Here is a 288358-nt window from a genome sequence, read left to right on the forward strand (position 1 = left end):
TTACAATAGAATAATAAGGAAAGCCATAGAAAGTAATGTAATAACTTTCTTCAGATTTTATTTTATTGATTTTTTTACAGAGAGGAAGGAAGAGGGATAGAGAGTTAGAAACATCGATCAGCTGCCTCCTGCACACCTCCTACTGGGGATGTGCCCACAACCGAGGTACATGCCCTTGACCAGAATCGAACCTGGGACCCTTCAGTCCACAGGCCGATGCTCTATCCACTGAGCCAAACCGGTTAGGGCTCTCTCAGATTTTAAAATATGTTTTAGAAGAAAATAGCTTTCTAGCATTGATTGCTGTTTGTCTTTATAGGCAGACCTCTCGATATTTGGTGGAACACAGGAAAATCCTGGCTCAGACAAGGAGGCCAACAAGTGAGGAAAGAGCCGGAAATGGCTCTATAGGAGATACCTAAGGGAAGTCAGTGTTGCTAAAAATGAATAGACTCTGTCCAGGGGAGGGTTAATTAAATGCAAGTCATTTTGCAGCTTCATTGAGGTATAAGTGACACAATAAGCTGTATATATTTACAGTAGATAATATGATAATGAAGCCATTACCTATGAAACCAATACAATTCAGATAATGAATATATTCACCAACCCCATAAATTTTCCTGTAATCACTTTGTAATCCCTCCTTCCTGACCTTCTCCCCTTTCTCCATCCCCAGGCCATCACCAATCTGCTTTCTTTCTTTTTTAAAAATATATATGTTTTACTGTTGATAGTATTACAGATGTCTCCCATTCCCCCCCCCCCCTTTACACTTCTTTCTGCAATTCCTTCCCAGACCCTCCCCATGTCTTCAGCACCCTATTGCCCATGTTCATGAGCTATGCATATAAGTATATTAGGGGCCCAGTGCACAAATTCATGCACCTTGAAAGGAACTGTGGGCTGCAAGGCTGTGGTGGGCATAGGGATGGGTCTTGACCCATCCTCCGCGTCCCTGCCCGGCCCCTCATGCCACAGCCCCAGTACCCTGTCTGCTGGCAGCTTCACTCCCGCTGCCTCCACTTCCACGTGCTGACTGCTCTGGCCCCACTCGTACCTACTGATGGCGTGGAGCAATTGGGGCCGGTGCCAGCAGCGGGTGCAAGTGGCAGCTGCTGCCCTGATTTCCCCTCAGGAGCAGGGGGGTGGAGAAGCCCTCAGGGGCGATCGGGCCGGCAGTCTCCACTCGCACCCACTGATGGTGCCAAGCGATGGGCCAGCACGGCGCCGGTAGCGGGTGTAAGCAGCAGCTCTGGCGCTGGCAGCAGGTGTGAGCACTGGGCGGGACCGCAGTGTGCAGGAGCAAAGTATTTTCAGTAACCACTAGAGGTTCACCCTGATGTCAGCGACCAGTGTCCTGCCTTGATCTGGCACCCCTGCTCACCTGCTCTGCCATTCTGCTGTGGCCACCCGCCCACCATGTTCCGCCATTCGGTCTATTTGCATATTAGCCTTTTATTATATAACTAGAGGCCCGATGCATGAAGATTCGGGCAAAAGTAGGCCTTTCTTCCCCTGGCTGCTGGCACCGGCTTCCCTCTGGCAACCGGGACCCGGGCTGCTTTGCTCCGGCCACCACCGCCAGGCACCCAGAACTGGGGCTGCTTTGCTCCAACCGCCGCCAGGCATTCGGGACCCAGGCTACTTCACTCTGGCCACCACCAGGCACCCACCCGGGACCCGGGCTGCTTTGCTCTGGCCACTGCCGCCACCCACCCAGTTCCCGTGGTTCCCTGTCTGGTCAAGCGGTCATTCTGGTTGTGACGCTTATGGCCTCTGGCCTTTTATTATATAGGATGTTCTTTAGTTATCTTTTCTTGTCCCCCCATCCCCACATTGAGTTATGTCAATCTGTTCTATGTCTCCATGCTTCGGCTCTTATTTTGTTGGTCAATTCATTTTGTTCATTAGATTACACAAATAAGTGAGATCATGTGATATTTATATTTCTCAGATTGGCTTATTTCACTTAGCATAATAGTCTCCAGGTCCATCCATGCTGTCTCAAAGGGTAAGAAGAGATCCTTCTTTTTACTAATATGCTTTCTTGTTGCTAATGATGGCTTTGCATTTCTAAGATTTTGTATAAGTGGGATCACCTAGTATATACTCTTTTTATTGTCTGGCTTCTTTCACTCTCAAGATTGAGTTTTACTCATAATGTTGAGTACAGCAATAGTTTATTCCTTTTAATTGCTGAGTAGTTTATGCCATATGTCACTCTTGCCTGAAGAATTTTGCCAAGTGTGTAGGCAAAGACAGAAACACACACAGAAGTGTCTATTAAGATTTGGCCCAGAGTCTAGTCTGGGAGCAGAGTTGAGAAACCCAGGAGAAGTACCTAGATAAGATTTGGCCTGTAGTCTAGTCTGGGGACAGAGTTGAAAACAAAATAGCATTGAAAACACCTTCCACTAAAATTGAAGACCTTGGGAAGGAGAAATGAAGGGAAAGGACTGAGGGAAGATAGGAGCAAATACATTCAGTAACAGTTGGTGCTGTAATCAAGGACACTGTGTTCAGCCATAGATAACTCCATGCGGCAAAGAGATAAGTGGGAGAGAATCCAGGAGAGAGCAGAATAAATGATTAAGACACGGAGAAGCTGATTTATGAGGATGACTTAATAGAGCTCACTGAAGCTAGTTCATTTAACAAAATGTAACTGAGCTAATTTTCCATCAGAGCCTGAAAGGCAGATAGAAAAGATTAGGAAAATAGCAAATGTCAGAGTTGGCTTGTCTAACAAATCCATTAAGTAAAATGAAAACAACTTCTGCATTAAGCAGACCAGTTCTTGATCTAAACATGTCCTCTCTGTGTCCTGACAAAGAGCTCATTGACATTCTCTCATTCTCTTCCACATTTCTTCTTATTCCCTCTCTCTTTCTTTCTGTCTGTGAATGTCGTAATTATACACAAAACCCTAGTTCTGGGAGTTCTTATTTCTTTACCTTTTAGGGGAATCTTCTTGGTTGTTCCTGTCCATGGATCCATTCATCCATATCTGTATTCCTTTGGTTTCACTCAGTTGTCCTAAACCAGTGATGGCGAACCTATGACACGCGTAGCCATTTCTGTTGACACGCGGCCGCTGAGGCGGCCGCATGCCGAGGATGAAACATTTGCTGCTCCTGAGGATGAAACATTTGAGAAATAATATTTTTTCCTCAAAGTGACACACTACCCGAGTTATGCTCAGTTTTTTGGCAGAGTTTGACACAAGCTCAAAAGGTTGCCCAACACTGTCCTAAACTAAGGTTTATCTTTATCCCTTATCTCCTATCCCAACTCCTCTTTCACTTGGGACTTTCCTCAAGTCAGGAGCTCAGGAAAAGATAATAAATGATCCTTGCCGAGCCTACGTGGCTCAGTGGTTGAGCGTCGACCTATGAACCAAGAAGTTATGGTTCGATTCCCAGTCAGGGCATATGCCCGGGTTGCGGGCTCAATCCCCGGTGTAGGATGTGCAGGAGGCAGCTGATCAATGATTCTCTCTCATCATTGATGTTTATAGCTCTCTCTCCCTCTCCCTTCCTCTCTGAAATCAATAAAAATATATTTTAAAAAGATAATAAATGATTCCTAATTCCACCATCCTTGTAACCATTTTTTCTTCTGTACTACAACCACTCAGGTGAAATCACATTGTCTCAGTGTATAGTATTATATTGGAGATAATCATTTCCACATCACTATCACTAGTGATGGATCTAACACTTAAATTCTAACCATAGGCTTCTTCAATTAAGAATCCAGCCTGGGAGACTTCAAATTCATTGATGTTATGATATGCTTAGGTAGGAAATTTTGCAAGCAAATGAGGCAACAGTTTTTGCAGGTGTCTTCAATGGTTCAAAGGCCATTGATAAGAAAGAACATAGATATATATTTTAACCCTCTTTGAATCATATGAATTAAATTATTTTTATTTATTTATTTGTTAATCCTCACCTGAGGATATTTTCTCCATTGATTTTTTTTAGAGGGAGTGGGAGGGAGGGAAAGGAAAAAGAGAGAGAGATTTCTTGCCTCCTGCAAGCATCTGACCCGGGCCAGGGATCAAACCTGCAACCACAGTACATGCCCTTGACCAGTAATCAAACCCGCAACCCTCCAGTGTGCAGGCCAACACTCTGACCACTGAGAAACACTGGCCAGGGCTAAAATTTTTAAAATTAAAATGTATTTTAGTGTCAACATAATCATTAATAAAATTGGACTCTTTCCATTTAATACCCAATCTCCCACAACTAAAAGATCTGCTAGTAGGTCCTTATTTTGCAAAGAGAGCCTGGTACCCATTTGATGTGGACCTAATAACTTTAGTAAAAAGAAATTTTATAAAACAATAGTAATCCCAGCATCATCAAAATGCTTTATGACATGCCTTTTTACATGTGGTATTACACAGATGTTATAGAAAGACCTTTTCTTAATAGTTTATAATATAAGCTATCACATAATAATAGCTAGTAATTGTAATTTGTTGATAATTACCTAGTATATACCACACTGGGTTTGTTTGTTTGTTTTTTGAGGTATTTTTGCATGTTTATTAACTGACCTGACTAGAAAGCACTTAGATTATGTTATACATATTCATTATTCTGAAATGTCAATAGTCCTTGATCTAAAGATATAGAAACCTCATTTTAATACTTGTAAACATTTTTCCTTGTAACCAGGGTAAGATCCCTATAGGGCCTAGAAAAAACTTATTTGGGGCCCTCAATAGAAAAATCAATAAGAATTTGGAATCTACACTAATAAAAGTGTAGATTCACTATGCCCACCAGCCAATCAGGAGGGAATATGCAAATTAGAAGGCCAAAGATGGCGGCCGCCCAGCTGCTCCAGGCTTGGAGTGGCCAGGCGGGGCAGGATGCCTGCTATGAGAGGGAGGGTGGGGGGCGAAGGGATCTACAGGAGCGGCACTCCGGCTTCAGCGAAGATGAAGACTGCAGACCCCGGAGTCCGCAACGAAGACGAAGATGGCAGACTCCGGCCAGAGTCTGCAGCAAAGACGAAGGCAGCAGACTCCGGCTGGAGCGAAGGCCTGGGTCCCAGGTGTCGGAGGAAAACTGGTGCTGGAAGCCAAGGGAAGGAAGGCCTATTGCATGAATCTCTTCGTGCAATGGGCCTCTAGTCCTATATAATAAAGAGATAACATGCAAATGGTCATCACACCCTCACACTGTCAAGCGTAATGGCTCAGACACTCAACACTGGGGAGAGGAGACCAGCCAGGCACAGATGAGCTCACGAGAGAGGAATGGGGACCAGCCAGGCTGTGGCCCAGGAGAGGGACAAGCCGCCCGCCCCGCGGTCCCGGGTGCCTGCGGCTGCAGCCCAGGTGAAGCCACCCGCCCATGGTCCCCTGCGGCTGCAGCCGGGCCAGGCAAAGCCAGCCCGAGTCCTGGGTGCCTGTGGCTGGCCAGAGGGAGGGAAGCCCGGGTCCCGGGTGCCTGCGATTGGCCAGAGGGGGGAATCCTGGGTCCCGAGTGTGGGGCGAGGCAGAGGTGGTTAGGAGTGATCAGGCCAGCAGGGGAGCAGTTAGGGGCGATCAGGCCGGTAGGGAAGCAGTTAGGGGAGATCAGGCAGGCAGGCAGAGGTGGTTAGGGATGATCAGGCAGGCAGAGGTGGTTAGGGGCAATCAGGCAGGCAGGCAGGCGAGCGGTTAGGAGCCAGCAGTCCCAGATTGTGAGAGGCAGTCGGATATCCCCCGAGGGGTCCTGGATTAGAGAGGGTGCAGGCCGGGCTGAGGGGACCCCCTCCCATGCACGGATTTCGTGCACCAGGCCTCTAGTATGAATATTAGTAGAAATGTAGGTATTTTTTAGAATGAGAAACAGTCACAACAAAATATAAATTTTAAAAAGCTAATAAATATAAATATCACAAAATTCAGAAACTAAATTATATTATTTTTTAAATCTTTATTGCTGAGAGTATTATAGATTTCTCCCCCTTTCCCCCCATTGTCTCCCTCCACCTGGTTCCCACTCCACAGGCCTTCACCACACTATTGTCTGTGACTGTGGGCAATGCATATCTATATATATAAAACCCTAATATGCAAATAGACCAAATGGCGGAACAACTGAACAACCGGTTGCTATGACATGCACTGACCATGGGGGGTGGGGGGGTTCGCGGAACATGGTGGGCATTGGCAGCAGGCAGCAGAGCGTGGAACATGGTGGGCATCGGCCATAGCGGGATGGTGGAGCAGGTGAGCGAGGACGCCAGACCAAGGCGGGGCGCTGGTCACTGTCATCGTGGCAAACCTCTGATGGTTACTGAAAATTCTTTGCTCCCGCCAGGTGCTCACACCTGCTGCTGGTGCCCACCCTGCTCATAACCGCTGCCAGCGCCCAGTGCTGGCCCCGATAATCCCTCAGGGCTTCTCCACCTCCCCCTGTTCCTGAGGGGCAATTGGGGCTGGCAGCCACCTCTCACACCTGCTGCTGGTGCCGGCCCCAATTGCTCCGTGCTGTCAGCGGGTGCGAGCGGGGCCAGTGCCGTCAGCGCGTGGGAGCAGCGGTGGCAGGAGCAGGGCTGCTGCCAGTCAGGGGACAGGGGCTGTGGCAAGAGTGGCTGGGCTGGGATGCGGAGGATGGGCCAAGACCCACCCCTGTGCCCACTGCATCCTCACAGTCCACAGTTCCTTTCAAGGTGTACGAATTCGTGCACTGGGCCCCTAGTATGCATGTAAATCCTTTGGTTAATCTCTTCCTAAATTTTCTATTTCCCCCTTTCCTCTGAGGTTCTTCAGTCTATTCCATGTGTCCATGCCTCTGTATCTATTTAGTTTACCATTTTATTTTGTTCATTAGATTCCACATGTAAGTGAGATCATGTGATATTTGTCTTTCTCTGACTGGCTTATTTCTTTTAGCTTAATAATCTCCAGGTCTCTCCATGCTGTCTCAAAGGGTAAGAGATCCTTCTTTTTATAGCTGCATAGTGTTCCATTGTGTAAATGTACCACAGTTTTTTTTATCCACTCATCTACTGATGGGTACTTGAGCTGTTTCCACATCTTAGCTATTGTAAATAATGCTGCTATGAACATAGGGGTGCATATATTCTTTCTAACTGGTGTTTTGGAGTTCTTAGGATATAATCCTAAAAGTGGGATCACTGGGTCAAAGGCAGTTTCATTTTTAATTTTTTGAGGAAACTCAATACTGTTTTCCATAGTGGCTGCACCAGTCTGCATCCCCACCAGCACTACACTAGGGTTCCTTTTTCTCCACATCCTCGCCAGCACCTGTTGTTTATTGATTTATTGATAGTAGCCATTCTAGTATGAATGGTATTTTGGCAGGTGATGACCTACACAACCTTAACAAACGCATCAGCTATCAGCTAATGGCAGGTGTGAGGTGATACCTCATTGTAGTTTTATTTTTATTTTTTTAAATCTATTTCTTTATTGATTTCAGAGAGGAAGAGAGAATGAGAGATAGAAACATCAATGATGAGAATCATTGATTGGCTGCCTCCTGCACACTCCCCACTGGGGATCGAGCTGCAACCCAGGCATGTGCCCTGGGCCAGAATTGAACCTGGGACCCCTCAGTTTGCAGGCTGATGCTCTATCCGCTGAGCCAAGCCAGCTAGGGCTCATTGTAGTTTTAATTTGCATCTCTCTGATGTTAGTGACGTTAAGCATTTTTTCATATGTCTCTTGCCATTTGTATGTCCTCTTTTTTTTTTTTCTAAAGAAGCCTCAATTTATTACGGAGAGCATACAAATTCCTTTCCTCATAGGAAAAAAAGTACTATTTCCCTTCACCTGGATGTTAGATATGCCTCTTTCACAGTCCCCAGCTTACTCTTCTACCGGTACTTTCCACGTCGGTTAAAATGTTTGTAGAGATAGCTGATGCGTTTGTTAAGGTTGTGTAGGTCATCACTGAACATCCAATTTCCAACCATTCCCTTCTTTCGGATACAATGCTGCAATTCATTCCCCTTGGGGCCCTTGGGGTGCTTTTCAAAATTTCCCAGGATCCCGATGTTATCATACACCCAAACATGGCCCTCTTCTTGTTCCAACGATCAACCACTTTGGGGGACAGGATGGTGAGCCTTACAAAATACAAGTCAGGATCACCCAGAGAGAAACTTCTGCAGGCCTGGGGCACCCAGCTCCATAGGCGCCTTCCTGAGTCCACAGCGAGGCACCCTGCCATTGTTCTGTCTCTCCTCTGCAACAGCATACAGCTATGGCAGAGTGCTGGCCAAACGTGACCTTCGAGGAGATGACAGGAACCGCTCATGCTGCCCTCACATGGGTATTAGGTGAAAGCAGCCATCTTGGGCCTTACCCAGCTGTATGTCCTCTTTAGAGAAGTATCTATTCAGGTCCTTTGCCATTTAAAAAATATATATTTTATTGAGTTCAGAAGGGAAGGGAGAGGGAGAGAGAGATAGAAACATCGATGATGAGAGAGAATCATTGATCAGCTGTCTCCTGCATGCTCCACCCTGGGGATTGAGCCCGCAACCTGGGCTTGTGCCCCAACCAGGAATTGAACCATGACCTCTTGATTCATAGATCAATGCTAAACCATTGAGCAATGCTGGCTGGGCCCTTTGCCCATTTTTTAATTGGATTGTTTGTTTTCCTTTTGTTGAGTTGTATGAGTTCTTTACATATTTTAGAAATTAACTACTTATCAGATGCATTACTGGCAAATATATTCTCTCATGTAGTGGGTTCCCTTTTCATTTTGATGCTCATTTCTTTTGCTGTGCAGAAGCTTTTTAATTTGATGTAGTCCCATTTATTTATTTTTCCCTTTGTTTCTCTTGACCTTTGTATCGGCAAAAATTCTGCTATGTCAGATGTCTGAGATTTTGCTGCCTATGTTTTCTTCTAGGATTTTAATGGTTTCACGAATTACATTTAAGTCTTTATCCATTTTTAATTTATTCTTGTGTATGGTGTATGGACTTGAATAGATACTTCTCTAAAGAGAACATATTAATGGTAAGTTTGTGGTCTACTTTCTTTTCTTTTTTTTTTTTTTTTTTTTTTTTTGCATTTGTCTAATTTTCCCAACACTGATCTTGGTCTAATTGCTGATTGTTCTACAGGCTCCCTCCATAGAGATTATAGGATCTATGACAGGGATAGTAGCCAGAGAGAAAAACAGAGTTTCAGAAGCTTTTGTAAATACTACCAGTAATACATACATATGAGTGCAAAGGTACATATGAATTTATTTGTCAACCTGTAGAGCCAGCAATACCCAAGCACATAAATCAAACCTTTCACTATTGAAGAGAAACTACAATGAACCTCCTACATAAATATTCATTTGAAAATCTTCCACTGGACTGTTTTCACTCATTCATTCAACTAGATCCACCTGCCTATGTAATTCCAGTCTTTATTTTGTCTGTTGGGTGAAAATGGCAATCTCATTGACTTACTCTAGGCCTCTTGGAAATAAATGGTGAACCATTCAGGAGCTACACATCTGAGACAGAGCCCACAGAATCGTTTGTGCCCTGAGAAAGGTCAGTTATTTTTTGCCTTTTTCCTCTTTGCTTCTGTCATATGTTTCTTTCCTATGCTTCTCCCCAACACACACACACTCTCTGTGGAGAGATGCGAAATCTTTGTTGAGTGCACCTCCGTAACAATGGAAAAATTCCTCCCCAGATGACTTGGGACACATTGGAGCCAAACCATTTCCTTCAATCCCGGAGTACATTGTTTCCCTCCCGTGACTTCTGCAATCCAGAAACAGCTGCAAATTCCAGTAATACAACATTGGGATTCAATTCCTGAAGCCATCCTTATCCTTTTGTTTTTCTCTCTGGAGGGAGGAAAGGGAAAAATCCTTGAAAAGCTGCCATGGTGCATTATTTCCAAGCGTCTGTTAATGGAGGTGTGAGCCAAGCAGCTCGTTTTACTAGAGGAAAGGAGAGAGCAAAAATGGAAAAAGGGAAGATATAAAAAAATGATGGAGAAAAATCTGAGTGAGTGAAATAAAATTATACAATGGGGGAAAAAAATTGAGCAAAAACATTGCTTATGCAAAGCCTTTGAAATGCGCTCTTCAGAAGCCTTAATCTCACCTTGCTTTCCACTTAGGGTGAGCCAGGAAGCCAATCTATTTTAATATTTAATTTGGACCCTTCATACTTGAAGCTAACCGAATCAGAGGATATCAGGATCTATAAAAATGATACTGTGAATTGAAGGTGCCTAAAGAAGATATTATTTCACAAAATTATTTACTGTAACATGCTTGCAACCTCTACAATACACTTCAGTGGTGTGCCAATTTATAGATTATTTTTTACTTGCCCGTTCACATTCACTCGCTACCCCTTTTTACTCCTGGCTGTGCCTGGGAGATTGGTCTTTATGGATGAAATGAATGCTTGCCCTCTGGCTTCTGGTTCGGATTAGCTCATGTGAAGCCTCACCAGGAGGAGATCGCAGAGTAGAAAGAGTGAGGTTGAGATATTTGTTTTGTGTTTCCCACCGCATTGGTCACCACAGGTGGGATGCTTCTCTCTACTAACGTTCACAGCTCCTGGGCACAAACGATGTTCACCTTTCTCAGGGCACAAACGATTCTGTGGGCTCTGTCTCAGATGTGTAGCTCCTGAATGGTTCACCATTTATTTCCAAGAGGCCTAGAATAAGTCAATGAGATTGCCATTTTCACCCAACAGACAAAATAAAGACTGGAATTACATAGGCAGGTGGATCTAGTTGAATGAATGAGTGAAAACAGTCCAGTCTCCCTTCCTCTTTAGGCAGCTATGCTCTGCTGCTTCCCCTTGCCCCTCCCTGCATGTGTGGGGGTTGGCTAACAGAATCTCACTGCTGCTCATCCCTGGGCACTGCATTTTCCTTTTCCAATTCCCTAAACCTCACCCACACCTTTATAAATAGATTAGTCCCTTAAACTCTCTTTAATTATACAGTTTTTAGTGCGCTCTCTGTTTCCAGAAGGTGTCCTGGCATAATTTTTCTCTTCTGCTAGACTATCTCTTGGGTGCAGTCTTATAGGATGCCTGTGTCTCCTTCAAAACATCTAGCACAGTCCATGCACAGCGTAAACCTTGGTCATGAATGCTGTTGATGATCTCAGGAAAGTCCTTCACTTACTTTGGTCTCTCTTTCCAAGGTCACACTAGCAGATCCATTTAGTGAATCACACATGATTCCACCTGCTCACACAATGTCTGCCTATCATTGCCCAATGCCTGTGTTTAATGGAATTTTGCTGCTTATGGTAAGCAGTGTGGTGTACTGGAAATAGTAAGTGTTTGGGAGCCTTACTGACCAAGGTTTAACTCCCAGCTCTGCTCCTTACTACTTGGATAACATGGAAAAAGCCACCTAAAGTTCCCAAGAACCACCATCATCTACAAATGTGAGATGCAGAATCGCCACATCTCCTCCCCCTTGCTCCTTCCCCATCTTTACCACTGTGGCCAAGTAGAGTTCTTTTTTTTTTTTAATATATTTTATTGATTTTTTACAGAGAGGAAGGGATAGGGATAGAGAGTTAGAAACATCGATCAGCTGCCTCCTGCACACCCCCAACTGGGTATGTGCCTGCAACCAAGGTACATGCCCCCGACTGGAATCGAACCTGGGACCCTTCAGTCCCCAGGCCAGTGCTCTATCCACTGAGCCAAACCGGTTAGGGCCAAGTAGAGTTCTTTATCCCCAGTTTGAACACCATGTCTGATGGTTGGACAGAGCCAGGTTCCTGAGGAAGAGGGGATAGAGAAGAAAGGGAGGGAAAATGATGGAAGGTTTAAATCTATTTGGGAACATTATTATCATTAATTATGATCTATATTAAGTATGCTTGGGGGAGATGTGGAAGAAACTGTGATACCTAAAGAAGCTAAGGAAAGAGCGTATGAAGAGGTGTAAAACATGAACAAGAAGGGATGTTCCAGTGCTGCTGGTCTGAAGTGATGGTGCTGTATTAATAATCTTTCACTGGGACCAGACTGAAGCAAAGAATTTGTCCGATGTAGAAAACAAGACACTAAGTAGAGAACATGTTCCAAAGAGAAACATAAGACGTGACCATAATTCCTTCCACCTCTTAAGTGAGTTGGTTTGTAACTTGTAAGTTCCCCCAAAATGGATTTTTTTCATTTCCCAGCCCTACCAATGAAGTGAACACCATAATCCAAACCTCTTCAAACAAGTTGATTTACTTTTATTAATTTTTTGATAGACAGTATCAAATCTAAACGTCTTTTGTAGATAAAAGGCTTTTTTTTTAAATTTGGAAAACCATTACGATTGACATTCTCCTAGTTGGTTATGCCAGCCATTGTAATGCCCCCAAAGGGTTGTTTTCACCTCATTTACTCCTGTCTCCATGATAAACAATAAAGAGCACTTCACAACATTGAGAATCAAATAGTACGATGGAGCTCCATGCACACATATTTAAGTTGCTTTAAGTCAACTATATGCTCAACAAAAGGAAATAATACAGATGAATATATACATATATGTGTGATTCCCCCACCCCCGACAATATGGCCCTTAAATTCAAGCCAACTTCTTCATCTGGTGCTCCACCAAAGAAACAGCCATGGCCATCTGTTCCGACTCTAGGGAAAAACTGGCTGTGGTGAACTTACTGCGAGATGGCACAGAATGCATGAAACCATCTGATCTGTACTGTGTGAGTGATTTAAGATAGTTTTATGGTAATTTTTTTCCTATGTAGGATTTTTGCCCTATGTGTTGACTTTAGAATCCAAATTCTAAGCATGGTGCAACACACTATTGCGTGTCATTTCAAGTAGTCAGACCCTAAGCATACATGAAAAGTGACTGCTAACAATCCCCAGTATTACTCTGAGGTTAATTTGGAAACTGCTTACGCAGCCTCATAGTTGTGAAGACATCTGCATCATCGTATTCCCTCCAAAAAATTCCTTCTGTCAATACTGGCATTATGTATTTTTTTTAATTTTATTTTTCAATGACAGTGTACATTCAATATTATTTTGTATTAATTTCAGGTGTACAGCACAGTGGTTAGAGAATCCTATATTTTACAGAGTGATTCCCACCGATATTTCAACTACCCACCTGACACCATACATAGTTATTACTGACTATATTCTCTATACTATATTTTATTTTTTTAATATATTTTTATTGATTTCAGAGAGGAAAGGAGAGGGAGAGATAGAAACATCAATGATGAGAGAGAATCAGTGACTGGCTGGCTCCCGCACACCCTGTACTGGAGATCGAGCCTACAACCCAGGCATGTACCCTAACCAGGCATCAAACCGTGATCTCCTGGTTCAGAGGTTGACGCTCAACCACTGAGCCATCCAGGCTGGGCCCTATGCTATGCTTTACATTCTTGTGACTATTTTTTATAACTACCAATTTGTACTTCTTAATCCCCTCACCTTTTTCACCCAACCCCAACAATGACATTATTGATATTTTCAATTAGTTATTTAAAATACTTACTGATTTATCTACTATCTATCTGCTAGAAGTTGATTGGCCATAGCTTAAATAGTTGTTTTATTTGGGAAAGCCTAGTTGGCTATGATTAGTTGTTCTTAAGTTTCATGTTCTCAGATTTGAGTGCACTGATTCTGGCTTATATTGACCAGCAACACATTAGCGCCACCTCAAATTAATGGCCTCCTTGTTTAATTACTCTGACATCTGGAATGTCCAGGAAACACTCTTCTGTAATCGTGAACCAGGCTGGAAGATATAGGAGAGTCTACTTGTGAGGCGGGTCCGGGGGAGAGACAGTTATCCAGAGTCTAGGAGTGTCAAGCCTAGTGTCAGGCGTCTCACTGGTCAGGCCCAGCCAACAGCCCATGAGCACTGAGATGAGGAAACCCCTGGATCAGAACCATGTGGACCAATAAGAAGCAGGCCAGTGCTGTATGTGTCCAGGGGCCAGCCAGGTGAGCATCTGAGCCGAGAAGTCAGGACACAAAAGTGGTGCACACCTGGGAAGGGCAGGAGAAAAGCAATGCAGGAGCTGACTGGAGAGTAGCATCAAAGGCCAAAGTGGTTCAGGCAGAGAGTCAAGAGCCTGGACAAGGAGACAGCACCACGGCTATGTGGTAGAGACAAAGTGAAGCGAGCACAGGCTTCAGAGTCGAGCAGACCCAGGTTTGAATCCAAGGGCAACTACTTATCTGCTGTGCAGACCTGGGCAAGCCACTTACCCTCTCTGAGCCTCTGTTTCCTTGACTAAAAAGGAGCATAATAATTAGTCTACCTCACAGAATTGTTATAAAGAGTATAAATAATTCATGAAAAGTGCTTGGCGCTTGGAGCACTCAAAAATTAGAACTATTATTATTGTCAACATCACCCTCATAATTTATATTGAACCACAGAGATTTCTACGGCTCAGCTGAGAAGATAAAGCAAGTGAGGGGAGTGCTTGCCAAGAACAGAGAAACCAGGACGGGGAGCCAGGGCGGGCCTCCCCAGAACCGATCACAGATGACGCCTCTCACTTACGTCTGGCCATTTGTAATTATCAGCATGCTCGTTTGTTCTTATTCTTGGTGCTGCTATCACCATTGTCATCATTGTCATTATTCCCTCCAATAAAAATAGAAAGAACCTTAGACTTCTGTTAAACCAGCCACACTGCTTGGGCTCTGCCCCCTGACAAATCCATTTATCTTTTCTGTGGGGTGAACTGTCATTGATATCCAGGGACACCACCTGCTTGGGGTTTCTGACATTGTCTCTATGGTTTCTGGCAAGATCTAATTAGCTAAGTGAGGTGGAGCCCAGTGAGGTTAATAGATTAATGCTGGCAAGGGAGATGGGGGTAGGGGGAAGGGGGACTCAGTGGGTTATGAGAGATGGTGCTTATGATGGAGAGCATGACCAACACAGCCTGGTGTCACAGGGTACTTACTGGGATAGAAAACCAAGGTCGTGGCCTTCTGCAGCCTCTGAGGAGTCCCTGAAAACATATTTCATTGGACAATGACATTGACCCCAATGATCCTGCCTGTTTCCAACTGATGTGATTCGCCCCCTTTACATTTGACTCACCCCACTCCTAGTGCCCAATCCAATAACAAGCAACATTTCTGAAGCCCTTACTGCATGCCAGGCATACTGTCTCATTTAAGCCTCACCACAGCCCTATGAAGTTGGTACTATTGTCTGCTCCATTTTGTAGATTTTTTTTAAATATATTTTATTGATTTTTTACAGAGAGGAAGAGAGAGGGATAGAGAGTTAGAAACATCAATGAGAGAGAAACATCGATCAGCTGCCTCTTGCACACCCCCTACTGGGGATGTGCCCGCAACCAAGGTACATGCCCTTGACCGGAATCGAACCTGGGACCCTTGAGTCCGCAGGCCGACGCTCTATTCACTGAGCCAAACCGGTTTCGGCCATTTTGTAGATTAATAGAGGTTCAGAGAGGTTAAGCAACTTGTCTAAGACCACACAGCTAGTAACACTGTGAAGCCAGGTTGGGAATTTAGGTTTTGCTGATTGCAGATCTCCAGCTCTGAATGAGAATGCTAACCAGTGCTTCTCACACGTTGAGTCACACCGGGAGATCTGTTCAAGTGAAGGTTGTGATTCAGCAGACCTGGATCGGGCCTGAGGTGCAACTCCCAGGCTGTGTGGGTACTGTTGCTCCATACTTTCAGCAGCCAGGGGCTTGCCTGACAGATTTGGTTCACATAGTTGGTAGGTTACCCCCTGCCCCCACCAGGAGCTTGGGTATTGATCTTGGATAAGAAACTTTTAGACCATTTATGTAGTGTGTATTCATTTTCTCTGCTGAGTAACAAATTACCACAAAGTTAGCACCTTAAAACAAAATCCATTTATTATCTCACAGTTTTTGTGGGTCATGCCTCTGGGAACAGCATGACTCCTTACTCCTTGCTCGGGTTCTCAGAATGTGAGTCAAGGTGTCCGCCAGGCTGAGCTCAGGGCTCTCGTCCAAGCTCATTCGGGCTGACACAGACTTCAGTTTCTTTACTGGTGAGCTCCTGTCCCTGTTTCCTGGCTGGCTGTGAGCTGGCCCACCCTCAGTTCCTAGAGACACGTTTCTTGCCACCTGGCCCTTCTATCCTCAGAGCCAGCAGTGGAAAATCTCCTTTTTGTTGACTCCTTCTCATACTTCAAATCTCCTGTTTCTGACCTCTAGATCCAGATTTCAAGGCTTTATGTGATTAGGTCAAGACCACCCAGACAACCCCCCTGTTTGATTTGGGACCTAAATTACACCTGCAAAATTTCTTCACAGCGGGAGGTTGGTTAGTGTTTGAATAACCAGGATGAAGGCTTGAGAATACCAGGGGCCAGAAATCTTGAGGGCCATCTGAGAATTCTGCCCCTAACCAAGGGTTTGGTCTTCCTGGGTGAGCTGAGTTGTTGATTGATCAGTGTTTTTAGAGTCATGGAAATTGAGACTATATAAACTGCCTCATTTCTGCTTTCATTTCTACTCATTTCTTGTAAGCCTCTCCTTTAGTATTAAAATTTACCAACAGTGGCTTCTAAATAAAAATAAACTGTCTTGGGGGAGATTACAGCAAATTGAGCTAAGCCCCTTTTCCTGTTCATTGTGCAAACTATCGTAAAACAGCAACTGATATGTAGATCATTTGGGGTTTTTTTTACTAACTCACAACCAGTGTTCAGGAATAAGTCTCCAGATGCAATAGTGTTTACACGAAGGCAGCAACTTCTACTCAAGGAACTCTAAGTGCTCCTTAGGTGATGTGAGCTAATAAATATTAGTGCCTGCATTGTAAAGAAGCAGGGTTTGTAATACCTTGACATCAAAGATCTGTCCGAAGCCGCCTTCTTTTCTCTTTTTAAAATTGTTTTGAGAGAGAGAGAGAGAGAGAGAGAGAGAGAGAGAGAGAGAGAGAGAGAGATCCACTTATTTATGCATTAATTGGTTGCCTCTTGTATGTGCCCTGACCGGAAATTGCACCCACAACCTTGGCATATTGGGACGACACTCTAACCAACTGTGCTACCCAGCCAGGGCCTTAACCACCTTCTTTTCTGAGTTCTATCCTATTTTCCTCCCTGTGATACTGTCCTATAGTTACATGGCTCGTACAATGTTAACCCAGCATTGTTTTTCTTACTTGGGTTTACAAGAAAGACAAGTCAGAGTAAGAAATGGGAAACCAGCTGCTAGAAACCTGAAGGGGAGGGAGTTCTCAGGGTTGTTGTTTTTTTATAACGGGGAGAGTTCCCTCTCCAAGCAAAGCAGAGAGAGAAGCAGCACGCACACCCTGGGGATTCTGGGTTTGAGAGTGTTGCCCAAGACGCAGCCTGCCATTAAGAGGTGGGGCCAGGCAGGACACATCCTGGCAATAGTCTCTCCACCACAGTTCTCCTTAGTGGCTCCAAAACAGTAGCAAGATCACCACATAAGAAATACCACAGTTTTCTTAGCCTGCTCCCAGCATGGAGCACAGCGAGGAAACGGCTGTGGGAAAACCCAAGTGTCCACTGCCACCTCAGGGCAAGAAGGCAACATTGGTAAGCGGTGTTTCTTCCTCCAGAGCTTGAAAGACGCGGCTGACGTGACTGTCCTTAACTACGTTGTTGCCAACAGAACAAACTCTGCTTTGCATTTTTGGTCTCATGGCATCATTTTTGAAATATGAATCATAGCAGCAGTACATTTCTGCTGCGCCTGCTGAGACTTGCTTTATCACTCTCCTGTTTCAGCGTCAATAGAGTGATGCTGTCATTCCAGCCGGGAGGCATTTTGATTGTCCCAGAGAGAAATGGATCACATTGGGAATGGGAGTGTGTGCGAGTGGTGTGTGCTTCTGTTGTGTATGTGTTTCCTTTCGGGGCCAGAGAAGGAAATAATCTCATTTTAGCAATGTATAAATGCATTTTGATGGTAACTGATCACTGAAAGTGGAGACCTTCCATAAAGTCTTCTAACACCCTGGCAGTTTACTAATGGACAAAGAGAAGTCCTTGTTAAAGTGATCATTAACAAAAATCCTATGCCACTCTCTTCTAAATAGAAGCATAAACAGAGGGTAGTGAAATAGAGACTAGGCATAAAATGAGAGGGTTGGAGTAAATGATCTCGGAGGACCCCTTTGATTTAAAGAAAATTCCAAGTTAGACATTGGAAGACTTAGCAATGATGATAAATGCCTCCAAAGGGAGAGTATGCATTTAGGAAGGTAGTGGAAATCTTTTCAACCGATAAGTGAATTTGGGAGTATGGGTGTGTGTGTATATCTGTTTGTCTCCAACATTATATATATAATCTCAAAATGATGGCTTTGTTGACAGCAGACTGGAAAGGACTCAGAGACCAGCCAGAAACCCTGGAGCAAGGCAAGCATTCCCAGAAGGTCTTGGCAGAAACAGTCAGACTGAGAAGCAGACTGGCTGGTCAGTGCCAGCGAGGGTGAGAAATGAACTAACTAAAGGTGGGTGGAGCACACCCCACATGGTAGAGAGGTCTGGGCAGCCTGAAATTCAATGAGCTGCTCTGGGTAGCGGGTAGCAAGGACTGTGCCTCGTGGAGAATATGGCTCAGAGGTGGGGTTTGGGTCTTTCAGGGCATTGACAGGGCATTGACAGGAGCAAGAGCACAGCACCCAATCCAGGACAAATGAGATACAGCAAGGGTCACCGAAAAGGGACCCAGATACAGGCTGCTAAGGACTTAATCTCTAGGCGTGAGGCTGCCGATTTAGAACCCCAGGAGAAATACTGGTACTTGTGTAGCCCCAAGAGCAAGGCTGGCTTGGTGCTATTCTCTGGAGAAAACCACCTTAGGGCTCCTTGGATTCTCCCATACCATAGAGATACTCTATGGCCTCCGCTGGGTTACCTGCCAAATCATAGAACTGGGCATGTGACTGCCAGAAGTTTAAGATGTGGTTCCTGTCCTCAAGGACCTTATGATCTCTGTAGGAAGCAAGGATAGCACATGTGAGACAGAGGAAATATGTCTCTGGTGACTAACTGTGTTAGGTACAAGCTGTAGGTGTTAAGAAAAAAGGAAAAAAAAAATCCTGTGCACTGGAGAGGTCACGGAAAGTTTCACAGAAGAGGTGAGCTTTGGAGAATGGTTTGAATTTTTGCAAGTAAAGAAGAGCCAATTCTGGACATTGGGAGTGGGGGATGTTCATGGGGGTGGAGAGAGGATAAGATAGCCTGAGATCTCTTCCTTATCCCGTTCCTAGCCAAGCAGGAACAGGCGAGCCTCTCCTTCCTGCAGGGGAAGCCACTAGCAACACAGCTGTGAGCACTGAGAAAGCAGAAGATAGAGCAAGGAAGTGGAGTTGGCTTGATAAGAGAGCTCGATCAGAATGACTGTGGAGGTCGCTCCCAGCCTCTGTATCTGCAGCTGAGTCTGTCTCAGCTTCCTCACTCATCTCACCTTGACTTGCAGTAGTGCCAATTGCAAGCCTGCCGGGCATTTTCCTATGTGCTTCCTGCCTATGCTCCCCACCCATATCCCTCCAACTCCTCATTTCCCTTCCATTTGTTTCATGGTTGCTATTGAATCATATTTTCCTATTAATTTAAACACTTGGGATCTTGGAGCCTTAGCCAATCTCCCCCCCCCCCCCCCCCGCCCCAACCTCCCCCAAAGGACATTGTGATACACATTGTGTTCCAACCTCTCTGGATCCCATTGTTGGCAGAATAGGTCACCTGTTTAGCATCATCAGAATGAGTGTCACCAGCAGGCTGACTACTCTCTATATTGAGGGGTATGAGTCAACCCAGCATAGTCATCGTGACTTTTACTGTAAAAAAAAATAAAAAAGAGAGAGCGTTTTAACATATTTCTTTCACACTGGCAGTTGCCTTTCCCAGTCTGCTGCCACTGAAGAAATTCCTAATGGTTAGTGTCAGGTCCCAGGATACTGGCCTATAATGCTGAGAAAGGAACTGGTGTCAGAGAATCTTGGCTCTGAGCTGCTGATTTACTCTGCAGGAGCAGCAAGAAATAGGAGCTGAGCTAATCCCTTTCCTTTAGCAGCTGACATTTGGTTTGCAAAAGCATATCAACTCACCCCAATTTAGAGAAATTATCTTTTCACCTTAAGAAAGTAACGAATGTACCACACCACTGAGCAGGCTTTTCTCTGGGCCTATAGCGGGGAAAAAGCCAGGTACCCTACAGGGCTGTCGTATAGACCTGGTGATCTATGCAAGGTGCTGGTGGTGGTAGGAGGTAATGACAATGATTGACACTAGTTTAGCAATTTCCAACAGATTGTTTTAAATCTTATTTAATCTTCTCAACAAGCCTGAGAAAAAGGGGTGATTTTGTTATTTTATTATCTACAGATGAGGAAGCAGATTCATTTTCTTGCATTGCTGGCTTGGTAGCGATAAACTCCCTTAGTCTTTTTTTGTCTGTGAAGCTCCTTATTTCCCTTTCAATTTTGAATGATAGCCTTGCTGGATAGAGTATTCTTGGATTCAGTCCCTTGCTTTGCATCACTTTGTAAATTTCCTTCCATTCTTTTCTAGCCCGATGTGTTTCTGTTGAGAAATCATTTGTTAATCTAATGGGAAACCCTTTGTACGCAACTTTCTGTCTCTCTCTTGCAGCCTTTAAGATTCTCTCTTTGTCCTGAACATTTGCCATCATAATTATGATGTCTCTTGGTGTGGGTCTTTTCAGGTTCATCTTGTTTGGGACTCTCTGTGCTTGTGTGACTTTTTTCTTCCCCACATCAGGGAAGTTTTCTGACATTATTTCTTCAAATCAGTTTTCTAACCCTTGTTCCTCTTCCTGTTGTTCTGGCACCCCTATTATTCGTATGTTGCTTCGTTTCATGTTGTCCCGTAGCTCCCTTAGGCTCTCCTTCTGTCTTTTAATTTTTTTCTCCAATTGTAGTTCAGTTTGGGTGTGTTTTGCTTCCTTGTCTTCTAATTCGCTAATTCAGTCCTCCACTTCTCCTAGTCTACTATTGAAACTTCCCATGGTGTTTTTTTTTTTTTTTTTTGCAGCTATATCACTCTTCATTTCTTCTTGATTCTTACATAAGTTGTTGATTTTTTTAAAATATATTTTATTTATTTTATTTCATTTTATTATATTTTATTTTTTATAGAGAGGAAGAGAGAGGGATAGAGAGTCAGAAACATCGATGAGAGAGAAACATCGATCAGCTGCCTCCTGCACACCTCCCACTGGGGATGTGCCTGCAACCAAGGCACACGCCCTTGACTGGAATCGAACCCGGGACCCTTCAGTCCGCAGGCCGACACTCTATCCACTGAGCCAAACCGGTTAGGGCAGTTGTTGATTTTTTTATCCATCCTGTTTATGAACTGTATGATCCTTATTCTGAATTCTTTTTCTGACATATTGCATGCCTCCGTTTCACTTAGCTGCTTTTCTGGTAATTCCTCCTTTTCTTTCCTTTGGGGGTTTCTTTGTCTACCCATTTTTTATCTCACCGATGGATCTAGATGTTGAGTTGTGCAGGGGCTGCTCCTCAGTTGTTTAGCGGCTCCTCTGGTGGGTGCTGTTCACAGCAGTGATGGCTCCTCTGGATTGTGGGGGGAGGCTGCTTGCATAGCTGCTGCTCCTCATATGGGGGTGGGCTGCTCATGAGGCTGCTGCTCCTCGGATGGGGACAGGCTGCGTGTGGCTGCTGCTCCTCGGATGGGGGTGGGCTGCTTGCATGGCTGCTGCTCCTTGGATGGGAGTGGACTGCTCATGTGGCTGCTGCTCCTTGGACGAGGCAGGCTGCTCACCTGGCTGCTGTTCGTCAGATGGGAGCGGGCTGCTCACGCAGCTGCTGCTTGTCGGACGGGTGTGGGCTGTGTGTGGCTGCCACTCCTCAGACATGGGCGGTCTGCTCGTGTGGCTGCTTCTCCTTGAACCGGAGCGGGCTGCTCAGGCGGCTGCTGCTCCTCAAATGGGGGCGGGCTGCTCACACAGCTGCTGCCCCTTGGATGGGGGCAGGCTGCTCATGCGGCTGCTACTCCTCGGACGGGGGCGGGCTGTGCAAGGCTGCCACTCCTCAGTCGTGGGCAGGCTGCTCATGTGGCTGCTGCTCCTCAAATGAGGGCAGGCCGCTCACACAGTTGCTGCTCCTTGGACAGGGGCAGGCCACGTGAGGCTGCTGCTCTTCAGCCTGGGGTGGGCTGCTCGCGGGGCTGCTGCTCCTCAGACAGGAGCAGGCTGCTCACATGTCTGCTGCTTGTGTGGTTGCAATGCCCTGGGCAGCTGAGTCTCCTTCGCCAATTCAGTGTGGATGTTATTTGTTTCAGCTGCTCATTCTATCTGCTCCGGGACAAGGCTCAGGACATGTCCGTCTATTCTGCCGCCATTTTGTCCTCTCTCGACTCATTTTCTTAAGCAACAGTCCATCAGTTGGAAACCAGAAATGAACCCAGTCTGAGCCCCAGTCCTGCATCCTTCCCGATAAACCAGAGGTTGTATACCACTGCATGGCAATCAGTTGTGAGATGTGTCACAGAATAATGTGTCATTAACAAAAAAAATTATATCTGATGGTGATATATTTTAAAATAATAAATCAGAGTAGGTAATGTCTCTCTCATTTTCTTGTATTAAAAAGTGCTTTTTAAAAAAAAAATCTCACCCAAGGATATGTTTTTCATTGATTTTAGAGAGAGAGGAAGGAAGAGGAAGAGAGAGAGAGAGAGAGAGAGAGAGAGAGAGAGAGAGAGAGAGAGAGAGAAACATCAATGTGAGAAGGAAATATCCTGTTGCCTCATTCATGTGCTCTCACCAGGGATTAAAACCACAATCTGGGCATGTGCCCTGACCTGGAATACAACCTGCGACCCTTTGGTGCACAGGCCAATGCTCCAGCCACTAAGCCACACTGGCCAGTGTTCAAATGTGCTTTCTGAGCAAGTAGGATGAGTCAGATTGCAGCCAAATAGTTGGGAAATCATATATATCAGTTTTATCAGTGCAATAGCAAAGAAAGCCTATGCCTTGGGAGACAATAATAGCTGACATGATTATAAATTATTGTACCTGCTTTACGTCCTTGCAAAATACTAGGTTTCACCAAAGTTTGATTTTGGGTTCTGCCATGAGAGTGCTTTGCTTGTGTGAATGTCATTCCTCTTGAATTTCTCCCAAAGACAAAAGTGGTGAATCCCATGGCTCATCATGCAACCTTCCTGATAGATCTGGCCGTGGACGGATACTACTTAAAGGAACTGAATCCTAACACACTAATCGAATGGACTTTTGCTTATAGGGAAAGCTCCTATAACCATCTCCATTCTTATTTGTACATAATGTTAGAACTATAGTGTTCTATTAATAGTAATATATGATTATTATGCCTGTAATATAGGATATCTATAAACACTATTATTATTCAAATATAATGTAAACAATATTGAAGAAGTGCTGTACCACTTAGTGGGACTAAGTAGAAACACTTGAAGTACATATGGGAGCCTTTTTTACACAACATAGTGCGGTTGTGATTTTTGTCCTCCTGCTCCCCAACCCCCCAGGGGACACTTGGCAATGTCTGGAGAGATTTATTTTTTCATTGTGGCGGACTGGTATACCACTGCTATTAGCATCTGGAGATGCTGCTGAACATCGTCAGTGCACAAGCCAGGCCCCCACAACAAAGAATTGTTCACTCCCAACTGGCAACAGGGCTGAGGTTAAGGACCCCTGAGACTAAAATGATAAGCATATTGGTAGAAATTGATATCTGATGCAGGTGATTCGATCAGACAAGAGGAAAAAACAGTTGTTACTATCCCCCCACCATCCCTCTGTCCTTGAGCTTTCAGGAGTCAGTTTTGCCGAAGTCCCCAGTCCTGAGTGGAAAGTCACTCCCAATATTTCCTGTGGGTTTTCAGGTGTTTTTTGTTTGTTTGTGTTTTTTTTTTTTTTTTTTTGTCTTAGCAGTGGGCTGTTGATACTATTTGCTTTTTTCACTGCTATTGCCTGTTGCAAACTGTTGCTTTCAGCTCAGGCATCTGCGCGCCCCCCTCCCAGGGCCATTTGGCTCCAGGTTGGATACCATTCTGTTTTCTCCCTCCCTCGTGGCAAATCCTAGCCAAATACCTCTTACATATGCGTATGGTGGGTTGCAAACTATTATAACAATTGTGCTGTTGTCCAGGCTTATTTGTGAATGTCGCGTCTTCTTCACTACAAGAAATTTCTCATTGGCCATGACCTTGCATTAGGTCTATTCCTCACCCTCTCACATCTCACCCCTGCTGTCCTTTAGGCTGTCACCTGAACGGCCAGCTGAAAACTCACAATTCCTATTTCTTATATAAAGCAATTTGGCCTTCTTTGTTTCACTCTCTTTTTCCTCTGCCCTCGGTGGGGTGAGAGTGGGATTACTCAAGTAGGAGCATCAAAATTCCTGCTTGTTCCTAGACAAACAACAGTAATCACCGAAAAACCCCCATATCCCCTGGGTATATTATGACACTGTTCTGGAAGGCAAAATTGTAAGTACTTGTTTTACAAAGAATTTTTTTTCTTCTTCTCAACAGACTGGGGAGAAACAATGTGATTGATGTCGCAGTAAAGAGCAGTGGGCACTGGAGTTAGACCATCTGGGATTTGAATCTTGATTCCCCCATCAACTATCTGTGTGACTTTAGGCAAGTCACTTAACCTCTCTGTTCCTTAGTTTCCTCACTATTACAACGGGGGGCGGTAGGTGGGGGCGGATACAGTATGTACTTCATAGAGCTGGTGTGAGAATTGTAAAAGGTAATGCATGTGAAGTGCTTTCTAGTGGAATGGCTGCCTTGGAAGCTCCTCAACAAATGGTGAGTTTTGAAGAGTGGGACATATAAGGACACTGCCCACGTAGGAGAAAAAGCATGCAAGGGTCACATTCCTATGGAGTGGGGTGAGTGTACTAAGCTACAGGGGTTCAGAGACGACAAAGAGCTGCTGCCTTAAAGAACACCCAGTCTCCTGGGAAAGATGGAGAAGTAATGCGATTTGACAGTGCGACAGCTGAAGTCTGTTTGTACTTGTCAAAGGATTTTTCCTCAGCTGTGACCACGCCGCCCTGTTGCTGTGGGTAGGTGTTAGTTTCTACCTCACTGGAGAGTCAGTGCATATGGCATTCTCCTTGCAGCGAAAGGAAGTTGAGTAGAGTGTCCCTGGGTATCTGGATTTGGCCAGTCCAACTGCCTAAATCCACAGCTTAAGGGACCAAGATGTGTCTTTGTTCTGTCTTTGCTGCTGGGCTCCCCTCTCCATGGGCAGCCTTGGAGGGGGCTTCATACCTCATGGTGGGCCACCTCTTGGTTAAGACTCTGGGGCTCAGCAGCATCTCAGAGTGCACATAGGAGCCAGGATGCTGCAGGAGATTCATCGTGCCGTGTCTAAAAAAAGCCCATGTTAATAATTAGAACATTAAATGTGGCAGTTTTAAGAGACTTAAATCACTTAAGTCACACTTCATTGTTTTTTTTAAAATATATATTTTATTGATTTTTTACAGAGAGGAAGGGAGAAGGGTAGAGAGTTAGAAACATCGATGAGAGAGAAACATCCATCAGCTGCCTCCTGCACACCCCCGACTGGGGATGTGCCCACAACCAAGGTACATGCCCTTGACCGGAATCAAACCTGGGACCCTTCAGTTGGCAGGCCGATGCTCTATCCACTGAGCCAAACCAGTTAGGGCACACTTTATTGTTTTTAATTGTTTATATTGTGAACACATGCCCTGAGTATGCACATGATGAAAACGCAACAAACATTATTCTTTGTCTGATTTCAAGGCCTTTTACATCATCATCTCCCCAACTTCCCAAATATATCTCGTGGCCTAGGGTAAGTTACAAAAACATGGTGAGTTATTGTTTTGCGAATTAAAGCCAATATATAGGAAATTTGGATTTTTAATCATTTGTAGAGAATATTGGAAATACCTTTAGTGTCACAAAACAAAAAGGGGCATCACCATGAAATAGCATAAAATTAAAGTCAATCAACGGGGAGAGGGGAGTCAAAGTTAAATTATTTCTCACCCCTGACCAGGATATATTCCAAGTAGATATAATATTAAAATATATAAAATGCAACCATCTTCTCTTTTAGAGGAAACTAAAAGAGAGTTAGTCACCTTAGAGTGGGGAAGGCATTTCTAGTATGACATTAAATCCAGAACCATAAAAGATTGATATATTCAATCTCATAACATTAAAATTTTCTGCATGAAAAAGATTTTGAGCAAAGTTGAAAGACAAATGACAAAGTGGATGGAAAGACTGATTTCCCTTCACATATGAGCTCCTACCAATCAGAAAGGAAAAGACCAACAGAACAATAGAAACCTGGGCAAAGAATGTGAACAGGCGGGGCGTGGAAGAAGAGGCACAATCTCCCAGGGACATAAAAGTAGGCCAGCCTCACTCACAGTAGAAAAAAAAAATCACATTTAAATTACACTAAGATATTAATTTTTGATGATCAAATTAGCAAACCCACACACAAAAAAACACCAAAGTCTGATCACACGCACTGTTGACGAGGGTGTTCTGAAACAGGCACTTTCAGACCCTCCCAGTGGGAGTACAAGTTAGTGCAACAGCTAGGAAGAGCAATTGGCATTAAATCCACTTCTATGAATTTATGCTTCAGATAGTTCCCAAATGTACATAATGAAATATGTGCAATATTATTCAGCATAGCAGTGTTTTTTAGAGCAAAACAGTATTAGCCATCTAATGGCCATTGCAGGCTTTAAATAAATTGTGGCATATCCATACAACATAATACAATTCAGTAAAAAAACAACAAAAAAACAAACAGTGATGAAGCTCTTTATGTATTGATATAATAATAATCAATATATATTGTTAAGTGAAAAAGTAAGGTGCTCTTTATGTATTGATGTAATAATAATCAATATATATTGTTAAGTGAAAAAGTAAGGTGCACACAGCATGCTAGACTTTGTGTGCAAAAAGAGAGTGTGAATGTATATGTATATAATTTTTCCCCTTATATGTACATAAACTATCTCTGTTTGGCTGGGGTCAGCAGTAGAAAAATATTTCACTGTATATCCTTTTTGTGTTTCTTTATATATTGAACTGTGTGACGTTATCACCTATTAAAACTTTAAAAAAAGTAATAAAAGAAGTAAAAAAATTGTAAATTAATTAATTAATTTAATTAAATGACCAAGTTTCTTTTTTTAAAATTTTTTTAAAAATTTATTTCAGAGAGGAAGGTAGAGGGAGAAAGAGACAGAAACACAATGATGAGAGAGAGTCATTGATTGGCTGTCTCCTGCACGTCCCCCCCTGGGGGTGGAGCCCTGACCAGGAATCAAACTATGACCTCCTGGTTCATAGGTATACGCTCAACCACTGAGCCACACCGGCCTGGCTAAATGACCTAGTTTCTAAACTCATGTATGGTTGTCTGTTCTATCTCTATTCCTCCTCTGTTTCTTTCTTTCTTTTTTTTTTTAATATATTTCATTGATTTTTTACAGAGAGGAAGGGAGAGGGATAGAGAGCTAGAAACATCGATGAGAGAGAATCATCGACCAGCTGCCTCCTGCACACCCCCTACCAGGGATTGCCCGCAGCCAATGTACATGCCCTTGACCGGAATCGAACCTGGGACCTTTCAGTCCGCAGACCGATGCTCTATCCATTGAGCCAAACCGGTTTCGGCCCTCCTCTGTTTCTTAATGTAATTCTGTTTTATTTAGGCACCTGCCCCTCCCTACATACCCTCTGTGTCCCAGTCCATATCTGGGACTGCACAGTTTAAGGGTAATTCCACCCTCATGGCCAATAATTTGTTCAGGAACCTTGGCCAGAATCAGTGTGTAGCATTGACCTGAGACTAGGGGTTGAGTCAAGAATAGGCATGTGACCAAAAATATGCTAGAGGTTCCTAGGAAAGAAATTTCCTGGCTCTTCGGTGAACTTCACCCACATTGATGGCATCGCCATGTGAGACCAGTAACTGCTGCAGCCATTTTGCCTCCATGAAGAAAGAAGCTCAAGATCAAAACCAACACCTACAGGAGGCCCTCTCAGGACAAGACAAAGAAATAGATCCAGAGCCACTAAATTAAACTGCCCCTGAAATCTGCCCTATTTCCTGGACTTGCAGTTATATGAAGCAATACTTTTCCTTATTGTTGATGTGAGTTTGAATTGAATTTTCTGTTGCTTGAACCCGTAGGCAATACCCATATTGCACAGAGGAATATGTTTCCAAGAATCTAAGTGAAACACATGGGCAAGTCAGAAGGAAAAAATGCCTCCTGAAGTTTCTCAGACTTAGCAAACTGCCAAGGCACATGGCATGTGTTGACACAAAAACTTTCCAGATCAGGCTCTGAACTCCAATTAGAATATGGTCCAGAAGTAATTGGGGGGAAGGGCTGGAGAGAATGAGAAGATATCAAACTTTTATAGTGGTTGTGATTGGGTAGGGGGGCTACTGGGTTCTTTTCTACAATTTTCTCAGATAAAAAATGTGAATGTAATACTTTTATATAATGAAAAACTAAATACCAGCCAAAAAGGCCACATGGAAACAGAATGGTAGAGAAGCTTGGCCAAGCAAACCACCAATCAGTTAATGTCGGGTTTTCAAAATACAAGCCTGAAGGCTAAATAAATAAATGCTTAAAACAATGCTCTTCATAAATTAGAGATTAGGAAGGTTAAGAATTCCCATTAGGCTCGTAGGAGTGAGGAATTTAAGACAAACAAAGAGAACCCAAGATGCAACGTTAAATCACAGCTGTAATATTTAAAGCAGAGCTTATTTTTCTGTTCTTGAGACAATGATTTTCACAAATATTTTTGAGGCATCCAACCATGGCGTTTGTTTTCACTTTCTGGCTGAGGGGCACTACAGGATTCAGGTTAAGAGGCTTTAGCATCTTCTGGACCAAGGAGAATCCTATAAGTGCACAGTAGAGTCCCTCCCACCCCCACTTTATTAATTCATTGACAACCTTTATGGAGAAGAAGGAAGAAGAGGACTCCCCATAAAGGAGACTTGAGTGTAGGATGATCAGGAAAGCAAGAGGAAACCAGGAAGAGGGAACAATAATTCAAAAGCAAAAAGACTAAATTAAATAAGGACTGAATGGTGCCTGTTGGACTTGGCAACCAGGAAATCATTGAGACTCATGCAAGAGCAGTGATGAGAGTTAAGTTCAAGGAGCATTCTTTCTCTCTTAAGAAACCTGGCTGTGAAGGAGAGGAGAAAGAGGGTGGAAACTAGAGGAGACAGAAAGCTTAGGGGTAAGAGTGCTTGTTTATAAGCCGAAGGAAATTGCCAGTAGAAAAAAAAATGCTTGTAGTGCCTGTGGGACCAAGGTTAATAAATTGAGTATGATTTAGAGATGGCCAGAGATGATTTAGAGAGGTCCAGAGAAGAGAGAGAGTGATTTATTTGTCAGAACAACACTAGGAGAAAAAGAAAAGGAAAGGGAAGGAAAGATGGATGCGTGTGGAGATAAATTTAGAAGTAGGAGGGCAGGAAATAGAGGGATTACAGGCTGATATCCTCTATTTACTTTGTGCTATCTGAGAGAGAGAGAGGGAGAGAGAGAGAGAGAGAGAGAGAGAGAGAGAGAGAGAGAGAGAGAGAGAGAGAGAGGTAGATGTCTTGAGAACATTGGTGAGATTTTAAGTCATTAAGAGGGGTCTTACAGGTACTGAGTAGGAACCCAAGAACTGTTAGGAAGAATCCAGGCAGCAGCTGAGATTGGAACCTGCAAAGTTAGCCTGTGTGCTGGGGCAGAAAAAGCAGATCTGTCTGGAGTTATGGTTTTGGTTGATCTTAATGGTGAGAGGCAAAGGAGTGAAAGGGCACTAGCTATGGAATGACTGAATTGCAAAACTAGTGACCTAAACTAGATAAGGAAGTGAGGAGAGGAGAAATGTGTGTGTGTGTGTGTGTGTGTGTGTGTGTGTGTGTGTGTGTTGGAGTGAGATGGTAGAAGGGTCAAGAGAAAGAAAATACATTAAAACCTGGCCAGCATGGCTCAGTGGTTGAGCATAGACCTATGAACCAGGAGGTCACAGTTCCATTCCCAGTCAGGGCACATGCCCTAGTTGCGGGTTTGATCCCCAGTGTGGGGCATGCAGGAGGCAGTCAATCAATGATCCTCTCTCATCATTGATATTTCTCTCTCTCTCTCCCTCTTTCTTCCTCTCTGAAATCAATAAAAAAAATATTTTTTTATAAAAGACATTAAAAAGAGAAAGAAAGAAAGGAAGGAAGGAAGGAAGGAAGGAAGGAAGGAAGGAAGGAAGGAAGGAAGGAAGATCAGAAACAAAGAATGGAAGAAAGATCAGAAACAAAGAATGGAAGAAAGGAAGAAAGGAAGAAAGATCAGAAACAGTAGTTCCCAAAACAGGTTTGCAGGAAACTAGGGAGCTTATTGAAAATGCAGCTCTCCGGGTGCCACGTGAGAGATTTCAAATGAGTAAGCCTTGAGTAGAACCTAGGGCTCTCTATTGTTTTCCCAAGTCATTGACTGCTTTTTAAAAATGGGGTAACATGTGCATGACATAAATTCAGAAAGTACAAAAGATATACAATAAAAAGCAAATCTTTCTCTCACCCTGTGGCAACCCCTGCTGCCATTTTCTCAGCTGTCCTGTTAGGGGCATTCAATACATAATCACATAAATATAATCTTTTTTAAAGTGCAAACATTAGCCTATTGTACATGCTGCTGCACACTTTTTTCCCATAATTCTTTATTTTTATGGAATGATTATCTTCCACTTTTTTTCTTTTTTCTTTTTTTTTTTACAGAGAGGAAGAAAGAGGGAGAGAGAGAAATAAACATCAATGATGAAAGAGAATCATTGATCAAATGCCTCCTGCTTGCCATCTACTGGGGATTGAGCCGGAAACCTGGGTAGGTGTCCTGACCAGGAATAGACCATGACCTCCTGGTTCATAAGTCGATGCTCAACCACTGAGACACACTGGCCAGGCTTAACCATAATTCATAAAGACCAGTTCATATCAGTTCATTGAAACCTATTTCAATATTTTATTGGCTGCTTGAAATTCTATTTCTTAATACCAAAGATGGACAACAATGGGTCTTTATATTAATTCTCCAATTTAGGGATTCTCGACAGAGAAGGAGTTTTTCAATACCCTATGTATAGATGTACTATAACCTGGAACTCTATGTTTTTAATAGATGACAGGGATTCGGGTGGCTCATGGACTAGACATTGAAAAAAACACTTGTCACAGGACTTGAGAGCATAATGAGTTTAAAAGATGGAAAGAGAGTGAGAAAACTGGAATGACAGAGAGGTTTTACTTTGCATCATGATCTCTACTGATTTTTTGAGAGATTTTATCCTGAGTATATCACTCCACTTGGCAAATGCACAAAATATACTATTTGTGCATAATTATAAATCAATATGTGTATGAATAGCTGCCGAATCCCAGTGACAATAGGCAAAGCAAAAGCAAAAATAAAACCCAAACCAACCAACCAAACAAAACTAGCAAGAAAAACATTCCCATGTGCTGTCAAGGTTTCCATAAAGAAAGCTGTGAAAAAGTCTCCAAGGGAAAGGTCTTCTTATTACATCATCGGAATGTTCATTTTGCCATGAGAAAAAAGCTCCAGCAATGCAGTGAGTCTACAACACTGAATTTTCCAGGATTCTACAATTTGGCTTGGGTTTCGTGACTTGGGGCTAGGACTAATTGAGGAAGTCACAGACCGTCGATGGAAACGTGGGTTTATCTGATTCCACGCACCATGATCTTTCCACACCAGACACTCCTTTTCTCCAAGGAATGTTCTTGGTGCTTCTTGCTAGAGAAGCCAGACATCCAGCCTCCAGAGGTGACAACTGCCTCATCTCTGCATAACTTCAGGCAGGTCCTCCAAACTGGACACCGTAACTACTAACCGGTGAGCTCTTCTGAGAAACACCCCGCTGTGTCAGTTGGCCTAATAGGTCCTGCTGGAATTAGGCTGCTCCCTGACTGAAACAGAGAGGTAAACAAGTTCATTAATACAGTCTGGCTAAGCACATCAGTTATCTAACTGACACAGAAGAACCCTTTTAGGTCAAAAGATGGGCAATAATGGGTGTGCTTATTGTTTCTAATTTAGGGATTCCCCCAATTTGGGGAGTTTTGCAGTATCCTATATAGTTCCTGTTTCCTGTTATTGCCCTACCCCCAAAGTGTTGTGTGTGAGTTTAAGTGAATTGAGATGTAACAGAAGATGACAGAAAACCATAGTGAGAATGACTGAATTAGTGTCGATTAAAACAGGTTCTAAAGTACTCATCATATGGAATTGACATTTAAAACCCCACACACAGAGCCCTAGCTGGTTTGGCTCAGTGGATGGAGTGTCAGTCTGCGGACTGAAGGGTCCCGGGTTCGATTCCAGTCAAGGTGCGCATGCCAGGGTTGTGGGCTCATTCCCCAGTGGGGGGCGTGCAGGAGGCAGCTGATCGATGATTCTCTCTCATCACTGATGTTTCTATTTTTCTCTCCCTCTCCGTTCTTCTCTGAAATCAATAAAAATATTTATAAAAAAAGGAAAACACACACAGAGTAGATTGAGTTGAGATTTCCAAGAAGGATGAGCTGCTTTTGTTTTCCTTATTTAGCTCCGTATCCAGATATTGGTATTTTGTAGTTATGTTACGTAAGATTTGGAAAGTCCCCCTCCCCGCTTTGACATTAATTTTCCTGATGTGGTATAAAGTGGCATATAGCAAATGACTAAAAGGAGAGTCAGGGGAGAGTTTTAGGGCCTTTCCCTTCTCTTCCAAATATCTTCACATTTATTCCATATTATTTTCATACCTTGAATTGACCTTCTAAGCTGGTGAAATGCTTTAGAATGTTGAAGAGTTACCAAATGAGAGCTAAAATAGATTAAAATCTTTAATTAAAAAGCCATTGCTTTCTGTATTGCTTTATTTTTTCAACTTGCATTGACTGTCAATTAATGGGACCAGCTTTCTGCTAGGCATTGTCTGCCAGGCTAAATTGCCTGGCCCTCAAGAAATGTAGTTTAGTTGGGGGACACAAAGGGGTACACATTGAAGTACTAAATAAATGGACCATATGAATGCTCCAGGCTATTTTAAAAAACAGATAAACGGGTATGCTGATAGTCGCCAGTAAAAAGGGGTTCATGGTGAGGAGCAGAGTGAGCTAAGCTAGAGAAAACAGTGATTTAGGTTGTGGGGACTGTGAATGCCTGGCTCAGGAGTATGCTTTTAGTACCGTTGGCAACAAAGAAGACTTGAAACCTTCTGGGAAGTGAAGGGGCACGGGAAAAGTGGCTTAGATAGATTAATTTGTTGGTGGAATGTAGCATGGTTTTGCAGAGAGCTTGGAGGCAACAGGAGGCTATTTGCTTTGAGTTGATAAGGGCATCCAGGAGGATGGTTGCTCTGGCAACGTAAAGGAAGGATTGAACAGGAAAAGGACGTTAGGAAACCAGACAATGGGCGAGGATATATGAGGTTTCACTGAGAGCAATAAATAAGAAGGACTGGTCTGAGATGGGGTGAGGGAGACATGGCAACCTGCTGCGTTTAGGCTTTGGCAGGACGCGTGGTCTGTGATGTCTAAAGTAGTTCATTTCTGCCACAGGAAATGTAGAAATGTAGTTTAGTTGGGGGACACAAAGGGGTACACATTGAAGTACTAAATAAAGGGAACATATGAATGCTCCAGGCTATTTTAAAAAAATAGATAAACGGGTATGCTGACCAGAGCTGCAGCTTGTACACCTCTGCTCCAAGGTGGGCTTGCGTGGGAGTTATTAAATGGTTTTGCACACTCAACTTGGTCCCTTTTAGGTAGGAGAGAGAGCATCTGCTGTCAGAGCATTCCCAGTCCTCAAGGGGCTTATAAGCTAGTCAGGGAGTATAATTTTAATAGAATTAGCTGAAAGATGAACAAAGGTCAGGCGGTGGTTTGGTAGTATGTCATGGCTGCTAACTTTGACATGCTAAGTGTAACATTATTAATGCCTTTTATGCATGGCTAAGAGGGCTAACACTTAGCAAATTAGATTCCTTAATTTTTGTCCTGTTCTTATAATTTATGGGTACGATAGAGTATGTTACTTTGGGCAACACATTTAATCCCTCTGTGCCTTGGCTTCCTGTTTATAAGATAGGAAGCTTGTCGTGGCAGCATTCATAAACATTTAGAAAGCCACAGATAAAAAGCACTGTAGGATTCTCTCTCCTCCTACTCCCACCCCCAACTACTGAGTCAGTCTTTCCAAAAGGTCATCCATTTCATTGAATTCTTTCAATTGCTAACTCCCTAAGCCAGTTAATTAGCATTTTTCTAAAATGCTTTCCCCCGTCCAGAGCTGAAAGATGTAGTCTCTCACTGCCTTTTTGACCTTCTGTGCCTGCCCATCTTGCTGACCCCTTTTTATTCAGTGGCTGCTGCCATGTGACTCCCATCTCGAGGTTCTTGGATCAGTTCCAGCCATACCGGAGGGAATTAGAGTCCTATATTAACACTCTGGAACCTCAACCAACTTGAGGCAACAATGATCAGCGAGAAATTCAGTCTCAGTTCTTTGTATTAAGCTCCTGCTTTGTTTCTAAGTCTCACTCTGTCTACCAGGTCTGGCCTTTGGATACTTGTTTTATCACCCAAGTCCTTGCCTGCCCCGCCCCACCCTCCCATTTGCCCAATACATCATCTCAAGGACCTGAATTCTATTTGTTTTCATCGATTCCTCATAGGGAGAGAAATCCTGACCTGAGATCCAGCACCGAGACTGGAGCCTTGCTATAAGCAACACATTTTCTTAATGCCTGCCATGATTTCCCAATTTTTGTCTGCTCCTGGGTTTCCCAAGGTTGTGTTCCAGCTGCCCATTGGCTTACAACACTCTTCTCTGTTGAATCAGCCTGATGTTGGCTGCCTTCCTGGCTGCTGCCCGTTCTATACCCTTCAGACACTGTCTTCCGCCTGCAAGCGCATCCCACCAGCGGGGTCTGCCTCCAATCCCGTGGATGTATCTACTTCTCCCAGGCCACCTCACTCCTGTTACAGTTAATCCTCCCATATTAAGCTACAGCAGATATTTACTGGCGTGGAAACTGATGTGGCATTGGAATTTTATCCTTGTTTACATCTTCCTTTGTGTTGGAAAGCTTGGGATCAGTTCCAAAATCTGCTCAGCGAGCTTTCCTGTCTCCTTTGGAAGAAACAAATGAACACTTGACAATACCTGGTGTCCGCCACCAAGCCTCAAGGCAACTGTTTTTTTATTGTAAACTTGTATTATTTTATCTTAATTTTGCTTTCAGACACACTAATATGTATGTAAAAGTATATTTTGGCCAGTGTTAGTTCACCTCTCTCAATTTCAAGTCTCAATTGGGACTTGATGGCTTTGTGGTTCTAAGGAAACAAGTCAAGGCTTGGGGATGGAGTTCTACAGAGGTAGTTTCAACCTTTAAGGTACATTAGAATCTTCCGGAGGGCTTGTTAAAATAAATCACAGGGTCCCAAGACCAGAGTTCTCTGGAGTAGTGCCTGAGAATTTGCATTTCTAACAAGTTCTCAGATGATGTTGACACAGCTGGCTCTGGGACTACACTTTGAGAACTGGCCACAGGTAACCAGAAGCTGCTGGGGGTTATGCATCAGTTCAAACTCTTATCGGAATGGATAAGGTTTGAGAAATAGACTTCCAAAGGGCTGAGAAATAGACTTCCAAAGTTCAGTCCATGCTGTTAGGATGACTGAACTTTGTCAGAGGTCTTCTCAGCAACGTATTACTTAGAGAATGTGTTGAATATTAGTTTCTTTGAGCTTCGGCTTCCTCATCCATAAAATTAGGGCAGCCTCTATGCTGTCCTCACTCGAGTGTTGTGAAGGTCAAATAAAATGGGTGTGAAATGTTTGAACTGTAAAGTGGAATGGCACTGGGAGGTATTGCAATTGTCTTCCAACGCGCTTCTTAAAATATCACCAGCTTCTTTTGGCTCTCTCGCTTTTCTCATTAATTATAGCAACTTTAATCCAGGAGTATAAAATAGTACTTTTATTGCTATCATAAACTCAAACTTCAAACTCTAAAACAATTCCATTCAGTGAGATCAGACATGCCCTATAAACATTACACAGAGCTAAGAATGATCCCATCTTTATAGCTATAAAAAGAGAAGTACAAGACCCTAATTGTGACTTGGGGCGCAATCACAGTTAATGTTTCCTCCCTGTTTAGATTGGCCCATTAATAAAAATGGTTGCAAGTTACAGCACGTTAAAAAACAAAATCACGGCGCACCCTGATAAATCTGTCCACCCCATACTTTGACATCTCTTGTAACTTCTATGAATTTATTTGTCTTTGGGAGTGGTAAGTCCTCCCAATACTGGATGTGGCTGTTTTTCTCACCCTTAGGGCTTTCAGCTCTCTCCAAGGGCCGATGCAGTTCTTGCTCAGATCGGGTGCGTCTGTGATTTTTTCAAGTGCCACCCGCTGTACCTGATTCCTTCAGGCCTTCAATGAGTATCTCAGATATTAGCCTCAGGGTTCCTAGGGCTTTCAGAAATATCACAAAACGGCAGCCAGGTTGCTGACAAGATTCTGAAGACAAGGTTTCTGGAGAGTGCAAGATCAGGTTCAGGCGCTGATCCATGAACTGGCCAGGGTCCCCTCCCGGGAGAGCAATGGGGTCTCCGGGAGCCCTGCACCTGGTTCCCGCGGCCCGCCCCCGCCCCCGCCCCGCCCCCGCCCGCCGGGCCGCGTGCGCGCGCTGCTCCCGGGCGCCGGCAGGAGGCGCCCGCGGCTCCCAGGCGCAGCGCGCGCCCGCGCGGAGCCGGCAGGAGGGCGGAGGGCGAGGAGAGGAGGAGCTGGAGGGGGGCGCGGCTTGCTGCCCGTCCCTCCCGGCCTCCCGACCTCCCTCTCCGTCCGGCCCAGGCCAGGCGGGCGGCGGGGGTCGCGGCGGCGGCGGCGGCGGCGGCGCAGGCGGCGAGCGCCCGGCTCCGGGTGTTAGGAGACAAGATGGCGGCGGCGCCCTGGAGGCCGGTCCCCTCCTCTTCTCCGCGCTCCTCCGCCCCGCCGCTCGCCGCCTCCTCCCCGGTCTCCTCCTCCTCGGTCGCTGCCTCCTCCTCCTCCTGCCGCAGCCCTAGCGAGGGCCGAGGCGCCGGCCCGCTCTCCCGGCGCTCCGGAGGCGGGTAGACGGCGTGCGGGCTCCGGCGGCCGCGCCGCGCTGGGGCCGGGGCGGCGGCGGCGGCGGCGGCGGCGGCGGCGGGCGGGGATGGGGTCGCAGACGCTGCAGATCCTCCGGCAGGGGGTGTGGGCCGCGCTCAGCGGGGGCTGGTACTACGACCCCCACCAGGCCACCTTCGTGAACGCGCTGCACCTCTACCTGTGGCTCTTTCTGCTCGGCCTGCCCTTCACCCTCTACATGGTGAGTGTGGGGGCGGGGAGGCCGGGCGCCGGGGTGCCGAGCCCCGCGGGCAGTCGCGCCTCCCTGGCCCCGGGCCGTGGTTGCGCTCTCTCCCCACCGCCCTGCCCGGGGTGTGCACCCCACCCTCCGCCCGCCCCTGGGAGCCGCGGCCCCGCTCGCTGTCACGCTCCCCTCCCCCCCGTCTTTAGGGTTTCCCCTACTTCTGGGGTGACAGCAGAAACGAAACGGCGGCAGCCCCCACCGCCGCCCCCGTGCGCCCGGCCGGCGTCCTGGGAACGGGCAGCCTCCCAGCCTTTCCGCCCCGCTAGGCAGAGCCCTGCCCCGAGTGCGGGGTGCGAGGCGCCGAGCGCTCTGCTCCCGGGGGGCGCCGCATTCCGCCTGGGCACGCGCGCTGATTGGCGCTGCGTTTCTGGGCGCCCCGGGCACTCCCTCCGCCCGGGGCGGTGCTCGCTCCTCCGCGTCTCCGAGCCGCGTGCGGAGCCCCCGGAGCGGGGCGGGCTGGGCGCCGCTCGGTGCGGAAAGGATTTGCGGGCCGGCCGGGCTCTTACTCGCTAACCGGTGGTGGTTGAAAACCTGATTGTTCACCTTCCTGCCTCTAAAAATCATTGTTTTGGTGTTTGTTTTTATTTTTATTTTTATTTTTTTGCTCACCACTGGTTCTTTTCAGTTCAGCCTCGTGGCCCCCTGATTGGGGTGTCTCCAGGCCAGCTTTGGGGGGGAGGGAGCGGGGGGAGATGCGGGGAATCTGGCTGGCATTTCAGCGGATTTGTTTGGGTTGGTTCAAGGCCTTTTACTGATTGGCACCGTTTGGAAAGCACTGCCTGTTGCTGAATTCAGTACCATCAGCTTCTCCGAATGATCAAGTTTTTAAAGCTATATTTTCACAGAAAGTTGTAAGCGCATTTTTTTTTTAACACTTTAGATTAGGGTGGGGCTTTGGGGGAAAATAATGCGGAAGAGGGATGATACTTAAGCTTGGATTAAATATATATATTTTTTAATAACGGGAAGGGAGGAAAGGATGGTAACTTTATTTTAGGAAAATTGCTTTGACTATATTTCTGCTAACTTGGTGCTTCTTCATGGAGCTAAATTAAGGATGTTGGATTAGAAAATTGGGGAATAGGACTCTGGGAACTGCTAAAGGTGAGGACACTCGATTTATCCCTAAGTGAGGCTCATTTTTACTAATTGGCCGGGAAAATGCTTGCTTGGGGGAAAAAAGTGCTAAATTTCACTTTCTCAAACAGATTTTAATTTTTCACTGAAATTGTTTTGAAGGGGCTTATTGCTTGAGGGGAAAAATTACCATTTGAAAAATGCTGATGACGGATGGCTTATTTTTTTAGGGGACTTGTACAGTCTTGCCCAATTCTGAAAATGTTTCTCGGAGTATTAGAATTTTCAATTAATTCTGGCCTAGGGAGTTCTAGTTGTACTTCTGCTCCTTCCAGGAATATGACATCATTAACGAACAGGTTAATCACTTTGGGTGCGAGAATCCTCGGGCTGGCACAGAGCTTTCTTTCATAGCAGATTTCTGTTATATTCAGGAGGATTGTAAAGTTAAAACAGACTGGTCCTTGAGATGTGAGGATTGGTTGCTGTGTCCCAGTCTGAGATTTCCATGTTAGTCCATGAACTGTGCTAGTGGCTAACATTACGAAAGAAAATTTAGAGTAAATAGAAAGCAATATGTTGAGTTTAATGCTTCATTTGAGGAGTTTATTCAGTTAAATTCATTCACAAATAATATTTGAGTTTCTACTATGTACTAGGCAATTTGCTGGGTTCTTCCTGGGAAAATGAAACTGCTTCTCTGACTTTTTTTGTCTCAGTTAATGGCAGTTCTGCTCTTCTTAAATCTTTTAAAAGTTCTCTTTGATTCTTTTTCTCTCTTCACATCCAGTTCATCAACAAATCTTGTGGATTTTGTCTTCAAAACCTAACTAGAATCCAGCTAATCATCACCATCACTCCCTTGGTTCAAGCCACCATTATGTCTCCTCTGGATTATTGCAGTGTTCTAATCAGGCTCACTGCTTCCATTCTGTATTCTCGGTTCTCTGTGCAGAAGTCCGAGTGATTCTTTAAAACATAGATCAGATCAGGGCACTCTTCTGTCTCAGAGCCTGCCCTCCCATGTGTCTGTCATCCCCCAACCCCCCAAACCCCCAACACACACATTTGCCTTCTTACAATTTTTTCCATACGACTGTGTTCCTGCCTCATGGGCTTTGCGCTTGCTCTTCCCCCTCTGTCTGGATGACTCCTTTCCTCCAGATAATCTATGTGATTTGCTCCACGTATTTCAGCTTTCAGTTGCATGTGAGGCTTTCCCTGATAACCTATGTAAAATACCAACTTCCCAGCTCCTACAATATTTCCTAACCCCCTTATCCTCCTTTATTTGATAGCATTTATCACTAATTGATATACATTTATTTACTTAATGTCTTGCTTCTCTCATTAGAATATAAGCTTCAAGAGGGCAGAGACTGATATGTTAAAAAAATGCGCTTACAACTTTCAGTGAAAATACAACTTAAAAACAAGTCATTTGGAGAAGCTGATTGTACTGAATTCAGCAATAGGCAGGACTTTCCCTTTGCCAATCAAAGGCCTTAAACCAACCCAAACAAATCTGCTGAAAGTTTACTGCTTCAAGACCAATATGAGTGCCAAGCACAGAGTAAGCACTCAAATACTAAATAAATGATTGGAAATCAACAAGACACAGTTTTGCCTTCAAGGAACAATGAACAGTTACAAGCAGGAGAACTGTTGTGACCCAGAACTTACAGTCGGGGTGATCTTAGTCCATGGGCAGTTAGCAAGGAGAATTTGTAAACATTTTAGGAAACATACTAGTACTTCAGTATTGAGGTAGTTTGAAGTATACACTTGAGGGAAAATCCAACACTTCATGTTAAAATCTCATAATAGATGATTATTCTTTGCTCTTCCAATAATAATTACAGATGATGCTAACTATTATGTTTGTTATCCCAAACACTGTGTCCTCATTTTACCGATGAAGATAACTGATTTTTAGCCATCAGTGACTTGTTTTGTGGCCTTAAGCAAATAGTGAGCTGGGAGTTGATATACACATAACTTTTAAAGCCATGTACTGGCAGCCTTTTCTTTCTTTCTTTTTTTTTTAAAGATACAAAGTCTGTGAAGAGTTAGGAAGAACCTTAGGATTTTTTTTTTTTTAAATATCTGTTTTGGTAAATGTAGTAATGGCTTTTCTGATTTTGTTTTTAGTTAAAAAAATTTTTATTGAATAAATTTGACATGATATTGTGTACATTTAAGGTGTATAGCTTATTGCTTTGATACATTTATATATTGTAATATGATTGCTGTTATAGTGATATTTATCACATTACATAATATTATTGTATACATTAATTATATGTGTACTAGTTCTCTGGTTTATTTACTACTGGTTACAAATTTGTACCCTTTTTGAAAAAATGGTTTGACTATTTTAGGTTCCACATATAAGTGATAGTATACAGTACTTTCTATTTCTCTGACTTATTTCACTTAGCATAATAAGGTCTTAGGATTTGTTATACAGGATTCAAACACTTGTAGCTTTTGTGGATACATTAAAGGTAGAATTTATAGTTCAGCAGTTATAATAGTTGTGAAAGCCAAGGAGTCATTTTTTCACCTTTCATTGTCCTTTCTGTTTCTCTTAAGACATTCACCCCATTTATCTTGTCATCAAGATTATTTTTGTACCTGACTTGTCACAGATAGTGAGCTTTATGGATGTGAGCTTCGTGGCATTTTTGTGTTCTGGAAAGCAGACTGGAATTGGTGTTATCTGGATTTGTATGTCTTGGCTCCGTAATTGAATGTGTCCTTTGGACAAGACTTTCCACCTTACTGAACCTAATGTATTCATTTGTGAGATGTTGCATGGGCATTTTTAAAGAAAATATTTATAAAGTAGAAAAATTATTCACCTTCAGAGTGGCCTTCAATAACTGTCATTTGAAGAATGGCTTATTAAAACTGTTTCCTCTATAATGTTCTATGACTGCAGGAGATGAGATAGTTAACTCAAACCATGATCTTAACATTCTGCTCAACATACTGTTTACCTCAACATATACCTCTTCTGTAAAGAGGTGTATATACCTAGGTGATGAACTATAACACTAAATCTCTACATAAGTGGTTCTCAGACTCCATAATTTCCTTAAATCTAGCAGCCTACTCAGCATCTCCTCTTGACTGTCTCGGAGGCATCTCAAAGGTATCATGTCCAAAACCATTCTCGATTTCCCACTCAAGGCACCACCCCAAAACTTGTTTCCTTTCTCTGTCATCTTAGTTTATGGCACCAACTTGTATCTGGTTGCTTATGCCATCCCCCTTGTCTTAGGAGCAAATGTTATCAATTCTACTGTCAGACATAATTTCTGACAAATGCTAAAGGTAAAGACAGACATTTCTACTGTCTTTCCACTTTCTGGTCCACCCTAACGTTTTGTTTGCCTTAGCTTCTATTCTTGTCCTATTACAACTGTTTTTTCCACAAAGTAAATGACATCAATCTGTTTGTGTCATTCCTCCCCACCACCTTTTAATATCATTCACTGACTCTTGCATTTAGAATAAAATCTAGCGTCCTTACCAAGGCCCCCAAAGCCAGTTCTGCCTTTGTCTGCCGTGTGTGCAGTTTTCCCCGCTGTGCTGCAGTCACACTGGTCTCCTTTCTGTTTCCAAAGAGATACTCTTCCCTTTTGCTCTTCGCAGGGCTGGGTTTGCTAGTAAATAAACAGCATCTCCTCAGAGATGCAAGAGGTTGCATCATTCCATCCTGTAAACTTGCGTCCATAGTGCTATCACAAACATATTTACAACTTTGTTTACTCGTTTGCTCTCTAACATTCCCTCTCCCCAATACTTTGTAAGTTTCATGAGGGCAGGGACGTTGTCTGATTTATTCGGCAGGGTATAGCCAGTGTCGACTCCTGTGCTTGGCTTGTATTAGGTTCTGAATAAGTATTTGTTGAATGAATTTTGTATTATATATATGTGAATCTTTAGATTTATCAACTTAACTGATACAGAATAGTTGGGGGTGGAAGGAGTGCTGTGATAGCCTGTATTACCTGGTGGAGTCACATCTTACCGGGGGGTTAGGTTAAATATCAGTGTGCAAGACATAAATAAGATACAGAATTATTTAAAAATCAAATACAGAATGACTCTTGAAAAACCCTTAAGTCAAAGTGCAGCATATATAGCTTTTTGTATCTACCACTTTGTGCAGTTTATACATACATATGCTTACATACACATGATATATATAGTAATACTAGAGGCCCAGTGCATGATTGAATCATGCACGTCAGGGTCCCGATGGACTCACCATCATGTATCCCAGCAGGCCAGGCGGCACCTCCACCTCCTCGCCCCTCAGACTGCGGCCCCGAAACGACACTTCGAGTCCATCGGGACCCTGACGGATGGCCGGGGTGAAAAAGCGCCCCACAGGGGCGGGCCGGTTAACCCGGACTTCACAGGGCAGGAGGTGCAGCGTGTGCGCAGAGCGACGGGGCGTAGGTGGATGCGGTGCTTCTCCATGTCTTCCTCGTCGCTGCTCTCCATCCTCTGCCGGGTTTCCGTGGCTCGCTGACTGAGGCCAGAGCTCGCTCCCCCACTTTTGATGATCCGCGGCCGCTGAGGGGGTCTCCCCTGCTGTTGAGAGGCGCAGGGGGTGGGACCCCCTCAGCGGCCCGGATCTGGCCGTTGAGAGGCACAGGGGGCGGGAGTCCCGCCCCCTGTGCCTCTCAACAGCAGCGTAGCCCCGCTCAGTGGCAGCGGATCCGTGCCTCTCAATGGCCGGATAGGCCACCCTGAGTCCCGCCCCCCAGCCTCCGCCGCCCAATCGTGGGCGTAGCGGAGTGATGGTAATTTACATGGTACGCTATTATTAGATAGGATAGGCAATATAAATTTTTGGAGAGATTGTATTCAGAAACTAAATCACTCATAAAATTTATGAAGGTTTCAACTTTTTCTTCTTGGTTATCTTATTATTATTTTCTGTAGCATATCTTTATCATCTACAGAATGATAAATACTTTATTAGTGAGGATTTCAAGTCTTTTCTTTCCCAAAGATTTAAAAAATATTTTAAAAGCCTGGCTGGCATGGCTCAGTGGTTGAGTGTCTACCTATGAACCAGGAGGTTATGGTTGGATTCCTGGTCTGGGCACATGCCCCAGGTTGCAGGCTTGATCCCCAGTAGGGGGCGTGGAGGAAGCAGCTGATCAGTGATTCTCTCATTGATGTTTCTCTCCCTCTCCTTTCCTCTCTGAAATCAATAAAAATATTCAAAATATTTTAAATACCCATGTAAACAAGATTAAGTTACAATTACTAAAACTGAAATCTTCATATTTTATAAGAAGTTTTAATTAAGGAAAGTTATAAATTAGTAATTAAAAACATGATTATTTAGTATTAGAATATTTTCTGTATCCTTTAGGAAAAGTTTAATGAATAGTAGACCGTTTGTTTTGACCTATGCTTTTTGCTTTTTCTTACCAGTATTCTCAGTATTTAGTATTGAGATGAATGTAATTATTCCCATATGGGTATGGCACAGGTATAGCTCTTATCTCTCTTGTTATGTCACCTATAATAAATTTAAAGATACATTGTCCAACGATGGTTTACAAACGAAGTTTCCAAGAAAGTAGCCATATTTGTTAGCTTGTAGAAAAACTTGTGAATTTACAAAATGTTTTAGTATCTTTTGTTAAAGATGTTTTCTGCTATTTGAGAAATTACTCCAAGTCGTAAAATTATTTGGCTGTTGAAAAACTAGGAAAGTTTATATTTCTTTTTCAGGTTTTGAATACGCAGGTAGTTTGCTTTCGGTAGCTGACTGTACTGAAAGTTAAATAATGTTTTTCCAACATTTTACTATGAGAATTTTCAGACTTACAGAAAAGTTGAAAGAACTGTTCCCACTACCTGGATTCTGCAGTTTTTGTTTATTACATGTCTGTGTCTATTCACCTCTTTATCAAGGCCCTTTCTTTTTCTTTTAAAATATGTTTTTATTGATTTCAGAGAGGAAGGGAGTGGGAGAGATGTGGCTGAGCGTTGGCCTATGAACCAGGAAGTCACAGTTCGATTCCTCTGACCTCCTTGTTCATAGGCCAACGCTCAACCACTGGGCCATACCTGCTGGGCAGCCCTTTCCTTTATTTTAGAGAGAGGTGCGTGTGAAGTTACAGGCACCAGTACAGATCATCCCTAAACATTTCAGTATGCATACCATTAGAGTTCTAAGAGGCATAAATCCAAGGTGAATCATTGGGTAAATTTTTGAGTTCTGATAGGTGAATACACATGTGTAGTGCAAACCTATCATGCTGTAGGACGTTTAGCATCATTCGAGGAAGTTCTTGCTTGTCCTTCCCAGTCAGTCCTCTCCCTCTTGGCCTCAGCCTGATTTTTTCCCCCTATCATTGATTAGTTTACCCTGTTCTAGAACTTCATATAAATAGAATCATGTAGGTATACTTTGTGTAAGTACCTTGTTCCTTTTTATTGCTAAGCAGTATTCCTTTGTGCGAGTATACTACCGTTTATCCATTCTCCTGTAGATGAGGACCACTTTCCAGTTTTTGACTATTTTGTAAAAGGTGTCACCCCAACATGAGGGTAGGTTTATTCAGAACTCAAAGAAATTAGAAACCTAATTGGATGTAAAAAATGTTTTTTCTTCCCAAATAAGACCATGTTTTAATTTAAAATAAATTAATGATAATGGCATACTTTATCCTTTTATTTAAATTTTAGGAGACTGTAATACTGTACTTTTATTTACTCAGTATTCAGATTTTTCTGTTTTGTCAACACAGAACCTTTTTGTTCAAATATATATATGCTAAATCAGAAATTATAGATAAATCTGTTGAACATTTTAGTAATCAAAATGTATTTGGAGCTTACAAATACATATTATGCTTTTTCCTTACAAAAATGGACTCATAAAATTTGTACTATTTGAAGCCTCCTATTTTGCTTGACTGTAGATTGTGAATGTTACCATGTGGGGAAAAAAGCAGTTTGAATAGCTGTGTAGTAGACCATAGTATGGATGTGTTGCAGTGTATTTAATCATTTGGTTATTGGCTCTGTAGGTTGTAGTTTTTAGCTATTTTGAAAACAGGAGTGTGAATATTCTTGTTAGTTAAATCTTTGTACCAGTCTTTTGTATAAATTTCTGGAAGTAAAGCTGGTGGATTATAGGATATGCATATTTTTATTTGATAGTCATTTTTAAAACACTGAGTGAATTTTTATAATGAGAGAGAATATATATTGAAATTGATAATATGAGGTTCCTGAGAAGGCAAAGTAGGCTTGTGGTCCAGGAAGCATAGTTAGCAAGGGATCAATCTCTGGAGGGAGGCGGGGAGGAAGGAAGGAGGTAAGGATGAATGCTGATGGAAGAAGGGATAAGCATTTGGTGGTGAAAGTTGAGGTAGGTCTTTTATGATTTATTTTGAAGTACAGAGTTAGTGTTTTCTGTTGAGAGTGAAGCGGGAGGTGAGGAGGATATTCAGGGTTTGCGGTGGATTCTTATTTTTGGAGAGTGGCAAAGTGACCTACTAGCAAGGTGGTAGGATTGCCGGGCCGTTTTGAGGGTGCCTTTGAGGTTGGAGAACATGAGTTCAGAGTGTTGAAGAGAAATGTTAAGGAGAGAAATTTGGGGTAAAATTTATTTGGAAGTTATCAGCATTATAGAAGATAATCCAAGCTACAGAGTAGATAAGATCTGGGGAGAAAGTATAATTCATTAAAAAGAAAATGGCTCAGCAGAGAAGACCAGAAAGGTAAGAGGAAAAGGAAAGTAACCTGTTCCAGAAGCCAAGGCAAGACAGTATTTTGAAGAAAAGAAAATGGTTGAAAACGCCAAATCGCCTAATTTAAGTTTTCATGAACAATATTAAAAGTACTTGTCTTCCCACCTTTACTCAACACTTCCCAAAACAGGGTGTTAGTGTGTTAAATTTCTTATTCAATGGAATGTTGAATGAAATCATTTCAGTAATAGTTTAAAAATATTTTTTTTATTGATTTTAGAAAGGAAGGGAGAGAGAGAGAGAGAGAAACATCACTGATGAGAGAGAATCACTGACCCGCTGTCTCTTGCACGTCCCCTCCTGGGAATTGAGCCTGCAACCCGGGCATGTGCCCTGACTGGGAATTGAACCGTGACCTCCTGGTTCATAAGTCAGTGCTCAGCCACTGAGCCATGCTCGCCTGGCAGTAATAGTTTGTTTTTGATGATAGGCAGAATTTCTCTTAAAGTACTTGTCTAGGGGAAAGTTAGGGAGAGGGGGGGGGAGATAAGAAATCAAACGAAGGACTTGTATGCATGCATATAAGCATAAACAATGGATGCAAAACTCTGGGGGGTGAGGGCATGTGTGGGTGTGGGGTGGGGGGGGTAATGGTAAGATATGTACACATATAATACCTCAATAAAAAAAAAGTACTTGTCTAATTCAGTCTTTCTTTTTTTTTTAAATTTAATTTTATTGTTTAAGTATTACAAATAGTAGTAAATATGTCTCCTTTATTTCCCCATTGACCTCCCCCCAATTCAGACTTTCTTAGTCCAAATTAAGGGGATGTTATTGCACTAACATATGTCACATAACTTTTATCTGATTTTTCCTATATTCTGTACTCAGATAATTTTCAGAGCAGGCATCTGGTAAACAAGCAGAAATGTTTCTTTGAGAGATTGATTGCTTCTTTCTATTATTTAATCTGAATTAAATCAAGTGGTTTTCCTGTCTCTCTGCACAGCAGGGGAAGGCAGAGAATTGTTTTGTACTGAGGACCCCTAGGAATAGTAATGCTAAAATAGTATAGACAGGTGTGGAAAAGAACAGATTACAACTAACATTCTGTAGATTTTACTACTGTTGACTTCTTTACCATATAGATAAGTTTTACCAAATCCCAGTGAAATAAGTAGTTAATGATTCCTTGGTTCCTCTGCCTGTTCCCCAAGAAATTGGTTAAATACTTTCTTTGGTAGAATTGTAAAAAAGTTCAGACTTTCCTTCTTGTCCTTTATCTTTAGAATCTGAGGGAGTTTGCATCTTTTATAACTTACACTGTTGGCGCTAGTCTCTGTTGCTTTGTGTTATAAGAAAGAAAAGAAAACCTAGGGCAAAGCAAGCCATTTCCTTTTGAGGTTTTAGGGAAAAAAAGTCCTATTCTGTACTGCTGTGTACAAACCACATAGAACCCTGAGTGCCAACTGCCCTAAGAATAGGCAGGAAGATTAGTCACAAATTTGAGAAGCTTGAATCACATATCTGGCTGTTTACTTCTACTATCCCTCCTAACTCCCTGAATGTTGTCCAGACATAAACTAAACAGATTCATCCACCATAGTTAACATCTTTAAAACTTTGTTTTGTAATAATTTTAGATTTACAGAAAAGTTACAAAATTAGTATAGAATTCTTTTGTACCCTTTACCCAGCTTCCTCTAATATTAAAACCATACATAACCATGGTGTATTTATTAAAATTAAGAAATCAACATGGTAGAGTATTATTAACAAACTATAGACTTTATTTGGATTTTCCCACTAATGTTCCTTTTCTGTTTCAGGATCCAATCCAGGATAATAAATTGCACTTAGTATCATTATTTTTAATATGGTTTTCTATTCTTTCCCTTATCATGCTGAGATTCTGTGTTGTTTTTTTAAAGAATTTTACAACTTATAATAATTTATTAAATTGTCATGAGACAATTTAGTAAAAGGTTTTATGTTTGTGATATATTTTAGATGTAGAGAAGAGAGTATTCTTTTAAAAAATATTTTATTGATTTTTACAGAGAAGAAAGGAGAGGGATAGAGAGTTAGAAACTCCTGATCAAGCCTGCAACTGAGGTACATGCCCTTGACCAGAATCGAATCCAGGACCCTTCAGTCCACAGGCCGATGCTCTGTCCACTGAGCCAAACTGGCTAGGGCAAGAAGAGAGTATTCTGAATGATTTTTTTAAAAAAATATATTTTTTATTGAGTTCAGACAGGAATGGAGAGAGAGATAGAAACATCAATGATGAGAATCATTGATCAGCTGTCTCCTGCACCCCCCCTACTGGGGATCAAGCCTGCAACCCAGGCATGTGCCCTGAATGGGAATCGAACCTGGAACCCTTCAGTCCCCAGGCCGACGCTCTTGTCTACGGAACCAAACTGGCTAGAGCTGAATGATTTTAAAATCATGCATTGACCATTAACCTATGTTAGGCTATTTGAAATGGATAAATTTTACATAAGAAGAATTACATTAAATGAAATAATTCTAAAGATGTAAAAGACTTTATACCTCAATCAAGCAGAATGGACATGAGTGTCTTAGCTTCCTGTATAATGCTGCTTTTTCCTAATTTATAAATTGGAGGCAATGAAACAAATAAACAATCGTATTACAAGGTAGAATATGACTAATCCCTTATGTGTCATAAAGTACTCAGGAATTGGAAGAAACATCAGTTACTTCCTAGAAGGATTTTTGCAGAGGATAATTCATACACTCAGACATTACTGTACATTGGGTAATGTGGTGGGCCTTATGGTGGGGGGCCTTCATGGGGTTTATTAGTCCTGGAAGAGCATTTCCCATAATCTTCCCATCAGGCAAAGGAATCTTTGTTCTGGGGAAAAGGTTGTTTATTAAGTGATTATATGTTTTTGGGTATAGTGGTTTGCTCTACTACCAAGTATTTTATTATAATACTAGAGGCCCGGTGCATGAAATTTGTGCACTTGGGGAGGGTCCCCTCAGCCCAGCCTACGCCCTCTTGCAGTCTGGGAGCCTTCAGGGAGCAGGGAGTGGGCCCAAGCTGTCAGTTGGACATCTTTAGCGCTGCTGCGGAGGCGGGAGAGGCTCCTGCCACTGCTGCTGCGCTCGCCAGCCATGAGCCCAGCTTCTAGCTGAGCGGTGCTTCCCCTGTAGGAGTACACTGACCACCAGGAGGCAGCTCCTGCCCCCTGGTGGTCAGTGTGCATCATAGCGACCAGTCGTTCCGCTGTTCGGCCGATTTGCATATTAGCCTTTTATTATATAGGACTAGAGGACTGTTGCATGAATTCGTGCATGGGTTGGGTCCCTCGGCTGGCAATTGGGGCCGATCAGGTGGGCCAGCTGCTGGGGGGAGGGACCGCAGGAGGTTGGGCTCAGCAGCAAGCTAACCAACGGCCAATTCCACGAGGAATCAGGCTCCCTCTGCCCTTCGGTCTGGGTCCGGGGTGCGGGTGAACCAGATTCGGGGCTGTCAGGGCCCCAGCAGCAAAGTCTGGGTCAGTGTGCGTCATTGCTATTGGCCGGTTGTCTGGTTCTGGTTGTTGGGTCGTAATGGTTGCTTAGGCTTTTATATATACTAGGTGTACCGGTTAATAATGTGGATTTTGTAATCAAAACACGATAATTTCAAGAGAAACATCAAAAGTGCTTTATTCAAAGTAATGTCCATCGCTAGCTACACATTTCCCCATCTTTCAGGTAATTTGTGGATACTGTCCCAATAGAACTTTTCTTGTTTTGAGGCAAACCATTCAGAGACCCAATTTTCCACTTCTTCGTACGTTTTGAAGCGCTGCTCAGAAAGTGCATGTACCATTGATCGGAACAAGTGGTAATCTGAAGGAGTAAGGTCTGGTGAACATGGCGGGTGGGCTAATACTTCCCAGGCAAGATCTTTTAACGTGTCTTTAATGGTTTTGAAGTGTGTGATGGTGTGTCATCATGAAGCAAAATTACTTTGCCGTGTCTTCTGGCCCATTCTGGTCGTTTTACGTTCAAAGTGTGGTTCAAATTGGCCTGGACGTTCTTTGTCTTTCACATTGAAATCATCACTTTTAAAGCATTTAAACTAGTGTTCACAAGTATCTTGAGAAGGAGCATGTTCACCATAAGCTTCCCGGAGTATATAACTTTCAGCAGCACTTTTCTTCAAAATAAAGTAAAGAATTAAAACTTCCCGTAAAGGCTCTTTTTTTTTGGCACAAAATTTGATAATTTTAAGCATAAAAATATCTATGATGTTAAACACCTTCAGAAAATTTGACATGAAGTTTTGAAGCTTGTTGTCAATACAACAAAAATAGCATACATATCAAATCGCATATATATCAACATACGTGTAACTCCATCTATTGAAAAAAAATCTGCATTATTAACCGGTACAACTACTATATCTAACATGTTAAGGCTTTTTTAGTGAATTATTTTTTAACTTTTCAGTATATTATTTATGTTCATAATATTACTATTCCTGGTCAATATCTGGAATTGTTAAAAGCAAGGATGTAAAAACAAAGTAATGAAAACTTCAGTAAAGCAATTATTATTTGCACTAAGTAGTATTCTGTTTTATTTATACCAGGATTTTCAAAAGTATCACAGAACCTTAAGACAGAACCCAAGTGAACTTTCAAGGGAGTAAAGATTTTTTTGGGGGGCATTTAAATAGTGAAATCTTCAATTTAAAGATTTTTTTAAGTGAAAGTAAATATGGCTAATTAAAAAAATTAAAATGTATTATCAGTGTCTTTTTTTCAGTTCCTTATGTCACAAGAGTATTAAAGTATACAGTATGTGCTGTTGAAGAATAAGCTTAAAATAATCTTATTTTTCCAATTGCTTTAAATGAAGATTTTTCAAATGAACAAGAACGTTGAAAGAATAATACACAATAACCCATCTATCTACCTAGGTTTAACATTTAGAACCCTTTAAAAAAATCACATTTGGTTCTGTATATCGTTATATGATATATATCTACATACTCATTTTCTCTCATAGGCACGTGTTTATACCTGATGCATTATGACATGTCATTCCTCAATTATCACATTGAAAATAATTAACATTAATTCTCTAACATCTAGTTCATATTTAGAATTTCCCAAATATCCCAAAAATATCATATATAGCCAGTTTTTCCAAATCCAGGATCCAGTTAGGGTTTAACAATTTCTCTCTCATCCAAATTGACTTTTTAAAAATAAAAGGTAATTGTCTTATAGAATGTTGTACATTATGGATTTGTCTAATTGTGATGTCATCTTTTTCCTCTCTATTCTCTGTAGTTACTGTAAACTTAAACCTTATTTTATTGTCCAAAGTTATGGTTTCTAGAATCTATACATTATAACATGATATTAAACATGGTTAGTGTTCTTGGACTAATTTTCCTTTCATTTTGCTTTGCCTTTGATTTGGTAATCTTAAGCAATTACTGACATGTTTATGGCATATTTTTGTGTACACATGATCATGAAGTGTTACTCAAGTTCTCATTATGTTATCTATTTTGGTTTTCTACCTTTAAAAAATATTTTTATTGATTTCAGAAAGGAAGGGGAAGAGAGAGATAGAAAAATCAGTGAGAGAGAATTATTGATTGATTGCCTTCTGCACACCCCCTACTGGAGATTGAGCCAGGAACCCAGGCATGTGCCCTGACCAGGAATTGAACCATGATCTCCTGGCTCATAGGTGGAAGATCAACCACTGAGCCACGCTGGGCAGTTTTCTTTCTTTGTAAAGATATCTGTAGGTAAAACAAGGAAAGTCAAAGTAAAATCACAGAGTGCACTATATAGCTCTTCATGCTATTCTAGGCATTGACATGTAGCTTTCAGCTAATTAGAGCTTTATTTAGTTTTGCTTACTAATAGGGGTGAGAAGAATTAGAATTCTCCATGAGATAGTTTCAGACTACATGCTCCCTATTCCTCTGCTCATTCTGAGTCACTGCTTATCTCTTTTCCTTCCTGTAGCAAGATGCATATCACAACACAGGCTAGAGTGAGGCTAATGTAGGGATAATCCTAAATTTATCTATTTTTTTAAAAAAGTTACTTAGCAGCTTTAAAGATTGTTAGTAATTCTTGATTTTTTGCAGAGAGGAAGGGAGAGGGATAGAGAGTCAGAAAGATCGATGAGAGAGAAACATTGATCAGCTGCCTCCTGCACACCTCCCACTGGGGATGTGCCCGCAACCAAGGTACATGCCCTTGACTGGAATCGAACCTGGGACCTTTCAGTCCGCAGGCTGACGCTCCATCCACTGAGCCAAACCGGTTAGGGCAAGATTGTTAGTAATTCTTTGTATAGTCCTTACTACTTCACTTGAGAATTGCTTGCCTATTGCACATGTCACTTGAGAATAGCTGGCCTATTACACAGGTGATAAATGGGACAGAGCCGACATTACTTTCCTTCTTAAAAAAACAAACGAGCAAAAAACCCACCATCTAATAACTGGGAATGAACTTGCCTGAGGTCCTGTTTTGCTTCACTCCAATAAATTGTTGTCTGGGGGGAGATTCTACTCATGTGAATTTTGAAAACAACTCCCCCTAAATGCACCAACAGAAAAAGCCCATAAGTAATTTGATGGGTACCTCAAATTAACCACTACCCTGTGCAAAGTATTATTCTTCAATGTTTGAAAGTTTGTTATTCAATGTCTGAAAACACATTTTTGATTCTGGCTGAAGTTGCTTGTTTAACTCACCTCTTTTTTTTTTTTTTTTTTTTTTTAGCAGTGAATAAATTATGGAATAACTTTGATTCTGGCTGCATTAGAGGCTTTTATAGTACTGATAATAGTAACAATTATATAGTGCTTTTTATCTCTTATAATATATTCCTTGAGCATTTCACCTTCCAGTTAAAAACCATTATTAGGTTGTTATCAGGAAAGCAATATTAGCTGTAGAAAATGTTCCAGCCGAAACCGGTTTGGCTCAGTGGATAGAGCATCGGCCTGTGGACTCAAGGGTCCCAGGTTCGATTCCGGTCAAGGGCATGTACCTTGGTTGCGGGCACATCCCCAGTGGGGGGGGTGCAGGAGGCCGCTGATCGATGTTTCTTTCTCATCGATGTTTCTAACTCTCTATCCCTCTCTCTTCCTCTCTGTAAAAAATCAATAAAATATATTTAAAAAAATAAAAAAATAAAAAATAAAAGCTTTAAAAAGAAAAGAAAAAATGTTCCAGACTGTACTCAAGTATATATAGTCCAAAATAAAAGTCCAAAATAAAGCAAACAATGTTATGGCAATACTGTGGTGCACATTTGTGTATATAAGATTGTACTGTGAGAGTTCATAGGTTTCTAGAAAAGAACGATGTTGCCATATTACACCTCAAAAAAAGTTTTACCAATTTATATTCTCACCATTGTATGTAAGGACCTATTTTCCTTTGTTCTCACCAACATTGTTTATTATGAATCTTTTTCACTGTGGTAGTGAAAAATGGCATCTTGTTTTAATTTCTGTTTGTTTAATAGTAAATTCTTTGAGTATCTTTTAATAACACTTAGTAGACACTTATAACATTTACTGTGGTCCGGTACATGAAATTCGTGCACATTAAAAGGGGATTAATTAGAGGAAATATTTTAATATTGCTATTTGCCCTTTCTCTCTAATAGAAGTATCAGAGATGAAAGAAAATCAGTAAAATATATATGAAAATCTTCCTCCTGTCAGAGTCAGGGGTGCACCATGGGACCCAGAGTCAAGTCCCCGCCTACCCACATACACCTCGAAATCGCGAGAGACCCAGACCTGGATGGCCCCACCCCCATTGTCAAGCCCTGCTGGGTGGGGGGGGGGGGGTGAAGCCTCCTACTGGAGATTGAGCCAGGAAGGAAGGCCTATTCTTGCATGAATCTTCGTGCAACGGGCCTCTAGTTGTAAATAATGCTGGAGCGAGCATCCAGGTACATATATATTTTTGAATTAGTCGTCTAGATTTCTTTGGGTAAATAACCAGAAGTGGAATTGCTGGGCCATATGGTAGTTCTATTTTTAATTTTTTTAGAACTTCCATACTATTTTCCTTAATGGTTGCACCAAGTTACATTCCCACCAGCAATGCCTAAGGGTTCCCTTTTCTCCACATCCTTGCCAACACTTATTTCTTATCTTTTTGATATAGCCATTGTAACAGGTATGAGGTGATAACTCGTGGTTTTGATTTGCATTTTCTTAATAGTGATGTTGGCTATCTGTATATCTTTGGAAAATGTCTATTCAGGTCCTCTGCCCATTTTTGAATCAGATTTTCTTTTTCTGTTGAGTTGTAGGAGTTCTTTATATAATTTGTATATTAACCCCATATCAGACATATGATTTGCAAATATTTTCTCCCATTCCTTAGGTTTGCCTTTTCATTTTATTAATAGTTTTCTTTGCCATGCAGCTTTTTACTTTGATGTATTCCAACTTGTTTATATTTACTTTTGCTGCCTTTGCTTTTGGTGCCAAGTCCAAAAAATCATATCCAAGACCAATGTCAAGGAGCTTATCTTCTATTCTTTTTTTCTAGGAATTTTATGGTTTCAGGTTTTATGTTCAAGTCTTTGTATATAGTGTGTGATAGTGGTCCAGTTTTTCTTTTTCATGTGGCTGTCCTAATTTTCCAAGTACCATTTATCGAAGAGATTGCCCTTTACCCATTGTATATTCTTGGCTCTTATGTTGTAAATTAATTGGATATGAGTTTATTTCTAGGCCCTCTATTCTGTTCCATTGATCGATACGTTTCTTTTTATGTCAATACCATACTCTTTTGATTACTATAGCTTTGTTATATAGTTTGAAATCAGGGAGTGATGCCTCTGGCTTTGTTCTTCTTTCTCAAGATTACTTTGGCTATTCAGGATCTTTTGTGGTTCCATACAATTTTAGGATTGTTTGTTCTATTTGTGAAAAATGCCATTAGTATTTTTATAGGGATTGTGCTGAATTTGTAGATTGCTTTGATTTAATATGGACATTTTAACAATATTGACTCTTCTAATTCATGGGTACCAAATATCTTCAGGTTTTTTTTCAAGTTTTATAGTTTTTAATGTACAGGTTTTTCACTTCCTTGATCAGATTTCTTTCTAGGTTTTTTTTTTTTTTTTTTTTTTTTTTTTTTTGTGTGTGTGTGTGTGTGTGTGTGTGTTTAGTGCAATTGTAAATGGGATCATTTTCTTAATTTATCTGCTAGAAACTCAACAAAATTTTGTATATTGCTTTTGAATCCTGCATCTTTACTGAACTAGTGTATTAGTTCTGACAGTTTTTTGGTGTAGTCTGGGGTTTTCTATGTATAATGTTATATCATCTACAAAGAGTGACAGTTATGCTTCTTGTTTTTTGATTTGGATGCCTTTTATTTTGTTCTTGCCTAATTGCTCTGCTTAAGGACTTCTGATACTATCCTATATAATAAAAGGCTAATATGCAAATTGACCAAATGGCAGAACGACCAGTCACTATGACACACACTGACCATCAGGGGGCAGACGCTCAATGCAGGAGCTGTCCTCTGGTGGTCAGTGCACTCCCACAGGGGGAGCGCCGCTCAGCCAGAAGCCTGGCTCACAGCTGGCAAGCACAGTGGTGGTGGCAGGAGCTTCTCCCGTCTCCACAGCAGTCAGACATCCCCTGAGGGCTCCTGGACTGCGAGAAGGTACGGGCCAGGCTGAGGGTCTCCCCCCCCCCCCCCCGAGTGCTTGAGGGCCTCCCCCTCCCCCGAGTGCTCGAATTTTGTGCACTGGGCCTCTAGTAAACACACACACGTACATACGTATATATATCTATATATATAAAAGCCTAGTATGCAAAGTGTCCCCTTGGGAGTTTGACCAACGGAGTTCGATCACTCACTATGACATGTGCTGACCACCAGGGGGCGGCGCAGAACGAAGGAAGGCCCTGGCCGGCAGCCAATAGGGACCCTACCCATTCATGAATTTCGTGCACTGGGCCTCTAGTGTTGAATAAAAGTGGTGAGAATGGGCATCCTTGTCTTGTTCCTGATCTTAAAGGAAAGCCTTCAGCTTTTCATTGTTGATTATGATGTTAACTGTGGGCTTGTCATATATGGCCTTTGTTATGTCAAGGTACATTCCTTCTATATCCACTTTGTTGAGAGTTTTTATCAGAAAGGAATGTTGGATTTTGTCAGATGCTTTTTTTGCATTTATTGAGATGATTATATAATTTTTGTTCTTCATTTTGTTAATGTGGTGTATCACATTGATTGATTTGTGGATGTTGAACCATATTTGCATCCCTAGAATAAATCCCACTTGATCATAGCATATGATCCTTTTAATGTATTATTAATTTGATTTACTAATATTTTGTTGAGGATTTTTGCATGTATGTTCATTAGGGATATTGGTCTGTAATTTTATTTTCTGTGGCATCCTTGTCTGGCATTGGTATCAGGGTAATGCTGGCCTCGTAAAATGAATTTGGAAGTGTTACTGTCTGTTATATATTTTGTAAGAGTTGAGAGTGGTATGAATTTTTACTTAAATGTTTGGTAGAATTCACCAATGAAGCTGTCTGGTCCAGGACATTCATTTGTTGGGCTCATTTTTTTTTTTAGTAGTTGCATAGTATCCCATTGTCTGAATGTATATTTAACATGTTTTCTGCCGATAGGCAGGCATTTAATTTGTTTGAAGCCTTTTGATAACATAAAACATGCTGTAATTTTTACAAATGTCATCTCACATGTATCCATATATAGTATTAAGACAAAGTCTTAGTGACATTGAGCATCTTTTCATGTACACAAACAAGTGTGGTGATTGGGGGGAAGTAGGTGGAGGAGGGCATAGGGGAGATAAATGGTTATGGAAGGAGACTTGACTTGGGGTGGTGAACACATACAGTGTATAGATAAAGATATGTTGTGGAATTGTGCACCTGAAACCTATATAATTTTGTTAACCAGTGTCACCTCAATAAATTCAATAAAAAGGAAAATAAAAGATAAATTCTTAGAAATGAGGTTGCTTGGTTAAAGGGTAAATGCTTTTGTAATTTTTAAAGATACTGCCAAATTGCCTTCCATAGGGGGTGTATCACTCACTTTGCATGCCTGCAAGCCACGTATGAGAGTTTGCGCTCATGTGTGCCACAGCCTTACATAGTTTTGCTGTTCATAGGTAAGAAATAGTATTTTAGAGTGCTTTAATTTGCATCTCTCCTATTTTAAGTGGGGTTGAGCATCTTTTCATAAGCTTTGGGTCTTTTTTGGGGTTAGGGAACCAGTTCATGAGCTTTATCCATTTTTTAAAATACATTTTCTACTTGGTCATTTCTTATTGCTATCTGAGAGCTTTTATAGATTAAGGAGATTAGTCCTTTGTAATGCATTTGCAAATACTAGTATCTAATAGTTTTGTAGTTTAGCCCATTTGGAATTTATTTTGCTGTAAGCAATGTGTGAACCCCTAGTTAATTTTTTTTTTTTGATAGGCAGTTGTGCCAATCAACCTCATTTATTAATCCCATCTTTTTCTCAGTGGTTTAAATGTCACCTTTTTCATATATGAGTTCCGACTAGGTATTTGCATTTTCTGTTTTATCAACTTGTTTGTTCTTATATGAATGCCATATTTTTTTAAATAACCCTAGTTTTAATATATTCATATCTTTTTCTTTCATAGTAGTAGTCTTTGTTATTCTTTCTTGAAATCATTTCCTTGTGATGTATGTGTATTTTTCCATTTTCTTAAGTCACCCAGGGATTTCATTGAATTTGTTATTGAAATATGTTGAATTTGTGGATTATTTTATTGAGGGAAGTTTGACACCTTTATATTGGGCTAAGGTAGTCTTTTCATTTCTTTTATGTCCCTCAGATTTTACTTTTAAAAAAGTGTTCTTTGTTTACCTTGTACATTTTTTTCCTTAGGATTATTATTTTTAGATAATAAGGTTTTAGTTTCTAACTTGAGGGTAAATAGAACCATTTTTGTCACTATGTTTCTAAAGAGTTATTACTTGTAGGTAAGAAAATTATTCACTTTTAAAAAATTAACTTATTTTAGAATAGTTTTAGATATGTAGAAAAGTTGATAGTACAGAGACCTCCCATATATCCTGCACCTAGTTTCTCCTGTTATTAACTTTTCAGATTACTGTGGCACATTTGTTAATGAACCAGTGTTGATTGATACATCATTATTAACTTACAGTCCATACTTTATTCAGATTTCTTTAGTTTTTTCCTAATGTCCTTTTTCTGTTCCAGGATGCCATCCAAAACTATTGATTTTAATTTATTAATTTTATAACCAGACACTTTATGGAATTAGCTTATACTTTCTAGTACTTTTTCTGCTTATTTTAAAAGGATTTTCAGATATGCAATTATATTTATAAACAACAAATTTTTGTTGTTGTTGTTAATCTTCACCCGAGGATATTTTTCCATTGATTTTTAGAGAGATTGGAAGGGAGGGAGGAGGTGGGGGGGGGGGGGGAGAAACATCAGTACGGGAGAGAGATATTGATTGGTTGTCTCCCACACTCGCCCTGACTCTATGGGGGATCGAACCTGCAACCCAGCTCTTGATTGGGAATTGAGCCTGTGACCCTTCAGTCTGCAGGCTGATGTTCTACCACTGAGCTACACTGGTCAGGGCTGTAAGTAACAATTTTAACTTTTTTTTCCAATATTTATACTTCTTTTCTTGTGTACTTGCTTTGCATGGTAATTTACATATCTATATTAAATAATGCTAACTATTTGGACAGCCTTGCCTTATTCTCTACTTTAATGGGAATTTTAGTGTTTTACTATTAAGCATACCATTTTTGTTTGAAATATAGATTGTTGTTGTTTTTCTTTATCCTTTTATGGAAGTATTTATCTGTTTTCCCGTGACTTCTTGTCACTCATTATCAGACTAGTATTTACCTCAATGTATTACAAGTCATACCCTACCTTGCTTTTTCGTAGCTCTTCCCTGGTTCCTCTGAACTACAGGGTATTCCCAAAACTATATATGCATTTGAATAATTATAAAGGCACAATAAGTTAAGTTTGAAAAGAAAGAAATATCAGTTGAGCTATCAGCTGTTAAAGTATGAATATATATTTTGGGGACATCCTGTATTTCTCCTCAGAGGTCTTTTTGTTTACTTAGCTTTGTTGTCACTACATTGTTTAAATATTATTAAAAACATTACATAGTCCTGGTCGGTGTGGCTCAGTTGGTTGGAGCATTGTCCCGTACTCCAAAAGGTGGCAGATTAGATTGCTGGTCAGGACACTACCTAGGTTAGGGGTTCGATCCCTGGTCAGGGCGTATGCATGTGGCAACTGATGTTTCTCCTGCACAAAGATGTTTCTCTCTCTCTCTCTCTCTCTCTCTCTCTCTCTCTCTCTCTCTCTCTCTCTCTCTCTCTCCTTCCTTTTTCTCTCCCTTCCTCTCTCTAAATTCAATTTAAAAACAAATGAATAAAAACCCCCACATAGTCATTGTGCTGTATATACCCATGCACGATCTACTTTAGTTTTCTGATTTACTCTTCATCACATAGGCACAGTCAATTATTAACTACATTTCTAGCCCCTCTCCCCTCTCTGGAGAATGGAGAATGAGGCTGAAAATTCCAAGCTTCTAGTATTTCTTGGTCTTTCAGGTAACACCAGCCCCTCCAGGAGCCCACCAGGACTCACTTCATTAGAATAAGAGACATTCCTATCACCTAGGAAATTTCAAGGGATTTAGGTGTCAGGAACTAGAGTCAAACACCAAATATTAGAACAAAAGATTCTCCTAGTTTTCTTATCACTTAGGAAATTCCAAGGGTTTTAGGAGCTCTGTGCCAGGAACCAGGGGGCAGAAAACAATATATATATATATTTTTTCTATTATTTCTCAGGGAGTGATTAGGGAAAAATGTTTAAAAAGGAACATTAGGAGGACAATAATGAGAAAAAGTTGAAAAACACTGCTTTGGAGGGAGACTGTCTAGTATAGTGATTTAAAAGTCAAGTGTTACACCATTGGAGTCAGACTTTATATAAATCGTGTTTCTACCTCTTAACCACTGCCAGCAAATGACTTAGTAGTCTCAATTTTCTTATCTGTAACAATGGAGATAATAATATTTTCTTCAAAGGACTGTTGTGAGATATTCATTTAAAGCATGTGGTGCTTGGTAAAACACGAAATTAGTCATTTTTAAGAAGAAAAGGGTCTTGTTTAGTGCAGTATTACCATTCCTCAGAAGAGTATCTGGGACTTAATAGGTTCACTAAGTATATGCTGAATGAATGAATGAATGAGTGAATGAATGAATAAAGCTTTTATCCATTAAGTGTGTCAAAGTTGTTGTGGAAAATGATGAAATGGCAGCTTTCATATTTATCTCACCTTAAATCTTGTGTGTGATACATTACCTAATTTTAGCATTTACCTTTAAAGGTAGGAATCCTATATAATAAAGGCTCAGTGACCGAATGGTGGAATGACCAGAACAACTGGTTGACCAGTTGCTATGGTGCACACTGACCACCAGGGGGCAGACACCCAATGCAGGATCTTCCCCCTGGTGGTCAGTGTGCTACCACAGTAGGAGCACTACTCGGCTGACCGGGATGAGTGGCTGCTCCCGCTGTGAACCCCGGGCTGATGGGCAGAAACCCAGGCTGTGATTGTCACCTCCTAGCCCCAGGCTCCTCCTCCCCACTCCCTGGCGCCTCCTTCGGATGCCAGCAGGCCGCACAGCACCACCACCGGGCTCGCAGAGCTGACCCCAGAGGCTGGGAGGCGGGTTCGTGGCTGCCGCAGGACTGAGGCCTATTCCGCTGCCTCTCAGTGCTATTGTCCCTGGACCCAGCCCGACTGGGTCCCCTGGAGAGGCGAGTGCTCCGGCTCCACGGAAGATGTCGGATCAGGGAGCAGCTGCTCAGAGGGTGGGTTCACAGCTGCTCTGCTGACCGGGATGAGTGGCGCTCCCACAGCAGGCCGTTCCCCGCAGGCCACGCCTGCACCAGTGCATGAATCCCATGCACCAGGCCTCTAGTGGATTATAGAAGCATCCAATACCATCACTGTTTCAAGGAAATTGAGTGAGCTCAGGGCAAAATGACATGTGGGTTCTATTAATACTCCAAATAGAGCTAATCTACGTTTAATTTATAAATTTTACTGATTTACATTCTTATGTTGGGATCTCAGCTTACAGTTTATTCTTCTGAATTTTAGTGAAACATAAAAAGACTACAATCAAATAACTTTTGAAAACTATGTTTGTGTGTGTGTGTGTCATTATTTTATTTCAAAATGTTTGTTTTTACTTGATCCTCATAGTTTAACTTATCCTTTGCTTTATACTTTGGTTACTGAATTAAATTATTTTGATTTTTAAGTGTTTCATTTGAGCTATTTTGTGCTTGTGTAATATATTACATCAATAGCAACATAGTTAATAAGTGCAAGAGGAATCCCATTATTTGACTAGTATATATATTAGCCTATAAAATAATCCCACTGGTATTTTGTGAGATATAGTAAAAAAGATAACCTGGCTCCTATTCTTCAGAATTGCAAAGCGATGTTGACAGTGCTTGTTAATGAATTCTTATGTTCACTTACTATGAATCCTGAAAAATAGTTTTCATAGGAAACACATAGAATAAAGAAATAGGTCAAGTTATTTAATTTGGACTTTATGAGAGCTTCTGGTCCTCTTATTTACCATTTAGATGAATTGTTTTTATAAATTTATCAAATTGTTTTTTTAAAAATCAAATTACTTGTATTTACATAGACTGATTAAACTACTAAAAGAGTGATTTAGACACCAAATTGTCAAGTTACTGATTTACAAAAGGAGATATAAATCAAGATAGTTCTTTGTAAAGGATATTGGTGCCTCAAGTTATATTCTTATGATTTCACTAGAGGCCCGGTGCACGAAATTCGTGCATGTGGGGGTGGGGTGTCCCTCAGCCCAGCCTGCACCCTCTCCAATCTGGGACATCCCTCTCACAATCCAGGACTGCTGGCTCTCAACTACTCGCCTGCCTGCCTTCCTGATTGCCCCTAACTGCCCTCCACTGCAGGCCTGGTTACCCCTAACTGACCTCCCCTGCTGGCCTCGTCCCCCCCAACTGCTCTCCCATGCAGGCCTGGGTTTCTCCCAACTGCCCTTCCCTGCAGGCCTGGTCGCCCCCAACTTCCCTCTTCTGCCGGCTTGGTCACCCCTAACTGCCCTTCCCTGCAGGCTTGATCACCCCCAACTGCCCTCCCTTGCAGGCCTGGTCCCTCCCAACTGCCCTCCCCTGCTGGCCATCTTGTGGCGGCCATCTTGTGTCCACATGGGGGCAGCCATCTTGTGTGTTGGAGTGATGGTCAATCTGCATATTACTCTTTTATTAGATAGGATAGAGGCCTGGTGCATGGGTGGGGGCCGGCTGGTTTACCCTGAAGGATGTCCCAGATCAGGGTGGGGGTTCCCTTGGGGCGTGGGGTGGCCTGGGCAAGGGGCCTGTGGTGGTTTGCAGGCCGGCCATGCCCCCTGGCGACCCAAGCGGAGGCCCTGGTATCTGGGGTTTATTTATCTTCTACAATTGAAACTTTGTAGCCTGGAGTCGAGCCAAGCCTTCTGCTTGCTCCGTGGTGGCAGCTATTTCTGTTTGGATTTATGTATCTTCTATAATTGAAACTTTGTAGACTTAAGCAGAGGCCTGGGCCGGCCAGGGCAGGCAGAAAGCTTGGCTTCCTCCATTGCCGGGGGCAACCCTAGCCTCCTGCTCTTTCCAGCTCCGTGGCTGCCGCCATTTTTGTTTGGATTTATGTATCTTCTATCATTGAAGCTTTGTAGCCTTGAGTGGAGGCCTAGGCCGGCAAGGGCAGGTGGAAAGCTTGGCTTCCTCCATTGCCGGGGAAACCCAAACCTCACTCCTGCTCTCTGTGGCTGTAGCCATCTTGGTTGGGTTTATTTGCATATTTGCTCCTGATTGGCTGGTGGGCGTGGCTTGTGGGCGTGGCTTGTGGGTATAGTGGAATGATGGTTAATTTGCATATTACTCTTTTATTAGATAGGATTTTGGTAGTTTTTTGGTAAAGAATGAAGTCCAGCCTTTAGATATACTAGTACATTTGTATAATATTGAAAGATAAGTCTGTACCATGTCTGTATTTTATTAGATGCATAAATATCTATACCTTTCTGTTTTTGTTTGCTGTTCTTGCATATTGTAATAACCAGTATAATTTTCAGCTCTTGTTTATTACACCATAGGTTGGCTGCTGCTTGATGGTTTGGGAATAGGTATGGTAATCTCATCAGGAAACCACTGCAGCACATAGGACAGGATGGATCAGTTTTGCAAAGGATTTTTCTGAATCACTAATTCTAAATAGTTTAGATTATTGGGTATTTGTTACCTTCATTTTTGAAAAATTTCTAGACTTTCAATGTGCTATCTTAATTGACAAATCCTTTTAGACAGGAATTGTTTGGAGACTCTTTTGGAATTACGTGACAATTGTGGTTTGTTTGTTTTTTATCTCCCTTTTGTTCTCTGCAGTAATCTAAAGATGATTATGGAAACTGAGGGAAAGCTCTGCTGTGAAGTACCGTGTAGTCTTTTTCCTTCCTATCATTTTATTCTTGTTTTATAGCATTCCATCTCTAGTCCATGTAAGGCTGGATCCCTCCCTCCAACTATTCCTCAATAACAACAACAACAAAATTAAACCATAGTATCTGAATCATTACAGTGTCTCTTATATCCCCTGCTCCTTGTTTAGTTACTTTCCCTCTAATTGCCTTTTTTTGTGTTTTCAACAACACTATTTGGTTTTCTAGAAAAGTCCTAAAAAATTAACATAAATATACTATAGTAACTATTACTAGTGGATAACTTAACCATTTCTTTGATGATTTGTGAGATTGAGCATCTTTTTATATGTCTATTGGCTATCTGTATGTTCTCTTTGGAGAAATATCTATTTAGGTCCTTTGCCCATTTTTAAATTGGATTGTTTGTTTTTTGGGTGTTGAGTTGTATTAGTTCTTTATAAATTTTGGATATTAACCCCTTATCGGATGTATCATTGGCAAATATCTTCTTCCATTCATTCAGTAGGTTGTCTTTGCATTTTGTTGATGGTTTCCTTTGCTGCGCAAAAACTTTTTAGTTTGATGTAGTCCATTTGTTTCCCTTGCCCGAGAAGATATAAGCAGCAAAAATATTGCTAAGAGAAATGTCAGAGATTTTACTGCCCATGTTTTCTTCTAGGAGTTTTATGGTTTTGAGTCTTACATGTAAGTTTTTAATCTATTTTGAATGTAAGAAGGCAGTCCAGTTTAATTTTTTTGCATGTATCTGTCCAATTTTCCAAACACCATTTATTGAATACTGTCTTTATTCATTGTATATCTTGTCATATATTAATTGACCATATAGGCATGGGTTTATTTCTGTGCTCTCTATTCTGTTCCATTTGCAGATCATTGATTTCTGACTAAACTGGTATGAATGCCTGAGTATGACTACATGATGAGCAAATCTCAAAAATCAAGAAGTTACTAATCATAGCATAATAGTACTGGGGGAAAAAATCAGCTTGTTTGTGGATTTTTTTGTGTTTTTTTTTTTACTTCTTTTTTTTTGTTAATCCTTACCTGAGAATATTTTTCCATTGATTTTTAGGGAGAGTGGAAGAGAGAGGGAAAGACAGAGAGAAACATTGATGTGAGAGAGACACATCGATTGGTTGCTTTCTGCATGTGCCCCGACCAGGCCCAGCCAGGGAGGAGCCTGCAACCGAGGTACATGCCTTTGACTGGAATTGAACCGGGACCCTTTAGTCTGCAGTCCGACGCTCTATCCGCTCAGCCAAACCGGCTAGGGCCAGCTTGTCTGTTTTAATGTTATAACTTTTTGCTATATAAGATCTATGAGATAGGTGTTTGAGATGTATAAGAAGAGTACTTGAAGTCTGTGATGATTGCTTGCAGGGCTGTGACCTTTCCTAGTTACATAATGAGGGCCTTGTTTGTCCATCACTATTACACTACCTGCTAAACCACCTTCGTTCTCTGCTGTCCACTGTTTGTGGTAACCTAGGAAAGAAGTAAAACCAGCCTTATTATACAAATAGTTTGTAATAATAGACTTTTACGTGAAGATAAGATAGATCAGCTTTTATTACTAGAGGACAGCTAATGTGCTTGGTTGCACCAGCATTAACTTAAAGATGACATCTCTCTATATAAAACCCTAATATGAAAGTAGACCAAACGGTGGAACAACCAAACAACTGAACAACTGAATAACCGGTTGCTAAGATGTGCGCTGACCACCAGGGGGTGCGCATGGAACATGGCAGGCATTGGCAGCAGGCGGCAGAGCACAGAACATGGCGGGTGTCGGCCGCGGTGGGATGGTGGAGCAGGTGAGCTGGGGCGCCAGACCAAGGCTGAGTGCTGGTTGCTGCCATCGGGGCGCGCCTCTGGTGGTTACTGAAAATTCTTTGCTCCTGGGTGTCGCGGTCCCACCTGGCGCTTGCACCTGCTGCTGGTGCTGGCCCCGCTCGCACCTGCAGCTGGTGCTGGCCCCGCTCGCACCTGCAGCTGGTGCTGGAGCCACCACTCGTACCCGCTGCCAGCCACTCACACCCGGCGCCGGTCCCGATCCCTCGATGCTGTCAGTGGGTGTGAGCGGCGGCTGCTGGCCCTGATCGTCCCTGAGGGCTTCTCCACCTCCCCCTGCTTCTGAGGGGTGATCGGGGCAGCATCCGCTGCTCGCACCTGCTGACGGCGCCAGCCCTGCTCGCACCCCCTGCTGGCCCCAGCCCAAATCGCTCCACGCCGGCAGATGGGGGACCGGGAGGGGGGGGCGTGATGGGAGGGGCCGGGTGGGGGCACGTGCCTACCGCAGCCTCACAGCCTACAGTTCCTTTCAAGGTGCATGAATTCATGTACTGGGCCCCTAGTCTACAATAAAAAATTGTAACCTAAACAGGTAAAATGTGCCCTTTTGGAAATACTAGTACTTTTGGTTGTTATGGAACACAGTTAACCTTAAGTCAATAAGTAATTGCTAAAAAAGAATTGAAATAGATGTTTTAATTTAGAACTGGGTTGTTGAATGGGATACAAAATTTTAACAGAAACATAAGCAGTTTTATCTTGTAAAAGTTTTTTTCTTCAGGGAAAAAAACCTGCTTTCCCATGAGAAGCTACTTCCTGATAAATGGAATTCTGTTGTCTCTGAAAATCTTTCTTTGAAAACACAGTATTGATATATCTAATTTAATAAAATATAAAGGTGAATGGCAAATACTACTAGGTTTGCTCTTTGATATATAATTTATAAAACTAAAAAATAGGTGGCCTGACTAGTTTCTCGTTTTTTGGTGTTTTCTTTTATATTATTTTATTTATTTATTTTTAAATATTTTATTGATTTTTTACAAGAGGAAGGGAGAAGGATAGAGAGTTAGAAACATCGATGAGAGAGAAACATCGATCAGCTGCTTCCTGCACACCCCCTACTGGGGATGTGCCTGCAACCAAGGTACATGCCCTTGACCGGAATCGAACCTGAACCTGGGACCCCTCAGTCCGCAGGCCGACGCTCTAGCCACTGAGCCAAACCGGTTAGGGCTGGTGTTGAATTTTAGGGGACCAGTGAAGCCATGTAAATGCAGACATCTTTTAAAATTTTCTTGTTATATTAGTGAAGCACAGGTACAGGGAGGGTTTATGATCCATTTATGATTTGATACTAATGTTGTCACTTGTGCTGAGATCAGCTGAGAGGCCCTTGAAGTAATGCAGGTAGAGTAGAGAAGAAGTAGAGAACAGTCACACAGCCGCCCAGTGTGTACCTATGTACTTTATCCTTTGGGGAAAGTGAAACTGTTGAGCACAGCTCAGCTGTCACCTGGAAACCTCAAGGGTAACCTCTGACGGGGCTTAAAAAAACCTGTATAAAAACATAGTGTAAAATGAAGGGTTCCATTGGTAGTTTGAGTAGGAAATACAAGTGTCCATCATCTGATACTGAAATGGTCACTTATATTTTTTGTTTTCGGTCTTTACAATAATGAATGTTTAAAAGGAAGTCTGTACTTACTATATATGTAGATCCTACACATTTTAGTGTGTTTCTTGGCACTCAATTATCTACTGCTTTTGGCAGTATGATAGTGGGGAAGGGAGAGTTTTAGATCTGTTTTAGGCATTCATCTTCGACTCATTTGTAGAGGCAAATACGATAGACTATTCAATATTAAGTAGTTTCTTTTATCTTTTCCCATGTGGAGAGGCCATTAACATTTCCATTGTCTGCCACTCTGAGAAATAATGGAGAGATTGCTCTCTTTCCATCCACTTGGTTAATGTAATCAATCATTTTTATCTTAGTATGAACTACGGTGAATAATGATGGAACTCTGACTCGTTTTTCATTGACAAAATAGAATTGGTGTTGTGGTATGTAGTAAAACATGCCGTGGCATAGGTATAAGAAACCTTGTTTACTTATGTTGTTTTGATGTTATTAAGATGGTAATTTTGACTAAGTCATTCAAAGTTAGTAGTTCTCAATTTCTGGTCTGGAAATGAGTGTGTAGAACTAAATGATCTCCATAATTCTAGTTCTTATGTGAACATATCACATGTAAACCAGCATCATGCAGAATTTTTGTAAATACTCTGAGTAGTATATGTGTTCATATTTGTGTTTACTTTGAACTTTTTATTAATTTGAGTGTGTGTATGTGTGTGTGTATTTTCTGCTTATTCAGGCTTTTTTGTTTTTACACAATGAATACTAGGTTTATTAACACTATAAGTTAACTTAGAATTTTAAACTCAACTCTTAGAATTTTAAAATCAACTCTTTAAACTCAACATTTTACAGTCATTTTTAAGAGATTTGGTTTTTAAAATATGGCTTAAGATCCTTTTCACTTAAATTGCATTTATAAATTTTAGTATTAATTTTTAAGTACTTAAGCTATCTTACAAATATTTCAAAGTACTTAACTCTTTTAAACCTGATATTTATGGATTTTGTAAATTTTAAATACATTTTTCAGCTTAAAATTAAGTCTAAATCAGTTACTCAATGATGTTTTTAATTGGAATCACAGTTTTATTATTTTTTTAATTTAAATTCTTTATTGTTTAAAGTATTACATAAGTCTCCTTTTCCCCCTTGACCTCTCCCCAACCGCCCCACAGTTTTATTTTATTTTTTATATACACTAATATGAATGACTTCTTAATCTAAGTATTTAAAAATACCAAATATATACCTACTAGAGGCCCGGTGCACGAAATTCATGCACTGGGGGGGAGGGTCCCTCAGCCCAGCCTGTCCCCTCTCAGAGTCCGGGAGCCCTCAGGGGATGTCCTTCTGACGGCTTATAAGCCACAGTCTGGCCTCCCTCTGCGGGAGGCAACTGGGCTGATCAGGGGAAGGTGCCAGCCCCATCACCCCACTGCTGCTGCCACTGCTGGCCACTGCAGCCGCCAAGGTGTTTTCATCAACATGGACTCCAGTCCCTTCACCACGAAAAAAATGACAACTTTTTCTTTAGGCATTTTCAAGATGTCTCTTTCATAGGATATGGCATTTCTTTCTTTCTTTCTTTCTTTCTTTCTTTCTTTCTTTTTTTTATCCTCACCTGAGGATATTTTTCCATTGATTTTTAGAGAGCTTGGAAGAGAGAGGGAAAGACAGAGAGAAACATCAATGTGAGAGGGACACTTCGATTGGTTGCCTCCTGCATGCGCCCTGACCTGGCCCCCGGCCAGGGAGGAGCCTGCAACCTAGGTACATGCCCTTAATCAGAATCGAACCCGGACCCTGCGGTCGGCAGGCCGAGGCTCTATCCACTGAGCCAAACCGGCCAGGGTAGGATATGACATTTCTTAACCCCTCCAGCAGCGGACCTTCATTTTTTCCTCCAGGAGTGAGGTGGGAAAACCCTAGATCACCTTCTTGGATTCTTATTACCCAAGTTACCAAGAACACTGTGAGTGGCGGTGTACAGGGAGCTTAGCCAATGAGCGGTCAGAAAGGGTGTTTCCTCTGCAGCTCACGCACAGAGGCAGGACTGCTGGTGCGCTGCGGTGTGTCCGCTCCAGGCCTGCACCATCCGTGGCTTGCCTCACCGCGCACGCAATGCCCTCCCACCCATCTGTGTGCGCAGCCTCCTCCTGAGCCAGTCGTGACTGTTAATGGCATCCCGGCCAATTTGCATATTACCTCTTTATATATATAGATTATGCCCATATCCAATCCAAAAATGTTAAACTGTAGGCCTGAGTTACTTTTTTACCCACACGCTTTCCCTCACTCTCCCTCCCAAATAACTTAAAATAAAAAGCACACACTTTCATTACATCTGTATTCTACATCTGCCTGTTTTACCAGGATCTTTTTAATTTTACCATCTCAAACAATTTGAGGTTATTGTTCCAAGCAAATTTAGTTATGTTCTCAGATAAATGAAAACATTTGGAATCTAGAGCAAAGACATCCAGTGTGATTTTTTTTTTCTTTCTTATGAATGTGGACATAAGTTGAGCCTAGTTTTATAGTCTCTACCAGTAGTGACTCTGAGGCCATACCTTCTATAATAAGTCAAGTGGTCATGAAACCTGCCACCCCTGGACTCAAGTCTTCATCACTGAAGCCTCAAGTATGATGAATCTGTAATCCCTGTGCCCAGGAAGCTTCTGACCTGTTTCAGTTCTGTTTATTACTTGATTCTGTTCTGTATTATTTTATTTGACAGTCTATAATTTCTAAGTGTTTTAAGTGTTTAAGTATATTTTAAAATAAAACATACTTGGGTTTTGCATGTCTCCCATGTCTTAACTGGTTTTACAGTCACAGATCTAAGGATTCAAATGACAGTTTTAACTTGTAATTTTCTAGAACACAAGGAATGTTTATATCTTTAAAAAACTTACAGAGAGCACATAAACAGAGATTATATATATTTGGATCACAACCCTGTCTTACTCATGTATTATGTAATGTGATACCTTAACTCTTCAGTTGTATATTATAAACTCTTTGGCATGGGCTTCATGCCAGAACTGTCCAATGGAAATGTACTGTGAATCACATATGTAATTAAAATTTTTCTAGTAGCCACATTAAAAATAAGAAAAAACATTTAATTAATCGTAATAATATTTTATTTAACGCAGTACTATAAATGTTATTTCAACATTTATAAAAATTATTGAGATGTTTTACACTTTTTAAAAAAATATATGTATTGATTTCAGAGAGGAAGGAAGAGGGAGAGAGATAGAAACATCAATGATGAGAGAGAATCATTGATTGGCTAGCTCCTGCACACCCCCTACTGGGGATCGAGCCCACAACCCAGGCGTGTGCCCTTGGCTGGAATTGAACCTGGTACCCTTCAGTCTGCAGGCCGATGCTCTATCCATTGAGCCAAACCAGCTAGGGCTACACTTTTTTTTTTTCATAGTCTTCAAAATCCCATGGTAGTTTATTTACAGTACACAATTCAGTCATACTAACCACATTTCAAGTGCTCAATAGCCTCATGTATCTAGTGGCTACTGTATTGGGCAGTGCTGTCTTTTACTTTTACAACTTAGTAATAGTAACATAATTGATGCTGTGTGTGTGACTGTGTATGTTTATTCTTAGTTACATATTTCTCTCATTGAATGAAATATAAGATATTTAAAAATGCACATCTTTATTTTTTTCCTCTCAAAGGCCCTTCCTTCTTCCATGATTATAGTAGCAGTTTATTGTCCTGTGATAGCTGCTGTTTTCATTGTTCTGAAGATGGTCAACTATCGACTCCACAGAGCACTGGATGCTGGAGAAGTTGTAGATAGGAATGCAAATGAGTTCAAAGATCAGCGAGCCAAAGCTGAGCAAGGCAACTGTTCAACTAGGAGAAAAGACAGCAATGGACCGAGGTAAGGTCCCCCATGTCACTCAGTTTGTAATGATGTAGATCCTGCATGAGTACAGTGATGTGATTATTGTATTGTGCCTGTTCTGTTACATGGTTTTAAGGTAGTGATAGATCTTACCACTATAGATACAATGACAAATACAGATTGTCACAGTAGTAGATCACAGCAAAGCTAACTGGCATATCTGGGGGTTAAATCAATATCCTTGGCCTTCCTGCTAATTTACATGTTGGAACCATAGTAATTATAATTGTATAATAATTATTCACACCAAAGACCAAAACCAATGAAAAACAGTCCAAATAAATAATAATGTTAAAGCATGACTTACAAATCTTAGGATTTACATATTATTTATACATATAAATAGAATGTATGTATCTCTTAAGCAAATTGTAATATTTTGCTTGGCATTTATAATTGCATTTTTCACTTAATCTATTATAAATATTTTTCAGTTTTATATTCTCACCTTAGGAACTTGGCTGTTCCTTCTCTAGAAGGAACCCTAAGAAGTCAGTTATGCAATAAGTTCATTCAATCTTCAAAACAATTGTATGAGGTAGATGTTGTGATAATCCCTTTCAGATGTGAAAACTAAGGTGAGGAAGATCAAATAATCCAGAGAGTCAGATCTGGAGTTCATGCTTTTAACCACTATGCCATGTTTCTCCATTCATTATAATATGCATTATTTCAGGTATCAAGATAGAAATGCTGTAAGACAGATAATGTTTATGAATGTGTTCGAGTACACTGAAAGCCTTGGTTTATCCCTTTTAATTATATTTTCTCCATCACTCACATGATTACACTGTTTGTTCATTCAACAAATTATTTACCCTTGAAATAATTATGTTCATAGCATTAACCACTATCTGAAATTCTCATACTTAATCATTTATTTTATTTATAAGCTTCTTGAAAACAAGGGCCTTGTTTTTCTTATAAACTATTACATTCTCAGGCTCTAAAATAGTGACACTGATGGGTAAATACTTGAAATAGTTTTTTATGTGCTTCTATTTTTGACTTCATAGTATTCCATTTTATGGATACACCATATTTCCTATCTTATTTTTAGTTATTCCAGTTATTTTCACATTCAAATATTGATCAATATGATGTTTAGATTTTAAATGATTAAATTTTTAATCAGAATTTAGCTTAGGTAGATTTATTAGAAAATATACCTACTTTTAAGATTTTCCATATATATTGCCAGATTCCGAAGATTTTACCTTTTAATTACAATGACCAGCAATCAGAGAGCTTCTATTTTGTTCTTTTGACAACACTCAGTGTTTAGTATTTTGACAAAATTTTGATAGAGATTTTATTGTTTAACTTTTCAGTGTTTGGATTACTACAGTGAAATGGAGGTATTTTTCTTGTATTATTGCTACTTATATTTGTTATTTTGTTAATTCTCATTCTATCAGTGTTTAGTTTTTTGCTGTTTGGAGAAGATATTTATTTATATAGGATGTTAACTATCTTTTATGTCAAGTACTTTTCAGTTTATAGAATTTTACTTATTTATATGCCATAATTTATTTTTATGTGATCTATTCTGTGAATGTTTACTAGTTGTACACATAGTATGTCAAGTTTTGCAAGATTTTTTTCTTATCCCAAATTGTATAAATCACATGTCTACTTTCAATATTCTTATTTTATTTTTCACTCTTAAATTGTAGTCAATCTGAAAACATTCTAATTTATTTTCTTTTCTAGGTTTCGTCCCAACACTGTTTAATGGATAATAAATTTCTTCCCGCAGTGATTTTAAATCCTTTATTTTTCATGTACAATACTTATGTCAACTTATGGGTTTTGTTTTCTGCCCCATTGATCTTTCTGGCTTTTTTTGTGTATAACATACTGCTTTTAAGCTTTCTAATATGTTTAATACTTAGCAGTGTGAATCCCTCTTCAATATACACTGAATGGCCAGATTATTATGATCTCTGAACGCATAATAATCTGGCCACTCAGTGTATATCCTATATAATAAAAGGCTAATATGCAAATTGTCCCCTCGACCAGAAGTTCGACCAGCAGGCAAGCCGGCCAACCACCCATGTCCCCTCCCCCTGGCCAGGCTTGCTGGACCCCATCCATGCATGAATTCATGCACCGGGCCTCTAATATACATATACATACACATATACATATACACATACACATACACATACATATATATGTATGTATACATATATATGTGTGTATACATATATATACATATGTGTGTATACATATATACATATGTATACATATATACATATATGTATACATATATACATATATGTGTGTGTATACACATATATACATATGTGTATACATATATATATACATATACATATATATGTATGTATATATATGTATACACACACACACACACACACACACACACACACATACTGAGTGGCCAGATTATTATGTGTTCAGAGATCATAATAATCTCGCCACTCAGTGTATTTTTTCAATGTTATCTTGGTTTTCTCATGCATATACTAGCTTAGATTTTTGTGAGATGTCCCCTGTGTGCTCATCCTCCAGAAAATGCCATTAGAATTTTGATGATAATTCGATTAAATCTGGAGAGAATGCAACCTTTAAATAGGGACCTGGTGTGTATACTCACTTATTCACTTGTCTGTTATGCCTTGTAAAACTTCAGGTTTTTTTTTCTAATGAGTTCTGAATATTTCTTAAGTTTATTCTGTTTCTGTTAGGATGCGTACTCTTGTATAGCGGGTAAGCAAACGGAATGTAGACTCTGCACTTAATGTGTGGGGGCTTGAATCACTTCCTGATTGTATGATCTTGGAGGAGTTACTAAGTTTTGTATGGCTTGACTTCCTCATCTGAATGATGAGGCAAATAATAGTACTCGTAGTACTATTAGTACTCATGGAACTAATAGTGCCCATAGACCATATTACAGTTATAACAAAGAATAAATGAGAATTTAGGATTTTTATTGGAATTAAATTGAATTACTATCTTTACCAAATTGAATCTCTCCATTTATTTAGTCTTTTTTAAGGTCTTTCAGTAAAGATTTATTATTTTTCCATTAAAAGGTTTATTTATATAGCTTTTGTTAAATTAGCCAAATTATTTTATACTTTTTTTGCTATTATAAATTTTTTAATAAATACTTTTTTGTTTTTCCCCTTTAAATGAATGTAGCAGTTTACTTTGTATCCAGCAACTTTATTAAACTCCCTATTAACAATGAAACTTTATAGTTTCTTTCTTGATTTTCTGTAAATGATGTTTTATTTCTTCCTTTCTAGTCCTTATACTTCTTGTTTAACTTTTTCATCGGCTATGACTTCTAGCACATGGTTAAATTGAAGTAGTATTAGTGTACATCCATGTGTTTTTCTAAGTTTAAAGTGTTTTTAAATTTCACCATCAAATAGGGTCTTTGTTATAGATTTTTGTTTTTGATATCTCCCTTTCCCCACCTTCCCACCTTGTGACTCACATTTTTTTCTGAGGAAAAGACATGAACAAGAAAATCTATACTTTTATTTTCAGAGCTTATCTCTGTGCTTACTACATAATAGCTGTCAGTTTGTTGCATGCATGAATGATGGTTTTCTTTGACTGTGGTGCAGCAGTTAAAAAATGCTTATTAAATCTGTATCTTATAGGAAGAGGCAAAGCCATTGTTTGTATTACGTTTCTAATGTTTCCGCAGAGGAAATTACACTTAGAATTTTATGATTTGAACAAAAACATTTAGGAGATAAACCATATTTTCTCTGTTTCTCATGGCAGTAATGCTTACAGTATTATAAATTAAGGATCTATTTAAACTGTATGCAAGTGAATTTTAGGCTAAGTTTTCTGAAATTTATTTTGTTTAGGAACTTTGTTTTTATGTAGTCATACTTTTATGAACAACACTGTAATCTATATTTGTCAATGGTGCTGGGATGTTTCTGATGAAAACCTGAGTAGTTAATGGTGCTAATAATCAACAAATTAGTTCGTGAAGTCTCCTTTATAATTCATATTAGACTCTATCCTTTTTCTTTTCTGCCTTGTCCTGTACCTGGTGTGTGTGTGTGTGTGTGTGTGTGTGTGTGTGTGTGTGTATATATATATTTTTTAAAATATATTTTATTGATTTCTTACAGAGAGGAAGGGAGAGGGATAGAGAGCTAGAAACATCGATGAGAGAGAAACATCGACCAGCTGCCTCCTGCACACCCCCTACTGGGGATGTGCCCGCAACCAAGGTACATGCCCTTGACCGGAATCGAACCTGGGACCCCTCAGTCCGCAGGCCGACGCTCTAGCCACTGAGCCAAACCGGTTTTGGCTGGTATATATTTTTTAACAGATGGGGAATTTAAGACATAAAGGTCAAATTTGGTGTATTGCTTACTACAGTTGACCATTTTGCTTCTGTGAGAATTTTAAACTACTATGCTTTCCAGGTATGTGCTAAAACTCTCCATTGCTGAAAATCGGCAAGTCTTGCCAATAAAGAAAATTCTTACTCAGCTGTTTTATATGTTTAGCTATATTTAGTATACCTGTGGCTGGCTAAGAGTTCTGCTTCTAAATTTATAGAGAAGAGAGAGGTATAATAATTTTGCTAGAGGATATTTTTTTAAAGGAGTCATTTATTGTTTTCTTCATCTTTTTCGCTTCCTTAATACCTTCTTCTCACTCAATGTTGGCCAACATTGTTTCTCATCCAGGGGTGATTTACCCCCTAAGAGACATTATTTGAAGACATTTTTGCTTATCACAACTACGGGGAGTGCTACTGGCATCTAGTTTGTAGAGGTCAGGGATGCTGCTATGTGCAGGATGGTCCCCACAATGAAGAATTACGTGGCCCCAAATGTCAACATTGCTGAGGTTAAGAAACTTGCCAGATGATGGTGTTTATTTCTGGTTTTGAGATGGAAAGAGAACTTCAGTGTCTGTCTGTTGAAAGGCAGTAATGGTATCTTAGACTGTGAGTTTTAGAGTTGTGCAGACCTGGTGTTCAAATCTTTTCTCAGTCTTTACGGTTTTGAGTGCCTACATTCAGGTTTGTGTGGGAAAAAACAAAAAACAGATATAACAGTGTAGAGTGCTGTGTAAGTGTTATTTTTATCCTCCCTTCCCACTTGAACTCCGCATACCAGTGTATGTTGTTTGCTCCTCTGAGATGCTAGCCAAGTTTTTTCACCCTCCCGTTTTTAGTTTTTTCATCTGTTAAATCATAGGTTTTAAGAGAATACTTCATGAGAAAATGCAAATAGAGCACATGTTCCCATGACTGGAATGTACTACTTAGTAAATATTTGCTTTTATTTTAATTAATAATAATACATTCAGATTATAATCATTTGGACTTGCTGTCAAAAATAATGTATAAAACTAGGCAAGATTGCCCTGGCCCATGTGGCTCATTGCACCAAAAGGTCTCCAGCTCCATTCCTGCCCAAGGCACCTGCCCAGGTTTCAGGATGTGCAGGAGGCAGCCAATAGATGTTTCTCTCTTACATCAATGTTTTTCTCTCTGTCTCTCTCCCCCCTCTCCCTTCCTCTCTTTCTAAAATCAATAAAAATCAACAACCTTAAATAAACAACAAAAAACTAGGCAAGATTATCAACTGATGACTAAATAAGCAAAATGTGTTTTATTCATTAAATGGAATATTATTAGGCCATAAAAAGGTATAAAATGCTGATACATGCTCCAATATGGGTGAGCCTGGAAAACATGCTAAGTTAAAGAAGCCAGTTACAAGTGACCACATAATATATGATTCCATTTATATGAAATGTCCATAATAGGCATCTATAGCGACAGAAAGTAGATTAGTGGCTACTTAGGCCTTGGCAGGATGGGAATGGGGGAGGGTGGTAAAAGCTAAAGGGGTTTGTTTTGGAGAATAAAAATATTCTAACATTAACTGTGGTGATGGTTGCACAACTTTAGGAATATACTAAAAGCTGTTGAATTGCAGAGTTTAAATGGATGATCTGTAATTTATATATCAGTAAAGTTGACGTATATAAACTAGGCAAGATGAGGGCTCTCTTTCCTTTCTCTGGTGTTGTATATTTTTTTCCTTAGTCTTTACCTTGCCCTCCATCTTCTGATTTTCATGGAATCTGACTTAGAGAATGCATTCCAGTGGAGATAGAGTAATGTTGCTGGATATTACTCATCACTACTTCAGTATGGTAATAGCTGTCTCTATATACTCACTTAAGGTCTTACCAAGTTAGAAAAATATTCCTCATCATGGCCTGTATGTCTTGTATGAGTTAACACCAAACAACTAACAAACTTGAGCACGTTCCCCTTTTCTCACACATGGACATTTGTATGCTGAATTGGTCATCAGATTTGTAACCGATTTACAATATGCTTTATTTTTATAAATGGATAGCAAGTTAGAAAGCTAATTTTCCTCATTGAATATTACCTAACTATAGTTGGTGGCCTAGAGTTAGGAACCCTTAAGCAAATAGGGATCTGATAGTTATGAAACCATTAATAAAAACACTACATATGATATCGTGATAAATACTTAAGTGGAAGCAACACTTGTAAGCAAATTATATTTTGCCCATATCTTTTGATGGCAGCTGTCAGAATACCCCACGCAAACAGGCTAAGGGAATTATGGCTCACATTACTAAAAAATCTATATGTAAAGGATGTCTTCAAATGTGTGATTTCAAGGGGTGGTTTTAAACAATCACTTTGTGGTCCTGTTCCCTTCACCAGGCTGTGACCTTTTCTTTTCATTGGCTTTTTAGACAGGCTCTCCCCTTGTAGTTGTAAAAAAGAAAAAAAGCAGCTACATTAAGACTAGCAGAGAGAGATAAATGTCTTTTCTCAACAATAGAACACTCCTGGCCTGATTCAGGCTAGCTTGAGTTGGGTCATGCATGTGCTTATTCTAGAACTGCTCTATCACCAAGAGAATAGGACCTGCTGATTGACTTTGGTTAGTAGAACTCACTGAGGATGGGTCAGCCTCACCCAAAGCCATATGAGAGTTTGGGATGAGGTGGTTCACCAGAAGAATTTTAGGTTGCTTTTTTGTTTGTTTTGTTAATGAAAAGGCTGAATTAAGTGTTGGATGGCAAAATAGTTTATAACCACTATAACGCCTAGCATATATCCCAGGACTTTTATCCTTGATAATAATAGCTAAAAAAATTTATTGAGTACTTAACTCTGTATATGCCAGATAGAATAAATAAAAAACTTTGGGCAAAAAATAAGATTATGACAAATTGTAGGCCCGAGTTGTTCTAAAAGTTGTGTTCCTAAGGAACTTTATACATTTTTAAGAAATTGGTGTGATCGCTTTTCCTAATTTGGGGGATCCCATTATCTTTAAGGACTATATGGGGACCTCCCCAGTTTTTTGAACCTAGAACTTTTCTCTCTGTTATCTAATACCTGTTGTTACTATATAGTGAGCATCATTTTATTTAACTTAAGCCTTCTAACTCCTAACTCCTACACACAATTTTAGGTTTCCAGTTATATAAAACAAGTTAGTATTCCAGTTAAGTGCTGATAACTTAAAAAACAAACAGATACAAGTTGCTTGACCAGGATGACTGTTCTTTTGCATGCCCATCATTGTGTCGCACAGCTCAGACTGGTCCTGAGAGTGGTGTAAGATCTCATTACTTGCTGTGTTTACAATGGCTGATTTCTCTTTGCTCTTAGGAAACAAAAGGTGAATCATTTCTTTGCTAGTGTTTATATGACACACATCACAAAATATGTACCCTGTTTGGTGTGCCTATTATAATTGTAATTAAGGTCAGTTTCTAATGTTGATTGAGTGTAGACAATTTGAGAGAGTGTTTTTAAGTATTTTCAAGGAGTGAAAATATTTTATGGTTTATAAAATAGTTCAAATTATTAGACTTATAAATGAAGAATGATCATTCCTTTTTTGCCATTTGCTCTATTAAAAACCAGAACCTCTTTTATAGAAAAAATAATAAAAAGAAAGCCATTGGTGGCGGAATAATGGCAGTTACTCTCTTTCTCATTCTTTCCCACAGTGATCCTGGTGGAGGTATTGAAATGTCCGAGTTCATTCGAGAGGCCACACCACCAGTTGGTTGCAGTTCAAGAAATTCTTATGCAGGCCTAGACCCAAGCAACCAGGTAGAAACCTGTGTGATTTTATTTTGCTTTTTTTTCTATTCCTGATGTTGGTCTCAGAAGTTCTCCTGTCCGTAATAGTCATTTGGTGTTTATCTTGCTGATTAATAATTTTTTGATTATTTATTAATATCTTTTATTGATATTCTTATTTTTAACTGAGTTTTCACAGTAAGTACATTTTTTTGCTGAGCATACAGTTTAATCAACAGTTAAATATATTGCAAAGTTCATTTTTATTGGCTATATCAAGAATTTATTAGTAGTTTTAACATGTTTATGTATGCATATTTTTACTTATCATTCACTGCCATATAACTTTTATATAGTATACATATCTTAAGTGGTATTTTACACACACACACACACACATATATATATACAGTATATATTTAATTGCCATCTAGATGAAGAAAGTCCCTCTTGCTCCTTCGAAGTCATTATTAACTTATATTTTGAGTTAATTTTTTATTGTATACTTCTGTTCAGTTGAATCAATGAAAGGAAAGATTTAGTAAAATACAAAATATTATTTGAATGTTTTTAATTTTATTCTAAGACTAGAGGCCCGGTGCACAAAATTCGTGCATGGTGTGTGTGTGTGTGTGTGTGCCCCTCAGCCCAGCCTGCACCCTCTCCAATCTGGAACATCCCTCTCACAATCCAGGACTGCTGGCTCCCAACTGCTTGCCTGCCTGCCTGATTGCCCCTAACCTCTTCTGTCTGCCATCCTGATCACCCCCTAACCACTCCTCTGCCAGCCTGATCACCGCCTAACTGCTCCCCTGCCGGCCTGATTGCCCCTAACTGCACTCCCCTGCCAGCCTGGTTGCCCCTAACTGTCCTCCCTGCAGGCCTGGTCCTCCCCAACTGCCCTCCCCTGCCGTCCTGGTCGCCCCTAATTGCCCTCCCCTGCCGGCCTGGTCGTCCCCAACTGCCCTCCCCTGCCAGCCTGGTCGCCCCTAACTGCCCTCACCTGCCGGCCTGGTCGCCCCTAACTGCCCTCACCTGCTGGCCTGGTCGCCCCCAACTACCCTCCCCTGCTGGCCTGCTCACCCATAATCGCCCTCCCCTGCTGGCCTGGTCACCCCTAACTGCCCTCCCCTGCTGCCATCTTGTGTCCACATGGGGGCAGCCATCTTGTGTGTTGGAGTGATGGTCAATTTGCATATTACCGCTTTTATTAGATAAGATGTTAAATTTGCTTGAGTGTTTTCTTCTTGACTCCCTTGAAAACAGATTAGAGAAAGAGTTACTGAGACTTGTTGATTTAGTAATTGTCATGTTGTTATATTTTATTTCCTTAAGGTGTTTATGGAATTTGTGGTATTTTTTTACATAATTTTTATAGTAGTAAAATAAATGATGGTTGTGAAATTTTAGGGAAGTGTTATACCATCTTATCTAATAATAGAGTAACATGTAAATTACCATCACTCCGCTACGCCCACGATTGGGCGGCGGGAGGCTGGGGGGTGGGACTCGGGGTGGCCTATCCAGCCATTGAGAGGCACGGATCCGCTGCCACTGAGGGGGGCTACCCTGCTGTTGAGAGGCGCAGGGGGCGGGACTCCCGCCCCCTGCGCCTCTCAACGGCCAGATCCGCGGCAGCCCCCCTCAGCGGCCGTTGAGAGGCGCAGGGGGCGGAAGTTCCGCCCCCTGCGCCTCTCAACAGCAGGGTAGCCCCCCTCAGCGGCCGCGGACCATCAAAAGTGGGGGAGCTGGGTGCCTGTTGGCTCCGGCACCAGGCCTTTCAGAAGCCTCCGCCGAGCCGGAGGCTTCTGAAAGGCCTGGTGCACCAGCGGACAGGCACCCAGCTCCACCGCGAAAAGCGAAAGCGTGTAGGGGACCCTATACGTGCATGATTCAATCATGCACTGGGCCTCTAGTCTTTAATGTAAGCATTAAAAGTTCAGTAGATTTTAGTTTTCTGTTTGTGCTAAAAACTCATTTTTCATAGATGTCTTAATTTTTAATTATTTTAAAATACGTTATAGCAATATACAAAGAAGTACTTACTTTTTGTCTGGAACCGAGGAAAGTACATATTGATTTAACAGTTTGACAGTTGAAGATTTAGATTGATCTTTTTGGGATATATTGTTTTGTCCTCCAAATCTTCCCTTTATATGTTCTGATCAGTCTGAATTTATTTCACATAGACTCACTACCTAATTTTGCTTTTGTTTATAACATGAACATATCATGATGCAATATAAAAAATGATAATTGGCCCTGGCTGGCATGTCTCTGTGGTTAGAGCATCGGCCTACGCACTGGAGGGTCTTGGGTTCAATTCCCAGTCAAAGGCACATACCTGGGTTGCAGGTTCAGTCCCTACCCCAGGTCAGGGCTCATGTTGGAGGCAACCAGTCTATGTGTCTCTCTCACATCGATGTTTCCCTCTCTCTCTGTCTCTCCCCTCCCCCCCTTCTTTTCAATCTCTCAAAAAAAATCAATGGAAAAATATCCTGATTTCTTGGGTGAGGATTAAAAAATAATAATAATAATTATATGGCATAGATTGCTTGAGGTTGGAGGCATCCTACCCTGGGGGGTTCCATGAATCCTGAGCATACAGAGGGACTCAGGAATTCAGTGTCCCAGCACACCTGTAATGTACACACAGTATGTGCTACAGCAAACAGGCCTATGACTCTGATGTGAAATGCCTAAATGGTATCTTTTAATATTGATAAAAGTGGTTGATTATATGTTTTGATAATAATTTTGCTTGATGATCTTGCTAGTGTATTTTGATAACGACAAAGAACTATCATTTTAATTAGTTTTACTTGTTTCATGCCATTTTTCAGATTGGATCTGGTTCCTCTCGTCTTGGAACAGCAACAACTATTAAAGGTAGACATGATCTAACTTGAAAGTTGTCTCTGATTTTCCTTTTTGGTTGTAATAAAGATAACTGAGCATTTTATATTCACATGTAATAAAATTGTTCTTGAAATTATTTTGTAGATAAAATTATGTTTCTTACAGTAAAGGTTACTTGATTTAAATTGTGTTCCCTTTTCATCATTCAAATTTCACAAAAGTATTTGACCATTTGCATTACATTGCATTAATTGTAAATTTTGTACTACTAAACTTCCTCACCTTGAGGGAAAATACTTTTGTGGGTTTTAGTGAGTTTCATGGAAAACGGAGTAATTTAATGTGAAACGTTTAAATTGGATGCAATAAGAAAGGGAAAATGTTTTTCTATATATCTGATAATATGCCTTTTATTTTATACATTTACTAGAGGCCCGGTGCACAAGATCCGTGCACTGGGGTGGGGGGTCCCTCAGCCCGGCCTGCACCCTCTCACAGTCTGGAACCCCTTGCTGCTTACCACCTGCCTGCAGCAGAGGCGGAGAGGCTCCTGCCACTGTCTCTGTGCTCGCTCGCTGTGAGCCCAGCTTCTGGCTGAGCAGCGCTCCCCCTGTGGGAGTGCACTGACTACCAGGGGACAGCTCCTGCGTTGAGCGTCTGCCTCCTGGTGGTCAGTGCGCATCATAGCGACCGGTCATTCCGCTGTTTGGTTGATTTTCATGTTAGGCTTTTATTATATAGGATTTCAAATACATTTATATTATTTTAATCTTACAATTTTTTAGCTTACTAATTTACCCTGGGAAATTTATGTTGTTTCAAGTTCAATTTTCATTAAAAAAAACCCAAAACTGCTTCTTTTAAAAGAAATAGTTTTATTAGCTAACAATATAAAGCTTTCCATATTGTTTGGTTTTTAGTGCTATTAGAATAATTATGTGGTCTGATAGTCTACTTCTTTTGTAGCTAGAGAATACTGACATGGCATGTAGTGAACTAGTATAGTAGATATCTATTGTACTCCTTGATGTCCTTTCTTGTTATGCCAGTGTACAGTCATTACTTTTAATATAATAACTTCACATGTTTCTCTTAACTTTGTAGGAGATACAGATACTGCTAAGACTTCTGATGACATCAGTTTAAGTCTGGGCCAGAGCTCTAGTCTTTGTAAGGAAGGAAGTGAAGAACAAGGTAAGAACATTATATCTCACAGTGACATATATTGTGTGGATCAGGGTGAGTTTGTAGAATATACTGCTCACATTTTGGCAGAACTTTATAACAATTTAATAATTGTTTTTAAAAGAAACTTTAAAATAAAATTATTTAATAGGATAATAAAACAGAGTGCTGTAAGTACTTTTAGCTTTCTGGAATTTAGTTATACATGTTCTGCCAACTAAACATGAAGAGACAAGTTTTATGAGCATATGCCCTAGAGCAGTGGTCGGCAAACTCATTAGTCAACAGAGCCAAATAGCAACAGTACAATGATTGACATTTCTTTTGAGAGCCAAATTTTTTAAACTTAAACTTCTTCTAACGCCACTTCTTCAAAATAGACTCGCCCAGGCTGTGGTATTTTGTGGAAGAGCCATACTCAAAGGACCAAAGAGCTGCATGTGGCTCATGAGCCACAGTTTGCTGACCACGGCCCTAGAGTGAATATGAGATGGGAGATAAGAATCTGCTATTCCTTTAGTTGGTCAGAGCATCTTGCCTAGCTTAATGATAACCTAGTATATAAAACTGTTATTTTTCCATTCAGTGTGACCTCTAAATGCCAGCTGCTTCATATCTTGTTCAACAATATGCTTTAATGGAGAAATAACTTGCTGTTGGAGTTTCTGAGAAACTATGTTTGCCTCCAGCATGGTGCCTGCCTCCTCTAGCATATTTTTAATATAAATTTTGGCTTCAAGTGATTTTTTCCCCCTCCTTATTCAACTCAATTATAAATGAATATTTTGGATTTTCTTCGAGTTTTTCTTTTTTGTAAAAACTGCCACATTTTTATGTTTGATTTTTAATTTTCAAACATGAAAGGATGGATGTGTCATCCTGAATTTTAAGTGGAGATTATTCCAGGTTATAATCAGTGAGACAGAAAATTGTCTATTTCTAGCCTGTTGTTATTATTAGCCTGGGGGGGGGGGGGTAGGTAGACAGGCTGTTAAATTTCCTGTATTTAATTATGAAACTTATTTATGAAATTACAAATAGATCACGAAGTTATGACATTTTACCATTAATACAGGTCCAGTTCCTACAACTATATTTTGTTTCTGGTACTTGGAATTTTAAGTTTATCACTGTAATCCTGCTGTTTTAGAATTATAGTACCACATCATTGTTTATTTGTTTTTGTGGGCTACCCCTGCTAACTACTCCCTGCCAAAAAATACTCTTGAACATATTGTATTATGTGGAAACTATTTTCTCAAAAAGTAAAGATGAATTGATCCATTTGAGAATTACAGTATCCCTTTTTATAATATTTAATTACCAGAATGTCTCAAAAACTAGGTATTGTACAAGGGCTAGTGCATTTAAGGGTCATATGTCTTTTTATTTTCTATCTGGGAAGAAAGAATTTTGTAGTGTGGCAGCTTAGGAATTATATATACACAAACATACCCTTGCAGATACATAATGACTAAAATAATGATGTCTAACATTCACTAACAAGTTGTTATCTAGATTAGGGGTCAGTAAACTTTTTCTATAAATGGTCAGATCGTTTTGTATGTTATATGGTCTCTCTTGTAACTACTGAACTCTGCATTGTAGAGTGAAAGAGGACATAAATAACACATAAATGAGTGGGCATGGCTGTATCACCTGACTCCTATAGGCCTTCGTTTGTTAACCCCTGGTTTAGGTCTTCTTTTCAGCCTTTATTAGGTATAGGGAATATCTGGCCCAAGAGCCAGATAAGGCCCAAGAGATCATTTGGTCTGGTCCTGCCAAGCATTAGGGGTGAGTTAATTAAATGTTTAACCAAATAGTAAGCTAATTTTTAAGTTGTTAATTTTGTATGGCCTGTGAATGATGTTATAAATATCAAAATGGCATTGGCAGCAAAAGTTCCCCACTTCTGCTTTATACACATTCACCCATTTAATCTTTAAGCATTTAATGTTAATACTTTCATTCTCACTGGACAGATGAACTTATCATGGCTTAGAGAGGTTACAAGAAACTTGCACCAAAATCACACAGCTACAAAGTGGCAATCTAGTTTTGAATTATGTTTTTAATGCTATACTATTCTATTTTCATGTAGGTTTATCACTTGCTTTTATCGTATAACATTTTCCCACATAGTTTAAATATAACAGATAGCTAGTATTTATTACATACTCAGCACTAATTTAAGTACTGGGAATAAATCACTTACAATAGTGTGAGAAGTGGGAGCAGGAGGATGAGATAGGGAGTTCAGTTTTAGGCATATCAGGTATGAGATGCTGTTAGACCTCTAAGCAGCAGTAATCCTATATAATAAAAGGCTAATATGCAAATCGACCAAATGGCGGAACATCCGGTCACTATGATGCGCACTGACCACCAGAGGGCAGATGCTCAATGCAGGAGCTGTCCCCTGGTGGTCAGTGCACTCCCACAGGGGGAGCACCGCTCAGCCAGAAGCTGGGCTCATGGCTGGCGAGTGCAGTGGCGGTGGCGGGAGCCTCTCCCGCCTCTGCGGCAGCGCTAAGGATGTCCAACTGCTAGATGGCACAGGCCAGGCTGAGGGACCGCCCCCACCCCAAGTGTATGAATTTCGTGCACCAGGCCTCTAGTTAATAGATAATTACATAGGTCTGGATATCAGGTAAGAAGTCTGGGTTCAGGTTGTGAAATTGGGAGTTTTCAGTGTATAAATACCAAAAAGTTTCATCATGTCAACTGTAAGGTTGTGTTATTATGAAGTTTATAACAAAGCAAGCCTGCATGGTTGGCCAGCTTGGAGTTAGGTGGCCTGGCTCCCTGTTCCAAATCTGTTAGTCTTGGCTACGATTTGGCACCACCTAGTGGCAATTATTCATTCTGGCTTAAGTATCAGTTGAGGCTCTTTCGGTTTCTCTGGGTGGTTTAGATTTACAGGACATTGACCTTTCGTTAGTTGGTTAGTTGATTAGCTGGCACTTGTTTTATCAGCGTGATTCAGGGTAATTAGGAGAAAACTGAGCATGTGGAAAGGTGCACTCTTCTTTTTCACTTCTAAGGAGAGATTGCCCTCTCCAGCCTCATTCACATCTTCCCGACTCAAGATCAGAACTTTATTTAGTCCATCCCCATAAGAGTAGGGGGCTGGGTAGAAGAACTGGTTACAGGTATTTCTGAATTTTATTATCATGGGGCCAGGAAAATGAATGAGTTTTCTCTAGAAAAGAGAGATTACGGATAGAAAAATGCAAGTTCCAAGGATTGAGCTCTGAACCACTTCAGCTTAGTAAGACCAGGAGGCTGAGTATAACAACTGGTGAGGTAGAGGGAAAACCAGCAGTGTTGTATCCAGTGTTGCAGGGAAAGGAATCATGATCAACTTTGTCAAATGTTGCTAATAAGCAGCTGAGACTTGACCATTGAATTTAACAGTGTTGTTGGCAACTTTGATAAGCATCTTAATGAGTGGGATTGGAATACATGTAAGAGAGAATTAGAGGAGAAGAAATTGAAAACAGTTAATATAGACTACTCTTTTGTAAAGGGGATCAAAAATACCAGGTGCTAGAGGGAAAGTGAGGATAAAGGGAAGATTTGGATTTTGTTAGAATAGGTAGGAGAAATAACAGCTTGGTGTGTGTTTATATAATTGACTAGGGGCCCAGTGCACGAAATTTGTGCACTGGGGCGGGGGGATCCCTCAGCCCAGCCTGCCCCCTCTCACAGACTGGGAGTCCTCAGGGGATGTCCTACTAATGGCCCATGGGGAGTGGGCCTAAGCAGTAGTCTGGCCTCCCTCTGCGGGAGGCAACTGGGCTGATCAGGGGAAGGCGCCAGCCCCATCACCCTGCTGCTGCTGCCACTGCTGGCCGCTGCAGCCGCCAAGGTGTTTTCATCAACACTGACTCCAGTCCCTTCACCACGAAAAAATGACAACTTTCTTTAGGCATTTTCAAGATGTCTCTTTCACAGGATATGACATTTCTTCCTTCCTTTCTTTCTTTTTATTTTTTTTTTTTATTCTCACCTGAGGATATGTTTCCATTGATTTTTAGAAAGCTTGGAAGAGAGAGGGAAAGACGGAGAGAAACATCAATGTGAGAGGGACACTTTGATTGGTTGCCTCCTGCATGCGCCCTGACCTGGGCCCCGGCCAGGGAGGAGCCTGCAACCTAGGTACATGTCCTCGATCAGAATCGAACCCAGACCCTGCGGTCAGCAGACCGAGGCTATCCACTGAGCCAAACTGGCTAGGGCAGGATATGACATTTCTTAGCCCCTCCAGCAGCGGACCTTCATTTTTTCCTCCAGGAGTGAGGTGGGAAAACCCTAGATCACCTTCTTGGATTCTTATTACCCAAGTTACCAAGAACACTGCGAGTGGTGTACGGGGAGCTTAGCCAATGAGCGGTCAGAAAGGGTGTTTCCTCTGCAGCGCACGCGCAGAGGCCCCCTGTGTTGTGTCCGCTGGGGTGGGGGGGGTGTACTCCGAGCCGTGTGGCGGCCGCTGGGAGCACACCCCCAGCCCTGCGTTGTGTCCGCGGGGCTGGGGGTGTGCTGCCTGCCCAGACGCCCTCTCTTCTTCCATGGCCAGGGCGCGGGATGCCGGCCTCGTTGCTGGGGCGATGACGCCAGCGTCCTGCCCGCGCCGCCAGCTTTGTAACAGAGTGACGCCAGCACCGCCAGCTTTGTAACAGAGTGGTGGTTAATTTGCATATTATCCTTTTATTACATTAGATGGGGATGATCCAGAAGAGAGAAGGAGAATGTGATTTTTGTTTATAAAAGTAATATGTGTTAATTAAAAAAAATATAGTTATGTATGAAGAAGAAAATAATTCACACTTCTGCCACTGAGCTAACTGTTAATATTTTTTGGTGTATCACTTTTTTCTTCTTATTTTTTATGGTGATATAATCCACATACCATAAAATTCACCCTTCTAAAGTGTAAAATTTAGTGGATTTTAGTATATTTGCAAGGTTGCGCATCCATCACCACTATCTGATTCCAGAATATTTTCATTATGTCATAAAGAAAGCCAAACCCATTATATTCCGCATTTCTTTCTTCAGCCAGCCCCTGGCAACTACTAATCAATTTTTTGTCTATGCATTTGCCTATTCTGGACATTTCATATAAATGGGATCCTCCTATCTAATAATAGACAAATATGCAAATTGACCATACCTCCAACACACCCATAAGCCACGCCCACAAGCCACACCCACTGTTCAATCAGAGCGAGTATGCAAATTAACCCAAACCAAGATGGCTACAGCCACAGAGAGCAAGGTTTCCTAGGTAACAGAGGAAGCCAAGCTTTCCGCCTGCCCTGGCCAGGCCTAAGCCTCCACTCAAGCTACAAAGTTTCAATTATAGAAGGTAAACAAATTCAAACAAATGGCGGCAGAATGGAGCTTGAGAGAGCAGGCCAGGGTTGCTGCCGGCAACAGGGGAAGCATAGCTTTCCGCACACCCTGGCCGGGCCCACCCGCTTAAGGCAACAAAGTTTCAATTATAACCCCAACACAAATGGCTGCCAGCAGCCTCGGAGGGAGCCCCAGGCTTGGCTCCGCTCCAGGCTACAAAGTTTCAATTGTAGAAGGAAAATAAATTCCAGATACCAGGACCTCTGCTTGCTTGCCAGGGGGCGTGGCCCGCCTGCAAACCACCACAGGCCCCTCGCTCAGGCCGCCCCACGCCCCAAGGGAACACCCACCTGATCCGGGACGCTCTTCAGGGCAAACCAGCTGGCCCCCACCCCTGTACCAGGCCCAGATTGGAGAGGGTACAGGCTGGGCTGAGGGACAACCCCCCTCCGTGCATGAATTTCGTGCACCGGGCCTCTAGTTTTACAATATGTGGCTTTTTGTGTGTGCTGCTTTTATTTGGCATGTTGTAGCATATATGAGGACTTGATTCCTTTGTATGGCTAAATATGATATATTACTTTTAACATCCCCACAAACATGCACACATACCCTAAGTATTCTTTTGAACTATTACAGATTCTAATATATAATTTTACTTAAGTATTTTCTCATATTAATACACTAGAGGCCCGATGCATGAAGATTTGTGCAAGAATGGGCCTTCCTTCCCCTGGCTGCCGGCACCGCATTTGCTCCGACCTGGAGCTGCCTTTCCGCCTTCCCACGGTGCCCAGAGGCCCGGAGTGGCTGGGGCGGCGCAGAATGCCTGCGTCGTCGCCATGGTGATGACGCAAGCGTTCCGCCTCCGGCCACTCAGCGCCTGTGTATGCAAACTAACCCCCCATTTTTGTTGGGTTAATTTGCATGCTTACTCTTGATTGGCTGGTGGGCGTCACGAAGGTACAGTCAATTTACATCTTTCTCTTTTTTAGTGTAGATAATTTAAAAACATTTTTAGTGCTTGCATGTCAATAGACCATCATAATTTTTTCATCCTTTTTTTTAATTGGAGATTTTTATACTTTTTGTGTTTTAAGAAGTTTTATAAGAACCTGAGTTGAATAATTTTTTGCTAAAACCTTATATGCATATTTTAATTTATCCTTTAGCAGCAATCTCTAGAAATCGATTACTGACCATGGGTGAATATACTTTTGAAAGGCTTTTGGCTGTATTGCCTGATTTCTTTACAGAGGTTACACCAATTTTTACCACTATGAGCAGAATATGAGCATGTCTTTCTTGTCCTAAACAGCACTAGTAACAATCATTGGGAAAAAAATTAATTATATGAAAAATAGTATCTTTTTGTATTGATTTAAGCCTGTCTTTGACTATATTCCTACCAATAAGAAAAATGTCTAAGAAAGCATATTTACTAAAAAGGTTCCTAAAACCACCTAAAGTTAAACTTTTTATGGTATATTTATTTTGCAATGTTGTATGTGCTAAAGTAAGTTTGACTGTCTTTTAAAATGAAAAACTTAAATTTCTGCTTTATTAATGTCTTAGAAGGTAGTTGGTTTTGATTGCTAGCATTTTTTAAAAAGTCTTTTGTTGTATATTAGAACTAGCAATTTTTAGCTACTTGTTCAGTTCAGTTTTTGTTCTATAAAATTCATAACCTTGAGATGTGAATATCACAACATTCCATAGTTGTTAGAGATACATAGAGAGTTTTTAGAAATAACTTTATAATTTCATATTACAAAAAAGTAAATACAATGCTAATTTTAAAATTTTGGTTTTTAGAGAGTATAAGACCCCAAGCATAGTGACAGTTATTTTGGACAAATGATAAAGAACATGGATTTTACTTTTCTTGAAGACTTTAAAACATGAGATAAAGCCTAATAGGTCATTTGTAAATACAATTCTGTGGTACATTCTAGAGACTCTTAAGTTTTTAATTATTCAGATATAATCTAGATTTAAAATTTTTTAAAGTACATAAACATTTCTAACAATTTATTCTTATTATATATTAATCTTAGGGGAAATTTTTGTGCTTTTATTGTTAAGATTCTACTGGAAGAAGTTGACTTACTAAAGAATCTAGTATTATAGTTTGTCTATGCAGTTATGACACATAAGAGTAATTTTTCTCTTTATTGAACTAACAGGAGACTCAACCATTTTTGTCTGTCAAAAGTGTATTGAAGCCCTAACCAGTTTGGCTCAGTGGATAGAGCGTCGGCCTATGGACTGAAGGGTCCCAGGTTCGATTCCGGTCAAGGGCATGTACCTTGGTTGCGGGCACATCCCCAGTATGTGCAGGAGGCAGCTGATCGATGTTTCTTTCTCATCGTTTCTGACTCTCTATCCCTCTCCCTTCCTCTCTGTAAAAAAATCAATAAAATATATATTTTTTAAAAAGTGTATTGAAAATTAGCTATTGTGCAGTTTGGTTGTCAAGCCATATTTCAATATAAATTACAGTGTAGGTAGGTAGATGGATTTATTTATATTTGCATACATAATATATATGGTAACTTAAGTCACTAATCACTAATCACTTCCCTAAATGAAAGGTTAAAGGAATAGTCTCATAAGGGGATATATATTTTTTCATGAGGCATTTTGTAATTGTTGCATCAACGATGAAGCAAGGAGATGCAGGATTTTGCCTCATAATTGTTTTAATCTTTTCAATCATTATGAACATCAACATATCTTCTTTTTTTTTCTTCTTTTCCCTTGGCTGTTTTTTGTGTTTTTTTAAAAAAATCTATATTTCCTTATTGATTTCAGAGAGGAAGGGAGATGGAGAGAGAGATAGAAACATCAATGATGAGAGAGAACCACCAATTGGCTGCCTCTTGCATGCCCTGTACTGGGGATCAAGCCCATAACCAGGACATGTGCCCTTGGCTGGAATCGAACCTGGGACCCTTCAGTCCAAAGGCTAACGCTCTACCCACTGAGCCAAACCGACTAGGACAAGATATCTTCTTATATCTAGTTTGGCATTGGTCAGCCTTTTTATTTATTTTTTTTTCTGTTTCTGATGACTAGGTTTTCATTGGTTTGTTTTTTTAATCATTAGTTTTTTAAAAATATTTTTGTGTTATGTTAATGAGATAAAATAATGATAGCTACTGTTAATTGTGTCAGACACCGTGCTAAGAAATGTATGTCATATCTCAGTTAGTCAATGGTACTGCTGGGTAAGATTGATACTGCATTTTACAAGTGAGAAAGCAGAGGCTTAGAGAGGTAATCCAGGGTTACCCAGTTAGTAAGTTAGAATCAGGACTCACATAAATATCTCGGTCCATTTTAAATATAGTATTTTGTTGCCTCTTATTTAAAAAAAAAAAGTATGTATACTTATTGATTTCAAAGAGGAAGGGAAAGGGAAAGAGAGAGAAATATCAATCATGAGAAAGAATCATTGATTAACTACCTCCTGCATGTCCCCCATTGGGGATCATGCCCGCAACCCAGGCATGTGCCCTGACTAGGAATCCAACTGTGACCTCCTGGTTCATAGGCCGACGCTCAACTACTGAACCACATGGATCGGGCTGTTGCCTCGTAGATTTTGTTGATAATTTATAGGATCTTTTCTGAGGATATTAGTTCATTTCATTATAGAATGCTTTCTTTGTGCAGCTGTGAAACAGAGACTGCCTCTTTGGAATGACTGGCCTTTAGTGAATTACTTGAGTAATTGTTTATACTTGATTAACTGTATGCTGTGAATTCTTTCCATTGTTAAACAGTAGAAAAGTAGATCATGAATTTGTGTTAACATTTCCAAATGTGTTTGAAACAGATTTGGCAACTGATCGGAAGCTCTTCCGTCTGGTCTCCAATGATTCCTTCATCTCCATTCAGCCTTCCTTATCCTCTTGTGGACAGGACTTGCCAAGGGACTGCAGCGACAAAATGAGCCTGCCGAGTCACAGCCACCACCACGTCGATCAGTCTCTGTCCAGCGCCTGTGACACAGAAGTAGCTTCTCTCGTCCCTTTACACTCACACTCTTATAGGAAAGATCACCGGCCACGAGGTGTACCACGGACTTCCAGCTCTGCCGTGGCTTTTCCAGATACTTCACTGAATGACTTCCCTCTGTATCAGCAAAGACGTGGGTTAGATCCAGTGAGTGAGTTAGAATCTTCCAAACCTCATTCTGGATCCAAAGAATCCTTGGTGGAAAATTCTCGTTTATCTGGGGAATTTCAGCTTGTTGTTGAGCTGAAAAACAGTCATTCTCAGCCACCTACAAAAAGTGGGAAGAGCAAACCTTTGAAAGCAGACAAAAGTATGGACAGCTTGAGGAGCCTGAGCACACGGAGCAGTGGGTCCACAGAGAGCTATTGCAGTGGAACGGACCGGGACACCAACAGCACTGTCAGCAGCTATAAAAGTGAACAGACTAGCTCAACTCACATAGAGAGCCTCTTGTCAGAGCACGAGGAGTCTCCGAAAGTGGGAAAGAAAAGTGGGAGGAGAAAAGAATGCTGTGCTGAACCAGAGGATAAGAGGAGCTGTTCCAGTGACAACAGGACTAGTAGTGAAAAGACTGCCTTGGAAGTGAGTACAAACAATGAGGTTCAAGAGGCCAAAGATCCGAGTACCTCTGATGATGTGCACAATCAGAGAGGTCGCAGCCCCTCTGCGTCGGAAGAAGCCAATAAAAACCCCCATGCAAATGAATTCACTTCTCAGGGGGACGGGCCCCTGGGGAAAACTGCCGACGACAAGGAGGAGCAGAGCGATAAGTCTGCTGTTCCAGTGGACTCCAAAGTTGCGAAAGACGGTGGAAAGCAAAAGGAAGGGGATGTAAGACCTAAATCGTCCAGCTTAATCCACCGGACGGCCTCTGCCCATAAGTCAGGCAGGAGACGGACCGGGAAAAAACGGGCCAGCAGTTTTGATTCAAGTCGGCATAGGGACTATGTTTCCTTTCGAGGTGTTTCTGGTACCAAGCCACACAGTGCTATATTCTGTCACGATGAGGACTCTAGTGACCAAAGTGACTTGAGCAGAGCATCGAGTGTTCAGTCTGCTCACCAGTTCAGCAGTGATAGCTCTTCTAGCACCACTTCTCATTCGTGTCAATCTCCTGAGGGAAGATACAGTGCTCTCAAGACTAAACATGTCCCTAAAGAAAAGGGCACTGACCCCGAGCACACACACAAAGCTCATTTGGGTCCTGAAGGAACTGGCAAAAAGCGGACAACACGTCGGACTTCTAGCACAAACAGTGCCAAGACTCGGGCCCGAGTGCTGAGTCTGGACAGTAGCACAGCAGCCTGTTTGAATGACTCCAATAGGCTAATGGCACCCGAAAGCATAAAACCCTTAACCACTTCAAAATCAGACCTCGAGGCCAAAGAAGGAGAGGTGCTAGATGAGCTGTCTTTATTGGGACGGGCTTCCCAGTTAGAGACAGTCACTCGATCTAGGAATAGCTTGCCAAGCCAAGTTGCATTTCCTGAAGGTGAAGAACAAGATACAGTCAGTGGAGGTAAGTAAATTACAGGAAGAGATTTTCCAAGAGTCACTGCAGTTATTGGTACTATTGAAATATACTTTGTGTTAATATCTCCCCTTCCACTATGTTATTGAAATAGACTTTCTTCCTGAAGAAGGAGGTGGTTATCTTAGAAAAGGTTTTGGTATGAACATCAAGAAAGTATTTTTTGAGTTGCATTCTTTGAATATATCAGTTTGTTCTTGATGGCATTCACGGTTTATAGGCCAGTTGCCACCTGTTAATATTTTATTAGGAATAATAAAAATTGGTCCTCTTCCTTCTTTGTGGAACAATAGCAACAACAAAATGTAGAATTTCATTAGGGCACCAAACTGTTTTTAGTTATTTCTTATATATTGTATACTGTGTGCCACTGAACTTAAATCACGTAACCTGTTAATGTAAGATTTTCCCCAAACATTACTTTAGCTCTGACTATGTACTTTGAAATCTTGTACCTCCTTTAATGTCTGTCTCTTTGGTTTTATTATTCCATACTCAAGTTTTAGGCATTAAGAACATTTTTTTCTGTAACTTTATACTTTTCTTTTGGTTTAAGTTGATATTTGTAGTTTATATTGGCCTTTAGTGTCTATTAATGGTATATGATGCTCCCTGTGGTTAACAGTGATAGTGTTTTGGTTAAAATAATAGCTTATTTCAGATTTATGGGAAATTGTGCAGAATGTGATAGGTGATTTTATATTATCAGTATGTTTTGGTCATTTTGTTTATTTAAGAGTTGCTTCTTTCTGTTTCTTCCTGCCCAGAATAGTTTGTTTATTCTGTTCTGGTTATTATGGAGTCTGGTCCTTGACTAGAATGAGAAGAAAGAAATCTTCTGTTGCCAGCACTGTAACTTCTTTAATCCCCACCCCCATTCTTTTTATTCACATCTTTAGTTTTAAAGCTTATGGTCTGTTGGTATAATAACAGTCAGTCTCTTATTAAAAGGTATGCTCAATTTTTTGTTTGTACAAGCATTCTGAAATATAAGGACATACTTTTTCTCTCAAAGAATTCTAATTTCACCCAGAGTATTTAAAAAGTCCATATTGTGGTAAACATTCTGTTGTTTCTTTTGGTATATTTTCTAACAAAGATGAATTTCTAATAAGAACGTAAAAAGAATGATCGTTAGTAACTAAGGAAGAAAATAGTACATCAAACCTAAATATTGAGAACTAATTATAGTTGACGTAATTATAATCATGCCTCGGTTACCTGACATGGATCTCATTCTGTTTTTTGTAAGAGGTCTGATTTGTTTTCAGTGATTTAAAAAAAAAATATATATTTTATTGATTTTTTACAGAGAGAAAGGGAGAGGGATAGAGAGTTAGAAACATCGATCAGCTGCCTCCTGCACACTCCCTACTGGGGATGTGCCCGCAACCAAGGTACATGCCCTTGACCGGAATCGAACCTGGGACCCTTCAGTCCGCAGGCTGACTCTCTGTCCACTGCTCTGTCCACTGAGCCAAACCGGTCAGAGCTGTTTTCAGTGATTTCTTACACAGATCATATCAGATGTGTTCATGACATGCAAGAAACCATGAGTTTTAAAATATAGCTTAATTTTAAAGTTGTCATTAAAATTTTAAGAGTGAACGTGCTATGAGAGAAAAATATTGCTGTTCTAAATATTGTTGAAATGTAAATACTAAAAAAAAAACCACATAAAAGAGCTATAGTAAATTTTTATGTCTTTGTATTTAAAATGTCATTTCCTTTTCAAAGGGATTGTAAAGTGTTCTGTTTTTTAGAAAAAGTTATATGGAAGATGTTAATTGTTTCTCATTGCAAATCTTTGACTAATATGAACCCTTGTTTTTCCAGATTCCAGCTTTTGTTTTCTTTTGTATACTCATTAAAAAAAAAAACTCACACAAATAAGCCATTGATTGTTAGTAAGAAACAAAATACTGAACTAAAAATGTTTATGCATTTTGGTGGAATAAATGTAATAGTCTGTGGGCTGTTAAAAAACATTGTTTGCCAAAGGAAGGCATTGTAGGGGCTTTTTTTTATTTGAGCTTCACTGTGTTTAGAATAAAAATATGAGCATAACTAAACTGCTTAAATGTGTTGAGGATTTATATTTAGATGGATTTCATCATATTTTATTGTTTGGGCTTTTTGGAAAATTGGAGGTAGTGGGAGGGTTCTCATTATTTAACAATTACATGGCATCTCCAATACTTGGTAAAAATTTGTTTATTTTTGCATTAATTGTTAACAGTCCTTTCTGACAATTTAGGAGAAAATTTTCTGGGCTATCAATTCTACCTTACATACTGTACTCCTGAAATGTGTCAACAAAACAGAGGATGCAGCTTACCATTCATGTGCCTGTACCTAAACCGTAAATAGTTTTATCCTAATATATTGCGAGGTGTTGATGAGTTCTCCAATTTTTAAGCTGAATGGTGTTGGTAATGGAATTTAGGAAATGTACTTTAAAGTACTAAAATAAAATACTCTAAAATAGGAGTTAATCTAACACAGTGACATGAAGTCACACTTATCAGTGTATGGGTACCACTGTAGTGCTGGCGCTAGGAAAACTACTTAACCTTCTCCAAGCCTCTGCCTCCTCATGTTGCATTGTGTTGATCAAAGCATCTATCTCATAGGGCTCTTTGTGAGGAGTAAAGGAGTTACTATGTGTAAAGTGCTTAGAACTGTATCTGGCACATAGTAAATGTTTGAGTGCTGCAATTACTATTATACAGGCCAGTTCATTATGCTACTCAAATGTATCCTATTTTTAAAGTAGAAGAAAATATAGGAATAAATTAGAGATATTCTAATTGTGCCATTGTGAAACTCAACAGTAGTAAAAATACTACCTGAAGTCCTAACTTGTTACATAATAAAACAGGAAAACATTTTTATAACATCTAATCTAGTAATACAGATTTTAATCTTATTTTGGCAGCGATGTGTCATATAACTTATCTTTTGATATTTAGTCACAAAACAAGTAACTGTTTTCATAGGATTTCTCACCATTAATCAAGTATTTTGGTCAAAGTTGGATTTCATTAATAATGATCTGATTGCTTAGGTAGGAAAAATGTTTGAGATTCAAATGAAGGTATTTTTTGTTGTTGTTGATCTTGAGTTGCATACTTTTTATAATTATGAAGCATTTCTTTAATAACTTGAATAATGTATACACACACACACACACACACATATATATATATATATATTTATATTGATTTCAGAGAGGAAGGGAGAGGGAGAGAGAGAAAGAATCATCAATGATGAGAGAGAATCATTGATTGGCAACCTCCTGCACGCCCCTTATTGGGGATCGAACCTGCAACCTGGGCATGTACCCTTGACTGGAATCAAACCCAGGACCCTTCAGTCCTCAGGCTGACGCTCTGTTTACTGAGCCAAACCAGCTAGGGCTTGACTAGTATTTTAAGAATAAAACTATACAGATAAGTTACATATGATAGAAGAGTGTTGTTTTCTATCATATATATCAGTTTCTTTGGGCCACTTGAACTTATTTACTGCACGAGTCAACGGATCATAAACAACCACCAGCATGGAGAGGTTTATTATTCGCTCTGTTATTTTTTGTATTTTTTTCTGAATTTCTTTTTTAAAAAATAAATCTTTATTGTTCAGATTATTACAATTGTTTCTCTTTTTTCCCCCCCATAGCTCCCCTCCACCCGGTTCCCACCCCACCCCATGCCCTTACCCCCCAGCTCCCCACTGTCCTCATCCATAGGTGTATGATTTTTGTCCAGTCTCTTCCCACACCCCCCACACTCCTTTCACCCCAAGGATTGTCAGTCCACTCCCTTTCTATGCTCCTGATTCTATTATATTCACAAGTTTATTCTGTTCATCATATTTTTTATTCACTTGATTTTTAGATTCACTTGTTGATAGATATGTATTTGCTGTTCATAATTTTTATCTTTACCTTTTTCTTTTTCTTCCTCTTCTTAAAGAATACCTTTCACCATTTCATATAATACTGGTTTGGCGGTGATGAACTCCTTTAGCTTTTTCTTATCTGTGAAGCTCTTTATCTGCCCTTCAATTCTGAATGATAGCTTTGCTGGGTAGAGTAATCTTGGTTGTAGGTTCTTGCTATTCATCACTTTGAATATTTCTTGCCACTCCCGTCTGGCCTGCATAGTTTCTGTTGAGAAATAAGCTGACAATCGTATGGGTGCTCCCTTGTAGGTAACTAACTGTTTTTCTCTTGCTGCTTGTAAGATTCTCTCTTTGTCTTTTGCTCTTGGCATTTTAATTATGATGTGTCTTGGTGTGGTCCTCTTTGGATTCCTTTTGTTTGGGGTTCTCTGTGCTTCCTGGACTTGTAAGTCTATTTCTTTCACCAGGTGGGGGAAGTTTTCTGTCATTATTTCTTCAAATAGGTTTTCAATATCTTGCTCTTCCTTTTCTTCTGGCACCCCCATAATTTGGATGTTGGTATGCTTGAAGTTGTCCCAGAGGCTCCTTACGCTATCTTCATATTTTTGGATTCTTTTTTCTTTTTTCTTTTCCTGTTGGGTGTTTTTTGCTTCTTTGTATTTCAAATTTTTGACTTGATGCTTGTGATCCTCTAGTTCTGCTGTTGGATCTCTGTATATTATTCTTTATTTCAGTCAGTGTATGCTTAATTTCTAATTGGTCCTTTTTCATATCCTCGAGGGGTCTCACTAAATTTATCGGCAGTTTCTAGAAAATTCTTGAAAAACCTTATAACTGTGGTTTTCAACTCTATATCCAGTCATTTGCTTGCCTCCATTTCTTTCATTTGTGACCTGTTTCTTTGTCTCTGCATTTTGGCTGCTTCCCTGTGTTGATAGAGTGGCTTTGTGTGCTAGGTGTCCTATAGGGCCCAATGGCTCAGTCTCCCCAGTTACCTGAGGTGGACACTCTTGGTGCATCCCTTTGTGGGCTGTGTGCACAGTCTTGTTGTAATTAAGCCTTGATTGTTGTTGGTATCACTGGGAGGAATTGACCTCCAGGCCACTTGGCTGTGAGGATCAGCTGTGTCTACGATGGGAGAGCTGCTGTGCTGGAGACACCCTTATGGGGCAAGACTTGCTTCAGTGGGGCTTTGGTGCTCACTGAGTCTGTCCCCTGAGTGTGTCCCTTATGGATCTGAGGAGTTGTAATTTGGATGGTCCCACTGTGACCACTGGGTACACTGGCTCTTGGATCTCCAAGGAGGTGCTAATTTAGCCTCTGCCTGAGGCCACCCAGCAGGAGCTGCGGAGAGATCTGCCGATTCCTCTTCTTTGTTTGGGTTTTGGAGGTGCCCAGATGAGGCCCAGCTGTGAAGCAATGCAAGCTGCTGTGGGGCCTTGGGCCTTCTTTTGGATGTTCTGGGTCTCTCTGACTCAGCTGCAGTTCGTTAGGTAATTTTAGATTTCAAAGGACCAGGCCATTCATATGCAAAAGCCTCTGCGCACAGCTTGGGTGGGGCGGGGTCTCAGGGCGGAGCATTTCATTGAACGTCAGAAAGAAAAGACAAAGACCATTGCACAGACAAGAACATGTAAATTAAAGCTCCGTACTTTACTAAATGGAGGGACTCTAAATTCCAGTGAATTCATTTTCTGATCTCCCAGTCCACGTGGCAAGTTAGAAGAAGGAAATTGATAAAGGGGAGGGGCACTTGTAGAGGCAAAGGTCCTGACAGCAGAAGAAACGCACTGCTAACACTAAAGAAGAAGCTGGAATAACCATATAAACCAAAGCAAAAAAACCACAATGGTGTAGGGTCATTAAATGCAGGAGCAAATTGTCTTTTTAATTTTTAAAAAATCAATTTCAGAGAGGAAGGAAGAGGGAGATAGAAACACCAATGATGAGAATCATTGATTGGCTGCCTCCTGCATACCCCATATTAGGGATCGAGTCCACAACCCAGTCATGTGCCCTTGATCGGAATTGAACCTTGACCCTTCAGTCCACGGGCCGACACTATCCACTGAGCCAAACCGGCTAGGGCTGTCTTTTTTATTTTAATAGTGGTCAGTGAAATCATAGTAACATAACTTAATTCTGTATTGTAGTATAGTATAGTAATAAGTGTATACATATATGACTGACTCTGATTCATTGAGGAAAGATTTTATTAATCTGTACTGAGAAGAAAGCTTAGATAATGTTAAACAACATAGAAGATGTTCATTAAATATAGTAAATAGGTTTGGGTGCACCAGTTACTTGGAAAAATGTGTTAACAAAAGCAAAATACTCTCTTAAACAAGGACTTGGCAATTCGCTGTAAAACTAAATAAGTCAATCAAACACTTGGTTTAGCTAGGGGCAAACATTGGTCACCTAGTCCCATAAATTCATGCTGCTTCTCCTGTAAGGGGAAACAGTATAGAGGTCTTCTGCTCTTCTCACTAGAAATGCACTGGAAAGTGACAAGCCTAGTGCAGAAGAAAGGCTGCTATTGCAAGTTGGAACAGAAGTAAACAGTTTTTAAAATATATGTTTTTTTATTGATTTCAGAGAGGAAGGGAGAGGGAGAGAGAGAGACATCAGTGGTGAGAGAGAACCATTGACCGGCCTGCCTTCTGCTCCCCCCGTACTGGGGATTGAGCCCAAAACCTGGGCATGTACCCTCACCGAGAATCAAACCGTGACCCCCTGGTTTACAGGTTGATGCTCAACCACTGAGCCATACCAGCCAGGCAAACAGGTTTTTTGATGAGGCAAGTAAGGGTTTGTATATAGAATTCCTAAAACCAGTCCATGCCTAGTTTTGTGTGGCAGGAGGAGACATGATAGTATTTGTTTCTAGCAGCAGGGGAGCTCTAGATAAGGAATCAGACAGTTAGTTACATTTTAAAACCACCTCTAATTACTAACTGGTACTCTAGCAATCCATTAAATCTGTGCCTCAGTTTCCTCGGTTGTGAAACAGTTAACTGTCAGACTCTAATGAACTCAGGTAAGTAAAAGTGCTTTGTAAGTTGTAGATTTATTATGGAAATGAAGACACTGATGCCTTTAAATTATTTGTAAGGAAGTTTCCTTTTCTGAATATATGTCACGTCAAATACATACTCTTCATTGATGATCCCTTATTTAGGGAATCTCCTGAAAAATATATGCAAAATTGTTTTTGAGTACAATTTTCTGGGAGAGGAGCCATATCTTTCATCCTATTCCCAAAGGATTTAAAAAGATTAGGAACTGCCTATGAAAGTAAGTAATCCATAAACTATGTCTTTTATGTGAATTATGACTCCAGAGTATCATTTAATTTCTTGAAAGCATTTTGCGTACCCAACTATATTTGTTTGTGTGCCTAGGATTGTGGAAAATATGTAATAACTAGTGGCCCAGTGCATGACATTCGTGCCCTGAGGGGGTGGGGTGTTCCTCATCCTGGCCCAGGACCCCTTGGGGGATGTCCACCTGCCACAGAGGCAGGAGAGGCTCCTGCCAATGCCGCTGCTCTTTCCAGCCATGAGCCCAGCTTCCAGCTGAGCAGCGCTCCCCCTGTAGGAGTGCACTGACCACCAGGGGGCAGCTCCTGCATTGAGCATCTGTCCCCTGGTGGTCAGTGCACGTCATAGCGACCGGTTGTTCTGCCGTTCTGTCGATTTGCATATTTGGGTTTTATTATATAGGCTATGCAAATTCTTTTTAACTCAAGTCACAGCTAATGATTTTGTTGTAATTTGCTGTTAGTTTACTTGTGAAAAAGAGTAGTCCTTTACAGTGTTTTCGCAGATGAAAATTTCTGTAATTCTGAATGAATGCTTAGCAGCTGTACAGTAGATTCTTGTCGTTCTTTGGCCTCCAAGAAAATGGTGCTTATAAAAGTTTGTTTACATATTAGAACAAAATCTTTGCATGCTGATTAGCATCATCTTGTGTTGACAAGGAAAGTAAGAAAGGGAAAAAATGTATAGAGAAAATGGCTAAAATTTATCAAATTATTCTGCAAAATCATTTGAATGTTTATTTTCATACAATAACTTTATTCTTAAGTAAATTTTTTTTACTTTGAACAATATTTCAGAATATTTTCATATATTATTTTACTGAGATGTACATATACTTGTTTCTTTCATTCTCTTTCTTTAATGTCTCTTTCTCTACTAACATTTGCTTCTAATCTGTTCGAGGTACCAAAATACATTTTATTTTCGTGATCTTCCCAAGTTTACTACATTTTTTCTTACAATAAACATTTCCCACTGAAAGTAATACCTTTTAAAATAGTTTCTTCTGTCTAAATTTTTATTAATTCATTTAATAGCAATTGAGCTATCACAAGAGTCCAGCCATACCAGTATATAACAAGAAAGTAACTTATTACATATGAATCCTTTCACCAAGCAATCAGCTGTATGATTGACATTGTTTTGAAGTGGCATCTTATTCTGTAAATATTATGATCATAACTTTGCAGTTTTTGAGATAGAATGTGGAAAATCCTCACCTTCTACCTTACTAAATTTTGCTCTTTTGTGCATCCCAGCCATCCTGAAAGGATTTTAGTGCCTTTTAATGCGTTCCCTGTTTTCATTCACAGAGTAAAACACACTGAGAGTCTATTGTTTAATACTCCATATGAAAATAAATAGTTGCACTAAAATAATTCAATACAGAATGTGTAGAATTTTCCTTAACTCATTAAGATAAATGGTGGTAACTCCTGAAGTAGGTGTGTATTGTGGATTTTTCTCCTTTTTTATCTTTAGAAATTAGGGTCACAGCTGTCTAAAATGGTGGAGGATATCTGTGTCTTGTGCATGAATCGATGCCTTTAGGAACCCAGTAAATATTTAAACTTAATTGAAAGATTGTATCACTATATCAAAAGTAAAGAGTTAATTATCTGAAGTTTTCTCTTAAACTTACTCTGATGGTAATGCAGTCTCTTGAAGTTTTCTTAACATAAAGAAATGATTTGAACAAGTTGTTAAGACTCTTGTAATTTAAAAAATATGTTAAAAATCACAATGTCTAAATATGTGTCCTTAAAAGTATTTCATGTCTTGTCATTTATGGTCTTTTAATCACTTGAATATTGGTGACTTTTTTTCTCCCTTTTCTACACATGCATAAAATTTAGTTGTCCCAAGAGTGCTAAATTTTTACTATTTGCTTTTTATGCTCTATTTTATAGTTAATTTCTTATTCTTCTTATTTTTTTTTGGCCAGGAAATACTGAGTTTTAAGCAATGTCAAAATATCAACTTCAAAACCTGGTTTTAATTGTTTTTTCTCTCCTGCTCTGCTTTTCTAGTTTAAAGATTTTGTTGTTGTTTTCTTTTATAAAGTTAAAGGATTCAAAAAGAGTTTATTGCATTTGGATTACAGAAGTGAATTTCCATGACGTTTGGTTATAATTTATGTGACTGAATATACTTATGGCAAATTATTTTAAGCTTTAAAGACACGTTTCTTTCCTTGGCTCCAATAGAACTGGCTCTGGACCCCATTTCAAGTAGAGATGTTCTATATGAGTAGCATATTCCCAGGGGCATGGCTTAGTCTTATTTGTTGTAACCACAAATAGCATAGTGTTTTCAGTTGAAAGTGTGATCCTATCTACCGTTAAGGTAATTGCTACAGTAAGCTTTGAAAATTCTTTTAGCATTAGATATTTACACATTGACTATTACAGAGGACAGTATAGGCATTAACCATAACTCCATTTTAGTACATTGTTCAATGGATGTCTAAACTTACATCTTGATGTGTTACATCTAAGAAGTATTAATATCTAGTGATTTGCAGGTAACAGAATATAAATGGTGTATTAATAGCAAAAAGAAATGTGTTTTCTGAAAAAGCCAAAGAACATTTTGATTGTAAATGGATGCAGTAGTTTTTCTTTTCGTCCGTGCTATGGAATGACTAGCTTTTGCTTAAAATTAAAACCATTAAGCCTTCAGTAGAAGGAAGATAATAAATAAAACGTTCCTATTTTCCTTTTTCCTAGTCTCAGTATTCATTGATAACATACTCCCATTTTCCCCCAAATTCTTCTGAATAATGTTAGTATATTTTATGTATTAAATGATCCTCTATAAATTATATCTGTATAAATTTTATTCTGATGTTTTGGCTGAAACAAAATATCTCAAACTAGAGAGAATGTTTGAAAGTTTCTCAGTGAAGTGAATTGACCTGTAAATTGACCAATAGTTTGTTAAAATAGAATAGAAATCTTCAATATAAGTTCACAAAATATTGAATTGAGTATTAAAAGAGTGATTTTAAATTCTATAACCAGAGTTAACCTTTTGAATATCTAAGAACCGTTAACAGTTACAGTAGTCACTTATCAGAGTTCTTTTTCTCCAAGTGGCTTATTTTCTTTGCTTTGTTTACCTTCATCTGATGACCGCCTGCCAGTGTATGTTTTCCCCTTTGTGACAGTGCTGGTTATTTATTTTTTTCTAGTTCATGGTTGTCAGAAATAGGCAAAGCACACATTATTCTTTGTAGATTGTGGTGACAAAAGGTGTCCTTGACTATCAGCACTGTCGAATATAACTTTCTCTGATGATGGAAATGTTCTATGTTTGTTCTGTGCAATAATGGTAGCCACTAGCCATGTAGGTGCTGAGCATGTGAAATGTGGTTCATGAATCTGATAAACCGAATTTTAAATTTTATTTGATCTTCATTTATGTTTAGCCCCAGATGGCTAGTGGCTACTGTGTTGGACAGCATGGTTCTAGATGACCAAATTTAATCAGCATCATTTGTTCTTGCAAGTCTTATATAACTTTTGCATCTGTTAGTTTATATATCACAAGTAATTTTTTTTCACATTTAACAGAATTTTCATAATAACTCAGTAAAATGAGAAAAAATAAAAGAAAGATTAGCTCTAAGAGAGTTGTGCTTTGGATCAAAGCTTAATTCTTATTTAGCTGCCTAACTTTAGAATATCACTATAGTGTGTGAGCTGAAAAAGAAACAATATAAATAATATAAATAAGTGTCCTGTAATTTGTGACTTATACTTCTTACTGTCAGAAGCTTGCCAAATGTGTAAATCGTTCTGTGCTTGTCATTTCTTCAATAAAAAAATAATACCTAAAGACAAAGAAGTCTGTCTTCTGAATGTAGTCCATATATTGCTCATCATAATGGATTGGTTACACAAAGAATATTTACTGGTACAACCTGGGGAGAGGATAAAATGTAAACATTTAAAAGAATACTTTGTGGGGGTTTTTTGAATACTTTGTTTTTTAATCAACATTCACAGTGATGGAAATGAGTATTGCTAAGCAGAATAATTTGAGAATTAGTAACACTTTTAAACTGTTTAAGAAGGCTTAGTACTGAAATCTAAACAAAACATTGGTTTTGTAATCCATTTTATACTTTGAAAAAGGAGTTATATATTTGGAAAGAATGTTTCTGCACTAAGTTGTTTGTCTTTATTTATATTTAGTTTCAAAATATCCTGTCTATAAATCAAAATGACTTTTAAGATATTTAGATCACTAGGAAACGATTGTTTTCAATTCAAATGGATAAACACCATTTTGCATATTGTTTTAGAAACTCAAGTCAATGGTTTTATAAAATTTTATGTAGTAGCTAGAGGCCCGATGCACGAAATTCGTGCAAGAGTAGGCCTCCCTTCCCCTGGCTGCCGGCACCGGCTTCCCTCTGGCACCCGGGACCTGGGCTTCCCTCTTGCCGCTGGCAGGCACCTGGTACCTGGGCTTTCCTCACAGCCCTGTCTAATTAGCATAGTATGCTTTTATTATTTTATTTATTATAGATTCTGTTAAACCACTGTTGTGATTTTCTCATTGTATATTGGTTTTAGTTTGTACTTTACTTTTAGGATGAAGTTATGAGTTCCTATATTTGCCTTTTTGCTGATATTTGCTTCCTAATGTTGAGGGGACCAGGGCTAGGGCGTAGAGTTGACCAAAGTTTGATGGCAGTAAACTACTTCACAGTTGATAGATATTTCAGCTGCCTTGGACTGAAACATTGTAAAATCTAATTGTGCATCCTAGCAGTCGGTGGTTTCATTAATGCTGCCAAAGTTGTGGCACAGGGTTGGGTGAGGTGGACTAGAGCCTTCTTCCTCGGCATCAGAGCTGAAGTACTGTGGTTGCTGCTTTTACTGTCCTCACGAGTGAGAAACTAAGGCCCCACATCGTTAGTCGGAACTGACAAATACTATACTTTCAAAGCTGACTTAAGTAAAAGGAGAATAGAGGAATATGGGACTAAATAAATGAGACTTCAAAAAATAAAACAACAGATCTTAAAGTAGGAAACTGCAGTTGAAGAGACTATGGTGAGGGCAGATAATAGATCAGAAACATTATTTTTAAAGAAACAGCTCTAAGTAAAGGACTGATTTTGTTTCTGATTATGATAGATCAACAGTGTATGTAAGAAAACCATTTAGCTCAATTAAACAAGTTCCTTTACCTTTGAGGGTGGGAAGTCAGGGAGAGACAGGCTCAGCAGCTATTTACATCTCTGACCTAGGCTCCTGTTTGACCTAAGTCTGTCTTAATGCAGCAGCACAGGCCAGCGAGGAGGCCGTGGCATTTCGCCGTGAACGCAGCACATTTAGGCGCCAGGCAGTACGGCGCCGGCACAATGCAGGGAGTAACCCTACCCCTCCTACATTGCTCATCGGATCACCCCTAAGGTATGGTATCTTAAGATTCCACCAAGCTTAGCATGCGTGTAACAGACATTCTAACCTGCTCTGTCAGCTCAGGAAAGCATTGAAATGGCTGTTTTTCTTTTCCTTCCGGTTTCCCTCCTATACTTTTATGCTCTGTAGGCTTTCTCTGCATGTGATCATGAACCCATTGCATTATGCATGCTCTGTGTTGCACTTCTTAAACAAAATGATCAGATTGGTTTACCCAATTTTAAATAGAAAAATCAGTTTAAACTAGTTTTAGAAATATAGAGAGACCTTAAGTCAGCTTTTCCTTTTTTTTTACTCCAAATTACCAATAATACAACATCTTGACAGTGTTTAATATGAACAAATATACTCTGAATGATAAACTTGTTGAGGAATAACAAACTGATCTCTGCTTGAAACCAGTTTGATTATTTTATTTCACTAAAATATATATTTTGTATTGCTTAAAAACACATTTTAAGTTTTTCCAGTGTCCTAATTAAGAAAGCATCTGTTTATAATATTGGGAATAATTTTCCATTAAAATTTTAGTGTTTTATTCTCAGTTGTGTCAAATCTAATGAGTTTATGTTTTGAATTAGAAATATAAAAATCTGTTAAAAAATTTGTGCTCTCTTTTAAGAATACAAATATAGACAAACATACTTTACATGTGCTTGCTTAAACAGTGCACATATTATACTATATACTTTTATTAATCTTTGTGTCTGAAAGCACTATTATCCAAATTATTTACCTATATTTTAATTTGAAATTCAAAAGGAGGAGCATTTGATGAAATAACTGCTGTTGAATGCATGGTAGGTTGGAAGAGATAAACCACATTCCTTGCTGAAATATTGTTCTTAAGAGTAGCAAAATCCTTATTTTTTTATTTTATATTCCTCTGGGATTTATGACTTGATTATTTTACATTATAATCAGGAACCTCTTCTTTCATAGGTCATGTTCCTAATTAATCTACAGTAATACATAATTCTGTAAAAAGTAGTATGGATTAGTTTAAGCAATATTTAAAATATAAAAATGGGAAGGCACCAATTAAAAGAAACAGTGGATCTAGAAACCTGTTCTGAGCACCTTTGCTTTTTGTGAGTCCTCCTCTTCTGTTTCCTTTCCTCCTCTTTTTTTGTGCTCCCTGAAGTAACTTTCTTTCTCTTACGGATTTGGGGTAGTACCAAACTACAGAAAGCTCAGCATTTCATTTTACTTTTTCTGTTTTGTGCTTTCTAACCTCTTCTTTTTGTCCCTTGAATAATACTTGCTATAGGTATCTTTGCTTTCCTACTCACTCCATGTTGACATTTATTAATCCTTTTTTTAAACCTCTTTTTTAGTCTTTAAAAATCCTTCCTTTCTTTGCCACAAATGAGTCTGCTGGATCCCATTCATCAAACAAATATAGAGAAATTAGTTTTCTTCTCTGCCTGGTGGAATATTAAAGAACTGTGTTCTAACTCCAGCCAATCATGGAGGATTTCTCCATGTTTTATAGGATTTTAAATCTATCACCATTCAAATGCGGATATGATATGAAACTTACTTAAAAAGGGCTCACATTAGAATTTTTGGAAAGTAGTTTTCCAGTAGTCAGCTTGTAGATTTTATCCAGGTTCCAGGAAGGTTATATGTATTTTAAATAGGCTGACTTCATCATGGATGAAATAAGATAAAATTTAGCTGTGAGGAATTATGAGAAACACCAATTTACTAAAATCATCTTTTTAAATTGCAAAACTGTTCAGGAAAAGTACTAGTATATTGGTGTTAATTCTCAGTGTGGTTTACATAATAATAATCTTAAAGTAAATACAGGATGGCACGTTCATGCAAAACTTGGAAAATTTGTCAAAAATAAATGGAATAGGTGTGATAATGCTTTAATTACAATTATTATAGAAATACTAGTAAAATCTAATTTATTTTAAACTTTAGTGAATAGTCTAAATAATTGAGACTCTAAAAAGCAATGGGGGAAAATGTGTCTCCAAGGATTGGGAGTGAATCATCAATTTCCTTACAAAGAAAATTTGAATTTTTTATGCTCATTAGAATATCCTGTTTCAAAAATAATTTAAAAAGTGTGTGTGTTTTTTCCCATTACGTTTGCCTTGTAGGATATGTTTTACTGTAGGCCCTTACTAGTCTTTCCCAGTTACTAGAGATAAAATCAAAGACAAAAATTTAAAAATTTTGTAACATTAATATTAAGAAGTCTATATATCTATACTTATCAGCCAAAATGTGGTATTTTTTAGAACTCTAGTTAATGGGGTGGAATGAAAAATTATTAGTGCATTTTGGAGAAGGGAAAAAAGCTTTAGTGTATCCTTAGATTTATTATTAAAAGTATAAAATTGAAAGATCTGTAGTCAAATAAAGTCATAGCAATAACAGAGTCTGACTAGGTATTCATAGGCATCATTTTGTGGTGCTCAGGAATGGATCTGCTAAATATTTGTTGTTTGTGTACTGTGCTCAAGACACTCTTCCAACTCAGAATCTGGAAATTCATAGGAATAATGTGATCAAACTCTGAGTTTACTTTTTAGTTGTACAGACACATATAAAGATAACTGACAGTGTAGGTCAGAATATGTCAAATACTAAATAAGTAAGTGTACAGAGGAAAGAAAGACCAACCATATTTTCCTGTCATTTAAATTGGAAATGTTCATTAGTAAGATTGCCTGTCAGTGATGCTATTGATAGCCCATAGATAAATTTCTACCTTTCCTTGTGCTGTGTTGTAAAATAGTTGCTGTCTTTTCTCAAACTCGTAGTTTTGATATGTAATTGTACTCTTAAAAAGATTAATTTCTTGTCAATTATTATCTTAAGGTAATGTACAACTCTCCAAGGAGCAGTTTTCCTAATAATTTCTGCAGAAATGACATGCTTCCTGTTTTCAGGAACAAGAGTTCGAAGGACTGAAACATTTTATGACTAGCTTTTTATGTTCAAAAATTTGACATTTATAAACACTAGATTTTGGCTAATTTACTTTGTTTCTTTATTCTGGAGTTTTCATGTATCACCTGATATTTTGAAAACCTTTCTATGTATTTGGATATGTTGAAGATTAGTGGAATCTCATATGTTCACATTAAAATATACCTAACTGCCATATGGAACCTCTCTTTATGACTTTCAGTGAAAAATATTGACAGGAAAATTTGTTGAGAACATGTTCTATAAAATTCTGCTGTTTTGTGCATCCAAAGGGACACAGTGCTTGAACTACTTAAATATTTTTCCTTGGAATTTTCTCCCTTGTGAAATTTGGTCATTTTGGTAAGGTTTGTGGATAAGTTTAGGAAGTTTCTGAGGAAGAATAACAGACTTTACATATGTAAAGGATATACAAACATGTTTGATTATATTATTTCTTAAGATCATCTCTTGATTTATGTCTATTATACAAAAAACTAGAGGCCCGGTGCATGAAATTCGTGCACTGTCGGGGAGAGGGGTTGTCCCTCAGCCCAGTCTGTGCCCTCTCCAATCTGGGACCCCTCAAGGGATGTCCGACTGCCGGTTTAGGCCCGATCCCACATGGGATCGGGCCTAAACCGGCAGTCGGACATCCCCCTCACAATCCGGGACTGCTGGCTCCCAACCGCTCACCTGCCTGCCTGCCTGATTGCCCCTAACTGCTTCTGCCTGCCAGCCTGATCACCCCTAGCCTGATCGACGCCTAACTGCTCCCCTGTCAGCCCGGTCACCCCCAATTTCCCTCCCCTGCTGGCCTGGTCACCCCCAGCTGCCCTCCCCTGATGGCCTGGTTGCCCCTAACTGCCCTCCCCTGCAGGCCTGATCCCCCCAACTGCCCTCCCCTGCTGGCCTGATCGCCCACAACTACCCTCACCTGCTGGCCATTATGTGGCAGCCATCTTTGACCACATGGGGGCAGCAATCTTGTGCGAGGGTGTGAGGATCAATTTGCATATTACCTCTCTATTATATAGGATTCTACTCCAAATAAGTTACTAACTGAATACTTTTATAGTTATGTCTTAAAAATGCCAGTAAGCATTGCCAAATCAGCATTTTGCAGACTTGTTTTTTTGTATGTTACATACATTTCTATGCTCTACTTAGAATATATACCTTTCATTGGCTGAAAGAAACCTGGGAGATGAATGTTCCAGTAGAGGTGGCTAGTAGAACTTTCTGTGGTGGTGGAATAGGTCTATAATCTACACTGTCCTGTAAGGTAGACACTAACTTCTACCTATTCTGGTAGCTTTTAGCTATGGTAGCCACTAGGCACTTTGACTGGTAAGCACTTGAAATATGGTTAGTGGGACTGAGAAAATAAAATTTTAGTTACTTTAAATTCTTATGTGCCTCCTGAATCAGACAATGCAGTTCCAGAATGTATTCTGTTGCCATAACTGTAGATGTAAGCAATATATGTTTTCTACTTAAATCTTTTATTTCAAGGCTATTTCAAATTACACCTCTCTTCAGTTGCAGCAGATGAGTTTATTTTATAGGCATCAGAGAAACCATTACATTGAATTCAGAGAAGTTGATAATCATGAAAATACTAAAATAACTGAAGGAGGCCATCCTAAGTAGCATTCTTCTTTATTTTTCCTGAAGGTCTAATGATTTTAGTAATAGAAATGCACTATTGCATTGAACATAATGTAGAAAATAACATATAGTAATTATACTCAAAATGTTTTCATGAGTTTCATCAGTTTAAATTTGTGTATTGTACTAAGGATATTAAAATTCACAGTGTTTTAAAATAAATATATAAAAATATAAAAGTTAAGAATATAGTTTCTTAATTTAGATAATTTTTAGATAAATAATTTTAATAATCAATTTGTAAGCACAAAATACTAAGTATTTTTAGAATATTATTAAGTTTAGAAAAGTTAATGATATCCCTTGAGAAATTACTAGTTTCCTAATTATTTTTGAGATTTCCTAAAATGATAGATTCTTGTTAATGACACCATAACTTGGATTGGAGAAAGATACTAACAAAATTTAAGGGAACATAATTATTGTTAACTAACATCTTGTGTATAAGGCCTGTGGCCTTATTTCAGAAGCATATGGGCTTTTCATAGAGAAAAACTCTTCATACTATACATTATACTTCTTCAGTGTCCCAGTGGTCATTAATTCACTCGGTTGAGTTGGTGTTTGCTATTCAGGTTCTCTTACACTAGTTTGTGACTTTTTAAATTCAAAATCGTCATCTTGGTTGAATTTCATAAAGATTCTTTGGTTTTCAGGTGGGTAGAAATTTTGTTTTATTGTGAATTTGAGATTTCAGAATATTTGAAAGAACAACTTTAGAATTAGTATTACAAGTTATAAATAAAAGTGTGTATTTAACTGAAAAATAGGATTTAATTGGGAACAGCTATAACCCACATATATTTTATGTACTTGTGATTCTTTTTTGCTGCATTCTCTTTCCTTATACCAGAACTTTTTTTGGTTCGAGGTGGAAAGAAGTCACAGATTGATGGATTTACATATACATTAAATGTTTACTGCGCTCATCACTATGAATCAGATTTCTAAGGACCAGAAAACTTAAGCCGGCAGTATAATCTGTATATTTTACAAAGTTTATTGGTTCTTAGGTTACATTAGAAAAAAAATTTTTTAATCAGTTTTTTCTATATTGACTTCATTCTAGCTATTGTTTTCTCTTTTCTTCCCTGTAATGTCTCCCCAATCCATGTTTTTTCCTAGCCTTCAAGATGGGCAGCAAGGCCAGCAGTCCACAGCCCAGGTCAAAGGCCAGTCCCGCCCCCCTTCCCAGGCTGCAGTGCTCAGTGCTAGTGCCTCCTTGCTGGTGAGAAATGGGAGTGTCCACTTAGAAGCATCACATGACAATGCATCTGCTGTAGGCGGCAGCAGTTTGCACGATGAACTTGGTATGCAGGCCTTATGTAATCTTGGTGATAGAAACTTTAATGCAGCAGATAATGGGTAACAGTGATTGCAATTCTCTCTTGAGATAGCACTTTTGAAAGGATTTGCCCTTTGTGTAAGGAACATTTGACATTTGCTTTTCCCTTTTCTGTTTCAATGGTTTTTCTGTGTTTTCTTTTGAGCATGTCTATTATTAATAGGTAGTTAAAAGGATGAATGAATGCTCACACGAATGGTTTGGGCAGTTCTGTTATTCCTTGGCATTATTTGTACCACGTGGGAAAATGTTGATTTAAAAAATTATTTTGATTAAGTCTTAATTTCTTTGAATTCTCTGAATGTGCTGCACGAAAGGCAGAATTGCTTACTAATGGTCTGTTACTATAGAATCTTTCTTTTAGTTATTGTATATTTCACTTCCATGTTCATCACCTGACTTTGAGGAATTTATGGCTCTATACTAGTATCAAATAAGAACTTCATAAAGTTTTTCTTTTTGTGTTAATATATTTATAAATATAAGTTATTAAATAGTTAATTCTCAGAGGGGTTGTATAGTCTAAAGCCTTAATGAATATCCACTAGAATACCAGTTTCGTGCCTTAATGACAGTGTTTTATACTACTTTGGTTTTCATTTTTCTATACAATTTCTCTTTCTTGTGCTCAGAATGCAGATTATTAACAATTTAAATAAATATAATGAAATTCTTATTAAAAAGTACACATTTGAAAGGATTCCATTTGTTCACTGTGATTTTGTTTATCCATATTATAACTATCATTTATAGAGATAATAATCCAGTTGCTGCTTTGATTAGAAGGATATGTGGTGTAAGGTGCCCAAATTAGGTATAATAAAATTTAAAATGCTATTTATTTTTTCTCTTTCCATTTTGTAATTATCTTTAGTTACAAGAGATATTAATAAATATTAGATATGCATATTGATGAAATCTTATAGAAACTTGAAAATGGTCATCTAAGATACTTATTACATTAGAATGTGTGGTGATTTCTAAATAAAATGAGAGGACAACAAAACATTTTAATTTTAGAATGCTTTGGCTTTTGAGTTTGTAATTTAAAGAAGCAAGGGAGTCCATAAGGAGGGTGTTTGTGAGAAAGTAAGATAGACTTCAGTTTAGTTACTTGCTTTGACTTAAAAAACAATGAGGTATTTTTAGTTGCAAGTATATTCAGTTAATAATATCTTTTTATTGGTATTTCCCTCAAGTTAACCCAAAGTTTCTACGAACAGAGGATTTGTTAGTTTGTGCCTATAAAATTACAGTCACCGTCACCATTCCTATTGGGTTTATGGTAGTAGATTAACTAAAGTAGAAAGGCTTAGTTTTGATCCATTTGGATTTTTAGACTTTTGTCGAATCAAGCATAAAATTAAACAGTAAATGATTTTTCTCAATAAAAGTCTCACTCTAAATACACATGCAGATTATTGAAAATATGTATATACTAGAGGCCTAGTGCACAGATTCGTGCACCGGTGGGGTCCCTCTGCCTGGCCTGCGCCCTCTCTCAATCTGGGACCCCTCGGGGGATGTCGGAGGCCCAGTGCGTGGATTTGACTTGATCTCTGCAGGCCAGGCCGAGGGACCCCACCAGTGCACGAACCCGTGCTCTGGGCCTCTAGTATGCATATAAGATCTTCTGTTAATCTCTTCCCGCCCTCCCATCTCCCCCCTTCCCTCTGAGATTCATCAGTCTGTTCCATGTTTCCATGCCTGTGCGTTGAGCATCTGCCCCCTGGTCGTCAGTGCGCGTCATAGCTATCGGTCAGAAGGTTGCTTAGGCTTTTATATATATAGATGAGTTATGTTGATAGTTCTGAAGATAAAAAGGCTTTCAGATTGGAGATGACTTGAGCATCTACTGGGGGATATTCAGGAAATTCTCTTGAAATTTAGATTTTTTTCTTTTATATTAGCTGCTTTCTGATAGCTAGTTCTTGGACTGTGGTAGCTGAATGCTGTCAAATTGAATACATAGTAAAAATGAAAAAAAAACCACCAAGCAATCAATGGACAGTGTCTAATATTCCATAGCACACAAAGTTGGCTGAAAAAGATTCTGAAAATGAACTGCAGCTGAGCTTAAAGGGTTGGTAGACATTGATTTTTTTAAATAATATAGTATAATAGAATATTTTTGTTGCATAGTTTAATTTTCTGCATGATTTCAGTTAACAATAGTAAGATAATTTTGTGTGAATGAATTTGGTATTATATACTAGTAATCAAATATATTAAAGATAGCTGTGATGTTCCCTAAAAGTAGAGTTATTTGCCAAAATTGCTTCTTTCCAAATTTAGCTCCTTTAATTGAAAAATTTTAAGTGTATACTATTTATGTTTGAAAATGTATACATACACATAATACATTTACATAAAATACTCATACACATATACACCAAATTGCATATATACACTCATACATATATATATATATTTGAGTACATATAAATGTTTGTATATGTAATAATTGTGCATTTACTTTTAAACTGAGGAATAGTCCTTTTGGATTAAAAGAAACTTTATAATCAGGCATTATTTAATTAAAAGCATAGGTAGTTTAACTGTTTTCTATATCTTTACTCTGTGGTGTCATAGTAGATAACCACATTTATTTCTTATACTGAGAAGCCTTATTTCTCTGTTGTATTTTGACTAGAATTTCAAGGTTATTAGGTAAAACTGAATTATAAGTATAAAATTTAAAACCTGGTTGGAAACATTTGGGTGGTTTTCTTTTTTATTGATAGACTTCATTTCCAAGAAGACTTATTTTTAAAAAGATTTAAATGATGGAAGTTATGGATAAGTTTTAAAATGAACATTTTTGAAAAGGAAATTACTATAAAAGAATTTCTCAAACTCTTCAATGTTGCTCTTTTAAAAAAACACATTTTAAAGTTTAATTTCCTTCTCATCAAACTTTGATTGGACTTGTTTATTTGCAGTTGATTTCCTACTATATTCTGAATTAAATTGCAGTTTTACTAAATAAAACAAGCTGTGCTTAGTGCCCAGATAAGTCACACCAGAGATTCTGAATTCAGATAACCTTATATATATTAAGCCTTTTCTATAAAATTTAGCAGTCATTTCTCAGTTGTTATGTGAATTCCTATTTTGAATTAAGTTGAATAAATTGATGCAGTAATGAAACATGCTGTTGTAGTTGATAGTTAAACTTCATATATAACACAGCCTCTCAGAGGAAATGTTCCAGATAAGATCAGATAAAATAGGAAAATTTATGTGTGTTTTTTTCCTGTGTATGAAATTAGTGGTGGATAATTGCTTTGAAAAAATATATACAAAATTACTTTATTTTCATGTAAAAATGCTGTTATAATGAGAATAAGTTAAGCCTTTTCTAATTTTATTAGTGTATTAGAGGTTGAAAACGTGGTAAGTGAATTGGTTTTCTAAGGTATTCTTTTGTTTCATTATTGTACAAGGGTTGACAAAGAAAGTATTCTTCGAAATAATCTGCTTTACTGCAGAACTTATTAACTTGAAAATGTAGTCAGCTCTAGAAAAAGACGTAAAGGAAATCTGCACTACCTTACTGCCCTTTTCATTAAGCAGTTTACAGCAGCTGTGCATTATGAAGCAGAAACATGATTCGGAGGCTTTAAACATTTTCACTTTAAAAGGAAGAGACTCAGATGATCTGTACTTTTAGTGAGTTTAATAGAGTTATTCTGGTGTTTAAAAAAGGTATGTGTTTGTACTACTCTGTAGCATTTTGGGATACATCATAAGTACTTTTCCTAATTGCTATGAATACAGAGTTAAGAGGCTATAAGGGACCTTAGAGTCTCTATTTCAGTCCCCTATGTTATGGTAGATAATTTTTATCTATCTAAACAAAAATTTACATTATTTTTACAGCAACCTTGATCTTATCCTTTATTGTTACATTTATTTATTTATTTATTTATTTATTTATTTATTTATTTATGATTCTAGAGAGAGAGGTAGGGAGAGGGAGAGAGAGAGAGACAAGCATTGATGTGAGAGAGAAACATCAATTGGTCTCCTCTTGCGTGCACCACAGCCCCAGGATCAAACCTAAAACCTGGGTATGTATCCTGACCGGGAATCAAACCTGCAACCTTAGGTGCATGGGGCCATGCTCAATCAACTGAGTAATACCAGCCCAGGCTATTGTTATTTTTTGAATACAAAAACTACTAAATTCTATTTTTTTGTGGGGAGGGCAACATAAAGTATATATAAATGAAAGTAAAATGTTTCTTTTGATACAATAAAAATGCTATACTATATCTAGAAGGAAGAAGTGTTAAAGGGTCAGGGGATATATTCTTATACTTCTTTTTGATAAAATTAGAACACTTCCCATTCTTCTTTTTTTTTTTTTTTTTTTTACTTTTCCCATTCTTATAATGGAAATACAAATTAAGAAATACTGGAAAATATAATGAAGAAATGAAGTATCTGTAATCTCATCACTTAAAGATATCCATTAATATTTTATAATTTTTTCTTTTATAATGCTCACATGTATATTTTTTTAAAACAGAATTGGGAACATGCTGTGTGACTTTTGGGCTACTGATTTATCAAAAGGAGTAATAATGATATCTACTTCATAGGTTTATGGTGAAGGTTATATCTTAAAATATGCAAAGCAATTAGAACTGTGCACAGTGCCTGGCAATAGTAAGTCAGTTACATGAATGCTCTTAATGTCATTAATATTTATCATAATTTATTCAACCAGTAACTAACCCCATTGTTAGTATTCAGTATAATTCCTGATATGTTCTTTTTTTTTTCTTTTTTATTGAGGTATTATATGTGTTGTAATGAACACTCTGTTGAACATCCTTATGTACTCTTCTGTACAGCAGTGATTATTTTCTTTAGGATAAATATATTGAAATGGAATAATCAGTCAAGGGGAATAAACATTGGGGCTTTGATGTATATGCTGTTAATTGCTTTATGGAAAGCTTGTACCATTACACTTTCTCTGGCAGGGTTTGAGAGTGTCTGTTTTATCCCCACAAATATTGTAAATTAAAAATAAACCCAGATAAATTTTATTTCATCTATTCTAACCCCATCCTCTAGATATTGCTCAGAAGTTTTTTTATATATACTGTGCATAGACTACTGGCATATTATTTTTAAAAGCTTGGATGCCAGAACTGCTGATCTAGGCATATGACAGATATCAACAAGGGCTGGTTAAGAGGTCTGATTCACCTCTTGCTCCTCTCTTGTAAAGAATTCATTGAAGCACTAGATTAAATTATCTGCTTTCTAAGATTAACATTCTAAATTAAAGTTGATTACTCTATGCATTAGTTGGAATATAGGTTAGATCCTTTTAAAAAGTATTTTTTTTATTGATTTCAAATAGGAAGGGGGAGGGAGAAAGAAACATCAATGACTGGTTGCCTCCTGCACACCTCCTACTGGGGATTGAGCCTGCAACGGCATGTGCCCTTGACCAGAATTGAACCCGGGCCACTTCAGTCTGCAGGCGGAGGCTCTGTCACTGAGCCAAACCAGCTAGGCTAGGTAAGATTCTTTAATGTAGGAATCCATTTCCCCCTCGCCCCAAATCAGTGACTGAAATAAAAGAAAAGTTTACATTTCTTTCTTTACAGTCTAATGGGAGTTTTCCCTAGCAGATGGGCTGGTTCTGTTTTCTTCCCCATGTGGCTTCCCTACCTCCTCTATAGTGACTTGCTTCAGTTGTTGACATATCCCCAGAAAACAGGAAGGGAGGGGTGGCTAAGAAAAATGTTAAGGACAGGTAGCCTTTATAAACTTTCAGATTGTAACTTGGGAAATGTGCCTGTCACTTTCTCCTACCTCCCCTGGACCCATGTCACATGGCAACTTCAAGCAAGAGAGATGAAATAGCTCTAACTAGGTGAATATGCCAAGCTGAAATTCAGTGTGGGGAAGGTCCTATTACTAAAGGAATAGGCAGAGAATGAGTACTGGAGGTCAGTCATCAGTCTGTCACTGTAAGACAATAAACACTTCATTAAGATAAAGATTAGTGACCTAGAAAAGTTGAGAGTTTAAAAAAATACAAGTGACTTACAATTATGGGCAAACAGTTCAGCTCTGCTCATATTTTTTAAAATTACAAATTAAAAATGGAATTGGGATATTTTTCATCCATTGAATATGTAGTGATGTTCATTTTTGGGAAGGGTTTGGAAACATAGACAACTAAAAGATTGAATATTTTTTTACCCCGGCTGGTTTCCTCAATGGTTAGAGCATTGGCCCGTGGGCCAAATAGTCACAGGGCAATGCCTGGGTTGCAAGTTTGATCCCCAGACCCGGTCCGGGCACGTGTGGGAGACAACCAATGGATGTGTGTCTCTCACATGGATGTTTCTCTCTCTCTTCCCCCTTCCTTTTACTCTCTCTAGGAATCAATGGGAAAAATATCTTTGGGTGAGGATTAACCAAAATTTTGAAAACTTTAAACAACCTAAATGTCTCTTACTAGAGAACCCTGAAAGAAATGATAGTATATCAATATAATGTAATATTCAGAACTTGATGCATCTGTATTATTGACATGAATAGCTAAGTTATTTAGTAAGCAAAAGAAGTAAATTTTGGAAAGTGTGTGTGCAGAGAATGATCCATTTATCTTGGGACAAAATGTGTATTAAAATTGTTCTGAGGAACACAGAAGTTGCTCTCTGCAGTGGCTATCTCTGGGGAGTGTGGAACTTCATTTCATACACTACTTTTGAATATTCTGATGCATAGTATTTTTTAAATGAAGCACAAAAACAAAACAACAAATACCACCCACTCTCCAAAAATCATGATTGTTATTTTGTGGGAATTTCACTGACTGTATGCTGTATTAACACTCACCATTTACTTCGATTCTTTCCTGACCAGTCTTTTTTTCTTTGTTTTTACATCAATTTTATTGATATATTACTTAGGTATGATAAATTGCATCCATTTAACATGTACAGTTTGATGAGCTTTAACAGATGTGCATATCTGTGAAATACCACAGAACATTTCCATCATCTTCAAAAAATTCTTTTTTTTAAAGATATATTTTATTGATTTTTAGAGAGGAAGGGAGAGGGAGAGAGAGATAGAAACATCAATGATGAGAGAGACTTATTGATTGACTGCCTCTCGCACGCCCCCTACTGGGGATCGAGCCCACAACCCAGGCACGTGCCCCCGGCCGGAATCGAACCTGGGACCCTTCAGTCCGCAGGCTGATGCTCCATCCATTGAGCCAAACCAGCCAGGGCTTCAAAAAATTCTTGAATGAGGCCTTTGCCATCATGCCTCCTCCACCTCTGACCTCAGGCAGCCACTGTGTACTTTAGGTCATTATGGTTTTCCTTCTTCAAGAAGTTCATATAAATGCAGTTGTACAGTTTGTGGGCCTTTATATTTAGTTTCATCTTCAAATGACACTTTTGAGATTCACCATAATGTTGCATGTGTTCGTAGTTCCTTGGTGTTGCTGAGTATTATTCCATTGTGTGAGCATATTATATATTGTATATCCATTCATCTGTTAATGGATGCTTGCATTGTTTCCAGTTTTTGGCTGTTGCAAATAAAACTAATGAACTGTTTTTGCAATGTTTGCGAATTCATTTGCTATTTGTCAGCTTTTAAAATTTTAGTCCTAATGGATGTATAATGGTATCTTATTGTATAGTTTAAATTTACATTTCTCTTATGACTAAGGATGATGAGCATCTTTTGATGTGCTTATTGGCTATCCATATATCTTCTTTTGTGAATTGTGTTCAAATCATTTATTTACTTTTAAAATTGGGTTGTTTGTCTTGACTGAGGTGTAAGAGTTCTTTTCATATTGTACATACAGCTAATTTGTCAGGTAAATACAAATTACAAATATTTTGTCCCATTCTGTGGTTTGCCTTTTTGCTTACTTGATCACTTGTGATGTCATCAATATCATTGTTGTGGATTATTTAAACAAGATAAAGAAAATGTGAGCAGATGATGAAATCTTAGCAGAAGATGAACTTGGACATTCACTTTTAGAAGGGCCCCCTGATCTGGTGATTAGATAGTGGGAGTGAAGACTTAACGGTGAAGTAAGGCATGTCCTGTTAGGTCAGAACGAGAGAACTATGGCCACGTCTGTAAATATATCAGTAAGCAAATTTCTTTTACTGTTGCCAAGCAGTAGTCTTATCAGTCTTTCCTTCCCAGTCCTCAAAAGCTCTCTTCTAAACCAGCCTCTTTGTTCTTGTACCTGCCCTTCCTTTGTCTTCTCCTGTTTTAAAAACCGAGCACAGTGTTTCCAGGAAGAGAAGGACTGGTTTTCTGTATTGAAACTTTTAATCAGTAAGGGCATAGTGACTTGATTTCCATTGTAGCACTAGAGTTAAAGCACTTTTAGAAGCCTGAGGCTTTTGGTCTAGGACAGGGGTTGGCAAACTATAGCCTTAGGGCAAAATCCAGCTTGTAAATAAAGGAACTATGTATTTATTTGTTTTTGCTGTGGCTGCTTTCATATAGTGGCTGATTTCAGTTGTTCCAAAAGAGACCATCTGGCCCACAAAGCTTAGATATTTATCTGGCCTTTTACAGCAAGTTTCCTGGCTTCTTGTCTAGGGAGAAACTAGTCCATTAACCTATAAGCAGCAATAAAATGAGTCATTTCTGTCTGGTTGAAAACAAATGTTTCCTCAGAGACTCATAGTCACCACTCATGATAATAAGGGGGGTACTATCCAAGGCCTTGTCTCAAAAATATAATAATATATCCAGTACATATCACCATCAGAAATAATCTCTTTTTTAGAGTACATAGGTTAGTCATATAGATAGCTGTATGTGGTCCTTTAACAGCCTTCTAAAAAACACTTTATAAAGTTGCCTCTCTTGTATCTCTCTTTGCTCTTATAGCCCTGTCTGCCCTAAGAGTGATACTAGAAAAGTGCTTTCAATTAAGTCAGTGTGTCAGGGTTCGGTTTGGAGGACGCAGACTGAACAGATGATTTGTCCGTCTGTTCACCCACCTCCTTCCTGGATACATAGGTAAAATTAGTGACACCAAGAAACAAATAGTTGGGTTTCTTGGGTGAGCACTGGCCTTACAGTCTGGATGCATTTAACTCTGTGTCATGTGGTAAAGATTTTTATTTGTAGGACAAGTTAGAGAATCATATTCATTTCTCATGTCTTTTATCAGGCTTTTTGCCAGTGTTTATTTGAATTTGTCTGTTCCACCATTTGTTCCTTTGTCCTAAGTCAGTATCCAGTTTCACTCATCTTCCTGTTGATCATCATTTATAAATTGACCTATGGTAGAAATTCCAGCCGCCATCTTGTTTGTTTTGTCAGAAATGGATTTATTTCTTTTTTAAATTGTGACAGAGCCATTCTATTAGATATAATTAATTATGATCTGGGAGTATAATTATGATGTTATGACTTGGTTGATAATCATAATTCATGTGAAGAAGATATAGTTCATTGATGTTCTACTTTCTTCCCAATTCATGATCATTAGAAATTATATTTAAATTAAAGAATAATGTTAAGATAGGGTTATTGATAAGGACATATTTTACTTTGCATCTAAAGGTTAACTATGATCATGATTTTAATCTCAAATGAGATATATGTGAAATTGTTATGCATTCTAAGAAGATTTGGACAAATTTAAAATATTCTTCATCTTTATAAACCAAAACAATATATACTTATTTCTGTTCTGGTTATTTTTGAAGATGCCTTTAAGTTATCATATTAATACATTAAAATGTTACTAAGTTTTCACTGAAGTGTAACTTTTTTTCTGAGTTGCTTATCTTTTGAATAAAATTTGTTACTTCTGAAGTGCTGTCAGTTTCCCAGCCCAAAGATATAAGGGACATAGAATCTGTTCTGTTCGTGGAGTAAACTTGGGAATACACCAGAAAGCCTTAATAGGATGTTAGTTTGTTCTGACATGTGTATGTATATTTTTAGGAACCTTAACATGTTCTTACAGTTAGTAGGTAGACAAAAGCTTCTTAGGGAAAAATAAAAAGTACTGTTGAAGTCGTACACATTTGTTAAAATTATAGCTGCTTGTTTCTTAGACATGTTTTATGTTTCTGTTTAAATTTCTAAGTTTTATTACTTGTATAGTTTGATAGAAGCATTCAGAGTTGTAGATTTATATAGTAATAGAACTGCTCAATTGTCCAGCTTTCTGTCTATAAAGCTTTTGGGGGATATGTTTTATTTTTGTTTGTATTTATTTAAAATGCAACTATGTCTGTAAAAGTTTTATATTAGACACCTATACGTAAAAGCAAGTTGTGTAGTGACATAATGTTCTTTTACTTTTCCATTTTAAAATAGCAAAGAGTATTATATTTGACTTCAGTTGCATATAAATATTTATCCAATATCCCAAGAACAAGACTTATATTACTAAAAATCCCATGGAATACTTAAATACCAGATTATATTTTAATAATTTAAATGCTATTGGATACAGGATTAACTTACTTATAAAATACACACAAATTATGTGATATAAAAATATTTATGCATCCATTCTTACTGAATTTCACATACAGTAGCCAAGCTCTCTAGCTCTTTGTTACTCTAATTTAGCTATTTAACATAGGTTTAAAATTCTTCTGTATTTGTGCAATCTATGATTTTGATAAGATATTTTTTTATTAATGTAAGTTAATTATAGTAGCATAACCAGTCTTCGATTATTCACGATGAGTGAGGAAAGAGCAGAGCATAAAAAATAGCAGTTTAAAAATAATTTTTAAATTTTAGTTAAGCCAGTATTTTATTTTATTTTTTTCTTCAGTAACAATTTCTGCAACCCACCAAACCACTTCAAAAAAATTGTCAGTAATACATTTAAGAAGTACCTAAGTTGACAGTTTATATCATTTCATATTAGTTTATTAATCTGGTTTCTGGGAGAGGTACTAAGAGTGAATGACTCATGACTAACAGCAGTTTGAGATAATCCACATGCTGAATAATCCTCTTAAAAAACTTCAAATGAACTGAGCATTTCCCAGACTGCTTTGTTTTCTTATTGCAGGAGTATATTATTCTGACCAAAAAATGCCATTACAGAAAACACTATAATAAAATACTTGGATGTTTTGTCTGATTCATAGAAAGTGCTCAAATAATCCTATTAAATAAAGTTTTTTTTTCCTGATTCTAGTCCTTTTAAATAATGAATGAATTGTTGAAATGTTCTGCAGATTCTTAAATTATGGAGGCCTTTTATTGTCATGTTTCAAGGATCCTACTTAGATAAAAATCCTTATTGTATACTGTTTTCATTGTAGTTATGGAAGAGAAATCTCTTAGCCCTGCCATGAAGGTGAAATTGCCCTTTAATATTATTCATATTCATAACCTCAGTAATTCCAGCTAGTAAAACAAAAACCTTGTAAATGCTCTAAAAGCAGCCTGGACTAGACCCACATGATTTTAGAGGTGTGTACCTCTTCTCATTGCCTTACTGGAAATTTATAATCATATATTTATGCTCCCTAACTCACCATTGATATGGACTAGCATAGATTGTCAAGGAAGAGAATGAATTTCAGACAGTATCCAGATTTTAAAAATTCCATTATCAGAAATAATTTTATCTTATAGAGTTCATTTTAAGAAAGTTTTTTTAAAACCTCTGTTTCTTTACAACCAACATATTTTCTAAACATTTTATCAGTTTAGTACTGCTACTTGTCTATACAAGTAGTGTTCTTAAATTTTTTCAGAGTTCTTATAGAATCATACAACTAGTAATGTTCATTAAATACTGTAATTTAATTACCAACATTACTATATTTTATTCTTATATCCATTTTGGCAATCTTCATCTTTTTCTAAAAAAATACACCAAACAAACAGAACTCTGAAGGTAATCACACAAATTTGTTGTCTTGCAGTTTGAGCTGTCTAAGACAAGCAGCTTTCCCAATGGCCACTCACCACTTGCAAGTAGTCAGGTGACTTTAAACAACATTAAATTCATTCATATGATTACTTCAGAATGTGCTGGGAGGAGAAAGAGGAGACTGGTATTGCAAAGCTGATACAACCCCTTACTTTTTATACCTGATTACATATGTTGACATTTATGAACCACTGTTTAACATTTCTTCTCAGTTCACATGCTGAATTACCTGCCAATCATTTCTTTTAAAATATTTTGGGAAAGGGTATAGTAAATTGTCTTGAATTGTAACAAAATTTAGCGTTTGTTGAAGGAAAAATTCTGATTATTCTTTTTTTAAAAATCATTTATTTGCTAGGTAAATTCTCTTCTACGCTTTATGAGACTGGTGGCTGTGATATGTCACTTGTGAATTTTGAACCAGCAGCAAGAAGAGCATCCAATATCTGGTATGTGTGAAGTCATTTTAGGAGGGTGTGTGTACATGCATATATTTGCTGTGTTTAAAGTTTTTAAGCCTTTAGATGCAAGTGTTGTTTAAAAACATTTGTTTATATTGGCTTAAATAATTTTTCATAGTGCATTTGTCTCTAGAGAGTTAAAGTAGAAGTTGTTGCTACGGGGAAAGGAAAGCATTATTCTTAAAACAAAAGCTATCCTGTGTTTTTAAAAATTAAGTAAAAACTTCCTGTTGATCTTATAATGAGACAGTGGTTTGCACAGTTGCAAATTTAACTATAGATTTCATTGTAAATACATGATGTAAAAAAAGCTTATTAAAAATATTTACACAACTAAGTTCATACCCATCCATTCTCTTTTTCTTGTGTATAATTAAAATTTTTCACTTCCTTTAAGGGGTTGGTCAAATATCTTAAATGATCAGCTTTCATTTGTTTTAAAATGTGTTTACCAGCTATAAGGAGACGGAATTTCTTAAATTATGGGTCATATGTTACATTTAGTTTCTTTTTTCATCTTCCCTTAGGAAGTTGCTGCTTTGAAATACATTATTGATGAATTAATTTACTGTTTTTACTAGGGTCATTTGATTATTAGGATTTCCATTTAATAATGGACACACTTATTTAAATGTACACATCTATGGGCAATTCACCTAGTTTTTTTAAGTTTTGAGGTGTTATATAAAGCAACAGGATCTTATAATCACATAGATGAAAAGTCACTTATCTGTTGAAAAGATAGAACATTTAGAAAACCATACCCTTAGCTCCTTTAGTCTAGTTTCAGAATTCGTGTCAAAAATGATTAAGTTGGTGTGTTAGGTATTTTGTAGCAGTCGAAACAGTAGGAGAATGGAGCAATGGAAACAATTATGTTTAATTCAAGACACAAACAATTCCTACACCATAAATGTGGTAAGGTCTCACGGTTAAATCTAAGCTTGACCTGTGGACACTGAATTGTGTTTCTGGGCCATTATAGCTAAATTTATCATGAGTCCAGGCAATATGTTAATTGCTTTCTTAAGCACTCTTCACAAGAACCTTTTGATAAAGGTACTATCATCCTGTTAATGATGAGGAAAACTGAAGTATAAAAAAGTTGGGTAATGTGTCCAAAATTTCATTCACTTGGTGAAGAATTTTGAATGTAGATACTCTGACCCAGTGACTATGTTCTTAATCACAACTCTAGGAAAATGATATTTTGCATTTTGAAGTTGACATAGAAAAGTGAAGACACTGTAAATATCAAACACTGTTAAAGGATTTATTTTCCTGTTACCTGGAAAGCTCTTTTTTTAAAAAAAATATATTTTATTGATTTTTTACAGAGAGGAAGGGAGAGGGATAGAGAGCTAGAAACATAGATGAGAGAGAATCATCGACCAGCTGCCTCCTGCACACCCCCCACCAGGGATGTGCCCGCAGCCAATGTACATGCCCTTGACCGGAATCGAACCTGGGACCCTTCAGTCCGCAGACCGACGCTCTATCCATTGAGCCAAACCGGTTTCGGCTGGAAAGCTCTTTATTCCCTAAAGTCTTTTTTCATTTTATTTTAGTGATACCGATTCTCATGTATCCAGTTCTACCTCAGTTCGATTTTATCCACATGACGTGGTAAGTTTTCCTTTATTTTTATAAAACATTGTGCTTTCAGATTAAGTTGCTACACAAATCAGAAAAATGAATTTTGTTGAAAAATATGGCAAAATACTTTTGCTGTCCCGTAGTACATCTCTTCTTAGTAGTCCTTTGTTAAACAAACATGGAACATCATGAAGTTTAATGAACTATATATGAATCAATTATTAGGCTTTTGAGAGTATCTTGTAAAGGTTACTTTACTCACCAATGCCATAATCTGGTTGTGCCATTTTTTTATGGTTTCATTTTAAAACTTTACTTTGAACATTATGATTTTGGGGTATTTATTGGTTAACTATTAGTTATTTATATACCAGTGTATATGTTTTGGAAGCTTAGTGATGACATCACTGTATAAAAAATATGCCACATTAAAAAAAAAAGTGCCACATAAAATACAGTGGGGATATTGTAAAAAGATAATACTGCCTTTGCCATCAAAATATATACTAGTATACTGAAGTTGGGAAAGACAAAATTGATGTAATCCTTATAAATAACACGTAAGAGATATAGGTAGATAAATGTAGTGCCAAAGGGATTGATTATTGGCAGCTTCCCGAAGATGCAGAGTTGTGAACAGGGTTTTAAGACCATACGTGTAAGTTGGCATAGAGCAAAGGTTTTTAACTAGTGGACATTTGGCAATATCTGGAAACACTTTTGCTTGTTACAGCAGGGGGAATGCTACTGGTCTATAGTGGATAGAAGCCAGGGATGCTGTTAAACATCCTACAGTGGACAGCCCAACTCCCGCAATATAGAATTACCTGGCTCACAATTCCTGTAGTGTCAGGGTTGAGAAATCCTGGCATAGAGCGTAAGATGGAAAGTGTTTGGGGAAGTCTTTGTGAATGTTTAGAGATAGTGGCTGTGTTATATATAGAAAGTAAGTTTTCTTGATTATATCTACACTAGAGGCCCGGTGCATGAATTCATGCACCAGTGGGGTCCCTTGGTCTGCAGGATCGGGCCAAAACTGGCTCTCCGACATCCCCTGAGGGGTCCCCGATTGCGAGAGGTCTCAAGCCAGGTCGAGGGACCCACCAGTGCATGACCGGGCCGGGGAGGGATGTGGGAGTTTGGCCAGCTGGGTAGGGACAGGGACTGCAGGAGGGCTCCAGGGCATGTCCAGCCCATCTCGCTCAGTCCCGATCAGCCGGACCCCAGCAGCAAGCTAACCTACCGTTTGGAGCGTCTGCCCCCTGGTGCTCAGTGCACGTCATAGCGAGCGGTTGAGTGGCCTTAGCATATAATTAGCATATTACCCTTTGATTGGTTGAGCAGCCAATCGGACAACTGGACACTTAGCATATTAGGCTTTTATTATATAGGCTATGTGTTGAAAGTAAAAACTCCCTTTGTTTTTGCTGTAGTGTATTTTTGGAAGCCCCATAGGAAAGGAAAAATGGGAATGGTTAGTGTTCTTTGCTGATAAATGTGTGAGAGCTTTGAGATAGCAAAGTGCTGGCTCTAGCTGTGCTAGATTCAGTAAACTTTGGATTCTTTCAGAGGAAGGGGAAACTTGTGAACTGGTCTGAATGAGTTAAAGCTGAAAGAAATGTAATGTGGTAATTTCCTGTAAAGCCTCAGATGAGCAGCCTGCCAAAACCAAAGGGAGGGGGCAGGGTGTAGGAGGGATTTGTAAACAATAGCAGTGATAAGACTGTAGTCAATGAGAGTTGAAAGTACTGAATCCAGTGCAGAGGAGCTTAGATTTCACATGGCAGTGAGGTTCATAACTTAATGAGGAAAGGCCATAAATGTAGCAGGGAGGAGGGAAGCCACCAGTAATTCACTGTCAGTGATTTTAATGGATTTACTAGCTAAACAATCAAAACGTTAAGATTTCAAACACTTTTCCTAATAAAACCTTTCCAAAAGGCCTATTGATTAAGTTTCTAATGGTCATAAGATATCCATGAGGAGTGGACTAGTATAGAAAATTAAAGAGGTTTAGATAATTTTTAAGCTAATAGAATAGCTCTTGAATGATGACTTGATTCAAGATATTTTAAGCCTCTTAACGCTGACTTTCTTTTAGCTCTCTCTCCCGCAGATTCGATTGAATAGACTATTAACCATCGATACGGATTTGTTGGAGCAACAAGACATTGATCTAAGCCCAGACCTGGCAGCTACTTACGGTCCAACAGAAGATGCTGCCCAAAAGGTTAAACACTATTACCGTTTTTGGATCCTGCCCCAGCTATGGATTGGCATTAACTTTGACAGACTCACACTTTTATCCCTGTTTGATAGGTGAGAATATAGTGTGATATTAAAGATGTGTGCAGATTTTATTTTTAAATTGAAATGTCTCTAATAACTCATTGAGGTTTTTACTTGGTTAGCATGTTGGAGACTGTTTTCTACTTTGGTCCTTTGAGATAAAATTTAAATTAATAGGGTTCCCAAACATTGATTCTCTTGAATTCATTGGAAACCTTTTTATGGTGATTTTAATATGTGTATATAAAATATTCATGTAATCATCAATAAGAGTCATTCCACTATATATAAAACTCAGAAAAAATGAAGTTTTAATTTTTATCAGGTTACAGATAACATGACCCTAAATATAAAAGGCATAAGAGGAAACTTTTGTTTCCTCTTTCTTAGCACTAATCTTACTAGTAATCAATATTAGTCTGTTATAAACTTGGTGACTAAATGCTTCTAGTCAACATGAAGTAACAAGGACTGGCTTTATCATCCTACCTGAAACAATGTAAAACAGACAAAATGCAGGAAACAATGGTTTTCAAGAAATTGGAGATGAGACAACAAATGGTAGTGATTCCTGAGAGATGGGAAACAAATTATGTGAGCCATAGAGTCTAGCAGACTTCTGAGTTAGAGATGGAGCTGAGAGTCCATAGGACAGACTATCAGAGAAAGGGTTACTGTTCAGAGAGGGCCTCAGATCTGCAGTGGGGTCTCCTTGACTGTTCAGCAGAGTACTGATAAGTGACTGTATGTGAAGAAACTACCTGAGGCCAGGGAAGGAACCATGTGAAAGAAAAAGCGGAACAGGGCCAGGAATAATGCCTGTTCCTACCAGCCAGATGGAAGAAACTCACAAGTCATATTTCATGGTGCATTGCGTAGCATACTCAAGAAAGCCTTGCCCTAGAAGTGGGGAATAATCAGTCCTCAAATGAACACTACTCCATACCCACATACTAAGGCATAAAGTTGAGACCTGAAAGAATCAAACTGTTTTCAAGTAACATAACAAAGCTCAAGAAGATTTATAGAAATCCAGTTCTCACACCCACTAAGTTAAGATTCACTGTGTCTGGCATCCAAAGATTATCAACTGTGCAAGGAAGGGGTAAAATATGATTTATAATGAGGGAAGTAATATATCAGTTGAAATCAACCTTAATTGTCACAGGTATTAGAATCAGCAGTCAAAGACATTAAAACTGTTAAAAATATAAAAAAAGACCCACATCAAACTTAAAGAGATGAAACTAAAATGTCTGAGGTAAAAAGTACAATGGATGCCATTACTATTGGATTTCCATGTGCAAAAAAGAAAAAAAAAAAAAGAATTGTATTCTTACCTTTCACCATATTACAAGAATTAATTCAAAGTGGATTATAGGGCCCGGCCGGCTAGTGTGGCTCATTGGTTGAATGTCAACCTATGAACCAGAAGGTCACAGTTCAATTCCCAGACAGGGCACATACTAGTACCCAGGTTGTGGGCTCGATACCCAGTAGGGGGCGTGCAGGAGGTAGCCTAATCATTGATGTTTCTATCTTTCTCTCCCTCTCCCTTCTTCTCTGAAATCAATAACAAATATATTTAGAGGCCCAAATGTAAAATCCAAAACAAAAAAATTTCTGGAAAAAAACAAAATATAGGAGAAAATATTTGTGACCTTGGATTAGGCAAAATTTCTGATATGTAACACCAAAAATAAGATTAGTAAAAGAACAAATTGATCAATTGGACTTATCAAAATTTAAAACTAAGAAAGCCAAAGGGGAGCACAAGTACAGTGTCTAGCAATATGGACAGTATGTGGGGTAGCAGGATTGATGAGGAGCACTGGATTCATCAAATCTGGATTCCACAGCTGCCATATGAGATCAATGAAAGTACCACTGTTTATTTTGAAAATTCCATAGAACTTGTTTTAATTTTTTAGAACTAACATGAAATAATAGAGGGATGTTTGTGAATATTAATTTTAGGACATTTGAGGACTAAATATGGCATTGACAACAAATTAATACAAACATTTTTATGGTTATGAGAATAATTCTTTATGCATTATAGAACAATACATAGAAAGATTTTTAAGACAGAAAGAGACCATTCATAATCCTTCCATTCAGAGAGAACCATTATTAGTTATATCATTTTGATATGTTGTCTTTTTTAACCCATACCTGTACTTTTTTTGAATAACAGGACATATCTTCCTATGGACATGGTTTTTTGTTCTGCTTTCTTTATGTAAGAAATGAACAACTTTTAAAAAATATATATTTTTCTTGATTTCAGAGAGAATGGGAGAGGGGAAGAGAGAGAGAGAGAGAGAGAGAGAGAGAGAGAGAGAGAAACATCAATGATGAGAGAGAATTATGGATCGGCTGCTTCCTGCATGTCCCCTACTGGGGATCGAACCCGCAACCCGGGCATATGCCCTGACCGGAAATCGAACCGTGACCTCTTAGTTCAAAGGTCGATGCTCAACCACTGAGCCATGCCAGCCGGGCACAAATGAACAACTTTTAAATTTAATTTTCTAGAAACTGTTTTGAGATTTTGTTTTTCAAACTTGTTGTATAGCTCTTTTATTTGTCATCCAAGTTGGTAAGTTATTTTGCAACAAATTTGACAGAAAAAGATGTTAAGAGTGAAGTTTTTAAAATAGAAATGAAAACTGTATTATGCATTAAAATAAATACTTCACAGTCCATTATAGCATGCTTTATTTATACATAAGAATTTGTTTTCATTTTCCACATAAACTAATTTCTTTTTCAGTGTGACCCAAAAATCTTACTCAAACCCAGTACCAAAGAAAATCTCAGCAAACAAACTATGAACTTAATATTGATGACTTCCCTTACTTCACTCTGATTAATTTCTTATATTGATGATATACTTACTCGTAAGTTTTCCTATCTACAGAAATCGTGAGATTCTGGAAAATGTGTTAGCTGTCATCCTTGCTATTCTTGTGGCATTTTTGGGATCTATTCTTCTCATACAAGGCTTCTTCAGAGATATCTGGGTCTTCCAGTTCTGCCTGGTGATAGCCAGCTGTCAATACTCACTACTTAAGGTACCAGCATCTCTTCTTTTCTGACTGTGTTAAAAGGCAGAAAGTTTCATATCATTCACTGAATTATATAGTAAGGATATTAATTTTTAAATTTATTTTTGTTGGATGTTTATATTAGATTGGTTAGGGAGTAAAAGGGACCTATGAACTTTAAAAATTAATGAAATGTAAATGAAGCTTCCTTAAAGCCATTTTTGGTATTAAAAGAAAGTATTTGGGCATTGGTTACAAATAAGAATTTGCATTTAAAAATTTTATTTCTTTTAAATTTATCAACATAAACTCTGTATTTTGTCTTTTATCCTATATGTGAAGTTTATGAAAATTCATCATAGATAGCAATAATGTCAAAACTATTATATATGTTCCTTTGGGACATAGAAAAGAGAAGAGTGGCATCCTTTTGCTGTTGTTTTAATAGTGGCTCTATAATATCAAAATTGATCAATTTTAAACTTTCCAAAAGTGGGAGAATCAAATACCAAATTTTTTACCTTCTATGCAAAATCTGTGAACTATTAACATGGATTGTTTCCTTTCCTTTCTTTCATAACCAGTGAATATTCTTGCTTGTATTGGTTATTTGCCTGATATATGCTAACATGAAGAACACTCTCCCCTCTTGAAAACTATTTGCTTAGTTCTGTTTAGACCATCAGCTGTCCAGATGTTATTGATAGGCATCTGACTGAATAAGCCACCTATGTCAACTACTTCATTTCTTCAGGACCCATCCATACTTTTTCCTTATTGCAGTACTAAAATTACAGTCTTTGTGGTTGCAAATAATCGCACATTGCCAAATTTATGTCCTTTTCTTAGGCTTCATTCTCTATAAGTATTCACTTAACATCTATGAATACTGTCTTCTATTTTTACATTCTCTTCATTATTGTCTGTGACTTTATTTTATTTATTTTAATATATTTGTATTGATTTTAGAGAGGAAGGGAGAGGGAGAGAGAACTAGAAACATCAGTGACGAGAATAGAGCCCACCGAGGATAGAGCCCACAACTTGGGCATGTGCCCTGATTGGGAATTGAACCATGACCTCCTGGTTCATAGGTGGATGCTTAACCACTGAGCATCTTGACTGGAAGCCCCTCTTTGTTCTTTTGACTACTTCTTAATTTATGAGAATTCTCTAGGATTTTATTTGGCTCTCTTCCCAGTTTGCAATTCCTTGCAGTGAAATCATACTGTTTTATTACTTTATTTGTTGTGCCTATATATGAATTATGCCCATTTTTATATCTCAAAGTCTTTACCTTTCTCACAAGCTTTAGTCTATATATTTAACAGGCATTTGGCACATTTAAAAATAGCACATCATCATCTTTTGATAAATATTTTCCTTTCCCAGTTGCTTTGCTTTTGACAGTAGTATACCAACTCAAAATCTTAGAGCCTCTACTCCTTCCAGGTTACTTTGATTAAATGTAGTGATCTTATGGTAACTGGCCTTTGTTCTTGCTTTCCATTTCAACAATCTTAATTCATTCCTTTATTGTCTTAAACCATTTAAATTAATTCCCTGGTTCCAATGTTTCCTGTCCCATTCATCCTGACTGCTGCTTTTAGGTTAATATGGTTAGACATGGAAAAGGTAAAATATGACAGATTTTTGAAATTAGTTAACTAGAAGAATAGTAATATCATAAACAGATATAAGAGAAAGGCCTGAACAGAAGCTTTAAAGGATAGATGTTGGAATTGAAAGAATGCCTCAGCCCTGGCTGGTTTGGCTCAGTGGATAGAGCGTCGTTCTGTGGACTGGGAGGCCCCCAGGTTCGATTTCGGTCAAGAGCACATGCCCGGGTTGCAGGCTCGAGCCCCAGTGTGGGGCATGCAGGAGGCAGCCGATCAATATTCTCTGTCATCTTCGATGTTTCTGTCTCTCTCTCCCTCTCCCTTCCTCTCTGAAACAAGTAAAAAAAAATATATATTTTTTTTTTTTAAAAAAAGAAAGAATTCCTCATCTCATATCCTGCCAAGAGCCACATGCCTAACTCAGTAGGCATGGTCCAATCTGGAAATGTAGGATGGTGAAAGACCATCTTAGTGAAATTGTTGGTTTTGCTATTGGAAAGAAAAGTCATGATTTGGGAAGTAATAATACCTATTGGACATTTTTATGGGACGTTGATAAAATCTCTTGCAAAGATATTGCCTAACTTATTTGATGATTTTGTATGAAAATGCAGATAATGTATTTAATACAAATACCATTGAATTGTTTAGTAAATGTGGAATTTATGGGCAGAACTGGAATTCTTTTTATAAGAGAACCCATGTTCTGTGAATTTCCTGAAAGAAGTAATGCTACATAAGAGAACATTCTTAACCACTATGCTGTATACCTGAAAGTAGTAAAAAATGATCTTGAAAGTAAACTGTAATGGAAAAATATTAAGATTAAAAAAAAAAAGAAAGCATTCTGCCATAACATAGTTATTTGTAGTAATGAGGCAAGCAGTAGGATGGACCTATCAACCATGTGCCATTTCCAAAACGTTTAACTAGATGCAAATGGCTAATTAACTATAAATAAGTTTAAGAGTCTGGGAAGATTTGAGATGTGTTTTAATACCATAGGGACACCACTGCCCGGAGATGATGTTTTATCTTCGGTTGGTGTTTCAGCACAATTAATGTAGGTCACTTCTTACCTGTGGAATATTTACTGAAGTTATTTCAGGCATTTGAAAGTTGCTTGTAAAATTATCAGGACTTCAATAGGATAATCTCTCTTTCTATTTCATTTTTAGAGTGTTCAGCCAGACTCTTCTTCCCCCAGACATGTAAGTCACTCTCATATGCCTGTAACTCATAGTTCTTTAACATGCATCAAACATTTTTTGGGGTAATATGTCAGATTGAATGAAGATTTATGTTACTATATCCTAATCTAAGTTTTGACACATTCCTAGAAGTGAAGGTGATTTATTAGCATGAAATAAAATGCCATTGTAATTGTGGACTCTAAATCTTGATTGAAAAATAGCATAATAATTCATTTTTTACAGCCTGTCAACTAGGTAAACATGGTTCATATAAACTCATGATTATTTGATAACCTGCATTTAATAACTTTTGAACAATAAATCATGAGTAAATATTGAAAAATAGAATATTGAAGTAGGAAAATCTTTACATTATTTTGCTTCAGTAATCATTAGGAGCAAGAATAAAGAAGAAATACATTGATCTGGTGTTTAAACCCATAAACACAAAGGAGATTAAAAATATTGTTATTCACTTTGTGACTTAAGACAAAAGTATTAGCTCCCTAGCACTATTTTAAAGCATGATTCAGCTTTAGATCTCACCCTGAAATATTTAATAGAAAGACTGAACGGCATTCTCTTTAAAGTAGTTCAAAATTAGACTCCGAGAACAGTTGATGATGATGCCTTTTTTCTTGAATATAGTTGCTTTTACCCATACACCGAGACACTGAGACTAGATGAGCAAAACAAAACACAGAGGCACCTGACATTCTTTCAACTACTTATTGTTTCGTAAGAATGCTTTTGAAGTGTAATGATATATGGAAGTATTGAAGTTTTTATTTTTACATGATTTCAGACTTAGGGGAAAATTTGCAAAGATTGTACAAAGAATTCCTGATGCTATTCACCCAGGTCCCTGTGAAAACATTTCACCGTATTTGGTTATTTCCTTTCTTGTTTTCCTCTCTCTCTCTCTCTCTACACACACACACACACACACACACACACACACACACACACACACACAATTTCTAAACTGTTTGAGAGTGAATCGTAGACACGATGCCCATATACCTCTAAATACCCCAGTCTGTAATTCCTAGAAACAAAGGCATTTCTTTACATTAATTAAATATACTTATCAAAATTGGGACATTAATATTGATACAATACTATTTTCTAAGCCACAGTTCTTACTCAGGTGCTTCCTATTTTTTAATTGGCAATAAAAAAATTCCTGATTATGCATTTGTTTTTTTTAGCCTGCTCTAATCTGGAGCAATTCCTTTGTCTTTCATGATATTGGCATTTGTGATGGGTACAGGCCCGTTATTTTGTAGACCATCCCTCAGTTTGAGTTTGTCTGATGTTTCTTTTTGATTGGATATAGGCTGTGCTTTTGGTAGGAACACTCAACAGTCATGTTCTCAGTGTATCACTTGAGGAAGCACATGATGTCGATTTATCCTTTTCTTGGTGGTGTTAATTTTCATCTTTTGGCTAAGGATAGTTAGTGTCTGCAGGGTTTTTTAACCTCTGCAGTACTAACATTTTGGCCTGGATGATCTTTGTTGTAGATAAGGGTGCTGACCTGTGCATTATAGGATACTTAGCTTTATCTCTGATCTCTACCCACTAGATGTCAATAGTACCCTCACCCTAATTGTGACAACCAACATTGCCAATATTTCCTGAGGGTCCAAATCCCCTCCCACTTCCTTGAGAACCACTACTCTAATGTTACTATTTTTCTGTTGTAGTTAATAAATATCCTTAGGGAGATACTTTGAGATTATATATGTCCAGTTGCCCCTGAGACTTATTTTTAATATCTGTTGATGTTTCTTGCTTGAACCATCACCGTAAGTAAGGAATAACTTTCCCTTCTGTCTTCATTTTCTGTATTGGTGCATATTCATAGATTCTTACTCCGTCGACTCTATGATGTCACTGTCATGATTTATTTTGATGTTCAAATTATTTCTGATTTGGTTATTTGGGAGTCCATCAGCTGCCTTCTGTATACTTTTGACATATCCTTATCAATCTTTAAGTACTTCCTTCCTTTTTTTTGCATAACAATATGTTCCACGCTCACCTTATACTTTCTCTATCCTAGTCTGAAACCAGCCTTTTCGCCATGGAGCACTGGTTCTTTTTACTGAGTAATGGTATTTATAAACTGAGATCTGGATGGTAGTAATGTATATTACTAGAATGTCGTTGCTTCTAGGCCCTCTCATTGGCTAAAACTGGGAAATAATATGTATGTATATACATATGTACATATGTACATACATACACACACACACACACACACACACACACACACACACACACACACAGTTGGCCCTTGAATAACACCAGTTTGACCTGCATGGGTCCACTTATACATAGATTGTTTTCAATAAATACTGTAAATGTATTTTTTATTTCCAATGATTTTTTAAATAACATTTTCTTTTCTCTAACTTATTTTATTATAAAAATTCAGTATATAATACATATAACATACATAATATATGTCAAGCAACTATTTATGTTATTGGTAAGGCTTCCAGTCAATAGTAAGTAGGCTATTAGTAGTAAGTTTTTGAGGAGTAAAAAGTTGTATGCAGATTTTCAACTGTTGGGGGCAGTGTCGGTGTCCCTAACAATTCAAGGGTCAACTTTGTACACACAAACACACACACACCTATTCTTATATCTGTTTATATACATACAAAAAGTGGTGAGCTTATACTGATACCTGTAATTGAATCCAGTGTCACAGGGTTTATTTAGTTCTTCCTCCTTTCCATATTTGTAATTCCCTTTTGCGACAGTTTCCATATGGAAACTTCTACCCTTAGAATAGAAGCCATCAAAAATCTCAATAGCTAGTTGTGACTCTTAAAATTATCTAAACTAACTTGTTTTCTAATACCATTTTCAGGGTCATAATCGTATCATTGCCTACAGTAGACCAGTTTATTTCTGTTTATGTTGTGGTCTTATTTGGCTCTTGGATTATGGAAGCAGAAACCTTACTACAACCAAGTTCAAATTATATGGAATAACTTTTACCAATCCACTGGTGCTTCTATCAGCCAGGGATTTAGTTATAGGTGAGTTTTTAAAGTGTCTCAGATCTTAACATTAATTTATTTGTACACAAACAGTTTACTGATAAATAGATTAATTGCATAGATGAAAGTAGTTGTTTGTTTTTTTATTTTTAATATATATTTTTATTTATTTCAGAGAGGGAGAGAGAGAATCATTGATCAGCTGCTTCCTGCACGCCCCCTCCCACTGGGAATTGAGCCCACACATGTGCCCTGACCTGGAATTGAACTGTGACCTCCTGGTTCATAGGTTGTCACTCAACCATTGAGCCACTCAAGCAGGGCTAAAAGTAGTTTTAATAGGCTCGTTTTGTTGTATATTGTAATCCTCTCAGTGAGGAACAGAACTATAGGAGTATTATGGATGAAGAAAAGTTAATGATGAACAAATATAGTAATTCTTCTGTTCTTGGAGGAGATGATGAAAGGCTTCCTTTGGCTTCTGTACTTTAGGTTCCTATTGTGTGAAAATGGTTGAAACAATTTTAAAAGCTGTTATAATTGAAAAGATTATTTTGAATACCCAAGCAGTTATGTAGAGAGAAATAATGAGGGAAGGTAGGGGAGGGTGGGGATAAGGGAGAGAGATCAACCAAAGGACTTGTGTGCATGCATATGAGCCTAACCAGTGATCATGGACAACAGGGGGTAGGGGCATGCGTGGGGAGGGGTTTAGGATGGGAATGGAGGGGGATGAGGACAAATATGTGATACCTTAATCAATAAAGTAATTTAAAAAAAGAGAGAAATAATGTAAAGTGATATCTTTTAAAAATTGCTTGTAGTTTATGTTAATTTTGGATTTCTTCCTTTTCTGATCTTAAATGAACAAAACAATAAATGAGGTATACTATTTTTAACATGCTTTTCTTTCCTTCTATAGTGTTTACACTCTGTTTCCCAATAGTATTTTTCGTTGGTCTCCTGCCTCAGGTGAATACATTTGTAATGTACCTTTGTGAACAATTGGATATTCATATCTTTGGTGGTAATGGTGAGTACTTTCTCAAAAAAATTACAGTTTACAGCATTCCTTTTACAGATTAAGTAATAAACCGAAAATAAAATTGCTTTTAAAATTTTCATTTTAGAATTGAAATTAGAAAGAAAAATACACTTACTTAATAATTGAAGACTGAGCAGGAATTAATTTATAAATAGGAAAGAGCAGTCAAGTCTGATACTTTAGTGAAAGATACGGGAATAATGGAATTGATTTGTAAGAAGTGTTTAAGTTATAGTTCGTTTACATGGAACCTGTGTAGACTTATGAAATATTTATAAAAGGTCATCTATCCCAAATTAAGTTCTGATACATGGCATTGTATTTGGATTTTGAATTGGTGTATGCATTTGGTGTGTCTATGTATTCGGTTTTAGTGAATTGTTTTATCTTTAAAATGGGAACACCAATACCAGGATACTTTTAGTAAAAGCATTTTACTAAATAAGCTTTTTAGAAATACCTCTGTTTTTAGAGTAGAATGTGTGAACATGAACTGACATACTTAGAAATGTATTTTCCTATTATATGTGTACTTCATTTTCAGAATAAGACCAGTATTACAATGGAGTAGAGATGGTTTGCATAATTTGAAAATAACCCTGTGGGCAACCACTGTGGTTAAAATATACTCTTATTTGACTTAAACCATTTAAAGTTTTATTCAAAAATATGTTTGCAATAGAGAAATAATACAGAAGGAAAATAAATTACTGTAACTTTATAGTCCATTTCTCTTCATACTTCACATTTCAGTCCTCATTTATCTTCCAATTATATGCATTGAAATGATCACTGCTGACATTATGACTTAAATTTTAAATAGAAACTAAGTCTTTTCTATGTTGCTATGAATGTAGAGCATTTTTAATGTTTTAAAAAATTTTTGAAAGAGATGTGAATTAAGACTGCGCTGGTCTTCAGCATAGCTTATTGGATAGAAGACAGTTTTAGTACTTAGGGACTGTTATAGATGCTATATTAATCTAAATATGGTGGCGAGGGTTTAATGTAGATCATTTATAACAGTGGGCTTTGTCATAATGTGATTTAAAGACTTGTGCAAGGTGCTATTTTTTAATATCTCCTAATGAAATTTTTTCCTGTAACAATATAAAATTACTATTAAAGAAAATCTGTTATCCGTATGTTAAAAATAAAGGCTAGCTATCTTAGCCATCACCTTTTTCTAAAAACTTATAATCCCATTGGATCTATTTTTTGTTGTTATTGTTAGTAGTCAGATCTGTTCTTTTTTTGTGAGAATTAACAAACACATGGGAATACAGTTTACTTCTCTGGGTAGCACAGGTTCTATTTACATAGACTAGTATCTTTCAGTGAATACTTAATATATCTCCAGTTCCTTTTCCAGCCTCGGCAAGCTTCATTTCCCCATACTTTCGTAAATACAATAAGATACATTCTTTTTTTAAAAAAAAAATAAATCTTTATTGTTCAGATTATTACAGATGTTCCTCTCCCCCCCACCCCCCCATAGCTCCCCTCTACCTGATTCCCCCCACCCCCACCCCATGCCTTAACCCCCGGCCACTGTCCTCATCCATAGGTGTAAGATTTTTGTCCAATCTCTTCCTGCACCCCTCACACCTCCTTCCCCCCAAGAATCGTCAGTCCACTCCCTTTCCATGCCCCTGATTCTAATATTATCACCAGTTTATTCTGTTCATCAGATTTTTTATTGACTTGATTTTTAGATTCACTTGTTGATAGATATGTATTTGTTGTCACTTGGTTGTTCATAATTTTTATCTTTACCTTTTTCTTCTTCTTCCTCTTCTTAAAGCATATAATCAGCATTTCATATAATCCTGGTTTGGTGGTGATGAACTCCTTTAGCTTTTTCTTGTCTGTGAAGCTCTTTATCTGACCTTCAATTCTAAATGATAGCTTTGCTGGGTAGAGTAATCTTGGTTGTAGGTTCTTGCTGTTCATCACTTTGAATATTTCTTGCCACTCCCGTCTGGCCTGCATAGTTTCTGTTGAGAAATCAGCTGACAGTCGTATGGGTACTCCCTTGTAGGTAACTAACTGTTTTTCTCTTGCTGCTTTCAAGATTCTCTCTTTGTCTTTTGCTCTTGGCATTTTAATTATAATGTGTCTTGGTGTGGTCCTCTTTGGATTCCTTTTGTTTGGGGTTCTGTGCGCTTCCTGGACTTGTAAGTCTATTTCACCAGGTGGGGAAAGTTTTCTGTCTTTGTTTCTACAAATAAGTTTTCAGTTTCTTGCTCTCTCCCTTCTTCTGGCACTCCCATAATTCAGATGTTGGTACACTTGAAGTTGTCCCAGAGGCTCCTTACACTATCTTCATATTTTTTAATTCTTTTTTCTTTTTGTTTTTCTGGTTGGGTGTTTTTGCTTCCTCATGTTTCAAATCTTTGGTTTGATTCTTGGGGTCCTCTAGTCTACTGTTGGATTTCTGTATATTATTCTTTATTTCAGACAGTGTATGCTTAATTTCTGACTGGTCCTTTTCCATTTTTTTCCATTCTCATTAAGATCCTTGAAGGTCTCACTAAGTTCCTCGGAGGTTTCACCAAGTTTCTCGGTGGTTTCTAGAAGATTCTTGAGTAACCTTATAACTGTGGTTTTGAACTCTATATCCAGTAGTTTGCTTTCCTCCATTTCTTTCATTCATATCATGTTTCTTTGTCTCCACATTTTGGCTGCTTCCCTGTGTTGATGGAGTGGCTTTGTGTGGTAGGTGACCTATAGGGCCCAGTGGCTCAGCCTCCCCAATCACCTGAGGTGGACACTCTTGGTGCACCCCTTTGTGGGCTGGGTGCACAGTCTTGTTGTAGTTAAGCCTTGATTGCTGTTTATACACTGGGAGGAATTGACCTCCAGGCCAATTGGCTGTGAGGTTCAGCTGTGTCTATAATGGAAGAACTGCGGTGCTGGAGACACTCTTATGGAGCAGGACTTGCTTCAGTGGGGCTTTTGTGCTCACTGAGTCTGCCTCTTGAGTATGTCACTTATGGATGTGAGGAGTTGAAATCTGGTGTTGTCTCACACTGACCACTAGGTACACTGGCTCCTGGATCTCCAAGGAGGTGCAATTCAGCTACTGTCTGAAGCTACCCAGCAAGAGCTACAGCACGATCTGCAGATTTCTCCTCTTTGTTTGGGGTTTGGAAGTTTTGGAGCTCTCTGACCCAGCTGCAATTTGTTAGGTTAAGCTGCGAAAAGGCAGGCCATTCATATGCAGATGATGCTGCGCACAGTTTGGGTGGGTTTGTAAATTGGGTGGGGCGGGGTCTCAGGGAATCACCAGGGTATAGCAAACAGCGATGGCTGCCAGTCAGCCGTCTCTGCGTCTCCGCGTCCCCGCGTCCCGCACCCCAGTGCAGTAAACAATGATTTCTGCGAGCACCTCTGCGAGAAAGCCACCCTGACTTTCTGACCCGGTGCCAGACAAACCAGTTTCTCCCCATAGGACTCTGGGTCCCCAGAGTCTCTCCGGAAACTGGAGTTCAGAGCAGTCGGGAGCTTGTATCTCCCTTCCAATTGGAAAAAACAGCACACCCAGTCGCCAGCCCGATTTGCGTGCCTCCATACCTCTGCTTTTCTGTGCCTCTGAACCTCCTACCTGGTCTCAATGCGCTTTTTTCTTTCCTTCTAGTTGTAGAACTTCTACTCAGCCAGCTTTCCCGTGGTTCTGGGTGATAGTCGTTTTGCCTTTTAGTTGTAGTTTTGGTGTGGTGGTGAGAGGCAGCACATACAGGTGTATACCTATGCTGCCATCTTGGTTTTCCTAAGATACATTCTTGAAGCATAATATAGTCACAAATGTCTTTGCTATGTATAAGTGTTCATTATTTCCAAGGTGACTATATTTTATATAAAAAATTGTGGATAGTAAATATTTGTTATTTCAAAATCCTTTGAAAGGATGAAGTAACTGAATTTTTAAAAATCAAATAAATAGATTTAATTATAATCAATATACCATTTTAAATACTTTTCAGTGTCCTTTGCAGATTTGTTTTTCCCCTCATAAATGTTTAGAGAGCATTAATCTCCTTCTTTACCCCTCCCCCCCTTCCTATCTAGCCACTACCAGCCTGCTCGCAGCACTCTACAGCTTCATCTGTAGCATTGTGGCGGTGGCCCTACTGTATGGGTTGTGTTATGGCGCTTTAAAGGTAAGTAATAGGTTGTAGTGTGTTTTGTCTTTAAGGGTTTTTTTCTATAATAAGAATGTTTTCAATGGATTAATGATTTTTTCCCCAGTGCACTTTAGCATGAATTTCCATGATCATTTTGAACATTATTCTCATTTACTTTGAAAGCAATTTCATAATTAACCCTTATTAAAAGAAAATCCTTTTCTATGCAACAATTAGAGGTTATTATTAGAAACAGATTATTCAAACTTAGGCTAGTCTGAGATATACGTCAATATGGTAATAACAGAATATGAAGGTAATTTTAGATTTCTAGTTAAGGATATATGCAACTACCGTTCATATCAAGACTTCGTAAAACTTATGAGAACAAGTTCAAAGACTGCAATTTAAGATACATTCTAGCAAATTATTGCACTGAAATTTAATGTTGTTATTGGTTTAGAAGGATCTGGATGAGCCTTATTAGCTCTATTTTTAAAAGATTTTCACCAAATTGTAAATTAAAAAATTTAAATTTCTAATAAACAACCCTTAAGCCGTGGTATTATTATTCTTTTTTATGATTAGTGCAAGACAATCAGAGAATAATAGGGTTGAAAGAACTGTGAAAAGTGACTCACAGCATTTTTCCTTGCTTCTTTTCTTCAGTAGCCTTTATGGCAGGGGTGGAGAACATCTGGCCCACGGGCTGTATATGGCCCGTGAAATCATTTGGTCTGGCCCTGCCAAGGCATTAGGGGTGAGTTAATTAAATGTTTGACCAAATATAGCAGGTTTATTTTTAAGTTGATAATTTTGTATGGCCCGCAAATTATGTTATAAATATCCATATGGTGGCCCTTGGCAGAGAAAAGGTTCCCCACCCCTGATTTATGGAATGCATAGTGTGTGCCCAGTGCTATGCCAAACACCATTTCCTGTTTATGAGTGGCTTATATGTTGCCGTGATTAACAAGTCGACAAACACTTTCATTAGAGGGTGATGAAGGCTATGAAAACAGTCTTATGGGCATGGTGATTATTGCCTTGTCCAGCCTAAAGGGATTAAAGATACTTTTCCAAGGGTGCTTTTTAACCACAATTTGAAGGACAAATAGGAATTAGTTAATTGAAACAATCTAGAGATACATAGTAGAAAGTTATATGTAGAGAGGTTTGAGGTAGTGATTAGTAGATTTGGAATTCATCAACACAATTAAATCAAGAGTAAGAAAAAGACTACTAATATGGACTGACAAGAGAAAATGGGTGAGGATAGAACCCTGGGAAATGCCAATTTTGAGCATTGGAGTTTTATTGAACTTGTCAGTAAATAGAATATTGGTCATTTGGCTGAAGAAGCTAGATTAATATAAACTTAGGTTTGAATGGATATTAAGCAAATGTATTCTACTCTTTATAGAATACTAGCGTTCCCGTTGCAGGAAAAATCCTGCAATAGGGTTTCCTGCTGCACTCTACCCCGCCCTGCCTGCTCTCCTCCCTTGTCCCCCGCCCCGCCTTCTCCGCCAGCCCCCCTGATTTTCTCCCTTCTCCGCCAGCCCGCCTGCTCTTCTTTCTTCTCTCCTGGCCCCACCTCCACTCCTCCCTTCTCCCCCGGCCCCGCCTGCGCTCCTCCCTTCTCCCCTGCCCCGCCTTCTCCGCCAGCCCGCCTGCTTTTCCCTTCTCCCCCGGCCCCGCCTGCGCTCCTCCCTTCTCCCCCGCCCCGCCTTCTCCGCCAGCCTGCCTGCTCTTCCCTTCTCCCCCGGCCCTGCCCGCGCTCCTCCCTTCTCCCCCGCCCCGCCTTCTCTGCCAGCCTGCCTGCTCTTCCCTTCTCCCCCGGCGCCGCCTCCGCTCCTCCCTTCTCCCCCACCCCGCCTTCTCCGCCAGCCCGCCCGCTCTCCTTCCTTCGCCCCTGGCCCCGCCTCCGCTCCTCCCTTCTCCCCCGCCCCACCTTCTCCGCCAGCCCGCCCGCTCTCCTTCCTTCGCCCCTGGCCCCACCTCCGCTCCTCCCTTCTCCCCCGCCCCGCCTTCTCCGCCAGCCCGCCCGCTCTCCTTCCTTCGCCCCTGGCCCCGCCTCCGCTCCTCCTTCTCCCCCGCCCCGCCTTCTCCGCCAGCCCGCCTGCTTTTCTCCCTTCTCCCCCGGCCCCGCCTCCGCTCCTCTCCCCCCCCCCCCCCCCCGCTTGCTTGCTTCTCCGCAGCTTTGCTCCCTTCTGCAGCTCTTGGCTTCTTTCTGTGCTGTCTTGATATGCAAATTAGCCACCATCTTTGTTGGGGTAATTTGCATACTCGTCCTGATTGGTTGGTGGGCGTGACTTGGCTGGTGGGCGTGGCCTGGGCGTAGCAAAGGTGCGGTCAATTTGCATATTTGTCTATTATTAGGTAGGATAGTTGGGAAACTTGTGCATATGCTTAGGAGTTGTTTTCTGGTTTTTGATTTTTAAAAAGATCTGGAACTTAGTTGCATTTAAAAGGGAAGGGGGAGTAGTCAAGTAGAGAGGGAGATGTTTGATAGAGCTAAACCCAGGAAGGAACTGGAGACAGCTGATCCGAATCCACGCTTCTCCCATGTGCACCTGTAAAGCTTCCTAGTACAGGGGTTTTAGATCTGTTTTGAGTCATGTTTTGTTAAGTCATTATTTGGAAGTTGCAGTTAAAAAGTGTAAGTTTTTTTTTTATGCCTAGTTTACAAAGGCCTGTTTAATTATTTAGCAGAAGAGCAGCAATTGTAAAATTGCCAGCTAAGAACACTGTATCCTCAGATGGGTAGGAGGATAAGTTTTTGCCTTCTTTCTTATACATGGCTTTTGCATTAGACCAGTGGTCAGCAAACTCATCAGTCAACAGAGCCAAATATCAACAGTACAACGATTGAAATTTCTTTTGAGAGCCAAATTTTTTTAGACTTAAACTTCTTCTAACGCCACTTCTTCAAAATAGACTTGCCCAGGCCGTGGTATTTTGTGGAAGAGCCACACTCAAGGGGCCAAAGAGCTGCATGTGGCTCGCGAGCCGCAGTTTGCCGACCACGGCATTAGACCATTTTAGTTTTATACATCACCCATTATAATAAAACCAATCTGCAGATTTAGTTATATACATGAATAAAGATTATGTGCAAGAATTTTATTAGAGCAGTGTTTGTAACAGCAAAAAGTTGGAAATAACTAATATTTGTTATTTGTGAATGGTTAATTATAGTATAGCCATACAATGGAATACTATCCAATCACAAAAAAGAATAAAACAGATTTTTGTATGCTAATATGGAATGATTTCCAAGAGATACTATTTGTTTGTTTTCAAGCTTTATTGAAGTATAATTGATAAATGAAATTGTAAGGTATTTCAAGTGTACAACAGGATGATTTTTATATATGTACATATTGTGAAAAGATTTCCCTCATCCATTTAACCCAGCCATCACTTCACATATTTACCTGTTTTTTTGTGTGAGAACATTTAAGTTCTACTCGCTTAGCCAATTTCTCTTATGTAATATAGTGTTATCAATTATAGTCACTATATTAAATATTAGATCCTCAGACCTTATTCAACTAACTGAAAGTTTGTACCCTTTTACTAACCTCTCCCTATTTCCCCCATCTCCCAGTCCCTGGAAACCACTTTTCTATTCTGTTTCTATAAGTTCAACTTTTAAAAAAATATTCCACATATAAGTGATACTGTGCAGTACTATTTGTCTTTCTCTCTCTGGCTCAATGCCCTCCAGTTTCACCCATGTTGTTGCAAATGACAGTTGATCCAAATCCACGCTTCTCCCAAGAGCACCTCTAAAGTCTCCTAGTACAGAGGTTTTAAATCTGTTTTGAGTCATGCTTTGTTAAGTCAGTCATTATTTGGAAGTTGCAGTTAAAAAGGCAGTTTAAGGTGGAATAATATTCCATTGTGTGTGTGTGTGATACATTTTCTTTCTTTTTTCTGTGTGTTTTTTTTTAAAGGTAGGCAATATGCCAAAAAAGGATGTTTCCTTTGTGCTTTTTTGAAAAAAATGATTATTTTCTACTCTATGCCAGGTACCATGCTAGTGGAATCCAGAGATTACAGTGAGCAGTACAGACATGTCACTTCCACATGTTTGGTTGGCCTTTAAAACTAGCCTTTGTGTTATTTTTTTCTGAGCATATGCAGTTTATTTGTTCAGGCAACACTGAATGCCTGCTCAATACTTTGGGATATATAAAGCATATCATATGAACCAGGACATCAAGAAAGCAGCACATCAAATGTTAATGTTTTCTTTTGCCTAATGTGGTATCATGTGTTACCTTTTCCTACTCTGTTGTTGTTATAATCAAAAGTTTACTACAGCAAGTTATTTATTCTGCAAAATGGAGAACATAGTTTACTGTAAGCTTAATTTTACTTTAAATCTGAAAGAGATTGACGGCAGCATGCGTCAGAAGCAAATGTATCATTCCTGGTGTATAAATAGAGTTTTAGTACCAAAAGAAATCTGAAGATAATCTAGCAGCTAGATTCTAGCTCATCTGAAAGTAATAAATCTACATTTATTGGGAATAAAATGAAATTAATAATATAGTTTAAAAGTTTTTGTTGAGTTTAGTTTCCTTTCTCTAAAATACTGACATACAGGATTATATGATGTATCGTAAATTAGAAGTATATTATTCTATCACATTTTACTCCCCAACAGGATTCTTGGGATGGCCAGCATATTCCAGTACTTTTCTCCGTTTTCTGTGGTTTGTTAGTGGCAGTATCCTATCATCTCAGCCGACAAAGCAGTGATCCATCTGTACTTTTGTAAGTGAAATCGATTGTTATTGAATTGAAGAAATTTAAATAAATGGGCATTTCTGATTAGTTATGGCACATTAAATTTTTTTAGAATATATCATTTACTAATGATTAAGTATACTTGGATCACTTGGTTTTTTATCTTGAACTTTATTTGCCGCTGGAAGGTACTGGTTTTCAGGTTATATATGTATTTTTATATTATTTTCTCTCTCTCTTTTTTAAATATAAAGCTCTTTGATGCAATCTAAGATTTTCCCAAAAACAGAAGAGAAAAATCCAGAAGACCCTCTGTCTGAAGTAAAAGATCCACTGCCTGAAAAACTTAGAAACTCCATTGTAAGTTTAAACTTTTTAAAAGCACTTAAAATACTTGAATTTTAGATAGGTTATCATATTTAATGAACACTTTTTGAAGCCCTTTAATAATTGGGGTAAAATGTATAGCTATATGTATTAGTTATACATTTTTGATTGCCTTTATTACAATTTTAACATGTAAGAAATGCTCATTCCTCAAACTTGGTTTCTACATAGAACAGTATGCCAAACATTTATTTTGAGATCAGGTGAAATTAAGTCATTTTATTGTTTATAGAATTCTTAATCCTATTCAGTTTAAACTGGCATTTGAAAGATAAATGTTAACATAAATTAGAGTTTGTTGTCAATTGTATTGATAAAAAGTGTGTCCTTGTAAGTCATCTGCTAGTCTGTTAGTGTGTTTTATTTGTCAAGGGCAGTCTGAAAAGTTTGTCTGTGTGTTTATTTTCCTGGTTGAAGGAGAGAACAATAACCTGGACTTAATATACATAAGAAAATATAGTAATTAAAATTTTTTCTAATTTAATGAATTTTAATGTTGCCTGCATTCTTTTAGTGTTTATTTGAAAAATGAAATCTATAGATTCATATCTGCCTTCTGGAACAAAACATAACATTCTTTTTCTAAGTTATTATTTTAGATTTTTTCCCATTTGTGACTATTTATTTATTTATTTTAAATATATGTTTTTATTAATTTCAGAGAGGAAGGGAGAGGGAGAGAGAGATGGAAACATCAATGATGAGAGAGAATCATTGATTGGCTGCCTCCTGCTTGCCCCATACTGGGAATCGAGCCCGCAACCTGGGCATGTGCTCTTAACCGGAATTGAACCTGGGACCCTTCAGTTCACAGGCTGACGCTCTGTCCACTGAGCCAAACCAGCTAGGGCTGTGACTGACTTTATATAGGTCTTGAATTAAACACAATGTTTGCCTTCAGTGAACTTGAGCTATTCACATATTCTTTAGGGAACTTCAGAAATAAAAAACTGCCTTAAGGTAAAATTTAAGCAATTTTTTTCTGACTTTAGTTTCCATGTTAGCAAAGGATACTTAACATTAAATGTAATGTAGAATACTTCTGAATCTGCTTCAAAGTGTAAATCTATGCGTCAGTCAATGACCAGAGCTATCAAGAGATTTCTGGTTTTTGCTATAACCACTAAAAGAACCAAAATCCAGTAAGTAAAATAGGACATGTGCATGATTTCAACATTTTAAAAGATTAATGAAAATATAACTTTGTTATCCAAAAGGATGAGCCCTATACTAGTAAATGATAGAGTAATTTAAGTATCTCATTTCCTTTTCCCATAAAACTTACAGGCCATTGGGGAAAGTAATACACAGCTTCATTATAAAAGACATTATGATATGGTATATAATGTGGCGAGTAAGTTTAATTTCCTTGGTATTGCAATGTCAAACCAAAATAGGAAGAAATTAAGGAAGAAATGAAGATTTGTAGCTAAGAAATAGAAGTGCTAAAAAAAAATAGGATCAGTGAAAAATTGTTTCCTAAACAGTTTGCCAGTTGGGAATGAAGGAAATACTTTACTTTGTTTTTGACAATTCTGTTTTGTTTCACAGAGTGAACGTTTACAGTCTGACCTAGTAGTGTGCATAGTAATTGGTGTGCTGTATTTTGCTATTCATGTAAGCACAGTGTTTACAGTATTGCAGGTAAGGAATCGTTTAGCTCTTTTGGTTGGGAGAAAATAACTTTGTTTGGGTTCATTTCTGATTTGATTGTAATGTTTGTTCATAAATGCAGAAATATATGAATTCCCCAAAGTCTTATTCCAGTACAGCTGGAAGTCTAGAACCTCATCATCTAGCTCTGGTCTAGGTGTTGTTCCTGCTCATCTGTCAGCCATACGTTACTCTTCTCAGTGCTCTTCATTCTTTTGTGCAGATCCCTGGTTCCTCGTGGTGTCAGTTAGGTTGTGGTGTAGTTTCACATAGTTTTCTTCACTTGGATTACCTTGACTTTGGTCAGTTGTCATCAAATTTGAAAAATTTTGGCCTCTGTTACTTCCAATGTTTTTTCTGTCCTCCCTTCTCTCTGCTCTGTTGACTAACTGCCCCTCCCCCCCCACGCCCCCCCTTCTGCCATCCACCCCTATCTCCCGACTTCATCTTAGGCCTCGTGAAGTTGTCCCATATGAGTCAATGATGCTTTGTTCATTTTAGTCTTTTTTTTGTATGTGTATTTATTTTGAATACAGATTAATCCCATCTAGTGTATTTTTCATCTCAGAATTTATAATTTTCATCTTACATTTAAGTCTTTTTCTTTTTTCTCCCCATGCCTCTACTTAATCCTTTGAACATAGGGAATTCAATTCTTACTCTCTTAATGTCCTTTTATCCTAATCTAACTTCTGTCACTTGTGGGTTGGTTTTGATTAATTAATTTTTTCCCCTTTATGGGTCATAGTTTTCTGATTCTTTGCATGTTTGGTAATTTTTTATTGGATGCCAAGCTTTTTGGTATTGTATATTTTTATATCCTAGAACTTTTCTTGAATTTTGTTTTTCGGTAGTTAAGTTACTTGTTAACAGTTTAATCCTTTCAGCCCTTGCTTTTAACACATTGCAGACCAGTAGTTTTATTGCTAGCTTTACCCAGTGACCAGATAAGTTTCTATTGAACAAGTACAAAATGTTTTACATAAATGTTAAAGGCACACTTTAAAATTAAATACCCATTGCATTTGAAGTTATTTATTACATGTTCTTACAAGTTAATATCTTTTTAAAGTATGATACTTTGTAAAACACTGTGTAATATGAAGCAAGAATTTCGTGATCCGTCCGCAATGTGTTAGTAAGATTTGTTAAGTGAAACCAGGGTTGGTTTTAGTGTAGGGCTAATATTCCTCTCCCTGAGTCAGCACCCCTTTTACTCTCTGCCCAGTGCCCTGTGAACCCAGGGCTTTTCCAGTCTGGCTGTGGGAACAGGCAGTTCCTGACCCTGTGTGAGTGCTGGGTGCTGTTCTCTCTAGCCCTTTCCTCTGAATCTTTCCCTGCTCTCAGGGAGTTCCCTCACACACTTGTGCTCATTCCCCTGAATACTTAAGGGGGACCCTCTGCAGATCTTCACATTTTTCTCTTTTGTGCACAGTCTGTTGTGGTGACCTCTAGCTGTCTTAGTCTCTCCCGGCTCCCAATTTCATTCTATCAATTCGGGGTACCAGGCTTTGTGTGGGTTCCCTCCCTGCACTGCAACCAGAAAACTCCCTCAAGACAGTAAACTGGGGCAACCCTGACACTGACTCATCTCTCCTTTCTCTGCGGGTTCACTGTTTATTCCCTTAGGTCTAGCGTATTGCAGACCATTTGGTTCATATACTTTATTCTTTTTTAGTTGTGTAATGTGGGAGAGTAAATCTCTATTACTCCATTTGGCCAGAAGCAAAGCTTATATGATTTAATTTTATTTAACATTTTGGCCTGTTTTTCTTTTCTTCCAATTTGAACTACTCATTCTTGAACACCTCAAGTTGAGTCGGGTCTAGTGGGTTTTCAGGGCTCAGATGGAGGGCTCCTCATGTCCAAGAGGTTCTAGCGTTTCTAAATATGTGACTTCCATTTAAATATTTAGGTGATGTACTTGATTTCCTCATTTGTGAATTTAGTCATACATAAGAACTGTCTTCTAATGATGTACCATGTGAAGGCACAAAAAAGGTTCGTTTTTTTCATCCTAGTCTGCTCCTCACTCAGACTTAGCTCGTGTCCTTCATCTCTGCTCGTTAAAACAATGGAATCAATCCATGCTCTGCAAGTCACATAGACCATTCTTAGAATAGCGAGCAGTACACTCCAGGCCTTCCTCTCTTTATATGATAGTGTGACGCCAAAGAAATATTTGTAATACATAAACAGCCACTGACTTTCATAGCTGACTTAATCAGAAAAACTACCTGATATAAAAATATTAACTTAGACAAACGTTTAAATCTTAGATTCCAAAATTGACTTTGCTGTTCTCCATTATCATATGGAAAGTTGATCTGACAAATGAGAAGTTCTCCTGTGGGTCTCAAAATCACGTTTGATTTTCTCCACCATGTTCTTTTAGCCTGCTCTCAAGTATGTGTTGTATGCACTGGTTGGCTTCGTGGGTTTTGTAACCCATTACGTGCTGCCTCAAGTCAGAAAACAGCTACCGTGGCACTGCTTCTCTCACCCTCTGCTGAAGACAGTGGAGTACAACCAATATGAAGTTCAAAGTGAGTATTTCAGTAACACCCTTCTTTTCAGTTCCCTTGGTTTCTTTTTTGCTGTTAACAGATGAAAGTTAAATAGTATCATCAGGTAACACTTTGGCTGTCTTTCTTATATTTAGGTTTGAAGCTGTAATGAGTCAAACTTTTTGCAGGATGCTTTTATTTTAGTTAAGTATAAATATCAGTGCTACAAAGCCAACTTTCCACAAAATAGAATTTCCTTCTTCCTTCTCTAAATTGTTCTTCACAGACTTCATTGATGCACCCTCTGTGTATGTCTGTGACTTCTCTTTCCAGTCCCTACTCTTTCCTTTAATTTTTCTTGCCATGTGCAGACAGCACAATCTTCTTTAAGGCTTCTATTTGAAATATTTTAACTCAAAGCTTAGGGGGAATAGAAAGGTCTTTGTTTCTCCTTCCACCAGAGGCACTATGTCCTACCACAGAAGGGTATAAAAGAGTTGATTAGGAGAAAAGAAGTTAAAACATTTGTAGTTGCATTATTCATTCTGACTTGGGATAAAGTATAAAATGACTCAAAAAGAGGTGGAAGGCCTGTCCACTAGGCAAGGTTCGTGCTTGCCACTCGACACCCTGACTTTTCTTTCATGACTTAAATATTCAGTCCTGTTGGCCCCATGCATGACCTGTAATAGTCGTCATTTCAAAGAAATAACAAACCTTCATACTTCTGTCGTTTATTACACACTAGTAATTAAATAGGCGAATGCTTTTCCTCAAACTCTTTCTCAGTTTGTAAATTACTATAGAGAGTAAATTCCTCAGTTGTTTGAAGATGTTATCTTCCTTAGAGAACTGAAAGCTTTCTGTACCAATCTTGACTTTATATTCTTAAAGCAAATTTCCTAGGCCTTTAGCAAAATCGCTTAAAGCATCATGTCATCTTGATCACCAGTTTGATCCTGGAGAGAGAATGAAATAAACGCTAGTGTGTAGGTTGCAGTGATAACACTACAGACCTTTTACAAAATGTGTACTTTGTAGATAAGGGAAAAAGACATAAAATTGTATAAGAATCTGTACTGATCCATTCTTACCATCAAGAAAATAACTCAGAATGATGTGGTTTTTTTTCGATGAACTATCAGTATTGCTTTCATATGTAAATAATAAGTATATCTGGTTTGTTTTAAACAGCAATTTTCATTAGAGTAAATCATTGATCATATTGTTTCTTCATTTTTGATCTTAACATTTATTCTAAATTTTTACAAATTTTGAATCAGCATAACATTTTTGACTTATTGAAAGTACTAAGTATTAGCAACGTTTACTTTTCCCCCCTTCTACTGATTTTAGCAGCTGAAGGAAAAATATTCATTAGAGAACTTCCTAAAGCCTGGTGACATTGTTTTCATATAGCCAGAGAACCTTATTTTAAATCTTTCAGTTTATCCTAGATTACTTTGTCCAATGAAATAATATTAAAGTGTTGAAAAAATATTATTGACAATGAAAGTGACTAGTACGAAATATGTTAATCAAAAACGTATCATACTTTCATATCTCTTCTGAGATGTAGTCTTATAAGGTATGTCTAGGATTTTAAAAACAAAGGGGCAGTCTAATAATCTTCAGTAACTTTTTCTCCAGAAGTTATTGGCATAAGTGAGAAAGAGTTTTAAGAATTAAAATTTAAAATAAATCTCATCTATATTTAAGTCACATATAAGTTGTGAAGTTGGATGTGTTTCAGTAGTCTTAGAAGTTGACGATTGAAGTACTTGATTTCTAAATTTATCTAGAGTAGAGCTGAATTTGAGTTGTAAGATTTTCCTTTCTCATCCCATTGCTTTTATACACTAGATGACGTGGTCTTGACTTATATTTCCTTATTAGATGCAGCCACTGTAATGTGGTTTGAGAAACTTCATGTGTGGCTTCTTTTTATGGAGAAGAATATCATCTATCCATTGATTGTTCTTAATGAACTGAGTAGCAGTGCAGAGACAATTGCTAGTCCAAAAAAACTGGATACAGAGTAAGTATAATACTCCTCTAATCTAAGTTGGACTACTGGGGGCAGTCAGAAGCACTGTCTTAAAGTTATTCATCAAGTTACAAATAATCGAGTGTCTTTTTGGAGCAAGACACTGTGAGATAAAAGCCAGGTGAGCCCTAACTGGTTCAGTGGATAGAGCATCGGCCTGTGGACCGAAGGCTCCCAGGTTCCATTCCAGCCGAGGGCACATGCCCGGGTTGTGGGCTTGATCCCCAGTAGGGGGCATGCAGCCGATCAATGATTCTCTTTCATTATTGATGTTTCTATCTCTCTATCCCTCTCCTTTCCTCTCTGATATCAATAAAAATATATTAAAAATAAAATCCAGGTGAAATTTTGTGTATGACTTTCCTTTTCTGAACATCTGTTTTTGCTCTTGGCATTTCACTACTCCAGACATCTTATTGTCGATTGATACTTGATGAGAGGACACTTATTAAATAAGGTTATTCTTTAATATTAGATGGTAAGTTTGGAAAATGGTTATTTTTGTAAATTGTGTAAATCAGACCATATACAGGGTGGGGCAAAAGTGGATTTATAGTTATACGTGAAACACAGTTTATTCTTGTATTATTACTTAGTAACTAGAGGCCCGGTGCACAAAATTTGTGCATGGGTAGGGTTCCTAGGCCAATGATCAGGTCGATCAGGTTCCCCGCCTTCCCGCCTCCTTCCCTCACTCCTCAGTGCCCTGCCACTGCTGCCGCTGGTCACCTGCCATGGTCCTCGCTGCCTCCTGGTGGTCAGCGCACATAGCGACCGATCGAACTCCCGGTCTGCTGGTTGAACTCCCGAGGGGACGATTTGCATATTAGCCTTTTATTATATAGGATTATTGTATTTTTTCCATATGAACAATTGTGAACCTATGTTTGCCCCACCCCGTGTAGTTGGCCTACCCACTAGACTAGGTATATGTTGTTAGGTAAGTGTTAATATGTTTTTTTACGTGCTAAATGCTATTAATGTTAAAGCAATAGAAATGTTGAGAGACTGGAAACCAAATGTCAGAATTATAATACTGTTAACTTGTTCTTAAACTGATTTATAAAAGGACAAAAGTCATAATACATATTATTAAAAGGGAATATTATGGTAGTTTATTTTTGGATGTGATTTGCTTAGCTATATAAATCGTTTTTAGAAGTTTAAATTTGCTATATATATTGTAAGCTTAGTAAATAAAATGGTGGTTTTTCTGAAGTTAGTAGATTTTCCCGAGTTCTCAGTCATTGGTTGATGAGTTGTGCTGTCTTTTTATTCTAGACTAGGTGCTTTAATGATCACCATTGCTGGTCTGAAGTTGCTCCGATCCTCCTTTAGCAGCCCTACATATCAGTATGTCACAGTTGTCTTCACTGTGCTCTTCTTCAAAATTGACTATGAAGCGTTTTCAGAGACCATGCTATTGGATCTCTTCTTCATGTCCATACTCTTCAACAAGGTAATTCATCACCAGAGGAATAGCCCTCTCTGTAAAAAGCACCTCCCCAAGTAATACACTACTTAGTGAGGATTATCCTTGCATTTCATTCACGACATTATCTTTTAAGTAACATCTTTCTTCATTTAACCAGTTATTTAGGAGCATATTAGAATTCCTAAATAATGCTAGTCATTGTGACCCATAAGACATACTTCTTGTAATAGCTAAGAAAATAAGATTAAGTTATATGGAACCATTAGAAAAACACCAATAAGTATATATATTTAAATATGTAGGGTCTTCCAAAAGGGGGGTGTAGTTTGGGGATAATTTAGAAATAAGCATGGTAACAATTGAACTGGGCTGTGGGCTGCTAGATAGATGGAGAGAGAAAATAACCTGAAAGCGGATTGAAGATGGTAGATACCCAGAGCAGTCAGGCCATGTGGGAGCAGTCAGAAATTAGTTTGATAAGGACAATTGTAGAATGCTCTGCAGTTTACAAAATGGTTCTAAAATTTGGTATCCACCATAAGAGAGGTGCTTTTAGTCCTTTTTTTATAAATGAGATGGTAAAATCTGACCCTTCTATCTTACCATTCCAAGGACGTTTTTGCTGAACCACACTAACTTTCTAAATGAAGTTTGTTGTGCAGTCAGGTTATTTGTAAGTTAAATAGAGCTTAGATTTCATGTTAACGCTGACCACATGCAAAGGACTTTGACATATATTATCCCATTTGATAGGTAACAGAGCTGAAGCATATGAGCAGCTACAAAACACAATGAAAGCCCAATTTTAGGAAAGTTAGCCTGGTCAGCCACATTTGGGATGAATTGGGGAAGAGAGAACCTGAAGGTATGGAGAACAGCTTAAGAGATTGTGACAGTAATTTAGATGTGATAGAGATCTGACCTAGGATGGGAACAGTACACATTGGAAACCATTAATCTGAACAAGGTTTTAGTGATGATCAGTTTCAAAATATTATGCTAAATATTAAGCTAAATAACTTCTAAATTTTGCAATATTATATTTGCTCAATCACTAATTTGTATGCATTTTTATTATTTATTTCCTCTTCTAGTGAGCATGGTTAACCAAAGGAGGAAGCCAGAAAGTTAATCAGAGAATTGTTTGTATAAAGAAGCATGTGGTGTCTCACAAATTTAAATATTTAGATTGGAAATTGTATTGCATCTTTTCATATTGGTTGGGGAAAAAGTGAAAATTGCAGTAAAATATAAACTGAACAATCCTTGAAATAGAGTCACTGCACTTACTTGTATTAGTTTGGCTTTTCTTAATGCTTTCATTTGTTAAGCAAATTGTTTTTGAGAGCATACCCTGTTCAGAGAAAGATTTGTCCTTAGAAGTTTACATTTTATATGGCTACTTGATAGAACTTACTAGCTATAATAAGCAAGTAATAGTCAAGGGTTCTCTTTAGGTAGATTTTTTAAAATATATATTTTATTGATTTTTACAGAGAGGAAGGGGGAGGGATAGAGAGTTAGAAACCTCGATAAGAGAGAAACATCAATCAGCTGCCTCCTGCACACCCCTCAACCAAGGTACATGCCCTTGACTGGAATCGAACCTGGGACCCTTCAGTCCGCAGGCCGACGCTCTATCCACTGAGCCAAACCAGTTAGGGCTAGGTAGATTTTTTTAAGATACCATTATAAAATGCACTATTGATTTAATAGCCTTTTAAGAAAAAATTATTCTGAATGTATACAAAAATATTTTTACCCACTAACTACTTACCCGTGTAATTGTATATTATTTTTTCTTCAATATTACAGTCAAAATTAGAGTACAGTCCCTTACACATCTAGACTCTGGACAGTTTTCTGAATCACTGCTTTTAAGCAGTGATAATGGCATCTTGATAGTATACATCCCGCTTTGACTTCCTGTCATCCTGAACACATTAGTACCAAAGATCACCAGCATGGTTTGGGGCCATGACAAAGAATGCAAGGGTTCATCTGCATTTTCTAATTGGTTGAAGTTGTTCTTTTTTAAATTGGAAGTTAAACAGATTCATTGTAAATCAGCTAAACGATTTAAATATGAGGTGTATGAATCACGGCACCGAGTGAGTTAGAACCTCTTGCTTTTAAGATTCTGTGATCTGTTTGGAGAATTGGGCCTTGCACTGCCTAGCATGCAGAGGCAATCTTGGGCATGTATACTAATTTTGTTTCAGTGTTGAAGACATGTTCAACAACAAAACAGATCCTAATTTAAATAAGATTTAAAAGTGTATTATGTTTCCATTGACAATAACAATTGAGATTACATGCAGATGCTTAATACACATGTAAATTCTTAGGCAAACAGGCAGTGACGCTGTATTACAACTTCATCCCCTGCCTGGTTACTTTTAGATTTCTTTGGATATTGCATTTAAAACATACCCAGTTTGCAGAGCACTAAAATTCGAGGGAAACATCTTAGAATCAAAATATATATGCATTACTTCAGCTTTACAGACATCTGGATTTTCTACCTTTAGTTGTTTTGCTTGTTTAGTATTGAATAGCCAATAGTGGGCATAGAATTTTTTAAACAGATGGAACACAATTCATAAATCAGCTAGCTGTCTTTACTTAAAAATATATAATGTATTAGAAGTTGATGTGTCTTTTTTATGCAAATGGAAAATAATGTCAATAACATTTTTCTACTAGGTAGACAAACATTTTAGAGGTGTTTTATTTTAATTTTCAAATATCCAATATGTTTTTTACTGATTGCTTTTTTTTTCCTTCTACAGCTTTGGGAGCTCCTTTATAAACTGCAGTTTGTGTACACTTACATTGCCCCATGGCAAATTACATGGGGTTCCGCTTTCCATGCTTTTGCTCAGCCCTTTGCAGTGCCCCGTATCCTTCTCATAAAAGTTTTATAAGAAAGGGCAGTCACACCCTTGATGAAAATGTTGGTTTGTAGGGATAACCTTTCATAGGCATAGAATATAGGTTACCATGTGATAAATTATCAAAAACTCGCTATTCTTTGAGTCCACACCTATACTGATTTAGATTGTTTAACTTGTATTAACATCTGTGCCCCACAGATCATCTGGACATGAGAAAAGTATTACGGTTTTATAATTAAATAATGCTGATTTAAAAAATTATGTTTATATATATGAGTATTAAAGTCCAATAATTTTTTAAAGTCATTTTTTAATTTTTCAATTACAGCTGACATACTATATTATATTAGTTTCAGGTGTACACCCCAGTGATTAGACATTACATAATTTATTCTCTTAGATCATCCTGATCTATCATGAATTTTCAATAAATACAAAATATGTTTAGAAATACTTTTTAAATGAATGAAGATACAAAACATTTTTCATAATTGTATGTCTAAAATCTTCTATTCTCATCATTTCTTAAAAGTACTTTCTAAATAAAAGTAATGGTTAGTGACCCACATAGATTTTGGAATATAGATTTTTTTTTTTTTTTGTATCTGTAAAGTTTAGTTTTATCCTCTGGAAAATTAAATCCAAGTATCTCTACCCAGAAGTGACATATGGGCTTTTATCAAATACATGTTAGCAGAAATTTATTTAGCTCCCTTCCAAGCATCGTGCCTTTCATCAAGCTGTGTCTTTCCACTTCTAGCCACGTGCTGTCCAGTGGCACCTTTTCCTGTATTCCTCTCATGAACATTATTTTTCTAATTGCTATAATTGCAGCATGTTTGTGAGATGTGTGCGTGTGTGGTTTGTGTGTGCACTCCGATGGATGTTAAGGTCCTTAACCAGTTTTCCCATAGATTCAGCCATGCTATTTGTTCAGGCTGCTGTATCGGCTTTCTTTTCTACACCACTGAACCCCTTCCTGGGAAGTGCAATATTCATCACTTCATATGTTCGACCTGTGAAATTCTGGGAGAGAGACTATAAGTGAGTAAAATAAAGCATTTGAAAGCCAATTTTATCTTTTTTATTAGAAAACTATTGACAGCATAATTATATGTAATCCAGGATTGTTAATTTTTTGTGTTAAATTACTTTGCTAAAATTTTATAAATAATTCTAAAAGTTTCAAAATTACATAAAATTAGAAGAGTCAGAGAATAATTACTCTTTATTTCTCAACCTTTTTTTCTATTTATAAGATTTTTAAATTACATTTATTGGGGTTACATTGGTTAATATATTTATAAGATTTTAAAACATAATTTTAGTTGGATATACTGATTTTTCTCTTTTTCCTTTTAATACTATTTCTTAGAATTGTTCCATGTTAATAATACTCTGAAGTGTTATACTATACAGCACTACATCATTATATCAGTCACTAGATGCCTGGTGCATGAAATTTGTGCACGGTGGGGGAGGGGGGGTGTCCCTCAGCCTGGCCTGTGCTCTCTCGCAATCCAGGACACTATATGCACCAGTGACCATACTTTTCATACAGGTGAAAAGCGTCTTGATGTTGTATGGACAGCTACATTTTTTTGCCTTGATTATAAAAAGTAGTACATACCATGATCCTTCTGAGGCCGTACCATTTTCCCCATCTATGGTTGGAAAAACTGAAGCAGAGAGAAGTTAAGTAATTGGCTTTGTCACACAGTTATAAGAGTCAGAATCAGGGCTGACCACAGAATGTGCAAGCCAGAGTCCATGCATGTCATTGCTGCATCATCCTGTTTTTTCAGTGTTAGAGTAGCCTTCCAGGTTTTTTGTTTTTTTTTAAAATATATTTTATTGATTTTTTACAGAGAGGAAGGAAGAGGAATAGAGAGCTAGAAACATCGATGAGAGAGAAACATTGACCAGCTGCCTCCTGCACACCCCCTACCAGGGGTGTGCCCACAACCAATGTACATGCCCTTGACCAGAATCGAACCCAGGACCTTTCAGTCCGCAGGCCGACACTCTATCCACTGAGCCAAACCGGTTTCGGCGCCTTCCAGGTTTTAATTTTTAAATCTAAGAGACTGTTCCCAATATATAGGGTAGGGCCCCTAGGCCTGGCCGGCGATCAGGGCCGATCTGTGGGGCGACCGGTGGGCGGGGCAATCCGGGGCCACCCGCTGGCACCCGCCTTGGCTGGAGGCCTGGCGCCGGCCCCGCCACCACCGCCAATGGTTGCCTCCCTCTCGGGGCTTGTTGGGGGCAGCTCCTTCATTGAGCGTCTGCCCCCTGCCAGTCGTTCCACTGCTTGTTTTGCTGTTCGGTCAATTTGCATATTAGGGTTTTATTATATAGGATAATTAGTTATTTCACGTTTTTCTTAGAAATAGCTATTATTAGAGCTAAATTTTTTATAGGTTAATTAGAGGCCCTGCACGGATTTGTGTGCTGGTGGGGTCCCTCGGCTTAGCCTGTGGGGATTGGGCCGAAACTGGCTCTCCGACATCCCCCGAAGAGTCCTGGATTTTGAGAGGGTGTGCAGGTAAAGCAGATTTGGGGACGACAGTGCCCCAGCAGCAACCTAACCCATGGCCAGTTCCACAGGAATCGGGCTTCCTCCTCCCTTCTCTCTGGGTTTGGGGTGTGGGTGAACCAGATTCGGGGCTGACAGTGCCTCAGCAGGAACCTAACCCATGGCGGATTCCGCGAGGAATCGGGCTCCCTCCTTTACTGGTTGGAGCATCTGCCCCCTGGTGGTCATTCCACATCATAGCTACCAGGCAAACAGCTGCTTAGGCTTTTATATATATAGATTCTGTTTTTTTCATGAAGATAAGTTTTCAGTGACCATTTTCTACATGAAGTTTTCTCCATTTAGGCTTAGTTCCTCGGGCTATTTAACCTGATTCCTAAAAATTATCCTTTTATATAATCTCTCCAAATTTCTTTTTTTCCTCTTAAGTTAAGAAAGACTATCTATAAGAAAACTTACTGAGTCATGGAGCTTAAACATTTTAAGGGATTGGGCCTAAACAGGCAGTCGGACATCCCCCCGAGGGGTCCCAGATTGGAGAGGGTGCAGGCCAGGTTGATGGACACCACCCCACCCCCCACCCCCTCGTGCATGAATTTCATGCACCGGGCCACTAGTTGTTTTATAAATTTCTTTAATGTCTGGCTTAATAAAAGACAGCTCAAGTCCTGGCTGGTTTGGCTCAGTAGATAGAGTGTGGGCCAGTGGACCCGAAGGGTCCCAGGTTTGATTCCAGTCAGGGGCGCGTACCTTGGTTGCAGGCCAGGAGCATGCGGGAGGCAACCAATCAATGTGTCTGTCTCACATCGGTGTTTCTCTCCCTTCCACGCTTTCTAAAACTCAATGGAAAAAATATCCTCCAGTGAAGATTTAAAAAAAAAAAAAGACAGCTTGATTCTCTTATCTGCTGCTGCATTCAGTCTGTTGTTGCCATATACTGTTTTGGTTGAAGTATATGAAGAAAATCTGGCCTCACAGACATAGTTGGAAAAGAAAGAAGTGTTTTGATTGCCTTTTTAGTCAACTGTGGATATTTTTTGATCTTTCAGTAGAAGTCGACAAATGGTTTGTTTCCTAAAGATTAGTTGAAATGTGGAATTTAAAACCATATCCATGAATTTCTGGAACTGTGTTACAGCATAATCTACTGATAAGTCTAACACTTTGGATGGATCTTTTTACCTACAAGTAATCTTGTAACATCTTTTATCGATCATTTAGAAAATATTGGTTCAGTGAGTAATGTAGAGCTTCCAAATTTTGACATATTTCACTATATAATATTTTTTAAAATGTATTCATTCATATCACCTCCAATCCCAAAAGAAAACTATTTTTGAGATACTATCAAGCTCATGGTGGTAAATATAAGTTTTCCAAAATTCTAATTTTTGCTTAAAAACTCTTATTATTGGCAACAGATACCCTTGTCAGTTGTTTTCTTTGAAATGGCAGACTCTCTGTCTTCATTTTTGAGAAATGTTTGTGAAATACCCAGGGCTGAATAATCATAGTTTATCCAACAGCCATTCAAGTAAAAATGTCTCCTGTGAAAAAAGTACCCAGTGCATAAATCCAGCAGATGCACAATGCTTTCCCTCGAGACACCCACCCTACTCAGCACGCAACAGAGGTGCTATACGTGTCACACACTGTGTTAGAAAGAGGGCTTGTAATTTAATAAAATTAACATTTGTTCATTATGAACATTTTAAGGTGGAAGTTGAATTTTTATTTATTGTATTTTGTCTTGTGCGTGTGTGGCAGTAACAAATAGTACAATCTGGTGCTCCTACCTTGATTCATGTTAAAGCACCAGCTGTCTTACCCACTTTGATCTGTACCATCAGTGCAATTGCCAACACAGTGAAAGAAACAAATAATTGCTAAATATTATTTTGGAAATAGTTTTGATCTGGAAAATTCCCTGAAAGGGTCTTGAGTTCCCTACTCGGGGTTCTGTGGACCACGTTTTGGGAACCACTGTTAAAAGGAACACTGAGCATTAATAGATGTTACCTTCCCCTTGCAAAGAATGTTTCATGCACTGTGCATCTTTAAGATCTATATACAGTGTGGTGTTTTTTTTTCTCATCCTGCTCAATTATGTTCTTACATTAAACTCAACAATGTCTCTACACACTGTTTGGTGACACACCAGTTAGGAAATAACTGCTGTGTTTATGTATGATGGATGTGGGAAAGTAAAAAAAACAAACCTCTAATATTGTGCTACTGCAGAGTTTTATCAATATGCTAATCATAGATTTTTCTCAGAGATAGTCATAAAGTGGTAATATTTGTTTCATCAATATTGTATAGTTTTTTTCTTGATAGGCATTTTTAAATATTAAGAAAAGAGTACTAAAAATGTTTTATTTTGCCATCTTCAGCACAAAACGAGTGGATCATTCAAATACCAGATTGGCTTCCCAGCTTGATAGAAACCCAGGTAACAGTTCTGTTTGTGAATCAAGAAGCCTGTCTAATGAATTTGTTACATATATATTTCACTCCCGATTTGTTAGGAATCCTGTGTGGGTTCCAAATGGTCATTTTTAAACCAAATACCTTTTGCTTTATTTTGTTTACTTTAGCAAAATATACATGAATTAGAGTATCTACAACTTAGATATCCATATTTGATGAAATGTATTTTAAGAACACTGATAGGGATAAAAATTGCCATTCAAAGATTATTCTTACATAGGTTAAAAAGTAGAACATGGTCAAAGTAAAATTGGTTAGCTGTCTTGAATACTATGTAATCTAACCAGTATGTGTTTTATTAATATGTTTTGTTTCCCCCCTTCTCTGAATGTTTAGGTAAATATTTATTTAACTTCATTTAGTTAATTGACATAGAGAGGTCATGTAGGAGGGCCAAATAGCCATTCAACACAGGGCCTTATTGAGTAGCACTTGGTAGTGTTACCATTTCTAAAGTCTGGTTCTTAGTTTTGTTGTTTGAGGAACTTTTGTTGGCTCACCCATTAGTAATCTGACACAGAAAGTGTGAATCACATTTCTCCAACCACAGAAATCCAATGTATTAATTTACTAAAAGAAATATTACTCCCAAATAGACTGAAATACTTGTATTCATTTGACTCGAAGATTCCTTGCAATGCTATCTACTTAAGAAACTAAATTATAATAATCAGATTAATTTGTAATTATAAAATTGGATTAAGGAGAACTAATTAATTGATATTAATGGCTGTCATTATCACGTTCTGGTAGATAAAACAGCCATCTCGGCTCTAGTATGTCTTTGTAAGGGGCATGGAATTCTCACGATGCTGATGATGCCATTCTGTATATCAAAGAGGCCGTGTCCTGAGTTAATATGAATTAGTATGCATACTTTGTAGTGGTCAGACAGAGCATTATACCGGACCATTTTATTGAAGACAGTCTGGCGTTGCCCTTTCATTATTTTATTATTTAGTTAGGCTGAGTTTAAAGGCACCCATTTACAGGTTATTGCCTTGCATGGGTTATTTCTGAAGATGGTCATTTCATTTATTGGGTAATGTTTTACTCTTTTTTTCTTAAACTTTTGTAGGTCCTTTGCTGCTGTTTCTATATATACAGTTTATTTCTATTGAAAATTAGTTTTAGCCATCTCAATATATAAATTATTTTGACTGATAATTTATCTTTGTTTTGAACTGTCTTGTTTGTTCAAGTCTTGTATTACCCATTTTCTTTACTAGTATGCCTTTTTGTTCTAGTTCTGATTTTCAGAAAAAAATCTCTTTTTATTTCTCTTGCATGGTTTTAACTATAAGGCATAGTTCATTGAACAGTGATAGAAAAGATCATGGACTATTAAAAAGGTGGAAAGACCTTAGATTTCATCTACTCCAATTGCTGCATTTTATGGATGGGAACCAGAGATTCAGAGAGGTTACGTGACTTCTAACCCTAAATTCTGAAACTTTCGCCATCACTCTGTATTTCATTTTTGTATAAAAATTGTAAGAGTTTGAATATTATTGTCCTTGTCAAAAAATAAAGATACAACCCTAACTGAAAATTAGTTTTAATATGTTTAACACTGTTGTATATTCAAATAAAGTGATTTTAGGGTAAAATTTAACATTTTTTAAAAATCCCTTCTTGTAGGATCAGATGACAACAATCTGAATTCCATCTTTTATGAACATTTAACCAGATCCCTACAACACAGTCTCTGTGGTGATTTGCTCCTAGGACGGTGGGGAAACTACAGTACAGGGGACTGTTTCATTCTTGCCTCTGACTACCTCAATGCATTAGTACACCTTATAGAGATCGGCAACGGGCTGGTCACTTTCCAGCTGCGGGGACTTGAATTCAGAGGTAAGACGGACACCTTTTATTTCTATAATGCACGGATTCATTTCTGTGTTTACATTGCAAATCAAAAATTATAAAATTCGATCCTTAGTCTTTGGACTTATAGAATAAGGAAAGTTGTTAGAGAGTAATAATTAGATCCCCCCCCCCCCAAAAAAAATTTCATATTGCAAAAAGATTCACTTTTGCAATATGCCATATATGTAAAGGCAGTACCACTGTTGTATAAGTGACTTGTTTTCCAGTGTTGCTGAATTTCTGTGATCTGTTAGATAGCTAACAGAAGGCAGTGTGGTGTTTTGTGTGAGGCAGAGAGTAGTTAACCAAGTTACTTTGTCTTCAACAGCTTTTTAAAAAATTATTATTGGAGTGAAATTCACATAACATCAAGTTATCAATTTTAAAGGGAACAAATCACTGGCTTTTAGTACATTTACAATGTTGTGTAATCACCACCTCTGTCTAGTTCCAAAGAATTTTCATCTCCCCAAAGTAAAGTCCCATACCCATAAGCAGTTACTCCCGTTCCTTCACCAGCCCTCAACAATTTCGTATAAGACAAATGAAAGTATTTACACACAGAAAATCATGCATTCAGAAACATCAGCTTAATGTTATCAAGTGATTAAGTTGAATATCTTATAAGTATGAATAGAAACGTGTTTTTTTAGGAATTGAAGAACGTCCTGTTAATGTATATTTTTCCAATCTAGGGAACATTTGGACTTGAGAGTTTTTAGAGAGAGCATCTAAGCTATGTTTTGATGTATTCTAAGAAGTGCCTTGTGTGTTTTTAACCTGAAATAAGAAATAAGAAAGCATTTGACTAGATAGAGGATCAAATCAGACGTATACCCTGTTGTGGTATAGAATCACATAACAAATGTCATATATCTTTTGTTAATGGAACAAGTGCTTCTCTAAAGTTACTCCATGCATGGGAAATAAGAGTTTACTTGTGAGACACACACTCAGATTAAGGCAGTAAATGTTGATGTTGGTTATTCATTTGTAATCTATTTGTAGCTCATTCTCATTCTCTCTTGCTCGCTCGCTCTCACTCTCGTTCTTCTATTCTTGTCCTATGGACCTTAATTCCATCTCTTCTAGAGTCTTATCTAGTGCTATTCAAATCTAATCCAACTGCTAGTAGACTCATAAAGAGTCAGTACCCACTCACCACTACACCAAACACTGCTATGACTTCAGCTTCTTTTTAAATTGTCGGCATCTGAAGATTTCACCTTTGCTTTTAAACTTTAACTTTTTAAAAAAAACAACAAACAAATGTGTGTGGAAGGCTATTTTATCTAGCATTCCTATCTGTGTGAATTGGAAGGAGGTCCTTTTTATTATTTGCTCAATCTACTATACTGATCAGAAATTCTCTAAATCATGCTCTGGCCGGGTGGCTCAGGTGGTTGGAGCATTGTCCCATATACCAAAAGATTGCGGGTTCAGCCGAAACCGGTTTGGCTCAGTGGATAGAGCATCGGTCTGTGGACTGAAAGGTCCCAGGTTCGATTCCGGTCGGGGGCATGTACATTGGTTGCAGGCACATCCCCTGTAAAGGGTGTGCAGGAGGCAGCTGATCGATGTTTCTAGCTCTCTATCCTTCTCCCTTCCTCTCTGTAAAAAGTCAATAAAATATATTTAAAAATATATATATATACTCACTTGAATTCTGTGGGTGTTTGTAAAAAAAAAAAAAAAAAAAAAGTTGCGGGTTCAGTGCCCGGTCAGGGCACGTACCTAGGTTGCAGGTTCTGTTCCCCTTTGGGACATGTATGAGAAGTGACTAATCGATGTTTCTCTTTCACGTTGATGAGTTTTTCTCTCTCTCCCTCCCTTCCTCTCTCTCTCTAAAATCAATAAAAACATATCCTTGGGTGAGGATTTAAAAAAAGAAAGAAATCTCCAAAGAAAATTTGATCCAAATTCTGTCAGTCTCCCAACTTTCACTGTCTGGTACCAAGGAGTTTCAAATAAAATTTTGGATAAATCCTTTGCCATCCAAATTCTTATTGTTTGCCAGACAAAATTCAAATCAAACCAATTTGGGAACATAGTACCTCTTACTATCTGATTCCTTGCTGGATGTGGATAGCGAGGGGTACCTGTAATTCTTCAGTCAGTTGTAGTGACTTTTTTAAAAGGCAAACTTGATCAATGTCCCTTCCATGCTTAAGTTTTTCAGTGGTTTCCCATTGCATTTAAAATAGAATTCAACTTCTTAACATGCCCTGCAAGACTGCATGATCTGGCCTCTGCCAGCTTCTCCAGCCTGGCTTTATTGTATCACCTCCTCACTCACTCTTCCCACATTCTTGCTAAATTCCTTACTAAGGACTCCTATTGCCTTTCCCTTTGCCCAGAAAGTACCAACCATCCCCCCTCCTCCCACCAATCTCCCATCTGGCTAATCCTATAATTATCTTTAAGTAATAGCCTAAATGTCAATTTTTCAGAGAAGCCTTCTCTAACCACCTGTCCTACATGATTATCCTATTATTACTCTGTTTTTAGCTCCTTAGTGCTTAGCATAGTTTTAATTTTATGTTTATTTGTGTTTATAAACTTTTGGGCCTATGTACATTCTCTGTTACATATTTGTCTTCTAAACAACCCTTTAAAAATATAAAAATCACTCTTGGCTTGAGTTTGGCTCAAGGTTGTTATTTTTTTAAATATATATTTTATTGATTTCAAAGAGGAAGGGACAGGGGATAGAGAAATAGAAACATCAGTGATGAGAGAGAATCATTGATCAGTTGCCTCCTGCACGCCCCACACTGAGGATTGAGCCTGCAACCCAGGCATGTGCCCTGACTGGGAATCAAACCGTGACCTCCTGGTTCATAGGTCCACACTCAACCACTGAACCATGCCAGCCAGGCTCAAGGTTGTATTTTGTAAGCCTTGGCTGTATATTATAAGCTCCTCAAGAGCAGGAATCAGACCTGCTTCATTCATCATTATGTGTCCAGCACCTATCACTGCAGTTAGCATATAATTCATATTTAATTTTGTAGAGTCATAGAGCTTTCTCTTTTTTCCAGAACTTCTTTCCTTCACAATGTTGGCCCCTGTTGTAGCTACCTTTGACCCCTCAAAATATTAATCAATATTTTGACAGGCAGATATTGGATCTGCTGAGCATTTTTATGTGTTTTCTGGTAAATTCCATTAAGCCAATTTAAGTCCTTTGATTTTAGTGTCTCTTCTAGTGGATGCTAAGTTTTAAGTGACATTTAACTAAACATATTTCTTGATCCGTTTTCCTCTTCATATTTATTTCATTTTTCAAGATTCTTTTCTATGTAAATTTATGTCAAGATTTGAGTTACCAATTCATTTTTTCTATCAGAATTGTCTGATTACAGCCTCTATTGTGTAAACTTTTTATTTATAAAGGTTGCTTCTACCAAGTACAGTTTTCTAAGTCAAACATTATAGGTTAAAAAAAAAATTATGCTAATTGGATTTCTTTCATTTTTTACTCAAATTAATTCTAACATATCTAGTTTTCATAATTGTTATTTATTTATTTTTACCAGTTATTTTCACTATCAAGTGACTGAAAGATCTAGATATTGGTAGTAGATCCTCAAAGATATTCTGGAATCCCTTTCCAAGTCTCAAAATTCTGTTTTCAATTATTAATAATTCCTGTGCTTATTGTTTTTTGTTGTTGACTTAATTTTTTGAAGTAAAATGTATTACTTGAGTATGTTGGAGTAGAAAATACCCTTTTGGATTCTTTTGTTGTCGTTTTTTTTTAATCCCCACCTGAGGATATTTTTCCATTGATTTTTAAAGACAATGGAAGAGAGAGGGAAAGACAGAGAGAAATATCGATGTGAGAGAAACACATCGATTGGTTGCCTCCTGCATGTGCCCCAACCAGGGCCCGGACCGGGAAGGAGCCTGCAACCGAGGTATGTGCCCTTGACCGGAATTGAACCCGGGACCCTTTGGTCCACAGGGCAACGCTCTATCCACTGAGCCAAACAGGCTAGGGCTAGAAAATATTCTTGGGGTTTGTTTGGTAGAGTGAAAATATCTTTGTTAATTCATACCTTATTTAACTTTCTGCTACTCTGAACAAGGTTCCTGTGTCTCCTGAGTAAAGGTCAGAACCCTCTTGCCACATCTCTTCTCTAAAAGCTACTGTCAAAGTGAACTGCACAAATATAGCTCTTCGTGTTATTTCCTTTACTTAAAAACCTTTGACTGCCTTCCAAGAAAGAGGATAAAGTCAATATAAGGAAGTAACAAAACAAATATCAAACCTAAGGAATAGATCCAACTTTATGCCACAGTTTAAAAAACCCAAGCTCAGGAAGTTCCTTCTAGAAATTGAGTAATTCTTCTGACCTCTCTAATCTGTTCTAGCACATGGATAAAGAAGAAAAATTTCTCAAGACTTTTTACAAAATCAGTGTAATATTGATACCAGAAGATGATCAAACTGGCTAAAAAAGTAACTATAGTTTAGTTCATGTATGATGACTATAGATGCAAAAATCCTCAGAACCCAGAATAAGCAAAACCCAGCAATACTTTTCTTAAGTTCCCCTCACCAATTTAGTAATTGGTCCTTTTAAGTTAAGTACTAAAAAAGCATATTAATAGAATTCATCTTCTTTTAATAGATCACAGGAAACAATGTAATATGATTCTCTCAAAAGGTGCCAAAGGACAATTGATTAAATTTTATTTCCATTACTTCTTTGAAGAATACTTTATAAGATTACATATGTCCTTGTTCTGGGAAAAAATGTATATGTTTATCTATAGTCATATCATGGGCAGTCATCAACTACAGCAGGCATTCCTCTTATTGTCAAGTTCAAGACAGAGTTTTTCTTGTCACCACTATGTGTTATTATTTGGAAGTGTTTACCAATATAATTAAAGTAGAAAATAATAAAATTGCCAAGGGTTCTAGAGTACTAATCAAACAGTTTATTAGTTTGGTTAAGCTTACCTGTTCAGTAGTTTTTATCACACCACCACATGTCGGACTAGGTTTCCTGGCACCTTTTCTTTCAAAGCAGTGTGTTTTAAACATGGACGGTGTGTACATTCTCTCTAAAGGAAAAAAAATGCATAGTGCCACTTGTTATTTTTATTGTAATTAAATTTAATATATTTAAGTATAATCACTTTATAGTCCTTATATAATATAAAGAATTTACAAGACCACATAACAAACTAAAAATTACCTTCAGTGTGATGGGTGATATTTTGCTAGTATTAGATTGCTGTGAGTCTAATTCAATATTTAATCTAATTTTGTATTTTTACTTCAATAACACTAATGCAGAGAATGCTTGTTTGATGAGTATCTTGTATAAAAGAATGGCACTTCAAAGCATTGTTTGCTAGTGCAGAATAATCAGTCTTCATACATACATAATTGAAACTTGTATCAGCAGGTAAAACCCAAATGCCAGTTATGTAATCTTATCCATATTATTGGAATTGGCAACAGAAAAATTATTGTTGGAATTGGCAACAGAAAAATTTTAATTATGTATTTAACATCCTACATAATAAAATGGTAATATGTAAATTACCATCACTCCGCTACGCCCACGATTGGGCCAGCAGGAGGCGCAGGGGGCGGGACTCAGGGTGGCCGGGGTAGCTGATTGGGCCAGCAAGCTCAGCGTCTGTGTCATGGCTGCGCCGGAGGCTTTCGGAAGGCCTGGTGTACCGGCGGACAGCCGGCCAGCTCCCCCGCGATCAAAAGCCAAAGCGGGGGAGCTGGCCGGCTGTCTGCTCCGGCACAAGGCCTTTCGAAAGCCTCTGCCGCGCCGGAGGCTTTCGGAAGGCCTGGTGCACCGGCGGACAGCCAGCCCACTGGTGCACCAGGTGCATGATTAAATCATGCACTGGGCCTCTAGTTAAATTATAATGAACTATTACAAGCTATACAGCCAGATAAGCAGGATGTATGTAATATATAGGCTTGCAGCGTGGACATGATGCTGGTAAACGGAGCTCTCATTCTTTTGAGTTTTGCATGTCTATCTGTATTAGGTGCCCTGGGATGATTCGATTCTCATTCCATTCTTCCTTTTCAGAATTAACACAAACCCTCAGGAGATATACCTTTACTTATTTGGTCTTCATTTGATAGGAATGCAGTTATAAACCCAGTTTGAAAAGCTTGGGAATTGGGGAATAAAAATTAAGGAGGTTAGTTACTTTACGGTACAAACCCTCAGAACCTTGAATGTGCTAATGCATGTTGTGATTCTGCAGGAGATGAACATACAATGCGCCTGGTCTCAGGAGCTTGCTGTAGTTTGTTAACGACCATTCTAAGGCAATCAATCACATACTTTCATTTGCTATAAAATGTCTTCTTTCTAAATTTCTTGTCTTTAAAGCATTTGTTTTCCCACTTTATGATTTTGTCCTCCTTTGTTTGTAAGTGGTCTCTGTCTCTCTTTTTAAGGTACTTACTGTCAACAGCGGGAAGTAGAGGCTATAACTGAAGGTGTGGAAGAAGACGAAGGGTTTTGCTGTTGTGAACCCGGCCATGTTCCTCATGTGCTGTCATTCAATGCTGCATTTAGCCAGCGCTGGCTGGCTTGGGAAGTCATAGTCACCAAGTACATTCTGGAGGGTTACAGCATCACTGACAACAGTGCTGCTTCTATGCTTCAAGTCTTTGATCTTCGAAAAGTACTCACCACTTACTATGTCAAGGTAGGGTATGCGCCTACTTAGCTCTTCTCATAACTGAAGACGCTTCTTGAAAAAGATATATATATATACACATATATATATATGTATATATATATATATATATATACACACACACACATATACATACATATGTATGTATATATATACACACACACACACACACACACACATATATATATATATATATATATATATATATGTACACACATTAGTAGCCCTGTGCACGAATCTGTGTGCCCATAGCTCACTGCCGCCCTCCTGTAGCTCTCCGCCTGCTGCCCCGCCCTCCTGTAGCTCTCTCCGCCCCCTCCCCCCCCCCCCCATAGCTTGCTGCCCTACCCACTCCTATAGCTCTCCGCTGCCTGCTTGTAGCTCACTGCCCCATCCTCCTGCTGATCCGTGATCCAGTCATTATGAGGTCAGTCATTACTCCTCAGGGCATAATGGATAATTAGCATATTCCTCTTATTATATAGGATATGTATATATCAAATATTCAAATTGACCCTCATGCCCTCGCACAAGATGGCCACCACAAGAGGGCCGGCATGGGAAGGCAGTTGGGGGCAACTGGGCCTGCAGGGGAGGGAGGGAAGTTGAGGAGGACCAGGCCTGCAGGGGAGGGCAGTTGGGGGGGACCAGGCCTTCAGGGAAGGGCAGTTGGGGTGATCAGGCCAGCAGGGGAGCAATTAGGTATTGATCAGGCTGGCAGGGGAATAGTTAGGGGGTGATCAGGTTGGCAGGCAGGCAAGTGGTTGGGAGCTATCAGTCCCGGATTGTGAGAGGGATGTCCCAGATTAGAGAGGGTGTAGGCTGGGCTGAGGGACACCCCCCCCCCCCCAGTGCATGAATTTTGTGCACCAGGCCTCTAGTATATATATAATTTTTTAAACTTGTGCTTTGCTTCTATATCATGATTTCAATTCTCTAGTATCCTGTATAGTCACTAAATTATACCTATGAAGGTTTCCTCTGTTTTTTTCTTTAGTGAAACTTATTCATTGTTCATTAATATTACTAGCTACCATTTGTAGCTCATATGTTCTAGGCACTGTGCTGAGGAATATACACACACATGCATGTATACATACGCATACATGTATCTTACCTAATTCTCTAAAGTAATGTTACATCCTTGTTTTACAAATAAACAAATTAAGAATTAGAAGTTTACTTGCCCAAAGACCTCTAACTAGCAAGTAAAGTTAGGGATTTAAAATCCAGGCTTGTCTGACTCCTAAGCCCTTGCTATTAACCACTGCTTTGCACTACTTTCAACAAGCTGAATAAAACTATTACAAGATTTGAGTGGTCACCAAGATCACCTTCAGGTTCAATAGTTTGCTATAAGGACTCACAGAACTCAGCAGAGCCATTATACTCACAGGTAGGATTTATTAAGGTGGAAGGATACAGATTAAGATCGGCCAAGTAGGCACATAGGGTAGAGTCCAGAGATACCAAGGCATGAGTTGCCAGTTGTCCTCTCCCAGTGGAATTGCACCAACAATGCCTGTTTCTCCTGCCAACAATGTGTGATAATACTCTCAGAGTGTTGTCAATCAGGGAAGCTCACCTGGGTCTCAGGGTGGAGAGTTATTTTTGGAGTGAAATCACTTAAATGTGATTGGGCACCCATATGGCCAACCTTAGTCTCCAGCCCCTCAAAGCTCTAAGCCTCCAGGTGAACAAAAACTCTTTTAGAACTTACCTCCCGGGACCCAAGTGTAAAGCCCAAAACTCTTTGGGCAGGGTTGGTTCTATACTACACAGGTTTTGTTTTTGTTTTGTTTTTTTGTTTGTTTTCATTTTTGCTAAAGATTTTGCAGAAGTACGGCATGGTTATGATTTGGGAGCTGGCAGGCAAAGTCGGTATTTTCAGGAGGAAAATATGTGCTAAATTTTAATGACCCTTATCTGAAGTTTTCATATTTTGTGGTGTTACCTATATATGCCACCTTATTTGTGCTGACTGGGGTGAACCTTGAGTCTTCTATTTAATGTTTTATTAAACACAACCTCAGGAAGATAAATAGATTGGTTTTACAAATTTTACATATGTGTGTTTGGCTTTTTCTGTCTCTAAATATGTATATTTCTATTGCTTTATCATCTGTAATAATAAAAGCGTAATATGCTGATTAGACCCGGTAGCCGAACAACCTTCAGGCTGCGATGGCCGAACCCCTTGCACGAATTTATTGCATCGGGCCTCTAGTTAGATGTATTTCTATAAATTTCAGCTAGGATCACAGGATCATTTAATAGTTTTCTATGAGAAAATTTTTCAAAAGAAATGCACCACAATAAAGGCTTTTCACCTCTCTTAAATGATTCTAAATTCAAAAGCCCTAAAATCAGTAGACTAGAATTGTTTTTGAAGTTGCCTTGCTGAATTTGTGGGTTGTAATTTTAAAAGTATTAAATTAAATGTTTTTTTCATCCAGGAAGGGCTGAGGTACATATTATTATAGCATTCTTAAGCTGTATATTTATAATATTGAGCCAGAATAATATATTTTTGATTTCTACTATCAGTATAAACAGTTGGAATTTATTTACTGAAAATGGAAATTAATTCAAATTGTGATTTAGTTCAAGTTTTTGCTTTTATCTTTTCCTCATTAGGGAATCATTTATTATGTTACAACCTCTTCTAAGCTAGAGGAGTGGCTAGCTAATGAGACAATGCAGGAGGGACTACGTCTGTACGCCGATAGAAATTATGTGGATGTGGACCCGACATTTAATCCCAACATTGATGAAGACTATGACCATCGACTGGCGGGCATATCCAGGGAGAGTTTCTGTGTGATTTACCTCAACTGGATCGAATATTGCTCTTCCCGAAGAGCAAAGGTAGAGTTTATTTCATTTATAACTCTGAATCCGTTTTTCTAAAGATGGGAAGACTATCTCTGCTTTTTATTATGAGGTCAATTTTTCCGGACCTTCCTATTTCTGACCTGTCTGGTTCAGTATGGTTGGGCCAAACCAACCAACTCTGCCAAAACAAGTTAAAGAAAGCGGCCTGCCTCGCTCTTTCACCTGCAGGGTCATAATCTCACCATCTAATTAGCGTGGCCTCTGTCCTGTGCATGCACATACATATACACAAAATTAGGTTACAGGTCATATGCAGTTCCTTCTTAAATTCCTCATTTTGGAGCACCCCCCCCACACACACACACACTCTCACACACCACAATAATTTAATATCTTTGTCCTAAATGCAAACCAAATTCAAAGTCTAAACCAGTGCAGTCTAATAGCATTATCTGTGATGATGGAAATGTTCTATGCTGATCCAGTGTGGTAGTTACTAAACCATCACATCTGGCTATTGTTAAACACTTGAAATGTGGGCAGTATGACTGCTCACCCAAGTATGTCAAACTCTCGGCCCACGGGCCGCATGCAACCCACAACGAATATTTTTGCGGCCCAGCCAATATAATGATATGTAAGAAACATTTTAATAAAAATTTCATAACTTAATTTTTACAATATCCTATTATACATAATCCTATCTAATAATAGCGTACCATGTAAATTACCATCACTCCGCTACGCCCACGATTGGGCGGCGGAGGCTGGGGGGCGGGACTCAGGGTGGCCTATCCGGCCATTGAGAGGCACGGATCCTCTGCCACTGAGCGGGGCTACGCTGCTGTTGAGAGGCACAGGGGGCGGGACTCCCGCCCCCTGTGCCTCTCAACGGCCAGATCCGGGCCGCTGAGGGGGTCCCACCCCCTCCGCCTCTCAACAGCAGGGGAGACCCCCTCAGCGGCCGCGGATCATCAAAAGTGGGGGAGCGAGCTCTGGCCTCAGTCAGCGAGCCACGGAAACCCGGCAGAGGATGGAGAGCAGCGACGAGGAAGACATGGAGAAGCACCGCATCCACCTACGCCCCGTCACTCTGCGCACACGCTGCACCTCCTGCCCTGTGAAGTCCTGCCCTGTGAAGTCCGGGTTAACCGGCCGCCCCTGTGGGGCGCTTTTTCACCCCGGCCATCCGTCAGGGTCCCGATGGACTCCAAGTGTCGTTTCGGGGCCGCAGTCTGAGGGGCGAGGCGGTGGAGGTGCCGCCTGGCCTGCTGGGATACCTGATGGTGATGGAAGAGAAGTCGGTGGGGAAGCAGGACTTTTCAGCGGGATCCGACAAGGAGGAGCAGGAGCTGGTGGAACCCCCGGAGGCGCTGGAGTGGGACTTCGCTTTATTCGTGCCTCCGCCAGTTTCAGCCGCTTCACCCTGTGGGGCCTGGAGAGCATCCCTGGCCCGGATGCCAAAGTGCCTGCGGCCCTGACCTGGCCCAGCCTCGCCGAAGCGATCCATAAACAGGTGCCGCAGGACTGAGAACCAGCACTTGAAACTGGAAGCCACCGATCCCTTCACCAGCTCTCCACTTTGGATCCACTGAGTCCACCACCCCAATAAATGAGCTCTTTCACAGCAAAAACAAAAACAAAAACAAAAAAAACAAAAGTGGGGGACCTGAGTGCCTGTCTGCTCCGGCACCAGTGGACAGGCACCCAGCTCCACCGTGAAAAGCGAAAGCGTGTAGAGGACCCTACACGTGCATGATTCAATCATGCACTGGGCCTCTAGTTATTAATAACGAACTAAAACGTTTGCTAATGACTGATTACGATAATTGTGTTGCATTTATTTCCCTTATGTGCCTTACGCGCAGGCGCACCGTTTCTCTCCACTGATACTAGCAGTGAATATTTTAGCAGCTGATTGCCATGTCATTAGCCTTGGACTGACTTGTTTGGTGTGCACAACAGGAAATATTTCGCTTTAGGAGAACAAGAAAAATAGGTTTATTTGCGTTACGCTTATTAATTTGTGCAGTTATTCAGTGTCTGATAAGTTAATGTTCAAGAAAAAATATTAATTTTTATTAAAATGTTCTATTATTTATGTTAACAATTACTCATTTATTTCAGCCCTTTGTATTCAGCATATCTCTATCGAAATAAACCTACATTTCTATGAAAATTGAAGCTTTTGTTTTTTTGCGGCCCACATAAACTTAAACATTGTTTATTTGGCCCGTGTTAGCCTTTGAGTTTGATATGCTTGACCTGGACTATTGACTTTCTGATGTTAACATGTGTGAAAATGCAGATAGTATCCTCACCTGAGAGATTCTAATTCTGTAGGTCTAGGCTGAGGATCCAAAATTTGTTTCACCTTGGCTGATTGTAATTCAGCTGGTTTCTAATCACACTTCAGGATAACTTGTCTTATGCTGAAAATAGGTGAGCTACAGACTTCATCAACTGCTACTTTCCTTCTAGGTCTCATGGCCCTCGTGGCTATGATGCTCCCCTAGTTAGACCCCATGTAACACAATCACAATACCAAGCAAGGCCTGTGGTACCAAAAGCTAATTCCTACCACCACTTTTGTTTTCCAAGCAAAGTCTGGTGTAGTTGAACCACCGAGGACAAGATTACTCTGTATCTCAGCATAGTGAGCCACCTGGACAACTAGCATCTTTATCATGGTCTGGGTGTACACACTGACTGTCTTTAGATGTAGTACCTGCTTTAGTCTTAAGTATATAATTTTCATCAGATTTGGAAATATTTCAGCCATTATTTTTTTAAGCATTTTTTTTCTGTCCTCTTCCTTTTTTTTGAAACTCTAGTTATATTCATATTAGGCTGCCTGATGTCCTATAGCTCACTGATGCCTTTTGCAGTCTCTTTTATCTCTTTGTTTAATTTTGCAAAGTTTCTATTGCTATGTTTTAAAATCACTTATTTTTTCTTCTGCATTGTTTAATATGCCATTAATCCCGTGTAACATTTTTTTTTAAAAATCTCAAACATTGCATTTTTGGTATCTCTTGAGGTTTAACTTGTCTTTTATATAAATCTTTCATGTCTCAGCATGATGTCATTCCTCTATCTTTTTGAAGAACTGTAATAACTTTTTGGGACAATTTTGATTGAGTGAGTGATTAATTGGTTATTCTTTTATGGGTCATATTTTCCTGCTACTTTACATGCCTGACAACTTTTTATTGGACTTTATGCATTTTACCTTGATGGGTGCTGGATATTTTTGTAGTCCTATAAATATTCTTGACCTTAACTCTGTGACAATTAAGTTCTTTGGGGACAGTTTGATTCTTTCTGAGCTTGCTTTTAAGCTTTCTTAGGAGGGACCAGCCATTAGTCTGGAGCTGATTTTTCTCCCATTACCGAGACAGTACCCTCCTGAATTGTTAGGAGAGTAGATCTTAGAGTTCTTATCACGAGGAAAAAAAGTTTTGTAACTCTGTATGGCAAACGAGTTCTTCTATAGAGTACTAGGATCTTAGCTAAACATCTAAGTACTTTACACTTGGTTCTTTTTTTTTTTTTTTTACATCCTGGTATTATAAAGTATTAGACTTTATTTAAAGATTCCAAAGACCCTCCTTATATAGTGTTTTGTTGTTGTTTCTTTTCATTAAAACTTTTATCTGAGGATGTAGAAACTAGTTGAGTTTCTTAATCTCTCTGATTCATTAAATAGATACATTCTGATTTGATAAATACATATATACCCTTTTGATTATTAACATTTTTTTGAGGTATAATTGACATTCAGGTGTACATCGTAATGATTTAGTATTTGTATATATTGCAAAATGGTCACCATAGTAGATCTGGTTAACTTCAATGACCACACATAGTTACAATTTTTTTTCCTTTGATGAAAACTTTTAAGATCTCTCTTAACAACTTCCAAATATACAATATGGTATTACTACGTATAGTCACTACATTAAATCCCCATGACTTATTTATTTTGTAACTAGAAATTTATACCTTTTGACCTCCTTCACCCTGTCTTTTGTTTCCTTTTTGTTGTTGTTTGTTTGTTTTCTTAAGCCACTGGATGTGGACAAAGATTCCTCCCTGGTGACTCTTTGTTATGGACTCTGTGTTCTGGGACGAAGAGCTCTGGGGACTGCATCCCACCATATGTCCAGGTAATGACATTTCTGTTTTTAGGAAGGGATTGTGGGAAGCTGTCTGATCTAAGTCTGGAATCGTCTTTCATGGAAGCGTACTATGCTAATTCATTGCAAAAGTCTCTTCAGATGTTGTATCGATCTTTTTGCTGAACATAGTTGAGTTCCAAGTGGTTAACAGAACTGGCTTTTAAAATTGACATATATGTAGGCAACTATTGATAGTGAGAATTTAATAGATTTGAGACATTTAAAAAATAATCACCCCATAACATCTCTTTTCTAACAATTTACCTTTTTAAAAAAATTTTTCATTCTTCATTGCAGTTTCTGCCAGAGCATTTATACTTTGAATATACACTGAGTGGCCAGATTATTATGATCTCTGAGTGCATAATAATCTGGCCATCAGTGTATATCCTATATAATAAAAGGCTAATATGCAAATGGTCCCCTCGATCAGGAGTTCGACCAGCAGGCAGGCCAGCCAACCGCCGATGTCCCCTCCCCCTGGCCATTCTGGCCAGACCCCACCCATGCACGAATTCTTGCACCGGGCCTCTAATACATATATACTGAGTGGCCAGATTATTATGCGTTCAGAGATCATAATAATCTGGCCACTCAGTGTAGTTGTACATTAGATTTTGGAACTCTAAATATAAACTGGGTTTCTTGACATATGCATCCAAATGAATTAGAATTAAGAAGTGCCATATATTTTAAATTTTCATCTTTTCCACTAGCCCCTCCTTAATATCTTTTAACTTACATACTCTTTGCCTGTTGTTTATTTTCATGGACTCTATTATAGTGGTTCATAAACAGTGATCCCAAGTCAAAAGGCCCTATTCCTTGTAATTCTGATTTAGGGGTGCTGACATTAGTTCTTAAAATCTCTATTTTTAAAACAATCTCACATGATTGTGATGCACAGCCAGATGTAAGAATCAATGTAACTTAAGACCGTTGTCAAAATATGTAAATGTTTTATCTCCAATCTTAACAGTAATTTAGAGTCATTCCTCTATGGATTGCATGCCCTGTTTAAGGGAGATTTCCGTATTTCTTCAATTCGAGATGAATGGATCTTTGCTGACATGGAATTATTAAGAAAAGTAGTAGTCCCTGGAATCCGTATGTCCATTAAACTTCATCAGGTAAGAAGAGAAAATTTCTAATCCATTGCTATCAGTTAATGGTGCTTCTTCTCTTGACTTCCAAGTTATGTTTCTTAGGAACCTTTTGAGAAATATTCTGATTTGGAACTAAGAAAAACATGATTCAGGGCAAGATGCTATATCTTAGAATCCCGAACCTATGTTTCTTTTTCTTTTCTTTTATTTTTATTGATTTCAGAGATGAAGGAAAGAGGAGAAAGAGATAGAAACATCCATGATGAGAGAGAATCATGGATCGGCTGCCTCCTGCAAGCTCCGCACTGGAGATCGAGCCCATAACCCGGGCATGTGCCCTTGACCAGAATCAAACCTGGGACCTTTCAGTTTGAAGGCCGATGCTCTATCCACTGAGCCAAACCAGCTAGGGCCCAAACCTATGTTTCTACCAGTAAATTTGAATATTAATGTTAGAGGCTGACTGATCTGGGCCTGAGCTTGAGGACAAGTGTAAGCAGTGAGTGACAAACTGGAAACAAGCCTTTGGCCCTGTGATACTTGCTTTTACATCATGTGGTTGTAACGCACACCTCTTCCGGGTAAATGTTAGGTGACTCAGTGCAGTGCGCAGCATCTCGGGAGTCTCCTCAGTGCTGCTGTTACTGAAATTAGAGTTTCACTTAGCATGTTATATAGAATAGATGGTTAGGAAAGATTTAACACTAGTTTAATCCTAGGAAGGTAAAAAAATTAAAATGAGGCCTCACAATGCATATTGTCCTGGATCACTTTAAGAATATATTTTGAGCCCTAATCGTTTTGGCTCAGTGGATAGAGCATGGGCCTGCGGACTGAAGGGTCCCAGGTTCGATTCTGATCAAGGGCATGTACCTTGGTTGCAGGCACATCCCCAGTAGGGGGTGTGTGGGAGGCAGCTGATGGATGTTTCTAACTATCTATCCCTCTCCCTTCCTCTCCGTAAAAATCAATAAAATATATTAAAAAAAAAGAATATACTTTGAAATTAAGTACAATAAGGCCTCACTTAATGTTGTCAATAGATTCCTGGAAACTGCCACATTAAGTGAAATGACATGATGAAACCAGTTTTCCCAGAGGCTAATTGTTATAAACAGCTGTTCCTATGGCATATTTCTGGTCACCGAAACATCACCAAACATCTAAGTAAAGATTCAAAACACTTCTAGTATTAAACATTGAAGTAAATGTGAACTATTACATATCTATAATAGTAAAAGCGTAATATGCTAATTAGACTGGACGTCCTTCCAGACATCCTTCCAGATGACCTTCCAGACAAAGCTGGGGCTGCAAGGGAAGCCCAGCCCCTGGGTGCCTGCCCGTGGCTGGAGGGAAGCCCAGGACCTGGGTGACAGAAGGAAGCCAGTGCTGGCAGCCAGGGCAAGGAAGGCCTATTCTTGCATGAATTTCGTGCATCGGGCCTCTAGTATTTAAGAAAGATGAACAAAAACAAGTAAGGTAGTTATTTTCCAGCCTGATTATTCCAGTTCAGGGTCGCAGGTGGCTGGAACCTCTCCCAGCAGCTCAGGGGGCAAGGCAGACACCCACCCTGGACGTTAAATTACAGCACCCATGCACAGCCACACCCACACCCACGCCCACTCAGATGGGGACAATGGAGACACGCCAGTTCACCTCACATGCACAGCTTTAGGAAGTGGGAGGAAACTGGAGTATCTGGAGAAAACCACACAGACGTGGGGAGGATGTGCACACTCTACAGGCAGTGGCCCTGGCCGGGATCATCCTATAAAAGGGTAATATGCAAATTAACCATCACTGGCACAAAGATGGTGGCACCCATAGCCACAAGATGGCAGCACCCAGTCCCCTCAGCCCCACTGGAGTCCCCCAGTCCTGGGGGGGCGGCTACTGAGAGTGGGCAGCGTGAGCGGAGAGCCTCTGGGCTGCGGAGAACCTCTGGGCAGCGGCCAGGCCCCGCAGAGAGCAGAGAACCACGGGGAGTGGTCCTGAAGCCCTCAGGGCTCCCAGATTGGAGAGGGTGCAGGTTGGGCTGAGGGACCCATCCCCCGTGCACGAATTTTGTGCGCCGGGTCCCTAGTCAACATTATAATGAAACGCCACCATTCAAGGACTTTCTGTACTGGCACTTGCTGCTCTGTTCATTCCACTTGACAGTAGTCATCAGATCTGATGATAGAGACCACATGATAAGACTCATTAAAATGCATCTGCTGTGCTCATATCTGATTGAATATTTTTTCCCTCCAAATAAAAGGTGAATAACTCTTCAAGTGATTTTACTGTGATCTAAAGTTCATGTCCCTGTTATTTAGGAGCATTTCTAATAAGGGAAATATTATTTGAAAATCTCTGAAAAATGGAATTCTATTTTGAGGATGATGGGGAAAATATATATTTGGGATCAAATAGAGTATCCATCTTCAGACTAGCTTTAGAGTTTGAGACAAAATTAAATGTATGTAAAAGAAAAAGGTAATAACTATAACTTAAAATTTTTATTTATTTAGTTTTTGTCTGGTATTTCTCCTTTTGTCTTGTGATGTCCTATAAATTGCCTAAGCCTGTAAGAAATTTTTACTGTAGCCCTAACTGGTTTGGCTCAGTGGATAGAGTGTTGGCCTGTGGACTAAAAGGTCCCAGGTTCGATTCCGGTCAAGGGCATGTACCTTGGTTGCAGGCACATCCCCAGTAGGAGGTGTGCAGGAGGCAGCTGATCGATGTTTCTCTCTCATCGATGTTTCTAACTCTCTATCCCTCTCCCTTCCTCTCCGTAAAAAAATCAATAAAATATATATTTTTTAAAAGAAATTTTTACTGTATAAAATTTTATTTGAGCCAAACTGACTACAATGCTGGGAAGCAAGATTTCAAATGCTCCCTAAGATGTTTTTCAAATCAGGTTTCTCAAAAGGTACCAATTAAATACCTCTATGTAAGAAATCACCTCTTTTACATAGCATAATTATTTCACAGTTCCTGACAGGCATCTTCAGTTCATCCTAAACATTATGACAGATGTGTCATCTCTCTGGCAGAGAAGACACCGAGGCACAGGGTCCAAAGCCTCTGATGCCTTGGTCACTCCCTCTAGTCTCACGCTAGACGTGCTCTTGCCTGTTGCTTTGGGGTCTGTTCCCTCCATGTCCCTCTGGCTGAAGCACTATTGCCTGTAACAGTGCTTCTCTGCCTTATGATCAGCACCCTCTCGCCATTAGCGTGACTGACAGCACCCTCTCGCCATTAGCGTGACTGACAACAAGCAGTGACAAACAGGGAGAGTGAGGCGGGGGAATCAGCCAGCAGCCATGAGGGCTGAGGAGGCAATAGAGAACACAGGTGCAACCTGGATGAGTTTTGTAATTCCTGTATGCCTTCGAGGAAGATAGAGATCGACCTATGAAGTAACAACACCCATTTATTGACCAACATTTTTAGTCACATGTTGGATTGCCCATGAGGGACTCTTGGGCAGGAAAATATAAATGTGTAAATCAATACTGGTCATCCCCAAAGTTCATATGTTATATACTCACGAAAATCCACAAAAGTGGACAATAGGTTTATATAGTAAAAGAAAGGATTAGTACATACTTGCCATATGACCCAGCAATTTTACTCCTAGATATTTACCCAAGAAAATAAAAGTAGATGTTCACACAAACAAAATGTGCATAGCAGCTTTACTCATAATAGCCCAGAACTGGAAACAACTCAAATGTCAGTCAGTGGAGGAACATACAAATTATGGGATAGCCACATGATAGAATAAGTTTACTTAACACTACAAAGAAATGAACTATTGTGAGATACCATAGCCTGAATGAATCTCAAACATTATGCAGAGCAAGAGAAGTCAGACATATGAAGAGTCCATATTGCATGATTTTATTTATATAAAATTAAAGCAGGTGGAATGAATCTATGGATTCAGAAAGCAGATCAGTGATTGCTTGGGATATAGAGAGTGAATGCCAAAAGGCAGGAAGGAGGCTTTGGGGTGATGGAAATGTTTCACATCTAGACTTGGCAGTGGTTACATGGGTGTGCATATTTGTCAAAGGGCAGCTAACTACCTTTAGAGTGGGGGCATTTATTGTATGTAAATCATACCTCAAACTCAATTTAAACTATTATGTTCCCAGAGAGCTTAAAATATAGCTCATTACTGCAATACTACTACTTTTGTAAATTCCTCAATGCACCCCTATCCTCTAAATTTTAGCTAAACAAATATTTTTATATATTTTCTTTGTTTTCCTCACTCAAGTTGATTTTTTCATATCTTTATATATATACTGGAGGCCTGGTGCATGAAATTCATGCATGGGGGCAGGGGGGGTGTCCCTCAGCCCAGCCTGCACCTTCTCCAATCTGGGACCCCTCGAGGGATGTCCGACTGCCCTCTCACAATCCAGGACTGCTGGCTCCCAACCACTCACCTGTCTGATTGCCCCTAACCGCTTCTGCCTGCCAGCCTGGTCACCCCCTAACCATTCCCCTGCCAGCCTGATCAATGCCTAACTGCTCCCCTGCCAGCCCAATTGCCCCTAACTGCCCTCCCCTACAGGCCTGGTTCCCCCCAGCTGCCCTCCCCTGCAGGCCTGATTGCCCACAACTGCCCTCCCTTGCAGGCTTGGTCCCTCCCAACTGCCCTCCCCTGCCGGCCTGATTGTGGCAGCCATCTTGTGTCCACATTGGGGCGGCCATCTTTGACCACAGGGGTGGCCATCTTGTGTGTTGGGAGTGATGGTCAATTTGCATATTACCTCTTTATTATATAGGAGATATATATATAGATCTGTTAAAGGATCATCTGTTAGCTAACAAAAACTAAAACTACATAAAAAAATCTCTAAAATTGTGTTTCTTACTAACCAGGCACTTTTCACATAAAACCATGTCTCTAGAATGATTCTAAAACCCGTGTTATCCTGCCTCTCACTAGGTGAGATATGGCTCATAGTTGTGAACTTTAAGACAGATGAAGGCTCCTAGTCCTGGAGTCTTCCCTGAACAACCTCTTCATCTTAATAACTATTCATTCATTTGATAAATAGGCATTTAATATTACCATGTGCAAGATTCCATTGCAGGTAGTAAGGATGAAACAAAGGAGTATATGAAATGTATTTCCCATTCAGAAACCTATAAATTAACAGAAGATAGAGGACAGGTACCCAACTAACCATAACATAAATCTGAATTTCTGAAATGGTGTGTTATTAAGGAAACACAAATATAACATTGGCTGCCTCAACATTTGTAACTGAGAGGTTGATAAATTTTCACTCAAGTGTGTGCTGTCTGAAGGGGAGGTGAGGGGGAGCAAGAATGCAGTATCCCCAAGGATGCACATCCAAGTCTGAGGGCTAGCCTACATGGAATAATAAAAGCATTCACTGTGTATGTGAATAATGCTTCATAATGTAAAAAGTTCTCCAATACACTATTTCATCTCACTCTTACAAAAACCTTGCCAAGTTGGTTTGCAGATAATGCTGGCACTCACAAATACAAAACTGAGGCTCAAAGAGGTTTAGCTGCTTCCTAGGTTTAGCTGGTAATACCGGGACTTAAACACATTTTTTAAGAGTATTTTTCATATATTTTATGTCTAATAATGTTAATGTGTGCTGATATGAAATTTTCATTTAGTAATTGATTTATTAACTATAGAAGTTTTTATCATCCTGGAAGTCATTCTCTTCTTTTCCTAAAAAAATATAAATTTTTTATTCCTGTGTATAGGATCATTTCACTTCTTCAGATGAGTACGATGACCCCACTGTGCTCTATGAAGCCATTGTATCTCATGAAAAAAACCTCGTAATAGCCCACGAAGGCGACCCTGCATGGCGGAGTGCAGTCCTAGCCAACTCTCCCTCCTTGCTTGCCCTGCGGCATGTCATGGATGATGGCACCAACGAGTATAAAGTCATCATGCTCAACAGACGCTACCTGAGCTTCAGGGTCATTAAAGTAAGTTTTCGAGGCATTAATTTGCATCTGAGAAAATTGCAAATTAGATAACCTTATCCAAACTTTTAAAAAGTAGTTGAAACTCTTGGAGAAAAAAATGATGACAGTATTTCATTAGCATTTATTGTTTACTAGAGGCCCAGTGCATGAAATTCGTGCACGGAGGGTGGGTGGCCCTCAGCCCAGCCTGCACCCTCTCCAATCTGGGACCCCTTGAGGGATGTCCGACTGCCCGTTTAGGCCCTATCCCAGTAGGATTGTGCCTAAACGTGCAGTCATACATCCCTCTCACAATCCAGGACTGCTGGCTCCCAACTGCTCGCCTGCCTGCCTTCCTGGTTGCCCCTAACCGCTTCTGCCAGAGTAATCACCCCCTAACCACTCCCCTGCCAGTCTGATTGATGCCTAACTGCTCCCCTGCCAGCCCAATTGCCCCTAACTGCCCTCCCCTGCTGGCCTGGTCACCCATAACTGCCCTCTCCTGCCAGCCTCATCACCCCTAACTGCTCTCCCCTGCAGGTATGGTCTCCCCTCCAACTGCCCTCCCCTGCAGGCCTGGGTTTTCCCAAACTGCCCTCCCCTGCAGGCCTGGTCCCCCCACCTGCCCTCCCCTACAGGCCTTGTTACCCCTAACTGCCCTGTCCTGCAGGCTTGGTCCCCCCCAACTGCCCTTCCCTGCAGCCCCAGTTGCCCCCAACTTCCCTCCTCTGCCGGCCTGGTCACCCCTAACTGCCCTCCCTTGCAGGCCTGGTCCCTCCCAGCTGCCTTCCCCTGCTGGCCTGATCGCCCACAACTGCCCTCCCTTGCAGGCCTGATCCCTCCCATCTGCCCTCCCCTGCTGGCCATCTTGTGGCAGCCATCTTGTGTGTTGGAGTGACAGTCAATTTGCATATTACTCTTATATAGGATAGAGGCCTGGTGCATGGGTGGGGGCTGGCTGGTTTGCCCTGAAGGGTGTCCTGGATCAGGGTGGGAGTTCCCTTGGGGCATGGGGCGGCCTGGGCGAGGGGCCTATGGTGGTTTGCAGGCCGGCCACGCCCCCCGGCAGCCCAAGCATAGGCCAGAGCCGGCTGGAAACAGGTATCTGGGATTTATTTATCTTCTATAATTGAAACTTTGTAGCCTTGAGCCGAGGCCAGGGCAGGCCAGGGCGGGCGGGAAGCTTGGCTTCCTCCATTGACGGGGGCAACCCAAGCCTCCTGCTTGCTCCAGCTCCGTGGCCACCGCCATCTTGGGTGGGTTAATTTGCATACTCCTGATTGGCTGGTGGGCGTGGTTTGTGGGCATAGCGGAGGTACGGTCAATTCGCATGTTTCTCTTTTATTAGACAGGATAAGCACTTAACTTTATTTGTTTTGTCAATAATTTAGTCTGTCCTCTGACATTTTCTCATGTGCTAGAAAGCCTTAACATTTTTGCTTATTTCTATTTTGGTAGTTTTTAAATCTATTTAATTTGCTATTTGGGCAGAATCTCTTAAACATCAGCTCCATATTGCTAATATGATGGGATTCCTAGGTTGCAAAATAGTTCTGTAGCTTATACTAGCCAGTCAGTGGTTCACTTTAACATTTCCTTAGGCTTTGTGTTTTTTTATTGTTGTTGTTGTTAAACATCTTAGGACTTTAAGAGGCTTAATCTCTGAAATTTTATTTTGATAATTTATAAAGGTCATTTTTTTTACTACTTCATTTAATCAAGCCCCAAAGTCACAAACATCCTTTAAACTAGAAATATTGTTACTTCTGATTCTATAAAAAATATCTCATTTACAAAATTCAGTGCTTCACTGATTTGGAAAATGAAATGGACTTCATTTTACTTGGTATTTTTTTTTTTTTTAACTTGGTATTTTTATAAGACAGAGCAGAAGTCCTCTGTGCTTACTGTTTAACAGCCTGTGCATGACAATGGAAAATGGTTAACTCCTGTGTAGACGTGACCTATTTGTTTCCTGCCTTTCACAGTTGGTCATCATGCCTTTTGTATCTCTTCCATTTCTGCGCTTCTGTTTGTATGAATTTCATTCTTGGCCCCATGATCTAATTCCCATGTGATCTGGTTTTCAGGTGAATAAGGAATGTGTTCGAGGTCTTTGGGCGGGGCAACAGCAGGAGCTTGTATTTCTACGGAACCGTAACCCCGAGAGAGGTAGCATCCAAAATGCAAAGCAGGCTCTGAGAAACATGATAAACTCATCTTGTGATCAACCTATTGGCTACCCGATCTTTGTCTCACCCCTGACAACTTCTTACTCTGACAGCCACGAACAACTTAAAGAAATTCTTGGGGGACCTATCAGTTTGGGAAACATCAGAAACTTCATAGTGTCAACCTGGCACAGGTGAGCCACTGGGTGGTGGTGTATCCTGACCTTCGAGCTAGACAGTGTGCATTAGTGTCACCAGGAAAGTTTGTAGGGAAAATACACGTGCCACAGCACAATATAAATCTATTATATCTGAACTTCAGGAAGCAGAGACTGAGCATCTACTGTATATCTTAAGACTCTTATTAGGTAAATCTAATGTGCAGCTCTGGTGAAAAACCACTGCTGTAGCATTTAGTACAGTTTTGAATAGTTTCCTTTGTTTAATGTTTTTGACCTGTTTGCAGCATATTGCTGCTATTAGAATGTGTGGTCAGCAAACAGGACAAATTACTGAAAAGCATGAGGAACTTGTGCAAATTGATTGCTTTCTTCTATCTGTTGTATTCCGTTCCAGCAGTAGGGGGAGCACAGTGCATGTGGAAACTCCTGGTTGTACAGTGCAGAGATACTACTGCTATTTTCCCAATCCAGTCATCACTCCAAGCTCAGATCTGTAGTCTGTCTTCAGGAATGCACACGATGTTTTTCTCTGCATTTTGTCTAGGAAATTGTGGTGTATGGTGTAGGAACATATAATTTGATGACAAGTGAAGAAAAAAAAATCACAGAATATTATTTTCAATTTCTTAAGAGTTCATATCCTTAAATCAGAGCTTAAGAAAAATAGGATCTGGGATTAGAGCAATAAACTCTCAAGTAGGTGTTTTTAAATTCTTCTAGAAACACCCAACATTAAAGAGTAAGGTTTCACCATTTTAACACAGTCCCTGTCCACGCAGAAGGAAGAACACAAACTAGGGTAGTGTCAAAGAAATACACACACACACACACACACACATATATATATGTATATATATATGTATATTTGTATATATGTATATATATTATTTATTTATTTATTTATTTTTATTTTCCAAAAAATACATGTTGTGCTGGAATTGCCTTGTTTGTCTGGGACTGTGGGGTTTCCCAGGATGCAGGATTTTCAGTGCTTAAACCAAGACAGTGTGGGCAAACCAGGACAGTTGGTCCATGTTACACATAAAAAATAAACAAATGAAAGAAGGAAGAATCATTACAGCAGCTCCCTTCAGGTGTACTGCATCATAAGTTAGGTTTCACTTGAATACATAAGGTTTCAGCTGTTGCAGACTTCAGAGGCACTGAGTAGACACTGGCAAGAATTCTGTTTCCAGCTGTGATCTTAATGTCACAACTATTATGTGCAGTTCTTCCTGTAGTGTAGAAAGATGATAGAGTGTAGAACACTGAACCAATTGGGAAGTATCGAGGCAGTGAATATAAGAGAATATGAAAACAGAACAGACTTTTTGTTCCTAATATTGATTACACCTTAAAGACTTTCACAGGTGACCATTAGTAGCCATAAGCATTCAGAATACTAAAAAAGAATAAAGTACGTAACTAGAAGTGATCTTGGGGTAATGCTTCCTACTCTGGTTTTTGTTCCTAGGTTGAGGAAAGGTTGTGGGGCTGGATGTAACAGTGGTGGCAATATTGAAGATTCTGATCCTGGAGGGGGAACTTCTTGCATTAGCAACAACGCAACAATTGCCAACGACCCCCACAGCACCGTGTCCCAAGGGAGCATCGCAAACACAGGCCGGGGGTCTGGAGCAGGACTCCACCCGCCCGGCACGGCTTATCCTCCAACACTCGGTAATGTGCAGCAAAATTATGTGAGCAATGTTAACCTCTCAGTTGTGGGGCTCAGTGAGTATACATACTATCTACTTGGAAATATATAAATAGAACATTTTATTTGATTCACAGTTGGACATTATCCTATTTGTTTATAATCGGTTTATGTATATAAGTATATATTATTTGAAATATTTCTTTGAAAGCCCATTTTTAAAGGCTAATAATATTAAATTAACATAATTTATTCAACTTCTCTCCTTTTGGACAATGATTTGGTTTCTTCTGAATGTTGTAATAATCTTTATATCTTTGTAATCACATACTATTTTTGTAGGCTGGAAACTTTAAAAATGGAACCACTAAGTCAAAGTCTATGAGAATATTTAAGACTCATGATATATCATGCTGAAAATCTTTCCAGAAAGTTTTTTTTACCAATTGTGTATTCTTACCAGTCATGCATAGGAATGCCCATCTGGTAAACTTTCCACCAGCTTTGAGTGTTACCAGGTCCCACCTCGCTCCCTGCATGCTCAGAGGGACAGGAGAGAGGGTGGTCTTTAATTTCTTACTTTAATTTGCATTGCTCTGATTTCTGAGATTGGAAGCTTTTAAATGAGATTATCAGCTGTTCCTCTTTCTAAAGTGCCCTTTAAGTGTCTTGCCCATTTTTCTATTCGCTTACCTTTTCTCATTTATATTTGAATATTCTGATTTGAACTCTGTCAGTTTTCCATACTACAAATGTCTTTTCCATTGTCTCTTGGCTTTCCATTCCCTTCCTGTGAAGAGTGGCTTGCTGCCTTTTGATGAGATGTTCTTAATTTTAGTGTAGAGCAATTTACTGATCTTTTATACTTAGTGCTTTTTGTATCCTATTTAAGAAAAATTATAAATTTTCTACAGGCAGTGTAGCTTGACATTGGAATAGATTGTGAGGGTATTAATACTATACTTTGAGAAATAGTTCCAAATATTTCATTTTTTCATTCCATGAGGTATTTTTTTTTTTTTTACTAATTTATCTTTTTTTTAAATATATTTTTATTGATTTCAGAGAGGAAGGAAGAGGGAGAGAGAGAGAGATAGAAACATCCATGATGAGAGAGAATCATGGATCGGTTGCCTCCTGCAAGTCCCCCACTGGGGATTGAGCCCACAACCCAGGCATATGCCCTGGGTGGGGATCGAACCGTGACCTTTTGGTTCATAGATTGATGCTGAACCATTGAGCCACACTGCTGGGCTATAATTATTTTCTAATAATATTCACATCACTATGAGCCAGGAAAAGGACAAATCCGAAGAATCATATTAAATCATTTGAAAAAGGACACAGAAAAACCTATGCAGTATCACTGGTAATTCATAGTTATAAGTAATCCCTTAATATCTATGAAGATTATAGTGTCATTGATAGGCACTGCAGCTTGTCATTGGAATAGATTGTGAGGGTATTAATACTATACTTTGAGAAATAGTTGTAGAACTTGCCACGTAATAGATCCTTACTAATATTTCCATGAAATATCTCATTTCTGATTAAAGAAGAATTCTTATTATTCTAAAACAGCGGTCGCCAGCCTTTCGGACCTCATGGACCACCAGTGGTCCTTGGACCACCAGTAGGTGACCATTGTTCTAAAATATATCTGTGAAACTTACAGGATTTATCCCAACCTTAAATCCTGATATTTACTGTAAATTATTTGGTCATCTTTCTTTTGCCTCAAAATTTGAATTTTAAAATGCTTCAGCAAATTAAATTAATGTTACAAAAACCGTACAAGAAAACAGATCTCAGATATTTATTTCTTTTTAACAATTTTGAATTTTTAGGAATAAGTGTAAAATTCAAGTAATTGCTTAAGGGAGAAAGTGTTAGAAGCTACAAAAAACAAAAACAAGAAAAGAACTGTTGGACTCACTCCGCTTAGAATGCGTGCTATTGTCTGTCCCCTAGGCACGAGCCACAGCGCTCACTCTGTGCAGTCCGGCCTGGTCAGACAGTCCCCAGCGCGGGCCTCCGTAGCCAGCCAGTCTTCCTGCTGCCACAGCAGCCGGCACTCGTCCCTCCGGATGTCCACCACAGGGTTTGTGCCCTGTCGGCGCTCCTCTACCAGTCAGATATCGCTTCGAAACTTACCGTCCTCCATCCAGTCCCGCCTCTCCATGGTGAACCAGATGGAGCCCTCCAGTCAGAGCGGCATGGCCTGTGTGCACCATGGCCTGCCTTCTTCCAGCAGCTCCAGCCAAAGCATCCCGGCCTGCAAGCATCACACTCTCGTGGGCTTTCTTGGGACAGATGGGGGCCAGAGCAGTGCTGCTGATGCACCGCCAGGCAACACCTTAAGTCCTGCCAATAATGCACACGCCAAAAAGGGGGAGGTGATTTACAGAGTCCAGGTGAGTAAGCCCAGGTTCTTCCTGCACTGTTTCTCTTACGCATTTGTTTTTATTTCCTGTTGGTTGAGTGAAGGACTCTGGTAAAAACCATCTCATATTACTTAGTCTGAAGACTAGAACATTTCTGCCAGTGTGTAACTGAAAGCAAGCACTTCTTCAGTGGTGATCCCGCCCAGCTGCGGTTGTGTGGCCATTTCAGAAGGTCTACCAATAGGCTGAAAGGAATTTGGGAGGTGGCTCTTTAGATTGTTTTTTATTCCATTACTAGAGGCCCAGTGCCCAAATTCATGCACCAGTGGGGTCCCTTGGCCTGGCCTGCGGGATCGGGCCAAAACTGGCTCTCCAACATCCCCTGAGGGGTCTCAGATTGCGAGAGAGCGCAGGCCAGGCCAAGGGACTCCACTGGTGCACGATTGGAGCCGGGGAAGGACTGCAGGTGGGCTCCAGGGTGTGTCTGGCCTGTCTCGCTCAGTCCTGATTGGCCGAACCCCAGCAACAAGCTAACCTACCAGTTGGAGCGTCTGCCCCCTGGTGGTCAGTGCATGTCATAGCGAGCAGTTGAGCGGCCTTAGCATATCATTAGCATATTACGCTTTGATTAGTTGAACGGCCGACAGAACGGCCAGACACTTAGCATATTAAGCTTTTATTATATAGGATAGGCAGTAGAGAACTTGAGACACAAAGAGTCCTCTGAAATTTTGTTTGGGATTATATAATTTTTCATCTTCAAGAGAAAAATTAATTGGAAATGATCTATATTTATTTACAATATAGATTGTGGATCCCAGTCAAATTCTGGATGGGATCAACCTGTCAAAAAGGAAAGAGCTGCAGTGGCCTGATGAGGGCATTCGGTTGAAAGCTGGGAGAAACAGCTGGAAAGACTGGACTCCTCAGGAGGGTATGGAAGGCCATGTAAGTTTTCTTATGAAGCTGGCTGCCTGGTCCTCTGACTGTTTTGTAGCCTGGCTGACTTGTATGCATGTTTTTAATTGACTTATGTCCTTATGTTTAATTATCTCAGAGAATTGCTACCTCTAGTCTTAAGTGAAGGCAAGAGCTCGTGAGCATGTTCAAGGTCTCTGCCACTAACGTATTGTTTCATTCTGAACCACTAGGTGATTCACCGATGGGTGCCTTGCAGCAGAGACCCAGGTACTAGGTCCCACATCGACAAGACAGTACTTCTGGTCCAGATTGATGATAAATACGTGACTGTGGTCGAAACCGGGGTACTAGAACTTGGGGCTGAAGTGTGAGCCAGTGTTGTGTAACTACGTTTCTTGCCCCTGTCAATTCTGAGATGTTGGAGAAAGAGAGGCGACAGCAGAGGATGCCTGCAGGGATCGTTCCATCCCAAAAGGAGAGACCTCAACACAGATTGGGCTTGGCTAAGCACCTCTCCTTCGCCCTGACTCCTGTCACTGTCTTCATCCCCAAATAAAGCTAAAATATTTTTTTAAGTTAGCTGCTGAGAAAACATTTTGCATGAAGGATCAAGTTCTGTTAAAATACATCCTTTAAAAGTTTTTTCATATTCATTGCCTATGCTTTAAATCAACCAACTCTTGATTTCTAAACTACGCCGATCTTATATTTTCTAATTTCTTTGCCAAAAATAATTGCCATGTTTTGTTATAGAACATGAAATCCATTTACTTTGACTTTTAAAAACAGATCCGTGTAGAAACCTTCAGTTGGACATAAAAGCAGTATAAAGGCTTAATGTACAGTGAGAGACTATGAACAGACATATTTATCTTATTCCTTGAGCGCTAAAAACTTTAATGAAGAAAAACTGCACTAATTTTTTACAACAATGCACTAAAATCTGAGATTTCTCAGAACATTTATTTATATATAAAAATAAAATACCATTATTTAAATTGACTTTGGGATTAACCCCTTTCCCTCCCTTATAAACATACGTATCAGGAACTATGCTGCCCAGTACATTGGAGTCTGTCTTTAAAATGAATACTAAATCTCGAGAGAATAGCGTCATGATTGACATTTCCCAGAGCCAGTGGTCAGTGAGTGGGTCCTGCGCACCCTGCCAGCTCCCGAGTCCGCATCGCGGGTGAGCTCCAGCGGTGGGTCCCAGGTCCTCGCTGCTGTCCATCCGCACACTCTCGGGGCCAATCGTGGGAAGAAAACACTTGTGCTTTTCAAAGAAGATGAGTGTCCAGGAATTCAAAGAGAGGATTGATTGATTGCTTTTTATTTTAAGAGTTCTTAGCTCTTGAAGTTATTTACATGCAGTTCAGTTAATCAAGTAAAATTTTTTCAAACAAAATTATCCAGATGGTGCAGTTCTTATTGTTATATCCCTCTTTAATAACTTCTTTAATTTTTCTCTCCTTTTTCTATTACTTGAATTTTATTTCCTGTAATTTATAGTGTTTAGCTGTAATTTGAAATATTTATAACTGTAAATTGACTTAATTCATATGTTGTCTCATAACGTAAATTTTATTTTTTTAAATGCATGTATTCAGGGAAATTTATATGATTTACAATTGGGCTGGGTGGGAACTGCAATTTAGATTTGTCAACTGTTGGCATTTTTAAAATCCTTCTGAAAATCTTCCCTTGTTAAGTGGAAAAGAAGACTACGTTTCTCCTGAGCGTTTAAGAGCAGCCGTCTTTCTGCCGCCTAAATGGACAGTCAGAAGGAGGTGAAATCTTCATCAAGCATTCTATGTGATCTAGTATGTCCAAAGTATTACTGTTTCAGCCTGAGGCGCTAGCCCATTGCAAGTACTCACTAGCCACTGTGCCTAGTGGCTACTGTACTGGACATCATGGGTTTAAAGTATCTTTTTTTTGAGGTGACAGGAGAGAGAAGCTGTTTTTCCTACTAATTGTAATATAGATCTTACAGTGTAGCATAACACTTCAGTGGAAGGAGTGAGAACTAAGGAAGGAAATAAATAAATGCTTCTTACTGCATTTCCACTCAAAATCTATTTTTCCTTTTTCTAATTTAACATTCTTGTGGTTATTCAGGACCCAATGTGCCTTGTGTTAACATTTCCAGACTTCACACTTTGTAAAATTTACTGTTTAAAAACATTTGTCAAATGATTTTCTAAACCTTTGAGCAAAGGTACCCTTTCTAAATTGATCAATCAAAATGTGTTTCCCTGATACTGTCACTCTATTCTGTATTTGCCCTTTTTTTGGCAGTTCTGTAGTATGCCATTAAAGTTCAGGCTCTTTTTTCTTTATGAAAATATATATGCTTACCTATGTATATTTATTTAAAATCTCACAGGAATTTTGCTCCCTATTGCCTGTCCCCTTTCTGAAATAAATGTGATCTTTTTATGGTCGTTACTTCGGTGAGAAGATAAGTATTAAATGCTACTAAATACTAATATTTAGTATTAAGTGGAAAATAATTCACTTTCCTACATACACACACAGAAAATCTGAATTGCAGATGATTCAGTCAGAATGGCTAGAATTACTTTTATTCCTAGCCCCCCACCTCCTACCCCCAATGATAAACACACTCCTAAAAGTCAGATTTCAAATGCCAGACTAAATTTTATATGGAACACATATATTGCATCTTGATTTGGGGTAGCAACTAGTGGACATTTTCCTCAAAAGTTGGATTTTGTTATCAGATAGCCCTTTAGTGAAGTTTTATGAATCAGGAACCCTGTTCTTCTTTTTTAAGCCTAAAATGGGTAGTCTTTTACACATTATAGTACTTTTCTAATAACTGCATTAGGGGAAATGGTGATAAATGAAGAAATTTATTTCTTAACAATAATTTGGCCTAAATTATTAAATAGGAATATACATACTTCAGTTAAATTGATTATACATTTCTTATTCTACCCCCACCCTTCAGAATAGTGAGCCGTTTCGATTCCCTGCTTCACATTTTTATTAATGTGTGAGACCAGCAGACATAATTAGTGTCTTTACTTCACAGTTGCAAAACTTCCAGAGTTCCATAAGTTGAAAGTAAAAGTATGAAATTAAAACACTAGTATTTTATTTATTTCCTTTAAGTAGAGTTTCATTAATACCTTTTGTTGTTGTTTGATTTTAGTTTTTCCCCCTTTGAAAGGGAGTCCTGGACTATGTATAATTATTAGCTTCTCTTCTCGTTTCCTCTCATTCAGTGGTAAAAATAATTTCGTGACGCAAAATTAAGCTTTTAGTTAATCTTTCAGCTTATAAATTGGTGTGAGCCCTCTTTTTACACCATGTTTTCAATACTTGATAAGACTTTAAATGGTCACTTTTTTCTAAAGAACCAATTTTTTTTTAAAGAACCTAGATTAATATGTTGATATTTAAGGGGCTTGGGAGAGTAGGTGGTAAGACTGTATATTTTTATGGTAAAAGGAGATTAGCTACCTTTCAGGAAATTAGTGAACAACCTTCATCCGTGTTCTGCCTTCTTTGAGTTTCCATTACTGGAAGGTTAACTTCCATTAGGTTTGAAGTATTTTTAAAGGTATTTCAAGTATATCTGAGATACTTCTAGTAATCTTTGAAACAGAAGTAGACAGTGTTTCTGTTATGAGATAAGGAAAATTCCTCTGTACTAAGTGTCAGGCAATGAAAATACAAGTCTTTATGTAGGAAACTACATCTCATTAAGAAGATGTTAACTGTCTTTCTGGGTTGGTTTATTATTAAATTTTGTATCAAAATACAAAGAACAGCCTCAGATCTAGGCAAGGGTAGCTTGCTTATCCTTAATAAATTCTGCCTTGCGTCTGAGCAGCAGCCTCTGCCTCCGAGAAAACCTTCATTTGGTGGATGGCTGCATTGAGTCGTTCATCCAGAACAGGGTCTTTATGATTTGCCCAGAATCTAAAATTACATTTTTCTTTTAGTTAACTTTCAAAAATCCTTCCTCCTAAATATGTGGCTTGAGAAAAAGATGACAGTAATATAGAATGAGGATTCTTTGAGTTTATATTTACTAGCTGCTAAACTGCAACCCAGGGTGTTCATTGCTTTTGTGTTCGTTTTCATGGCTTTTTCATGAGTAGGGACAAAGGCCCCCTCCCGTTATTTTTAAGTCCTCAGTCTTCATTCTTAGTTTTGTTGTTGTTGTTTTTTATAGAGTAATGTGATAATATAAAATTACTTTGCCTGGACACAAATGAGATATAAAACTTCAATGTTTATTTAGAGGCTTTTCCTTCCATTCCAAGAAGTGTGGGGAGAATAATGAATGTTGGTGAGGGCCGAGATGATACTTGGAGCCTGCTACTGGACTTGCGGCTTCCTGTTTCAGGCACAGGGAGAAAGTGAGTTCTGTTGATCTGAAAAAAGGAAAATTAGTTATCACTATGTATTTGTGCACCCTACATTTCAATGTTACATTGGATATGCATAGTGGGGTTTTTTTTTTAAGTAGTAGAAAACCAGCTTCTCTTTGTTTCTCTTTTTTAAAAAATATAGCTGATATACATCTAGGCCTCATTTTTAACTTGTTAAGATATTTAGGTAAGAGCTGTGGTTGAAAAGGAATTTATTATACAAATAGTTCTGGCAGGTGTGTGAATGGGGCATTAATTTTGCTTAAAAACGGAAGTATGATTTCTGATTTGAGTCACCTCATCAAAATAATCTGTAAAGACTTACGTGTGATAAGAATTTCTTTCAGTTGTTCTCTTTCTGGATTAGAGTAGGTAAGTAGGTGAGCTGAACTTCATTATCTGCCGTTTTACGGAAGCCGCGTATCACTCTTTGGGGAACCAGGGCTGACAGTCATCACAGGGTCGGTGGCAGCTCTGTTCTGAGACTTACCCTATTCTATAAGATTTACTTCCCTTCTAAGGCCTCAGCTCTACACCTGACAGCTTGTGATTCCGTGGAGGCAGGCTAAGGAACAAGGGTCATCTAAGGTTGTGGTCAGGGTGAAGAGGGTGTTACTAGCACAGATGGGGTGATAACCTGGAACTCAAGACAGGAGCAGTGAGAATGACTGGGGCTTAATGTCATTGTGGTTCAGCAAGATTTTCTAAATTATGAAGCTTGATTCTACAACCAAAATTATAGCAATGGGGGCACAATCATGTCTGCTTATGCTTTTTAAAAGCTTGTAGTTTAAATAAAAATAAATAGTAAAAACTGATTACCTGAGCCCTATACGAGTCTGGCAGTGCGCTCTGCCTGAGGAAGTGGCAGGAGGATCCTGGGAATGACGGGAAAGGCAGATGTGAGGAAGGCAATGGCCTTCTCTGTCTGGTCGCGGGCTCCGAAGGGGTTCATTGCCTCTACCAGCATCCAGTGTAAACCCGAGATGAGAATATGTACTCACGTGTGTGTGTGAGTGTGTGTGTGTGTGTGTGTGAGTGTGAGTGTTTGTTATTCTAAACAGTTTGTAAATATTGCAGTTGTTTAAAATGGAAAATAAAAGCTGAGATTGTATTTTTTTCTTTGCAAATATATTGCATCAAAAATACAGTATTGACAGTGGATAAAACACTGAGGAAATAAAATTTTTTCCATTTTGCCTTTTGTCCATTTTTGTCAAACTAAGAAAAATTAGCATGTGCCAAATTAAATTCTGCATAATATATTTTAAAAACATGTGCTTGGTTCTGAAATAATCATTTGAAATAATCATTTGAAACATTTGGCCTATAAACAGGTGATTCATCTTACAATAGAAATGTACATAATTCAAAATGTATCATAGAGGTAGGCCAGACTCCTCAGCTAAAACTCGTAAACCAATGAAAGATACACGGATCTCAGCAATATTCTGCATGCCCGCAGTATCTGATTAAAATGCAGTCACATTATTTATTATTTAAAAATCAGTATTTCCTTTTCAGTCACAACACCATGGGTTTGTCCATGTTTTCTTTTCAGGCAGTTATTCGACTCCTATATCAGATGTGGCTCACTGAGTGGTGTAGCTGCGGTAACAGCAGACAGACAGCTGGTGCAGGGTCCTTTTCCAGCACCAAGTTTAACCTGTTAGTTTGTTCTAAATGGAACAAAATCCCCATTGATAGCCTAAGCACTGAAATGTGTTCCGGGTAAAAGCTAAGTGAACTGTTACCTGTTTTTTCTTTCTTTTTTTGAGCTGGGAGGGGTATTTAGAGAAATAAAGTGGTTTAATTACTGGAAACCAATCAGTCCACATGCTTATGATTCATTTTGTGTGACCGTAGACCTTTTCTTGGAAAACCTGGGGCCAGAGGACAGGTGTCAAAAGTAGCTTCATTGTGGTAATACCTTTTCCTCTGGGAACCAGAAGACTATCCAGTTCCACAAGTTCCAACACATCTCTAGTTGATACCTCTGTTTGTCAACCTCTATGTCACCCTCTGGAGAGCAAGTCGGAAAGGAAACCTATAGGCAATCGGGGTCACGGGTGAGAAGGCCAAAGAAATGGCAAGTCCTGAAACGGGACAGCTTCTGTGTCGCCCGTGGAGGAGGGTACGGCATAACCACCAAGGCAGCCGGCTCCTCGGCTCCTCTGCGCATGGCCACGCTGCAAGCCTGATGGAAAGGGAACGTTGGGCCTCAGGAATACAAGACCCTCACTCAGCCCTGCTCTTCTAGACAGCACAGAAGGTCAAGTCGAGTTTAAGATGTATTTTTTTCATAATGAACTTTTCATCAGCATTATTTTGTAGCTACAGTTGCACAAAGTGTTTTAGATGGAGTAAGACGACATAAGAGGTAGAATTCATGTGGGGAGAGAGAGGTTCCAGAGGGAGGCAGATCGCCTATCCAACTATGATTGGCTTTTGGGTTTGTAAGTTACTACTTAAATTTGATTTTGTCAGAACCAAAGTTTTTTTTAGAAACCTGATATTTTTTCAGAACCTGAATTAACTTCAGAACCAACTAATAATAAAACTTAATATCCAAAATTTATAAAGAACTTCTAAAACTCAACACCAAGAAAATCCAATTAAAAAATGGGCAAAGGACCTAAATAGGCACTTCTCTCAAGAGAACATACTTACGGCACATGAACATACAACAGACATGAAAAGATGCTCAAGATCTCAAGTCATCAGAGAAATGCAAAATTAAAACCACAATGAGCACCTCACACCTGTCAGAATGGCTCTAATCAATAAATTAACCAGTGCTGGCGAGGATATGGAGAAAAGGGAACCCTCGTGCACTATTGGGCATGCAGACTGGTGCAGACACTGTGGAAAACAGTATGGAGTTCCTTCAAAAAACTTAAAAATGGAACTGCCTTGTGACCTAGCAATTCCACTTCTGGGAATATATCTAAAGATACCCACACACTGATTCAAAATAATATATGCGCCCCTATGTTCACAGCAGCGTTCTTTACAATAACCAAGATCTGGCAACAGCCCAAGTGCCCATCAGTAGATGAGTGGATGAAAAAATTTACACAATGGAATACAACTCGACTGTAAAAAAGAAGGACATCTTACCTTTTGTAACAGCATGGATGGACCTGGAGAGTATTATGCTAAGTGTAATAAACCTGTCAAAGAAAGACAAATACCATATGATTTCACTTATGTGGAATTTAATAAAATAGACATAGATACAGAGAACAGACTGACAGCTATTAGAGGAGAGAGGACTGGGTGAAAAAGGTAGATATTAAGCAAAAAAGCCCCACAAAACTCATAGACAGCAGTATGGTGATGAAGGAGGTAGAAGAAGGTAAAGAGATAAATGGTGATGGAAGGAGACTTGACTTTTGGTGGTGAACACAATACAACATACAGATGATGTTTATAGAATTGTGCACCTGAAACAATTTAACCAATGTCACCCCAATAAATTCAGTGATAATAAAAGTAGTAGAAGATCAATATGTTGATCAGAGTGCCAGTTTGTTAATTTATAGTTCTGGAAATTGGGGCAAGCAAATGTTTAAAAAGATTAGTAAAATCTATTTTTAAAAAGAAAGTTTAAAATGTGGGGTCTGCTTAACCTGAAAAGGATTGTTGTAAAGTTATCTGATGTTGAAATATTCCTTATTCAAGGACGAAGATAATAAATGACAGTGATAGACTGATTAGACACAATTGATCTAACAGTGAAAGGGAACAAACAGGTTGCTGACATGTCTGTGGCTAAGGCCTGGCATATGGTAACTCGTACAAAGCAAGTTCCAGCGAAAGGCCTCTATATACAGTCATGAGTTTCTTTGAAAAAGGTTGATGCAGCAAGGGAGTCCCCACTGTGACCAGAACAAGCCTGCCAGATGTTTCCATCGCCTTACGTATGTGGAAATGGAGGGCAAAAAAAATTTTATTTTTTCAGGAGAAGATAAAATCATGACTCATACAAAAATGTGCACATGTTCAAGGTTTTATTTGATGCATTAATCTGAAGAATTAACCACATGTTATAACAGGCTCAAATTTAAAGTTTTTGAAAGCACATATTTTTATGGAGTCGAGGACTGTTGAAATGTAAATAGAGACAAAATTTTTGAGAGGAGGAGGAGTCAATTGAACCTCTCCTAGAGGGGACCAAATTTACATGTCTGATCAGTTACCTACAACTTACAATGTTATAAAATAGCTCCCACGGAGTCAGGATCTGATAAGACAGAAGGATGTGTTACAGATATGTATAGTTTTCCATTGACGTACAAGTGTTGTTGTTTTTTAACCTGGCACAGTTTTTCTTTAAGCTGGAGTTCAGTGATTTGCCTGAGACGATACACATAATACATGGCATGATGGAGGCAAGATTGGGGGAAATTGCTCTCCGTGGTGGTGCACAGGATGTTGAAGTTGTCCTGTTGTTGAGATTCAGCCTGGAGGCAGTGTGGCTGGGGGGGGGGGGGGGGGGGTAACTAGAGGGTTAGCGCCTGTGTTAGCAGAGGGAGCCTGATACTTTTTGCACAGGAAGTGAAGTGGGGAGTGCTTTCAGGGGCAATGTGTGTGAGGCAGCACATGAGGCTGGACTGAGCAGAGGGAGGAATTGAACTGTGATGCAGTGACCACCAAGACTTTAGTCAAAATCCATAGGTAGATCTGGAGCTGGATGGCCCTTCTAAGATGTCCTGAATGAAAACCATGAGTGTCCTGAGAACACTCACTGGGGAGGGCACCCCGCCTGGCAGCTGGGGGAACGCTCGCCTCCTTCCTGAGGTGGAATCTGGGCCGAGCACCGCTACACCCCCCATCCCCCTCCTCCCCTCCCCTTTGGAGATTCCTCCTGGACTAGCACCTCTGCTAGTTCAGGCGCTTACCTGCTCTTCCTCCAGGCTTCCCTGCTGTGATGACCGACTCCATCCTTGAAAGCTCTGAGTCCCTGGTCACCCTGCCCTTCTCAAGCCGTGGCTGCTGTACTGAACCGACCATTTGCTATTTCGAGTGGACAAGGAAGGACCAAAAGACACCCTACGGTTCTCCACGGAGATTCTCCAGTTGGGTCTCCATAAACTCCTTAGCACCTTGCCCCATCGTAGATGCTTTGAATACCTTAAGGGTACGAGATTGTGTGGACCAAGCCACAGGCTGCTCGCACCACATCCTGGACTGGCTGCAGAGATAAACTCTCTCTTACCCAGCTTTAGGTTCCGTTCCTCTCGGTCCATCCCCCCAGACCCCGTCCTGTGTGTATTCTCCCTTCTGCCAGAGCACACGGGCAGGGCCTCACGGTCCTCCAACAGGTAGTCCCTTTCCTCCCTTAGCAGACCCAGCACTGCCCCGGCCAGGGGGTGGGGTGGCTTGGCCAGTTATTGGCCAGGCAGCCAGAAAGGGGGGGCGGGGTGGGAGCAGACTGTGAAGGGCAGGAAGAGCCTTTGAGTCCTCTTCAAGCAGGAGGAAGTGGGTCACCTCTGCAGGCCAGTGTTCGGGGGATCTGGGGCTTCAAGTTTCTCAAGAGCATCCAGTTACAGCCACGGTGTCGGGGGGCTCTGGCGCTGCCCTGGTTCCCATCCCGGCGAGAGCCCTCGCGTGGCGTGCCTGACTTGGGCACCCGTCTTCTCTGGAGCTGACCCCTTCCCGCTGTGTTCTGGCCGGACCTCCAGCTGCGGCCGCCCTCTGGCTTAAGGAGATGAGAACCCCTTTATATGCTTCCAAGAAGGCCCCCCTCTGACTGTGACACTTGGTCTTGAATAGGCCGGCAATTGTCCTCAGCCTCTTGCCATCTTTCTTCAGCGCATGGAGAGCCTCAGCCTGGGAGGGGGAAGGAGCATGTGGGGCGGGAGAAGGTGGACTGCGGTGCGGGCCCCAGGGTCTCAGCCCGCCCTCCGGAGCCACCCACCAGCCCGCGTGGATCAGTGACTGGATGAGGGCCGCCCCGGAGGAGACTCAGCCTTTGGAAGGAGGGACAGGTCCTGGGGAGGGACTTGGCTTTGAACATCGAGGGGCGTGAGTGTGTCGTGAAGGGAAGTCTGGGTGGCACGCAGCATCCATTACACTGACCCTGGGCATAGAAAGGAGGACTCTAGATAAGAGAATGCCTTCTGGAAGAAGAATTTATAGGCTATGAGGACCCAATCGCAGAGAATTCTTTCACTCGAGAACACTGAATACCCTCTCTGTGCCCAGCCCTGTGCTAGACACAGGCTGGTCCTGGGCCTCATGGAGCTGGAACCGTGTGCTAACGGGACAGTCAGGCAGGGCCGGGATCTCAGCACCAGCATCAGTGGGGGGTGCGCCTACAGGACAAGCCATCCTGTGGTGTAATGGAGCCTTTAATCAGCTCCAGAACTCGTATTTTCCCTTCCACAGGAGACACCCAACTCCCCGACTCAAAAGGTAACAGCTTCTTCCTGGTGGGCTCGGAAGTTCAGAGCGCGTGTCCGTGCCCACCTGCTGGTGGTGAACGGTGACCCCCTCCCCGCACTGTCCCCCTGTCCCTGCTCCGGACCTGCGCTGCTCACCAGGAGGGGAGGGCTCGCTGTTAGAGACTCTCCAGGCGGGGCAGTGAGACCCTCGCTCGCAGGGGGCAGAAGTGTGTTGAGCAGTGGCCTTTCCTTGTGTTCATGAAGGAGATGATGGGAGCAGAGGCAGGAAAACTCCCACATCCCGGCAGATGAGTTGCAGGCCTGGGAACAGAGGCCTTGCATTCTAGTGTCCCGCACACAAACGGCCACCAGAGGGCAGCAGGAGCTCAGCCTCACTGGGGAGGGATTGCACCGGGGCAGTGTGTGTGTGTGTGTGTGTGTGTGTGTGTGTGTGTGTGGTGTGGGGTGTGTGTGTGTGTGTGTGTGTGTGTGTGTGTGTGTGTGTGTGTCGGGGGCAGGTGGTGCTCCTAAACACACCTTCCAGAAGAGATGTGAGGAACAAAAAATAGCTGAATGACAAGGCCCTGGAGCCTACTTCCCCCCTTTATTTCATTTCATTTCATTTCATTTCTTAACATCAATCCACAGGGATGTCTAGCAAATAACATGTTAGTAATCGAAGTAATTTTAAAATCATGTAGGCATCACTGGTTCCTGAGAGGATGTCAGACCTGTGCTCCTCTGAAGTGAAGACGAGATAACTCCGAAGGGCCTATTTAACTACTACTTTTCCATTACGGTTGACGTGCAATCTCATTTTACATGAGTTCCGGGTGTACAGCGTAGTGGTAAGACAAGCATAATTTACAAAGTGATCCCCGGTATCTGAGGCGGAACCTATTCAAACCAGGGGTCCACATACCATTACTTTGTTTTATTTTTTAAAATATATTTTATTGATTTTTTACAGAGAGGAAAGGAAAGGGACAGAGAGTTAGAAACATCAATGAGAGAGAAACATCCATCAGCTGCCTCCTGCACACCCCCTACTGGAGATGTGCCTGCAACCAAGGTACAGGCCCTTGACCAGAATCGAACCTGGGACCCTTCAGTCCGCAGGCCGATGCTCTATCCACTGAGCCAAACCAGTTAGGGCACCATTGCTTTCTTTTAAAAATATTTTTATTTTATTGCTCAGCTGGGGGCTGGTGGAAAATTTGGAGAAACGAGGCAGGAGGGTTGGGAACTGGAGCATGATTGGTTTTGTTTTCCCCACTTTATTTAATCCCTGGAAAACTTGGGTCAAATCAGGAGGTGGAGAGATTTCTTCATTGATGGTCCCTCCACCATCTCTAGTTTCCCTGCCCCCTCATTAGTAAACACATCATTCCCACCCAAATGCCTGATTGGGGTGAGGTCTGGTGCTCACGTGAAAAAGAACAGCTGCTCTGCAATGCTCGAAGACCTCCCATTTCAGAATCCTTAAACAGACTCATTAATGAATTCTTCCTTGGAAGCTGACCACATGGCATGGGCATATTATAAAAGATGCATGTAGTCACTGTGAGGAGGGGAGAAAGAAGCCAGTCATTCATGTTTCACACAGTGCTTACCAAAAAAAAAAAAAAAATGCCTAATAAAGTTGACACATTTTAGAGGGAACACGTGTGGTCTGAGGCTTTCTGTAGACATCCACCACAGCTCCCGATGAGTCAGCTGCCTGTCTGGGTAGCACTTGACTATCAGATCTTCATGAGAAGCCCCTGACCCTGCAAGGCTGCAGGTTTCCAAATATCAGATTTCTAAAACGTAGACTGGCCCACGGTTTCACCACTTCCCTTGGTGTCAATGCGTTTCAGTTTGAGTCCAGACAGGAAAAGGCCCCTCTGAAATCTCGCCACCACTGACAACAGGAAACAGCAACCTGTGTTCACCGTCGCTGTCTTTCCCCACAGCCAGGAGACACCGGCTAGGCGCACCTCCTGCCTCTTTGCTGGGCTCTGGAAGGGTTGCCATGGACACAGTGAGGGAAGGAGGCTCACCTCTCCCTCCCCCTCCACTCAGGGTCAGCACAGCGGTAGGCAGAGAGAAGGCAAACTCAGGCTGCGGGAGAAGCTTGCCATGCCCTCTCTCCAACTTTTTTAAAAAATATATTTTATTGATTTTAGAGAGGAAGGGAGAGGGAGATAGAGATAGAAACATCCATGATGGGAGAGAATCATGGGTCGGCTGCCTCCTGCAAGTCCCCCACTGGGGATCGAGCCCGCAACCCAGGCATGTGCCCCTGGCTGGAATCGAACTTGGGACCCTTCAGTCCAGAGGCTGACACTCTATCCACTGAGCCAAACCAGCCAGGGCATCCTCTCTCCAACTTGTACAGAAAGCCTGGCGCCTGAGAGATCTGCTGGCCTGCTTCCAGGATACTGAGGTGATGGGGCCCACCCCAGCGACATCCTGTGGAGTCTGAGACTCACCTAACCACACGGGACACCTTGCACTATCCTGCTCTTGTCTCTTGCCTAGAAGACTCTCCTTCGCCGTCAGAGCTTGGCATGAACCTGTTGTGGTAAAATACAAAATAAAGGCATCTGTCCCCGGTTCCTGACAGAGTTCCGCAAAACCCTTGGAATTCACTGTCTTGTGTGCTAATTCCTGTGTGTGTGTGTGTGGGGGGGGGGGGGGGGCTTTAGAATAGGGTCTAGTCACCATAAAAAAATCACTGATCAGAGGGTTAGAATGTTCCGCCCGCTCCTCACTCCCAGCCCCAGGAGAAGAAATGGGCTGGGGATTGAGTTCAATCGCCAGTGGCCAATGATGTAATCAATCATGCCTCTCAAAGGCAATCTTCATTAACAACCCTAAAAGCCGGGTTTGGGAGGCTTTCGGGGAGGGTGGTGCGCCCAGAGAGGGTGTGGCATCTCTCTGCACCCCGCACCCGACCTTGCCTGACCTTGCCTGACCTTGCCCTGCCCGCTCTCCCATTGCATTTGGCTGTTCCTGAGTTATATCCTTTGTAATAAATGTAAATGTAAGTAAAGTGTTTTCCTCAGTTCTGTGAATTGTTCTAGTGGATTATTAACCCTGAGGTGGGGGTAACTGGGATCCCCAAACTTGCAGCCCTTTGCTCAGAAGGACAGGTGGCCTGGGGACGGGTCACTGGGCCGGAAGTGGGGGATTCTGGGGAACAGAGCCCTCTCCTGTGGGGTTTGCTAACTCCGGTGTTTGACTCCATGTCGGGTTATTGGTTGTTGGTGTGGAAAAAACTCCACAGATTTGGTGTCAGAATAAAGACGTTTCCTGTTTTCTTACCGAACAGTGGAGTTGTTCAACTACAATTTGTTTCTACTAAAATCTTTCCCTTTTTTAATTCCACTTTTTGTGGGAGCTTGGGGTGATTCCTGGAAGCTAGATTGCTACCCACACCCACTACCAGCCAACCAAGTTGACATTTTGGGGTGACAGTTCTTAGTTGTGGGGGCTCCTAGGCATTGTGCCATGTTTAGCAGCATCTCTGATCTCTGCTGGATGCCGACAGCACCCACCTACACTCTGGGTCCCCAAAGTGTGATAGTTCCTTGTGACAAAACCTAGACTTTTAATTTCATTTAAACCTAGACTTTTAATTTCATTTATTTTTGTTCATCATCGCCCGAGGGTATTTTCCCCGATGCTTTTAGAGAGAGTGGAAGGAAGGGGGAGAGACAAAGAAACACTGATGTGGGAGAGACATATGGACTGGTTGCCTCCCACATGCACCGCGACTGGGGCTGGGGCTGCGGCTGAACCTGCGACCCAGATACGTGCCCTTGACTGGAACTGAACCCGAGACCCCTCAGTCCACAGGCCGATGCTCTAACCACTGAGCAAACTGGCTAGGGCGAGAGCTAGACTTTTTAAAAGTGTAGTGGAGCCATGAGGAGAGGAGACCTGGGCTTGGTTCTGGCTCGGTCCTGAACTCCCCTGGTGACTCTGGACAGGGCTCAGCTCGGGGTGTCCTCAGCCGTGCCCTGCGGGTCAGACAGAGAAGCCTCAGTTCCGGGCGGCAACCGGACTGCTGCTCCGCGCGTCCTGCCCGCTGGACGGAAATTGCGCTCCTTCGCGGCGCTGCCCTGTTACTCTACCAAGGCCTGACTTCACGTCTGTCTGCATGGTCTGACCCTGAGTCTGCCCTGGACAGGGTGAGGGAGGCCTGCGGGGACCTGACGGGCCCAGGTGGGGGGCAGATGCTGCTGACAACCTGGAAGAGACTGGACTTCATGTGCTAAGGAATCTCATGGGCTGAGAGCACCTTCCCTGCTGGAGCCCCCTGACGGCCCAGCCCAGAGTGGTGCCCTTGCAGGGAGTGTGTGTGTGTGTGTGTGTGTGTGTGTGTGTGTGTGTGCGCGCGCGCACATGTACGCTCAGGGGGACAATTCAGGAGTGTGTGTGTGTGGACACTCAGGGGGACAATGAGGGAGTGTGTGTGTGTGTGTGCGTGTGCACATGTACGCTCAGGGGGACAATGCAGGTGTGTGTGTGTGTGCGCACTCAGGGGGACAATGAGGGAGTGTGTGTGTGTGCGCACATGTACGCTCAGGGGGATAATGCGGGAGTGTGTGTGTGTGCGCACTCTCAGGGGGACAATGCGGGAGTGTGTGTGTGTGTGTGTGTGTGTGTGTGTGTACACTCAGGGAACAGTGCGGGAGTCCAGAGGGACCACAGTGGGGATCTGAAGCCTACAGCTTAGGGTCGTGGTTGTGATGATTAGGTGGGTTGGCACAAGGAAAGGGCCTGGCCCATGTAAGCGATATGCATGTGTTACTAATATTGTGACAGTTACCCTCATGTCGTGCCCAAAGATGTCAAGACTGAGCAACAAATATTTTCTGAATGAAGGAGTAAATGAGGCTGGAAAAAGAGGACCCACATCAATGTGTATACCGCACAGCTTGGGTGCTGCATGTGTGTATGGAATGGAGTGGAGCCCGAATAATAAAAATAAAGGCCCAGTTTATGGAGTTTCTCCTATATGCAAAGCACCTTCCGTTTATTATCTCTCGTCCTCTCCTGTCCCCTCCTCTCCTCTCCTCTCCTCTCCTCTCCTCTCCTCTCTGCTCCTCTCCACTCTTCTCCTCTCTTACACACACACACACACACACACACACACACACACACAATCCAAGTTGCACGCCTCACTTCCGCTATATCCTGTTGACTAGAATTTAGTCACATGTTCATAGTTCAATGTAGGGATGCTGGGAAACGTAGTCTTTATTCCGGGCAGCCAGGTGCCTACTAAAGTTCAGGGGCTGTGTAACTGAAGAAAGTATTGGAGATTGGTTAACAGAGACCATTGGGCAATCTCTGATCTAATACGCATACACAACGGCATAGATGTAGGCATAAGAGTTCATTGCAGCATTTTTGTAATTGGGAAAATCCTAGTAACAATCTGAATGATATCTATCAGTAGCAGACTGATAAAATAGAGGAGGATGCATTTGTTCAGTGGAATACTACACAGCAGCTAAAAATGAATGTGATAGATGTGTATCTGCTCATCGGGAAAGCTGTCCAAGATACATGAAGTGAGAGAAGGGAGTTGCAAAAGTATTAAAAAAATTTTTTAAAGACATATGTGAGTGAGGTGCCTAGACAATCCGTGGAAGTATATGCTTCAGAGCCAAGTGAAACAGGCAGTCAGGAAACTTTTATATTCTGTTTCTCATCCTTCTGACTCCAGTTCTTACCATAGGCACACACTCCTTTTAGAAGATAAAACAAAATTTCAAAGGTAGCAGATCTGTAAGCACTGACATAGACTTCAGAACCATAGCAAGTAAAAAGCCAGTTAGAAAAATAGGTGGAGCAGGTCCCATTTCCCTGTCACCAGCACAGTGAGTGCCTGTGTGTAAATCAGCAGAGCATCTGGCTCCTGCCGACTGCTGTTATCTCACAAGTATCGCTGTCTGTGGCCGGGTCTGGACTCACACACGCCACACTGTCCACCGTAGGGGAAGGACCACCTACAACAAGGGATGGAGAGTCCGGGACGAAGAGGCCGGTGGGTCAGGACACGCACGGTTCACTTTGCTCTGTACACATTCATTTGAGTGAGTTGTTCACATTTTAACAAGCATAGATTCATGTATTTGTTTTAAATTTTAACCAAGAATAAAACCACCCTGCAATATATGTAGAGTTCACAATGACTAACACATCTTTGGGACTCAGTGCATAAATGCAGTTCAAGGTTTTTTTTTCTGTTTTTTAAAAATATTTTATTGATTTTTTACAGAGAGGGATAGAGAGTTAGAAACATCGACCAGCTGCCTCTTGCACACCCCCTACTGGGGATGTGCCCGCAACCAAGGTACATGCCCTTGACCGGAATCGAACCTGGGACCCTTGAGTCCGCAGGCCAACGCTCTATTCACTGAGCCAAACCAGTTTCGGCCAGTTCAAGTTTTCATAGTTTCCCTGTTCCCAGCCCCTAGGAGCCAGCATCCCTGAGAGATTTCCATACGGGAAATTCACACCTGCGACCAGGTTTGGCAAGGGGTGCCCTTCAGGCACTTCTGAGGCCCCCCAAGGCCCCTCCTGGACCAGCCTGCCCATCACCCCTGGCCCCGCCCACTCTCCTCCAGGCTACTTTTCTCCCCCTGCCCGCTCTGCCCTTCCTGCCTCCAGGCCTGGGTGAGCCAACCAGCTCTTACTGAATGAAGACTTGGGCGTGTGTTTACAGGGGGCACAATAATAATCGCAGACATTTCTGGTGGCTGAGTAAGGATTCGGGGGAGTGTGGTGTCTCCAGTGTGGACTGTGCATAAGGGGTTAGAAATATGTGCCTGCGCTGCTCGGCCTTCTCCTCATGGCGTTGTTGCCAGTGACTTCTGAGTGTTAGCAGTCATACACCTCGTAGATGTGCCATCGTTTGGAGAGGATTCGCTTTTCTTGTCACTTCCTGCAGCCCCTACACCAGTGGCCGGCAAACTCATTAGTCAACAGAGCCAAATATCAACAGTACAACGATTGAAATTTCTTTTGAGAGCCAAATTTTTTAAACCTAAACTTCTTCTAACGCCACTTCTTCAAAATAGACTCGCCCAGGCCGTGGTATTTTGTGGAAGAGCCACACTCAAGGGGCCAAAGAGCCGCATGTGGCTTGCGAGCCACAGTTTGCTGACCACTGCCCTACACCACCTACAAAGTGGCCAGCAGAGAGAAAGGGCGTCCTGGGCAAGATGCACCCCACATCTCTGGCCTCATAGATGCGCAGGTTCGTTCTGCAAATGGACTGAGCTTCCCCTCCCAGGCGTGGTCCTCTTCCCTGCGCCTCCCCACCTACCACCACCCTACCCAGTTTTCAGACTCAGTTCGGATGCCATGTCCTCCCAGCGAGTTTCTCCGCCCGACTCACGCCGGGTCTCCTTTCCCAAGCAGGTGCTCTCTGTATTTGGGCCTCCTTCTCTCCTGTCACGTGCCCCGAGGTGGGGGCTCCGGAGAACACGGCCTCGGGCAGTGCTTTGCGCCTTGTGATGCTCAACAAATGTTCCCTGACTCCGAGAGCAGCCACGTGAGCGCAGGGGAGGTTGTTTCTGCCTCGGCAGCAAGTTCTTTGTTATCTGCTGTTGGCTGTGCTCCTGGGCCCGGCCGTCACCCGCAGGAGCCTCTGCCGGAGCCGGGCCTCCAGGGTGCTGAGCCGGGGACACAGGGCTCAGGCCGCTGCACCGAGCTTCATCAGCAGCTGATGGCTTTCTCTGTTGGGGGGGGGGGGGAGGTGGAGGGAGGGCGGCCTTTGCAGTTGTCCCAGCCTGCAGCCACCCCCGGACGTGGAGCCTGGGCCCGAGGCAGAGGCAGGTGCCCCTCCGCACGCCCCGGGAGCCCGGGGACTGCGGCCCTCCTGCCCGCCCGTGAGGTGGAGGCAGCGGGGCTGTGCAGCCCAGGCAGAGAAGCTCCGAGACAAGTGGTCCAGGGGCCGGCGGCCGGGCACCGCCCAAGGGGATGAGAGATGCGTAATCGAGGGCGCTGCCCGAGCTGTGGAATCAGAGCCTGCGTTTAGGGAGGGTCCCCCGAGTCAAACACGCACATTAAATGTGAAAAGCAGCTCTCTAACCTCCAGGTTCGTCAGTGAGCGACCAGCCCCACGGGTGCCGCCCAGCATCTGACCCTGCGGCACCTGCGGGCAGCATCCTGATAGCTCGACCGCGAGTGCTGAGCTTTGCACTGGGGCTGGGATGCGTTTATGGCAGGGTTGAGACCAGAAATGCTCAAATGTTGTCTTATTTCTCATGCCCACGAGAATGACCAATGCAGACCAGGAATCAGTACCCCACTTTATTAATAGCTGAGCCGTCACCCAGGCACCCGTTTGCAGAACTGGGATGAGAGCTGGGTAGGAGCCCACAACCACAGTCCCTCATCGCAGCCTGAATGGGTCTCAGGCTGCACACGGCGTAAAGCTGGGACAGAGCTCCATGCCAGGCTGACCCCCAGGCCACAGCCCTCAGGCCCGGGGGGAGACGGAGAGGCAGGGCTGCGTGGGACTTTAGACACGTGATGATTGGGATTCGGGAGCCCGGGGTGAGAGCGAGGTGAGGCAGAGGCCACAGGCCAGCTCCTCAGACCCTTATGGGCAGCAGACACCGTCCTGCCCCGCCAAGTGCCTCAGCGAATGTCCTGTCCTTGTGTGCTCGCTCCCTGGTCCGTGGGAATTCCTTTTACCTCCCGGTTCCTCAGTGACAGCCTTACACACAACTGCAAGTCCTTCTCGCGACGTTCTCTCTGTTCCAATACCAGATGCAGAGTGTGGTCTGAAGGGAGCAATCACCTTGATCAGCAAACCCTGGTTCCTGACCCATCAGAGGTGAGCACGTGGGGCCAGGTGGGCTGATCGGAGGCCTTCCCCGTGGTTTTATAGGCGGAGCTTGGCTGCAGGAGAGAGGCCGTGGTTTCTCTCTGCTCTCTGTTGGTGAAGTGGGGAGATAGTGAGGGTGGGGGCTGTGTGCGCCAGGGGAAAGCATGCCGGAGGGGACACAGCAGCGGTGAGCAGTGGTGGAGGGGTGGGGGCAGGTACCAGGAACCCACCGAAAGTACCTCTCCATCGCCCTGGAATCCTGGTCCCATCGGGTGGCCTGTGGAGCAGCCCTGAGTCTCAAGGCCTGATTGGGTGAGCTCGCCTCTCTATCTTCCTAACAAATGTCACCTCCTGCCCTCACCCCCTCACCCTAGCTGAGTTGGGTCCCACTTGCACCCCCAAGTCTGCAAAATAACACACTGAGCACTGGATTTCTTGCCTCTGGGTTTGTTTCTCCGTGACCTGGGTTTCTTCGATGCCAGTCCACAGCCCCTGGAGCCCTCGCTGATCCTCAGGGTCTGTGCCTGGTTACAGAGCCCTTCAGGGTGAGGACGAGTCAGAGCCGCAGCGGGCCTTAGCTCTAGAGTGGCACAGGCTACCTGGTCGGATAGACGGTTTCTCCTCATGGCAGGTGGCTGGCACAGGATGGTGGCTGGCATGAAGGATCTCATCGTTGGCTGTGTTAAAGACAAAGTTCACCTGAGTAAATGCGGAGTAAATTTGGAGATCTAATTGGCTTTATTAAGTCATTCATGAATTGGGCAGCAGCAACTACAGGGTGGGGCAAAACTAGATTTGCAGTTGTGAGTATGAGAAACCCAGTTTATTCTTGTATTATTATTTATTAACTAGAGGCCCGGTGCACAAAATTCGTACATGGGTAGGGTCCCTAGGCCTGGCCGGCAATCAGGGCCGATCTGTGGGGTGACAGGTGGGGCGTTGGGGGCGGGGGGAGGGCCGCTGGCACCCGCCTTGGCTGGCCTGGGGCCTGTGGGCTGGGGGCAGCTCCTGCATTGAGCATCTGCTCCCTGGTGGTCAGTTCTCATCATAGCAACTGGTCATTCCACTGGTTGTTCCGCCATTCAGTCAATTTGCCCCCCATTCCCACCGCCATCTTTTATTATATAGGACTAGAGGCCCAGTGCATGACATTCGTGCACTGGGGGCGGGGGGGTGGAAGCCTTCAGCCTGGCCTGCACCCTCTCACAGTCTGGGACCCCTCGAGGATGTCTGGCAGGCGGACATCCCCCGAGGGTCCTTAGCGCTGCTGTGGAGGCGGGAGAGACTCCCACCACTGCTGTTGCACTCGCCAGCCGTGAGCCTGGCTTCTGGCTGAGCGGTGCTCCCCCTGTGAGAGCACACTGACCACCAGGGGGCAGCTCCTGCATTGAGCGTCTGCCCCCTGGTGGTCAGTGCACATCATAGTGACCGGTCATTCCACCGTTTGGTCGATTTGCATATTAGCCTTTTATTATGTAGGATTATGGTATTATTTTCCACATGAACAACTGTAACCTACTTTTGCCCCATCCTGTGTAAGGGCGCTCTGAGGGGCTCTTCACAATGGAGGGGTTTTATAGGAAGAAAGGTGGGGCAAGGGAGCTATTAACAAAACAAAATCAAACAAAAAAAGAATTATTTTCATAAAGCTAGAATACATCACCTAAAAATGAGATGCAAAGCAAGGGGAGAGGGACTGTATTGCTAGACAAACTATTCTAATCCTTTAAATTTTATATTGATTATTTCCTTCCAAAATTAGAAAATTTAACTCAGGATTATTTTTAGACAATGGAGAGGGCTCACGAGACAGATTACCGCACTGATATTGACCAGAAAACTCCAGCCTGATTGATTAAGATAGTTTCTGGGAGAAGGGGGTCAGGTATTAAATCTGGGGTTGGTAGCCTGGCCTTTAGCACAGGTGACACCATTTTGCTCCCGTGGCCTTCTCTTTAACAGCTGGTACAAGGGTTCAATTGGAGCACATGGCCCAGAGCCTCTGGCCAGTCTCCATCTTGAATCAGAGAGACAGCGGGCAGCCCTGAAGGGGGAGCCAGGGCCATCCAGGTGTGAAAGCTCTGTAGGGGGTCCCTCTCCCTGGGCGGCTGATGTTCACTCTGAGGGGCTGTGTGCAGATCAGCAAGCCCTAATATGTTGATCCTGACTATGACTAGGGCATCAGCAGGCACTGCTACCTCCACCCGCCCGCTGAGCTGTAGGTTTTGACAGCGGTGCACACTGGGCAGCTCTCACACGCTGAGCTAAGCCACGAAGGCCCTCGGCATGAGGTCAGCAGCGCCCCATGCGTCCCGTCCCTGGGTCCTGTCCTGTCTGGCACCTGAGAATAACCGAGTTGCCATGTGTTGAGCACTAACCAGCTGGCAGGCACCGTGCTAAGCACTTTTCAGGCATTATTGTACTTAGTCGTCTCAACCCTATGAGGCAGGTAATACTCTTTACACAAACTTTCTTTACTCTTAGGACAGTTTAAGATTTACAGGAAAATTGTGAAGGTAATCCAGAGAGTTCCTGCATGCACCACACCCAGTTTCCCCTATTATTAGCATCTTCCATTCGCATGGTGCTCTCGCCACAACTACTGATTCAATGCTGACGCGTCATCATTAACAAAAGTGGAGACTTCATGCAGATCCCCTCAGTTTTTACATAACGTCCCTTTCCTGTTCTGGGATCCCATCTAGGATATCCCATTGCCTTTAGGTTCCTCTGGGCCGTGGTCACTTCTCAGACGGTCCCTGTTTGTGATGACCTTGACAGTCTCGAGGAGTGCTGATCAGGCATTTTGTAGAATATCCCTCAATTGTAATTTGACTGATGTTTTGCTTGTGATTAGACTGGTCTTGAGGTGTGTGGGGGAGGAAGACCGCTCAGGTCACGTGCCGTTTTGTCACAGCCTATCAAGGTACATGTGACCAAGATACGTATCCCTGTTGGTGACCTTGTTCACCTGGCTGAGGGGGTGTTTGTCAGTTACCCCCCCCCCCCCAATATAGTCCTCCTCCGAAGGAAGTCACCCTGTACAGCCCACACCTCCTTGAAGGCAAACTATTATGTATAAATTATTCTGCCTTCTGCATGGAAGACGTCTCTTCTCGCCCATTTATTCATTTTTCTAATAATTTCTTTATAACAATATGGACTCAGGATATTTATTTTGTACTTTGGGTTATAATCTAACACTGCTTGATCAGTTTTGTTGCTCAAATTGTTCCAGTTTTTGGGGTTGGGAGTTTTTTCTGTTCCCCCCGAGTCCTTTGGACAGACTGCCCCCCATTCCCACCGCCATCGCTGTGGGTTGGGTGTTTTTGTTCGTAGTGTTTTCAGCATTTTCTCACTTTCTGGCACTACCAGGTGCTCTAGGCTCATCGTGTGTTTGCCCTGTGCCAGGCCCGAGACCAGCCATTCCTCCCAGGAGCCCTGGGTCCTGCTCTATCAGCCGATAGTTCTAGAAACCAAGATCTGGAGCCAGGTGTACTCAGGCAGACAACATTTTATCCCCACCTTACAGAGAAGGAAATGCAGCCTAAACAGGTCGAATAATTTGTCCAAAGTCACGTGGCTATTTTCCTTCTCACTCTGTGCTCATTTCATCAGGAAGCCTCATCTGTCTGGCTCCCTCCATCCCATTATCAACCTCAAACTAAGCACAGTGTGTCCCGGTTGCAGGAAGAGACGGGAGACTGTCCCTGCAGCATCCCTGCTCCGTGCAAAGTGGCAGGCTTTGCACCCGTACGAGCGTGGTTATTGTTAGCACCGCTTCATATTCTCCTGCCGAAGAAGGTCTGCGCGTGTGTGCCTGCAAGGCGTTCCCAGGCGCAGGCCATGTGCAGGGAGCAGCCGACTCCAGTGGGAATTCTCCCAGCCTCCCCGTGTTCCTCCTCGACTAGGCCCACGGCACACACAGGAGCTGACTCAGGAGGTTCGCAGAGAGCCTCTGCCAGGCCCCCAGCAGCCCTGGAGCAAGCGTGGTTCAGCATTGCCACCTGCCACCTGGCCCCCCTCTTCCACCTGGGCCGCCATCAGCAACCACCTGCTGAGGGTGGGAGGTGGGGCTGACATCTGGAAATTGCCAGAATTCTGAGGCCCAAAATGAAGTGAGAAATGAGAGGCTGAGCCGCCAGAGGAAGTGGGAGAATTGTAGGCCCCCAGGTGGGCCTTGGGTCTCTGTGTCCTGTACTGTCTGTCTCTGATGGCCGCCCAAGGGGGGCTGCCCAGTCGGGGCAGCTTGGACAATCCACGCCTCACTGGGGCCCCTCATCACAGGATCATCCCCCCCAATTCAGTCCAGGCAAGGTGCTCCCCCAGTAATCAGTCCCTTCCATCCGGTGCTTTGACTTCCGATGTTTTCAGGGGGAGGGTTCCCAGATAAGTGCTAGATCCGCCCTGGAGGGGGAATTCAATAAAATTGTATTGAAGTGAATAAAAGAAAGGATGAATGAATCAATCAGTGAAAAGTTATTAGAATAAGATACGGGTATAGGAAAACGGTGCATATGCAAATACTCTGCTCATGCCTCCCAGGCTGCCTGGACATGGAAAATTTAGTCTGACGTCAGCTCAGCTGCAGGGCTCGCCACCCTGGTGGCCTCGGCAGGATGCTGTAAGCTTTGGAAGCGGTGGAGCCTCTGTGCCCGAGGAGCCCACGGATTGGAACTCCCTGGAGCCAGAAACAGGTCTCTTCCTGGGTCCCAGCTTGCCCTCCCCGCTGTCCTCTCACACGGCTCATTGCATGAGGCGGAAGAGAGTGGGGAGGGCTGTCGGCTGCTGCTGCCCAGGCCCATCAGACCCAATGGGGGTGTCACATGTGGCTATCAAGCACCTGAAATGTGACCAGTGCGACTGAGAAATTGAATTTTTTTAAAATATGTTTTTATTGGTTTCAGAGAGAGAGGGGGGAAAGGGAGAGGGATAGAAAGATAGAAACATCGATGAGAGAGAAACATCATCCATCAGCTGCCTCCTGCACACTCCCTACTAGGGACTGAGCCTGCAGTCCGGCACTTGCCCTGAGCTGGAATTGAACCAGTGACCTCTTGGTTCCTAGACCGAAGCTCAACCTCTGAGCCAGAGAAACTGAATGTTTAAGTTCAGGTCATTTCAATTCATTTACATTTAAATGGCCATGAGTGGCTAGAGTCTACAGGACAATGTGGGGCTGGCGGATCTTGTATCAAATGAATTCCACAAATTGGTGAACACAGAAACAGTTCCTCGGGTCTCGTTTGACAGTTACAGGGCCCTGGGTGTACAGGGTGGGAGAATCTCATGCAATGTTTGAAACAGGACAAGCAAGCAATATTCCTCTCCCCGATGGATAGGTGTGCTGCCCTGTAGACCTGTTAGTGGCCAGTCAGCTGGAATGTGGGAAGTGTGCAACAGAAAAACATTGACTGGTCCTGAGACTCAGAACTAACAAATTTCAAGATGTTTGCTTTGGATGTTTCTTGTATTGTCAGCTCTCAAAGAACGGGTTTTTCTCCTTTGATCACAGACCAAGTTCCATCTTTTATTCCTTTGTATTTTAGGAGTAAGCGTTCCTCGAGTGCCTACCACGTGCCTTACATCTGTTATCTTGAGTCCTCACACCGACTCCCCAGGTTGGGTGTTACTGAGGCCATTTGCACTTGAGGAAACTGAAGCTCAGAGAAGTCAAGTGATCTTGTGAATGCTAAGGTTCCAAATTACGTGTTCTTCGGGTTCTGAGCCTATCGATAAGAACACAAGAAAACGATACCCCAGACACCCCAGGGCACTAAACATAGCTTGTCTTGGATTCCACATGGTGATCACAGGATGATAAGCTAGCAAAGCCGGAAGCAGACTCAGAGATCCTCTTGTCCAAATACCTATGTTACAGGTAATTACCTACGTGAACCTCCACAGCCAGCGCTAACTCTTTGCCAGGCACTGACTGGCACTACTGACTGGCACATCAGCACCAGGGGGACAGGGATAGGATGGCACAGTTACTTGTAATAATTTCTGTTGAATCTACCATTGGGTTGCATTCCAGAGTGGAGTCACAGTCAACTGTGCAACCCCAAATAATCCCCAAGTACTCATGATCTTTACTTGTATTTTTCTAACCCAGCGAAGAGGTCTGTAGTCCCCAGCTGCTATGGACACTCTTAAAGCCCTTGGGGAAACTCCCGACTACCTCCGGACCTACCTAACTCGACTCCTAGTCTCTTCCCCCTCATTCTAGCAGACTTCTCTGAGGAACGCTGACACACCTTCTCAGTAAAAGCTTCCCTGCCTCTCTCATCTCTCTCATTCACTCATCTCTGCCCATGACACCCAAGAAAACCATTTTGTCTGCATAGGTTCTCTCTCCGGAGGGCTGAAGGCAGAAGAAGGGGAGGGCATGAGCGTTCTGGCTGGCGAGCTAGAGTCACTGGAATGTTCCGGGCTTGGGCACAGCCTGGGAACATTCACATCCCGACTCATCACCAAATGCAAAGATGGCATGTGGCCAGGGAAACCCGCCAAGCCGGCTGCACCTTGCTGTGGCAGGCAGAGAGCAGCCAACCCGATAGCCATTCCTTCGCCCCCTCGCCTTGCTAATGCCACGCTGGTTTAATTGGAGATAACGAAGGGCCCGGGTTCAGGTGATGAACCACGATTAGTCTCAGCCAGTCGGGACTCCCCAGCTCCTTTCACAGGCTCACTGGCTTGCCAATCTCCCGTGCTCCTGGGGCTGGCCCTGAGATCTGGTTTGGGCCAAGACACGGCGGTAGGCAGAATAACAACCTCTAGAAGGTGTGTACATCCCAGTCCTCGCAAACTGAGGATATGTTAGGTTACCCGGCCAAGGGGAATCCAGGTTGTGGATGGAATCAAGTTTGCTCATCAGCTGACCTTTCAAGAGGAAGATTATCCTGGATCATCCAGGTGGGCCCAGTGTCATCACAAGGGCCCTTCAATGTGGAAGAAGGAGGCAGAAGAGTCAGCGTTAGTGGCGTGCATCGCGAGAAAGGCTTGGCCAGGCGTTGCTGGATTTGGAGATGGGAGGGGGCCACAAGCCAAGGAATGCGGGCAGCCTCTAGAAGCAGGCAAAGGCAAGGAAATGGATTCTCCCCTACAGCCTCTGGAATGTAGTCCTTCTGGCATTTTAGCCCAGTGAAACCCATTTCAGACTTGTGACCTCCAGAACTGGAAGATAACACATTTGTGTGAAGTGGCTACGTTTGAGGTAGCTGGTACAGCTGTGATAGGAAACTGATACAGACACACAGGGGAACGTCTGCTGGGGGCTTCCGCAAAAGCTTTTGCTTTTCAGATAAAAGAAAAAACATGGCTGGTCCCACCTTGTCCTCCACTCTTCCTGCCTTGAAAACAGACACAATAGCAGGGGCTGTGGCAGCCCTGTGGTGACTCTTAGGCCGCAGCGTGAGGGAAAAGTTACATGGCCAGGATAGTCGAGAGGAAAGAATGAACCTGGGGTCTTCGTTACATGGCTGAGTTACTGATATAACCCTAGGACGGTGACCCCCCCCCACACACCCCTTGTATGTGGCACAGTGTGTCCTCAGTGTCGAAGCCCTGGTACCTGGATCTTCTGTTGCTTGCACACCATCAGAGCGCTTACCGTGCAGAACTGAAGAGAAAGAGTGCCCCAGCCTGCGCACCTACTACGTAGTAAGCAACACGGAGACACTTTACCTACCTTACTTATGCGCATAGGGACATCATGTGGTTTAAGCGGAAAAGGGGACAGGAGGTGGGGGATATGGGGCCGTAAAGAGCCCATTCACAGCCCCCAGGCTTCAGGAAAACCTAGTGTGACCCCAGCTCTCAGCCTCACCTTAAAGAGCCTGATTCCTACATTTGGAGTCTGGAGAGGAAGTGGGGCCTCCAACAACTCTCACCCCCGAGGAAGCCGCCAGACTTCCCTGTGCAGGTGCTGGAATGTGCACCCCTGCCACCTGACCACAGCTTGAGGCTGTACATGGAGTCATGGGGACCCCCTGGCCCCAGGCCTGGGCCCCAGGACACCGACTGCAGGGGTCCAATCAAAGGCCTGTGGGCTCCCTCTGCCAGGAAAGTACTGCAAGGGGCTGACAGCGGAGACCCAATTGTACTGAGGGTGATCTGAGGCCCAGTCAGTGAGGCTGGGCGGTCCCCACACCCAGCTGGTAAGCAGCAGGGCCAAGGCCAAGTGCACGCCTCCCGACTTCGCATTTGAAGCATGTTCTTCGCAGCCTCAAAGCTGCCTGCAGGGGCCTGTACCCCTGCTGGCTGGGAGGATCTTGCTCCGGGCTTAGGGCTAGTTAAATGCACACACTTACGTTGCTCCAAAGAAGACAGACACAAAAGAGGAACACTGCGTGATTCCAGTGGCGTGAAGTTCAGATATAGGCAGAGCTAATCGTGCTGTTAGAAGGCAAGGCAGCCAGCCTCAGCCCTCACACAGTGCCTTCGGGAGCTGCAGTCAAGCAACGGGTCCGAGTACGTGTGAACGGCAGAAAGGTTTGCCCGCCTAAACCTCAGCGGTATCTCTGAAATACTCCCAGTGCTGCCCTCAGTCGGAGAGAGGGCGGGCAGAGGCCCCCTAAGCCTTGGGAGGGGGATACAGGTCCCCCTCCCCGTGCCCAGGGCAGAGTCTCAGTGCAGGCCCAGGTCCCATCGCAGGGTGCCCATTGAAGCTCCATGGGATGCTCCACCTGCCTGAGCCCCTGAGAGACAGTGGTGGAGGGGCTGCCAACATCACCCCCCATCAGCCGCCCACGCCTCAAGCTGCCTGCAGTCCCGGCCGGAGCGCCACCTCGCAGTGTCCAGAGAGTCCTGGTGGCATCTCCTCTCACTCCTGGAGGGAGAAGCAGAAGCCCAGGGAGGAAACGTGACATCATCTTAGGTCACACAGCTGGGCGCCACCAGCCCGAGTCCCTAGAGACGTAGGCTGGCACCAGGTGGCTTCCTGTCTCTCCTGAGACTCACAAAGGGCACAGTCCCGGGGACTAACACAAACAGGTCTCGGCAGAACCTGGGACCTGCCCGGAGACGCTGTCGGGGCAGGAAGGACTGGTGAGGACTGGGGCTGAGGAGCAGACACAGGCTCTCTCCACCAGCAGCAGGCACCATGCTGGTCTGGCCACCAGCAGCCAAGGGACCATGTGAGCCCAAAGAAGACATTTGGGACGGCATGTGAACTTTTCAAAGATGCCCGAGACCCGGGAGGTGCAGCTCAGTCGACGCTGGGAGGAGCCAGAGGCAAGCTCGGGCAGGAGTGAGTAGCACAGGTTTCCACACTCCCGTCCTCCTCCTCCTCCTCCTCCGGCAAACAGTGGTTTGTACTTAGCCAGAGAGCTCCTCCGAGAAGCACATCCTTCTGACACCCCGAGGCGGGCAGGTGAGCGCAGCGGGCAGGTACTGTCGCAGGCTCCCGAGTGCCACACCCTCTGTCATCTGCTCTCCCTCCCCGCAACTCCCACCCTGTGCCTCAGCTCAGTTTCTTGGCTTTCGCCCCAGGAGCTCTACTGAAACAGCAGTTTTATTACCAAATATCTAACTTGCCTAAGTGCCCCCGTTTCAGCCTACCAAATCTCCCCGTTTATTCCCTGCAGAGCTTTGCTACCCAAGTGTGCAAGCATCCAGGCACCGGCAGCAGGGACCTCAACCAGGAGCGGGTCGGAAATGCAGAATTCAGGCCCATCCCGGATGCACAGAATCAAACCGCACCTTAGCAAGATGACCCGGGAGCAGCTCCTTCCTCCGCTTAAAGGAGCGCCGTCCTTTGACGTGTCACCTCCCAGGCTGAGCAAGGGACACAGTCCCGAACCTGGTGTTCTCTGTGGTCTTGAAGCTGCCCAGGTGAGGTTCCAGTGGGCAAGGAAGCCAGGATGGAAGAGAAAAGCCAACACACAGAGGGCGAAGGTTGTCCCTAAGGCTGGCGGATCAGTCAGGGTTTCTCAGTTGCGTGCAACCTAGTTCTTTCTGTCCAAAGAGAATTTACTGGAGGGATATCAGATAGTTACAGAATTAACAGAAGTCTGAAGAGCCAGGAAATGGGTGGGAATCTGGGCCACTTCAGGGCCAGATGAGCGGGATAGACGATACAATGGTCTTATGGTGGAACAGTTTGCTCAGAGAGAATCCTGGAACCACAGGATCCTACCCTTCTGTCTCTTTTGTTGTATTCTGTTCCAGATTCAGGTTCCAGGGCGGCTCGTAGACTGGCCCCGCTGGAGGCACAGGCCTGCTCCTTCGTTAGGGATGGGCCCGGCCAGGCCATCACTACTGTATCTACCCGGAGGCTTACAGCGCTGCTGGGGAGGAGGCAGACACAGAAGGCCACACCAGCCAGTACCGCCACTCCCCACTGTCGGATTACGGAGCCAATCAGAGATCCGGAGCCAAACGCAGCCTCCACAGACCTGAGGGTTCTCCTTCCCATCTCCCTCCCCCCAGAGAAGCCGAGTTTGGCAGAGTTGGCCTTGTCTGTAAATGCCGTTTGGATTATCAAATCTCTGCATGTTCTACTTCCGAGCATCCTGGAGGATGTCTTAGCTCGGCCCCCATAGCAACCTATTATAGACTGACCGGGTGGCTTACACACCACAGACATTTACTTCTCACAGTTCTGGGGGCTGGGAAGGCCAAGACCAAGGTGCCAGCGGATTTGGCTCCTGGTGAGAGCCTGCTTCCAGCGTGCAGATGGCTGCTTGCTGTGTCCTCGCATGGCAGAGAGAGGAAGTGTTGGTCTCCCTTCTCATAAGGACACTAAGTGCATCATGGGGGCTTCACCTTTGTTGGTGCCCCTCGTTCGGGCCACCATAATGCCGGGGTTCTTTTCCCAGCCTTACAAAGGGTTCAGCATTCTGGAGGAAGGGGCTGCGCGTGGATGATTAAGAAGGAGTCCAAGGACGAAAGATAATTTTGAAAGGCATTGGGGGTCAGAGGAGCTTCAGCTAACGGGAGCTAAAGACTTCTTTCCTTGTCTAGGACCCCGTGCTTTTATTATAACACATCCCAAGGCAAGGTGGAAATATACACTTCAAAGGGTACAGTATCAAAGGGTACAGAAGCATTGTCAGTTTGGGAAATAGCCTCCAGCTGTTCAGGTGTTTGGCCAACAGGAGGCAATAAAATGCCCTGAGCTGTCTGGCAGTTAACAATCCTATTCAGGTTTGGGGGAAGTGCTGTTCAGCCGTTTCCAACAGGTAAACCACATATGTGGCTCACTCTTGTTGAGCCCCCCAAGCTTCACCAACCTTTTGGTGAAACGCTTGTAATTATTACATGCTGGAATTGGTTCTCGGCACACCTTCTTGATGTCATCTAGACCTACTCACATCCCAAAGGCCCCATATCCCAATGCCCTCACATCGGGAGTTAGGGCTTCCACACATGGGTTTGAGAGGGGCACATTCAATCCATAACAGAAGATGTCAGTCATCTTTTGCATCCACAAGCTTCAGAGAATAGAGTTTGGGACCGTCTGTGCCCACATGATTCAGTGGAGTAAATGCTGCCATCCAAGGGAGGGAAAGTGAAGTCTGGAGTATCCGGTGCTAATGCTGACGGCTGGATCCTCAGCTGGATTGAAGCACTGTGCCTTTAAGAGAGATGAAGACACATCTCTGGGGGTGGAGCCTGGCCCAAAAAGCCAGGTGCTTGGAAGTTGCCAGGGCCTGCCTTTGTGGAGACCAGGTCTCTGCGGTTCTGGTTTGCAGCCTGGCACCGCTCTGGCCCTGCTCCCTACTTCCCTCTGCCACACGACTCAGCTTTGGCACCGGTGAGCATCCCTCCCACCCACACACCCACCAGCTCTCTGTGCGGGCTCTCCAAGCCCAGCGTTGACAGCTATCATTTGCAAACTCTTCTTTTCAAGTTCAGGCTCTTCTCTGGTTAAGATAAGCTTCTCCACATTTTCCCTTTCCTATCTGTTGGCCTGTGCTGGGGGAGCAGCTGAACCTAAGGAAGAAGCCTGGTTTTCTGGGGTGAAGATGAAGCCACCCAGTTTGCTGGCTGAGCAAGTGCTCTTAAGTGTGCCTGTGTGTGTGCGCACACATTCGAGCTGGAATCGATGACATTCTGGAGAGAGGATCAAGGCCTCCTGGGTCTCCAATATTGGGCCTACCCCCTATTTCAGGTGCACACAGTAGGTACTCAACAACAATTGGCAAGGATGAAGAAACAGTGATGGAAGGAGGGCTGGCCTGGGAAGTTAAGACACTGGAGTCTGTTTCCAACTGCACCTGGAGCTATTTCACAAGCCTTTCAGCCGCCCCAGGTGTCCATTTCTCTAAGAGAGGCAAACAGTTCCGTCCTCACCCCTTGCAGTAGTTGAAAGGCCAATTAAATGATTGATGAGACATTTGCTTCCAAGGAAGGCAGCGCAGAACCAGGTGGGTGGAAGTTACAGGAGGCAGATTTCAGATCAAAATCAGGAAGAGGGTTCCATTAACCAGTCCGTTCAGAGCCTCCTAACCAGCGGAGAGCCCTCTGTTCTGGGAGCTAAAGCCAGACAGGCTGACCCCGTGAGAGGGACTACCCTGGGACCAAAGGTCCCTTTGAAATGTGAGGGTCTCCGTTTTGGTGGCTGTCTCTGTGAGGCTGTAGGGGTGCTGGCCTTTCTGCACTTTGTCCAGAAGCCCGGCCAGTTCCAGGGCGGATGAGGGTACTGACACCTTGCGCTCTGGGGTCACACAGGGCCCTGCATTCCAGGAGCCCACTTTGGGGACAAGGGCTGGAGCTGAAAGAGGCCGTTCAGGAAACTGAGCACAAGTATAACTCCTGTGGCTCCGGGGAGGATGCGAGGGTTGGGGTTGGGGGGACCCTGCTCAACCCCCTATTTGGAACCCAACCCCCTCTGGTGCCCTGAGGACTAGACATATTGGGAACAACTGATACACCCCAGGGGCTATACGTCGGTGGTGGACTCGGGTAGAGGGAGGCGGGACCAGGCTGGAGGAGGAGCCGAGAGGGGAGAGCTGGTGGCAGAGGCTGGGCTGCCTTGGGAGGCGTGGGAGGGTAGGGGAAAGCGAGGGCAACTCCCAGAGGCAGCTTTTCAGTTGGGGAGAACCAGAGGAGAACACGTGTTCGGTTTAGTTGCTTTTCACGTGGGACAGACAGGAACGTGTTTACAGACTGAGGAGGAGAGCTCACAGAAAAGCCAAAGCTGAACCATTAGGAGAAAGGAGATAATTAATGGCTCAAGGACACAGGGTGGGCGGGCGGAGGGATTTTCCTTAACCAGGAGGTGGGAGGGGAAGGCAGGAAGGAGGTGGAAGCCTTGATCCCATCCTTGAAATGGAAGGGGAAGGTCCCCCAGCACTCCCCGCCCCCCCTTGCAGGTGAGGAAGGGGAGGGAGGTCTGAGCGGCTGTGGTGGGGGTGGGGGAGATAGGTCGCAGGGTGGGGGTCCTCCAAGATGCGCTCCGTCACCACAGCCAGTTGTGAGCCTCAGGGGGGAATAGAGAGAGGGGACAACTGGAGAAATAGCCCCAGAACCCCCAGATGGGCCTGGTGAGTGTAGACCTTTACCCACCCCGGAGAGGGCTGGTGTAAAACCCGGGAGGCCCAGGCCCGGCTCTGTTCCGCGCCCTGTAATGATAGCGGGCGGGGGAAACCTGCGATCGCTTGGGATGTCCACTGTCTGGCCGGCGGAGCCAGTGGGAACTCATTCGCCCGGCTTAGGGGTCAAGAAGGCCGGGAAAGCTGGCGTGAGAGGCACTGTTCCTCTCCGGAAAAGCAGCGTGTTTTTAATGGCACCGCCCACTGCCTGGGGGAGCAGTACTAGAGGCCGAGCAGGTTCCCCGGGCCCGTCCGTCTGTTTCCTTGGGACCGGGGTCCAGTGGAAAAGATGAGGGATTGTGTGCAGGGTCCGGGAGCCCAGCCTGGCGCAGCCTCTGAAAGCTGTGGGACGTCGCTTAGGCCATTGCCTCAGTTTCCCCTTCTTCTTCAGGTATATTTCTGGCCAGTTGGGATGGGGGAAGCTCCACGCGGTCTATCGAGGGAGCAGATTCGTGGGAGCCAGATCTTCCCAAACAGGAGAGCAGGGAGGGAGAGGGTCAAGAGTGAGGTTTTCATCTCCTCTTCCCACGCCACCAATAAAGCACAAGTGTCCCGCAGTCAGTCTGGTCTCCCAGCCACCATCACAGCCTCCCACCTGCGCCTGGTCACATGCCCCGGTCCCTGCCCCAGCTTCTGTAGCTGCTGTTCTCAGCTGGGCTCCCAGGCAGCTCCGTGGCCAGCACAGCACAGGCCCAGCGCAGACCCAGAGCAGCCCCGGCTCACTGGCTGCAGGCAGCGTGTTCTCTGCCCCGGCGGGGACCTGCGATTGATTTAGCCTGTTTCCTGGGTGGCCTGCTTGCAGCGGCAGCATCTGCTTCCCCACGAGGCTGAGTGAGTCACGGCCGCCCACGCGAACGCTTGGCACAGCACAGCCCTGCTGGGACCACGGATAGTAAGCCAGCAGGAAGACGGAAGATGCGAGGTGCTGTGCACTGCCTGCTGGCTTCCTGTCCTGGGTCTCAGGCCTGGGACAGGGAGTGCACTGGGCAGAGGGCCCTGGGCTGGGCTTAGCCACCCAGAAACCTGGCAGCATCTGCCTAGGAGCGCTGTTAGATCGGCCTCGGGGACTTCAGAGTCCCTCACCTTGGCTACTGCCGGCAGCTGCAAGGCCTGAGGAGGGAGGACTGCAGATTTCTAACTACAAGCCGGTGCTTTTCACTACCCAGGGATCAGCTCTCAAACTCGTCTTCCCCCAACCACCTCTGCACCCACATTGGCCCCAGGTTCCTTCTGGCTTTCATCCCAGGACCCCCCTCTGTGACACCCCCTCAGACCTCCCCTCTGGACAGCAGCCCTCAAATTGGGTTTTTCCCAGACTCTCCCCTCCCTGAAACTGACTTTGCTCCATGGGTAATCTGGGGGGGGGGGGGGGGTGAGAGGGGAGAGTCCATCGTGTATCCTTAATGGCTGAGAGCAGGTCACAGTGCTCATCTCAGTGGCATTGCATTTAACCTTGACTTCCAGAGGCAGGGCCTGTCTAAGCAATGCTTTCTCACCATGCAGTCCCTGAACCCCCGCAGCACCCCGGAGCTTGTTAGAAATGCACTTCTCAGGCCCCGCCCCAGACACACTGCGGAGTCACAAACTCTGGGGTGAGGGCTGGCAGTCTGTGTTTGAACAAGCCCCCCGTTGATCTGGGAACCCCTGGTCTAAGGAAAGGGACCTGTCCCGTGTATTTCCGTCCATACCTCTGTCTACACACAGCACAGCTGCAATGTCTGTTTTGAGTGAGCCACGCTGGCTGGGGGCTTGGGTAGGCAGTGACCCCAATCCCCTGGGGGCTGAGTTTTCCTGAATCGTGCCCTTGTCTAGGTTGGTTGCATCACAGGAAAGGAGCTGGTGTGGTTTCTGTCCTAGTGGGAAGGACAGCATTACCTCACCACAGAGATGGCCTCGAGGGGAGTAGGAAACCCACCCACAGGAAAGGAACAATCCTGCCATTGTGGTAGGGCCCAGGGCCCACGGGGTCCATGCCCTAAGAGCTGAGGCATTTCAGCGGAGGGAACAGGCCCAGATAAACCTTATGAATCAGTTATGATTACTAATTGCTCTTTTTTACTGATCACCTCTGCGGGGGCTAGATAAATGGCCCCGTGGTCCATCCTCAAAGAGTTTACAGGAGGGTGAGAGCGTTAGTCAGACTAGATTAGGCCGTGACAAGCAGCAAACCACCCCCAAAGTCTCAGGGGCTTAACATAACAGAGGCTTATCTCTCAAATGCTTCATATCCAGTGCGGGTCTGCTCTGCTCCACAGAATCACTCAGGGGCTCGGGGATAGGGAATCCACATCTTGTACAGCCTTGGTCTGCAGCAGGAGAAGAAATAGCTGGGGGTCAGACACCCCCCCCCCCCCCGGGGAGTCCCATCACATGGCTGACATTTCACTGGGCAGAATGAGTCATACAGCCTGCCTGACTTTAAGGGGCCAAGAAGTATATGCAGAAAGGACAAAAAAAAAATAAAAAAAAAATAGGACACTAAAAAAACATTACCACACTGAGAAAGGCCACTCATTTATTTATTCACTTAGTCCTTCATAATCTTTCCAGAATGCTTACCACATTTCAGGCACTGGGCCAGGCCCTGGGGAGATGGAATTACCAGGGCAGCTGCCCTTGCACAATCCAGGGAGCACTGTATTCTGAAGGGAGAGCACCCCCTGGAGTTGTGCAGTGCAGGAGTCCTGCTTCTTTTTTTCTTGTATATGTTATGTTTTGTCATTATTATCTACCTTCCACATCGGAAAGAAAACTCTCAGTTACTACAGTGCCAAGTAGGCTCAGCCAATACTTGTCAAGTGAACGATTGAAAATGAACAATTATTGACTGTGTTTCCCACCAGCCCCTGCCTTCGTGGAGCTTATAATCTGCTGTGTCAGAGTTGTGTAAACAACCCACTGATGGATTTTTAAAAATCTCATGTCAGATAGAGTGAAATACGTGTCGAGTGAAAATCCAGGCTATGTGGCGTGGGAGCACAGAGAAGCAACGGTCGCCTTGACCACGGCTGGGGTCGGGGAAGCTGTCCTTGTTGTATAAGTGAAAAGACTGGGGTCCAAAGAGGTTAGTGAGCCTGTCTGACGGGCTGGGTGGCAAAGTGGGTGAAGGGACCCTGCCATTTCTCTTGGTCTGGTGTGTTTTTCTACACTAATAACTAACATGCCTTTATATGTATGGAGCAGCTCACCGTTTTCCAACAGCTTTTGTGTGTAACTACAGCTTCCCTTGAACACTTAAAAGCCCACAGGGGCAAGGGGCGGGGGCAGCCTCGGGGTCTGCTTAGCCTTAGGTGTTTGGTTCACCGCTGGTAGGAGGCACCGGAGGTGTTGGGTTGTGAGGCTGGGACATCCAGTCCTCCCTGCCCCGCAGCAGACACCTCCCCGCGCCAGCCCGAAGGAGGAGGCAGCCTTCCCGAAGGGCACCTGCAGAGGGGGTGAGAAGGCTCATCTTCACAGTGCCCGGCAGAGGCAGAGGGTGCCTGACCCTCCCCTGCGGGCAGTAACGGGCTCATTATTTTCAGTTGAGCTTGCAAGTGAACACAATGACGTAAATTCCTATCTGGCTTCCAAAGCACCTTTTGAAACTGTTCCATCACAAGTCTATTCATTTTACAGGGGCTCTAAAGGCAGGACAAAGTTGGAGTTCATCCTCTGGAACCTCCCTCATTCAGGCTCTGTCATCTGTGTCCTTCTTCCCCATCAGCTGCCTCTCTCCCGCCTCTCTGTCCTCCCCTCCCTCCCCTGCCTTCCTTCCCTCTGGGAACCTCTCTCTGACTGGGGCCCGGCTACGGCTCCATTCAACCGAACAACCGCTTCCTGAATGCCCACTCTAGGCAAGGCCCGGGCTTGGTGTTGGAGGTTCCAGGGTGCGCAGGGCACAGCAGAACCTCAAGGAGCTTGCTGTAGGATGGGGATGGCCCAGTCCTGGCACCTTCCCAAGATGCCTGCTTTCCACCTGTTCCACCTTCGACCCGTCCCTGCCCAAGCACATGTCTTGCTCCGAGTCTGCTGTGTGCCTAGCAATGAGCTAAGGCAGTGGTCGGCAAACTCATTAGTCAACAGAGCCAAATATCAACAGCACAACGATTGAAATTTCTTTTGAGAGCCAAATTTTTTAAACTTAAACTTCTTCTAACACCACTTCTTCAAAATAGACTCGCCCAGGCCGTGGTATTTTGTGGAAGAGCCACACTCAAGGGGCCACAGAGCCGCATGTGGCTTGCGAGCAGCAGTTTGCCGACCACGGAGCTAAGGCATTCCTTCCTGTAAGTTGTCACATCAGGGGGATTCTATGCCCATTTTCTAGACAAGTAAATGAAGGCTTAGGAGGCTATATAAATTGTCAAAATTCACACAGCTAAGGAAAGGCCCCACGGGGATCCCTCTCAGCTCGCCTGCCTTCCAGACCCATCTTCCTCGCTACCTCCCCAAAACCTGGCAGTTGACTGTCTACACTAAAAGCAAACAACAAAAAAACCACAAAGAAATGTTTAGGCTGTAGCACTATTTCTACCACCACCTTTTCCTTTAGAGTTTCTTACAGTCCAGTGATCCTTTCTAAAGACAGGCACTTGGAGATCACTGTGTCCTCATATTCTTGGGGTTTAAAAACTGGATGTTTTGATCATTTCTTTACCCCCGAGATGGTAGGAGAAATCGTTCCTGAAACCACTATGCTAGTGTTCTGGTTTGACATCTGGGCAGTGGCTCTGTCTCGAATGTCGTCTGGGCATCCTGAAACCGCATGGATGCTGGGCTGGCTCTTCATGTGCTCGGAGGGGGTTTCAGTGGTCTGAGAAGTGATTCTCGCTCCTCTTTTCACCCTGCGATCCCCAGGAAGGGCAGGCGATGGCGGAGACCCCGGGGAGGTGTCCGAGGGTCACATCCAGGAAAATGGACAGCACTGGGCGCCTTCTGCGGTTGCCCTGTGATTTGTATGTTGGGTGAGGTTTGCAGGCATTCTTGTAAACTGGCTAACTGTTGTTTACAGCTGGATCCACAGTCAATGTTATTCTGATGTTTGAAACTGTCAAGTCCTGATTTTTCTTCATATTTCACCTCACGCACGCCAGCGGCTCAAATCCCCTATGCCAGGAGTATGGAGGGAAGAGAAGGGAAACTGTAACGACTCCCCGATCGGCTTTTGGGGTCGCCCAGCACTCCCAGACAATCTGGGAGCCGACTGCCCGCCTCCAGACTGCCTCAGTCTCTTATCATTCCCTCGTCCATCCACCCTCTGCCCAGCCTCCCACTGAGCTTTGAAGGCAGCCTGGGTGGGGTGCTCATCACCGCTGGGTTAACTGCCCGAGGAGGGGGCAGATGCGGAGCTTAAAGCATGGCAGCTGGGAGTCCAGGGAAAGGCAGGAAGTCGTGTTCCCATCAGGGAAGTCTCCCAGCAGATAGTGGAGCTTGGGACGTGGGCCAGCTGCAGGGTAAAGACCCCAGACCCCCAGCAGTCCAGTTCCAGACAGACTGCATTATGGGGCAGGTTCCACGAGTGGGGGCCTGTGAGGTGCAGGGGGGAGAACGATGCCCAGTTTCCACCTTCCAGGCAGGGGTCACCCACGGCTCCTTTTTTAGGGCTGAGGCTCAGTATCTGCGTCATAGAAGTAACAGCAGCACGTCCGTGCTGAGCAGCAGGAAATGAAAGCTGAGCTGCTGGAATCTCTCCAGCTGAAGTCAGGCACACTGGGCACGTATGTTTGTCTGTCCAGTTCCTCCCACCCCCGGTGACAATTCCCTCCGCACAGCCACCTTCCCCACACAGCCATGGCTACTACAGAATCATCAGCTATATTTTGTACAGCATAACCTTGGCCCCGTGGCCCCAGTGGACTGGTCCCCCAGGGTGACATCTGACTGAAGAAAGGATGAGCGAGCCCGTCCCAGAGATGTTCAAACTTGGGACCCAGGTCATTGAGGCAGCTCGCCCATGGTGATGCTAGCTGCCCCTGTCAATGCTCAGCACCTCTCATCCTTGCTGTCTATTCTGACTTAACATGATGCGTCGCCTTTAATGGGGTCTTACACGTTGTATCGACCGGCAGGTTCTCCAAACGGTTAATGTGCCATTGATAACCTGCTGTTCCTGCCCCGCTCCTGTTAAACGCCTGAAGATAAGAATGATTTAGTCGTTTTCTTCACGGGGGTTCACACGGCGTCTTTCAGAGCAGCCGAAAGACCCTGACTTCATTTGGAAGCAGAAGGATTCCTTTCAGCACTGGGCTCCCTCCCAGCCTCCAGGTCTGTCCCAGAATTCAGACCTTCTGAGTGGCCCTTTCTATACCAGCACCTGAGCCAAACCGTAGCTAATTCCAGTTTAACGCCTCAGTATTTAGAAGTTAGGTGAACTTAGAGTAAGGCGACTTTTTATTTTCTTAACAGCTTTATTGAGATTAAAAAAAACCCCTGCATATCTATGATATATATACAATTTGACGAGTTGGGATAGATGCAAACACCCATTATACCATCAACATAATAGACATACCAAACCCCTCTCCAAGTTTCCCTGTGCCTCTTTTTTGGTTTGTTTGTTTCATGGTAAGAACACTTCATGGGATGCCGAAACTGGTTTGGCTCAGTGGATAGAGCGTCGGCCTGCGGACTGAAGGGTCCCAGGTTCGATTCCGGTCAAGGGCATGTACCTTGGTTGCGGGCACATCCCCAGTAGGGGGTGTGCAAGAGGCAGCTGATCGATGTTTCTCTCTCATCGATGTTTCTAACTCTCTATCCCTCTCTCTTCCTCTCTGTAAAAAATCAATAAAATATATTTTTTTAAAAAAAGAACACTTCATGGGAGATGGACACGTAGGGTGGGGAGAAGTCCCGGGGTCCCATCGCCTCTCCAGGTCTCGAGTGGTTCCAACTTGGTACCTCGTTACAATAGGTGGGACTGCTGGAGGTCATTGTGGTTCTGGCCTGCCCGGTGTCCACTCCAACCTCTTCTGGTAACAGCACCCTGATTCTCCTCTGGGGACCCACCTTCCCCCTCTCAGTCCGGCTCTAGAAGTGGACTCACTTTCAGTCCAGCTCTTGAAGTGGACATGTGTCCCTGTTCTGGCCAAACAGCGAGTTCCATCTTCCGGGCCACTGGGTTGACTTAAAATGAGGGTATGTGACCCAAGCCTGACGGGTTAGCCCAGGGCAGATGCTGGAATAGGGGAAAGAGACCCCTTTTCCCAGGGGAGAAGTCCAGAGATTTGAGGTGGGAGTGGGGGGTGAGGGGCAGTTGGTGAGGTTAGAACCAACACGGGAGCTCAAAGGGAACCATTTATTCAACCAAGAAGCTCCCTATTCTTAAACCAGCCACAGGAATACAGCTGCTAATGGTCCCGCCAATTAGAAAGGGGAAACAGCGGGGGCAGCTCTGCCACTGAGCCTGGTACCGTGGTGCCATCTGGGCCGGGGTCCACGTCTGTGCCGTTTTCATTTTCTCCCCTGAGAGTGTTTCACACACAGGCAATTCCTGCAAATCCCCAGACCGGAGGGCACTGGCTTCCCTCCCCACTTCTGCCTCCTTGCATCACTGCATCGGACGGGGGAGGGGCGGGTTTCCTGTGAGTGCACTTAAATACCTTCAGAGCCATTTTAGACCTTTTATTTTATAGACTAGAGGCCCAGGGCACAAAATTCGTGCATGGGGGCGGGGTCCCCTCAGCCCAGCCTGGACCCTCTCCAATCTGGGACCCCTCAGGGGTTGTCCGACTGCCGGTTTCGGCAGTCGGACATCCCTCTCACAATCCAGGACCGCTGACTCCTAACTGCTCATCTGCCTGCCTGCCTGATCGCCCCTAACTGCCCCCCCTGCCAGCCTGATCACCCTTAACCACCTTTGCCTGCCAGCCTGATCGCCTCTAACTGCCCCCCCCTGCCGGCCTGGTCACCCCCAAGTGCCCACCTCTGCTGGCCTCGTCGCCCCTCACTGCCCCCCCTGCTGGCCCAGTCACCCCACACAGCCTGCTGGTCAGTCGTTTGGTTGTCCCTCTCTAACCCCCCTGCCGGCCTTGTCGGCCCATGCAGCCTGCTGTTCGGTTGTTACTGTGAGGGCATCATGACCAATTTGTATATTACCCTTTTATTAGTATAGATAAGAAACTGACTCAAATTAGGAGATATTTGAAGTGGCACTTCATCAAGCCCAGAGAGATCTCTGCTGTTGCTATATTTAAAAGCCCAATGCCCAGCTGGCATGGCTCAGGGGCTGAGCATCAACCTATGAACCAGGAGGTCACGGTTCAATTCCAGGTCAGGGCACATGCCAGGGTTGTGGGCCCGATTCCCAGTTAGGGGGCGTGCAGGAGGCAGCCAATCAATGATTCTCTCTCATCATTGATGTTTTTATCTCTTTCTTCCTCTCCCTTCTTCTCGGAAATCAATAAAAATATATTTTCAGGAAAACAGCCCAGCAGCAGGTTGTTGGGCTTCTGTCTGTGATGTAAGGAATGCGATGTTAAGTTTTGGAAGCCCCAACACTGGTTGGGAAGGAGAAAAACAGTGGCCTCGCCAGGGTATGTGCCCTGGAGATGGTTTGTGGAGGTTGGGGAGAAGAGAATATAGTTGTCTGTGTTGAAGAGTGTTAAAATAATAATGTGTGCACATATTTGCATTACCATGTAAATTCCCAAAGGAAACTACAGAAAAAGGAAGTTGTATATTAATATAAAAGCAAAATGTAATCAACAGCCCCCACGTTACCACATCTAGGTCTGCTTCTTCTAGATCCTTTGCAGAACAGCAGACCTATTGGGAGGACTCTTCCTTACCCCCACCCTCATGCCTCAAGCAAGTCAGATGTTTACTTTCAGCCTAGAAGGAGGAGGGGTGGGGGCAAAGACTAGGAGGAATGCTAACCATGGCTAACCTAGGTCAGATTGCCAGGCTGGCCATTGGCCAGGGTTCTGTTTCACACTCTGGGGACAACATAAACTAAAAGCTGGATCTTTGCACCCTGCTCTGAAGGTTAATGCTCTGACTCAAGACTTAGTCACTCCCCCTTCAATGCTATTACTATTATCTGTTCATTCTTGTGCAAAGGAGGTGATGTGGTATAGACAACAACAAGAACTGGAGACTGACCCTTATTTAGTCAGAACTGAAGGAGGTTCATTAATTTCTCTCAACCTCAGTGTCCTCATACTAAAAAGAAGAGATAATTCCAGTTGGCTTGCCAGGTCTTTTTGGAGATTTGGAAATTATACTAGTATACCTGGCACAATTCTTGGAAACTACTACCCCCTTATGAAAGGGTTACTACTGCTATAGATATTATCCCTGCCTGTAGCTATGTATTACTGATCTAGGCATTGAGTGTGAGAGCAGATTGTATCTGTAGTGGTGATAGCAATTACAGTGCCTGACACAGAGGAGGCGCTCAATCACTGAGTAAGTGTTGAGAGTCTGGAATTTGAGCCAGGGCAGCAGCCACCAGGAAATAAGAGTCTACATGCAATTAATTACCTGCTCTATTCCTGGGTCAGTTGCCAGGGTTCTTTTCCCAGCCTTACAAAGGGTTCAGCATTCTGGAGAAAGGGGCTGCATGTAGATGATTAAGAAGGAGTCCAAGGACGAAAGGTAGTTTTGAAAGGCATTGGGGGGTCAGAGGATCTTCAGCTAAAAGGAACTGAAGACTCTCCTTGACCAAGGACCCATGCTTTTATTCAACACAATTTGTCCCAAGGCAAGGTGGAGATATACACTTCAAAGGGTAAGGTTTCAAAGGATATTGTCAGATTGGGAAATAGCCTACAGCTAGCTATTCAGGTGTTTGGCCAACAGGAGGCAATAAAATGCCCTGAGCTGTCTGGCAGTTAACAATCCTATTCAGGTTTGGGGGAAGTGCCTTTCAGCCGTTTCCAACAGGTAAACCACATATGTGGCTCATCCTTGTTGAGCCGCCCAAGTCCCATCAACCTTTTGATGGAACTCTTGTAATTATTACATGCTGGAATTGGTTTCCGGCAGTCAGTGGCTCTCATTTTTGTGTGTGTGTCTGGGACATCAGAAGGGACTGACATATTCATACAATTATGCATCAGCCATGACTGCAACTCAATCCTTACTGCTGAAGAACAATGCCTCCCAATATCTATAAAAGCAACCCCTGTGGTTCTGTCATTGACTAGGATGCCCCCTCATGACACTGAACTCAGGTTCAGCTGCCTGCTGCTTCAAGAGCCAATACTTGAGAGACAGGTGCTGGTGCAAGGAAAGAGTTTATTCAAGTGCCAGCAGCCTGAGAAGAGGGCAGACTGCCGTCCCAAAGACCATCTTAACATCTCAGTGCAGGCAGGGCTTTTACTCAGGAGGGAGAGGGAAAGAAGAACAAGGAAATCGGTGGGGAGGGGATTGAGAGTTCTCTACATGTAAGTCAGCACAATCCATTCTGATGATTATCTTGAAACTGGCCGAACAGAGGTCCAGTTTTATGCTTGAGTGTCAGCAAGTCTCCCAGAGCCAGAATGTCTGGTAGCTGGAATCAGCCTCCTCCCCCGAAGCTAGTTCCTGGAACTATTACACAAATATGCTAGGTGTCCACGGGTTACATATTCGTTAAAAATTCATCTTTTACAAAAACACTTTTAACAAAAACAATATTAAAAGAATTGAGGGGTGGGTTACACTCACACTGTGGTTCAGTGGGTAGAATGTTTACTGCCCTGACCTCCCCCACTAACATACACCAGAAGAATTCTCACATGACCAATTAACCGCCATATTTCTTGGCCCCTGATTTGACAACTCACCTTTCACCTTCCACAGTGCCCCAGGTTGCAGCCGTGGTGCACTGGCCTGCAGGTCTCGGGCAGACACATCAACATTACCTTTGGAATCCCAGGATTTGACTTTACAGTTTCTATTTGTCAACAATCCCAAAGGTCCTTAACATGTAGTCATTTGTAATTTTAAGATGTGGATTTAAAAAAATCAGTTTACTACTTAAGTCATACACAAGTATCGGGTATTGCCAGATGCTCACACAATAGAGAAATATACAGAAGGAAAGAGGTCTTCCTTTATTTGTATCAGTCAGGGTAGGCCATGTTACACTAGAGCAACAACACCCCCCCCCCACCCCTCCCCGCCCCCCGCCAAATCTCAGCATCTTATAGCAACAAATGTTTATTTCTTGTTCACACTACATGTTTTTCACAAGTCAGCTACAGCCCTGTGCTTCTTGCCTTTTTTACTCCAGAACCAAAGCTGATGGGAAACCCTCACCTCTCTGGAGCATTGTCATCTCATGGGAGAAAGAACGAGACAAAGCAAATGATGTCCTGACTCCTAAAACTTTGCACAAAAGTGACCAACATCACTTTTTTGGTGAAAGCAAGTCGTGTGATCGTTGCTGAGACCAGCAGCATGGGAATACATCCTCGTGCAGAGAGGGGCACTGCAAGAGAGAAACGGGAACGTTTGGTGAGCGAGAATTCATCTGCACTACCGCCTCCTCAGACAACTCTCCCCCGGTAACTGCCCTCAACAGTTCAGTCCCCTTTCTGATGTATTTGCCTAAGTACATATGTAGCCCATGTTTATTATTTATTCATAATACACATACATACACATAAATATGGAATACTGTACATACTGTTCTGCAACTTGCTCTGTTCACTTAATATGCATTGAAGACCTTTCCATATCAGTACTTATAACTCTACCCCACTCTAACAACTACATGGCATTTCATGCCATAATATAGTTTGATTCTTGGTGTACTTTTAGGTCTTTTTAATGACTTTAGCTATTACAAATAATGCCATGCTATTTATCCTTACATGCATATAACTTTGTATACATGTGTATTTCTGAATAATAGGTTTCTAAAAGTAAGTTAAAGTAGAGCATGTGTACATTTTAATTTTTACTAGATACTGCCAACGTGCCTTGAGAAATGTACACAGCCATCAGCAATGGAAAAGTTGCCTGATTTCCCAAATCCTCAACAACTCTTAATATTCTTTTAAAAAATATTTTTATTGATTTCAGAGAGGAAGAAAGAGGGGAAAAGAGATAGAAACATCAATGATGAGAGAGAATCATTGATCAGCTGCACGTCCCACTCTGGGGATTAAGCCTGAAACCCAGGCATATGACCTGACCAGGAATTGAACTGTGACCTCCTGGTTCATAGTCTGACGCTCAACCATTGAGCCACACTGGCCAGGCTATCTGATGAATTTTTAAAATAATAGTTCATTGTTTTAATGTATTCAGTGCATTTTCTTGTTTATTACTGAGTTTGGGTATTATTTGTATTTATTGGTCAATTTCACAATTATCCTTATGTGAATTGTTTCTATTCTCCCCCCATTCTCTAGTGATTGTTTTTCTTTTCACATTTGAATGAGCTATTTTATATATATATAGCTTCAATATTAATCTTTTGTCTGAACTACTGGCTGTGAATACAAGCATCTCTCTTTTACCATCAGGAACCTTTTAAAAACCAGACACCTAGTGCAAATGTGAACCAGCAGCCTCTTCCGGTCAATCCATCACTACCAACCAATTTCCGAAAACACAGAAAAGTGTCTATATGTGTAGCAAATTCCTTAGCATGTCAGATGCATGACACATTGCTTCCGGATGACCGAACAGTGAATATGATTTCTAACAGGCATTTACTTGCATGTGTGTAGCCACACGGCCTCTCTGAGCATCGTCGGCATCCCAGTCACATCACGCCGTTGGCATCCTGTGCTTTTCAAAACATCAGCACCTAATTCTGGCATTCCTCCATTATATTTGGAAAGTAACTGGAGAACTCCTCCCCCTCATACACATACTACTTTTTAAAAAATGTTACATTGGGTTTGGGGGATGCACAAATGAACTTTTCGGTATAAACCTTGGCCCAAAACATGTATTGGAGAGTCATATATGCTCTGTGAAGTCTGAGCGTCAAAGGTAAGAGGAGTCCCACTGAGAAAAGATTGCCTGGGGAGGCAGCTGGTGAGATGCGCCCTGTTTGCTGCCAGTCTGGCCATTTTGTTTTTAATTTTGTTTTTTTGTCTCCCACCCCCTCCCCCAGCTTTATGGAGATATAGTGGACATATAACATTGTGTTGGTTTAAGCTGTACATTGTGATGGTTTGATATATTGCAAAATGATCATTACAGTAAGGGTGGTTAGCACCACCTCAATAATTATCTGTGTGTGTGGTGTGTGTGTGTGGTGTGTGTGTGTGTGTGTGTGTGCGCACGCGTGTGTGAGGAGGACATTGAAGATGTACTCTCTTAGCCACTTTCAAGTATACAATACAGTACTGTTAACTATAGTCGCCTGCTGTGCGTTAGATCCCCAGAACTTACTCCTCTAAAACTGGAAGTTTGTATCTATTGACCAGTATCTCCCCATTTCCCCCACCCTGGCCTCTGGTAACCACCATTCTATTGTCTGTTTCTGAATTAGGCTTTTTGAGATTCCGCAGATTAAGTGTGACATACAATATTGGTCTTTGTCTGACTTATTGCACTATCTCAGTATTATTTCTAAACAACTCATACATATATATTTTAAAGGTGTTCGTTTTGTGTTTAGTTTTTTAATCATCACGGGAATTACTTATGGGGCAAGGTGTGAGGTGGTCTAGAGGGAGTGTAACGTACCTGTGTTCCTAACAGGTAGCATTTTAACCCAATACAATTTATTGACTATATCCTCCTTTCTCTAATCGGTTTGAAATGCACCATATATTAAATTCTCAGTGTTTTAAAAAATGTGTCTGTATCTCAAGGCCTCGTATTTTCTGGTGGAGCTAGTGTTTGGGCGTGCACATCTCAGGGACCACGAGATTAATTATCAGCATCCGGGCACCAACACAGGCATTCTCTGCTCATTGGAGTTATTGTCGCAACGGTAAAAACTTCATTAGGTGTGGCAAACTTCCGATAGCAAGACCACTGCTAGTGTGAAATGCCATTATAAATAGCCGAGTCCTGCCGACACAGATTAATAAGGTTATTAAGGGGTCATTTTATGTTTTCAGTTATCCTTCAGTACGTTTTACTTCGGGCCTTTGTAGGTTTGATGATGTTCAAGAATTCGGGGATTCAGCGGTTCTGGGTGCGTCCCTGCAGACGTTCAGGTCTGTGTGGTGAGCTTCCTGGTCCCTGAGGTTCAGAGATTCTCCTGCAACCGGCACCACTTGGGGACGGGGGAGGGGAGCCGTGGAGTGAAATCCTTCCAAGGGTTTGCACCCTCCTCCCTTGCGAGATTGAAGGCTGCCCTCTCTACCTCCACTTCCTTCTCTCATCGTCAGTCCCTCCCCATCCCATGGCGATCTGGGTGCCCCTTCTCGGCACCTCAGAAATGCCTCATGCAATCTAGTCGGAGAGGTTGGAAGGTGCTGGGTGGGTAGGGGCAGTGGGGTGCAGCTGATATTGTATGGCCACTGCCTTTGAGCCCACTGTGTCCCAAGGATGGGTTAAACCAGATAATGAACAGACGAGTGGAACAAAACCCAAAGAGAGAGGTGGAGAGAGGGCCTTAGGGAAGCGGCGTGGGGCGGATGTCTGTCCCGCCCCCACCTGTCCTTTGCGAGTGCCCCACCAGCTCCTGTGTCCCAGGACAGGTAGCGTCATCCGCACCCCGAGGGGAGATTAGATGACACCTGAGAACCAGAGGGCCAGTGGGGGCTGGGAGACAACGCTGAAACCGTGGTGGCTGGCAGTCTGGGCCAGGGCTCTTCGGGCCACGGGCTGCCCTCCAGCCGGCCAGGAGGTGTCCTTCTCATTTCTTTCCAGGGCTTCACTTCTGGGGCCCCAGCCCTCACTGCCCAGGCCAGGGCTTCTCAAACTCTTCCTACTCAGCCACCCCCAGCTGCAAGCCTCATCCCCAGCTCTGCAGAGCCATAGCCAGCCCCCCCCCCCCCAGGCAAATGTGGGGGTTCCCTGCTGTCTCCAGCTTTCTCTTTAAAACGGAAGCAAAGTTTGTGTTCTACATCAAGTAACTGTGCTTGTTTGGATATAAAAATTGTGTTTGCAATTCCATGCCTAACCTTCCCTCCTCTGCCCCAGTATAAAGTCAATAGTGCTCTGTATTTCCTGGCTCATTACAATGGTAATGAATTCACATTCGCCTGATCATTCATTCGCTGTCTTTCCCAATAGACTGTAAGCTCCAGGAAGGCAGCAGCCATGCCTGTCTCGCTCAGTGAATTCTCGGCGGCTCGCCAGTGCCTGTCTGAGGCTGTGGCTTTTATTTAGTCCCTCTAGCCTTCTTATAACAAGGCTGATGGGAATTCCAGTCCTCCTATGGGTCAAGTGTCTGTGCTTCCTTCCACAAGCAGAAAGGCCTGGGCCGGGGCCTCACAAAGGCGTTATTGTTCTCGAGGGGTCCAGGTGAGAGGCGCCATCCATCACAGCTCGGGTCCCGGCCCTATCACAACTCCTGGCACCCTCCCAGTGACAGCGAGACAATGACATCACCTCCAAATGTACACAAAGGGGAGCCTATTCTGAAAGCTCTCTCTGGAGGTTTACTTCAAGCTCAATCTTGCTGTATTAGGTGTATAATATCACAACTCAGATTCAGTTTCTCAGATTCAGTTCAAGCGGCGCCATAGATGACTTGGTACGTATTTGATTTATCCAAGTTTCCTCAAGTCAGAGAAGAAATTGAAGGATGTTTTGCTGAGGTTAGGAAAACAAGCCAATTTGGAGAAGGAGCTGATTTCTCAAACGTGTAATTGTAAATTATCTCCCTCACCTTGGGGTCTCGTTCTCCCACCTCCTTCACAGGTTTTCAGCGACAGCCCTTCTCCGTATCATTCTTTTGATATCTACAGAGCACTACTCAGAAGATGTATTGGTTAAAAAATGCAAATTCCACAAAAGGCCATAGTGCTGTCTCCAAGTTTCATGCAAAGGTGTGGTCAAACAAATGTGTCAGCATTTGAAGACAATGCTAACGAAAAAAACAGTAAGAAATCTGGATTGTGGAATAATTATTACCACAATTGCTTATATTTATTGAACATTTATTATATGTCAGATACTAAGTCAAGTTCTTTGCCTGAATGGGCTTGTTTAATCTTCACGGCAACCGTTTGAGTAGGGAGAATTATTGTTCCCATTTCATAGATGAGGAAACTGATCCTTGGAGAGCTTATGTAACTCTCCCAAGAGAGTGCCCAGTGGGGAACAGAGCCAAAGCTCTGGTGCTGACTTACACCATTCTGTGGTTCAGTGTCCTACCACTGGCCACGAACAAGCAATGGACATTTTGTGTTTTGGAAAGAAGTGAATTTCCATCATGCCACGTACACGTGCTGGTTAGCTTGCGTTGTTCAATTCAGGGCCTAAGAGATTTGTTTCAGTGAACCAAATGCATGAAGATCCGTTCTAAGTGGCTCATTTGTTGACTCTCTTAGGTGATAGAAACTCTGTTGTTCTCTTAAGGATGTTAAGCACTGCCTCTTCCCATCCAGCCCCATCACACTCTAACAAATGAAATGCTCGTAAGTGAGTTTGGCTCATTTCTGAGTTCCAGCAAGACCCACATTTCTGCTTGACCAGCCGTCACACAGAAAGTTCTGACCAGCAGTGCTCTTTTGAACAGGTGTTGACGTTCCCGGTCCCTGATAGCAGCCGCCCTGGAGTTTCTTTCCGTCACTGGAGTTGGTTGGAGTTTTGTGGCTGTTTCATGCTGAGTTTACAGAGGGCTCACTGCAGGCCACGTAAGCACAGGGTGGCCCTGGCCCTGCAGTCACTGGCCTTCCTGCCTCAACCTGGTCCACAACCAGCCTCCACTTTGAGAAGCATTTCCAGTTCCCTTCAGTTCAGCGCAACAGGGATGGGCTGAGCAGATACTATGAGTCCAATGTGGTGCTGCTCCAAGTTGGGGGACTCTATACTACGTATGAATAATAGCTAACTCTTAGGAGTGCCTGCTCCTAGTCAGACATTATCTCACTGCATGCATCATCTCATCTCACTCTCACTGTCACCCTCTTGGTCCCATTTTTTCAGAGGAGGAAGCAGGCGAGTGGATGAGCCCCAGGCCATACAGCTAACAGACTGAGGAGCTTGCTGACTGCAGCCCCGACATCAGAGTCTGAGCTTTAAACTCCTGTTCTTTCGTGCCATTTCAGCACGTTCCAGGAAGTCTAGAGCTAGGAGCTGGAGTAGTTCTGGAAGATTCTATGGAGGAAGTGGAAGTTGAGCTGGATTCTGAGATTTACACTGGGGAGAGGGGAGAGCAGAAAATCAAAACACACAGGTTCTCTTGCTCCTGTTTTTGTTGTTGTTGTTTTGTGTGTGTGTGTGTGTGTGTGTGTGTGTGTGTGTGTGTGTGTGTTTGTATGTTTGTTTTCCCTGCAGAGCAATGGAGAAGGAAAATTGGTCCATTTTGTAGTTGGCATTACGAATTAATTTTAAATTCCACACCTGCCTTGCCATTTGAGTTTAATCTTATTATAGCAGATCGCCTCACATTTCTTTAGTTTGTGTAGATTTTGCATGCAGGGGTTTTAAGTCAATCAAAGAGCATCTGTGCTGAAAGGAGTTATTTTTGAGTGCATTAACATAACCGGCCCAATTCCTCTCTGAATCAACAAGGAAAACCTTTCTAATTCCTGTTTTAGAGGTAAAGTAATGCAGTACGGGAAGAAAGCTAACTATCTCTTTTTTATTTTTAGTCCATGGTAGATGTCCAGTAAAATGAATTTATACTGTTTGGAGGAAGAGCTGAGCTCAGCATATCTAGGCTGACCTTAGCATTGAAGTGTCCTTGACAGGAATGCTAGATACTCATGATGAGCGAGCAAGGTATTCCAATAGCAGAAAGGGGACAGTCTGAGAAACAAATTTGAACTTGAATATCCTACATATGACATCTGGACACAGCACTGTCCTCTTTTATTCCACCTTGTACCATCTCATCATGAAAGTACCTCAGATAAAATATTCTTTCTGAAATAGCCAGACTTTGCAAGTCATTTAATTTTCCCCAGGTCGTTGGCTCCATGTCCTTGTCTTTAAATCTTCCACCTCTTTAACAATTTCAATCTTCTTCTTTTTTTTGCCGAAAATAGTTTCCCTACAGCCATATTTTAATGCATATAAGAAGGAAATTACTTGACTTTTATTTAGTATCTCTAAAAGAACTTTCTCTGTCTCAGAGAAAGTTAGAATCCGGTGACTTTCTTCTCTGTATCTGGGTAACTCCATCCCTATACAGAAATACGCATCATTGGTCGTAGCCATATAGTGTGGGTGGGACCAAGCCTACCTTCAGCTCCAGCAGATAGCCCTGATTGGTCTAGGACAGTGGTCGGCAAACTGCGGCTCGCGAGCCACATGCGGCTCATGAGCCGCGGTTTGCCGCTCTGTTGACTAATGAGTTTGCCGACCACTGACCTAGACTCTTGATTCCAATAATTACAGGCTGTTGTTCCTTGTGATTAAGCCCCTATCCCAGTGGTCGGCAAACTCATTAGTCAACAGTGTGGCAAACCGCGGCTCGAGAGCTGCATGTGGCTCGCGAGCCGCAGTTTGCCGACCACTGGTCTAGGCCATTGGCAATTCAGTTATGATCACAGGATTTGGTTCAGGGACGAGCCAGTCTGCACAAAGCTTTGTGTTGCTGCTGACTGATTGCCAAGGACAAGCTCTCCTGTTTCCTGAGAATAAGTCAGTGTGTAGGCTTGATTGCAGCCAGTTCTCCTACAATCATCAGGAAGTTAGCCCTAGGAAGCAGCCAACATTGGGTATAAAAGAGAAGTGAGGTGGAAAAAAAGCGAATCTTCACATCATTTTAGCAATCAGTGCAGTCCATTGTAGCTCTGGACTCCCAGTTAGCCAATAAATCCCTTCCTGATGATGAGTTTCAATTAGGTTTCTTTGTTACTTTCAATCCCAGTACACCCAACTACTGAGCAGTTGAACTCAAAAGCAATACTATGCCCCAAAATGCAGTTTATCCATTCTAACAGTAGCATATTGGGTCATTAACTTGCACCCTTTGATGGTGTATTAGCTGGGACAGGTTAGGCTGTTACACATAAAAATGGATACAGAGATGGAGGTACGGCACTGGGACGTGAGGAAGCCAGTTGGCCCACCAGAGCCGGCCCCTGAGGCTTCTGCCCAGTCATCGGGCTTAACGGGACTCTGAACCTGTCTGGCTGAAGGCCAGCGGGGAGGCAAGCCCAGGCCTGGGCGTGGCAGTGCTGTGTTTACCTGGGAGATGACCCAGAAGTGGGCTGAGCTCCGAAAGCTAAGTCAAAGCCAACCATGCGTCGGGGCCGGAGCTGAGACCTTGGCTGGCTCGGGGGTGGGTTCTAGAGAAACACGGAGCGTGCCAGGGCCTCCTGTGCCCACAGGGAGGTGGCTCCCTGCTTGTTGGTGCCTGATTGTGTGCAGCTGTTGGTTTTGTCATCTAACACTGAAAAGGCATAGAAGCCTTTTTCATGAAATCCTGAAGCTATGTCATGTTTTCTGTTGGCCTCTGGGACTTAGCCAAGCTGCAGCACACGTCTTCCCCCAGTTCCCACACGCATGGCTTTGCCGAGGGAGGATGGTGTGTAAATGGTGCACAGCTGTACAACCATCGCCCTGCCTTGGTGGAGGGGAGAACAGAGTGTGCTTGGGAACTGGGAATTCGTGGGTGCTGTGTCAGTCACTCTGGTCATGGGATGTGGGGAGATCAGCTTGCTGAGAAAAGGTGACCGAGGGCATGTAGAAGTATAAGTCTCAGATCTGGAAGATTGTCAGCATCAACACATTCACATGTTGTGGCAGAATGCACGGGAGAACCATCAGCCAGCACGCTGAGGGAGGCAAGTTTAACCTTCATTTCATAGATCTGCTAGTCCAGGGGAATTCCGGATCCAAAGCCTGAACTGAACTCGTGGGGAGGCTCTGACCTATATATCTCCTCCTGTGGCGGCCCCTGAGGGTCCCCACAGCTCTGCCCAAGTCAGTCTTGGTGGGGCCTCGGGGGCATGCTCCGCAGCTCCACCCAAGTCAGCTGTGGCGGGGCCCTGGGGTTAGGCTCTGCAGCTCCGCCCAAGTCAGTCAGAGTGGGGACGTAAGACTACAGCTTTAACCAGGTACTGAACTGGGTTGCAAGGCCTGGCCCCCTCCCCATTTTGCTTTTCACACATAGTCAAGGTGCGTCGCTCCTGTCACTGCAGCTATTTCTGCTCTTCGAAGCCTCCACCATGCGCTGGCCCCTGCCTCCTACTGGGCACTTTTATTCCAGGCAACCACAAAGGTGGGCCTCATTGCCGGCCTCCCTAAAGGGGTCCTAGACCCTGCTCCCAGGGCCACAACGGTGTCAGTTACCCATGAGCATCCACAGCCATCTCTCATCTGGCCACGGCTGGGGCCCAAGGTGCAGGGGACAGGCTACGTGGAGAATCCCACAAACCCGCCCCTCTTGTTTACCAAGTTCCCAGGATTCAGCCACCTCCCTGACACTCTCTAACCCACAAAACACAGAAACCTCTACCCTCTTGCCTTCTTGGAAGGCTCCCGAATTCCCCCAGGTGGGCCTGACTCACGCAGAGCTGGAAATTCCCTGCCTGGGGTCAGGGCACCCAGGTCTGGGAACGCAAAGCCCTGGCTGTCTTTCCTGGAAGGGAAAGGGGAAATTATCTTTCCTTTGTTTTGGCTGATAAGCCAGAGTAGCACAAAAGATAAACTACAATTAGTGTCTCAACATCTCACATCAGGGCACGTTGTCGCTGGTCTCACTCACCTGAACACCTGGGCTTACTCGTCTGCTACGGAGCCCTGGGCCTACCACCTGAGTCTGTTCATGGGTCTTTCATGGCTGCTCAGGATGTAACTCTTGGACACTTTTGGGTGGTCCATTAATTGCTCCTTAATTCCCTTTAATTTATAGTCAGTGCTGCTCCAGGTGGCACCTCCCACCTCATCTCACTCTGTCTCCTGCCCACTCCTAGTTGTTCACCTGCACCCAGGCCCAAAGCCCCAAAGAATCTGACCTGATTTTAGTGCAAAGTCACACTGAGGCAGCAGGACCTGACCCTGGCAAGGAACCATTGAGGGTTAGGAATCTGAGGTATGAACCCTCCTCACCGTCATCCGACTCTTTATTGTTCCCAGTTTTATTGAGAGATATTGACATAGCACTGTGTAAGCTTTAGATGTATGGCATAATGACTTCATACGATTCTAAAACGACATTTGAGCTAGGAATCTAGGCATGTCCAACCCAGCGAACTGTCATTGGTATCAGCAGATGTCCCGGGTCCCGGTCAAGAAACCCTGGGATCCAACGGCCTGAACTGAGCTCAGTGGACTGGCCCCTTGTTTCTGAGCCTCGGAGTGATTGAGTGGCTCAGGGGAGGCGTTTTTCTTCGTTCACTGAAGAAAGGACTGCGTTGGTTGGCTTCTCCCAGCGTACTCTTTAAGGAACCTGCCAACCTGGCAGATTCTAGATATTTGATTTTCTATCTTGACCGGGTTCCCGGTGACGCTGAAACCAACCTTCCTCTGATGTCCACACTCAGGGACTTCACAGGTCTTTGCGCTGGAGGATCTGCTCACATGGAGGCCCCTCCGGGACTCCCTTCCCCAGCTCCTCCCGACTTCTCTGAAGCTCCACCGGAGTCTCCTGTCTGGTATGTGGGAGGTATGTCAACAGCTGTAGGCGCTTCTGCGCGTCAGCTCCTGACTTCCTCGCCCACCTTTCCCGGGTCTGGAGGCTGGGTCCTTTAGCCTCCTCCTCAGTGGAGCCCTCACAGGGTTGGAGGGCCGGTGGCCGTGCCTGCTGCAGCCTGTGTGTGCGAACAGATTCCGAATCCGGCGATCCGATGATGCGCTCCAGATTTATCACATCACTCGCATCCCCAGGCCGGCCTGGCGTGGCTCCCGCTGTAGGCATAATGAAGACGGGAGGGGGAAGAGCTCGCTTCCCAGGGAGCAACTGTGTGTCAGTGACAAGTCTTCCTGGCAACAGCACCAGGAAGGAGGTACCAGCATCACAGCCAGAATCGTCACACTGATGGCTGCACTGCACTGCACAATTTTCCTCCTCGGTTGCTGACTCCAACCTTAAAAAAAAAAAAAAAAAAGAAAGAAAGAAAAAGGAAAGGAAAGGAAAGAAGGAAAGAAGGAAGTGTTTGGTACATGCATTCTCTAAACGATACCCCCTAATCTGCCACCAAACAGGGAGACTGATGACCTGAAATGCCGCCAGGCTGTGGCTACCCTGGCAATAGATGAGCGTCTGCGGCAGAGTGAGAGGCACAGGGACGAAGGTTGAGGGGCAGAGCTCATTGGCCCTCTGCTTGGGGAGTAGGGCCCCAACACTAGGGAGCCAGAGAGGTAGCCCCCCCCCCCTTTTTTTTTTCCTAGTGTCTTAGGCATGTGCTGCTAACCACAAAGTTTCCTATTTCTCAAGCCATCTATTCAGAATGAAGAGGGAGGTGAACCAGGCTTGATCCGGACATCCACACACGTGGGAAGCAGTGGCTGTTTCTACTTGACTCTGATCACCATGCCCAGACACGAGGCAGAAGCGTCGGACGGCTGCGCTGAACGGAACCCGGCCTGGCTCAGTTGGCTCATCGAGTGCCCTTGAGTGTGTCTCGTTACCCCCTCCAGGCACCCGTCTCACCATCTGGAGAATGAACCGCGGATCTCTCAGAGGTCGCCCCAGGTCTGACCTTCTAGGATTCCAAGGTCAAAACCAGTTTCACAATCCTAAGGAAGCATGGAATTAAAAGTATTCCCATAAATGTTGATCTCAAATGCCTGATCTCCGGGTTCTGCTTTATCACCGCAGCGTGAGCATGCGAGACTCGAGGCTAACATTCCCGCGCACGCATCATTTAGCAGTATCTGGGATACATTTACATTCTTAGCATCGGTGTAATTCCACTTGGTTTGATGCCACAGGAAGTTCAAGCCCGATTCAATTAAGGGATTTTACAAAATGAGTGTTTAAAAAGCAAAGACAATGCGTTGCATATGCTATATCATTGTTCTCTGCATTGTTATTCGATCCAGCACGTTGGGGGCGGCTCGCGCTTCAGTCCAAGAATCTGTTAGCAATCCAAAAGTTGCATTTTCACTATCTTATTTGGCAGCATGGAATTTAAGATCTGGATTGGACCTGCGAGGCAGGCAGGCAGGCAGGCACTCCTACGAAAACAAGCGCAGACAGCCTTTTTGTACGTTTTCGCATACCTCTCAGCTCCCAACGTTGCTTTCAGACTGTGGGCCTGAAACAGGAGACAGAAAAAGCCCTGACTGCTAAACCTGGGGCTGAGGAGAGTGTCCGGAGCACCCCGGGGGATCGTGTCCAACCTGAACGTGCTCCCCCTTCCACCTAAAACAGCCACCGCACCAGCAGGAGATACCAAGGTTTCCAGTCCTGCCTGTGGGAGCCGGAGGAGGCCACCGTGCAGAACCCCGCCCGGGCCGCAGCTGCCGGCGGCTTTCCCACGGGGTGCACACCGAAGGGGAGCAGTCCTCCGTGGAAACGGAGTGGGAGGCTACCGGGGACCTCACGGGAGAACCCTGAGCCAGTTCAGACGAGAGACTGAGGAGTTGCAACCTCTGCATAAACCCCTCTGGTCTGAGTGAGCAGACACGGAGAACCCAGAGGAGAAGCTTGAACCGAAAAGGACAAGAAGCAGAACTTCTGAGATGGCCCCAGCGAGGTATGAGACGGGAGGGAGACAGCAGGGACCTTACCCAAGTCCTGCTGGGCCCGTGTGGTTGCGGGGAGACCCCGAAGCTTAACCAGCGGGAACTCTTAAACTCTCACGGACAAGGCAGTACCCAAGGTCAGGCCTGAGGAAGAGGGGCGTTGAATACTGGCGGGTGGAAAAAGAAGTCAAAAGCTGGGAGGATAGAAGACAGGGGAGGGTCAAGGCCGCCGATTCAGAACAAAGATGTGAGTCCTAAATTTCTGGAGTTCTTTTGTATGATGCTTGACCTCATGTAACGAGGGCGACCATTGAAAAGAACTACATAGAGGTTTGACAAAGACAGTGGAATAAGAGGATCCACAGGGGAGCAGGACAGAATTATTTCCTTTGGAAAATGTCCTTAGATATTAGAAGTTAATGCTAGAACCACAATCTGTACGTATCTGTCCCCGTTGTACTTTGGGCCTCCAGAAGCAAGACTCAGCAGATGGAGTCTGCACTCTGCGGAATATGTGTTATAATCAGAAGGTAGGCGAGATTGGGCAGTGCCAGGTTCTTCCAGTCGGGGCCCCAGACCTATGGCAAGGACCCAGGTCTTTCCATTTCCCCCTCTCAGCCTCACACCGGCCCCTTAGGAGGGCCTTCCTCATGGCTTCTGCAGTTTTAGGCATCCTTGCAGGCAATGACATTCAAGACAGAAAAAAAAGCTCCTCCTCCCTGGTGCAACTTCTTGAGAGCAAGGACTCCCTTCCCAGAAGTGCCTCCTGCAACTCTCCCTCACATCTTTTCAGCAACAATTGCATTGCGCTGCCACGCCATTGCCCAGAGCTATCTTTTGGCAAGGTGAGCCCTAGACAAACAGACTGGCTGAGACTGATAAAGAGTCATTCTGAAGCGCATGGCCGTTCAGGCAGGGTGAATGGGCCTGCGATTCAGTCTGTGAAGGAGGATTAAGGATCCAAACGGGTAATGGCAATGGCGATGGGACTGCAGGGTGGGGCTCCCAGCCAGGCCTGCCACGCCCTCTGTGGACTCTCAGGTGACACATCAGGGCTTCTCAGATAGGAAGAGACAGCGCTCACCCCTCACCCCCCTGACCCAGCCCTTTTTACCACAACACTGCTCTTGTCTGCTAACATTTTAAACCATCTTAGTTAAGGCTCAATGCAAGGCAAATGTTTTCTTTCCAAGTTTATTGAGATATACTTGATACTGAGGTATAACATTGGGTAACACCGAGGTGTGCAATGCAATGATTTGGTGCACATACCCAGTATATTGCAAAACGATCACCACAATAGGTGAGTGAGTGTATCATCCCCTCAAATTAACTGGTGTGTGTGTTGAGAACATGTAAGAACTCCTCTGAGCAAATTTCAATTATACAACACAGTATTGTTAACTATAGTCACCAGGCTGTGCGTTAGAGCCACAGAACTCAGCTCATAACGGGCAGTTTGTCTCTATTGACCAACATCTTCCCATTTCCCCACCCCCACTCCTTGGCCACCAGCATACCACTCTCTGCTTCCATGAGTTTGGCTGGTTTTAGATTCCACATGTAAGTGGATTCACACAGTATTTGTCTTTGTCTGATTCATTTCACTTAGCATAATGCCTCAGGGTTCATCCGTGTTGTTACAAAGGGCAGGGTTTCCTTCTTTGTTAAGGTTGTGTGTGTGTAACATTCTATTTATCCATTCATTCATTGATGGACACTTAGGTTGTTTCCATATCTTGATTGTTGTAAATAATACTATAATGAACATGGAAGTGCAGATATTGTTTGAGATAGTAATTTCATTTACTTCACATATATACCAGTACATGGAAATGGGACTGCAGGATCATATGGCAGTTCTATTTTTAATTTCTTGAGAAACCGCCATACTGTTTTCCATAATGATTGTACCAATTTACATTCCTATCAGCAGTGTACAAGGGTTCCCTTTTCTCCACATCCTTGTTAAAACTTGTTATCTCTTGTCTTTTTTATAACAGCCATTCTAACAGGTATGAGATAATATCTCACTGTGGTTTTCATTTGCATTTCTCTGATGATTAGTGATGCTGAGTATCTTTTTATATACCTGTTGGCCATTTATAGGTCTTCTTTGGAAAAATGTCTATTCAGTTCCTCTGCCAGTTTTTTAAATCAGATTATTGGTTGTTTTGCTATTGAGTTGTATGAGTTCCTTATATAGTTTGGGTATTAACCCCTTATGTGCTGTGTGGTTTTTAAATATTTTCTCCTAGTCCATAAGTTGCTTCTTCATTTTGTTCATCGTTTCCTTTTCTGGGCAGAAGCCTTTTAGTTTGATATAGTCCCACTTACTTATTTTTGCTTTTGTTGCTTGTACTTTTGGTGTCATATTAAAAAAAATCATTGCCAAGAGCAATGTCCAGGAGTTTTTCCATATGTCTTCTTCTAGGAGTTTTAAGGTTCAGGTCTTACATTTAAGTCTTTGATATTTTGAGTTACTTTTTACGAGTGGTGTAAGATAGGGGTCCAATTTCATTCTTTTGCATGTAAATATCCAGTTTTCCCTGCACCGTTTATTGAAAATATTATCTTTTTCTCCACTGAGCATTCTTGGCTCCTTTGTGAAACATTAGTTGGCTGTATATGCATGGGTTAATTTCTGGACTCTTGATTCTATTTCATTGGTCTATGTGTTTGTTTTTGTGCCAGTACCAGACAGTTTTAATTACTATAACTTTGTAGTATAGTTTAAAATCATGAACTATGATGCCTCCAGCTGGGTTCTTCTTAAGAATGCTTTGACTATTCAGGGTTGTTTATGGTTTCATAAAATTTTTAAGATAGTTTTTCCCATTTCTGTGAAAAAATGCCATTGGCATTTTGATAGGGGTTGCATTGCTTCTATAGATGACTTTGGGTAGTATGGACATTTTAACAATATTAATTCTTCCTCAAACACAAGATATCTTTTTATTTATTTGTGTCTTCTTCAATTTTTTCATCAATGTCTTATAGTTTTCAGTGTACAGATATTTCACCTCCTTGATATACATTTATTCCTCAGTATTTTATTGTTTTGTTTTGGATGCTTTTTTTTTTAATATATTTTATTGATTTTTTACAGAGAGGAAGAGAGAGGGATAGAGAGTTAGAAACATCGATGATAGAGAAACATCGATCAGCTGCCTCTTGCACAACCCCTACTGGGGATGTGCCCGCAACCAAGGTACATGCCCTTGACCGGAATCAAACCTGGGACCTTTCAGTCCGCAGGCCGACGCTCTATCCACTGAGCCAAACCGGTTTCGGCTGTTTTGGATGCTTTGTGAATGAGATTGTTTTCTTTATTTGTTTCAGATATTTTATTGTTAATGTATAGAAATGCAACTGATTTTTGTATGTTGATTTTGTATCCTGCAACCCTGCTAAATTCATTCATCAGTTCTAAACAGAGTTGTAATCTTTATTCATGATGGATATTGGCCTATACTTTTCTTTCCTTGTAGTGTCCTTATCTGGCTTTGGTATCACGATAATGCTGCCTCTAAAATGAGGATGGGAGTGCTCATTAACACTTGGAAGAATATGAGATGGGTTGGTATTCCTTCTTCTTTAAATACTTGGTAGAATTCACCAATGAAACCATATGGTTCTGGGCTTTTCTTTGTTGAGAGGTTTTGATTATTGCTTCAATTCCTTAGTCATTATTGGTCTATCTCTTCATGAGTCAATCTTGGTAGGTTGTATGTTTCTAGGAATTTATCCATTTTCTCTAGGTTATCCAGTGTTTTGGTGTATAATTGTTCCTAGGGGTATCAGTTGTAATATCTCCTCTTTTACTTATAATTTTGTTTGAGTCCTCTTTTTTTTTCTTGGTTAGTCTAAAGTTTTGTCAACTTTATTTATTTTTTCCAAGAAGCAACTCTTAATTTTACTGACTTTTTCTATTGCATTTCTAGTCTCTGTTTTATTTATGTCTGTTTTAATCTTTAGTACTTTCTTCCTTTTGCTAATTTTGAACTTAGTTTGTTCTTCTTTTTCTAATTCCTTGAAATGTAAAGTTATGTTGTTTACTTGAGATCTTTCTTTCTTTAATGTAAGCAATTATTGCTATAACCTTCCCTCTTAGAACTTCTTTTGCTACATGCTGTAAGTTTTGGTATATTGTGTTTTCATTTTTATTTGTCATTAGATACTTTATGGTTTTCCTTTAAATATCCTTATTCACCCATTGGTTGTTCAGGAATGTGTTGTTTAATTTCCACATGTTCATAAAATTGTCAGTTTTCCTCCTGTTGTTGATTTTTAGTGTTATACCATTGTGATTGGAAAAAAACACTAGACATAATCTCAATCTTGTTAAATTTGTTAAGGCTTGCTTGGTGGCCCAACATGTGATCTATCCTAGAGCATGTTCCATGTGCACTTCAGAAGGGCGTGTACTCTGCTGTTGAGTGGAATGTTCTAATATGTCTCTTAGTTTCATGTGGTCTACTCTAGAGTGTTATTCAGGTCCGAGCAAATTTATTTTGCCATGAAATGGAGATATATCAAACATGGCAATAATGAGATGTTGTAATTTGGTAGAAACAGCTAGGGGTTCAAAATCACACAGATTGCTTTTATTTTTTAATCCATTTTCTGGTTGAGAGGCAGTGGGCAGTTACTTCATTTCCCTAGAGCCTTCTTACTAGTAATCACCTCAACTCCTTTGGCATGTGAGTTCTTTCTTGGGAGGCAGAGTTGGGAGGCATGCCATGGCAATGAGTGAAGCATTCTGTAAGTCTACACAGCACAGTGCCTAGGGGCTGTGGACAAGGTGGCACAGGAAACAAATGTCCCCATTTTTCTCTCCTCCTACCCTCTGATTTGTTACTATTCCCCCACCTTGGCCAAACCCAATAAGAAGCCAAAAGGGACAAAGAGGGGTAGAGGATGGAAGGGTGGGGAGCTGTATTATAAAGGAGAATAACAGTATAGTGTGTGTGCCTGATATCTACTACCAGGTGTATGGATATAAAGGATATTATTTTTATTTTCAGAATTCTGAAGTTAAGTTTTGGAAAAAAGAAAAGTTAAATTTCCTGTATATAAGAAACAGGAGTGGCACACTAGGCTATGAGATAGGGACCAGGGCCTTCCCGCTCCTCTCAGCTGGAGATCAAGGCATGCTAAAGGAAAATGGCTCTCTACCTAAACTCAGCCTTTGGAGGAAACCTGTGAGAAGCGTGTTTGGAATGGCTTTGTGATCTTCCTGCCCATGTAAACGCATTATGCCCGCCCCCCGAAACTGTCTTCCTGTGCCAAATGAGTTCTTCCACTCTCACTAACCTGGCCTGTCAGTGCAGCCAGACGCTCGATAAACAAGTCTGACAGAAGCTGTGGTAATGACACCCTGGAAGGCCATTTGTCTTCTGCTGCGATGACAGCAGCCAGCGTGCATGCATCTTGAGTCGTTTTCCTGGAGTGATGGTGACTCCAGCGGACCATGCAGCACAGCCGCACTCTGTTCCCGGTCCTCTTCGGTGACCAGCGAGTGATGACAGCACACTCTTCCGTTCCGAACGCAAGAGCCAGACATCTGCAGTCCATGCAAGTTTCTCCTAGCTCAGAGATGAGCCAGTGTGCAGTGAGAATAGTGAATTATATAGCAGGATCGGATGAGTATGGGCATTTAAATGTGCACCTTCCTCATACCTCCATCCTCACTCCTACTGTGTTCTACTCCTCACCTTTTTCCATTTATTCCCCCGCCTCCGCCTTCTCCTTAGTGCAGAGCCATGAACTCCAAGGCCCCTATCTGCGGAGTCAGGTAAAATGAACCGGCACATCCAACCAGCTCTCTCAGCCTTATAGCCGAGGAGCACATTCTCCAGCCCCACAAGAATGCCAGCTTAGCGTCTAAAGCAGATCAGTTTTCCTCACTAATTTACCTTGAAGCAGTAACTGTTACAGCCTCTAGTTTTGATTATTTAAGACCCCCGGTGTTGGTTCCTGGTTTATTCCACAAATTACACTTTCCTGGTGGCTTGATTCACAGGTATGCCGGATACTAATGTTTATATTCCTTCCCTGCTAACCCCTTACTCAACTTCCTGTTTTGGTGAGATTTTACGTGTTACCTTTAAAATAAACACTAAAGATCTTCCTCTCCTCCTGCTCTCAACTTGTAGCAAAAGGACTAAAAGAAAAGCATATTGGAGGTATGTGTGTGGGGGGGAGGGAGGAGACAGATAGGGGAAGTAGTTGTTCTCTTAAAAAGAAGAAATTAAGCCCTGGCCAGGTGGCTCAGTGGTTTGGAGTGTCATCCCATACACCAAAAAGTTGCGAGTTTGATTTCCAGTAAGGGCATATTCCTGGGTTGTGGGTTCAATCCCCCATCAGGGTGCATACGGGAGGCAACTGATCGAAGTTTCTCTCTCCTTTCTCTCTCTCTCTCTCTCTTCTCTCTCTCTCTCTCTCTCTCTCTCTCTCTCTCTCTCTCTCTCTCTCTCTCTCCACCCTTCCTTTCTCTAAATATATCCTTGGATTTTTTTTAAGTGTCTCAGCAACTACAAGTCAATTTAAAATTTTATAGATAATTCTAAAAAAAGGAAGATTCAGTACAAATTATGTTTCTTCTATAAGCAGCAGTTGCCTTTATGTAATGAATATGCGGAAGAACTTTTTGTTATTTGTGCCTGGAGTTATTTGCTTCAATTATCTTACTGGATTTTAATTCTACCTCCTCCTCTTCCCTTGAAGGAGAGAACATTGTTTATTAAAAAGGAGATCCAGTTCCCTTCTAAAGTACCAGGTGTCTGTTATTCACCAAAAAGTGTCCATAAACAGCCTCCTCTGTAGAACTGGCACAGGATCCTTGCTCCTATTAGGTCTTAGCATCGCATTCAAAGAAGTACACGCATGAGTGTGACACCCTTAGAGCAGTGCTTTTCAACCCGATTTGCACATGAGAATCTCCTGGGGGATTGTGTGCAAGTGTGTATACATACCCATGCACACTGATTTCCTGGGCCTCACCCTGGGGAATCTGATTCAACTAGTCTGAGGTAGGGCCAGATATTGGTAGTTTTTTTAAAGCTCCCTATATTGCCTGCTGGCAAGGCTAAGTGGTTGAGCGTCAAACTATGAATCAGGAGGTCATGGTTCGACTCCTGGTCAGGGCACTTGCCCAGGTTGGTTGCAGGCTCAATCCCAGTGTGGGGCGTGCAGGAGGCAGCTGATCAATGATTCTCTCTCATCATTGATGTTTCTATCTCTCTCTCCCTTTCCCTTCCTCTCTGAAATCAATAAAAAAGATATTTTAAAAATAAATAAAGCTTCCTAATTGGCTTAGAGATTCAAGAAGTCTGCCCATGCCTGGATTTGTTGCCCTATGAACTAGGTAAACTTCTTTTGAAATTCAAAGGCTATTCTTTAGCTGGTTGCCTATCTACAGCCTATGACACCCAATAACTAAAGAGAAAGGAAATGCAACACCTAAAGTCTATAAGGTCCAAAGTTATGAAAAGTCAAATGCTCGAATCTGAACACTGGGTGAACTATAATGATCCTTTCTTCCCTCCTTCCCCGCCACCCCACCACGTGTATGCATGCTTGCCTGCACATGTGCGTGGGCACACACACACACACACACACACACACACACACGCGCGCGTGCGCGCGCTGCGCGCGCGCACGCGCACACACACAGTGACGTATGTAGCTCCACACGCAAATTCCAGCTTTGGCCTGCTTGGCACAAGACACTGAAGCAGCTGGGGTCTGTCAGAATGGTCTTCCTGCCCTTACTGGGCTGCAGGTGACCTCAGCTTAGTGACACGTTATTTTCCGTCTTAAATTTTTTGTTTGGAATTCCAACACACGTTCATAGAAATGGTGTGATCATGGTGATAACGTCTTAAGTTAGCCTAGTACAACCTTTTGACCCATAAAACAGCTGAACCAAAGCATATAAAAAGTATCTAGGGCAATCACTGTGAATTGAGAGCACTAATAACATGGGTCCCCATTGCTGGATTCCTATACACTGATATGTTCCCTGAAAGAATAATGGCAGACGCAGGAAGAGCAACATAAAATGTCAATGACACAGGAGAAAGGAGAAAGGAGTAGATCAAGCTCAAGGGTGAGAACTGGCTTTGGAGACCGAGGTGAGAGGGCGTAAGAGCTGAATGTTAAGACCTAAGGAGGAGGATGGGGCAGCTGTGAGTGAGGTGGTGTGAGGGGGGCGGGGGGGCTGCCTGTTTAGTAGACAAATATCTTACAAGGAGATATTTGGAAATCTTAAAATTCCCAAATACATAAATGGAGAGCTATTTAAAGAGGCTCTGGCTTTTTTCCAAATCACATGTCTGTGGAGATTTTTCTCTGTGGTTTTGTGTGTGTGTGTGTGTGTGTGTGTGTGTGTGTGTGTGTGAAGATCTTGGTATCCCTTGACCATGTTTTTAATTTAAATAGAAATTTTGACCCTCTCTTAATTGCCATTTCTCACAAAGAAACAGAGTGTTGTTTGCAGGAAGTGGTAAGAACTGTAGGGAGCATGTAGAAGCACGTGCTCTATCTGAAGAAGCACCATTCATTAACTCCAGACAAAGGCTGCCAAGGCAGGCTGCTTGCCCGGTTCTCTATTTTTTTCAAGAGAAGTGAGAAGTAGAGATATGTATATGGAATGTCTTCATTTTATCCTGGAAGTACTAGTTAATGTAATAAGACAAGACAAGTAAATAGAAGGCATACATATTTAGGAAGAAAGAAATAAAACTATCTTTGTTTATAGATGACATGATTGCCTATGTAAAAAATTCCCAGAATGGATTAATAAAAACCTTGAAACTAATAAACCATTATAGCAAGGTTGCAGGATACAACATGATCCACAAGTCAATTTCTTATATAATAAAAATGAAAATTTGGAATTTGAAATTAGAAGAACACCACCATTTACATTAATATAAAATTTTAAATACTTAGGTATAAATCTATCAAAATATGTATAAGACCTGTGCAAGGAAAACTACAAAACCCTGATGAAAGAAAGCAAAGCTAAATAAATGAAGAGGTATTCCATATTTACGAATAGGAAGACTTCACATTGTTAAGATGTACATTCTTTACAATTTGACATATAAATTCAACACAAACCCATTCAAAATGTCAGTAATTATTTTTTATTTTATTTTTTTCAGTAATTATTTTTTAGATATAAATAAACTGAAACTGGTTCTAACATTTATATGGGGCGGCAAAAGACCCAGCATAGCCAACACAACACTAAAGAAGAGTTAGAAGACTTACAGAACCCAACTTCAAGACTTAATACAAAATGACAGTAATGAGGACAGTAGTACTGGTTAAACAATAGATAAATAGGTCAGGAACAAAATACAAAGCCCAGCAATGAACCCACTGTTGGGGGAAAGCCCCAAAAGTCTAAAATCAGGATCAATTCTGAAGAACTGACGTGTAGCCTTATTCAAATTCATAAGAGCTTTACTAGGAGAAACTCCCATACATGGGAAAAGCAGCTGCCCCAGTGGTGGTGGGCCAGGAAAAATCCACACCCCTCCCAAGACAGAGTCCCTTTTTGTTGTTGTTAATCCTCACCTGAGGCTATTTTCCATTGATTTTTTAGAAAGAGGGAAAGGGAGGGGGAGAGACAGAGGGAAACATCCATGTGAGAGAGACACCTGGATTGGTTGCCTCCCAGATGTGCCCAGACCCAGGCCTGTGATTGAGCCTGCAACCAAGGTACACGCCCTTGACTGGAATCAAACCGGGGACCCTTCAGTCCAGGGGCCAAGGCTCTATCCATTGAGCCAAACCAGTTAGGGCTAGAGACCCTTTTTATAGGGCATTACTTGCAAGCCAAAAGGTGAGTAGTCACCGGAATGAACAATACATTCCTAAGTTAAAAGGAAACATCAGGTAATTATCACATTCTATATATTCACTAACCCCCCTCCCAGGGCATGATGTTTGCCTTTCGGCAGCATTCTGGCTTTCAGCTTTCCAGGCAGTCAGCCAAGCATGAGGTTGCAGAGTCACAGAGAGTTTTGCACTTACAGAGAGTGCAGCACTTCCCAGATGCCTTTGCTGCAGGAGCCATAGTACATCTCTAAAGTGAGCCTCTGTACACTCACGCAAATATAGTCAACTGATTGTTGACAAAGGCACACAGCTAATTCGATGGAGAAAGGATCATCTTTTCAATAAATGCATGTATCCACATGCAAAAAATTAAATCTAGCCCTGGCTGGTTTCTCAGTGGTTAGAGCATTGGCCAGTGAACCAAAGGGTCGCAGGTTCAATTTCCGGTCAAGGGCATGTACCTTGGTTGCAGGTTCCATCCCTGGCCCAGTTGGGACACAAGCAGGAGGCAACCAATTGATGTGTCTTTCTCACATCAATGATTTTCTCTCTTTCCCTCCCCATCTCCCTCTCTTCCACTCTCTCTAAAAAAATCAATGGGAAAAATATCTTCAGGTGATGATAAAATAAATAAGTCTAGACCCAGACATTACACCTTTTATAAAATTAACTCAGAATGGATTATATCCCTAAATGTAAAATACAAAATTTCTAGAAGATACCGTAAGAGAAAATTCAGGCAGGCGTGGGTTTGTCAATGACTTTTGATACAACACCAAAAGCACAATCCATTGTTAGGAGAATGAAAAGACAAGACAAAGACTTAGAGAAAATCTTTGCAAAACACATATCCTGTGGGACTTGTATCCAAAATATACAAAGAACTCAAAACTCAACAATAAGAAAACAAACAACCCAATTAAAAACGGACAAAATATATCTGAACAGACACTTCACCAAAGAGATATACAGATGGCAAATAAGCATATGAAAGGATGCTCCCCATCATGTGTCATTAGGGAACTGCAAATTAAAACAACAATGAGATACCATCTACACTTATTAGAATGACTAAAATCCAAAACACTGGCAATAGTACATGTTGGCAAGGATGTGGAGCAACAGGAACTCTCATTCATGGCTAGTGGGAAAGCAAAACAGGATAGCACCCACTTCAGAAAACAGTGTGGCAGTTTCTTACAAAGCTAAACACAGTCTTATCTGACAAACCAGCAATCCTTTCCTTGGGACCAACCTGTGGTTCAGTCAATATTATCAGACAGAAGAAGGAAGCAGATCTACAGGGCCAAAGAAAATCTTCGAAGTTTTAAAACAGAGGGTGAGGGGTAATTTTTGGAGAAGGGGGGGTCACTCTATTTCCAGGTTAGGTCCAAATCAATTCAGTGCAAATTAACTGAAATCTTTTTACTTTTTATGACCAATAGATGCCTTGTAAGTTGATCTTCATTGGGCTGTGCTCTAGGAGACTGAGAGAGACAAAATGGTCAATGACATTTGTCGTTGAATAAGGGAAGACAAGCACACAAACAGACTTGAAGATATTCCCAGAACAGGATTCCTTTTTTTAAAAATTATTGGTGAGAGAGAGAAACATTGATTTGTTGTTCCACTCACTAATGAATTCATTGGTTGATTCTTGTATGTGCCTTGACCCAGGTTCAAACCCACAACCTTGGTTTATTGGGATGATGCTCTAAACAGTGGAGCTACCTGGCCAGGGCCAAGTCACAGAAGAGGATTCTATGGAGAATGAGGCATCCATTGGAGACAATAAAAGAAAGCTTGCCAGGTAGAGGGGAATTTTGGAAGAGCCTTGAAGGATTGGTACACTTTTTATAGAAGGAGATCAGACAAGGTGACAGTCCAGGTCAAGAGGGCATTGTGAGCAACGATGCAGATCAGTAGACCCTTATCAAGCATTAAGCACTAGATGGGACCCTAAAATGTCCCTTCTCTTCTCTGTCCTGGGGCCCAACGCTGATGGGAAATTTCCTTTCTTCTCTTATATACCTTTTTCTCTTCTCTTCTTTTTTCCTTTGCCATCCTTCTTCTCCCCTTTCTCAATCTATTCCTGATAAATTTCAGATCTCCTTCTAGCATATTCCTCTCCTCTAGACAAAGAGCAATGGTTATGACCTAATCGAATTCCATTCTCCTTGACCCTATATTTATTCACTTTTTCTGGGATGTTTCTAACAGCCTAACCTAACATGAGTTCTCTGGTTTCTGCCTTAAAAAAAATAAAAATCTTTTTTAAATCACGCAGAGCTCCATTAAAAGATGAAAAAGCTTTTGCTATGTGGTTATGAGGTGACAGATAGTGTTGGTGGACTTAACGTGGAGTGGTTCCTATTACTGGCGAGCGGGTGATAGTTAATGGAAACCTAGGAATGAAACACTACTTGCCAACCTCAGGTGCAGCTTTCACCAAAGGCAAACAACTGCTTAGTAGGTGTGTTATCCCCATTTTATTCATTCTATAAGAATTTATTGAGCATTTACTCTGTACCAAGTACTGTGTAGTTTTAAGGGATAGAAGTATAAAAGACAATTGTAGTGCACATCCTAGAAAAAGAAAAAAGAAAACACCATGATAGTGTGATAAGTAGTATGACAATGGCTAGAACTGTGCTTCTCAAAAATAATGTGTATGCAAAATCATGCAGGGATCTTTTTAAAAGTATATTTCATCCCATAGGTCTGAGGTTGGGCAAGTCTGTTGGAATTTCCAATCTACAGAAAAGAAGAGCACCAGAAATAGTAAAAACATGGTACATGTAAAAGACTAAATCAGCTTAAGTCCTGCATGAAGCAGATGCCATGACAGAATTAGACATGCCAACAGAAGTCTTAAACTTGAATAGTAAAATAATCTATATCTATATATATAAAAAGCCAGCAACTGTAACAGCCATAATGACCATAACGACTGGTCGCTATGATGCCCACTGTGGCCAGTGAACTGGCCCGATCAGGGGGTGGGGCCAGCTGGCCAACCTTGCGGCCCCTCCCCCTGCCTGCTTGCCCCTGATCGGACTCTCCCACCACCATCAAGAGCAGGCCTATGGCCAAATGCCCCCTCCCTTTCCCCAGGCCAACCCCATCCTCGATCAGCCCACCCCACCACAATAGGCCTGCAGCCCCTCCCCCTGGCTGCCCCACCCATGACCGCACTCCCCCACCCCAATAGGGGGCGGGGCTGTCCCGCCAACCTCCTGCAGCCCCTACCCCCACCTGGCCCCACCCCAGATCTGCCCCCCGAACCCCATCAGGGGCAGGGCCGGCTGGCCAACCACCCATGGCCCCTCCCCCAGGCTTCTGGCCCCCCAATTGGCAGCCCTTACCCCATTCGGGGGCTGGGATGGCTGGCCCACCACCCACAACCCCTCCCCATGGCTGGCCCAACCCCCAATCACCCCCCTAACCCCAATCGGGGGCGGGGCCTGCCGGCCAATCGCCTGCCATCTCCTCCTCCCGACAGGCCCAGCCCTGATCTGCCCCAATTGGGGCTGGGCAGGCTGGACCCCACCTGTGCACGAATTCGTGCACTGGGCCTCTAGTCCTACCTAATAATAGACAAATATGCAAATTGACCATACCTCCGACACACTCACAAGCCACGCCCACAAGCCACGCCCACTATCCAATCAGAGCGAGTGTGCAAATTAACCCAACCAAGATGGCTACAGCCACAGAGAGCAAGGTTTCCTAGGTAACAGAGGAAGCCAAGCTTTCCACCTGCCCTTGCTAGGCCTAAGCCTCCACTCAAGCTACAAAGTTTCAATTATAGAAGGTAAACAAATTCAAACAGAAATGGCGGCAGAATGGAGCTTGAGAGAGCAGGCCAAGGTTGCCCCCGGCAACAGGGGAAGCAAAGCTTTCCGCACACCCTGGCCGGGCCTAGGCCTCCACTTAAGGCTACAAAGTTTCAATTATAACCCCAACAGAAATGGCTGCCGGCCACGGAGGAAGCCCCAGGCTTGGCTCCGCTCCAGGCTACAAAGTTTCAATTGTAGAAGGAAAATAAATTCTAGATACCAGGGCCTCCGCTTGGGTTGCCAGGGGGCATGGCCGGCCTGCAAACCACCACAGGCCCCTTGCTCAGGCCGCCCCATGCCCCAAGGGAACCCCACACTGATCAGGGACACCCTTCAGGGCAAACCAGCTGGCCCCCACCCCTGTACCAGGCCTCTATCCTATCTAATAAAAGAGTAATATGCAGATTGAACATCACTGCAACACACAATATAGCTGCCCCCATGTGGTCAAAGATCCTGCCCCCATGTGGACACAAGATGGCCACCACAAGATGGCCAGCAGGAGAGGGCAGTTGGGAGGCACCCTGCCTGCAAGGGAGGGCAGTTGAGAGGGACCAGGCCTGCAAGGGAGGGCAGTTGGAGGTGATCAACCCTGCAGGAGAGGGCAGTTAGGGGTGACCAGGCTGGCAGAGGAGGGAAGTTGGGGGCAAACAGGCTGGCAGCAGAGTGGTTAGGGGGTGATCAGGCTGGCAGGCAGAAGCGGTTAGGAGCAATCAGGAAGGCAGGCAGGCAAGCAGTTGGGAGCCAGCAGTCCTGGATTGTGAGAGGGATGTCCGACTGCCCGTTTAGGCCCGATCCTGGGATCGGGCCTAAACGGGCAGTCGGACATCCCTCCAGGGGTCCCAGATTGGATAGGGTACAGGCTGGGCTGAGGGACAACCCCCCTCCGTGCACGAATTTTGTGCACTGGGCCTCTAGTATATATATAAAAGCCTAAGCAACCATTATGACCGAACAACTGGAACAACTGGTCGACCAGTTGCTATGATGCACACTGATCACCAGGGGGCAGATACTCAACACAGGAGCTGCCCCTTGGTGGTCAGTGCGCTCCCACAGCCAACCTCCCACAGCCAGCCAACCTACGCCTGTCCCTCCCCCCATCCAGCAGGCCCTGTCTGTCAGCCAGCAGGCCCCGTCCGGCAGGCCCTGCCTGGTCAGCAGCCGGCAGACCTTGGCCAGCAGGCGGCAGCCCTGGCTTGCAGCTAGTCTGGCCCCAATCGGGATTGGGTGAGATAGCCCCAATAGGCCCTGATCACCGGCCAGGCCTAGGGACCCCACCTGTGCATGAATTTTGTGCATCGGGCCTCTAGTTAATAATAAGAAGATAAAAATTTGATTAACCCAAGAAAATAAGAAAGGAAGGAATAAGGAATAAAAAACAGATGAACAAATAAAAAACAAATAGCAATTGAACACCTAATTCTAGTCATTTCCATTTGTATATTAAAAGTTAACAGACTAACATTCCAACTAAAAACCATGTGATCAGACTGAATAAAAATATAAAATTAAGGCCTACATATATTCTATCTGCAAGAGACACACATTAAATGTAAAGACTCAGATTGAAAGTAACAAGATGAATAAAGACATAAGAAAGTTGGAGTGGATAAATTAAAATCAGACAAATAGACGTTAAGACAAAGAGAAATAAAAAGGGACATGTCAAAATAATAAGGAAGACATAACAGTTATAAATGATTCTTAGAAAGTTAAACACACACTTGTCTATGAGCTGTTAATTCTATGCCTAGGTAATTAACCAAGGGAATGGAAGCATGTCCACAAAAATGCTTATACAAGAATGTTCATAGCAATTTTATTCGTAATAGCCTCAATTTGGAAACAAATCAAATGTTCATCAGCAGGAGAATAAATGATCAAATTTTGTACATCAATACAATGGAATACGACTTGGAAAGAAAACAAAAACCAAACCCTGCTGTTATACACAATAACATGGATAAATTTTGCAGACATTATGCTGAGCAAAGAAGCGAGAGACAAGGGAGTACATACCGTGGGAGTCGTTTTTATATGAAGTTTTATAGCAGCAAAACTCATCTATTTTGAAAAAAATGTTGCTTCTGGGACACAAGTGAACTTCCTGGGTGGTGAAAATATTCATTATCTTGGTAGAGATATATGCATTTGTCAAAACCCATCAAATTGTGTATATATAGCAAGGGGAACAAAGAACTTGTAAATAAATACAAAGCTGTATAAAACATGGTTTCCTCAAAACAAAAGAAGAATAACTTTGAGAAAGTAATATACAAAAGAGCACAGGGTGACTTCATGAGAAACAAAATCTACCAAGTACCGCGGAACCTTTGTGTTTTCCTTTACTTGGAGTTGGCGACCCACGATTTAGAGACCTTGAATCGCAGCACCTGAATATACACGTATGGCATAGTTGGTTGGTGCCAGTAACAGAATAACAGTAATCTCCAAAGGAACAGAAATGCAATCTATAGGTTCCAACCCAGCAGGAGGGAAAAAAAAGTATCCTCAATGTGGTCATCCCCCACAGAAGGTTGAAAAGGAGGAAGGAAAAAGCAAAAGGAAAAAAACAGCAAACAGAAAATACAAAATAAAATGATAGAAATTATTCCAAATATGTCAGTAATAACAATAAATGTAAGTTAATTCCACAGTTAAAATAGAGACATTAACAAATTGCATTTTTAATTGTATTTTATGTTATTGTGGTAAGAACAGTTAACATGAGCTGTACTCTCTTAAATTTTTAAGTATACAATATAGTATTGTTAACTGCAGGTAGGTTGTTATTCAGATCTCTAGAACTTAATGATATTGTATAACTGAAACTTGATGCTCATTGATTGGCAACTCTCTATTTGCTCCCTTCCCTTTCCCCCCAGCTCCTGGTAACCAATTTTTGGATATTTCACACTGGCTTATTTCACTTAGCTTAATGCCCTCAATATTCATCCATGTCGTCACATATTGCAGAATTTCCTTCTTTTTAAAAGCTGATTAGTATTCCATTGTGTGTTTATGATACATTTTCTTTGTCCATTCATCCATCAATGTACATTTAGGTTGTTTCCACATCTTGGCTATCGTGAATGCAGCTGCAGTGATCATGGAAGATCCTGATTTCAATTCTTTTGGATAAATATCCAGAAGTGAGATGACTGGATCATATAGTAGTTCTAGTTTTAATTTGTTAAGGTATCTTCATACTGTTTTCCATAGGGGTTACACCATTTTCCATTGTTAACAGTAGCATACAAGGTTAGGATTTCTCCATATCCTCCCAATACTTTATTTTTTGTGGTTTTGATTTGCATTTTTCTAATGATTAGTGACATGGAGCATATTTTCATATATCTGTGGGCCATTTGTAGGGTTTTTTTTTGTGTGTGTGTATTTGTGGTTTTTTTTGTGTGTGTGTGTGTGTTTTGCAGTTTTTGTATCTTTGTTTTTAGATGAGAAAAGTTTAAGAATTTCTTTTTCAAAAAAATATTAACCCCTTATTTAATATATTACTTGCAAAATTTTTTTCCTATTTCATAGATTGTGTTTTCAGTCTGTTGTTTTCTTTGCTGTGCATTAGATGTAGTTTTACATATATATATATATATATATATATATATATATATATATATATATATATATAGTATTATTTTGCCTGTGATTTTGGTGTCTTATCTATGAAATCATTGTCAAGACCAATGCCATGAAGCTTGTCCCCTGTGTTTTTTCTAGAAGTTTTAGGTCTTACTTTTTAGTCTTTAATCTATTTTTAGTTGATTTTTTTTTTTTGTGTGTGTGTGTGTGTGTGTGTGTGTGTGTGTGTGTGTGGTATAAGATAAAGGCCCAATTTCATTCTTTTGCATTTGGGTATACAGTTTTCCCAACACTATTTATTGAAGAGACTATTCTTTCCACAATATGTATTATTGGCACCATCGCAGATCAGTCAACCATATATATATATGGATTTATTTGGGGGCTCTCTATCCTGTCCTATTGGTTTATATATCTGCCTGATGCCTATAGGATACTGTTTTAATTACTGTAGCTTTGTAATATAGTTTGAAATCAGGGAGTATGATGCCTCCAGCTTTGTTCTTTCTCAAGATTGATTGGCTATTTGGGGTCTATTGTGATTCCATATAAATTTTAGAATTGTTTTTTTCAATTTTCGTAAAAAAACCATTGAGATTTTAAAAATATGTATTTTATTGATTTCAGAGAGGAAAGAAGAGGGAGAGAGAGATAGAAACATCAATGATGAGAGAGAATCATTGATTGGCTGCCTCCTGCACACCCCACACTGGGGATTGAACCCACAACCCAGACATGTGCCTTGACCAGGAATTGAACTGTGACCTCTTGGTTCATAGGTGGATGCTTAATCACTGACCCATGCCAGTCAGGCACCATTGGGACTTTGATAGGCATTTCATTGAATATGTAGGTTTCTTTGAGTAGTATGAACATTTAACAATATTATGTCTTCTAATGCATAAAAACAAGATGTTATTTCATTCGTTTATGTCATATTTCATTTCTTTCAACAATATTTTGTAGTTTTCCATGTACAAGTCTTTCACTTCCTTAGTTAAGCTGATTCCTATTTTATTCTTTTTGGTGCTGTGGTCAATGGGATTGTTTTTCAAATTTCTTTCTCACTTCATTGTTAGTGTAAAACAAACAAATAAGCAAACAAACAAACAAAAAACCCCCAGGTAAATATAGCTGTAAGAACATGCTCTAAAGAGTAAAAAATAAAAAAGATTATCATACAAATGCTAATCAAAAGGAAGCCTATATACCAAGATTAGTAGTAGACAAAAATAGAATTTAAAGAAAAAGTTTAATAGGCTTTAAGAATGATACTTTACAACAATAAAACGAAAAGTCTACCAATAATAGTAATAGTTAATATTTCATTAAGGGGGAAGTGCCATGATGTCTACAAGTTACATTTAAGTGCTTCACCAAAAAAACCCCACAAAAAACAAAACAAAACAAAAAACAACCTACAAAAAACACAAACAGTTAACGGAGGGAAAAACATGGTGAAAGGTTAACGTGTAAATCTAAGTATGTGGTATAGGGGTGTTTATTTTATTATTCTTTCAATTTATTGTATAACTATTTTAGTTTTCCTATAGATTTGAAATTTTTCAAAATAAATTAAAACTTTATAAAGTAAAAAGTTGGGGAAAATTCACTTCAATAACTCATGAGGCAAAGAGAAAAATCAGAAGAAATTATAAAATATTTAAAATGAAAACAAAAGCCTTACATATTAAAGCCTGTGGAAAACAACTAAAGTAGTATTTAGAGGAAAATTCATAGCCTTAAATAAACTTATTTAAGCAAGAAAGGGTTTAAAAAAATGGGCAAATCCTTACATTCAAATAGCTAAAAAAATTTAAATAACAGAGTAAGTCCAAAGAAAGTAAAATTAAACCAATAATTAAGATATGAGCAAATGTTGATGAAATAGAAAACAAGCAATAGATTCAATAAAACCAAGGACTTGTACTTTGAAAAAATTTAAAAGCTCAAATAAACAATGTTAACTCAAAAGAGGAGTTAGATACAGTAGCTATGTACAATACAAAATCATGAATGTAATAATACAAATAAATGTTGCCATTAAATTTAAAAAACTTAGATAAAAATATGTATTTTAATAAACAATTGCCAAAATTAAACTAAGAAGAAGTAGAATATTTGTATATATTCCCTAAACCAGGCAAATTTTAGGAGACTTTCAAAGAACAGATCTTTCTTATTTTTTATTTTCTGTCTGAGAATAGAAGAAGGAGGAAAGCTTCATCTTCAATTTGTCATTTTGTTCATATACAAATATATGGATAAAGTGCCAGCAAGAAAATTGCTGGATTAAGGATATGTGCATTTGTAATTTTGGTCATTGTTAACATAAAGATCATGCCAATTCATACACTTCCATCCACAGTGTATGAATGGAATGCTTGCTTCCACATAATCTTACCAACAATGTTCTCAAAATTTTTCATCTTTGCTAATCTAAGTGAAAAAAAACTGGTATTCCATTGCAGCTTTAATTGCATGTCTCTTATGAGTAATAACATTTATAATAAAATTTATCTTTTCATTTTCTAAAAGCCATATGTAACTCTTTTAGGCATACTACTTGTATTCTCTGCCCATTTTCTGTGTTTGTTTTCTTATTGATGAGTAGGGACTCTGTGAAATATGTTTCAAGTTTTTGCCATTTATTATTTGTATTTAGATTTTGTTAATGATGCTTTTGACATGGAGAATTTAATTTTTCATGTAACCATATTCAATAGTCTTTCTAAAGGGGCTTTTATGTTTTATATCATATATTGAAAGACTTTCCCACTCCAAGATTATTTTTAATCCTTCTATCTTTTGACCAACTGGGGAATTACTCTGATGTATGGATTGAAGTAGGTATTCAATTTTATCTTTCTCCCCACAGAGCTGCAAGTGCACCGAACCTGCTTTTTCTGCTGTGCTCGGGGTCATGCAGATGATGAGGGTGCTGTAATGAGCCCTGACGAAGCTGTAAGGGAACACAGGGACATTTTCTTATAAAATACCATACCTGAGATGAATCTTAAAGAATATGTAAAAATTAGTCAGGCAAATAAGGACTGGAGAATTGAAATAATTCACCAGCTAAAGACAAGCACGTTAGAGAGGGAATGACAGGAGACAAGTACTGAGGGATGAGCAGGGTGGCCTGGGAGGCCATGCTTAGTTAGAAATTCGAACTTTATTTTGCAAATGAAGGGGGACCATTGAAGATTGTTTTTAAGGGGAGACAGTAATATGCTCAGATTTACATCTTAGAAGATTATTCTGACAGCACTGTGGACATGGATTGGCATGGCGTAAGCCTGAAGGCAACAGAGCCCATTTAAGTGAAAACTCGCTTGAAAAAAAAAAAAAGAAAAAACTTGCTTTTTGCGAAGGTCATCTGCCTCATATCTCTTGGTGAATCAGTGGTTGGACTGAGCCTGAGACCCAGCTATCCCACTTTTAATGATTTCTTCATAGTTTAGACAAAACCAGCAGCCAACTTGCCAGGAAAGGATAAAACCTACCAATAGTGGTTTTAAGTGTGACTACTTTAAAGCCCAGAACTAGAAACTTGAACTCCAGTAAGCTCATCTGAAACCTGAGTGCACAGCATTCAGACCAACTATCGGATCTCCTAGTTGGAGGGCAGCCCGGAGGTCACTCTCCCACCCAGCACTGGAATCTCTTCCAAAACACACCCAACAGATGGCCTCGGGGCCCCTGTGTGACCGTTCTCCACCTTCGGAGGGAGCTCCCAGGACTCCTGTTCCCCTCTCTGTTGGTCAGATCTAAATATAGAAAGTTCTTTCTCATGTGGAGCCAAATTCTAACTTCCTGTAACTTTCACCTGTCAGCCAGCAGTGTCTTCTCCCTGGGTCTCTTTTCCTCAAAGAAAAACCATTAGCCTTAGAGAGGAGGCATTAGGAAATGCTCTCAGAGGGCCACAGGTTATAATGCAGCAATTTTCAACCTTTTTCATCTCGTGTCACACATAAGCGAATTACTAAAATTCTGCAGCACACCAAAAATATGTTTTTTGCCATCCTGAGCCCCCAAAATCCTCCTATATAATAATAGAGGAATATGCATATTGTCCATTACTCCGTAACGTCACGACCAATCGCAAGAGGTTGCCTGCGTGTGCGCGGCGGGGTGTTGCTCTGGAGATGGGGCAGAAACGGGGAGGCGCCCGGAGGAGGTGGGACCATCCCATGGCAGGGAGGGCGGGGGTGAGAGCCCGTAGCGCCCCCCTCACCAGTCCTCAGTCACCCACCGCTCGCACTCAGAGTGCCCCACTGCCCACCTGCCAGGGAAGGAGCACAGTGCAGCAGACGGGAGGCTTCCATGCTCTCCTCCGAAGCCATGACGGAGCGGAGCTGCCGTGTTGCTCTGGGGACGGGGTGGAAGTGGGGAGGTGCCTGGAGAAGGTGGGGCCAGCCCAAGGCGACTGGAGGGACTGAGGGCAGGGCTTGAAGTGGCCAGAGAAGGACAGGGGGCTGAGGGGTCGGGGGCTGAGCCAGGCGTGCTGGAGCTCTGTGTGGAGAGGTTCAGGTGTCAAGGCAGGGCGGGGCCGCGTGATTTCGCGTGCTGGGCTCCTAGTAGGTATAATAAAAATAGGTATAATAGCCCTGGCTGGTTTGGCTCAATGGATAGAGCGTCAGCCTGCGGACTGAAGGGTCCCAGGTTCGATTCTGGCCAAGGGCACATGCCTGGGTTGTGGGCTCAATCCCCAGTAGGGGGCATGCAGGAGGCAGCCAATCAATGATTCTCTCTCATCATTGATGTTTCTATCTCTCTATCCCTCTTCCTTCCTCTCTAAAATCAATAAAATATATTTGAAAAAAAAAAGGTATAAAAACAAAACAATAATAGTACTTACCTACCCTTTTTGCTCCAAAGTGACTTTTAAAGAAAAATCACTTGCCTATAGTTATATATAAGATTTCTGTTACCAAGAATTAACCAATCAGACGCAACCTTATTATGTGACATGACCAATAAGATGCAAGTGTATTATATGACCTATATATTTATGGTTCAAGACAGGGCATTCACACTAATACGGCTGTTGTTGTATTGACTGTTGTCATTTTTTTTTTTTTTTTTTACAATCTAAGGGAAAAGAGGCCAGTGCCCCTGACTAAATGGTCAGGTACTGCATGTTTTAAAAATTCTTGTGGCACACCAGTTGAAAATGTTATAATGTTTAAAAAGTACCAATGGTTGTACAACAAAAATAACAAAGGATGCCATTGAACTGTGTGCTTAAAAATAGTTAAGATGACAAATTTTATGTTATGTGTTTTGCCATAGTTCTTAAAATTTTTAGTTGTTTAAAATGCCAGCAGTACACTGACCAGTAAAAATAGCATGGCATGATGCTTTGAGCTTTAAATGTTGGTGGCTCTTCAAAATGGCAGTGTATTTTAATTTTGCCTCCCTCTAACTCACTCTTGCTTCCATCTCAATGCTTTCAGTTTACTCCCATCCCTTCTGTCTTTCCGCCAGGGTCTCAGTTGATCTCTGAGAATCAGGTTGTTCTCTCTTTGGCTGCCTCTGAATCTTGATGGCTCATTGAATCATGTGAACTTGCTTTAAAAAGAAATCTAAATTAGGATCATTAGATCAGTTATTTCAGGGTGAAAATTATGGTCCTTTGGACCCAACAGTCCCATGTTGCTCTAACACAGTCCTAGAGAAGGAAAGATTTTTGAAATATTTCCATTCCAAAACATCAAGACCCTTCTTTCAACATGTGCAAGAGGAGCTTCATTTCCAAAAGAGGAATCTGAGCGAACACACATAACCCCAACCAACCAATGACAATAGTGGAGTTTTTAACTGGCTTATTTTTACTAATCCATGAACCAGTTACCTGCTTGTCACACTCGTTTCTGTCATGTGATGTTAACATTTTTTTGGTTTGGATGAGATACTTACTACAAACTTTTCTTGCTAAATAGTGATCCTGACTTTTTCTATGGGACAAACTCTGTCATGACCTCAGCCTATCAAAAGGCCAATCCTTGAAGTGTGGCTGCTCTCTCTGCCCTGGCAGCTAGGAGCTGGGTCTTTGGGGTCACGCTGTACCCCGCCACTCTCAGCTTCAGGAGCTGTGTGGCACCTGCTTTAGTCACACCCTTGGGTGCTTGTTGTTTGTCACTTATAGCCGCAGATCATCTGAATGAGGGGGGATCAAACTAGAAGCCATTTAACACAGCAACTGATCCCACTGTGTTTAACATTTGAGGCTTTCCCTCAATGTTCAAGTCTTCTATGAAAAATACCAGTTTTAAAATTTGATGTAATATTTAACTGCTTATTCCATTTTCAGTTTTCTTTCCCTTTTAAAAACTAATGTATGTACCTCAGAGAGATGAATGTGATTTTGCCATGAAGATTTACATTTCCCTAATTTTGATAGTCTTCTTAGTAGATCTTGATTCTTTCCAAAACCACATTGGTAGGAGGTGTCATACTTAGATCCCTTCCCCATAAGATCTCTGCAAATGTTGTGTTTCTTAAAAATTGGTTAAGAACCAATTTTGACTTCTGACAATGGCAGAGCAGCTTGGTTGGAACCAAGTGGAAACTTTAGAGCTGAAGAATATAATAATTGAAATGAAAAGTTTATTGGATGTTTTTAACATTTTGGAGGCAACAAAGAAACAGTGAACTTGAAGATGGATCAAAAGAGAACATTAAAAAAAGAAAAAGAAAGAAAAGAAACAACAACAACACAAATATCATTTAATCTGTAGCATATAGATAAAAGTCTCAAACATTTAGAAATTAGTCAACATAAAAATCTATGATTTATTTCACACATGAAATTTGAAAATATTTGAATGGAATTAGAATGAAAATATAAGATATCAAAGTCTGTGTGGTGTTTCCGAGGAGTACTCAAAGGGAATTGTCGGTCTTTAAATGTTTGTACTAGGAATGAAAAAAACTTGAAATCAATCATCTATGCATCAATTGATGACTGGATACATAAAATATGGTGTACCCATACAATTGAATATTACTTGGCAATAAAAAATGAGGTATGGTACATGCTACAATGTGGATGAACCTTGAAAACATTATGCTAAGTGAAAGAAGTCAGTCACAAAAGACCACATATTGTGTGATTCCATTTCTAGGAATGTTCAGACTAGGCAAATTATAGAGACAGAAGTTAGATTAGTGGCTGTTTAGAGCTAGGGGACGGGGCTAGCAAGGGGTAGGGTGACTGACAAAGAGTATAGAATTTCTTTTGGGGGGTGATGAAAATGTGCTAAAATGTATTTGATGTTGGTTACACAACTCTGGGAATATACATCAAACCATTAAATTGTACACTTTAAATGGGTGCATTGAATAGTATGTGAAGCGTCTCAATAAAGCTGTTGCTCCACCCCCCCCCCAAAAAAAATCTAAATTTTCCACATAAGAAACTAGAAAGAAAGTGAGCATATTAAATCCAAAGTAAATAACAATTAGGAAATAATGAACAGCACAAGTCAATGAAGTAGAACACCGATGAACAATAGAGAAAATAAAGCTAAAAGTTGGTTCTTTGAAATGACTATTAAAAGTGGGAAACACCTGGCAAGACTGATAAAGAAAAAAAGAGAAAATATAAATGATCTATATCAGGAATAAAAGAGGAGTAAAGTCCTACAGACATTGGGGCGGTTGCATGACTTACGTATGTGCCCAAACTCATTAAACTACAGTATATGCTTAAAATGGGTGGATTTGACTGTAAGCAAGCTATGCCTCCATTCAGCTTTAAAAGAAGCAATCAGTGTAATCCCCCTAGTTAATCAACTTTTAAAAAGCATGATCATATCAGCCAATGCCATTTGTTCAGATTGAGATAGAGGACTCTTAAATTAGTTTTATTCAAACCGATCTAAGCATCTTTCTCGCTGGTTGATAACGGTGACACCCCCGCATCTCCACGATGTGAGTGTACACCTTTCCAAGGCTATGCTGTTCTCTCTCGTCAAGGTACCCCATGATTTCTAATAACCATTTCAACCCTGCCGCCGCCCCTTTTTATTGTGCCCTTAAAACGTGCAGGCGAAACTCTGGAGATTTACTTGTGCTGGCCATTTCTGTCTTGGCAGGATTCTAAGAACTAGTCAGTGACTAATAGCTACCACCGTGTTTTGACCTTGTTACAACAAAATCCATACTCTGAGCACAGGTCAGTCCGTTCAGGGGTTTCTTTTCCCTCCTGTGGTGGTTATGTGTTACAACAAAGCAAAGTTCGGCACCTGGATGTGTGAGTGAGCACATCCAGGGAGGATCAAATGGGCAGAGACCGGGACCTGTGAGAACCTCATGCAGGTCTCTGACAAAGAAAAGAAAAGCCTGAGATTTTCTTTTAAATGTAACCAGAAGACAGTGAGTTTCTACTGAATGAAGAGGGGTGGGGGAGAGATGAAAATAAACTTTCTTTACTCCCATGTTATTCACATGGCTGAAAAGCCTTCAAAGGAAGGGTCTTTTATGATTCTTGAAGGTTTTGTCGGTGAATATTACCACTTTGTGGCTTTGTGTCGTCTCAGACTTATTCTGAGCAGTATTGCTCTCCACCAAGTGCTAACCTTTGCAATAGTAGGGCTTCTGGGCAGAATCTTGAGGCAAGACAGAGGGGTCTTTCTGTTTCTCCATTACACTACAGACCCAGTAGGAATACATTGTGAGGCAGTAGAGTTCAGGGTTTAAGAGAATGAACTTGGTGTCAGACAAACCTGTGATCCAGTCTTAATTTTGCTGTTAATTAGGTGTATGGTTTTGGGCAAGCTCTTTAACCTTTCTGATCCTCACTTTCTTCATCTCTAGGATGTCCATAACATTGCCATCTACCTCATAGGGTAGCCAGAAGAATTATATACAATGACCAGAGGCCTGGTGCATGGATTCGTGCACCGGTGGGGTCCCTTGGCCTGGCCTGCAGATATTGGGCCAAAAACGGCTCTCTGACCTCCCCTGAGGTGTCCTGGATTGCTAGAGAGCGGTTCTCGGGTGATGCACCCTGAAATTGGGCTCCCTCCTCTCTAGTTCCGGGTGCGTCACTCTAGAACCTCAGCTGCCAGGTCACCACAGCTTGGCAGCTCCTGCATTGAGCATCCGCCCCCTGGAGGTCAGTGTGCATCATAGCTACCGGCCAATGGGCTGGTCGCTTAGGCTTTTATACATATAGATGATTATAAAGGGCATATGACAGTATCTGACAAAGAATAAAAGAATTCACAATATGATTTATTTCTTCATGTTTACATATATTTTCTGCTAGGGAAATTGACACTCTGGCACATTGCCGGTAGGAACATAAACTGGTACAGCCTTTTTGGAGGGAAATTCAATCTTTTACATCGTTTAAATCCCATGGGCTTAAACTCTGCAACTGCACTTCTGGGTGTCTATATTAGACACCCAAAACTATTCATAGGTGCATATTTAACTCTGAAAAACTTGAATTTAGTGTACTAATTAGCCTTATCAAACTTACCTGTGGCCAGCATTTTTCCTACGCACTGCACTGGGTCATTGCTGAAGAGTGTAGCTTTAGTGAAGAAGGTTTTTCACACTTCCAAGAAAGTCAGTTTTAGAAATGGATAGTATATAAGCCCTTAGAGTTACAGATGGTAGATTTTTAAAAAATCTTAGAAATAATATAGCTTAACCATCTTCTCCTATAGATGAGAACATTTTAGGCCCTCTAAGGTGAGATAGCTACCCTCAGTTGCCCAACTAGCTTATGACGGAACCCCAATAGAAATTGGTGCTATTACCAGTTTGTGTTCTTAAAACCCAACTGTGTCCTGAGAGTTCATTCTTATTCTCAGTGCCATAGGCAGAGCTAGTTGTTGACTCAATACCCACCTCCCTTTTTCCCTTCCTAAGAGTTAAAAACACTAACTAGCCAGACCTGGTTCTGACCAGTGAGATGTAAATGGAAATCTCTTGGGTGGGGGCCTTCAGGAAAGCTATTGTTTTCCTGACTTAAAAAAAGAAGAATCGCCCTAACCGGTTTGGCTCAGTGGATAGAGCGTTGGCCTGCAGACTGCGAGGTCCCAGGTTCAATTCCGGTCAAGGGCATGTACCTTGGTTGTGGGCACATCCCCAGTAGGGGGTGTGCAGGAGGCAGCCAATCAGTGTTTCTCTCTCATCGATGTTTCCAACTCTCTATCCCTCCCCCTTCCTCTCTGTAAAAAAATCAATAAAATATATTTTAAAAGAATAAGAAGAAGAATATATCTGGCATGCAATTTCTTTACCCTTCTCCATGTTTCCTCCTGAAATACTAGTAGAGACAGAGTGTCTGGGGTGTCAGTTGCCATATTGTCTATGTAATGACAGCAGCCACACACGAAGGCTAGCAGGGTAGCAATGTACAAGTCTGAGCATTGGGTACATTGGGAAGCGTCTATATCAGCCATGGACTGGCTACCTCTACTTGATTCTTGTTAAGCCAGAAAAGTAAGCTCTTTTTTGGTTAAGACACTGCGATCCTAATTTCACATCCCTTTCATTTCCCAAGAAGAATAGAGGCTGTGGGTGTAAACCCTGCCATATCTAAATTCGTTTGCCTTGTGCATCCCTGTCTCAGAGCAGGAAGGCACCACACTCTTTCCAAATTCAATCATTTCCATTTCTTTCTGGCTCCTCCCATCTCCTTCTTTTCTTACTTTTTCCTAATCTCTTCTGATCCCTACTCCTTACTCTAAGAACATCTATTTTTAAAAAAAATATTTTTATTGGTTTCAGAGAGGAAGGGAGAAGGAGAGAGAGAGATAGAAACATCAATGATGAGAGAGAATCATTGATCGGCTGCCTCCTGCATGCCCCATTGGGGATCAAGTCCACAAACCGGGCATGTGCCCTTGAACCTGGGACCCTCTAGTCCGCAGGCCGACGCTCTATCCACTGAGCCAAACCAGCCAGGGCAAAACATCTATTAAATTTTCCTTCAGTTTTGACTCCCTTATAAAATGTCATTCTTTTAAAAATATATATATTTTTATTGATTTCAGAGAGGGAGAGAGAGAGAGAAACATAAATGATAAGAGAGAATTATTGATTGGATGCCTGCTGCACGCCCCCCAATGGGGATCAAGCCCACAACCTAGGCATGTTCCCTGAACGGGAATCAAACTGTGACCTCCTGGCTCATAGGTCGATGCTCAACCCCTGAGCCCCACTGGCCAGGCCAAAATACCATTCCTTTGCTTTCCTTTGTATCATAAAAATCGTGGGGGCAGAGACTCTGAAAGCCTACCCTCCCTCTGGCTAAAAATGGATTATGAATTTTACTCTAATCCAACAAGCACTCTTCATATTCATTCTATCTGAACTTCTATAGCGTTTGATGTTATTGGCAGGCTTTCCCATCTTGAGCTCTGACCTGTCTTGACTTCTTGGCATGACTCTCTCCCAGTTCTCTGACCTCATCTGCTGCTCAGGCTCTTTGTCTGCCTCTGCACCTGCCCTTGCCCTTGGATGCTCATGCCCCTTGGGTTCCTCCTAGAATCTCTGGTCTTCTCACTCCACACCTCTCTCTGGGAAGCCTCTCTTACTCACATAGCCTCAGTTACCTTGTATTTGCTAATTGTCTCCAAAACAGCTTGTGTATCCCTGGTTGTTTGGTTCCTGATGTTCAGATTAATATGTTTAATCCTCTTCCAGATACTTTCCAGCATCTCCTGGATCTTCTAACTCAGTAGTATATCCAAAGCTAAAGCCACAATCTCTCTGTCGCTCACCAAACTCTCTTTCAGTGAAAGGCATTATCATTAAGTCCAGCTGTCTGAACCAGAAAAACATAAGGTACACTCAGTTCTACTATAAGCAGTGTACATGTTCCTGAAAATCAGCATGTTGTGTGAAATTGATCAATAAAACCCACAGGGCTATGGGGAAAATGGGCACAACACTTAAAAAGTTTACTAGGGGCATTAAAAAAAAAAAAAGATAGGTACCTACCAAAAATGGTAGCGTGGTTTTACACCTGTGAAATGGTTGAGAAATACATAGATAATACAAAAATGTGGCATTTTAACAAAACCTGAAGTTTGCTTGTGGAAGTGGATGTTGGAAGGGCTGTAGTTTGTGGGTTATTGTGAAGGGGTAGGAGGAAGATGATTAGAAATCAGACAGATAGCTGTAACACTGGATGTGGAGGAACATGGCTCATAACACTCGTGGTGAACTGAGGCAGCTGGTAGAAGTTTGGTGTGTGTGTGTGTCCACATGTGTTTTGTATGTTCCCAACCTGCATTCACCTAGTGTTTCTCAAGGGACAAACATGTGCATAACTAATCCTGTGCTCAAATTGTTCCCTAATACCTCAGTAGGATTGGAAGAAATTTGAATTTCCAAAGCAAGGATTATAGGTTAACTGACTGTATCTTGGAAAAACTCCCTTTACCCACACAGGTGCTTGGTCACGAATTCTCGTGACTTTTGCTTGTTCACATCTATTTCTTCTTCTCCATCCTTGATGCTGCTGCTCCAGTGCAGGTGCTCGTCACCTGCCTTCTGTGCTGTTGCCATGGCCGCTGCATGCCCTTTTCACTACAGAGCCCTTTCCTACCCATTGGCAGGGGCTTGGGGACTGCCACACCTGTGGTGCTTCCCTGAGCAAACATCAGTCTGGGAGGGCTTCTGTTATTTGATCAGGCCGTGGTCCCCGATCCCTGACCCATTTGTTAATTGTAAGATGGGGCAGTGATAGACTTCTACTAGGACTGTTGTGGGGGTAAAAGGAGGGAGTCTATATAGAGTATCCACACAGCCTCTAGCACACAGCGGACATTCAATAATGGGTTTTCTTCTTCCCCTTCCCTAGTTCTTATCATTTAAATATATTTCATGTCATATTTTAAATATTATTTTAAAATATTAAAACAATGCATGGAAGTCTACACTTCCTGTAGGAATAAGCCAGATCCTTCAAGAGGGCTGATAAGACCCTCTCAGTCTTTATCTGGCATCATTTTCAATCTCATATTTTTTATCTCTAGCGCAGCTCCCAAATCATCTTTTTAAAAGCCTCCCAATCATTTCCTCTGTTCCCTCACCCAGAAAAAACTTTGTCCTTCCCTCTGAACCCCAGCATGCAATGTACATACACCTCCGATACAGCATCTCCCCATCCTACCTAACTCCCAGAGCCCTCACCCCATTCTCCTTTACTAAGAAAACGCAGTTTTATTCAGGTATTCACTCCTCCCCCATGAGACCCAAGGATGGTGGCCCATTCTCAGTATCATTGGTAGATCCTGATCAGTCTGTGCCCATCAAGTTTATCTCATTCCTCTCCCAGTGATGAAGTTTGGAATGGACATGTGATCTGGTTCTGAGAACTAAGAGATGAAGAAACATCTACCCCAAAATTTGTGGGAAAAGTGTCCTCTCTTCTAAAAAAGAGATACAGAAAGAAATTGTTTTCTTTCTTCCTTTGGACTTTAGGATATCTGTTGTGATGGCTGGAACCACTGCAGCCATGTTATCTGTAGCCTGGTTTGGACACCAATAGACATAGAGCAGGGCAAGTCCAAGAGTATTACAGAGAAGAGGAACTGGAACTTTATGTAATGCACACGGCACCTGCCCTACTTCTGGACTATTTGATATCTGAGACAATAAATGCCTTTGTTATTCAAGCCACTCTGAGTTAGGTTTTCTGTATTTGTAGTGGAACACATCTTGATGAAAACTGGCATTAGTTATTTATGAGTCTCTCTCCCCATTGATGTTGATAACCCCAAAGGACTTCTTCACTGTTATAACCCCAGCCCAGCCCTAGGAAGCATAGGCCACATACTTGATGCTCAGCAAATATTTGTTGAATGGGTGGATGGATGGATGGATGGATGGATGGATGGATGGGCATCCTGCCTGTTGTGCTTTCCAGTATCTGCCTCTTTCTCAAATATCCTGCTAATCAAGGAATCTTGGCATCAGATAAAAGGTCAAGGGGAGGCAGGGTGTCCAGGCAGCAAGCCCAGAAAGCCATAAAACAGAAAAGCAGCCAAGACTGGTTTCCTGGGAGTGCCTCCCGGTTACCCAGAGCTCTTTCCAGCGTCCCACAGCCGCTTCCATTCTCAGGAGCCCCGAGGAGATCATCTGTACCGAAGACGGTACCTATGCATTAAATCCACATTTTGTAACCAAATTGGAGAATGATGACCTGCATTCCCAAACGATTGAAGTGCCAGCAACTAGTCACGGAAGAGCCTGAAACCAGGGCCAATTTCTCCTCGCTGACAGTGGTGTGCTCGCTGGAGGGAACACTGTGATTTGTCATGTTGGCCCCCATTGTGTGAATTCTCCCTCCAGAGCCGATTTCAACTGCCAGCCGAACAGCTGGCTGGCGGGTGCAAGCTGGCTCCTGCCCGCTCCACCTACAGGGCAGCGCTGGCTCTGCTCAGGTGGAGAAACCCGCCTTGGCCAAGGCCCTAGAATTCCAAACCACAGGGCTGCTCCTGGTTCCCTCGCTCAGGAATGGCACCTGTATCTGTCCAGGTGACTAGGGGCAAAAGTCATCCTCTGAAAATGCCTGTCTGATCATGTCACGCCTTTAAAGAAAACCCTTCACTGGTCCCTGTAACTTTAGGGTCATGACCAGTCCTCAGCACTCTGGATACAGCCCTTCAGGAACAGCTCCCCACCCCTTTTTAATATATATATATTTTATTGATTTCTGAGAGGAAAGGAGAGGGAGAGAAAGATAGAAACATCAATGATGAGAAAGAATCATTGATGGTCTACCTCCTGCAGCTCTCCATAGGGAATTGAGCCCGCAACCCGGGCATGTGCCCTGACCAGAAATTGAACTGTAACTCCTGGTTCACAGTTCAATGCTCAACCACTGAGCCACACCGGTCAGGCAGCCCTCCCTTCTTTAGCATTAAGCCACCACCCTGGCCCCCGGCTTACTGTGCTTCAGCCTCTTTGGTCTGTTTTCAGTTCCCCCAATGAGCCTGTGCTCTCTCACGCCTCGGGTCTTTACCTGGGCATTCCCCATCCCTGGGAAGCTCTTCCCCTCCTTTCTTTATCTCCTCTACGTCTACTCATCCCTTACATCGCAGCTTAAAATCACTCGCTCCAGAAGCCTTCCTCTGGATCCTCAGACTAGATCAGACACTATAGATGTCCAAGGCATTCTGCTCTTCTCTTTCCACTTACCCATTACTTTCTTCCCACTAGCCTGTCACTTTTTTGTTGCTTGTGGTGGGAAGTGCCAGGCTCCGGAGTTGGTAACCCTCCCCCACTCCCCCCCCCATTCCCCCCCAGCAGACAGAGATCCTTCTAAAGCAGGTCTTTCTAAAAGAGAAGTCAGTTCTTATCACTCCACTGTTCAAAACTTTCAATGGCTTCTTTACTTCCTCAGTATACTGTCAAGTCTGTTTGGCCTATAGAGCCCTACCGTGCCTGACATCTATTTCACCCCCCCCCCCTTAACTCAGCTGTAGCCCCATGGGCTTCCTTGCTCTTCCTTGACTATGGCCAATAGTCCTGCCTCAGGACATTTGCATGTGCTCTTTCTTCTGCAGGCAAACCACGTTTACTCTCTCATTTTCTTCAGATCTCTGCTGAAATATTACCTTATCAGGAAAGCCTTCGTGGCCCACCTTACCTAACGCTGATGTTTCCCACACCATCAAGCAAGTCACTAATTCTCAGGAGACACTAACTGGGTGTCCTACACATTTGATTAAATTCTATCTCTAGGTAGATAGTGTAGTTCTCACACTACCTAGAGATAGTGTCAGATCCCACAGGCAAAGGGGCTCAGTCCCATCAGACTGCCCCCACCTCAGACAAAAATACTAGGTTCAAGTTATCCCCTGTTCTTCTGACCTATTGGCTATAAACGGGAGGTTTCCACAACTCCCTCCTCAGTTTGATTAATTTGCTAGAGAAACGTTTACTTACATTACCAGTTTATCATCAAGGATATGATAAAGGATACAGGTGAGCAGCCAGGTGAAGAGGTACATAGGGCAGGTCTGGAAGGGTCCCAAGCACGGGAACTTCCTTCCCCATGGAACTGAAGGTCATGACCCTCCTGGCATGTGGATGCACTTACCAATCGCTAAACCCATCAAATTTCATTGTTCAAGAGTTTTTACAAAGCTTAATCTCAAACCCCCCCCCCCCCCCGCCCACTTCTCCTTCCCAGAAGCCAGTGGGTGGGGCTGAAAGTTCCAACCTTCTAATCACTGGTCCCTCAGGTGACCAGCCCCATCCTGAGGCTATCTGGGGGAGGGGAGTTCCTTATGAGTAACAAAAGGTACTCCTGTCACTCAAGAAATTCCAAAGGTCACCTGGCCGGTGTGGCTGAGTGGTTCAGCATTGACCTATGAACCAGGAGGTCATGGTTCAATTCCCGGTCATGGCATGTGCCTTGCTTGTGGGCCTGATCCCCAATAGGGGGCATGCAGGAAGCAGTGAATTGATGATTCTCTCTCATCATTGATGTTTGTATATATATATATCTCTCTCTCCCTTCCTCTCTTTGAAATCAATAAAAAAAAACATATATATATATATATATATATATATATATATATATATATATATATATAATTTTTTTTTTTTTAAAGAAAGAAATTCCGAAGGTTTTAGGGGCTTTGTGGCCAGGAACCGGGGACAAAGACTAAGTATGCTTCTTATTATACCACACTAACCCAACACCCATCTCATCAATATCTCTCTCCCTGGCCCTGTTTTATTTTTCTTCACAGCATTATCACTGCGTGACAAATTACATACTTCTTGGTTCATTCGTCTGTGGCCTGTCCCTTCCCCTCTAGAAGCTGAGCTCCGCCAGAGCAGGAGAGTCATCTATTTTGAGCACCACCGTGCCCCTGCCATCCAGAACAGCACCCGGCTTAATAGCACTTTCTTCATAATAATGGATTCAATTGCCGAGTGCTGGGAAGGTCTGGGGCACATTTCAGAGTGGCTTCTGTACATTGCTTCTTATTTTTAGCCACAGTGCCCCCGGGGGTGATACATTTACTTGTATTTTCTGGTAATATCCTTGTAGCTCTGGTCACACTACTTTGTCACTAATTCATCTTCTTGTGGAGAAAATAGACCCCTGGGCCATAGTTCAGCACTTAAAGTGGACAATGAGAAGCAGCTCTGGAGAGGAGGCAATGGAGGGTTTGAGGGACTACACCGCCGGGCTGTGCTCTGAGGAATGCAAAGCTACTCTAACACCACAGTCAGAGGCACCTTTCCTTTTATCCTCTTTCTTTCAGAAGAAAAGACTTTTAGTTTAAAGAACATGCCCAGGTAATTTCTATGGGCAAACAAAGAGAATTAGAAAGTAAATGGATTATCGTACCCATATTTGCTCAGTACCAGCCAATACAAAAGCACCTCCTTTGTTCCTTATTGTCGTAAGAAAAGGACCGCGCCAGGGGTCCGGGTAGCTTTCTGGGACTCCTGACACTTGGAAATGACAAGTGATAGATGGCTTGGCCTGGGAGGAGAGATGTTTCATGCCCATTTAGAACGGGAGAGGAGGGAGACATAAGAAGCAGAGATGCAGCTGATCACTAACATTTCCACAGAAACTGTTAGGCTAGAACCGAACCCATTTCCTGCCAACAGAGGGTGACTGGACCCACTCCTACAACACTCTGCCCTTGGTTCTGCCAGGACCTGCTGCTTTGGCTGGGGAAGTTCTTTAACTTCCAAGGGGATTTGCTTCCTTATTTGTAAAGTGGAGCCCAGAGCCTGTGAGCATGCTGGTCAAGCACGCTCTGGCCCTTGCTTGTCCCCTGTGGTCCCAGGATGCTGCAGCCACTTCAAGCATCGCATCTACCTGCTCACCACACTATGTAAAGGCAGGAAGGGAGAGTGTCTTCCTGGGTGACTCTTGGGAAGAGCAAGGAAACTTCCCAGAACCTTCTAGTCACTTCCATGTTCACCTTCTCAACCCATCAGGCAGGAGTTAGACCAACCATGGCTCACACCTGCACCTGGGGCCCCTCCAGCTCGAAGCACATGGCCTTTCAGGGGGTGATTAAGATGAGAGCTATGTGAGAGGGAAGAAGAGAATATGGCTTCTGGGAAAATGGCTTCTGGGTAAACAACAAGTTTCGTCACAGATCCTGTCTCACTTTCTCTGAGAGATATGTTCACTCTGAGAACAGAACATCCGTTTGGAGATGGTTATTCTAGGCTCAGGAGCCAGACCGCCAGGGTTCAAACTCCAGCTCTGCTATTGATTCCTGTGTGGCTTTGGGCAAATTACTTGGCAACTCTGTGTCTCAGTTCCCTCATATACCAAACGGGGATAATCATAGACGCTAATTCCTGGGTTTTGTAACAGTTAAAAGTGTTAACACGTGTACAACTCTTAGAGCAGTGGCTGGCACATTGGAAGTGTGATAGCTCAGTTCTGTCTGAGTGCAGGGAGGGCCCTGGACTTCTGGACTTTGAGGGTAGGCTTGGGACAGACAACATAGGACAGGCAGAATCTGGGTCCTGGGAGCCATCTGTGTGTCACTAATTCATGCGTCCCTGAGCAAGTTTCTTACCCAGAATCTTGATTTTCTCTGCTTGCAGAATGATGGGCAACAATTGCCAACACACCTGCTCAGAGGGTGGGGTGACAGGGTGGGGTGAGTATGTGAGAGGGCCTTCTTTGGCAGGTTCAGGGACTGGCAAGCTTGGCGGTGATGTGAATGCTAACCCTTTACCCCGCATTGAGTATTTGTTTAGTCCTAGCTCGGGGACAAAATGATGTCAGGGGCTAGGAACCCGTGTCTGAGATGAATGAGTCACAGACTGCAGTGAGGATATGTGTGCTCTGCAGAGACAAGAGAAGAAAAAAAAACACACATACAGCAAACTCCCACTTGTTATGTCATATGATACCAATACCTGTTCTCTAACCCTTTGAAGAATTTGCCTGCAGGGTTGGCCATGACAACTGTGGCCTTACTCATTGGACAAGGTCTGGAAATGTTTGTGAATGGAAAAATAAAACAGAGGGGGTGCAATAAAACTTACGGGTCCCATAGGATAGTGCTGTAAGTCTCATGAATTAATCAGCAGTTCTGGCTGATGGGAAGGGCTGACCACAGAGCAGAGAGTAGAGCTCAGAGTTCGTCACAACGCTAGCTGTGGCCTCAGAGGGGAGCATGAACTGGAGCCAAGGGGACTGAGTGACACTGAGCTATGTTCCCAGAGGACCACAGCTCTATGGAAGGAGGGAAGCAGGGCTCTGGCCTCTGTCATTCCTTACTGCTGGCGGGTTTGTTGGCTGTGAGAACGTAAATGGCACCAGGAGTCAGACTGGACCTGGGTTCAGCAACCTCAATACTTGAGTTCTGGCTAAGAAAGAATTCAGAACCAAGACTCAAACTATAAGAGAAAGTTTATTTAGAAAGTCACAGAGGTAGAAGTGAGCACAGGAGAAGAAATGGGCTCAGGAAACAAGTTACAGAGTCAAAGGAAGGACCCTTAGAGCTTTGGGGAGAGAGAGAGAGAGACAGGAAAACGCACCTGGGGAAGGGGCAGGATAAGGGTTAGGGCATGCTCCAGAGAGAGCAGCACTGGGTCCAGTCTTGAGGGTATTTATCTGGAGGTGTCAGGGGAGGATCCCAATAGAATATTCAGTAGGTGTGTCCTTTCAGGGTCTCTACTGACAGTTGGGTGCCAGGGCAGGTGGTTTAGCCAATGCAGCTGGTCCTAGTTTCAGCTATGACATCACTTGTCTGGTTTTGCTGCTTTTTTGGGCCTGGAGCTGAAACACAACTGGGGCCTGGATATATTTGACATGGGTCAGAACCTCATTGTCCTGGGTGCTTCATGCTTAAGGGCTATTCTCTGCCCCTTTGTTCATTCCCCCTCTAAGGTCCAACCTGCATGACTAGAAATATGCCAACGGAAGGAAGGTCAGGGGAGGGTCCAAACCACACAACCACTGATATGAAAGGTCAGGGGGTCTAAAACACATGACCAGCGACATGCTAGAGGAAGAAAGGTTACCCTGGGGGCGAGGTCCCTGTCTCCCCAGTTTTCCCCATTGCTAGGCACCTGGGGCTTTCCACTCAAGTGACCTTGTGTACCTGGCCCATCATCCTTGCTCTGCTCATGTCTGGCTAACTACCTACCACAGGTTAAAACCCCTTCTTGCCCCAATATGGGCAGAGCCTATAAAGACAGCTGCTGAAA

General features: G+C 41.7%; 1 protein-coding gene and 2 pseudogenes across 10 annotated transcripts; 2 read left to right on the forward strand and 1 right to left on the reverse strand.

Annotated features, from left to right (window-relative positions):
* Window positions 1-7754: 7754 nt before the first annotated feature.
* On the reverse strand, window positions 7755-8207 carry LOC307098704 (large ribosomal subunit protein mL51-like; annotated as a pseudogene). The gene has a single exon. The product of its transcript is annotated as a large ribosomal subunit protein mL51-like (transcript).
* Window positions 8208-36875: 28668 nt separating this feature from the next.
* PCNX1 (pecanex 1) lies at window positions 36876-196525 on the forward strand. 8 transcript variants are annotated; one of them, XM_079768032.1, is made up of 36 exons: window positions 36877-37468; window positions 71121-71329; window positions 79394-79499; window positions 82313-82358; window positions 83433-83522; window positions 92716-94416; window positions 106957-107089; window positions 112826-113010; window positions 125351-125441; window positions 127022-127079; window positions 129151-129368; window positions 132262-132415; window positions 135186-135218; window positions 138085-138256; window positions 139140-139250; window positions 143334-143425; window positions 148068-148177; window positions 148405-148510; window positions 150089-150181; window positions 152586-152736; window positions 154594-154735; window positions 156026-156203; window positions 158972-159080; window positions 159991-160120; window positions 164006-164064; window positions 165744-165959; window positions 172426-172679; window positions 175308-175538; window positions 179574-179674; window positions 180666-180816; window positions 186550-186780; window positions 188850-189124; window positions 190587-190792; window positions 192741-193183; window positions 193961-194101; window positions 194305-196525. In XM_079768032.1, exons 1-36 carry the CDS (start codon window positions 37316-37318, stop codon window positions 194443-194445), a joined length of 7020 nt encoding a protein of 2339 aa, XP_079624158.1. In that variant the 5' UTR covers window positions 36877-37315; the 3' UTR covers window positions 194446-196525. The 8 variants fall into 8 exon arrangements, with proteins under 8 accessions (XP_079624165.1, XP_079624158.1, XP_079624160.1 ...); XM_079768034.1 differs by having other exon boundaries at window positions 193961-194087; XM_079768033.1 differs by having other exon boundaries at window positions 129166-129368.
* LOC307097845 (ribonuclease H2 subunit C-like) lies at window positions 176425-179561 on the forward strand (annotated as a pseudogene). Its single transcript has one exon. The product of its transcript is annotated as a ribonuclease H2 subunit C-like (transcript).
* Window positions 196526-288358: the final 91833 nt, after the last annotated feature.

This window comes from Cnephaeus nilssonii, assembly GCF_951640355.1.
Source record: "Cnephaeus nilssonii genome assembly, chromosome: 4".
In the NCBI taxonomy this organism is placed as follows: domain Eukaryota; kingdom Metazoa; phylum Chordata; class Mammalia; order Chiroptera; family Vespertilionidae; genus Cnephaeus; species Cnephaeus nilssonii.

Coding starts and splice junctions, on each gene's coding strand:
- PCNX1 (XM_079768032.1), top strand. CDS start 37,316: ATGGGGTCGCAGACGCTGCAGATCCTCCGGCAGGGGGTGTGGGCCGCG. Junction 79,500..82,312: donor GCCTAGACCCAAGCAACCAG/GTAGAAACCTGT, acceptor GCCATTTTTCAG/ATTGGATCTGGTTCCTCTCG. Junction 150,182..152,585: donor CAGTGTTTACAGTATTGCAG/GTAAGGAATCGT, acceptor ATGTTCTTTTAG/CCTGCTCTCAAGTATGTGTT.